Source organism: Sphaerodactylus townsendi, linkage group LG15 (assembly GCF_021028975.2).
Source record: "Sphaerodactylus townsendi isolate TG3544 linkage group LG15, MPM_Stown_v2.3, whole genome shotgun sequence".
Lineage (NCBI taxonomy): Eukaryota > Metazoa > Chordata > Lepidosauria > Squamata > Sphaerodactylidae > Sphaerodactylus > Sphaerodactylus townsendi.
In genome coordinates, this window is record NC_059439.1 from 31,677,483 (window position 1) to 31,955,878 (window position 278,396).

At 60.1% G+C, this 278,396-nt stretch overlaps 14 protein-coding genes across 17 annotated transcripts in view; 7 read left to right on the forward strand and 7 right to left on the reverse strand.

Annotated features, from left to right (window-relative positions):
* The window catches only part of ARMC5 (armadillo repeat containing 5), a 12,268-nt gene extending 11,459 nt beyond the window's left edge, over positions 1–809 (forward strand). The window contains exon 6 of the mRNA XM_048517465.1: positions 1–809. This exon is cut by the window's left edge and continues 940 nt beyond it. The gene's annotated coding sequence lies outside the window, so the exon portion shown is untranslated.
* A 4,496-nt stretch (positions 810–5,305) lies between these two features.
* On the forward strand, positions 5,306–33,793 carry TGFB1I1 (transforming growth factor beta 1 induced transcript 1). Its single transcript, XM_048516740.1, has 14 exons — positions 5,306–5,479; positions 10,872–11,056; positions 14,784–14,834; positions 18,024–18,178; positions 20,995–21,074; positions 22,198–22,340; positions 24,005–24,101; positions 25,327–25,420; positions 26,286–26,567; positions 26,665–26,893; positions 28,480–28,901; positions 30,169–30,250; positions 31,194–31,342; positions 32,403–33,793. The coding sequence occupies exons 2-14, from the start codon at positions 10,972–10,974 to the stop codon at positions 32,667–32,669; spliced, it is 2,136 nt and encodes a 711-aa protein (XP_048372697.1). The 5' UTR covers positions 5,306–5,479; positions 10,872–10,971; the 3' UTR covers positions 32,670–33,793.
* Positions 33,794–39,693: 5,900 nt separating this feature from the next.
* Positions 39,694–43,477, reverse strand: LOC125444798 (zinc finger protein 271-like). The gene is made up of 2 exons (XM_048517489.1): positions 43,417–43,477; positions 39,694–41,274 (listed from the first exon to the last, which is right to left on the reverse strand). Exon 2 carries the CDS (start codon positions 41,237–41,239, stop codon positions 39,899–39,901), a length of 1,341 nt encoding a protein of 446 aa, XP_048373446.1. The 5' UTR covers positions 41,240–41,274; positions 43,417–43,477; the 3' UTR covers positions 39,694–39,898.
* A 14,762-nt stretch (positions 43,478–58,239) lies between these two features.
* On the forward strand, positions 58,240–81,270 carry LOC125444773 (integrin alpha-X-like). Of its 2 annotated transcripts, XM_048517427.1 has the most exons (24): positions 58,240–58,338; positions 58,918–59,071; positions 59,512–59,662; positions 60,167–60,240; positions 62,047–62,179; positions 63,136–63,284; positions 64,785–64,919; positions 65,925–66,131; positions 67,871–68,001; positions 68,645–68,805; positions 71,153–71,304; positions 72,409–72,540; positions 73,751–73,824; positions 74,627–74,768; positions 74,870–74,983; positions 75,401–75,480; positions 75,937–76,020; positions 76,145–76,226; positions 77,100–77,207; positions 77,431–77,514; positions 78,187–78,300; positions 79,357–79,449; positions 79,712–79,822; positions 80,339–81,270. In XM_048517427.1, the coding sequence occupies exons 1-24, from the start codon at positions 58,307–58,309 to the stop codon at positions 80,459–80,461; spliced, it is 2,820 nt and encodes a 939-aa protein (XP_048373384.1). In that variant the 5' UTR covers positions 58,240–58,306; the 3' UTR covers positions 80,462–81,270. The 2 variants fall into 2 exon arrangements, with proteins under 2 accessions (XP_048373384.1, XP_048373385.1); XM_048517428.1 differs by lacking the exon at positions 79,712–79,822.
* A 611-nt stretch (positions 81,271–81,881) lies between these two features.
* On the forward strand, positions 81,882–84,101 carry LOC125444968 (cytochrome c oxidase subunit 6A2, mitochondrial). The gene is made up of 3 exons (XM_048517763.1): positions 81,882–82,092; positions 83,566–83,708; positions 83,880–84,101. Exons 1-3 carry the CDS (start codon positions 82,002–82,004, stop codon positions 83,973–83,975), a joined length of 330 nt encoding a protein of 109 aa, XP_048373720.1. The 5' UTR covers positions 81,882–82,001; the 3' UTR covers positions 83,976–84,101.
* A 1,018-nt stretch (positions 84,102–85,119) lies between these two features.
* Positions 85,120–111,355, reverse strand: LOC125444743 (integrin alpha-X-like). Its single transcript, XM_048517381.1, has 24 exons — positions 111,232–111,355; positions 109,168–109,318; positions 107,352–107,502; positions 107,092–107,165; positions 104,946–105,075; positions 103,464–103,606; positions 102,669–102,812; positions 101,152–101,358; positions 100,609–100,739; positions 99,939–100,096; positions 98,592–98,746; positions 97,862–97,993; positions 96,746–96,819; positions 95,110–95,251; positions 94,892–95,005; positions 93,819–93,898; positions 91,342–91,425; positions 90,260–90,338; positions 89,464–89,571; positions 88,475–88,561; positions 87,582–87,695; positions 86,905–86,997; positions 86,633–86,743; positions 85,120–85,574 (listed from the first exon to the last, which is right to left on the reverse strand). Exons 4-24 carry the CDS (start codon positions 107,125–107,127, stop codon positions 85,461–85,463), a joined length of 2,436 nt encoding a protein of 811 aa, XP_048373338.1. The 5' UTR covers positions 107,128–107,165; positions 107,352–107,502; positions 109,168–109,318; positions 111,232–111,355; the 3' UTR covers positions 85,120–85,460.
* A 2,522-nt stretch (positions 111,356–113,877) lies between these two features.
* On the reverse strand, positions 113,878–125,921 carry LOC125444314 (integrin alpha-M-like). The gene is given in 7 exon segments (XM_048516741.1): positions 113,878–114,020; positions 116,137–116,227; positions 116,229–116,252; positions 118,994–119,058; positions 120,166–120,269; positions 121,667–121,781; positions 125,752–125,921. Coding segments are annotated over 7 exon segments (582 nt in total). The 5' UTR covers positions 125,792–125,921.
* Positions 125,922–129,761: 3,840 nt separating this feature from the next.
* TRIM72 (tripartite motif containing 72) lies at positions 129,762–142,230 on the reverse strand. The gene is made up of 7 exons (XM_048516434.1): positions 142,116–142,230; positions 136,615–137,032; positions 135,461–135,556; positions 134,057–134,287; positions 133,388–133,410; positions 131,416–131,534; positions 129,762–130,500 (listed from the first exon to the last, which is right to left on the reverse strand). Exons 2-7 carry the CDS (start codon positions 137,011–137,013, stop codon positions 129,932–129,934), a joined length of 1,437 nt encoding a protein of 478 aa, XP_048372391.1. The 5' UTR covers positions 137,014–137,032; positions 142,116–142,230; the 3' UTR covers positions 129,762–129,931.
* PYCARD (PYD and CARD domain containing) lies at positions 139,337–192,211 on the forward strand. The gene is made up of 4 exons (XM_048516742.1): positions 139,337–139,393; positions 189,203–189,224; positions 190,549–190,608; positions 191,498–192,211. Exons 1-4 carry the CDS (start codon positions 139,337–139,339, stop codon positions 191,776–191,778), a joined length of 420 nt encoding a protein of 139 aa, XP_048372699.1. The 3' UTR covers positions 191,779–192,211.
* A 4,031-nt stretch (positions 192,212–196,242) lies between these two features.
* On the forward strand, positions 196,243–210,441 carry LOC125444559 (zinc finger protein 883-like). Its single transcript, XM_048517042.1, has 4 exons — positions 196,243–196,344; positions 197,253–197,364; positions 199,067–200,039; positions 208,544–210,441. The coding sequence occupies exons 2-4, from the start codon at positions 197,289–197,291 to the stop codon at positions 209,370–209,372; spliced, it is 1,878 nt and encodes a 625-aa protein (XP_048372999.1). The 5' UTR covers positions 196,243–196,344; positions 197,253–197,288; the 3' UTR covers positions 209,373–210,441.
* A 4,277-nt stretch (positions 210,442–214,718) lies between these two features.
* KAT8 (lysine acetyltransferase 8) lies at positions 214,719–229,184 on the forward strand. Its single transcript, XM_048517027.1, is given in 12 exon segments — positions 214,719–215,108; positions 216,153–216,227; positions 217,210–217,352; positions 217,354–217,389; positions 218,755–218,808; positions 218,916–219,080; positions 219,746–219,835; positions 219,953–220,093; positions 220,710–220,803; positions 222,017–222,167; positions 222,924–223,078; positions 227,690–229,184. Coding segments are annotated over 12 exon segments (1,443 nt in total). The 5' UTR covers positions 214,719–214,834; the 3' UTR covers positions 227,755–229,184.
* Positions 229,185–230,376: 1,192 nt separating this feature from the next.
* PRSS8 (serine protease 8) overlaps positions 230,377–278,396 on the reverse strand; it is a 155,047-nt gene continuing 107,027 nt past the window's right edge. The window contains exons 6-7 of one of the 2 annotated variants that reach the window (XM_048517033.1): positions 232,659–233,062; positions 231,221–231,355 (exon numbers count right to left, since the gene is read on the reverse strand). In XM_048517033.1, coding sequence (XP_048372990.1) covers positions 232,676–233,062 — 387 coding nt within the window. In that variant the 3' untranslated portion in view covers positions 231,221–231,355; positions 232,659–232,675. Of the gene's footprint in view, positions 231,356–232,658; positions 233,063–278,396 lie in introns of both variants that reach the window. The other variant, XM_048517034.1, reaches the window with a different exon arrangement.
* Positions 258,296–271,641, reverse strand: FUS (FUS RNA binding protein). Of its 2 annotated transcripts, none has more exons than XM_048517026.1 (14): positions 271,516–271,641; positions 268,993–269,017; positions 267,555–267,706; positions 266,772–266,916; positions 266,212–266,402; positions 264,647–264,869; positions 262,930–262,967; positions 261,414–261,446; positions 260,144–260,253; positions 259,620–259,749; positions 259,365–259,475; positions 258,955–259,087; positions 258,719–258,807; positions 258,296–258,447 (listed from the first exon to the last, which is right to left on the reverse strand). In XM_048517026.1, exons 1-14 carry the CDS (start codon positions 271,526–271,528, stop codon positions 258,296–258,298), a joined length of 1,545 nt encoding a protein of 514 aa, XP_048372983.1. In that variant the 5' UTR covers positions 271,529–271,641. The 2 variants fall into 2 exon arrangements, with proteins under 2 accessions (XP_048372983.1, XP_048372982.1); XM_048517025.1 differs by having other exon boundaries at positions 266,772–266,913; positions 271,516–271,633.
* Positions 275,494–278,396, reverse strand: part of LOC125444552 (sulfotransferase 1C2-like) — a 13,446-nt gene continuing 10,543 nt past the window's right edge. The window contains exons 7-8 of the mRNA XM_048517035.1: positions 277,084–277,267; positions 275,494–275,748 (exon numbers count right to left, since the gene is read on the reverse strand). Coding sequence (XP_048372992.1) covers positions 275,636–275,748; positions 277,084–277,267 — 297 coding nt within the window. The 3' untranslated portion in view covers positions 275,494–275,635. The remainder of the gene's footprint in view (positions 275,749–277,083; positions 277,268–278,396) is intronic.

Below are 278,396 nucleotides of genomic sequence, written 5' to 3' on the forward strand. Positions count from 1 at the left end.
ACCATCCCGTAGCGCACAGGTGTCGAACTCGCGGCCCTCCAGACATTATGGACTACAGTTCCCATCATCCCCTGCCAGCATGATGCTGGCAGGGGATGATGGGAACTGTAGTCCATAACGTCTGGAGGGCCGCGAGTTTGACACCTGTGCGGCTGAGCGTCCCTCTGGAGGGGGAAGCGGCAATGAATACCTCTCAGCAAAGTAGGTTGTACGTATGAGACGGAGGGTGGAGGAGGCCTGCAGAGGGGGAAAGAAAGAGAACAGGGAGGAGAGCTTTGGGAAGGATGGCGCTCCCCCTGCCTGGCAACCGTGGAGAAAGCTGCCTGGCAACCGTGGCTTGAAATCAGGCAACCGCCTCTCCCCATTCCTTCATTTGTGGAGATGCTCCCATCTAGCGACGGAGCTCCTGGGCATGGCAGCGGTGGAAAGTGGGTGGTGGGTTCCTTTCTGGTGGGCTTCTGGTTGCACGGCAGGAATTCAGGCAGCTGCTGCCCCAAGGAGGGACCCCAGACTTGGGAGAGGGCTCTGCAGAAATCTCCTCCACCAGGCGAGAGGATGTCTTTCCCAATGGAGATGTTGGAAGAGCGTGAATAAGCAACAGGAAGAGCCTGAAACGAGAGGAGAATCCTGCAAAACGAACTGCGTAGACTCGTCCTCTCTTGGACCCCTGAGAAGAGGGACCTATGGAGGGTGCTTTGTGAGTTGGTGGGCTGATGGGGGAAGGCGTCGCTCAGCTGTACAGGTAGAAGGACTCTGTGGCCTCTGAGTGATTGTAAATAGAGAAATATAGGTTCAGAGATGCTCTAAAACATCTGTGTGGGCTTGCCTTATTTGTGGGAGCCGGCCAGCTTCTCACAGCTGACGGAGAAAGGTAAACGTTAGTTTTTGTTGCTGCAAAAAATAAAATAATGGATGGGATCGATTTTCGAGGCGGGTGCCTCGCTAAAAGGGCTTGGACAGATTTATGGAGGAGAAGTCGATCTATGGCTATCAATCTTGATCCTCCTTGATCTCAGATTGCAAATGCCTGAGCAGACCAGGTGCTCAGGAGCAGCAGCAGCCGCAGAAGGAGGCCATTGCTTTCACATCCTGCATGTGAGCTCCCAAAGGCACCTGGTGGGCCACTGCGAGTAGCAGAGTGCTGGACTAGATGGACTCTGGTCTGATCCAGCAGGCTAGTTCTTATGTTCTTATGTTCTTAACCAACTAGTCTGATTGCCCGTCTGTTCGTGGGAAGGAAATGTACTGGGGGGGTGGCGGGGAGACACGAACGCAAAAGGGGGACGCGCAGCCAGGACTTGCATGTCTAGCAAAACACTTAGCGCCCGCAGTAGGATCCGGGACTCGGCATTCCAGCTGAGGATCTCTGCGTGGACCGGAGAGGCGGCCTACCACCGTCCCCTCCCTCCCCGCCTTTCCATTGCAATAGCAGGAAACGCCAGCTCCTAACTGCATCCAGATGGTTTGGAGAACGGGGGAGGGGGAGGGAGGAACCACTTCCTGAGAGGCCGATGGTGGCAACGGGCCACCTCGAGCGCTGGGTGAAAGCGGGCTCCCTTTCTCGGTCGAGTTGTCTCCTAAACCAGCCTGCTCCTATTTTTTTCAGGGTTTTTTCCCCCTTCAAATTGACAGTCGTCTGATTCCATTCTTCCCCCGGCCATTTATTAGATGCATAAAACAGACCACTGATTTTGTTCTGAATCACTGGTGTAAAATTGAACTGGAAATCCTGGTAAGGATATTTTCAACTGAGTGAACCTTTGTTTTGTGTAGAAGACTTTAGAGAAGCACAACTCCCATCTTCCTGCTTGATTTGGCTCTTGATACCTGAGCAGGGGAAGGTTTTCCCACACTTATCTCCACACCAGGTGATGTGCCCTTTGCTTAACATTTTGTTGTATAATCACAAGAGCAAAGCGTGGTTATAACGACGCAGACTTTAATTCTCAAATCACCCTTCATTCAGACATTGCGTTTCCAGAGGCATCTCCAGATTATTGTTCTACTGCCCAAGAGGGTTTTGTTTCCGATGCTCCATGCACCAGACTCGGGCCAATGCATTTATACCCAGGACTCTGCCGGGATTGTGGTGACAGTCATGGTTGTCTGAAGGAGTTTGGGGTCTGACCCAGCGGCTTTCATGAGGCCCAGTTAACATGCCTTCTGGAAGCACTGATGAAGAGTTAACTTAAAAACAGCACCTGAAAATGCAGACGGTCACATGCACATTGAGTCTCAAAGTACTAAAAGGGTTATGGGTCCAGAAGCAAGCACTGCAGAGGTCACAAGGACAACAGCAGCGCAAACACCCGTTTAGTTGTAATACTTAGAATTCAAGCTGCACTTGGACATTTTCAATTTTTTTTTTTACAGCTCACCTGTACGTCAGGTCAGTATTATTGTGCCTGTGTTACAAGCAGGCCCTGACCTGATGACCCTGGCTAGCCGGATCTCAAAAGCTAAGCAGGGCCAGCTTCATTGGAGACCACAGGCAGCAAACCCTCTCTGAACATCTCTTGAAAACCCTATGAGGTCACTATAAATTGTTACAGGGGAGAAAGGTGGGGTATAAATCCAAACTCGTCTTCCTCTTCCTTACAGTCTTAATTGCTACCCATTCCCAATCCGTTCTCTGGGGGCTGATAAACTGGCCCTTGGTAGAAATGGGAAGAGAACCTTCCCCTCAACTACCTTTTAGCCTGACGAATATCTGCTCTGATTTGAACATAACTGGCCATTCCCTATTCATAGAATCATAGAGTTGGAAGAGACCACAAGGGCCATCAAGTCCAACCTCCTGCCATGCAGGAACACACAATAAAGTTCTGTCGTCCATTCCTTCTTTTTCCAGCTTCTTTGGCTCACATCGTCCTTATATCCTGTGTTTCTTCTCTACTGTCAACGTCCTCTGAATGGAATAATCTCACATGGCTGGAGATTACAGATCTTCTCAGCTGCCTCTCAGCCAAAACCCATCTCTGGCCAAAGCCCTCATGACCTTTGCTGCATGTTTCTCTCCCGGTTTGGCACCTGAAACCCAAGAACAGCCAGATCTGGAAGGAGAAATGGAAGCAAAAGGTTTGCAAAACAAGGGAGGGAGGCACTTCTCTCAGCCCCCAAGCGTGTGCCTTGCATGCCAAATGAAACTCGCAGTCCTATGGGTCAGTAAACCTGCTGATGGTAGCAAAGCCTCCTGGATGCTCAGAATCCACAGTCTCTGAGCCACCCTCTCCAGGATTGAGCGATTCTGGGCTGTATCAATAGGAGTATAGGGTCTAGATCGAGGGATGTAATTGTACCTCTCTATTCTGCATTGGTTAGACTTCACCTGGAATATTGTGTTCAGTTCTGGGCACAGCGATTCAAGAAGGATATCGACAAGCTGGAACAGGTCCAGAGGATGGCAACCAAAATGGTCAAAGTTCTGGAGTCCATGCCGTATGAAGAGAGGCTTAGAGAGCTGGGGATATTTAGTTCAGGGGCATAACGAGGCAAACTGTAGCCCTGGGCAAAACCTGAGTTGGATGCCCCCCCCCATGGGTGGCCACTCCACCATGACCAAATTTTTTTGGACCAGGATATTAGTGCCTGCAGGGGGTGTATTTTTAGACATATCAGCACCAAAATTTTAGCGTATCATCAGGAGACTGTCCTTATGCTACCCCCCAGGTTTGGTGAGGTTTGGTTCAAGGAGTCCAAAGTTACGGACCCTCAAAGGGGGTGCCCCATACATTCTTTGCTAAGGAGATGGGGCTGCCACTGAGGGTCCATGGCACTAGCCCCCTGAACCAAACTGCACCAAACTTGGGACAGTCTCCAGATGATATCCTGAATTTTTGGGGCTGATACGTCCAAAAATGCACCCAAAACGAACCCTGCATTTTGATGCCCCCCCCCCCCAGGTGGTGCCCTGGGCTCCCCTCCTTGCCCAATGGGCATTACGCCCCTGGTTTAGTTTGGTGAAGAGAAGGTTAAGAGGTGACATGAGAGCCAGGTTTAGATATTTGGTGAGGGAGCAAGCTTGTTTTCTGCTTCTCCAGAGACGAGGACCAGGAGTCATGGGTTCGAGGTGAAGGAAAAGAGATTCCACTTAAACATCAGGAAAAAAACTTCCTGACAGTAAGAGCTGTTTGACAGTGGGATGCACGACCTCGGAGTGTGGTGGAGTCTCCTCCTTGGGAGGTTTTTAAAGAGAAACTGGATGGCCAGCTATCAGAAGTTGTGCGTTCCTGCATTGCAGGAGGTTGGGCTCGATAGCCCTTGGGGTCTCTTCCAACTCTACGATTATATGATTTTTTTATGCCATGCCTCCTAACTGGGGTACACAATGTGACAAACATAAAAAAAAATTAGACGATTTAAAATACAACGTTGAAGGCTTTCACATCTGGAACCAACCCACTGTTATGGGTTTTCCAGGCTGTGGGACCGTGATCTGGTATTTGTCGCTCCTAATGTTTGGCCCTCATTTGTGGTTGGCATCTTCAGAGGCGAGTCACGGGCCGGGCCTCTGAAGATGCCAGCCACAGACGGTAAGCAAGAAAAACTACCAGACCACGGCCACACAGCCCGGAAAACCCACAACGGTCCATTTAAAATACAGGTAAAATCATAACACAATTTGACTCAAGGCACATGAACAAACTACCCTGCCCTAGATGGCCTGATCTAGTCAGATCCCAGAAGCTAAGCAGGGTTGGTTCTGGTTAGGACTTGGCTGGGAGACTACCAAGGAACACTTAAGGTCTCTATGCAGAGACAAGCAATGGCACACTTGAAAACCCTGCAGCAGGGGTCTTCAAACTATGGCCCTCCAGATGTTCATGGACTACAATTCCCATCAGCCCCTGCCAGCATGGCTAAGTGGCAGGGCTGATGGGAATTGTAGTTCATGAACATCTGGGGGGGGCATAGTTTGAAGACCCCTGCCCTACAGGGTCGCCATAAGCCAGCTGCAACCTGAGAACCCAGGGTCCCCCCTTTCCCTGCTGGGTCGCTCCCAGTCCCTCTCTGTTTCCTTTCCCGGGCTTAACCCCCATTTCCCCCAGACAATTGGGGGTTCGAGTCCCCACTCTGCCCGCCAACCTCCTCTGATCTTCTGGAGAAGTTCGACTCCATCCCTATGGAGAAGAAGAGGGCATTGCTACAGGCTGCTTCTTTACAGTCCTGGGGGGTGCGTGGAAAAATGTCTTGGGGCAGACTCCAGCAGGGCACCCCCCCCCCCCAGCGGATCTCTCTCTCCCTCCCTCCCTCCCTCCCTCCCTCCCTCCCTCCCTCCCCATCCATCCATCCTTCCTGCCTGCCCGAGCGCGGAGTCCCCTTTGCCATAAATGGTCACCCGCAGGCAGCCGCAGCAGCGAGCGAGGCGAGAGGCGCGGGGCTGCGCTGAGCTCCGGGAAGGCGCGTCACTGGGGCGGGGGCCGCCCAGCCGCCGGCGCCGGGAGGGAGTCGGGGAGCCCGCCCGGGATGGACGATCTGGGTAAGGGGAGCCCCGCCGCGCCCCCGCCCCCGCGCCCCCCTCGCCCGCCTGCCCGGGTCCCCAAAGCGCGCGACGGCTGCTCGTCTGGTTCCCTTCTGACTTCTGCGAGTCAAACTGCGCTGCCTCGGCTTGGCGTGCTTTGTTCGCTCGGCTCGCGCTCCCTCTTTGCAAGAGCCCTGCCTTGCTCGGCCTGCCCGGCCGCGCTTCCTTTGCGCGCCCCCCGAACCCTTTCTCCAAACTCTCCTCGCAGACAGTTGTTGCTTTTGCGCCGGCCTCTGCGCTCCCCCCAGCCCAGCCCAGCCCAGCCCCGCTCGCCTGCCTGCCTGCCTGCCTGCCTTCCTTCCTTCCTTCCTTCTTCCTTCCTCCAGTCAGTTCCTTTTCTTTCCTTCTTTCTCCTCCTTTCCTGCTGCTTTGCCCTTTCTTTTGACAGTCAGTCTTCTTTCTCTTCTTTCTTTCCTTCTTTCCTTCCTTCCTTTGTTCTTTCTTTCTTTCCTTCTTTCCTTTCCTTCCTTCTATTTTCCTCTGCCTCCTTCCTTCCTTCCTTCCTTCCTTCTTTCTTTCTTTCTTTCTTTCTTTCTTTCTTTCTTTCTTTCTTTCTTTCTTTCTTTCCTTCTATTTTCCTCTGTCTCCTTCCTTCTTTCCTTCTTTCCTTCCTTCCTTCCTTTCCTTCTTTCCTTCCTTTCCTTCTTTCCTTCCTTCTTTCCTTCTTTCCTTCTTTCCTTCTTTCCTTCCTTCCTTCTTTCCTTCCTTCCTTCCTTCCTTCCTTTCCTTCCTTCCTTCCTTTCCTTCTTTCCTTCCTTTCCTTCTTTCCTTCCTTCTTTCTCTCCTCCTCCTGCAGCCCCCAACCTTTGACAGTCAGTCAGATATCCTTCCTTTCTTCCTTTCTTCCTTCTCTCCTCCTCCTGCAGCCCCCAGGCTTTGACAGTCAGTCAGACCTCCTCGCTCTGTTTCTCTCCTTTCCCTCCTTCCCTTTCTCCTGCAACTTGCAGTGATGCTTTGGGGGAGACTGACTGAGAAGTCGGGAGACTCTGCTTTGCCCGGGTTGACAGTTCACATTACATGCCCAAGCGTGTGCTCGCAAAAGGGAGGGTGGGGAGGCATATGTGAAGGGGCCTGGGAAACGTATTGCTCTCCTCCTCCGTTCTTGGTGGCAGTCAACGTTTTCTTCTCTCTTCTTTGACACGTGTGTCTGTGTCAAAGTTTCCCCTCTCCCCCTTTTTTTCCATTGGGTTCCCCCCTCCCCCTCCCTCTCCTCCTGGCTGGCATGGTGGGTGCGGGGGGGGGGGGGAAGAGGGCAAATTTCCTCAGCCCTTCCCATCCGGAGAAGGAATGTATTTCTCAGCGTATTCCTGTGGCTTTGCGGAATCGCTGCCCGGAGGCGCCCCGCCAGAAGGAGAACAAGGGGGCTTTTGGAGAATCCTTCCCCCTCCCTCTCTCCTCCTGCAGCTGCCTCAGCTGGACAGGCCAACTGGGGTGCCGTCCCCCCCCTCCCACTCCAGCCAGAGCAGACTGGAAAGTTTACGGGCCAAGAACGAGTCAGGCTAAGGGGCTTCTCTGGTGCTGCAAGTCAGTGCTAAGAGCAGGCCAGCGATACCAAGGCTGGAGGTTTGCTCACCTGGTGCTTCTTCCTGCCCTGTCATTGGTCAGTAGGGATACAGGAGAAGGCCACAGGTGAGTGACACCCATTGTCATCGTGGCCTGGGCTTCTTTGGCGTTGGTGGAGGTTCTAACAGTGGCCTGTCAGGAACTCTGCTGGAGACTGACGTGGCCGCTGGTCCCCGGCCCTGCCCCTAACCGGGCCAGGAGAAATGGGAGGACTCAGGAGTACCAGAATCCTGTTCTTTCAGTCTTTGGTTGTTGGCAGAGTAGGGTTTTAAAATCACCCACTCTTCCTCTGAAAGATGGAACTGAAATGACCCCCCCCCCCCACAAAAAAAAAGCCTGGGGAAAGCCTGGCCATAAAGTGGGGAGAGAGGGGCCCCCTCCAGCCTTGTGTTTTGGGTACCATAAAGATTGTGGCTGCGGAAGGGGAGGCGGACAGAATCAGCTAGGGAAAATACTTGGATATTTGGGAAGTGGAGCCTGGGAAGGGTTGGGTTTGAGGAAGGGAAATGCTTGGATATTTAGAAAGTGGAGCCTGGAGAGGGTTGGGTTTGAGGAAGGGAAATGCTTGGATATTTAGAAAGTGGAGCCTGGAGAGGGTTGGGTTTGAAGAAGGGAAATGCTTGGATATTTGGGAAGTGGAGCCTGGGGAGGGTTGGGTTTGAGGAAGGGAAATGCTTGGATCTTTAGAAAGTGGAGCCTGGGGAGGGTTGGGTTTGAGGAAGGGAAATGCTTGGATATTTGAGAAGTGGAGCCTGGGGAGGGTTGGGTTTGAGGAAGGGAAATGCTTGGATATTTAGAAAGTGGAGCCTGGGGAGGGTTGGGTTTGAGGAAGGGAAATGCTTGGATATTTGGGAAGTGGAGCCTGGGGAGGGTTGGGTTTGAGAAAGGGAAATGCTTGGATATTGAGAAAGTGGAGCCTGGAGAGGGTTGGGTTTGAGGAAGGGAAATGCTTGGATAGTTGGGAAGTGGAGCCTGGAGAGGGTTGGGTTTGAGGAAGGGATATGCTTGGATATTTAGAAAGTGGAGCCTGGAGAGGGTTGGGTTTTAAGAAGGGAGGAATATCAGTGGGGCATAGTGCCATAGAATCTACTCTCCAGAGCAGCTATTTTCTCCAGGGGAACTGATCATGGTCCTGTGGTGGTCTGTTGTAATTGCAAGAGATCTCCAGGTGCCACCTGGAGGTTGACATGGGACAGGATCCACGTGGGACTGGTGCTGCACCTCCACACATCAGTTTGACTGGCCTAAAGGAGATCTTCCCTGGTGGAAGCTGCCCTGTGTTGTAAATTGCGGACCGAGCATGCAGGAAAATGAGGTTTCCAAGCCCGGAGGGCTTATTATGGACTGTATCGGTTTTGCTTGCCAGCTTGAACAGAAAACTCCTTGCATATCTGCCTGGCACAGCAGGAACTAGGGATGATGCCAGCCAGGTAAGACCTGGAGACTCCCATCCCAAAACGACAATTGATTTTCATCCTACAGAGATTGGTTTCCCTGGAGGAAATTGATGCATTGGGGGGTGGAATTTATGGTGTTGTAAACCCCCCCCCCCCCCAGGTGCCTGCTCTTTCCAGCCTCCAGGTTCAAATCTCCCGGAGTTTTCCAGCCTGGATCTGAGAACTCTACCCCCTCATTCCCTGCCTGTGGTAGAGGGGAATCTGGTCACCCCACCTACAGTGGTGGCGAACCTTTGGCACTCCAGATGTTATGGACTACAATTCCCATCAGCCCCTGCTAGCATGGCCAATTGGCCATGCTGGCAGGGGCTGATGGGAATTGTAGTCCATAACATCTGGAGTGCCAGAGGTTCGCCACCACGGAGACATGGTCTAGTCCTCTTCTCTTTGCTAGTTCTGCTGGGAGGGAGTTTTGCAAAGCCAACTGGGTGGGAGTTTTGCAAAGTCATATTCTTTGTGACCCTCTGTCCAGGGTCTGACGTACTGCCTCCTCCCCCCCCCCCCCACAAATCTCTGCCACTTGTATTCCCACCTAATCCTCCTGGCATGTGTGAACCAGCAGACCTGTGTATGTCTGTAAGCAGTGCTGCTAAGACTACACCAGCGTGGTGTAGTGGTTAAGACTAGGTGGATTCTAATAATCTGGAGAACTGGGTTTGATTCCCCACTCCTCCACCTGAGTGGCGGAGGCTTATCCGGTGAACCAGATGTGTTTCCGTACTCCTACGTTCCTGCTTGGGCTAGTCACAGTTCTTGCCAAACGCTCTCAGCCCCACCTACCTCACAAGGTGTGTGGAGAGGAAGGGAAAGGAACTTGTAGGCCACCTTGAGTCTCCTTACAGGAGAGAAAGGTGGGGTATAAATCCAAACTCCTCCTCCTCCTCCTCCTCCTCCTCCTCCTCCTCCTCCTCCTCCTCTTCTTCTTCTTCTTCTTCTTCTTCTTCTTCTTCTTCTTCTTCTTCTTCTTCTTCTTCTTCTTCTGCCTTAAGGACTGGAATATTTTCTGGGGGCCTGTTCTGGGTTAATCTGATAATGGTTAGTCTGTGATCTTGTGCAACCCCCTCCCCCCCCAAATCAATTGGGATAAACAGCAGACTGTCTCTGGAATCGCTTCTACTCGGGTGTCAGCTCCTGGTCTTCCACCCCCACCCCTCCTTCCCACACGCCTCTTATCCTCCCTTCTTGACTGTTGCATTCCTGTCTCCCTCTCTGTGGTTTCCTTTCTAGCTGGATGCATTTCTGCCCTGTGACATCAGCCAGAAGGGTGGGGCGGCGAGGGGGGTAGGGGAGAAAGATCCTTTTCATTTTTTCCCCTTAGATTCCCCCCCATTCCTCTGGTTCTCATCTCCCAGCTAGCAGCTGGAATAACAGCTCGAAAGATTCTCTTTTTTTCTCGATTGCGCTCCTTGGACCTTTCTTCTCTTCGGCCTCCTGGGTTTACGGTCTGAGATGACCCAGGAAGGACGGTACAAGGGGGAATCATAGGGCAGGAGTAGGAGCAACTTTACTGCAGAAGTCTGCCGGGTGGTCGAATGGGAGGCAGTAGCAAAGGGAGATCCTCGGCTGGCCAGAGGAGTGAGGTGGAAGGGCTGCACGTCCAAGCGAGAAAAGGGAAATTTCTGTCTAGCTAGGGAGTGCCGCCCCAAAGGATTTCAAAGGAATCTGGCCGGAAGATCTGCCTGATAGCCGCACAGTAAAAAGAGCGTTGCTGACAGATCCGTTGGTCTGGGCAGGATCTATTCCTCTGTTGCCAAATATCGTGGACGTGGACGACTAGTGTGAATCTAGGATCTCTGAGTGGGAGTGGTAGGGTGGTTGTAGAATCCGTGGAAAGGATGGAAGAGCTGGGGAGAGATCAGCTCTCTGTTGGAACAGGAATGGGTTCCAATAGAGGGGTTTATTCCAGCGAGGCTCGAGGAAAACCTGAGTTGGTTTGGCCCGCCAGAGGCCCAGTGTGGGCAGCCGCTCCAGGGACAGAGAATAGTTTTGGGACGACCATTATAATTATAACTCTGTGGTCGAAAACCGAAGAATACTTCAAATGCCTGCAAGAAGAGATTCATATGCCGGAGAGCTTTCTTTCTCAGACAAGAGCAGGATTCGTTGGCAGATGTGGAAGAAAAGCCCATTGGAAAATTGTCCGTGCTTGTGTGTGTGTGTGTGTGTGTGTGTGTGAGTGAACACATTTGGGCTACACATGTGAATTTTGCAATGCAGGGAATCTGGTAGCTTAACAAAGTGTGATTTTTTTTAAAAGGGGCTTTGCTCATGGAGGCTGTTTTGAGATTTCGTCGTGTCTCGCTGTAACGCAAATTGTTTTGTTGTTGTAGGCTGAACCGCCACTAACGTTTCTGTAGTGCTGTGCGCTGGGACACCGCACAGACCCGGGAGCAGCGGCGTCCCTGCCTTAGAGTTTGCAAGTTAAGGCCGATGGACTGGACGAGCAGTGTGGAAGGGACGGCCAAAGGCTGCCATGGATATTTGGGAGGCATTAACCCAAGTTGCGTGCAGCTGGGTGGGTGACGACGTCTCTCTGTTCCTTGTGGTCTCTCTCTTACGATCGAAGAGTCTTTACAAAACTTTTATTTTGTTGTGGCCAGGGTAATTGCTCTCACTTTCTTTGTCGAAAGGTTTCTGGTCCAGCAGATTCTTGACAGTTTTTTTTTTAATTTCACAAGAGCTATTTAGCCGTTTTTGAGGCTTTCTCCAAAACCAAGCATGCACATTTGGTAGCAAGAGTCAGCGACTGACAACTGGACCAAAACTGAGGCCTGTATGGTCTTCCATCTGCCCTCTGTTTAGGGATGTGTGATCTGGATAAAGCTTGTTCTGACGGGGGATTATTGGGTACTGTTACTGGAGGTGATGCGTTGTAGGTAGTTCTGGTATGGGATGGGCAGACCCTTCTCCAGCTCTCAGCCAGGATCCTACAAGGTGGGTCCCAGCATCTCTCTGAACAACATGCCAGGATTGTTGTAAACTACTCAGCATTACTATTCTCTCCGGCCTCATCTGCAGCCAAGGAGTAATAATACTGAACTACCTTACAGGATTGTGATACCGATTTCTAAGATAATGCGAAGGCTTATCACGCAAACAAAAGTGTGGAGAAGTATTCAATATTATTATTCCTGAAAATATCGTGGGGAATAAGCGTGGAAAGCTTTGTAAGCAGGCTAGAACTTCAGTATTGTAATTCAACGTGGATCAGGTCCAATGTTATCTGATTATTTTGGAGCTCTCAAACACAATTTTTTTCTCGAAGGGATGCTGGATGGTTGTTAGAATACAAAGCTAGGGGTGGTTTTTTTTAAAAAAACAGTCTTCTGGCATTGTGGAATAATCTTGTTGAGGCCCTAATGACAACAAAACCCATTGTTCCAGGTGATTCTTTCATAGGCTCATTCCGCACATGCAGAATAATGCACTTTCAAACTGCTTTCAGTGCTCTTTGAAGCTGTGTGGAATAGCAAAATCCACTTGCAAACAGTTGTGAAAGTGGTTTGAAAATGCATTATTTTGCGTGTGCGGAAGGGGCCATAGAGATAATGGGAACCTTTTTACCAGGGACAAACTCCGATTTCTGATACCTGTCCCTTCTGAACTGCGGTCTCTGTTTCACCCCTTGTGAAAGCTTTGGAGATCTGGTTTTTTAAAATGTTCATTGTACACCAGCAATCCCACTTAGGGTGATAAGGAAAAGTGAATAAAGAATTGGGGTGTGTGTATGTGGCATCCCTTCTGTAACCCCAAACCCGCTTTGAACCACTTGATTCAAAGTCAGGTTTCCCCAGAAATCCTACCGCATCACTTTGATAGGATCTGCAGAATAAGGTTTGCCCGGGGATTACTGGGGGCACCTGACTTTGAGTTGCATGGGGAAAAGCCCGTGCCTCCTTGTAAGGTGCAGTCCCCAGAATCAGAATAAAAAAAGTTCCTTTTTGGGGGCACAGCTGCTCCCAGTGTTTTGGAACAGGGGAACAGCATAGTTTCCCTAATAGGGGATTTCCCCTTCATCTGGGGATACATGGTCTGGGGGAGTCAAGTGATTATCTTGCAGAGTTCTCTAGCCCACCATCATTATTTACGATTGGATTTGCAAATAGGGAACCTGGGAACCAACTTCAGTTCCCTCCTTTGTGTATACTCCAGGGGTCTTCAAACTATGGCCCTCCAGATGTTTATAGACTACAATTCCCATGAGCCCTACCACTTGGCCATGCTTGGCAGGGGCTGATTGGAATTGTAGTCCATGAACATCTGGAGGGCCATAGTTTGAAGACCTCTGGTATACTCTCTGCTCTTCCTCTCCATTGCGGTCCCCTCGACTTTGAGACAGGAAAGTTTTGGAATGTGTTCGTGTTGCAGTTTTCCAGGCTAAGCCCAGCTAGATCAATTCTGAGATTAAGCATCCTTGAACTTTGAAGGAAGGGAGTGGTTGCGGTCCATTTATTAACACCCCCTTTCTTCAGTCGGCTGCAGGCAGAGACCAAAAATTTTAGTCGGGCACGCAACGGAGAAGAACGCTCTCCGGGATGTAAAGTTGGGTGTGGAGGGAGTCTTTCCTCGGTGCGGTATGAGGGGTGTGGACGCCAGCGATCGTCCCTGCTTTCACTTCTGAAACGTTGGAGGGCGTTTGTCCGTGTGGTCTGCTGATGGTGAATCAGTTGAGATTGGAAATTCAAAACGCTGTTGAACTTGGGGGTCATACAAAAGGGCGATTGTTTGGGAAACTGCGTGAGTTTGCCTGCGGTTGGGAGGGACAGTTTGCCTCAGCTGGCAAGACTTCCAAAGCGGTAGGATTTGCAGAGGTGTATCTAGGAAAATGTGGACTGGTGCAAAATCTGAGTGTTGTCCCCCCCCCCCCCCCAGTATGGGCGGCCGCCCTCCCCCACCACGACCAAACAACTTTTTTTGCACCAGGTCATCTCTTCTCTTGAAATCAGTGCATGGACCCGGGGGGAGGGGGAGGGGCGTGGGGGCGGGACTAAATGGCCACCTCCCACACGACTAAATGGCTGCAGCCCGGTGACATTTGACCCCATATGTCCCCCTGGGCAGTACGCTCCTGGGATTCAGGCGTTTGAATCCAATTGCTCCGGAGTCAGGAAAGTGTTTTTGAATTGTTGGGGTCAGGTGAGCATTATTTGCCAAATACCGTTCCCTCACCTCTGAAAAAGGTGCACCGATTTCAAACCAGGCAGAGGCTTGGGGGCAGAGGTCTACGATAGCTCGAAAGTGCAGTTGTCACATGTTGGGGTGGCCTGCTAGCTAAGCGAGAGATGGTGTGGTGTAGTGGTTAGAGTACCATAACAGAACAAAGAAGAGCAAGGTTCAAATCCATGGCCAACCATGGAACCGTGGGTCATACGTCTCATCCTGACTGACCTCACAAGTTGTTGTGGGGGTATAATACTAACCAGACAAAGGAGCTTATAGTGGACTATAGAAGGAATAGCTCAGAAATTCAGCCCTTGACTACAAATGGAGATCAAGTAGAGCGGCTGGCTAGTTTTAAATTTCTGGGCGTTATGATTAAAGAGGACTTGACCTGGGGCGTACAGACTGCCGCGGTGGTAAAGAAGGCCCAGCAAAGACTGTACTATCTGAGACTTCTAAGGAAACAACAACTGAATGGAAAACTCCTGGTGTCCTTTGACCGCTGTGCTATAGAGAGTGTCTTAACCTACTGCATCTGTGTATGGTTCTCCAGTTGCACAGTGGCAGATAGGAAGGGTGATCACTACTGCACAGAGGATTATCGGCTGCCCTCTCCCCTCCTTGGAAGAACTCTATAATTCCCGAAGCCTAAAGAAAGCCCAAAATATTCTGAGAGATCCATCTCATCCAGCACACTCTCTTTTTGAACTGTTACCATCTGGCAGACGATACAGGTCTATCAAAACTAGGCTTAGAGACAGCTTCTACTCTAGAGCTGTGGCTGTGCTGAACTCCGCGGCTTCGTGTTGATGTGTTTGGGGCTGTGTAGGGATGGGTGGAGGAAGGGGGAAAGTGAGGATGGGGTATGAGTCTGAAATTGTGTGCGTCGAGGAATGCCGCTGTAAATTTCGTTGTGCGTGCCCAATGACAATAAAAATGCTTATGCTTATGCCTATGCTTATAACGAGGGAGGGCAGATCCATGTACTTCTTGGGAATGCAGAGGGGTTAGAAATAGGTTAGAACTGGCCCCTTTCTGCCTGTTCTCCCCACACAATGGCCTGTCCTGTCTCGTTTTTACAGGTAGTGCTGATCCCCCTCCCTTCTCGCTTGGCCCCCGTATTGTCTCATTTGGTACGTACCATCTATTGGCCCCTTTCCTGAATACTAATGACAAATACTGCATAATCTACTAAAAGTCTTTGTTCAGAAGCAACAAGCTCTAGGGGTTTCAAAGTTATCTTTTGTGGATCTTTCATAGTATCTATTAAGGGAAGGGCTAAGACTCAAGATCTTCAGTTCTCTGGGAAACAAATGAGGACTAGTAACTTTAGCAGCCTGCTAATGGCAGGGTCAGTATTGGGCATTTCCTAGTACCTAAGGCAAAAAGTTAAAACGATGCTCACTTGTTTAGTTTTGAATTGACATACACAGAGAGCCAGCGTGTTGTAGTGGTTAAGAGCAGGTGCACTCTAATCTGGAGAACCAGGTTTGATTCCCCACTCTGCCACTTGAGCTGTGTAGGCTTATCTGGTGAACTAGATTAGCTTTTGCACTCCAACACTCGCCAGCTGGGTGACCTTGGGCTAGTCACAGTTCTTGGAAGCTCTCTCAGCCCCACACACCTCACAGGGTGTTTTGGGGGGGGTGCAGGGAAGGGAAAGGAGATTGTAAACCCCTTTGAGTCTCTTTACAGGAGAGAAAAGGGGGATATAAGTCCAAACTCCTCCTCTTCCTCTTCCTTCTCTTCCTCTTCTTCTTCATGTTAGAACATAAGAGCATAAGAACATAAGAACAAGCCATTTCGGATCAGAACCAGGAGTCCCATCTGATGCAATGCCACACTGCACTACTTGCAGTAGCCCACCAGGTGCCTTTGGGAGCTCGCAAGCAGGATGTGAAAGCAATGGCCTTCTGCGGCTGTTGCTCCCGAGCACCTGGTCTGCTAAGGCATTTGCAATCTGAGATCAAAGAGGATCAAGATTGGTAGCCAGAGATCAACTTCTCCTCCATAAATCTGTCCAAGCCCCTTTTAAAGCTATCCAGGTGAGTGGCCATCACCACCTCCTGTGGCAGCATATTCCAAACACCAATCACACATTGCGTGAAGAAGTGTTTCCTTTTATTAGTCCTAATTCTTCCCCCCAGCATTTTCAATGAATGCCCCCTGGTTCTAGTATTGTGAGAAAGAGAGAAACATTTCTCTCTGTCAACATTTTCTACCCCAGGCATAATTTTATAGACTTCGATCATATCCCCCCTCAGACGTCTCCTCTCCAAACTAAAGAGTCCCAAACGCTGCAGCCTCTCCTCATAAGGAAGGTGCTCCAGTCCCTCAATCATCCTCGTTGCCCTTCTCTGCACTTTTTCTATCTCTTCAATATCCTTTTTGAGATGTGGCGACCAGAACAGAACTGAAGTTGATGACAGGGGACCGGCTATTTCTTCTAGAATCTGGTACCTAAATTTGTTTTAGGTTTGTTACAACCCAGTCCTGCTTGTGCTATGCCTGAGCTGGGTCCTACTTAAGTAACATTAAAATATGTAATATGTAATGTATGTTTATTCAAAAGAAAACATATTCTCAAGATGGTGACTGGAAAGGAGGAGGAAGCGTTCAACTTTTCATTGTTCCGTTGCCCGCAGGTTAAAACAATAGCCGTGGAAGAGTTGTTGTGACTCAGAGATAAAAGTATCTGCTTGGAATGCAGAAAATTCCAGGTTCATTCCTCAGTGACTCTGGTTAAAAGAATCAAGTCTACCTGGTTCATGTAGACCAGGTAGCATTCAAATGAGCTATGAAAATCTATGATAATCTTAGGCTGATCACAGATCTGATCTTAAATGGACCCTCCGTGTGCCCTTACTTACTACAGCTAAAATACTCATATTACAGCACCGGAAAGATAAAACTGCACCTCTAGTAAACTAACAGATTGTGGACTTTAGAAATCTGACAATATTTGAACTCATGGCATATAGCTGGCAGTTGTACATGGACTTGTTTTTAGATCTTTGGAAACCGTTTATAGACACTTAGGTGTAGATAGTTATCTTGTCTTTTTTTAAACCTTTATTTGAAAAAACTTTGGGTTTTTTTTGGTTTTTGAAGGAATTTTTTTTTTTTTAAAAGAATCCGGTCTTAAGTGTTTTGCAAAACCTTGACCTGGGATCCTAAGCAGCACCTATCAGTCAGGGTAGACAATGCTGACTTCAGTGATAGAGTAATGGCTCTATTTTAAGGCTCCGTCTTCTGTGTGTTCATGTTAAGGCCCTACAAAAATATTGTAGAAAAGAGGAAGCTCAGAAGAGTGATTCCCACCCGCGGATGTCAGTTTGGACCTAAAGCAGGGAGTTTGGACCTAACACAGGGAGTTTTAGGCTCTGAAATGGATAGCTGAAGTACAGCGCCGTTTTTGTGCGGAAAGAAATTGGTGAGGAAAGAAATTGGTGAGGAAGTTGCTAAGGAGCAGCAGTGGCGTAGGAGGTTAAGAGCTCGTGTATCTAATCTGGAGGAACCGGGTTTGATTCCCAGCTCTGCCACCTGAGCTGTGGAGGCTTATCTGGGGAATTCAGATTAGCCTGTGCACTCCCACACACGCCAGCTGGGTGACCTTGGGCTAGTCACAGCTTCTTGGAGCTCTCTCAGCCCCACCTACCTCACAGGGTGCTTGTTGTGAGGGGGGAAGGGCAAGGAGATTGTAAGCCCCTTTGAGTCTCCTGCAGGAGAGAAAGTGGGGGGGGGGGGTATAAATCCAAACTCTTCTTCCTCCTCTTCTTCTTCAGTCAGTCAGTGCCTTTCATTAGCATAAAACAACAACAGTGAGATAATAAAATAATAAAATATCGTTCATCAACAATGAACAAAATAAGTACAGTAAAACAACGGCCGTTGTTTTGAAATAATCGCCAAAAAGGAAGCAACTGTTCAAGTAAAATCAAAAGTAAAGTCCTCTGAAAGGAAACGTACGGCATGTGAGGAACTTTGTATTCTTTATTAGCAATGGCTGAATGGAACCTCCCTGTTTAGAGGCAGTGGTCATCCTTGGAATACCAGTATTTGGGGTTGACAACAAGGGGCTTGTAGACCATTCGTGGAGTTTCTCTTTCGCCACTACGGGAAGCAAGATGTTGGAGTAGATGTACCTTTGGTATAATCCGGCAAAGGGGTTCTCACGTTCTGCTGTCTGTTCTGTCTTTGGGGTTCTCAGGACTCACCTGTGCCCTGGTCTCTTTCTCTCCTGGTCCTTCAGGGCCTGACCGCCCCTCAACCTCCTCGTCTCTGTGCCCCCCGTTCACCCGACTTGTCTCTTTCTGTACCAGACGCGCTGCTGGCAGATCTGGAGACGACTACCTCCCATATCTCCAAACGTCCGGTTCTCCTCACAGAGTCTGGAGAAGCTCATCCCAACGGGCTGAAACAAGACGGGACCTCAGACCCCAAGCCGCCGCCTCCACCTTACAATCCTCAGCAGCAGGTAGGAGCATTGAGGCAGTGAACGGTGGCGGGCGGGGGGGGGGGGAGAACTCTGTGGAGTGGGTTAATTGGGGGCACAGTGGGGTGGGTTAAGGGGACATAGGAGCAGCGGTGGCGTAGGAGGTTAAGAGCTTGTGTATCTAATCTGGAGGAACCGGGTTTGATTCCCAGCTCTGCTGCCTGAGCAGTGGAGGCTTATCTGGGGAATTCAGTTCAGCCTGTACACTCCCACACATGCCAGCTGGGTGACCTTGGGCTAGTCACAGCTTCTCGGAGCTCTCTCAGCCCCACCTGCCTCACAGGGTGTGAGGGGGGGGGGAAGGGCAAGGAGATTGTAAGCCTCTTTGAGTCTCCTGCAGGAGAGAAAGGGGGGGATATAAATCCAAACTCTTCTTCTTCTTCTTAACCATTTGTCACCGCTCCCCACGTATTCGTTTATATCTCTGTGTATCTGACTACGTCAGCTAACTGGAAATTCACCTCATGGGTTTCATGAAGTGGACGCTATCCTCTGAATGCTCGTACCAGAATAAATCTGGTAAAAGGCTCCTTGTTTATTACCGGTACTTTTACAAATAAAAACCTGGCCCTTCAATGGGATGCAAACTCCAGTGCCTTCCAGGCAGGGAAACGGAGTGACAGACATTTAATTTCTCCAAGTCTTGCTGCTCTTCAAGAAACAGCCAGTTAAAGAAGTAGGAGGCAATCTTCAGATCCTCTGAAGATGCCAGCCACAGATGCAGGCGAAACGTCAGGAGAGAATGGTGCTAGAACACGGCCATACAGCCCGGAAACCACACAGCACCCAAAGGAGGCAATATTCAGGGGCTCAGATGCTACCTGTGGCTCTTCGGAGCACTGTTCCCCCGATATTTTACCTGCCCCATGTTTCAGGAAAGTGGGCAAGGCCCTTGCAGAGGGTTTGTAGCGGTCTTGCGATTGGCAGACGGTTTCCACCTTAAAACAGCAACTACTGGAGGGGCGGGTAAGCTGCAAATCTCCCTGATGTGCAGACGTCACTCCAGAGATGGAAATAAATCTGGCTTTCTTCTTTGTCCGCAATTGCAAATGTGACTACATTGTGTGTTCCACAAATCTCCGTAATTTAATCAATCTTGTCTAATTGGATGGAGTTGCCCTTTAGAAAATATGCGCTGTTGACCCGTTGCTGAAGAGGATGACGAAGCTGTTCAGAACACCCTCCACACATCAAAGGCAACTGCCCATGTTTTAAAGGTTCATTGTTTTAGAAACCACCGCATGTAGCCATGTATGAAACCTACAGTATTTAAGGGTTTGCAAAAATGTACTAGCATTGTCAAAGGCTTTCCCCCGACTCCCAGAATCAGTGGGATGTTGTGGGGTTTCCAGGTTGTATGGTCGTATTCCACTAGCATTTTCTCCTGATGTTTTGCCTGCATCTGTGGCGGGCATTTTCAGAGGATCATTTGGATTTAGATCCTCTGAAGATGCCAGCCACAGATGCAGGCGAAACGTCAGGAGAAAATGCTACTGGAACACAGCCACACAGCCCGAAACTCCATGGCACTTCAAAGAAACTAACAGAATCATTTTTGCACCTGGAAACTTCTCTGCTACTGTGTTTGCGTGAAGAACCAGGAACCTTGTTCCTATATTCATTGTTGGCTCCCAAAGAGATTAGCTATGTGCCCATTTTTCCGGGGATGTGTATTTCCTACATGTTATGTTAAACGGGCTTGCTTCCAAACAAAAACTTTGCTACGTCTTACTTTCGAGGGATGCCTTATATTTCGCACTTTAGAAAAACCTCTACTACGTCTTATTTTCAGGGGATGTCTTATATTTGGGGAAACGGGGTAGTTCAGAAGCCATTAGATGGAGACACAAACCAACACATTGAATGCAAATTGTGTGTTTTGTTTTGCCATCCCCCACCCCCAAGTGGGTTTTCTGAAGTCTTCCCTGTTCAGTGCTTAGTACTTCACATAGAATCAGTTTTCAAAAAAATGTTGAAAAGCAGCTGAGGGAAAGATGGAGGATAGATGGGCTAGTAATGTAACAGTTTCCAGCCAATCAGTGCTGTCCTCAGTCAACCTGCTGCTGTGAACAAATGGAGCCTGTTTTCTCTGAGCTCCATTGGGTGCTTCCCTAGTGCACTTACCACTCAAATCTTGCACATCAATGTTTTCCGTAAGGGAGTGGAAACAATACTTTGTAAATTCTACCCATTAAATGTTGTTTCTGCTGATTAATTTCTCTTTCAAATGCTGTCATTTCAAAACACCCCCCTATTGTCTTTAACTCTTTAGCCTTGATGCTATTTGAAAATGCCAATTAAATTTCCAGTGGACCCATCCAGAATTGGGTTTTTTTTGCATTTATGAAGGGTAGCAAGAATTATTGTTGTGTCTAGCTGGCTGACCTAGAAAATACAGACCAGACACAAAGGCGAGATGGAAATTAATCTTATCATGGCTAAATTGACTATTTAATCTTATATAACAAAAAACACAGACGAGCCCCAAATTAAAAGAGAAAGCAGGGAGCCTTATGTACAATGTTATATGATGCTAAATCTTATTCGAAGCCATAGGCGGTCATAAAAAAAGGATGTGAGGCCTTAAGTGTTTAAGTTATTGTTAATTAAAACTAAATTTCTTTTCTTCGGTATGATAGTTTTGCAGATCCGTACATCTATCTCTTTATTTCTGTCTTAAATTCTTCTTTCTTTTTTGTAATTCCTCGTGGGAAAAATTTAAAATATTAAAATATTACAAACATTTGCCAGCTTATCTATCCAGCAGAGTGAGATACAAACATTTTCCTCCTTCTTAGGCTGGGCCCACAGCTATGCCCGTAGAGCCAATCCCGACCTCCGCCTTGCAAGGTGGAAGTGACAAAGAACACCTTTACAGGTAAGCTGTGGGGTCTTTGGAGTCTGGAGCAGTGGTGGGATCCAAAAATTTTAGTAACAGGTTCCCGGCGGTGGTGGTGGGATTCCAAACCTTGGCGTGGCGTAAATGGGGCAGGCTTCAGAGCCACGTTTCATAAAGAAGGCGTTGCAGCGGGCAGCATTCCGGGAGGCGGAGGGCATTTCCTGTAGAAGAACGCTGGCTGCTTGGGGCGCTTGGCCATGCGCCGGTCGCTAGGCGGGAAGCGAATGCCATGCCGAAGCGCGGAGCTGCCATGCGCGCCGGTGCACATCCTGCTGGGCTGCTTCCAAGTTCTGCTGGCTCCTGAGAGAGGAGGGGCATGAAAAAACTAAAGACCAAAAATCACATGGCAAAATCACCAATCAGTAATCCCCTCTCGGCACATACAAATGAAGTTAGTGGCGCTACTCTAAGGGAACCTGTAGAAGGCCTGCGCAAGGATACACCTCTGGTCTGGAGCATGAAGCTGCCTTATTGGGAATCTTTCAGAAGACCAGAACAAGGTTTTTCATGTTCTGTATTGTCTACTGCATAGGTGTCAAACTCGCGGCCCTCCAGATGTTATGGACTACAGATCCCATCATCCCCTGCCAGCATGATGCTGGCAGGGGATGATGGGAACTGTAGTCCATAATATCTGGAGGGCTGCGAGTTTGACACCTATGGTCTACTGTGACTAGCAATAACTCTCCGGAGTCCCAGGTCAAGGTTTCGCTAATTACTAGGTCCTTTTCGTTGGAGATGTCCTATGAAGCCACTGCTCCTGACCTGGCCTTATTTGGGGTTCAGGTACTGGAGGCATTGTAGGAGGAGGAGGGGGAAAGAAAGATGCTTATGAAGAAGGGTGGCCTCCCTGGGAGCCATGCCCAGCAAAGCTGGCCGGGTTCCAGAGCTTCCATTAAGCTGAGGAATCCTATAAATAGCAGCCCCCCGCCTCCCCCTCCGTCTCCTTCCCCATCATCCCTAGAGTGGACGGATGCCGCAGCCTTCTCCTCGGGGTGTGGCACCAGCGGTCAGCCTGCGTCCCCCGTAACCCCAAATGCTTCCTGCTCAGGGTGCCCTGCAGGTTTTGAAAACACTTCTCTCTCTGGGTTGTCTTTTTCAGCACGGTTTGCAAACCCCGCTCGCCCAAGCCCAAGGAGGGAGGTCCGCCGCCCTTCTCCTCCTCCAGCGGAGTCCTTGGCGCAGGCCTCTGCGAGCTGGACCGGCTCCTACAGGAACTCAACGCCACCCAGTTCAACATCACAGGTACAGGGGATAACTGGCAGAGGCGGGGAAGCAGTAACAAGTGGGGAAATTCCTTTCTGCAAAGGGGAGATGAAATGCTGGAACCTTTCTCGTCTGCATGCCTTAAAAACTATCCGTGCTGTTGAATTTAACTGCTCCAAGACATAGGGAACGGCTGCTCGGTTAGGGGGCTTGTCAAAAGGATTCGACACATTGATGGAAGAAAAGATTTATTGGGAGGACTCTCAGCCTAGAAAAGAAGAAGAAGAAGAAGAGTATTCCGGCATATCCTCCATTCTCTCCTGTACCACACTCCATCTACAATGTCCACCCCTTCCCCCCTTTCAACTTCCATTAGAGGTAGGTGGGGCTGAGAGAGCTCTGAGAAGCTGTGACTAGCCCAAGGTCACCCAGCTGGCGTGTGCTCAAATGTACTAATCCATTCCCCAGATCCACCTCCACTTTCCTCCAGATTAGATACACGAGCTCTTAACCTCCTGCGCCACTGCTGCTCACTCCAATATAGCCTCCAGGTAGAGGTGCACCATTCCATTGAATACCACTGGGCAAATTCCATGTATAACTGTGACTTTCCACTACTATGCCTGCTTTTGAGTTTTTTTTAGGAGCACCTGGCTGGCCACTGTCAAATAGATCAATTAATTAAAATGCATGAAATAAAGATTGACAGCTAGCCTGGGAGGTACTTTTCAATTGATCCCTTCCATCCCCTCCGTGTATTGTCCATTTTGCTAACTTTCCATATGCTCTTTTCCTCTTCCTTCAAGATCCTTCGAATGAATCTTTTTCTTTTTAACCGCTAAATATCAGCCAGGGGTGTGGGGCAGTAGGATTGGAGTTATTTCGCTAATCAGGAGTCCTATTTGGTGGGGGGCTGTAGTAGGGTTTGTTTGCTGTTTATGTTGGGCCGTTCCCATGGCTATTTACGGCTTCCGCTCACACCCCTCATTTCTTTCCTTCGTTGCTTACCACTTCCAAAACTAGGGAGTTCTTGGCTCAGATCTGCAGCTGCATAGGCAGAAACTCCAAGCTGGGGTCTGGCAGTCCTAAATTGGGGGAAAGCGTTCTTTCCAGTTCTTTGACACGATTGTATAAATTCAGAGTGTTGTCGGAATGGCACTCTGCTTCCCCCTGCTGGTGAGGATCTGAAACCACACGAGGGAGAAATCATAGAATCATAGAGTTGGAAGAGACCCCAAAGGGCCATCCGTCCAACCCCCTGCAATGCAGGAACACACAATCAAAGCACTCCTGACAGATGGCCATCCAGCCTCTCTTTAAAAACCTCCAAAGAAGGAGACTCCACCACTCACCAAGGAAGAGCATTCCACTGTCGAACAGCCCTTCCTGTCAAGGAGTTTTTCCTGATGTTTAGGTGGAATCTCTTTTCCTTTACCTTGAACCCATGACTCCTGGTCCTAGTCTCTGGAGCAGCAGAAAACAAGCTTGCTCCCTCACCAACATGACATCCCTTCAAATATCTAAACCTGGCTATCATGTCACCTCTTAACCTTCGCTTCACCAAACTAAACATCCCCAGCTCCCTAAGTCTCTCCTCGTAAGGCATGGATTCCAGAGCTTGGACCATTTTGGTTGCCCTCCTCTGGACCCCATTCTATCTGTTCCTCCTCTTCCCTGACGACCTTCCTTTCTACACCCCACAGATGAAATAATGTCCCAGTTTCCGACCAGCAAAAGTCCCAGCGGGGAGAAGGGCAAAGACAAGTCGGAAGATTCTTCAGATGGCAGTTCTGTATCTCGGTAAGCGTGTGATCATTGGAGATTAAGGTTAGAAAAAGTACTTGCCCCCAAAGCGGCTGTCACTGTAACCTTAATTAGGCATAAATTCAGACCCGCAGAGATTAATGCAACATTTACAATAAACAACAAAAGAAATCACCATAAATAACATCCAATTATAATATTCCATATAATAAAAATACTGATTCGAATCATTAAAATAGGACACAGATAAATAATTAAACCAATTAAAATAGTACATAATCAGATAGTACATGGAATATAGATAATAAAAACCCCATTTATCTGAGGTTAACAATGTTAATAAAAACTCAGTTCCTAGAATAGAAATCTCCTTATAAGATCCTGACAATAAAAACTGTTTGTTTGTTTTTTTAACATTATTAGAGGAGGATTTTCTCTGTAATAAGGCTGAGAGAAATGTATTGTGGGTCTCGTCAAATAATTGGTATTCTAGAAGGGTGTGAGTTAACGAATCAGGAGTCAGGAGTCCCAGCCCCACGTGGACACAATCTCTCAGGGTGGGGAATATGTAAATATCTGCCAGAGAGAACACTGGAGGGCAAAAAGCATCTCCATTCCTCGTGTCCTGTCTGTTTTAAGACTAAGTGTCTGGGGTCAGTTCTCAAGTCCTGTCGGTTGCTTGTTTTGTGTGGATTCCTCTGTGTGGAAACACTCCGTCCATGTGTGTCTGGGATCAAGTCAGCGTGGTTGGTGTGTTTCCTTCATTCCGGTGTGGGATCTGTGGTCTCTGTGGTCGGTGTCCAGGTTGCCCCTTTTGCAAAGCAGAAAGCCGCTGCCACTTGGAGGGATGGTCTACTTGCCATTAAGAAGCAATGGGTAGATGGAGGCCAGGTCTACCAATTCTTTTTAAAGGCAGGTAGACAAGCCCTCTGGAGAGCCTGTCCACTTTTGATTAAAAGGAAGGGGTAGACCTGACCTCCACAAATGCCAGGTCAACCAATACTTCTTAACGGCTGTTAGATAAACCCTCCAGAGAGCTGGTTGCCCCCGACTGAAAGCAATAGTAGACGTGGCCATTGGAGAACTGGTCGCAAAACGGGAAAGACCTGTCAGATTTGGGGAGAGCTCCATTTCAGGGCTTGCCCCGGGCGCCACGTTCTGTTGTGCCTATGAATTTTCCTTCCTGTGTCTCATGTGGGGTCGGCCATTTCCTGGCCTGTGTGGGCCTTCCCCGCCCTCGTGGTGGGATCTTTTTAATCAGGTCTGGAGTTCCTGCAAAACCATCTGCGACATCAGCTACCCTGGAGCTGGACAAGCTGATGGCCTCTTTGTCAGATTTCCGGGTCCAGAGCAACGTGAGTCCAGAGCAACTCCTCCACCTCCTCCTCCTCTTCCTCCTCCACCACCTCCTCCTCCTCCTCTTCCTCCTCCTCCTCCACCACCTCCTCTTCCTCCTCCACCACCTCCTCCTCTTCCTCTTCCTCTTCCACCTCCTCCTCCTCCTCTTCCTCCTCCTCCTCTTCTTCCTCTTCCTTCTCTTCCTCCTCTTCCTCCTCCACCTCCTCTTCCTCCTCCTCCTCCTCTTCCTCTTCCTCCTCCACCTCCTCCTCCTCCTCTTCCCCCTCTTCCTCCTCCTCTTCTCTTCCTCCTCCTCCTCTCCCTCCTCTTCCTCCACCTCCTCCTCCTCTTCCTCCTCCTCCTCCTCCTCCTCCTCCTCCTCCTCCACCTCCTCCTCTTCCTCTTCCTCTTCCACCTCCTCCTCCTCCACCTCCTCCTCCTCCACCTCCTCCTCTTCCTCTTCCTCCACCTCCTCCTCCTCTTCCTCCTCCACCTCCTCCTCCTCCACCTCCTCCTCCTCCTCTTCCTCCTCTTCCTCCTCCTCTTCCTCTTCCTCCTCCACCTCCTCCTCCTCCACCTCCTCCTCCTCCACCTCCTCCTCTTCCTCTTCCTCCACCTCCTCCTCCTCCTCCTCCTCCTCCTCCACCTCCTCCTCCTCCACCTCCTCCTCTTCCTCCTCCTCTTCCTCTTCCTCCTCCACCTCCTCCTCCTCTTCCTCCTCTTCCTCCTCCTCTTCCTCTTCCTCCTCCACCTCCTCCTCCTCTTCCTCCTCTTTCTCCTCCTCCTCTTCCTCCTCCTCCACCTCCTCTTCCTCCTCTTCCTCCTCCTCCTCACTATTCTTCACTCTTTGCCATGTTTGACTTGAGGCCTCTTACCTTCCAGCTCCCTGCAGCCGCTCCGCCCGCAGTGTCTCCGCCCCCTGCTCCCGCCCGGGTGTCCTCCGCGCAACTGCCGGTGGTGTCGTCTGTCTGCCCCAGCACCCCCGTCTCACCCACGCAGACGTCCCCGGCCCAGCCCAGCGGGAACCTGGACAGCATGCTTGTCATGCTGGAGTCCGACCTCAGCCGCCAGGGGATCTCCACCACGGCCAAGGGGCTGTGCGCATCTTGCCAGAAGCCGATGTCCTTGAGGCAGGAGTGGAGATTCCCCGGCTTTCTGCAAGAGGCCGGCGGATAGAGAATAAAGAAATGGGAGAGAGATAGAGGTGAAGGTGGGCTGCAAATGGCCCGTGGAAGCTGGTGGCTATTTTTGACCGCTGCAGAATCCTCCCAGGGAGCGAGCAAGCTGCTTCCCCTGGCCATGGAAACCTTCCAGAAGGCGCCGGCCTTTCCTGGGCGCAGCTGGACCTGCCAAAACTGCCAACTCCACCCGGCCCCCGGATCCTTCTGTCCATGGATGGGGCTGTCTTAGCAATTCTGGGATCCTGGGCAAAACTGAAGGGATCACTGGAGGTCCAACCACACAGTTGAACCCTCTGTATCCCCAAAGAGGTCAGGGAGGGCTGGGTGCTCCGAGGGATGATTCTTCTTCCTCACCGGAGACCCCTGACCCGTTCTGGAGGCTCCATGTGGCTGAGGAGGGAAGACACTCTTGCAGGCTCCGCGGCCTTTTCCCTCAACTTGGGCTGCCATCTTGCCCTGTCGGAGTGTCATTGGAAGTGGCTCCAATGGAAGTCTCACAATACTAGAACCAGGGGGCATCCATTGAAAATGCTGGGGGGAAGAATTAGGACTAATAAAAGGAAACACTTCTTCACGCAACGTGATTGGTGTTTGGAATATCCTGCCACAGGAGGTGGTGATGGCCACTAACCTGGATAGCTTTAAAAAGGGCTTGGACAGATTGATGGAGGAGAAGTCGATCTCTGGCTACCAATCTTGATCCTCCTTGATCTGAGGTTGTAAATGCCTCAACAGACCAGGTGCTCCGGAGCAGCAGCAGCAGAAGGCCGTTGCTTTCACATTCTGCATGTGAGCTCCCAAAGGCACCTGGTGGGCCACTGCGAGTAGCAGAATGCTGGACTAGATGGACTCTGGTCTGATCCAGCAGGCTAGTTCTTATGTTCTTATGAAGTGATGGAGGTGAAAGGGGGGCTCTGTGCCCGGGGGGGTGGAGCTGTTTCTTGCTCAGCCCTGATGAGGGTGGACTGTGAGACAAAAATGGCCCTGGAAGGGACCCTTCTCCCAGCCTCGTCTCCCAATGGGGCCCCTGCCCTTGTTGTCTCACATCTGTTCCCCATTCCCTGCTGCCGTGAGACCCTCTCAGGAGTATGCAGCTGAGCCGCAGAGCCTTGTACCCCTTCTGTTTCTTCTGTGGATCACAATTCCCTTACACAATACACATGGGACACACGAGAGACAGTGTGGTGCTTCGTTTTGGTTGTGATAGCCTGAGGTACGTAAGTATCCCAACACACTTGGGATGGTGAACCTGGCAAGATGATGTTAGGTGAGGGTGTAATCGCTCTGTTTGCTTTGGCCCATGAGGTTTCTGGGAGGTAAACATAACATGGGGTCAGTGGTGGGATCCAAAAATTTTAGTAACAGGTTCCCATGGTGGTGGGATTCAAACTGTGGCGTAGCGCCAATGGGGCTGGGCGGGGCACGACAGGGGCGTGGCCGGGCATTCCGGGGGCGGGGCATTCCTGGGCGAGGCTGTGGCAAGAACGCAGCCGCTGCGCTGGTCCTTGGGCGGGAAACGAATGCACGCAGGCACAGGCTGCCACGCACGCTGGCGCACCTCCTGCTAGACTGCTTCAAGTTCTGCGCGCTACTGCTGAGAGGAGGGGCGCAACTAAGGCAAAAATCACGTGGCAAAACCACCAATTAGTAACCCCCTCTCGGCACACACAAATAATTAGTAACCTACTCTCGGGAACCTGTGAGAACCTGCTGGATCCCACCTCTACTTGTACCCCTTCTGTTTCTTCTGTGGATCACAATTCCCTTACACAATACACATGGGACACACGAGAGACAGTGTGGTGCTTCGTTTTGGTTGTGACAGCCTGAGGTACGTATGTATCCCAACACACTTGGGATGGTGAACCTGTCAAGGTGACGTTAGGTGAGGGTGTAATCGCTCTGTTTGCTTCGGCCCGTGAGGTTTCTGGGAGGTAAACACGACATGGGGTGCAATATAATCCAGGCTGAGCCTTGGAGACAAAGCAAGGAGATTCCAAGCCTAGAGAAAGGGACGAGAGGAGCAGCGAAACTTCCGGAAGGCGGGCATCCATTTTGTTTCCTCTTCCTCAACCTGACGGTTAAATGCATCCTTTTTATTATTATTATTTGGCTATCTGGTGTGTCTTCCCTCTTTGCCAAGGTGGTAACGGCCCTGGGAAGCACATGGCACCCGGAACATTTTGTCTGCACGCACTGCCAGAAAGAAATGGGAGGCAGCAACTTCTTTGAGAAAGATGGTGCCCCTTACTGCGAGAGGGACTACTTCCAGCTCTTCTCTCCCCGCTGCGGCCTCTGCAATGAGCCCATCCTGGATGTGAGTTGCCCCAGCTCCCCTTTTAAATCCTTCCTCTCTGTTGCACCCCACACAACTTTTGGAAATGTTTATTTTGAACTAGTTGAATGTGCGTAATAAGATTCTCGTGAGAGGTTGCAAATGGAATGAGTGATGGAGGAGAGCAGCCTTAGATATTATCTGCAGGATTGGGAACTGTGATAGAGGAATCCGGTTGAAGCCAGCATTGAGGACTTCAATTGTTGTGGTGTGCAAAGATTATTTTGGATGTCACAGGAGTTCGGGCAATGGGGTGGGTTTCCCTGGCTGAGATTGGGGCAGTGTGATGGTCCATTCTCCTTTGCCCTCACAAGCAGCAGCAGAAGAAGAGACTAGACCAGGAGTGTCCAACTCTGGGGCTTCAGATGTTCATGGACTACGATTCCCATCAGCCATCCCAGCAGGGGCTGATGAGAATTGTAGTCTGTGAACATCTGAAGCCCCAGAGTTGGAAACCCCTGCACTAGACATTTTGCACTGCTCTAATCTCAGGGAGATTGTTCAGGGAGTGCGCTCGGGCTGGGTTGAGGGTGGCGGGCCTTGGAAATGCAGTGCTGTAACCAGTGGTGGGATCCAAAAATTTTAGTAACAGGTTCCCATGGTGGTGGGATTCAAACAGTGGCGTAGCGCCAATGGGGCTGGACGGGGCACGACGGGGGCGTGGCCGGGCATTCCGAGGGTGGGGCATTAATAATTTTTCAGTTACTGTAATAAACTCTTACTGTAAAAAAAAGTTCCTAATTTCCAGCTGGTATTTTTCTGTCCACAATTTAAACTCATTATAGCAAGTCCTATCGTCTACTGCCAACAGAAACAACTACTTCTCCTCTAATTGACTGCCTGTCAAATATGTAATACTTTCAAATACTTAATTTTGTTTCTAGAAATCAAAAGAAGGATACTTTCCTTAAACAAGGAACTTTACCATATTTCTAAAACATGTTTTTAAAACAGCCCAACAGGGAGAATGATCCCGTTTTCTACCTTCGCTAACCAGCCACACAGGAAACAACAGGACTTTATGATTTTTGGACCTAATGGAATTTCTAATGGAAAAGCAGACCCAATTAGTAACCCCCTCTCGGCACACACAAATGATTAGTCACCCACTCTCGGGAACTGGTGAGAACCTGCTGGATCCCACCTCTGGCTGTAACATGGAGAGCTGAAGAGACATCACTGGCAGGTTACGGCTTCCTAATTTGATTTGGTCGTGTCTCCCTCCCTTCCTCCCTTCTGCCCCATTCAGAAAATGGTGACCGCGCTGGATAAGAACTGGCACCCGGAACACTTCTGCTGCGTGAAGTGTGGGCAGCCATTTGGGGAAGAAGGTGAGTATGGAGGTGGGCCTGGCACGGCATCTGGGAGGGTGGGTGCGTTCAGGCAGGTCATTCAAACAGGTCATGATAACATTTGGGTAATATTGTGTTCATAAGGTTGCTTGGAAGATTTCTGGAGGTTTGGAAGAGGTGCCTGGGGAAGGGAGAGAGCTCAGTGGGGGTTTGATACTCTAGGACAGGGGTAGGGAACCTGCGGCTCTCCAGATGTTCAGGAACTACAATTCCCATCAGCCCCTAGTTCCCATCAGCCCCTAGTTCCTGAACATCTGGAGAGCCGCAGGTTCCCTACCCTGCTCCTAGGACAGGGGTAGGGAACCTGCGGCTCTCCAGATGTTCAGGAACTACAATTCCCATCAGCCCCTAGTTCCCATCAGCCCCTAGTTCCTGAACATCTGGAGAGCCGCAGGTTCCCTACCCCTGCTCTAGGACTTCCATTTCTCCTTGACTCCATGGTGTACCATAGAGTCCACCCTCATTTCCTCCTTGGAACTGATCTTTTGTAGTCTGGAGGTCAGTTGTAACTGCAGGAGAAATCCAGGCCCTGTTTTGTGTACGTGTTCACAAGTCTAGTGACTTTCATTTTATCTTCTCTGACTTTTATGCGTTGCCTTATAGCCCCTCCACAGGATCTTTTAAGGGCTGGGTGTCATGATGTATCTTCCAATTGCACGACTGGGAGCGATATCCCACGCCGCCAGGCCACTTTTGCATGAAACCATAGAGATTGGGAGGATTGCTAGAGTGTCCGAGTGGCCTGCAATGTCGCTTTCACACAACCACAAGTTGACATTGCAGCATTGCCGTAATTAGGACCCCCCCTCCCCAGACTGGCCAACCTCATCCCATCCCCATGACAGATCACCCCTAGGGGGCGCCACCCACCCTATATATTCAGCTGATCCTCCTCCGGGTCACCATGTGTCGCCCCCTGCAGGTTTTCACGAGAAGGACGGGAAGCAGTACTGCCGCCAAGACTTCTACGAGCTCTTTTCCACCCGCTGTCAGGGGTGCAGCCAGGCCATCTTGGAGAACTACATCTCTGCTCTAAATGCCTTGTGGCATCCAGAATGTTTTGTCTGCAGGGTGAGTGTCCTTGTGTGCTGGCGCACCGTTTGTGTGACATTTTGGCAATCCCGTGTGGATGCTTTCCAGTGACGTAGAAAGGAAACTTCCCCTAAGTATGTGAGTACCAAAAACTTGATGGACTCAGGCCCCTTCCACACATGCAGAATAATGCACATTCAATCCACTTTCACAATTGTTTGCAAGTGGATTTTGCTATTCCGCACAGTAAAATCCAGCTGCAAAGTGCCTTGAAAGTGGACTGAAGGTGCATTATTCTGCATGTGCGGAAGGGGCCTCTTAGCGGCTTCAAACTATAGTAAGTTAAGAACCCTTTTCAGGACTGATAAGTTGCAAGAAAGTGTAACCCCCATGCTCAGAATGGGTTGACCCAGAAAGGGGTGGAGACTCAAAGCAGCAGAAGGCTGTAGAGCTCATGTAGTTTGGAGGAGACAAGGCTACCAGACTCGGACCTTGATTTGGGATGGAGACTCAAAGCAGCAGAAGGCTGCAGAGCTCATGTAGTTTGGAGGAGACAAGGCTACCAGACTCGGACCTTGATTTGTCTAAGCCCTTAACACCTTGTTAAGGGTTTTTGTGGTTGTAATGGGTGAGAGTTCTCCTGAAAACCTTCATCATGTTGAATCCTGTTCACCAAGCCCTTGGGGTCTTCAGGAGCCAACCCACTTGCAAAGAAGAATTGGACTTGGCATTATCAGAAGACTGTAAACATAAGGACTTGAAATGAACAGGACCTTGAAGTGTGATGTTAAATGTTGATGTTTGATGTTATATGTTAAGAAAGTAAACCATTTTGTTTGTTTTTTTAATTTGTTGTTGCAAACTCATTCCAAGTTCTGCCCCACAGAACCCACAGATAGAGGTTACAAAAGCACGGAGCTAGAACAGAAGGCAGGATGGGGAAAGACTCGAGGTGTGGGAAAGACACTTGAAAACATGAGGCTCAGCAATTTGGTGTGACTTTCAGGACACACTGCTGCCGTGCAAAGAACATGTTGGTCTGCAGCCAGCTATGCCTGTTTCTTGTTTCCTTAAATGTCTCTTCTTCTCCCCTCTCCAGGAATGCTACACACCCTTTGTGAACGGGAGTTTCTTCGAGCATGGTGGCCGCCCCTTCTGCGAAATCCACTATCACAAGCAGCGAGGCTCGCTCTGTTCGGGCTGCGAGAAACCCATCACCGGCCGCTGCATCACGGCCATGGCGCGCAAGTTCCACCCGGAGCACTTCGTCTGTGCCTTCTGCCTCAAGCAGCTCAACAAAGGCACCTTCAAAGAGCAGAACGACAAGCCCTATTGCCACCCTTGTTTCATCAAGCTGTTTGGGTGACACGGGGGTGCCTCAGCCCTGCCACGGCCAAACCATGCCCACTTCCAACGTGGGAGGGAGGGGAGGGCCCACAGATCTCAGCCTTTGATTTAAGCCGCGCCCCTTCCATTTGTGGGAGGGGCCTGTGCCTTATGGGCTCCACCCCGTGCCGTCGGAGCCACCGCACCATTGCCAAAGCCACGCCTCTAGATAGAGCCACGCGCAAAACCAAACAAGGTGAGAAGCAGGATTTCATCCGTGCCTCCCACTCTACTCAGGAGCTATTCCCTGGTCACGACAGCCCCGCCCCATCACACGCTGCTTTAAGCCACACCTCCACAAAGCCATCATTTCTGACAGGAGGCAGTGCCTTAAGCCACACCCCCACAACCAGCTGGTGATGTCATCCAGGTAGGAGGCAGGGACTTAAAGGAGCCACACCTTCCCATGATTCTACGCAATAGCATGGAATGGGGCATACCTGAGCCACTCCCCCCGCCCATTGGCAGCGCCTGCCCCAGAAGTCAGAAAGCCATTCAGGGTGGAATTGGCAGAAAACTTCACTCCCTTACACCTTACCTTACAATTTTCACCCCAATAATTTGCTAAAACCCTCTTAAAGCACTTACTGTCCTTACAATAACAAGCATTCAAAGGGGAGGCAGGCAGGGGAGAGATAACTTCCCTCACCATTTTTTGCCGAGATTCAGAGTGGGTTTCTGTGGAAACATCTTGGATCCTGGTTGTGTGAGTAGTTTGGGGAACCTGTGCAAAGACTTTCTTCCGTCATAGCTCCTAAGGGACCAGTTGAGAGCGGAGATGTGAGCTGGAAGGCCGGCTGGTGTCGAGGAACACGGCGTAACGTATTTCCCCCTCATAGGCTGTGGTTGAACAAGCGCTGGATTGCATGCCGCGGAACAGCGTCTGGGTTTTGTTTTTAATTTGTGGTGGGGAGAGGATGCAGGATAATTGCTTACCCTGCAGGCCCACTGTCAACCAAAGCAAAAACAACAGCGTTTATGTTTCTGTGTCCCAACGGAGCCCGATGTCTCTGCTCTTATTCCTGCCACCAGAGTTCTACACTAACCTTCTACCCCGTCACTGCTGTACATTATATAATAAAATTCACATATAAGAAAGAGAAATCTGTCCAGGTATTATATTGCTGTATAGGGTAGCCTCCACTGAGAGAATAAAAACGGGGGAGGTAGTCAAGTCTCTGTTCGAGGAATCATTTTTCTGTGGACAGATGCTGTCGTCTTCCATCCAAGTGAAAATCAGCGAAACAGAAGTTGGTTCCTTACCCAGTTTGGAGATCCAGGCTGCATGATGAGATGTAAAATCGGTGCTTTATGGTCCTGGCATCGCGGCAGAGCAGACTTCCGCCCCAGGCGGTGGTTCTATGCCCATGGTGGCGAACCTTTGGCACTCCAGATGTTACGGACTACAATTCCCATCAGCCCCTGCCAGCATGGTCAATTGGCCATGCTGGCAGGGGCTGATGGCCAGTCACGCTATCAGGTATAAGGATCCACCACCACTGTTCAATAGCTAAAGTTGCCATCTCCCAGAACGTAGCTGGCACCATGAAGAATCCAACTTCTACGTCAACATTTTTACTACTGGATTTTATTCAGCCCGCGATCCCCATGAAATTGCAACATTGGGTTTTATTTTTAAGTGTTACTGCAATGTTGCTGTTTGCACAATATTGGAAAGTGCGCCCATTTTCCTCCGACAAAGGATTATTTAGAATGACATGAAAGTTGGCAGTCTACTCAAGACACACTATGAGGTGTTACAAAAAACACTGAGATTTAGTTAGGGGTGTTAGCATATATTAGGAATGTGGGAAGGCTGGCATGGTATGAACCATCTTCTAGCTTTTACCCTCTTGTATATTTAGGGTTATAGTTATCCTTATAATCATTCTTCATATTATTGAAGAGGTAGGGGGATGTAAACAGTGGTGAGATGCAGCCTATTCGCATCTATTTGATAGAACCAGTAGCTAACTTTTTGCCTAGTTCAGAGAACGGTTTTAATCTCACAAACTGAGTCCTTTCCGAACCGGTTGTTAAATTATTTGAATCCTACCACTGGTCACGTTCCCATAGGGATTCCCATGGGGGATCGTTATAACGGTGGATGGGAATCATCATAATCGGCGTGGGAAAGGGGGAACACAAGGGGGGGTCGGCGCTTGTAATTCATGACTTTGGCCACCGGAGGGCAGCAGCTGCGTACCTGGTGGCCAAAGTCGTGAATTACAAGCGCAGACCCACCCACCCCTTGTATTTCCCCTTGCCCACGCCGATTAGAAAGATACCCATAGGGATTCGCATAGGGGACCATTATAATGATGGGGGATTGTGGATTCAGAATTACTAACCCACGGTGTGGGTATTACACCATTCCACCCTCTTTCTGGCAGATACATTTATTTTGCACACCTTACTTTTTAATTTTTTAAAAAATGGTGCACATGACAGCACATACCGGGATCTAACTTCAACGCAAAGGAGAGCTGTATATAGCTGCATCCCTCAACACAATTAGAAATAAGTAATAGTGGGACAGAGGTCAACGTTAAAAGATTGAAAAACTGAATAGGCATTTCTCCCTTACACCTTGTGGGTCCTTGTTTCTGAGAACGTATTTAAGTCATGAAGATTCTGCTGCCTAACAGTTTAGCGGCACTCAAATGAAAAGATGGCTCTTTCACATTACCAATATTTAATGACATCTTCATCGGGAGCAATTATTTATTAAAGTAAAGGTAAAGTGTCCCCTTCAGTCATGTTCGGCGCTGGGGTACCTCTGCAAGCAGTGATTTCATAGGCAAGCTGTTTTTGTGGGGTAGTTTGACATTTAGCTTTCCCTGGCTATTCTTTTACCCCTAGCTGTGTACTAAGGTACTCATTTACCGACCAAGGAATGGCTGGCCTGGCTGGAGTTGACCATAGGTAGCCAGCTGCCAGGGATATCTGACCCACAGGGGCTCGAACTCCCTAACCATGTGAGTTGGCAGGTGTGCAAGCATTCACTTGCGAAGTACCACAGCAGCGGCTCCTAATTATTGATTACCTATTGGTAATTAAACCCCCCATTTCCTCATTTTTACAACAGGGGTTATATGTATTCTCAGTCTAAATAAAATTATTTTCCTCAACTGCAAGATACATCTACAAACCTCCTGGACATTCAACTGTAATAATTCATGCAAAAAAAGCTTGGGAGGCATGTGGATTATACTGACCTCTGAAAAACACCACGAATACCCTAGAAACACGCCCCCCCCCCCCCCCGTGCCTCTTTGCGCCCCCACCAACATATCCTTCTCCAGTTCCTCTTCCACAACATCCCCCCTTTGCTTTCACCCCAAGGACCAAATAAAGAAGAAGAAGAAGAGTTTGGAGTTATATATCCCCCCTTTCTCTCCTGTAGGAGACCCAAAGGGGCTTACAATCTCCTTACCCTTCCCCCCCTCACAACAAACACCCTGTGAGGTAGGTGGGGCTGAGAGAGCTCCAAAACCATTCGACTTGCTTCTGCTTCCTGACCAGAGTTGAAGGAGCCCAAGATTTTCAGGGGCTGTATAATCCGAATCACATTTAGCAAGCAAGGGGCTTTTCCTGGCTGAAATCGCCTGAACTCGCCACCCAACTTCCATCTCTAGATTGGGCTCCTATATCTCTGAAAGTTGCATGGCAGACAGAAATACAACAAGCAAGGCTTTCCTTATCCCTGCATTTCTAGGCAAAGTGGAACCTGCTGAATTTCTGCCTGTCAGATCTTTGACAGAAACAGAACACACAACTGGAATCCATATTTATTATGGGTGTATTTGGTAACGAGAAGGCGAACGAAGGGCAGACCATACAGGTCTAGAAGAGACAAATTTTGGTTGTGGTAAATAAAAGGTTGTGTGGTCCCACACTTCACAGCAGAAAAGAGGATCTTCTCCATCCGATGGTCCGTAGAAGCGGGAAGGGGAAAGCTCTTGGCTAAGCGTACAGATACAGCTGGTTTCTCCAGTATATTATAATCCTGGAGAGAAGAAAGCGTTCTCATTAACCCCTGCTAACGCTTTTGCCAGAACTGAGTGACCTGCAGGTTCCCGTGTCAGAGGAACAAACTCATGACACAAAGTTCCCTTTCCAGAGAAACGGTTGCAACTGGGTTGAAGGTGGCTATTTCTACTCACACACCAACGATCACTACGAATAGCACTCCGCCCATGCACAGGACAATGGCGACTCCGTCCGTGTGAAGGCGTATATTAGGTCCCAATTTAGACTGGTCCGTAGAAGGAGACTGGGCATCAACTGAACGTACAGATCCCAGATTTTGTGCATGAAAATTTTGTCACTAATACTGATGAACTAAGACCTGGACCTGTTGACCTGAGTGTAAATAATATTGCTGCTGGAACAGATGTGTCACCCTAGGCGTTGTCTTGGAGGAGGCATTTTCCTCTGCACGAACTTGTGTTTTCCAACAGGACAGATGCCACCCAAGTTTTTGTAAACAATAAAAGGTAAAGTCACAACTGACTCATGGCAACCCCATGGAGTTCTACCTCATAGGGCAGTGGTGGCGAACCTTTGGCACTCCAGATGTTATGGACTACAATTCCCATCAGCCCCTGCCAGCATGGCCAATTGGGAATTGTAGTCCATAACATCTGGAGTGCCAAAGGTTCGCCACCACTGTCATAGGGGTTCAAGGACAAGAGATGTACAGAGGTAGTTTGCCTTTGCCTTCTTGTGTGAACAGCAGCATTAAACATAATTAGAAAAAGGAGAAAAGTTTGGATTTATATCCCGCCCTATCTCTCCCGTAGGAGACTCAAAGGGGCTCACAGTCTCCTCTCTCTCCCCCCAACAAACACCCTGTGAGAGTACTCCAAAGAACTGTGGCTAGCCCGAGGTCACCCAGCTGGCATGTGTTGGCGTGCACAAGCTAATCTGGTTCATCAGATAAGCTCCCACAGCTCAAGTAACAAGAGTGGGGAATCAAACCCGGTTCTCCAGATTAGAGTGCACCTGCTCTTAACCACTACACCACGCTGGCTACTTATGGATGAGTGAGCTGTGAGGCACCTTCATAGGCTAGGTATGGAAGAAAAAAGTCCTACCTTGCCAACACACACACACAGACACACAGACACACACAGACACAGACACAGACACACACAGACACACACCTCTTTCTCTGCAACCTCTCAGCTCTCATCACAGCACCTAAGGCACTCTTGGACTGCTCTGAAATACCCCCAGAAGAGTGAAACCACCTTCTCCAAACTCCAGCCCTGCAAACAGGAAGTTAAGTGGACATCAAATATGTAGTGCTGGTCTTAAGCCTCAGTATCTGTGCAAGGTGGTCATATTAAATATAGCAACAGACTCTTGCAAGCCCGGAAGAAACCGCAGAGAAACCTCAGAGAAAAAGACTTTGCAGATGAAGTTGACCAAGAAAAGAGATGATGAAAGTCAAAACATACTACTTGAGACTTTAAATAATCTGCTGGGTTTTTTTAAAACATAGCAGCTGACTGTAAAGCCATTTTGGAAATCAAGTCCAGGGGGCCTACACTGAAAATGCTGGGGGGAAGAATTAGGACTAATAAAAGGAAACACTTCTTCACGCAACGTGTGATTGGTGTTTGGAATATGCTGCCACAGGAGGTGGTGATGGCCACTAACCTGGATAGCTTTAAAAAGGGCTTGGACAGATTGATGGAGGAGAAGTCGATTTATGGCTACCAATCTTGATCCTCTTTGATCTCAGATTGCAAATGCCTCAACAGACCAGGTGATCGGGAGCAACAGCCGCAGCAGGCCATTGCTTTCACCTCCTGCACGTGAGCTCCCCAAGGCACCTGGTGGGCCACTGCGAGTAGCAGAGAGCTGGACTAGATGGACTCTGGTCTGATCCAGCTGGCTTGTTCTTATGTTCTTATGTTCTTAAGTCCAACTCAAAACTGACATTTAAAAAAAAATAGAAACCGGGAAATTTTCGTGTGTGTGACAGCAATAGCTCCTGAATACAGAGAAATGATATTTCACACTACCGTGTTAAATCAAAGCAGATTGGTATATGACTATTCCCGTAACTCTCAAAAACCTTAAATCAAGCCAGAAAGGGAAGATTAGTTCAACTAGGACTTTTAAAACACTGGTTTCTTTTAGGGTTTCTCTCTGCTGCCCTTCAGTAAAGCATTTTATATACTCACTACCCCCATTTCTGAAAGTCTTTTACCTGAACTGATTTGCTGGTGTAGAAAAAAAGAGGCATTCTCTAAAAAAGAGAGTGAAATGGGAACTTTTAAGCTTTAATTTGAAGTGCCACCCCATATCCTCCTAGGAATGGTACAGTGATGATCTTTTCAAAAGGCAGAATACCTGTAGGATACTAGCACCTAGTTTTTTTCAGTCCCCAACCATCTCAGACCTATTTGCATGCTTATCAACTTATGCACCTTCTAGTAAGAAGAGTTTGGATTTATATCCCCCCTTTCTCTCCTGCAGGAGACTCAAAGGGGCTTACAATCTCCTTGCCCTTCCCCCCTCACAACAAACACCCTGTGAGGTGGGTGGGGCTGAGAGAGCTCCGAGAAGCTGTGACTAGCCCAAGGTCACCCAGCTGGCATGTGTGGGAGTATACAGGCTAATCTGAATTCCCCAGATAAGCCTCCACAGCTCAGGCAGCAGAGCTGGGAATCAAACCCGGTTCCTCCAGATTAGATACACGAGCTCTTAACCTCCTGCGCCACTGCTGATCCTAAGGGAATGTAAGGGAATGTATGTCACAGAATGCAATGCTCAATTGGCCTGTAAGTTAAGGAGGAGGAGTTTTGTTGTTCTTATTGTTTGGATTTATACCCCACCTTTTTCTCCTGTAAGGACACTCAAGGGGGCTTACAAGCTCCTTTCCCTTCCTCTCCCCACAACAGACACCTTGTGAGGTGGGTGGGGCTGAGACAGTCCTGAGAGAACTGTGACTAGCCCAAGGCCACCCAGCAGGAATGTAGAAGTGTGGAAACACATCTGGTTCACCAGATAAGACCTTCACCACTCAGGAGGAGGAGTGGGGAATCAAACCCAGTTCTCCAGATTAGAGTGCACCTACTCTGGGCCACTACACCACGCTGGCTCCATACACATTCCCACCATGTCGCAGCCTCACTGTTTCCCTATTCATGAAATACTGCATGTATAATAAAAACTGAATCGGTTGTTTGCAGCCTAGAGGATGCTCAGGGAGGCCGTCTCCTCCCCGTGAAGCATCTGGTGTTCTAAAAGCAGGGTTCTAGAGCCAAAGTTGAGACCACACTCTGAACATGTATTGGGTTTCTCTCCAGTGTGAGTCCTCTTGTGCTTGGTCAAGGTGGAGCTGTCGCAGAAGCCCTTGTCACAGTAGGGACATTTGTAAGGGCGTTCCCCTGTGTGGAGTCTCCGATGGATGACCAGCTGCGACCACTGGCGGAAGGCCCGGCCACAGTCGGGACACCCAAAAGGTTTCTCTCCAGTGTGGGTCCGGTGGTGGTTGAGGTAAACAGAGCTGAGGACAAACGCTTTCCCACACACGTCACACTTGTAGGGTTTCTCCCCCGTGTGGCTCCTCCGGTGAATAATGAGCGAAGACGTGTCGGTGAACCCTTTGCCACAATCCTCGCATTTGTAGGGCCGCTCTCCCGTGTGGCTCCTCTGGTGCGTCACAAGGTGAGAGCTGAGACTGAAGCTCTTCCCGCATTCAAGGCACTGGTGGGGTTTCTCGCCGGTGTGGATTCTCTGGTGCTTCTTCAGGGTAGAGTTCTCAATGAAACTCTTCCCACAGTCGGGGCATTTGTGAGGCCGTTCCCCTGTGTGGATTCTCTGGTGCTGAATGAGGTGCGAACTTTGGCCAAATTGTTTCTGGCACATCGGACACTGGTAGGGTTTGTCCCGCGCATGATACCGCTGGTGCCGAACCAGGTTAGAGGCCTCGCTGAAGTTGATACCGCACTGGCTGCACCTGTAGGGCTTCTCCCCCGTATGAATTCTTTGGTGTTTCAGGAGATTGGAGTGCAGGCTAAACGTTTTGCCGCAGTCAGAGCAGTTATGAGCGACGCCATTGGCACCAATGGCGGTGGCCTCCCCGTTGCTGTCGATCAGGTAGGCCATTTCGGTCATGTGAGTCCTCTGGTGTACCCGCAGCCGGGCGCTTTCGTCAAAGCTCTTCCCACACTTGGTGCATTTGTAAGGCTTCTCACCCGTGTGAATCCTCCGGTGTCTGAGCAGGATCGAGCTGCGATTAAAAGTCTTTCCACACTCGAGGCATTCGTAAGGTTTCTCTCCCGTGTGGATTCTCTCATGCTCCGCCAGGTTGTTGCTCCGAGTGAACCGTTTGCCACAGTGTGAGCATTTGTAAGGCTTCTCGCCCGTGTGAATTTTCTCATGCTGGACAAGATTAGAAGTCTTTGTGAAGCTCTTCCGGCAGGTGGAACACTTGTAGGGGGTGCCCGCAAGGTCCTCCGAACCATCTGGGATGGGTCTCCTAGGGGCCTCAGATATATTCCCAGGGCTTGGTATATACTCTTGCTCCATTTTAGGAGTCAGGAGGCTAGCAACCCTGGGGAAAACTGAAGAGACAACAAATAGGGTTAGGAATTGTTCAAGCATCCCTGTATGAATTATTATTCACGTTAACATTATCTTATATCTTACTCAAGCTATAATGTTGTATAGTCTTTTACTTAATTCGTTAGTGGTCACATTATACTGAATCTTTCTTTATGACCATTTATAGAATGGTCATCTTTCTGGTCTTTTTCTTTCCTCATCCTTTCTTCTTCTCTTTTATTATAAATATATCATTCTCTTTTATTATAAATATATCATCGTAATGATTCTAACTTCTTTTACAAGATTACTGTAATAAACTGTATTAATTTTTTAAAAAAGGAATTGTTCAAGCATCACCAGCATACATCAAAGGGAAAGGGGTGGTCGCCTGTGCCAATTATAAATGCAACAAGACCACCCACCCAAAAAGTACAGGCCTCTAGCAACTTGGGAGGTTGTCCAGGTATGCAGAACAAACCAACTTCATAATTTAACCAAAAAAAAGGCATCCCTAATTAATGATAGCTAAACATGCTCCCAGGAGGACAACATATTGAGAACAGTTGAGAATAAATTAAAGCAAAACAGGGGACAGCTATGAAACCACGCTTCTGATAGCTTAAAGAATCCAGACAGGGAGATATTTTTTGGGGGGGAGGAAACCCCCCCCCCATTTTTCCCTTAGTCCACTACAATTCCTCATCCCGCCCCCTCCATCTTGTAGCGATTCTCTTCATTTACAGAAGTTGTTTTGCTTTTGTCAGTCTCTTCAAATACTCTTCGCTTAAAACGCTAACAATAGCAATTGCTGAAAAGCCATTTCTATTTATGGATATCCTCCTTTTGGGTCTCTGAACAGTTGTCACGTGCTTGAAAACAAGTATTCAAACAGTTCAGACGGCACCACACTGGGGATAATTATTTACTCTCACAGTGTAGAGGGAAACGATGGGGTAAAATAATTTAAAACCAGAAATTCATTTTTAGTACTCTAAAAAAGCCTTCACTCTGACTTTACCAATGGTTCCGTACTTGGTGTTCTTAGGGAACACAATTTACACTAAATCAGTCATCTGGATCAAACACAAACCAAACCATAACTGATTACAAGAGGTAACAAAATAACTAAACAAACATAACTGCAATCATTTTAAGGAAGTGTGATTGTTTTATTTAAGTAGGAAGTTTATTTCTTCTTGCGTTTATCCTTTCATGGTATGAAATTTACACTTCTGATGTCTTAGAACAAGGACTAGATGTTGACTGGTTATAATTGGTGTATCTAATCTGGAGGAACCGGGTTTGATTCCCAGCTCTGCTGCCTGAGCTGTGGAGGCTGATCTGGGGAATTCAGATTAGCCTGGGCACTCCCACACACGCCAGCTGGGTGACCTTGGGCTAGTCACAGCTTCTCGGAGCTCTCTCAGCCCCACCCACCTCACAGGGTGTTTGTTGTGAGGGGGGAAGGGCAAGGAGATTGTAAGCCCCTTTGAGTCTCCTGCAGGAGAGAAAGGGGGGATATAAATCCAAACTCTCCTCTTCTTCTTCTTCCTCTGGGGAGACCTGTGCCCAAACTGTGCCATCTCGCCCTCGAGTTCGCCATATGCCAAGCGGGCAACAACTGACAAAGGATTTTCTGAACGCAAGGACATCCAGTGGGTTGAACTCCAACTCTTTCCAATCTCAGCCTCTGCAGTTCCAAGGAGAGGCATAATACTGGCCTCCCGCACAGGGTTGTTGTTAAGGGTGGAGAAAACCATGCACCCAAAGCGCTCTGGACACTCAAGCACACCGGAAAAAAAAAAAGGTGCTTATTTTAACCCTCCAAGGGGAGAGGAAATGAGCACATCACAAGTTGTCTGGGCTGTTTATCGAGGAGTCCTATCAGGACGTGTGGGTTTCTGGGTTGGCAGGAAACTGGACCAGATTGGAAGCGCATGCACCTCTGATCGTTATGTGCACAATATGATGCACTATTGCTCAACATTAAGCTGGCAATCTCCCTCCCTGGCAGCTGACCCTGCCCCATGGCTGCAAGCCCCGTGGCCCTCCCCACACTTGCAATTCCTGCCCTCGCAGCCCCTCCTTGCAACTGCCCAGCAGCAGCGACCCCCAGCCCCATTTCTGCGTCTCCCATATCCCTTCTTTGTGCAACTTACCAAAGTCGAGGCGCGATTATGTCCCGGGCATCACCCCCTCCCCCCAACACTCCTGGGTGGGTTTTGCAACCCCTCCCCCCTCCCCCAAAAAAGATCCCACCCAGCAGGGTGCAAAGAATATTTGGAGGAGGCGGGCACCCAAAGGAAGGTGCGACGTTTATTAGAGCCCCCTCCCCTTTTTTTTTGCCTGCTCAAACTGCAGCAACAGCTGGCTCCCCGGCTGTCTCTGTGGTTTTAACTCTTTGGGTTCTCTCTTCTTCTGCCGCTGTTATTTCCAGGACTTGAAAGCACCCCCCCCCCCTCGAAATACGATGCACAAGAGGAGCTCGGGGGGGGGGGGGATGCCTTCTTGATATTATCCAAGCTTTCTCCCACCCTTCCTAGCTGATTTCCCCATGCCTTTTGTCTTCACAAGGTTAAGCAAGAAGAAGAAGAAGAAGAGGAGGAGGAGGAGGAGTTTGGATTTATATCCCCCCTTTCTCTCCTGCAGGAGACTCAAAGGGGCTCACAATCTCCTTGCCCTTCCCCCCTCACAACAAACACCCTGTGAGGTGGGTGGGGCTGAGAGAGCTCCGAAGAACCGTGACTAGCCCAAGGTCACCCAGCTGGGAGTGTACAGGCTAATCTGAATTCGCCAAATAAGCCTCCACAGCTCAGGCGGCAGAGCTGGGAATCAAACTCCAGATTCGATACACAAGCTCTGAACCTCCTACGCCACTGCTAGATTATAGACCATCAAAAGTTCCAGAAATAAAGCTTTGTTGTTTGCCAGGGAGAGAAACGAGGCTCGTGCCCGCTAAGGCCTCTTCCGCACAGGCAGAATAATGCACTTTCAATCCACTCTCAATGCACTTTGCAGCTGGATTTTACTGTGAGGAATAGCAAAATACACCTGAAAAGGAATGCTGTGTGGTGTAGTGGCTAAGAGCAGGTGCACTCTAATCTGGAGAACCGGGTTTGATTCCCCACTCTGCCACTGGAGACCTGTGGAGGCTTATCTGGGGAACCAGATTAGCTTGTGCACTCCAACACATGCCAGCTGGGTGACCTTGGGCTAACCATAGTTCTTTGGAGCTCTCTCAGCCCCACCCACCTCACAGGGTGTTTGTTGTGGGGGGGGGGGAAGGGAAGGAGTTTGTAAGCCACATTGAGTCTCCTTACAGGAGAGAAAGAGGGGGGGGGGGGAATAGAAATCCAAATTCTTCTTCTTCTGTGTGTGGATTCTATGGCATTGGAACTCATGAGATTCCAGTCCTCCCAAGCTCAATTCCCAAATCTTAAGCAGTTTCCCAACCTGGCTTTGACACCCCTACACCCCCACACCCCCCGCCAGTGGCCACTGGCCAGGCAGACCTGCCAACCCTACATGTGTTCCAAACTGACCATGGGGAAAGCTGTGGGACAGAAGAGGTCTCACGGTTTCTTTGCACGCCTGCTGCTCGAACCGATAACCACAGAGGCCTCCTTGAAGCCCTGAGGTGTTACATATCAAGTGTAACTGTTATGCCGCTGTTATTTAGCACCTGCTTGGTGGTTGGAAACTTCTTGGGGTCACCACCAGTCCCATGAAACCATCTGTCACACTGTCAGCGTGAACTCGGGTCACCAACCTCCACACGGGGCTCCCAGGAATTACATCTGATGTGCAGACTACAAATGGATGCTTCAGATGGTGGACGCCAAAGTATTATGATCAGAGGTGGGATCCAGCAGGTTCTCACCAGTTCCCGAGAGGGGGTTACTAATTATTTGTGTGTGCCGAGAGGGGGTTACTAATTGGGTCTGCTTTTCCGTTAGAAATTCCATTAGGTCCAAAAAATCATAAGGTCCTGTTGTTTCCTCTGTGGCTGGTTAGCGAAGGTAGAAAACGGGAGATAATTCTCCCTGTTGGGCTGTTTTAAAACATGTTTTAGAAATATGGTAAAGTTCCTTGTTTCAGGAAAGTCTCCTTCTTTTGATTTCTAGTAACAAAATTAAGTGTTTGAAAGTATTAAGTATTTGACAGAGGAGAAGTAGCTGTTTCTGTTGGCAGTAGACGATAGGACTTGCTATAATGAGTTTAAATTAGGGACAGAAAGATACCAGCTGGAAATTAGGAACTTTTTTTTTACAGTAAGAGTTTTTTACAGTAACAGAGAAATTATTAATGCCCCGCCCCCGGAATGCCCAGCCACACCCTTGTTGTGCCCCGCCCAGCCCCATTGGCGCTACGCCACTGTTTGAATCCCACCACCATGGGAACCTGTTACTAACATTTTTGGATCCCACCACTGATTATGATTCTACGTCACTGTAAAAGACGGTTGAGCGGGGCACGTGATCTCCAGGAATGGGGTGAGATGATGCCTACTCTTCCACCAGTGCCTGCTTGAAAAGGGAACGGAATCCGTTGACTTCCTTCTCCTTAAAGCCACTGTGGTAGTCAGATAAGAAAACAAAACAGAAGACGGGTATCCACCCTTTCAGTTTCAATTCCCTTTTTGTGTGGTTTCATTTCCCCTCCGGGTTGGCGGCTGAAGCTCCCCTGGAATTACGGCTGATGTCCAATTGGGCCCTTTCCGCACATGCAGAATAACGCACTTTCAATCCATTTTCACAACTGTATTGTCGAAGGCTTTCACGGCCGGAATCACTTGAGTGCTGTGTGGTTTCCGGGCTGTATGGCCGTGTTCTAGCATCCATCCATCCATCCATCCATCCATCCATCCATCCATCCATCCATCCATCCATCCATCCATCCATCCATCCATCCATCCATCCATCCATCCATCCATCCATCCATCCATCCATCCATCCCATCCCATCCCATCCATCCATCCATCCATCCATCCATCCATCCATCCATCCATCCGTCCATCCATCCATCCATCTATCTATCTATCTATCTATCTATCTATCTATCTATCTATCTATCTATCTATCTATCTATCTATCTATCTATCTATCTATCTATCTATTGTTTGGACTTTTATACCGCCCCATCCCCAAGGATCATCTCTGAAGAGGATCCTCTGAAGATGCCAGCCACAGATGCAGGCGAAACGTCAGGAGAGAATACTGCTAGAACACGGCCATACAGCCCGGAAACCACACAGCACTCACTTTCACAACTGTTTGCAAGTGGATTTTGCTATTCCGCCCAGTCAAATCCAGCTGCAAAGTGCATGGAAAGTGGATTGAAAATGCAGTTACTTGATAATTGCTGCAGATCAAACTGATGTCAAAGGGACAGCCAGAGGGACCGACTGAATGCGTACATAAGTTGGCAACCCTACATACGTGCATGCGTACAAAGGGTTGTCCGCAGGGCTGGAAAAGAGTGTCACGTCCCTTTAAACAGTAGCTTAATGTGCAGAAATGGGAAACTGAATATGTTCATTCTATAGGTAAATAACACCCCCTGCTAAGTAACTTCCAATTAAGCCTCTTTCAAAGGGGCAAGGTATTTTTTTTCTTCAGGCAGTTGGCAACCCTAGGGTGGATGCTTTCTCTTCCTACACAGCCACGAGGAGGGAAAAGCTCTATCTGCTTTTAAAGTGCCTGACTGCACCTAAACATTTTTAAAAATTATTCTTCCCCTCTAAGTAGTCACTGTGTTTAATTCTGTCTCCTCCCTGTGGGTTGGACTTTGCTGGCAAAAGGCCTTTGGTCTATATAAGCAGTTGCTTTCAGTTCTCTTTGGGTCAGCTCTTTCAAGCTGACTTGTTTATTTCTCTTCCAGTTTCTTCTGCTTTGGCATCTTTTTCTCTTCCAGTTTCTTCTGCTTTACCAGACATGGACATCTTGCCGCTACTTCTTTACCTGGGCACAGGTAAGTGATAGCAGAAAGGATAATAGCCCAGGTATGAGCTGGGAGTACTAATTTAAGTCTTCTTGTGCCTGGCCTTTTTAGGAGCAGCAGTGGCGTAGGAGGTTAAGAGCTCATGTATCTAATCTGGAGGAACCGGGTTTGATTCCCAGCTCTGCTGCCTGAGCAGTGGAGGCTTATCTGGGGAATTCAGATTAGCCTGTACACACCCACACACGCCAGCTGGGTGACCTTGGGCTAGTCACAGCTTCTCGGAACTCTCTCAGCCCCACCTACCTCACAGGGTGTTTGTTGTGAGGGGGAAGGGCAAGGAGATTGCAAGCCCCTTTGAGTCCCCTAAAGGAGAGAAAGGGGGGATATAAATCCAAACTCTTCTTCTTCTTCTTCTTCTTCTTCTTCTTCTTCTTCTTCTTCTTCTTCTTCTTCTTTAAAACCCTAGCTTAAACAAAATAAAAGTGTCCTTTTCTAATTTGATAGGCTTGAGTAAAATAGATTATACATTTTTTAAAAAAAGTGGGGGAATGAATTGACCATGTCACCAGCTAGCGAGGAAACAGTAGTATCTATCCTTTCATTTTGATGGGGCTGCTAAGGAAAAGAATAGAACAGCAGTTAGAAACCCTCGACAGAAAACAGATCGAAATTAGGACAATCTAATTCTATTTGTTTCTCTTTCGATGTATTTGAAAGTTTAAAAAATCGCATCCTTAACTAGCAAGCAGATTCTTTTCATCTGGTATTTGCAGGTTAAAAGTTCTTTTTTGATCAAAGTTAAGAGAAGAAGCAACAAAACGAACTGCAGTGTTTTGAAAAAACCAGTCATAGCTGGAGAAATAAATATAAGATATATCTGCTTCTTGAATCATGCAGGCAATCTTCCTGAAGATATTTGGAAATTTGTTTTAAAAGCTATAATCCGCAAGGTTAGGCTTTCCTAGATAATGGAAAAGGAACATAACAGCAAATAAAAAGAAGTGATTTGGGGAAACGAAAGGAATGTTTCCAGTTGAGAAAACTGACTTGTGGGTTGCTTGGTAAAAAGATAGATAAGATTGATAAACGGAATATTATTCTGACAAGAACAGTGAAGGGAAGGCAAATTTGTCAAGTGGCGTATCCTGTTTTCTTTTAACCGAATAAACAAAAAGAAAGGAGAAACTGCTTCAACATCACCTGAATCTAGACTGTACTTTTTTTAAAAAAAGTGAGAAAATGGAAGGGAAAGGACACGAACCAACCCCAGGGCAATTTGACCTTAAGCAAGAGAAGAATAGGTAGTAGAAGAGTGGAAACAAAGGTTTGGCCCTCCCCCCCTAATTATTTTGGTCAAGTTGACCCCAAATTTAGTTAAAGGATTTTGATCGGGTTTCCTCAGGGAAATTGGGTTTCCTCAGTTCTTACTCTAAATATGGGAACGCCACAGGGCTGTGTGTTGAGTCCTTTATTGTTCACCCTTTATACATATGATTGTACTCCTGTCTATCATAGTAACACCATTATCAAATTTGCCGATGACACAACGGTGGTGGGGCTCATCTCTGGAGGGGATGAGTCTCTTGCCCTATCAGGAGTGAGGGTGGACCCGATTGCTCTCATGGTGCAGGGAAAATAACCTGGTTCTTAATACTAACAAGACAAAGGAGCTTATAGTGGACCATAGAAGGAATAGCTCAGAAATTCAGCACATGACTATAAATGGAGATCAAGTAAGAGCAGGTGGCTAGTTTTAGAATTTCACAGCGTTAAGTGATTAAAAGAAAGGACTTGACTCATGGGAGTACAGACTGCCGCAGTGGTTAAGAAGGCTCCAGCAAAGACTGTACCTTATCTTAGACTGTTAATGAATGCCAACAACTGAATGGAAAACTCCTGGGGTCGTTTTACCGCTGTGCGATGGAGAGTGTCGTAACCTACTGCATCCGTGTATGGTTCTCCAGTTGCACAGTGGCTTGAGATAGGAAAGAGCACTCAGAAGGAGTGATTCCACTTTACTGCACAGAGGATTATCGGCTGCCCTCTCCCCTCCTTGGAAGAACTCTCTCATTCCCGAAGCCTAAAGAAAGCCCAAAATATTCTGAGAGACCTGTCTCATCTGGCACACTCTCTTTTTGAACTGTTACCATCCGGCAGACGATATAGGTCTATCAAAACTAGGACAAAGAGGCTTAGAGACAGCTTCTACTCTAGAGCTGTGGTGATGCTGAACAGTGGGGCTTCGTGTTGATGTGTTTGGGGCTGTGTAGGGATGGGTGGAGGAAGGGGAAAGTGAGGATGGGGTATGAGTCTGGAATTGTGTGCATCGAGGAATGCTGCTGTGAATTTTCGTTGTGCCTGCACAATGACAATAAAAATGCTGATGCCTATGCTTGATAAGCATCCGGGTCAGCCACTTGAGGATGCGTGTTTTGTGTGTGTCGTCAATTTTCTTTACATTTTGATGTGATTTTGATGTGATTTTATATTGTTTATGCCAAATAAAGGCTGAAGGAAAAAAAAAATTCTGTGCATGCACACACTTCCTATTAGTCCCTGCCTGCACCATCCTGCCAATCCGGAGGAAGATGTTTCAGAGTGGCAGGGACTCTAACAGCCACCTAGCGATTGGGAGGGGGTGGGGGCGGCTGCCTCAACTGAGAGCTTTTTTAATTTCGGCAGAGCTGGGGCTGTGCTGTGGATTCAGTGTGGACGTGGACTCGCCAAAGGCCTTCCAGATGCCAACCCAGAGCTTTGGGGGGAGCGTGGCCCAAATTGGAAACAAGTAAGAGGAAACTGATGCTGGTAGTGGTGGGATCCAAACATTTTAGTAACAGGTTCCCATGGTGGTGGGATTCAAGAGCTGTGGTGTAAATGCGCCAAATGGAGTCTAGGGCGGGGCACGCGATGGGGGGCATAAGGCCAAGGGGCATTCCAGAGGCGGGGCATTCATGGGGCGGAGGTTGTGGCAAGAGGACACAAGCCGCTCGCGCCGGTCCTTGAGCAAGGCTGAAAGCTTGAGATGCCACAGCGAAGCTGCAGGGCGTGCCACAGCACATCGGTGCACCTCCTGCTAGACTGCTTCAAGTTCTGCGCGCTACTGCTGAGGAGCGGAGGAGGGGCGTAACTAAGGCAAAAATCACGTGGCAAAATCCCCAATTAGACACCCCCTCTCGGCACACACAAATAATTAGTAACCTACTCTCGGGAACCTGTGAGAACCTGCTGGATCCCACCTCTGGATGCTGGGCTGAGGGATGGAGAGAGGCAGGGGATGAAATTAAGGCACAAAAGTAGTCACAGAGCCTGGTAGAGGTGCCTTCAGCATCCTGTGCTGGGCCCTCCCAGAACCTGCTGTTATTTCCTCCTGCCTGTCGCTTGTGTCTCCATTCAACCCTTCCCAGGGCAACCCTGCCCTAGTTGGACTTTCCTGTCAGATTATTAACCGAGACCTCCATTTTCTCTGAGCCCTTTGGCCTGGCCCTGTGGTTCCCCTTCTCATTCCAAGGGCAGCTGAAGAATGCATTGAGGCATTTGTTCATTTGTTGGTGTCTCTTCTCTTCATAGCTTTTCTGTCTGCTTCTTGAGCCAGTGTGGCGTAGTGGTGAAGAGCAGGTGCACTCTAATCTGGAGAACCGGGTTTGATTCCATGCTCTGCCACTTGAGCTGTGGAGGTTTATCTGGTGAACTAGATTAGCTTGTGTACTCCCACACATGCCAGCTGGGTGACCTTGGGCTAGTCACAGTTCTTCGGAGCTCTCTCAGTTCCACCCAACTCACAGGGTGTTTGTTGTGAAGGGGGGGGAGGGAAAGGAGATTGTCAGCCCCTTTGAGTCTCCAATAGGAGAGAAAGGGGGGATATAAATCCAAATTGTTGTTGTTTGCTGTTGTTGGTTGTGGTTGTTGTGGTTGTTGTGGTTGTTGTGGTTGTTGTTGGTGGTGGTTCTTCTCCTTCTCCTGCTCCTTCTGCTCCTTCTGCTCCTTCTGCTCCTTCTGCTCCTGCTTCTTCTTCTTCTTCTTCTTCTTCTTCTTCTTCTTCTTCTTCTTCTTCTTCTTCTTCTTCTTCTTCTTCTTCTTCTTCTTCTTCTTCTTCTTCTTCTTCTTCTTCTTCTTCTTCTTCCAACCCAGAGTTGGAAACTCTATGCCCGTGATGGTGAACCTTTGGCACTCCAGATGTTATGGACTACAATTCCCATCAGCCCCTTCCAGCATGGCCAATTGGCCATGCTGGCAGGGGCTGATGGGAATTGTAGTCCATAACATCTGGAGTGCCAAAGGTTCGCCACCACTGCTCTATGCAGAGACTTCTCTCTTTCTCTTGCTTTGCACCACCTGCATTGACCGCACTGCACAGGTGTTGATGCTGCCATTTCTTCTCGCTTTCCAGGGTGCTTGTGGGGGCCCCACTGCAGATGGGGCAAACCAATGAAACAGGCAAGCTCTACCAGTGCACTTACCACACAGGCGACTGCACAGAGATTAGCATCCGACGTAAGTGAGCCTGAAGTTCCTTCAAAAATGGGTTCTCTTGTTCAGAGAGCAGGTCAGGCTGCCAGGGTTCCCAGACACTATGGGGTGGCAATTTTGTAGAATCCAGTGGCGTAGCAAAGGGGGCACAGGGGGGCTGGAGACCCAGGCACCACATCCTTGGGGGCGCATTGCAGCCCCGCCCCCTCGCAACTGTGCCCTGGCCCTGAACCCCCCGTGAAGTTCAGTGCGGGGCGCAGCTGAGTGCTAGTGAGCAGAGCTCTCCCTGCCCCTGAACTCCACGTGGAGCTCAGAAGTGGGGCCAGCTGGGCAAGTCCCATTCCCAATCTCCGCGTGGAATTCGGGAGTGGGGCCAGCCAGCCCACCCTGCCCCCAATATCCACATGGAGACTGCGGACGGGGTGGGCCCGTTTGCTGCTGGCCTCAGTTTGCCTGGGCCCAGCTTTGAGCTGCAATCTTCAGGGCCAGACTGAGCACCAAGTGTTGACTTGCTCTAGCTTCATACTGTTGACTCTGCCCGCCCACAATTTCCACCTCCAGTCCATGTGGAGATTGGGGGCAGGCCGAGCCAGGCTGGCACTGCTCCTGAGCTCCATGGGGAGTTTGGTGGGGGGCAGCTGTGGGGACAGCACCCACGGTTAGCCCCGGGCCCCGTTTCATAAAGCTATGCCCCTGGTAAAATGTGCAGGTCTGAGAGACTATGAGAAGTGAGATCGTCTTGGAGGAAACGAGAAAGGAGTGACAGTGGAAATCATAATGGTGTGGTGTTTCCCTGAGAGGACAAGTGGAGCTCTGCCAGTTAAGGCCCTGGAAACTGATGACCGGGTCGTTGCAGAGCGGTGAGGCAGGCTGTAATCCTAAACAGAGTTATGCCCTTCTAAATTCATCGAAATCAACGGGCTTAGAAGGGCGTAACTTTGTCTAGGATGGCTTTTTCCTCTAGGTCTGGAAAAGCGAGTGGCTTGAGAGAAAAATATTTGAGAGTCACAATTCCTCGTTTTTATTTGGATTATAAAATCCTGGGGATAGAGAGGTGGGTTTTTTTAAAATAAATTGTGGTGTGAAGCACAACGTACATAGCAGGTTTCATTTTAGATAGTAATTTTGGTCCGTATTTCTTTTCCCTTTCAGGACCTGCAGATGCTGTGAATATGTCCCTCGGCTTTTCCTTGGCTGCCCAAGGCAGTCAAATCCTAGTATGTACATCAGTAATCACTGGGAGATAGAAGTGTCGATCCCATTTTAACCCCACCCCCCACCCCCAAACTCAAAGAGCCAGCGTGGTGAAGTAGTTAAGAGCAGGTGCACTCTAATCTGAAGAACTGGGTTTGATTCCCCGCTCTGCCACTTGAGCTGTGGAGGATTATCTGGTGGACCAGATTAGCCTGAGCACTCCAACACATGCCAGCTGGGTGTCCTTGTGCTGGTCATAGTTCTTTGGAGCTCTCTCAGCCCCATCCACCTCACAGGGTGTTTGTGGTGTAGGGCGGGGGCAGGGAAAAAGAGATTTTAAGCCCCTTTGGGTCTCCTTGCAGGAGAGAAAGGTGGAATATAAATCCAAACTACTCCTTCTCCTTCTTGTTCATGGTCTTCTGTATAAAAGCTTTATTATTATTATTATTTTGTGTTTGAATGGGCAGCAGAACTAGGTAGGCACTAGGAACCAAGCGAAGCATTCTGCCAAAAACAAGGTCCAGGGTTTGGCGAATGAATATTTAACTTTGATCTAATCTTTTGGTGGAAAGGAGTATAGCCTGATCTCATAAGATCTCAGAAGCTAAGAAGGGTCAACCCTGGGGTGCTGTGTGGTTTCCAGGCTGTCTGGCCGTGTTCTAGCAGCATTCTCTCCTGACGTTTCGCCTGCATCTGTGGCTGGCATCTTCAGAGGATCTGATGGTAGGAATGGAAAGCAAGTGGAGTACATATACTGTGAGGTGAAAAGGTGAGGCCATCTGAATAGAGTAGCCTGGCATGTGAGTCACAGAGAAGTCTGTAGCATGGGAGTAACAATGAAGCTAGCAAGGTCAATAGGTGAATGGATCTGAATAGAAGTATCCTGGTCTTTGTTCCCCTTGAGTGCTATAGTCTAGTCACAGATGCAGGCAAAACATCAGGAGAGAATGCTGCTAGAACACGGCCATACAGCCCGGAAACCACACAGCACCCCAGTGATTCCGGCCGTGAAAGCCTTCGACAATACAGGGTCAACCCTGTTAGTGTTTTGGATGGAAGACCACCAAGGAAGTCCGGGGTAGCTAAGCAGAGGCACGAAATGTCAAACCACAGCTGGACATCCCTTGAAAACTCCACTGGGCTGCTAGAAGTTGGCTATGAGTTGACAGCACTCACTGTAACCATTCTGTCTTACAGATATCGGGTGTTTGACTCTCCTTTTAAAGTACAGCAACTGAGAAATATGTTTTCATGTGAGAATGGGGGCCTGTTGCCTTCACCCTTCTTCTCTGTCCTCTTTGAAGGTGTGTGGCCCCACAGTGCGTCGGGCCTGCGGGAAGAACATGTACATGAACGGATATTGTTTCCTCCTAGACGACGACCTCCGGCAGCTCCAGCACTTTCCAAAGACCTTACCAGGTGAGATCCAAACCGGAGTCTGAAAAGGGACAAACAATCCTTTTTTAAAAAAGGGTTGCTGGAAATGCAGAGTATTTGCTTAAGCTATCATTACAACACTACAGTATTAAATTTCTATCTGAGCATTATTAAAAAATTGAAATCACTTGTCTTGGGGGAGGGGGGGGTTCAATGATAATTACTGTCCAACCATCAAAAAGTAGGCTGGTACTAGTATCTATCTTTGCGGAGATAGAAAGGCAGCAGAAATGACTCCGTGCTTTTATGCCTCTTCTGTTCCCAGAATGCACCCTCAACCCAACAGACATCGTGTTCTTGATCGATGGCTCAAGCAGCATCGTCCCCAGAGACTTTGAAAAGATGAAGGTGTTCGTTTCTGAGGTCATCAAAAGACTGTCCAGCGGGAACACACTGGTAATGGCCACGTAGAAGAAGAAGAAGAAGAAGAAGAAGAAGAAGAGTTTGGATTTATATCCCCCCTTTCTCTCCTGCAGGAGACTCAAAGGGGCTGACAATCTCCTTGCCCTTCCCCCCTCACAACAAACACCCTGTGAGGTGGGTGGGGCCGAGAGAGCTCCGAGAAGCTGTGACCAGCCCAAGGTCACCCAGCTGGCGTGTGTGGGAGTGCACAGGCTAATCTGAATTCCCCAGATAAGCCTCCACAGCTCAGGTGGCAGAGCTGGGAATCAAACCCGGTTCCTCCAGATTAGATACACGAGCTCTTAACCTCCTACGCCACTGCTGCTAGAGGGTTACCCCGCTCAGATGTACTGCCCAGGGGGACATACAGAGTCAAATGTCCCCGGGTTGCGGCCATTTAGTCCCGTGGGAGGTGGCCACACCCTTCCTCCTTTCCCCCGGATCCATACACTGACTTCAAGACCTGGTGCAAAAAACGTTGTTTGGTCATAATGGGGGAGGGCAGCTGCCCATCCTGGGGGCTGGGGCGGAAAACTCAGATTTTGCACCGGGCTACGTTTCCCCTAGATACGCCTCTGACCACGCTGCATGCTTTCCTTGTCCTGGTCTGCCACAGCACTAGCCACGTGTATGGTTGAGTATGCAGTAATAGTTAAACAGAGAGCTCTCTCTGTGCCTGCCGGCACACTCGATGAGCAGGTGGAGGATTGGAACTCCCAACTCTCTGAGGCCATCGAGGTTGTTGCTCCCCGGCGTCCTCTGCGCCCCCGTTCACGGCAAGCTCCATGGTACACCGAGGAGCTGCGCCATATGAAACGGGTACTCAGACGGCTAGAGCGAGTGTGGAGGAAATCTCGTGACGAAGCTGCGCGAACATCTTATAGGACGTTTATGAAAGCCTATGAGATGGCGACGAAGGAGGCGAAGAGGGCTTTCTTCTCCTCCTCTCTCGCATCTGCTAGCTCTCGCCCGGCACAATTATTCCGTATAATTCGAACTTTGACCTCCTTATCAGAAGGTTCTACAAATTCCCAATTGACTATTAGCTGTGAGGCATTTATGAGCTTTTTTGCAGATAAAATCGCATCGCTCCGCCAGGACCTTCCCGCCACTTTGACTACAATAAGTGAACTGGAGGCTCCCTTGCCGTCTTCTGGTCCTTGTTTGACCCAGTTTTCCCTGCTCTCCGAAGCCGCTGTTGACAGGGCCTTGGCTGCTGTTAGACCTACGACCTGTCCTCTGGATCCGTGCCCCTCCTGGCTTATTAAAACCTGCCGGGCGGAGCTACGACCCCACCTGTTGAAGATCGTTAATGACTCCCTTGAGCAAGGAGTCTTTCCGGGTGGGTTGAAGGAGGCAGTGGTCCGCCCACTCTTGAAAAGACCATCATTAGATCCTAGGGATCTGGCCAATTACCGCCCAGTCTCGAATCTTTCGTTTCTGGGGAAGGTAATTGAGAGAGTGGTGTTGGAGCAGCTTCAGGGCTTCCTGGATGACACATCGGCCTTCGATCCCTTCCAGTCCGGCTTCCGTGCTGGGCATGGGACGGAGACGGTTCTCGTCGCTGTCACAGACACGCTACGTATGCAACTAGACCGAGGCGGATCGGCGCTGCTGGTATTATTGGACCTTACCGCAGCGTTTGATATGGTCGATCATGACCTTTTGACCCACCGCCTGGCCGCTTCCGGGATCCGGGGCAGTGTCCTTCAATGGATTGCCTCGTTTCTTCGGGGGCGAAGTCAGCAAGTGTGGTGTGGGGACCAAGCCTCCCGGAGGTGCCCACTTCAATGTGGTGTGCCTCAGGGGGCACTGCTGTCCCCATTGTTATTTAACATCTATATGCGACCCCTTGCTCAGTTGGTACGTAGCTTTGGGTTGATCTGTCACCAGTACGCTGATGACACTCAGCTCATTCTGTTGATGGAGAGGGGAGCCGTCACTGCCCCTGCGGCTCTACAGCATTGTTTGGAGGCGGTTGCTGGTTGGTTGCAACAGAGCAGGTTAAAACTTAATCCATCGAAGACGGAGATCCTTTGGCTTGGCCGTGGGGGAGGGGTTGGGGATTTCCAGCCGCCGGTGTGGGAGGGGGCCTCATTGGCGCCGACCCCCTCTGTCCGCAGCCTGGGGGTCCACCTGGATTCGTCTCTTTCAATGGAGACCCAGGTGGCCCATATAACCCGGGTTGCGTTTTTCCATCTGCGTCAGGCCCGACGGCTGGCTCCCTTCCTTTCCAACACGGACCTGGCCACTGTGATCCATGCAACGGTCACCTCCAGGTTGGACTATTGTAACTCGCTCTACGCGGGCCTTCCCTTGCGTTTGATCCGGAAACTGAAACTGGTCCAGCACGCAGCGGCTCGGCTGCTCACAGGGGGCGCCTTCCGAGACCACATACAACCTGTGTTGCGCCGTCTGCACTGGCTCCCAGTTGAATTCTGAATCATCTTCAAGGTCTGGGTTTGGACCTTCAAGGCCTTACGCAGCCTGGGACCCTCGTACCTTCGGGACCGCGGTACCCCATACGTCCCAGCTCGACCTCTGCGTTCAGCGGAGGCCAATTTACTGGAGATCCCTGGCCCCTCAATGATGCGGCTGGCCTCCATTCGGGCCAGGGCCTTTACAGCTCTGGCCCCTGCCTGGTGGAACACTCTCATTCCAGCTGTCCGGGTCCTGTGGGACCTTGGTGATTTCCGCAGGGCCTGTAAGACCGAGTTGTTCCACCGGGCTTTTAGAGAAACCAACCGCTGAGTGCCCCCTTCCTTCCCCTAGGTTGGAATCCCAATGCCAACGGGATCCATTATTAAGATCTATGGTTCCCTTATACCACCGGGACCATTACCCCCCTTGTTAAAGGGACTAGGTCTAGATAGGACGCCATCTTGATATATTATAATTGCTGTTTTATTATAACTTATGGATGTTTATGATGTTTTATGTGATTTTATGATGTACACCGCCCAGAGCCCTTCGGGGATTGGGCGGTATATTAAGTCAAATAAATAATAATAATAATAATAATAGAAGGTGAACCGTAAGAGAAACAGGCCACGCGATGAAACAGCATGACTGCTGCACGTAACCTTGCTTATCTTGCGTGGGTGTGCGTGCACCAGGAAACTGCACTTACTGGTGGCAAGGCGACTCATTTACATTACAGGCACACACCTATGTGTAAGTTCTTTGCACATGGTGACACAATTGCTAGTGTGCGCCATGGCCTGATGTAAGCCGTGACATGAACTTGGGAAGGAAAAACGTTCTGAGCAAGTTTGCTTAGCTCAAGTTTACTTGCACGGCCAAGCGCTGATGTTGACGTTTGACTGTTTCCAGTTATAGGCAGTTTGGGGGACAACTTCAGAGGGGGAGTGTCCCAAAGGTACATGAATGCTACTCCCTAGATTTTTTCTTTTAAATTTGACATCGGCCAACTAACTCCTCTTTTTTCCCTTCTCCAGTTTGCCCTCATGCAGTTTTCCGACGATTTTGAGGAACACTTTGATTTTAGAGCTCAAAACCCGGCAGGACGTGTGGTGGATGTCGAGCAGATCAGAGGGTGGACGTTCACAGCTACTGCCATCCGCAAAGTTGTGTACGTTCCTCGAAGCCATGGAAGAACTCTGCCTCTTCTCAACTTCTCCGTGCATCTCTTCCTAACTCCTCCATCTTCCTTCCTTCTCCGTTGTTCTTCAAAGCCTATTTCTCCATGGGAGAACTCCGCCTCTTCTTAACTTCTCTATGCTGTGGCGTAGGAGGTTAAGCAGTGGCGTAGGAGATTAAGAGCTCGTGTATCTAATCTGGAGGAACCGGGTTTGATTCCCAGCTCTGCCACCTGAGCTGTGGAGGCTTATTTGGGGAATTCAGATTAGCCTGTACACTCCCACACACGCCAGCTGGGTGACCTTGGGCTAGTCACAGGTTCTAGGAGCTCTCTCAGCCCCACCTACCTCACAGGGTGTTTGTTGTGAGGGGGGAAGGGCAAGGAGATTGTAAGCCCCTTTGAGTCTCCTGCAGGAGAGAAAGGGTGGATATAAATCCAAACTCCTCCTCCTCCTCCTCCTCCTCTTCTTCTTCTTCTCCTCCTCCTCCTCCTCCTCCTCCTCCTCCTCCTCCTCCTCCTCCTCCTCCTCCTCCTCTTGCTGTCTCTTCCGTCTTTCTTCCTTCTCTGTTGTTCTTGATGTCCACCCAGCAGAATTGCCATGTCATGTTTTCTTTTCAAGGAGGGATCTGTTCATCCCAAGTAAAGGCTCCCGGAGCGGAGCCACCAAGATCCTTATAGTGATTACCGATGGGCAGAAAATGGAGGACCCCTTGCAGTACTGGGATGTGATACCAGAGGCTGAGCGAGCGGGGATCGTCCGCTATGCTATTGGGGTGAGAACATGACAAGGCTTTCCGGATTTTAGAAATAGCTCCGGATCTTGAGTCCTAGAGGCTTTCGCATGTTGGATTTACCGTGTGTTTAGAAGCACATTGAAGTCTAATTGGTATTTTTAAGCAGGCTCGTCAGTATTATACGTTTATATTGTTTCCATGGTGATGGAAAGCACTGTCAGATTGCAGCTGAATTTTGGAGATCCTGTAGGGTTTTCAAGACAAGATACGTTCATTGGTGGTCTCCCATCCCAATACTAACCAGGGCCAGCCCTGCTTAGCTTGTGAGAACTGACAAGATTAGGCTATCCTTGGCTAACCATATCATAGTGATCTCCTAGCTGTTTAAATTTCATAGCCTCTCCCAAGCAATCTTGGGAATCGTACCTCACAGAGACATTCCCCAGGTTTCCTCGAGTTCTGTCTTCCCTCCCTTGTAGGTGGGCAGTGCTTTCTCATCGGTCCAGGCCAAGAACGAACTGGACACCATTGCTTCCAGTCCCAGCTCTGAGCATGTATTTGCAGTACACAGTTTCGAGGGCCTCAGCGGGATCCAGGACAAACTACAGGATAAAATCTTTGCTATTGAAGGTATAGCCGGGGGTCACAAGATCCCAAATTAGAGTTTTTCACGCTTCTACTCACACCGTTTCCTCAAAATAAATAAATTTGTTTGTTTGTCTGTTTGTTTGCTTGCTTGTTTGTTAGTTAGTTACAATTCTCTCTCTCTCTCTCTCTTTCTTTCTCTCTTTCTTTCTTTCTTTCTTTCTTTCTTTCTTTCTTTCTTTCTTTCTTTCTTTCTTTCTTTCTTTCTTTCTTTCTTTCTTTCTTTCTTTCTTTCTTTCTTTCTTATAGGCCGCCTCATCCCCGAAGGGCTCAAGGCGGCTCACAACATGGCTGTTCCAACGAACAGCAAATCATCAAATCAACAGATCAGCAACATAAAACTTAATCCCTTAAAACCTATGCAGCAATAAATTAAAATTAAATAAATTATACCGCCCTGTCCCAAACAGTTTGAGGATGGGTCTTTATTGTAACCTCCCCTGTTTTTCCTGTTTACTCGCAACGTCTGGTTTTCTCAACTCCCTGCAGGGACGCAATCCCACAGCAGCAGTTCTTTCCAAATGGAGATGTCCCAAGAAGGATTTAGCGCCTTGCTGACCCCGGTGAGTTGTTTCGGTGCTCGGAGCGCATGAGAAGCCAGTGTGGTGTAGTGGTTAGAGCAGTGTTTTCCAACCTTTTTGAGGTCAGGGTACCCTTGACTTCACTCTTCATATCTCATGGTACCCCTGCCGCCACCCTCCACCTTCCCCTCCCATTGCCCCTGCTTGCCACACACCCCACCTTCCCCTCCCAGGGTGAAGGGAAGCACTGGGGGTGGTGGTGGCTGCTGACCTTGTGGCAGGCCCTACCTCATGGGCCAGCTCCATGTCCTTGCTGGCGCCGATGGGAGACACCACAAAAATGAGGGGGGGGGGGTAGTGTTGCCGCGGTACCCCTGGGACATGCTCACAGCACCCCAGGGTACCAGGGAACCCTGGTTGAGAATGGCTGGGTTAGAGTGATGGACTGGGAGTTGGAAAACACAGGTTTGAATCTCCTCTCTGCCATAAAAGCATGTCGAGTGACTTTGGGCCAGTCACGTACTTTCAACCTAACTTACCCCAAAGGGCTGTTGTTGTGAGGAAAAAATAGAGAAAAGGAGAATTATGTAAACCTCCTTGGGTCCCCAGTCGGGAGAAAAGTGGAGTTGAAACGAAGGCTCATTCTGCACACGCAAAATAATGCACTTTCAAGCTGCTTTCACAACTGTTTTTGCCATTCCGCACAGCTTCAAAGAGCCCTGAAAGCAGCTTGAAAGTGCATTATTCTGCGTGTGCGGAATGAGCCAAAGTAAATAAATAAAAATCGAAGTCCCCTCTAGCATACAGTCTGTTCCCAGGAAATTCCTCCCTACCTACGACAAGGACAGTTTTAGCTAAAAAAGCATAAATGCATAGATTTGCCGGATTTCCCATGATCCTAGTGCCGTGTTTCGGGTTTTTGGAACAAGAGTTGACGTTTTTGTGAGGAGAGGGAGTGAGAGAACGTGAGAATGAGCAATGGTCATTGTTAAACTTTTCCTTGATACCACGAGGGACAGAAAACCTGTTCTTAGAAAAAGACAGTGAATATTATTAGCATGGTGAATTCAGTATTAATTAATAATAGCTCTGCAGGCGTTCAGAATATACAGAGCTGATTATACTTAATAGTGCTCATTCTTCAAGAGGACCGGAGATAGGAAGAAATAGTTGTAATACCTAACCACAACTTCAGGGGGAGCTGGGCACCAGCTTATCAGTGCTGTTCTTTTTCATCTTTTCCTAATGCTTTTGTAACCTCAGCTTGTGGGTTCTGTGGGGCAGGAATGAGTTTGCAACAACAAATTTTTAAAAACAAAATGGTTTACTTTCTTAACATCCAACATCTAACATCAACATTTAACATCACATTTCAAGGTCCTGTTCAGGTTGCATTTTCAGGTCCTTAGATTTACAGTCTACTGATATTGCCAAGTCCAATTCTTCTTTGCAAGTGGGTTGGCTCCTGAAGACTCCAAGGGTTTGATGAACAGGATTCAACATGGTGAAGGTTTCCAGGAGAACTCTCGCCCATTACAACCACAAAAAGAAACCCTGAAACAATAAACTCCAACATTTACAACATAGCAAAAACAAACAACTACCTTCCCAGTAGTTCCCAACAATATTGCAGTTTACCTTAACAAGGTGTTAAGGGCTTATACAACCAAGGTCTGAGTCTGGTAGCCTTGTCTCCTCCAAACTAGCTCTGCAGCCTTCTCCTGCTTTGGGTCTCCACCCCTTTCTGGGTCAACCCATTCTGAGCATGGGGGTTACACTTTCCCTTTTCTTCTCTTTCCCTTTGCTGCCTCGTTTGGGGTCGCTGCATCACCGTTATCTTATCTGTAGGACAGCTTTGCCTTGGGAGCAGTAGGAGCTTACGACTGGTCTGGAGGGATGTTTTTATATCAGGGCAGCAACGAAAACCCAAGTTTCATCAATGTGTCCAGCTCAGCTAAAGATATGAGTGATGCTTACCTAGGTAAGTATCAACATCAGATGTCCCCATCCCACTAAGTTCTGTTATTGCTTTTCCACATAAAACTGCACCGCCTCCTCCCACTGGACGTCCTGGGTGTCAAAAACTTTCAGTTTAGTTTGGTTGGAGAGAAGGTTAAGAGGTGACATGACAGCCATGCAGAGGTGGGATCCAGCAGGTTCTCACAGGTTCCCGAGAGTAGGTTACTAATGATTTGTGTGTGCCGAGAGGGGGTTACTAATGGGTGATTTTGCCACGTGATTTTTGCCTTAGTTATGCCCCTCCTCCTCAGCAGTAGCGCGCAGAACTTGAAGCAGTCTAGCAGGAGGTGCACCGGCGTGCGTGGCCGCCTGCGCCTGCGTGCATTCGTTTCCCGCCCAAGGACCGGCGCAGCGGCTGCGTCCTTGCCACAGCCCCGCCCAGGAATGCCCCGCCCCCAGAATGCCCAGCCACACCCCCGTCATGCCCCACCCAGCCCCATTGGCGCTACGCCACAGTTTGAATCCCACCACCATGGGAACCTGTTACTAAAATTCTTGGATCCCACCACTGTAGCCATGTTTAGATATTTGAAGGGGTGTCATGTTGGTGAGGGAGCAAGCTTGTTTTCTGCTGCTCCAGAGACCAGGAGTCATGGGTTCAAGATGAAGGAAAAGAGATTCCATCTAAACATCAGGAAAAACTTCCTGACTGTCAGGGCTGTTCGACAGTGGAATGCAGGACCTCAGAGTGTGGTGGAGTCTCCTTTGGAGGCTTTTTAAGAGAGGCTGGATGGCCATCTGTCAGGAGTGCTTTGACTATGTGTTCCTGCATTGGAGGAGGTTGGACTCAATGGCCCTTGGGGTCTCTTCCAACTCTATAATTCTATGAAGTTCATTGCCGAGCTTCTAAATAACTACTGATAGCTTGAGCCATCCCTTGACATGTTGCCAGCTTCCCTCTTCTCCCCTCCCTTCTAGGCTATTCTTCTCAGCTTATCCAGCTCAAAGGAAGACGTGGCTTTGTGTTGGGAGCCCCCCGTTACAACCACATTGGCCTGGTGGTTGTCTTTGAGAAGCGCAGAAGGAGCAAGCCGTGGCAGCCAACAATGGAGGCCGCTGGAGAACAGGTACGAGCCACGTTGCAAGGGCAGTATGGAAAACCTCTGGGTGTGGAAGGGAGCTGAGGAAGATATGGAAGACCATGATAGCGTGTGATATACTGGCCTCACTTATGTACATTTTGGAACCAGTGCTCTTTAACTTATTCATAAATGACCTGGAAGTTAGGGTGGTTAGTGTGGTGGCCAAGTTTGCAGATGATACCAAATTATGTAGGGTGGTGAGAACCGCAAAGGATTGCTAAGAGCTCCAAGCGGACCTTGATAAATTAGGTGAGTGGGCTAAGAAATGGCAAATGCAGTTCAATGTAGCAAGGTGGTGGTGATGGCCACTAACCTGGATAGCTTTAAAAAGGGCTTGGACAGATTTATGGAGGAGAAGTCGATCTATGGCTACCAATCTTGATCCTCCTTGATCTCAGATTGCAAATGCTTTAGCAGACCAGGTGCTCAGGAGCAGCAGTAGCAGAAGGCCATTTCTTTCACATCCTGCAGGTGAGCTCCCAAAGGCACCTGGTGGGCCACTGGGAGTAGCAGAGTGCTGGACTAAATGGACTCTGGTCTGATCCAGCTGGCTTGTTCTTATGTTCTTATGTTCTTATGTACATAACGTTTGCTCCTGGGGCGCAGATCTGGTCAATCCAAGGCGCTCAGTAGATCCATACATGAAACATGTTCCAATTGGTATCTTTGGTGGTCATCAACCTTTTGTCTTTTCCTAGACATTTGCTGGCAGCCTTCCCATCCCTTTGCAGAGTGGCCATATTTAGGGTGCGATGCCATTTCTCTCCCCTCCTTTGTCGGCCTTGTATAATATTTGTAAACCCAGCAAGCAGACACTTCCTATATTCTGAACTATGTATGTGGCATATTTTTTTAAAAAATATCCCAAAATAAATTAAAATTCTGCAACTGTGTAAATTGTGCAACCATTGTGCACTTGCTTCCCTTGAAGGTTTTGTTTTGGGGGCGTTTTCAGGTCATGACGGGTGGCAAGAAACTGTGCTGAGTCTTGCTGCTTTGTGAACCGTTACAATGCAGCTGACCCACTCAGGAAATAGTTCTAGATGAATATTTAAATCTACTTTTGTAGACTTGTGGACTAGAAGCTTGAAAAAAGACTGAGGTTCTCAGGATGTTACATTCTGCACTACAGACTGGTTTCTATGCTTATGAGACAGCAATCATGAAACTCACAAAGCCCTGGTTGTCGCGCGCTGTTATCCTTCAATGAGTGTTGTTGGCATGCTGAAGCTAGGGTTGCCAAATCCAGGTCGGGAAATTCCTGGAGGGTTGGGTGGTAGTGCCTCAGGAGGATGGAGAGGAGAGACAGCAGCAGAGATATAAAGCCATAGTGTCTGCCCTCCAAAGTTGCAAACTGATTGCTGTGGTCTGAAGGACAGTTGTAATTCTGGGACAACTCTTGGTCCCACTTGGAAGATGCCAACCCTAACTGAACTCCACAAAAATAGGAATTAATTGAAGCGGGGCTTTTTTCTGCCCCCACAGGTTGGCTCATATTTCGGAGCGACGCTGTGTCCCGTGGACCTCGATAGAGACTCCGACACAGATCTGGTTCTGATTGGAGCCCCCATGTATTATGATGCTGTGACGGGAGGAAGGGTTTATGTCTGCCATTTTGAGGTAAGAGAAAAGAAGCGTGAGCATTTGTGTGTGTGTGTGAATGAGGAACTGTTAGAAAGTGACAGGCCCATAGGGGAAAGCGTGTTGGTCTTAAACTTTTCTCTACTGCTTTAGACCAACATGGCTGCCCACCTGAATCTGACAGGTCTGTAGTTTGAGTGACAGGTGTTGAGGCTGCACCATGGGGGAGGGCGGTATACAAATATTATTATTATTATTATTATTATTATTATTATTATTATTATTATTATTATTATTATTATTATTATTATTATTATTATTGATAATGATAATAATAATAATAATAATAATAATAATAATAATAATAATAATAATAATAATAATAATAATAATAATAATAATAATAATAATAATAGGGTGAGGCTTGAATTGTAATGAAGGCCAACAACCAGCTAAAGATCTGGCAGCTGTGAAATCTACAATAATAATAATAACAAAAAACATCTTCGAATTGATAAAATTAACATCTGTCAAATTCAGAAGGCAGCCCTGCTGGGATCCGCACGAATACTACACCGATACATTACAGCTTCCTAGGCTTCTGGGTGAGGCTCGAATTGTAATGAAGGCCAACAACCAGCTAAAGATCTGGCAGCTGTGAAATCTACAATAATAAAAATAATAAAAATAATAAAAATAATAATAAAAATAAAAATACTGCTGAAAAAATAATTAAGTAAAATAACAACAACAACAACAACAACAATTTGGAACTGCATCCGCCTCCTCCTCCATGTTTATGGGAGCTGGTTGACGTTATTCAGTGGTGACAAGAGAGCCTTCTGCTTGTGCTTGGCGGAGCGTTCTGTGGGAATTTCTCCCCCATGATGTTTGTTTCACACCCTTTAACCCATTCTATTTTGCCTCTGTGGAATCACCCTCAGTGAAGGAAGTTTTGTTACATTGAGGCTCTGATGCAGGGTTGCTTGCATGGAAATATTGCCCTTAGGCTGTACCCATTCATCCACCTTCTCCACCTTACAGGAAGAAGGTCTTCAATGCAGGACAACTTTGAAAGGACAGGAGGGTCACGTTTTTGGCCGCTTCGGAGCCAGCATGGCGGAAATAGGTGACATTACTGGGGACAGGTGGACAGATGTGGTGATCGGGGCTCCTATGGAGGACGAGAGTGTGGGAGCCCTCTACATATTTTCAGGGAAAAGGACATCCCTTAACCTTCAGTACAGCCAGGTGAGCTGACCTTTTCTGGGGCGGCCGGTGCTGAGCTGGGAAATTTGTTCGGATTTGTACAAGTGCCTGCTTCATTCGGTCAAGCAAGGGTTAACTGTGGAAGTCACATGGCTAGAAGCACATGCGCTTCTGGAAAGATCTCTCTCCTTCTTCTTCCAGTCAAAGAGGAAAGGCAGACACAGACACAGACACCCAGACCAGTGGTGGCGAACCTATGGCACGGGTGCCAGAGGTGGCACTCAGAGCCCTCTCTGTGGGCACGCACAAACAGAGTCCCACCCCTCACACACACACATCTAGGCTGGCCTGGGCCTCTGGTCTCGATTATTAGCATTAAACCTAAGACCTAATTTTGGGGAAGCAGTGTAGGCAACCCTGTTAAGCACTGTTAAACACCACTGTTAAACACCACTGATTTTCATGCAAAGAACTAAACCGCGATCCTTTACCTGGGAGTAAGCTCGGTTGCTGGCAATGAGGCTTGCTTCTGAGTAAACCCTCCTAGGGTCGTGATTCACCCGTTGGAAGAGTTGCACAGTTGCTTCAAAGCAAAGCCACCCACTACCACCAAGCTTACTCCCAAGTAACGCACACCTCAGAGCCAACTGTTTTTTCTAAACTAAAACCTTAGTATTCAGGTTAAATTGCCATGTTGGCACTTTGCGATAAATAAGTGGGTTTTGGATTGCAGTTTGGGCACTCGGTCTCGAAAAGGTTCGCCATCACTGACCTAGACTGAGCACTTACATAGAATAGATTAGATAGAGTTTGCTGTTCCTATATTTAGTCTAACTTTGTTTTCTAGTAAAGTTCTACAAAACAGCACACTCACATCACTACAATAATAATTAATTACAGTACCCACAACATTCCTGAAAATCTGGGGGTGGCGCCTAAAGTGTTTGGGGAGGGGAGGGACTTCAGCAAGGTGTAATGCGATAGAGCCCCCCCTCCAAAGTTGCCATCTCCTCCAAGGGAAATGATCACTATAGTCAGAAGATTAGCTGTAATTCTGGGAGCTCTCCAGGCCCCACCTGGAGCTTGGCAAGCATAGCTCCTTCTGTCTTCAAATAGCAGCCCCTTAATGGCCTTGAAGACAACTACCTCTTCTGTGGGCTGTACATTGTGAGGACTTGCTTTAAGGGGGAACGGAGGAAATCTCCTTAAGATTGCAGTCACCAGGATGTGTAGTTCAAATGCTTAAATGTATATCTTCCAGACTGTTCCCCTTTCAGACTGTGTTAGATTTAGAAAATGTAATAGAAAAACCAAGGCTAATAGGCTGATAGTAGCCTTCAGAGCATCGGTCTGTGGCGTGGGACATCTCATTCATTTTGAATATAGTTATTTTGTTGGTTAAAGCCTCCAGCATGGTGTAGTGGTTAAGAGCAGGTGGATTCTAATCTGGAGAACCGGGTTTGATTCCCCACTCCTCCACCTGAGTGGCAGAGGCTTATCTGGTGAACCAGATGTGTTTCCGCACTCCTACATTCCTGCCGGGTGACCTTGGGCTAGTCACAGTCCTCTCAGAACTCTCTCAGCCCCACCTGCCTCACAAGGTGTCTGTTGTGGGGAGAGGAGAGGAAAGGAGATTGTAAGCCCCATTGAGTCTCCTTACAGGAGAGAAAGGTTGAGTATAAGTCCAAAACTATTCTCTTCTTCTTCTCTTCATATTGACTTGGGTTGCTTTTTTACTTCGCCATCTGCCTCTTCTTTGCTTCTCTTGGTCTTTTGTGCAGCGCATTGAAGGGCTTCGATTCTCTGGTGGGTTCCTCTACTTTGGCCAGGCTGTCAGCGGAGGGACGGACCTCACAAGGGACGGCCTGCCAGACCTGATTGTGGGAAGGCAAGGGCAGGTGCTGTTGCTCAGGTGAGGAGACACATCCCTGCTTCCCTTCTGTTCCTTCAAAGCCAGAAGGATGCAAAGCAAGGAAGTGTTTGTCTTCAGGCACAGAGATGAATTTTCTGCATCATTTTTACTGGTTTAGTGGCTGGAGCCTGCCGCTCTGTAGCAATCCTGGACATTCTTGGTGGTCTCCCATACAAGTACTCTTCCACCAGTGGTGGGATCCAAAAAGTAATTTTCGGACCTAATGGAATTTCTAACGGGAAAGCAGACCCAATTAGTAACCCCCTCTCGGCACACACGAATAATTAGTAACCCACTCTCGGGAACTGGTGAGAACCTGCTGGATCCCACCTCTGTCTTCCACCATCTTGTAGACTTCGAAGGCTGAGGCCAATTTATGGTGCTGGGGGAGGGGAGAGTTTCATTACGCCGGAAGATTTGTTGCTTTTGTAGGCATCAGCATCTGGCCAGGCATTGCCCACCCATTTCTCAATCATTTTTCTCTCCACAGCTATAAGAGCTGGACATTTGCCTTAGAAAACCTGAGCCCATCTTCAGAAGATTTGCCTTATATACCAGATGGTGTGCGTTTGCTCAGTGGATCACGTGCAAAAATGCATGTCTCTGGCTTTAGGGTGACGTTCTGTCCTCTCTTTTCTGGTAGGACCCGGCCTGTTCTCCAAGTGGGAGTCTCCATTGAGTTCCAGCCCCCTGTCATCCCCACCTCGGCCTTCCAGTGTCAAGGGCAAGAGAGTCCCCTGCAGGGGGTCGTCAGTACGGTGACGGTATGCTTTGCTGTCACCAAAGCTACTCGGAATGCACTAGGTGAGGCTGTGAATCCTGTCCTCTTAAGTAGGAGGCATCTAGAAGTTCTTATCACCCACAGCATGTACGCGACTGTCAGTAGAGACACACAGACATTCAAGTGTTACTGATACAAATTAAGCCGTTTATTGGAAGGTCCTATTGCACAGTACACTATAAAATCAAATTGCTAATGGAATCAGATGCCTGATATATGTAAACATATGAAAAAGTGGCAGATACAAAACCATCACAAAGGTCTACATGGATGCAGAGAATAATGTAGGCTAAAAAAAGAAGAAGAAGAAGAAGAAGAAGAAGAAGAAGAAGAAGAAGAAGAAGAAGAAGAAGGAGGAGGAGGAGAAGGAGAAGGAGAAGGAGAAGGAGAAGGAGAAGAGGAGGAGGAGGAGTTTGGATTTATATCCCCCCTTTCTCTCCTGCAGGAGACTCAAAGGGGCTTACAATCTCCTTGCCCTTCCCCCCTCACAACAAACACCTTGTGAGGTAGGTGGGGCTGAGAGAGCTCCGAGAAGCTGTGACTAGCCCAAGGTCACCCAGCTGGCGTGTGTGGGAGTGTACAGGCTAATCTGAATTCCCCAGATAAGCCTCCACAGCTCAGACGGCAGAGCTGGGAATCAAACCCGGTTCCTCCAGATTAGATACAAGAGCTCTTAACCTCCTACGCCACTGCTGCTCTCTACAGACAGTGCTTAAGTATGAACAAATACAAAAAAGTGTACAGTATAATTCTAAACCAGTCCTCAATAGAGGACGACTAAGCCAGAGACATTGTGTTACCCATCAGCACCTTTTCTGGTTCCCATTAAGAAAGTGGGTGGGGTCAGGTGGGGTCAAGGTTTCTGATTGGCTGTTGGAGACTTGATTGCAGAGCCTTTTGCCATACCTATTTCACAGAGCCTTCTGCCATACCTAGCAGCAATGCCAGCACTTCTCCTTTTACACTGTAACTGTAGCTTCTGCCTTTGTCTCCTTCATGCAGCTGTCTCATTACTTGACTCTTCTGAGCTTCCTGATGGCTCTCCCAACTGCACAGCTTCAGGCTCTACCTTGGCTTGCAGGGAAGGGCTTGGAGTTGGCTCTGCTGCCTGCAGAATTACAATCGTATCAATGTGCAACCAAATAGTCACAAAACAATAGGAACAATATATAAATGTATTGTCGAAGGCTTTCACGGCCGGGTTCAACTGGTTCTGGTGGGTTTTCTGGGCTGTGTGGCCGTGGTCTGGTGGATCTTGTTCCTAACGTTTTGCCTACAGATGCAGGCGAAACGTTAGGAACAAGATCCGCCAGACCACGGCCACACAGCCCGGAAAACCCACCAGAACCAAATCAAAACTGCATGGATACTTTCATCAATTTTTTACTAACAGAAACGTAACATAAATTGTCAACATCAGTTGTACAATGGAATGACCATCCTTATCTAACTTGCTTGACTTCTTATATCACTTTCTATAAACTTATCTAAATGTAGTACATAAAGGTGAATAATAAAGTTCAAATGAGTGTCTCTTTGCTAAAGATATATTACACCTCTACAAACGATACCAGTAGGTGGCACTCCAAAGTCTCTCTTTTTCTTTTAATAAACTCCATCAGGCTGTATCAGGATTCCTGAGGGACCGTCTCTCCCTGTATCGCCCTTCTAGGCCCCTCCGCTCATCGGAGGTGGACCTACTGGTGATCCCTGGCCCCAAGGCGATCCGGCTGGCCTCTACAAGGGCCAGGGCCTTTACGGCTCTGGCCCCTACCTGGTGGAACAGGCTTCCAGGTGAGATCAGGGCCCTGCGGGACTTACAAAGTTTCCGCAGGGCCTGTAAAACGGACCTGTTCCGCCAGGCGTTTGGCCAGCCGGGATGATGTCAACTCCGCCATGAGAACAGCTGGCCTCCCGTGGGTATATAAAGGGGGGGGGAGGGAGGGGTTGAAGCCATCTGTAGTCTTGGTATTTTATGTATTATTTTATGTAAATTATATACTATGATGTTTTAAATTGTTTTATCATTGATGGACACCGCCCTGAGCCTTTGGGGAGGGCAGTATATAAATATAATAAACAAATAAAAAATAAACAAATAAACAAACAAACAAACAAATAAATAAAAAGTGTGCCCACAGACTCAAAAAAATTGTGGAGAGACAAACCATAAACCATGTTCAATATTATGGAAATGAAAGGTTGCAAACTCAAGAGGGCCTTTGGAGGCAGCCGAGAGGAGGCGCAACTTAAGGGTGGGAATGAAGTTGAGAAAGAAATAGTTCCTCCAGCATCCCCTGATAGACCTTCCTTAGGTGGTCTTTCCACGCCAGCCATCACCTCCGTCTCCTTTTTCTCACATCTCCCCAGGTATCATCTCTAGCTTCATTCAGTATGACCTGGCCCTGGATTCTGAGAGAAGCAAGATTCGTGCCTCCTTCAGCTCGAAATCTTCCATTCTGACTAACGGCTTTCCAATTGGCCTTGAGCGGAAATGCAGGAATCACCAGATTGAATTGCCTGTAAGTTTGGCAGTGTGATGTTATCGAAAATAAGGAGGGACTGTCTTCCCTTGCCTGTTGGAGTCCCTGGCTATGTTAATCTTCAGTCAGATGACAAATTACATCCATTGGATGTGTGTGTGTTGTGGGGGCGTGGGATGAAGTGTTTGGGGTTTATTATATCCCCCCTTTCTCTCCTGTAAGGAGACTCAAAGGGGCTTACAATCTCCTTTCCCCTTCCCCCCCCCCCCACAACAAACACCCTGTGAGCAGTGGTGGGATCCAAAAATTTTAGTAACAGGTTCCCAAGGTGGTGGGATTCAAACTGTGGCGTAGCGTCAATGGGGCTGGGCGGGGCACAACGGGGGCGTGGCCGGGCATTCTGGGGATGGGGCATTCTTGGGCGGGGCTGTGGCAAGGACGCAGCTGCTGCGCTGGTCCTTGGGTGGGAAACGAATGCACGCAGGCGCAGGCTGCCACGCACGCCGGTGCACCTCCTGCTAGACTGCTTCAAGTTCTGCGCGCTACTGCTGAGAGGAGGGGCGTAACTAAGGCAAAAATCCCGTGGCAAAATCACCAATTATTAACCCCCTCTCGGCACACACAAATAGTTAGTAACCTACTCTCAGAAACCTGTGAGAACCTGCTGGATCCCACCTCTGCCTGTGAGGTGGGTGGGGCTGAGAGAACTCCAAAGAACTGTGACTGGCCCAAGGTCACCCTGCTGGCGTGTGTTGGAGTGCACAAGTTAATCTGGTTCCCCAGATAAGCCTCCACAGCTCAGGCAGCAGAGCGGGGAATCAAACCTCGTTCTCCAGATTAGAGCGCGCCTGCTCTTAACCACCACACCACGCTGGCTCTCAGTGTGCCCCTCAGTCCTGCACTCCAACCTCCCTTGTATTCAGCTGAAATAGGCTGTGTGCCCCGGCTCAGCTGAGCATGGAGAGATCAGGAGGTGGGACCACCAGACTCAATTCCTCCTTTGCCCCTTCATTAGGGATGCCAACCTCCAGGTGGGACCTGGGAATCCCCTGGAATTACACCTTATCTCCAGACTACAAAGGACACTCTCCCTGGAAAAAAAACATCCAATGTGTTTTCTGGCTTATTCTTTCCATTTCTCAGGTCTGCATCGAGGACACCCTGACACCCATCACCCTACGGCTTAATTACAGCCTCCAGGGGATGCCCATGCCTCAATCCCAGGGGCTGAAGCCTATCTTGAGGGAAGGAGCGTTGCAAGTTCACACGGCACAGGTCAGAGTGTCTCTGGCCCTTTCCCCACTCACTGTTTGCTGCGCGCTACTGTCGCCGAGTAGCGCGGGGTCCAACTGCACTCCCCACTACAGGGGTGGCTACAACGCAGCCACCCCGACTCTGCTGCTCTTGCGCGCCCTCAGCGTGGGTCATTCGGGCGCTGCTCAAAACGGCGCCTTTTGATGACCCCGCGCAGGGCGCGGGGCAGTGGGGAAGCCCGGGGAACACGTCCCTCACGCTAAAAAGGTCCTGGACCAGACGAAACGGATGTCATTTTAAAAGTGGGGAAACGGCCTCTGACTGCATCTGACATCACTGCAAACCAAGAACCAGCAACAATTTCACTTCAGTTGTCAAGTAGGCCAATTGTCCTGTTAGACGCTGCTGCCCTTGTCCGGGTGCGAGGGGTGCATCTGCCAGAGCGATATGGGGTGTCACATATCCCTGGGCACATGTCATTTCATCACGTGGGGTGCGCCAGGCCCGGGCTGTGCTTGCTGGCTCTGGACGGTAGACCTGGGTGCCGTCACTGGCTTTGGGTAGTCAAAGAAGAAGAAGAAGAGTTTTGGATTTATATCCCCCCTTTCTCTCCTGTAGGAGACTCAAAGGGGCTGACAATCTCCTTGCCCTTCCCCCCTCACAACAAACACCCTGTGAGGTGGGTGGGGCTGAGAGAGCTCCAAAGAACTGTGACTAGCCCAAGGTCACCCAGCTGGCGTGTGTGGGAGTGCACAGGCTAATCTGAATTCCCCAGATAAGCCTCCACAGCTCAGGCGGCAGAGCAGAGAATCAAACCCGGTTCCTCCAGATTAGATACACGAGCTCTTAATCTCCTATGCCACTGCTGCTCCTGGACGCCTCGACAACTCCAGGTGGTAGACCTGGGCGCCATCGCCTGCTTCAGGTGGTAGACCTGGGTGCTCCTCCGTGAAATCGAGGGGGGAGGGGAGAGAGCCGGGGGGGGGGCAGAAACTCCTATTGTGCCCCGGGCCCTATTTTCCCTAGATACATCTCTGGTATGAGCAGAGCAAAAAGTGGGTAGAATCCATGTGCAAACCAGCAAATGCATGAGAAATGTTTCTAGGGAAGGTTTGGAGGGACTTTATGGTTGTGGCCCGCAATGTAAATTTCAACAGCGTCACGCAAAAACCTGTGGCAAGGAACGTCGTATTTTGCAGCCAGAATAAACTTCATTCTCCCCCCTTTTTAGCTGCCTTTTGCAAAGAACTGCGGCACTGACGAGAAGTGTGAAGACCGTTTACAAACCTCGTTTAATTTCTCAGGGTAGGAAAAAAGTCTCGGACTCTTTCTGTCTGTGTTCTCCCCCCCCCCCCCCCCCAGTGAGATGTGTTTGCCTCGGATGGGCATCAAGCAGCTAAAATGCTTTAACTGGACTGCAGAGGTGTATTGAGGGAAAACGTAGCCCGGTGCAAAATCTGAGTTTCCTGCCCCCCCCCCCCCCCCGGTATGAGCGGCCGCTCTCCCCCGCCACGACCAAACTTTTTTTGCACCAGGTCATCTCAAAATTACCATCACATTCTAGAACATTTCCCCAACTCACAAATCAGAACACAGCAATGGTCCACTGAAAATGTGCAATTTTCCGCCCCCCATGTTACTAAATGGCTGCAACCTGGGGAGATTTGACCCCATATGTCCCCCTGTGTGGTACACCCCTGATGGACTATCTTATCTATCTATCTATCTATCTATCTATCTATCTATCTATCTATCTATCTATCTATCTATCTATCTATCTATCTATCTATCTATCTATCTATCTATCTATCTATCTATCTATCTATCTATCTATCTATCTATCTATCTATCTATCTATTTATTTTTCAGACTTATATACCGCCCAACCCCCGAAGGGCTCTGGGCGGTGAACAACATAAAATTCAGATACAAAAAACAACATAAAAATCAAATAACACGAATTAAAACGCAGCAATTAATACATAATCCAACATAGCAATGCCCGCCAGTCCCTCTTAGACCCTCCCGAGAGGAGAGAGAAAAAGGGTGGGTCCTACAGATGGTAGTAGACCATCTTCCCATCTCTCCTTGTCTCTCCCTTCCTTAGTTTGGACACCCTGATTGTGGGCCTCACTCCAGAACTCAACGTGACTGCTTCCATCCAGAACTACGGGGAGGACTCCTACACCACCACTCTGCGCTTTTTCTACCCCGCAGGGATGTCGTACCGCAAGGTTACATCACTGCAGGTAGGTGGGACAGACAGAGCAGCGGGATCGGAAGGAGCGGAGAACGGAGGAGCTGGCTCTCAGTCTTATCCAGCGCTCTCACGGCGCCTTGCCTTTCTCAGCCCAGCAGGAAGCGGATGAGCGTGAAATGCAGCTCAGCTCCTGCGTCCAAAGAAGATGCCGAACGGAACGTCACCTGTAACATCAACCACCCGATTTTCTGGAATGCAGCCGAGGTAGGGACACCTTTGTTGAAGCAGCGGTTTTACTCGGAGTAGACCACCTTGCAGGACGCAATGTAGACAAGAACTGACAGACAGTTCTATTTATTGCTATCTACTGACCAAGTGCTTCGCCAGACCACAGGTGTTTTCAGGCACACATCACTCTGTTGTCTGTGCTATCTATGTACAAATGTGGTACCAATCAGGTGCCCTTACCTTATCAGGTTTTGCACATGGTACATGTTGTGCACTCAGCCCTAATTTGCACACGGCACCTGCTAGAAGGAGGGTCCAGCTGTCATTTAGATTTTGCTCATCTAAACACATGTTCTGACAACCTTTGTGTCTTCACAAATCATTGCAGGAAGTGGAAAAATGAGTTAAGACTACTCCCTGCTCCATTGGTCTCTGTGTGCTCCTATGTTTCAGGCCACCTTAGTTGCCACGTTTGATGTTTCTCCTGATGCTGATCTGGGGGACACTGCGCGGTTCACGGCCAGAGCCAACAGGTGAGTCTCATGAGGCTGCTCTTGGACAGTGCAGAAGAACCCAGGAATAGTTCGAAGAGTCACACCAATCAGAAAGTAGCAGGATGCAACTGAGATAGTGTGTGATGAGATTGTGATGCATAAAGTACCGTGTTTCCCCGAAAATAAGACAGTGTCTTATATTAATTTTTGCTCCCAAAGATGCGCTATGTCTTATTTTTAGGTGATGTCTTATTTTTCCGCTCCACAGCTGCATGCTCTGGTGTTCTGTTCGACGGGCATGCTTCCAAACAAAAACTTTGCTACGTCTTACTTTTGGGGGATGCTTTACATTTAGCACTTCTACTACGTCCTATTTTCAGGGGATATCTTATTTTCGGGGAAACAGGGTAACAGATGATAGAACAGTGGATGATATATAGAGAGAGCACAAGAGAGAGGAATATTTAAAGTATTTGATCTTTCCCACTTGTCTAGTGAAAATGGCGGCGACATCACCACAGACATGGTTCGCCAGGCAGAACTTCCTGTCAGATATGCTGTTTACATCGTTGTCACTGCGTAAGCGGCTGTGGGTATTTCAGGGGAGAAGGTTCCTCAAAGTTCCCCCAGACGTGACCATCCCCCCGTCGCCTTTATCGAAGCTCCGCCTCTTTCCCACTTACGGTCCTTTCTTTCTTACCAGCGCTGAAGAGTCAACCACCAAGTATGTCAACTTTACAGCCGGCCGGGGAGACGTCAGTGTGAGCGTGGAGCATCATTACGAGGTGAAGAGGCTGTTGGGTGGTGGGGAGACGAAGAGGGCACAGAGACATTGAGGGAGGAATGATTGGTCAGAACGAGAAAATGGAAATCTAGCGTGTTGAAAGATAAATCCTGTGTTCGTTTTATACATCAGTTGTATTTTGAAATATTTCCACTCTTTCTCTCCGCATAGGCTGTTTCCACACGGCTTAATTATACTGGGTTACATCTGGTATCTTACAAGCCGGGTCTATTTTATCCCGGTTTCTCCCTCTGCACCGCCTCCTGTTTCTTTCCAGGAACCGAGTTAGGACTGGGCGGTAACACCCCAGTTTGTTCCGCACAAACCTGGGTCTTTTGTATTTACACTGCAAGTGCATTCCTCGCATGCGCCTCCTGATTGGTCAACCCAGAGCAGCGAGGCGGGAAAAATAAACTGGTTCTGCTCCCGTGGTGTTTGCATGGCAATGGGGTCACCCCAGGATATTTGAAAAGAATTGCCAATTTTTGAAAATCCCAAGCTAAGGAAATATTGCGAAGCAACACTGGGGCAGGCCCGCTTTAGCACTGGGAACCGTGGAAGAAAACTAGCACAAACCCAGATATTTCACTTGCCCATCCCAAGATATTTGGACTGTGCCGAAACGGCCAGAGGTATCTACGGGGCAGTTCCTAACAGAATAAAATAATAAAACAAATTAAAATGGCATCTCCTCCTCCTGCTTGTAGCGGTCATCTCATTTATTGAGGTCTGTAGGCCAGGTTTTAGTTTTGGGGTCAGGAGAGGACATGTTCCAAACAACTAACCATAGAGTGGGAGAGAGTGACAATCCAAGAGCGACAATCCAAGACTTCCTGGCCTCTGTCCGCTTTGCAAGAAGCTGTTTCCCTTTCAGGTGAAGAACCTCCGCAAGCGAAGTATCCCTGTCTCGGTGATGTTTCAGGTCCCTGTAAAGCTGAACGGGATCCAGATCTGGAACGTGTCTCAGGTCTTTCCCTCCAAGGTACGCCTTGTGCTATCCTGTGATAACTGCCGTGAAGCGCTGGTGCCTTTCCTTCCATTTTGATGGAGAAATGCGACCGATTGGCCCAAAGCCCCCACAGGTCCCACCCGTTGCTTCTCCGCCTGCTGTGGACCTGGGTAGGGGCTTGGGGCCCCTGACTGACTGCTGACTCCGCCCCCTGCCCTCCTCACGAGTGAATTCTTGAAATCCCTTTTCCTCACAGCCTGAGCTTGCTAAGTGTGTCTTGGAAAGAGAACATTCAGGTGACGAGGATGTTGAAAAGAAACTGATAAAGCACGCCCTTCTGGTGAGTATGTCCTCCAACTGTTTCTGCAGCTCCACCCCACCTACTCAGCAAAATTTGTGGGGGGCTTGTTGTAGGCAGAAGAAGTGGGTACCCCTCCCACTGACTCTTCCCTACAGAGGCTTTCTCACTGACACATTCCATAGTTGGTTGGGAACATACCTCTGCTCAGGTAACATGAAACATTGCAGTGGCGTGGGAGGTTAAGAGCTCGTGTATCTAATCTGGAGGAACCGGGTTTGATTCCCAGCTCTGCCGCCTGAGCTGTGGAGGCCTATCTGGGGAATTCAGATTAGCCTGTGCACTCCCACACACGCCAGCTGGGTGACCTTGGGCTAGTCACAGCTTCTCGGAGCTCTCTCAGCCCCACCTACCTCACAGGGTGTGTTGTGAGGGGGGAAGGGCAAAGAGATTGTAAGCCCCTTTGAGTCTCTCCTACAGGAGAGAAACTCTTCTTCATCTTCCTCTCTAGTTTCTGAATCTCCTGCAGGTATTTCCGACAGATCTAGGCCTAGTTTCAGAGGCTGGTAACTTGACCTTTGGACAAAACCATTGCTGACATGGTTAGAATGTGGAATTCCGGAGCCAGGTGGAATTCAGAAAGCTCTAGGTGGGGACATTCCGTCACGGATATGTTGGGCTTGACCCAGGGTATCTTTCTCCTCCTAAATCCAGGACTGCTCAGTGGCCGCCTGCAAGACAATCCGGTGTGACATTTTATCATTGAAGATGTGGCATCCAATAGAGTTCACCATCAAAGGCAATGTCAGTTTCCAGTGGATGTCTCAGGTATGACGGCTGCTGTTAAGGTAGGGCTCTCCTGGAATGACAGCTGATCTGCAGGCAAGATGTCTGTCCCCTTGAAAATGGCAGCCTCGCTGGGTGGACTGTATGGCATTATACCCTACTGTTCTTTTTCCAGTACCTTGCCCCCCACCCCATCTCCAGAATCTCTAGGAATTTCCCAATCTGGATATGGGTGTCAGGCTCTCGAACGTGGAAATAACAGAGACCGTAGGAGAGTCCTAAAGCAGTTTATTTCTACAACGCGCAGAGTAACAGAGAAAGCTGTATCTAAGCTTTCCCGCTTAGATCCAGCAATTATATCCTTCAATTCCCCCCCCCCCATTTGATTCCCACCAAATGTGTTTCACAGAGAGTCTAACATTTGCATTACAGAGCTTCAAGAAACCTGGGAACGTTCGCACCTTCTCACAGGAGGGCTGGCGCCAGGGAATTGCCAGGGACAGGAGAGGGAAACCGGAAAGCATTTACAGGAAGCATTTGCAATCCCCACACAGCATGACATCTAAGCACTGACGGGCATGGATCTGACAATGGGAACCATCAGAGGGGTATCTAGGGAAAATGTAGCCCAGTACAAAACACTCCATAAACTGGTGGGGGAGGGTGGCTGCTGCCCCCCCCCCGGATGGGCGGCTGCCCTCCCCCACCAGTGTATGAGTATGAAGTCAGTGTATGGACCCGGGGGGAAGGAAGGGGGTGTGGGGCGATTTTCCGCCCCCCACATGACTTAATGGCCACAGCCCGGGGACATTTGTCCCATATGTCCCCCTGGGCGGTACGCCCCTGGCAACCATAGGTTAGCGGCATCACAGTAAAGCGGGATGAAAATGGAGCTTCTCACCTGCAGAAATTTAACCTGCTTCGCTCCAGAGTCAGCCGCATCTGAGCGGCCAGCAAGACAACCCACCGCTCCTTGTCGCATCTGATGTTGGCCCTCAGACTGGCTATCCACAATTCCTCATTGATTCTTGTTCATTGGAGCCTTCTGGGGATTTCGTTCCTGTCTCACGGAGGATTTCCCCCTTCTTTGTCTCCTAGTCCCAACAGAAGAAGTGGATCCTCGTGAGCTCTGCGGAAATTGCTTACGACGATCAAAAATACGCCCAACAGGAGGGCTTTGGGACCCAGCAGGTAGGGAAGGCTGCTCAGAGCATTAACCCTGAGTTCTGTTGTTGTTTTTCTGGAATGGGACGGGGGTTGCAGTTTAGGATTGCTGACACTCAGGGGCAAAGGCTTTGGAGCAGGATGTCTGGGCTTCTTTTCACAGCCAGGCTCGTGTGTGTGTGCGTGCGTGCGTGCGTGCGTGCGTGCGTTCAACTGAGCTGGAGAAGGTTATTGCTATTACGTGTCTATGCGAAGACTGCCTCCCCCCCATTCACTACCCCCCCTCCAGGTGCAGACTGTGGTGGAACGCATCGACGTCTACAACTATCTGCCTGCGATCATTGGAGGGACCTTGGCAGGACTTGTTGTTCTGGCAGCCATTGCTGGGACCCTCTATAAGGTGAGATGACTCTTGGTGGGAGCATCAGTGGCGTAGTGGTTAAGAGCGGGTGCACTCTAATCTGGAGGAACTGGGTTTGATTCCCCGCTCTGCCGCCTGAGCTGTGGAGGCCTATCTGGGGAATTCAGATTAGCCTGGGCACTCCCACACACGCCAGCTGGGTGACCTTGGCCTAGTCACAGCTTTTCGGAGCTCTCTCAGCCCCACCTACCTCACAGGGTGTTTGTTGTGAGGGGGGAAGGGCAAGGAGATTGTCAGCCCCTTTGAGTCTCCTGCAGGAGAGAAAGGGGGGGGGGATATAAATCCAAACTCCTCTTCTTCTTGTTGTTGTTGTAAAGGGAAAGAAAATGGGCTTAGATCCACCGGGGGCTTCTCAGAGCTTAGAACGTGTTGACCTGTGTGGCAGACGAGAGAGTGCCTCTGCTCATGTTCAGAATAAGTTTTTGTCACCATTGAGGTGACTCAAACCAGTTGGTGGACACTGAGTTTTGAGCTTGGACCCTTTTCTCCTTCTAGGTCGGGTTCTTCAAGCGTCAATATAAGAGCATGTTGAGTGACGCTGGGGGTGGCGACGGAGCTTCACCCCCCAGCCAGGAAGGCCCAGACTCCTCTCCCCCCAGCAAAGACAATGTCTACTAATAGCTCTCCTGGGCCCTCTGAGACTTTTTTTGGGGGTGCTTGTGGAAGAGGATGGGGAGGATCCTGTTTGCCCACCCCAGAAAGCTGTGCTGGGGATCAAGGGAGCTGTTATCTACAAAAGCCACGTGTGTCAGGGGCTGAAGGAAGAATGGGGTAATAACTGGCGATTTTTGAAAATCCCAGGTAAGGGAAATATTGCGGGGCAACACCGGGGCAGGCCCGCTTTAGCACCAGGAACCGTGCGGAATTCTCGGCTGCACAGGGACATTTTTCTTGCTCAACCCAGGATATTTTGACCGTGCGGAAACAACCATGGAAGGAAAAGACTGGCAGGATCCAGGCACAGGACTTTGTCATGAGAACAAGCTGGCAGAACTTTTTTTTGGCTCTTTCAAACTCAGGTCTTTTTATATGGGAACCACATGAAAGTTTTTCACAGATGAATTACAAAAAGAAATGGGACATAAACATAAATCCACATTTGGGCGGGAGGGGGATGTATGGCTGAGTGGTGTACAGGGTCCAGAGGTGTCATTATTTCCTTATTGTGTGGTAGACTCTGTGGCTGAGAAAGGTCTCTTGCAACACCCCTCCAGTGTAGTCCAGAGGAATTAACACTGCATTTAGGTGTGTGTAATGTAATTCAGACATGTTGGTTACAATCCCAAGAACACTTTTCCGGTATGAAGTTGTGGTCGAGACTGCTATCGTTAACCCTTTCCACACTGCTCTTACCATTCTAATAGATCAAATGGGGATCCCAAATAAAATTGGGGAGGGAGATTTCCTCGGCAGCTAATAAATTATACCAAAACAAGCAACGGTGAATTATTATTCCAACGGACATCGGAACTTGAAACTGTCCACCTTTACGTTCAGCACCTTGGTTGCTGAATTAGAACTCGAAACCGTTCTATAACATTTTCGTTTTCACGGAACAGGGCTAAGAAATGAGGAAATTTGTCCAGCGGGAGGAGCAGCAGTTTTCCAGCTTGAATACGGAATCTGCCAGAAAAACAATTGGCCATGCTGGCAGGGGCTGATGGGAATTGTAGTCCATGAACAGCCAGAGTCCCAAAGTTTTGTCACCACGGCTCTAGGACCTCCTGTGGAACATATTCAAGGGACCTTAGCCACCAACCCAGCTGGAATATTCCTTAAGGACACCTTCCAGAGACAGGCCTCTTGTTGTGGACTGGAGTTTGTTTCTCTATAAATAGTTGCCAGGAATCCAAGGGGAGGGGGGTGGTCAGTTCCTGGGCCTCTGGCCAAACTTGGCCCTTCAGTGTACGTTGGACGACCGCCTTCTTCACTAACGTCCAGACTGAGTTATGTTTATCCTGATGGTTCATTGGTCAAAGCAGGGCCAGATCGCCATGACGGTCAGGACCAGGTGATGATGTTGGGGAAGGGGGGGGGAGGGGCGGCTCGGGAAGGCCTGGATGTAGAAGGAGGCAGAGATCAACCAGGGCACTGTGAAGGTGAAGAGGCCTCCCTGATCGATTCGTTCTGACTGGTGGGGGTTTCTCAGCATCCTGTGATGACGCCCTGGAGGAAGGTGGCTCACCTAGCAGCGAGGGGGCGAAGTCTAGCGACAGCAGCACCCTCTGAGCATGGAGCTGGTTCAGGCAGTAAGTGAATTCCATCAGGCGAGGGGGGCAGAGTGTTCTTAATGAGAGCCAGCGTGGCGTAGCGGTTAAGAGCAGGGGGATTCTAATCTGGAGAACCAGGTTTGATTCCCCACTCCTCCACCTGAGTGGCAGAGGCTTATCTGGTGAACCAGATGTGTTTCTGCACTCCTACATTCCTGCTGGGTGACCTTGGGCTGGTCACAGTTCTTCGGAACTCTCTCAGCCCCACTCACCTCACAGGGTGTTTGTGGTGTAGGGTGGGGGCAAGGGAAAAGAGATTGTAAGCCCCTTTGGGTCTCCTTGCAGAAGAGAAAGGTGGAATATAAACCCAAACTCCTCCTCCCCAAGGTTGTGAGGAGAGGAAGGGAAAGGAGCTTGTCAGCTAACTTGAGTCTCCTTACAGGAGAGAAAGGTGGGGTATAAATCCAAACTCTTCTTCTTAATTCTAAGTGGGGATTTTTTTTACTTGCCCTATTCTTCAGGTTCAGGGCAAAGCACACATTATTTTAATTTTTTTTACATCTCGAGACACAGCAATTACACCAGGTCCCCTATATATCCTTTGCTGTTTTTCCCCATCTGCCAAAACATTGGTTTCACACAATACTTCCTCTCTCCACACCTGGTGAGGTAGGTGGGACTGAGAGAGTTTGGAGGGAACTGTGACTAGCCCAAGGTCACCCAGCAGGAATGTAGGAGTGCGGAAACACATCTGGTTCACCAGATAAGCCTCTGCCACTCTGGTGGAGGAGTGGGGAATCAAGCCCGGTTCTCCAGATTAGAATCCACCTTCAATTAACCAGTATACCACTCTGGCATATGAGTGCTTGTGGGAGGATACTGCCCGCCCCCCAGCAACTAGAAAAAGGTGCCTGTGACTTAGAGCAGAGGCAGAGCTACCGGGGACGGGGGGTGCGCCACACAGAGGGCGCACAGTTTTGGGTCACATGGTAGTTGCAAAATCCCCCCTCCCCCTTCCCCAGGCTTCTCCCCCTCCCCCACGGCGCCCCCTTGCGGCGCCCCTCCACCCCCTTCCTACACTTACCTTAGTTCCTTACCTTTTCCTAGAACCTTTTCAGGCTGAAAAAAAGGCCTATTCACAGTACAGGCTAAAAATGGCCTGTGGAACTACAGTTCCCAGGAGACCTTGGGGCTCACAAGGTCTCCTGGGAAGAATAGTTCCCATCAGGCCGTTTTTAAGCCTGAACTGTGAATAGGCCTTTTTTTTTCAGCCCGAAAAGGTTCTAGGAAAAGCAAAGGAACTAAGGTAAGTATAGACTGCGGAAAATATAGACTGCGCACCGGGCGCAGTTTGGCCTAGCTACTCCTCTGGCTTAGAGTAACAGCACAGGGCACAATGCCACCTTCTTCCACGCACATTTCCTTCAAGCAACGCAACCCCACCCCACCCCCGCATCAGCTGTAGGGTTGTGTTGGGACTTGGAACATCCTCCTTCCTTGTCTGTGGCACAGGCCGGACCTGGAAGATCCTGAGCTTTGTGGTGGCGTTTCCTGGCGTGGTGGTGTGCATGCTGAACGTTTGGCTGCGGAAGCAGAACCATCCGCACGAACGGCCTGAATTCGTTCCCTATAACCACCTGCGTCTCCGGACAAAGGTATGTCTCCGGCAAGTGAGGCCTGATTGCTAGTTACTCCAGCAAGTGAGGCCTAATTGCTAGGCGCCCCTCGCCCTGTTCGGATTTGTTCAGACAGGAAGGGGAGGTGACTAGGGGAGGGATCCCGGGCATCAGCTGTCTGTCAACCGCTCTCTCTCTCTCTTTTTCTAGCCCTTCCCCTGGGGTGATGGAAACCACACTCTTTTCCATAACCCTCACGTCAACCCGCTGCCCACGGGCTATGAAGACGAAGGTGGCCACCACTGAACTACCGACATTTTCTCTTTCTCTGCCGCTGACTGGGAGAGGTGGACAAACTCCTGTGCACCCGCAGCAGCACTTCGAGACAAATCTCCTAGATAGGAGACAATTAAAAACACGGTTGGACCGCTGGATCTTTTCCCTGGTGTTCATTGGGGAGAGGGTGGGGAAAGTGTCAGACTTTTGACAAGTTTTCTGTGAGCAAAGGCCCCACTGGTAAATAGCTGAGGATAGCTAGTGCTTTAGTGTACGGAGTGGATATTAGCCCGGGACACCTGGACTTGGTCTGTTTGCGTGCCAAGTGCCGTCAAGTTACAACCGACTTATGGCAACAGAGCTTTCAAGGCAAGGGACTAGCAGAGGTGGTTCACTATTTTGCCTTCCTCTGCATACTGACCGTGGTCCCCCATCCAAGTACTAACCACGGCCATTCCTGGTTAGCTTCTATGCTCTAGAGCAGGGGTCTTCAAACTATGGCCCTCCAGATGTTCAGAGACCACAATTCCCATGAGCTCTACCACTTGGCCATGCTGGCAGGGGCTGATGGGAATTGTAGTCCACGAACATCTGGAGAGCCATAGTTTGAAGACCCCTGCTCTAGAGCCAGCGTGGCGTAGTGGGTAAGAGCAGGTGGATTCTAATCTGGAGAACCAGGTTTGATTCTCCGCTCTGCTGCCTGAGCTGTGGAGGCTTATCTGGGGAATTCAGATTAGTCTGTACACTCCCACACACGCCAGCTGGGTGACCTTGGGCTAGTCACAGTTCTCGGAGCTCTCTCAGCCCCACTTACCTCACAGGGTGTTTGTTGTGAGGGCGGAAGGGCAAGGAGACTGTCAGCCCCTTTGAGTCTCCTACAGGAGAGAAAGGGGGGATATAAATCCAAACTCTTCTTCTTTTTCTTCTTCTTCTTCTTCTCCTCCATAGTTCTGTTTTTGTGATCCAGACATTTGAAAATCTGAGATCTTCCCTTTTTCTGAAGAACCTCGAGGACAGAAAGGACACAGATAATATTGGCAGGGACCAGGGAATAATTGCTGGGAAAGGAAGAAATGTTTCCTTTCCCAAACCAAGCTCAACTCCCCCCAACGAAAATCTCACCGGATATTCCCTACAATCTTTCTCATCTTGCTACAGCTATAAGCACTAGAAGCCTGTCTTTTGGCGGCGTTCTTTATTTATCATTGTTCCTCGTTCTGCATTCCTCATTCTGCACTCTTCGTTTCTGAACTAAAAATGTATATCCGAATCTAAAAGTGAAGTTACAATTGGATGTAACTTGTCAGTACTGTGTAATGGTCCCACGTGACAACCTCACACAAATAGACAATCGTTTCCTACATTTAAACCGCTTTCCACATTGGGGACGATGCACCCTATAAAACAAACCTCGTCTCAACACATGCTCTTTCTTTAGCACAGAGTCCCATAAACTGACAGGTGTTCAGAGTAGTCCAAAAGAGAGCCAAAAGAAGGTGTGGTTTGTGGCATCTCTTATGCTTTGGCAGCTTGGGGATCGGGGCCACTGTCGGGGGCAGGTCCTCCCCCCACATCACCTTCTCCTGCCTCATCCAGCATCTGTTTGTACTGTCTGTTGAAGAACCCAAACTGGAAGGCAAAAAGGGGAGATGAAAGTCAGAACAGCCCATTGTTTTCTGGGTATCACAGCTGTAAAGAGAAATCAGACCATAGTTATCAATGGATCAACTGTAAACAAAGGACATAGCCGTGCATTAGAAGAGGAGTTTGGATTTATATCCCCCCTTTCTCTCCTGTAAGGAGCCTCAAAGGGGCTTACAATCTCATTTCCCTTCCCCGCCCTTGCAACAAACACCCTGTGAGGTGTGTGGGGCTGAGAGAGCTCCGAAGAACTGTGACTAGCCCAAGGTCACCCAGCTGGCATGTGTTGGAGTGCACAAGCTAATCTGGTTCGCCAGATAAGCCTCCACAGCTCAAGTGGCAGAGCGGGGAATCAAAACCCAGTTCTCCAGATTAGAGTGCACCTGCTCTTAACCACTACACCACGCTGGCTCAGGGACATACTTCTCAGGTGTATGGCGGTTTGACACTTGACTGAGATCGGGGCCACAGTGTGAATAAAAAGAAAATGTAGACCTTTCTCTCCACTGCCAAATTTCTCTGTGTGAAATGGCCCCAGAGAGCCACTGGGGTCTCCATGTCTGCTTGGCGGGCTACACATTATGCTTCCTGAGGGGTGCAAACTGTGGCTCCCAGGGGCCCTTTCAGGTTGGAAAAATGGTACAGGTGAGAGGTCTAAGCTTTCTCTCCGTGCGCATCACAGTCCTGACCTGTCCTGGGAAAGCATCAAGAAAGTGCGGAACTCTGAAACGTGGCATCCCCGAGGAAAACCACTGGTTCATCAAGGCCAGTACAGACTGGCAGCCGCTCTCCATGGTCCTGGAAGAGGTGTTTTACATCACCTGCTATCTAGCCCATTTACCTGAAGAAGCCAGGGTTAGGGGGATTTTCTGGGGACACTCTGCCACAGCGCCTCCCCTACTTCAGCCTTACAGTTGTGCAACTGGCCACCTGGCGTAGGGTGCCAGCCTTTGCTCCAGCTGGTCCCCTGTTTGTGACATCTGGCTTGCCTGACTTGGGAGGAGAGCAGTCCCGAATGCCTTGGGCAGAGCTTACTTAGTCCTCACCTTATACAAAGCAGCAATGATCAAGGCCAAAAGGAGGACGCCCCCCACGCTGCTTCCAATAATGACAGGCAGGTAGTTGTAGACCTCCAGATATTCCACCACTGTCTTCATCTGCAGCGCAAGAGGATCAGACCATCAGAGTTTGTATCTTGGTGTCCTCCCCTCTGCAGGGATCTCTCTTCACCGAGAGCAACAGAAGGGAGCACAGAGCCGGATATCCTCTGATCCTAGACCAGAGCCTCTCCCCACAGCGTGTTTTTCGTATTCCTTACCTGGCTTTTTATAAAGCCCTCTTTCTGGCTGTATTTTGTGTCGTCGTAGAAAATTTGAGCTGTGCTCTCCACGGTCACTTTCTTCTGCTTGGTCTGGAAGAAGAAGAGGAAGAGGAAGAGGAGGAGGAGGAAGAGGAGGAGGAGGAAGAGGAAGAGGAAGGAGGAGGAGGGAAGAAGAAGGAGAAGCAGAAGAAGGAGGGAGACGAGGAGGAGGACAAGAAGAAGAACCAGAAGCAGAAGAAGAAGCAGGAGGGGACGAGGAGGAGGACAAGAAGAAGAAGCAGAAGAAGAAGCAGGAGGAGGAGGAGGAGGGAAGAAGGAGGACGACGACGAGGAGGACGAAAAGGAGAAGAAGGAGAAGAAGGAGAAGAAGCAGAAGGAGAAGCACAAGAAGCACAAGAAGCACAAGAAGAAGGAGGAGGAGGAGGAGGAGGAGGAGGAGGAGGAGGTTTGGATTTATATCCCCCCTTTCTCTCCTGTAGGAGACTCAAAGGGGCTGACAATCCCCTTGCCCTTCCCCCCTTACAGCAAACACCCTGTGAGGTGGGTGGGGCTGACTGCTGAGAGGCAACTCTCTGGTTGCTCGAGGGCAGAATTCCAGCTACGCAGCTCTTCCCCAGAAACATACACCAGCTTCACATGAAGTGGCCAATCAGCAGGGGCAGAGACCTTCCTACCTGGGACAGCCATTTGAAGCCAAGAGGCCCTCTGATCCTGAACTCCAGGGGCTGCCCCTGCTCCAGGGACAGGATGTTGCAACGGATTGTTTGGCAGGTGGCCACAGCACAGTCCTGAGAGGAGGTGGAGGGAGGAAAGGTTGCGAGGAGGGACCAAGTATGAACACCCTTGACCCACAGGGCGACTGCTGAGCACGGCTCCCCCATCAGTCGTGTAATTACAATGTGATGGGGGGAGGTGCCGCGTCCCAGGCATGTGCCATTGGGGTCACGTGGGGGGGGCAGAAAATCACCCTATGCCCCTCCCCCTTCCCCCCACCCTGTCCCGCCCTGTCCCGCCCCACCCCGCCCCACCAGCCAGATCCCGTGGCTCGAAGCAGGCTACTTTTTGCAGCTGGCTGAACTAAGGTAAGTGGGCAGGGCCAGGCACCATTTTGTCCTGGGCACTATTCCCCCCCCACGCCCCTGCCCCCCCCAGTCCAGTTGCCTCTAAAATAAAGATGTTGGCATTACTGGAGATCCAGGCGGGCAGGAAGTGAAGAAGAAGAAGAAGAAGAGGAAGAGTTTGGATTTATATCCCCCCTTTCTCTCCTGCAGGAGACTCAAAGGGGCTGACAATCTCCTTGCCCTTCCCCCCTCACAACAAACACCCTGTGAGGCAGGTGGGGCTGAGAGAGCTCTGAAGAACTGTGACTAGCCCAAGGTCACCCAGCTGGCATGTGTGGGAGTGCACAGGCTAATCTGAATTCCCCAGATAAGCCTCCACAGCTCGGGCGGCAAAGCTGGGAATCAAACCCGGTTCCTCCAGATTAGATACACGAGCTCTTAACCTCCTACGCCACTGCTGCTCACTGGTTACGAGAGCCAGATATAACATAAATGTGAAAATTCACCAGAACTGCTCGATTGCGGAGTTGATTCACAAAATCTTTGGACCCCGGAGTCTTTTTTTCGAGGGCACACTGAGCCTGGTGGAATTGCTGAGGAACGGAAGAGAGATTCTGGCATCAGTTATGCATTTGTGAGAACCGTGAGGAAATAATCTATTTCTAAGATTGAAGGAAAACGCTGCTCCTTCCTGTTTAGATATTGCTGGGCTGAGCGTTGGGGAACATCACATGATGAAGTCAGCTGACACAGTTTAACTCCAGCGACTCCAAGAGGACGGCTCAAAAGTAATACCAAGACAGGAAGGATGCATAAACAAACAAAAATTTATACCTTTTATTAGGATCAACCGAAAATAATGTCTAAGTTTTCAGCACCTTAGCATATAACAGCTTAACCTAGAGCAGTGATGGCGAACCTATGGCACGGGTGCCAAAGGTGGCACTCAGAGCCCTCTCGGTGGACACACACAGAGTTCATCATGTGAGGGGGAAATTGCCGCCCCCCCCATCTAGGCTGGCCTGGGCCGCTGGGCTCGATTATTAGCCTTAAACCTAAAACCTAGTTTTGGGGAAGCAGTGTAGGTAACCCTTTTAAGTGCTGTTAAACCCCACTGATTTTCATGCAAAGAACTAAAGCGCGATCCTTTACCTGGGAGTAAGCTCGGTTGCTGGCAATGGGGCTTGCTTCTGAGTAAACCCTCCTAGGGTCGTGATTCACCCGCTCAAAGAGTGGCATGGTTGCTTCAAAGCAAAGCCACCTTTTACCACCAAGCTTACTCTCGAGTAACGCACGCCTCGGAGCCAACCGTTTTGTCTAAACTAAAACCTCAGTATTCAGGTTAAATTGCCACGTTGGCACTTTGCGATAAATAAGGGGGTTTTGGGTTGCAATTTGGGCACTCGTCTCGAAAAGTGGGTTTTCGGTTGCAATTTGGGCACTCGCCATCACTGACCTAGAGTAATCCCAACTACATAGTATCAAAGGGATATACCTCAGCAGAGATGTCCACAGATGCATTCCAAGCCCATGTCCTGTTCAGCTCCACAGGGAACTCAAATGTCACCGAGACAGGAACTTGTCGCCTATCTGAATTCATCACCTGAACAAGAAGAGGATCCTTAGTAAAGTGTGAAGTGGGAGCTGGCAGTCCTAACGCTTTTTTTGCTCTAAGTTACTATTTTTGCTGTTTTCAAATGTTTACATCCACTACACTCCTTGGAGATTCGTGGTGGTTCCTGGAGAGAGCAGAGTTTGTGAACAGGAAGGACCTCAGGGGGATGTGATGACATATTATTTGGAGTCACATCCAGCAAAAATGTCAGCCCTTTTAACTTCTCCCCTTCATGTAAGGTCACTTCCTCCCAACACGTCAAATTTAAAATTTAAATTTCCCACCTCGTATCATTTTCCCTGCCCTTTTCCCCAACGCACATAACTTACAGCCATCAGTAAGTTTCGCCTAGTCTCTATGGTATAGTATACCAGAGGAGAATCAGAGGTCCTAGACCATCAAACCTCTCTAGGATTTCCAGTTCACCCAGACTCTATGGTATAGCATAGAGTCTAGGAGAAAGGGAAGGCCTGGACTGGAATATCACACAGCCTACTCTCTGAAGCTGCCATTTCCTTCAGGGAAACTAATCTTTGAGTCTGGAGATCAGCTGTCATTTTGGGAGAACTTCATGGCCCATTTGGAAGTTGGGAACCTTAATAACTGCCATGTTCCTCAACTTACGATGTTTTATCTCTTTGTTTGTCATTGCCACACACACCCCGCCCCCAAATACCTGATAATGATGTTCCACTGACTGGTTTCCATCTTCCTGTCCCTTTGAAAAGTTGACATACTTGGTTGAATCGTCCACACTGGGAGAAAAGAGAAGGCCGGATGTGTATATTTCAGGCGAGAAGGGAAAGAGGGGGGAATCTGGAGCAAAGGCATCAGATAGAAACAGAGCAGGCCAGAGCTGAAAAGGACCCCTCAAATGGGACAGCTCTTCTCCTCTTTCCCTATTAACTGTTGACTCCAAGGGGAGGCCCTAACAAAGCATGAGGTGAAGCAATCTCTTCCAGGCGGCAGAATTTGGGGTTGGGGTGGCATGAACACCAGCACAATAGGGGGCAGGTAAGCTGCCAGTCCTTTTAACACATTGGGAGTACGGACACTATTTGTGATTTGGACATTGGTGCAGGGGAAAGCCCAGTGGTGGGATCCAAAAATTTTAGTAACAGGTTCCCATGGTGGTAGGATTCAAACAGTGGCGTAGCGCCAATGGGGCTGGGTGGGGCATGACAGAGGCGCGGCCGGGCATTCCGGGGGTGAGGCATTCCTGGGCGGGGCTGTGGCAAGGATGCACCCGCTGCACTGGTCCTTGGGTGGGAAACGAATGCACGCAGGCGCAGGCTGCCACGCACGCCGGTGCACCTCCTGCTAGACTGCTTCAAGTTCTGCGCGCTAAATCACGGGGCAAAATCACCAATTAGTAACCCCCTCTCGGCACACACAAATAATTAGTAACCTACTCTCAGGAACCTGTGAGAACCTGCTGGATCCCACCTCTGGGAATGCCCCATTAAATGGAAAAAATAAAATCCTTAGTAGTTACTTTCTGGCAATTAATAAACCACATTGGCGATCTGCTCATACATGTCACAGCATCTCTGCTTCTTTGAACCTTGAAACAGGGTGGAATTTTCTTTTGACGAGAGTTACCTCAGGAAAATTACCCTAAGTTTGTCATCCTGTACAAACAACCTTGGTTATGTGGGGGTGTATGTGTGTGTGTGTGAGTCTCCACCAGGTGGTAGCAAGATGGGGGAGGCCCAAGCAGATGTCTGCTTTTGCTTCATGATACTTGCAGTCACGTACTTCTTGACAGAAATGTATATGGCGTATTTAACAGGCAGCGTTGCTTGGTGAAACATGTCCTGGGTGAAAGGGCTGTTGTTCTCACTAGAAGATGGAGAAACGGGAAGTGAGAAACGTTTCAAAACACGTCACGTCTGCCACTGACCAACTGTGTTCTGCAGGCCCACCATTTTCCCCACTCCCCAGCCACAATGTATATTACTTCCTCAGATTCCAGGACTGAGACTCAAGGCCTTGTTACATTATGAATTTAAACCTGCTTGAAAGGAATCTTGCAGGTACAGCTGCCAATCTGTAATTGGCTTAAGTCTGTCCTGCCAGCATATTCCACTTCACTGAGGTATGATACAAGAAAGGATCCAAAGGTTTCCTCCATTAGACCTGGTGAGGAAAGGACCAGCCTTATCAAGGTCCCAAGCGGCCAGACCTCAGTGAGAAGAGTCTTCCTCTTTTCTTTAACCATGCACCCCCTTCCCCAAACCAAACTTCCCTAACTAAGTTTTCTGCTTCCTCCACTAGAAATAAGAAGAAAGTGGCAGTTTTCACCCTCCTAAGAACTAAAGTTTGTCATTGTGTCCAGGTTTGCTACGCAGTGGCGTATCTACCTAGGGACAAGGGGTACCCCTTGTCCCCGGGCACCACTCTTCTGTTCACGTGAGGGACACAAAATCGCTCCCCCCCCCCCGGTGACCAGGAAGTCCTGCTGCCTCGTCATTTTTGTGTGCCTTGATCCATCCATGTTGGTCGAGGCACGCAAAAATGATGAGGCAGCAGGACTTCCTGCTGCCTCCAAGCACCCTCAACCCTACCCTGGACTCCCCCCTCCTTTCCTTACTCTCCTGCCGGCTGGGCTCCCAGCTGGCAGCCTGCAGTATCTTCTGACCCCCCCCCCCCTCCGGGCAGGCCAGAAGAGACTGCAGTTCTGGCCTCAGAGACCTGCTTTTATAAGCATTGAGGCCGGGGGTGGGGCTTGGGGAGCAGGAAGTCCCACCCTTTGCTGCTCCCCAAGCCCCACCCCTGGCCTCAGTGCTTATAAAAGCAGGCCTCCGATGCCGGGACTGCAATCTCTTCTGGCCTGCCCGGAGGGAAGTTCAGAAGAGATTGCAGGCTGCCGGCTGGGGGAGCCTTGGGGTGGAGGTGGGCCCCCTAGACCTTGTCCATGTCCATGGTAACATGGGCGGGGTCGAGGGCAGTGGGGGGTAGAGCCTGGGGCATCAGGGGGCGGAGCCTGGAGGCCGTCCTGGAGACAATTTGTCTCCGGGCACCATTTAACCTGGTATGCCTCTGTTGCTACGTGTCCACATTGTGTACAGCCGCTAATGACAAGCAAACTCCCAATAATTTTGGCCATTGGCCACTCCTACTCAGATGGTCGGTGAATAGAATCAGACTGGCCCCCACCCCCACCCCCCCCTGCCCCCCCCCGGACCCCCCCCCCGCCCCCCCCACCCGGCCCAACCCCCCCCCCCCCCCCCCCCCCCACCACCCCCCCCCCCCAGATGATTATTTATTTATTTACTCAAATTTCTTAATCGCCCCTCCCAGACCTGGCTCAGGGCGATTCACAGAAAGAACAGCAATACAATAAAACTATCTCAGCACACTTAAAAAAACCCGTAAAATTAAAAGCTGAGTAGGGATCTAAAATCTATGCTACAGCTAATCCAATTAAATCTAATTCAGCATTTAATAATTTAAGACATAATTGTTGTTATTGCCATGCAATTACATCATTTCTGGTGTGACCCGGAAGCACTGGCATTGCGTGGGGATAATCGCTGCCCCCCGCATGATAAGTACCCGCCTCTCCCATTGGTCGCGACTCTACTTCCTGACCATACTTCAGTTTTACTTTGGGCACTTTTGCGCATGCAGAATAATCCACTTTCAGTCCACTTTCACAATTGCTTGCAAGTGGATTTTGCTATTTCGCATAGTAAAATACAGCTGCAAAGTGCATTGAAAGTGGATCGAAAGTGCACTATTCTGCATGTGCAAAAGTGCCCACGGTAAAACACAGCTGAGAAGTGCATTGGAAGTGGATTGAAAGTGCATTATTTGACATATGTGAAAGCACTCCCAGAGAACCAATGCGGGGCATAGTAAAATACAGCCGCAAAGTGCATTGAAAGTGGATCGAAAGTGCACTAATCTGCATGTGCAAAAGTGCCCACGACGGTAAAACACAGCTGAGAAGTGCATTGGAAGTGGATGGAAAGTGCATTATTTGACATATGTGAAAGCACTCCCAGAGAACCAATGCGGGGTAAGGGTTAAAGTGTGCAACTAGGACCAGGGAGACCCGAGTTCAGATTCTCGCTGAACTATTCCGCTCGCCTTGGGACATCAATCATTTCTCAGCCTAACTTAACTCAGAGGAGAAGATGCAAAGAGAAAACGGTTGCCCGTTGACAGTCAACCGAAGCTCTGTGAAGGATCAGCGGAGTGATAAATACGTCAGGTAGAGTGAGCCTCACCTGCCAGCCGTGGCGTTCATCTGCACCTGGCTCCCCAAAACTCCTTGCGAGTCAATGGAAAAAGCTACAATGAAAATAACCTAAAACAGAAGGGAGACAAAACACACGACGTATGAGAGAGCGCCAGGAGATCGTAAAGTGGATCGTACCACATTGACCCTCATGGCTGCTGCTTCTCCTAGGCTGTTTCCGCATGGGCGGAATACAGCGACCCAGGAACGCTAAAAACAGCGTCCCTGGGGAGGTGTTCGCATGGCCGGCCGCCACTGCATCGCGGCGGCAGCAGCCTCGCAACCCCTGAGCGGCGCAAAGCCGCTGTTTCCGACCCTCGCTCCCTGAGCGAGGTATTTCGGAAATAGCGGCTTCCAAACGCTGCTGTGCGAACAGCAGCAGCTGGAAGGCGGCATCCCCCCCCCTTTCCCAAACACCCACCATGTCTTCTGGCTTCCGGCTTGTCGCAGAGGCCAGGGGACACACCCCCCTGGCCTGCGACTCAACAGCCGTCGCTCCAGGCTGCAGGGGCGTGTCCCCTGGCTTCTGTGACGGCGCAGCCTGTGCGAAGGCTGTGCCGCCGCCTGCCGCCCTCCTGGGACCGTCCATGCAAACGGTCCCAGGGGGTGCCTCGGCATTGTTTATGCCGACGCACCCCCGCACCATTGCAGTGTGGAAAGGGCCTGAGGCTGATTCCGCATGGGCCAAAAACAGTAGTGTGAAAATGGTGTGAAAACAGTATAAACCCTTTTACACTGTTTTAAACCCTTTTACACCATTTTCACACCGTTTTCACACTGCTGTTTTTGGCCCATGCGGAATCAGCCCTAGTGATCTGAAGGATTTCAACCTTTACATGGACCTGAGAATACTAGGATTGCCAGCTTCTGGAGACCTCTAGAATTCTGGAAACCTCTAGAATTACAGCTCCAGACTACAGAAATCAGTTCGCCTGGAAAAAAATGGAGCTTTGGAGTGTGGGTTCCGCTGTGTTATACTGCACTGAATCCAAACTCTTCTTCTTCCTCTTTTAAATGCAAGTGTTAACCAGGCTTCTCAGTATTCAAGAGGTAGGAACTTACCTCAGACCCACTCCGGAAAATGGGGTGGTTGATGTTGCAGGTAGTGTTCCTCAAAGAGTCCTCCCTTGACGAAGGGGCGGAGATGCACTTAATGCCCATGTTCTTCCTGTTAGACTGAGCAGCGGAGGGAATGAGATTGTGAAAGTAGGCAAGACCCTCTCTCTTGCCCCCCAAGGCAGACCTCCTCCCTTGCCCCCCGACATTTCTGCTCCTCGAACCTGCAGTATTTTGGACCTGCGGTAGGACAGCGCGGAAGGGTAAACAAACGTCACGTTGGAGCTGAAGGAATCCTCGCCGTCGTTCCGGAAGAAGACGGTGGCATTGAGTTCCAGGTCCTGGCCGACCACTAGTGTGTCTAGGCTGAAGAAAAGGAGAAGAGAATATGTGATGAATCTCTGAAACAAGAAATGTTGTGGTAATTCTGCGCAGGAAAGGAAAGACATTCCACGGACACCCAGGTCCCTACTGTCCTCCATTGTTGCTTCACAAATTTCCCGGTCAATCCCGAGAATACACTCTGGCTCATTCCGCACATGCAAAATAATGCACTTTCAAACTGCTTTCAGTGCTCTTTGAAGCTGTGTGGAATAGCAAAATTCACTTGCAAACAGTTGTGAAAGTGGTTTGAAAATGCATTATTTTGCGTGTGCGGAAGGGGCCTCTGAGACAGAACTCTGGAAGAAGTTAGCAAAAGATGGTGGAAAGTAGGCCAAAGCAGCACTGAGGTCTTAAGAACATAAGAACATAAGAACGAGCCTGCTGGATCAGACCAGAGTCCATCTAGTCCAGCACTCTGCTACTCGCAGTGGCCCACCAGGTGCCTTTGGGAGCTCACAGGCAGGATGTGAAAGCAATGGCCTTCTGCTGCTGCTGCTCCTGAGCACCTGGTCTGCTAAGGCATTTGCAATCTGAGATCAAGGTGGATCAAGATTGGGAGCCATAGATCAACTTCTCCTCCATAAATCTGTCCAAGCCCTTTTTAAAGCTATCCAAGTTAGTGGCCATCACCACCTCCTGTGGCAGGATATTCCAAACACCAATCACACGTTGTGTGAAGAAGTGTTTCAGTTTATTAGTCCTAATTCTTCCCCCCAGCATTTTCAATGAATGTCTTCTGGCAATATGGCAAACATCTGCCCCTCAGTTGGTTCTGGTGGGTTTTCCGGGCTGTGTGGCCGTGGTCTGGTGGATCTTGTTTCTAATGTTTCGCCTGGATCTGTGGCTGGCATCTTCAGAGGTGTATTACAGAGAGAAGTCTGTTATTACACACTGTGTCTAAGTGAGAAGGGAAAGTTTAGTGTGGTATATTGTCCATGTCCCAGGGTGGGGAACCAATCGTTAAGTGTTTGGGTGGAGCTTGCTATGCAAAGATGTGGTTGAGTGCGTTGCATTGCAGGTGGGGTTATCAGTCCATTTTTTAAGTACTTGGAGCCACGACAATAGGTCGTTCAAATTATTTTTGTGGTGGGTTTTTCGGGCTGTGTGGCCGTGGTCTGGTAGGTTTCATTCCTAACGACTTGCCCGCATCTGTGGCTGGCATCTTCAGAGGTGTATCACAGAGAAAAATCTGTTTCACACTGTTTTCTCTGTGATACACCTGTGAAGATGCCAGCCACAGATGCAGGTGAAATGTTAGGAACAAGATCCACCAGACCACGGCCACACAGCCCGGAAAACCCACCAGAACCAGTTGAATCCGGCCACAAAAGCCTTCCTTTGACAATACCTTTGCCCCTCAGTTCTTCAGCTACGAAGCTCGGAAGTTAATAGGATATTGCCAATTTGATGCCCAACAGCTGGGTAAACTCCATTTGGATAGAGAGGGATATGGGGAAAAAAGCCAGCCCAACTTACCCTGAGAAATTAAAAGCGGTTTTTAAGATATCTTTACAGATTCCATCATGGCCACAATTCTTCTCAAAGGGAAGCTGTGAATGGAATGGGGAGATGTACAGAGCATATCACTATTAGTGGGAGAAAGGAAATGTAAGCATTTATCCCCTACACACCTCTTCAATTTCAAGTCCTCCTCCTTTGATTTGAATTTCAAATGGATTTATCCATCCCATGGCACTTATCTCCTAGGTACACCAATAGGCAGTCATGGCTTTTCCTACACTCTTTTATTCTAATCTGGACGACTGGGTTCGATTCCCGTTCCTACGTGTGAAGCCTGCTGGGTGACCTTGGGCCAGTCACAGTTCTCTCAGAACTCTCCAGGCCCGTGTGGAGGCAGGCAATGGCAAACCGCCTCCGAATATCTCTCTTGCCTTGAAAACGCTAAAGCAGTGATGGCGAACCTTTTCGAGACCGAGTGCCCAAATTGCAACCCAAAACCCACTTATTTATCGCAAAGTGCCAACCCGGCAATTTAACCTGAATGCTGAGGTTTTAGTTTAGAAAAAAACGGTTGGCTCTGAGGCGTGCGTTACTCGGGAGTAAGCTTGGTGGTAGTTGGTGGCTTTGCTTTGAAGCAACCATGCAACTCTTCCAACGGGTGAATCACGACCCTAGGAGGGTTTGCTCAGAAGCAAGCCCCATTGCCAGCAACCGAGCTTACTCCCAGGTAAAGGATCACATTTTAGTTCTTCACATGAAAATCAGTGGGGTTAAACAGCGCTTAACAGGGTTACCTACACTGCTTCCCCAAAACTAGGTCTTAGGTTTAATGCTAATAATCGAGCCCAGCAGCCCAGGCCAGCCTAGATGTGTGGGGGGGTGGGGGCGACTCCGTTTGTGCATGCCCACAGAAAGGGCTCTGAGTGCCACCTCTTGCACCTGTGCCACAGGTTCGCCACCACTGCGCTAAAGGATCACCTTTAGGTCAACTGGGACATCACAGCACTTTCTACCAGATATGTTTTCACACGCACTAAGCGTTGGAGCTTTGCCATTTCTGTACATTGAGATACAGCAACTAATCCCCAAGCGAGCAAAGCGTCTTCAAGGTACCAGAGGGCGCGGACTCACCGAGCCTGTAAACAGGCGGGATGAATCTTCCGTCAGGATGGCTTTCAGGCCGTCCGCAGAAGAAATGGGGTCTCCTGTAAGGTTGTAATTCAGTTGCAGCTTTATGGGCGTGAGGCTGTCTTCTATGCAGACCTTCCATCACAGAGAGACCAATAAAGGAAATGAGATCAGGTTTGCTTGATTTCTCCATGACCGCACTCACCCCGTGTGCCAAAAGACCCACAGCCTGGCCTCACTTTTCCTCCCCCACAGTGGAATATCGAGGGGGAATGGCACCCAGAGACAACCCCTTCGCCGGGCGCCGCCCCCCGCACTCAGGGACGTGGCCTGCATGGAGCCTGGGGGTGTGGCTCGTGGGCAGTGCCACCCGCCACCGAGCCCCGCCCCTGGCCTTCATGCAGGTTGAGCCCCCCCAGCCTCTGTGCAGGCTGGCAGGGCCTGGGGAGGGCAAAAGCTGGCCTGCATGGGGGCGGGACTTGGTTGCGTGTGGCTGGGGCACACACCTGGGGACATGGGTGACCCCATGTCCCTACAGGCCAGGGGTGTCAAACTCGCGGCCCTCCAGATGTTCATGAACTACAATTCCCATCAGTCCCTCCCAACATGAGCATTGGCTATACTGGCAAGGGCTGATGGGAATTGTAGTTCATGAACATCTGGAGGGCTGCGAGTTTGACACCTGTGCTATAGGCTGTACACCTCTGCTCCCCCGCTGAAGCTCTGAACTGACCGGCAGCTTTATCTCGTACGTCATGCACTTCTGAGCCAAGCCCATCTGTATCTCGTTGGTGACGGTGGAGGCGCCGCTGTCGAAAGCAGCCCGGACTTTCATCCGACCCGGATCCAAAATCAAGGAGTACCAAACGGTGCTTGAAATCCGATCGCCTGCAGAAAAAGGAATCGAAAACAAGCACGGAAAGTGCAGAGCTGTTGTGGGGGTGTCTGGGGGTGTGTCGTGCGGCTTCTTTTCCCTCCGTGGCACTGGCTGTAATCGGGAGCCGAGATCAAACGAGGGCTATGGATTTTCTGCCCCCAGGGGATCCGGTTCTAATCCCTTCATCTGCTGAAGAACCAACCCGCAATGCAGAGGACATAGATCAGAGGCGTATCGGGGGGAAATGGCGCCCAGGGACGATACCTGCCCTGAGTGTCCCCTCCCACCTCCATGCTCTGGGGGCAGGCCTTGGGGTGGGGGTAGCTCAGAGTGTTGGAGGGCCTGAGTGCCTGGGAAACGCTCGAGTACGATGGAACACCGCCGGAAAAGGGTCTCTCACATTCCCCCGACTGACCTCTCCTTCCAAAGTGTAGTTTCGGAGAAACTGCTGAGGTTGCAAGACCTCCTGGCTCCAATGTGTATGTGCAAGATACCAAATCCTCTGCTCTAACCCATGCTCTTTGCCCCGTCCATTGTGTTGTGCTTCCCCCCCACCTGCATGCCCTGTTTGATTTTCCACTTGTAAACGGTCAATAAAAGGGCTGGGAAAAAGACAGGACGGCAGAGTTGCCCCCTGCATCTCTCACTGGCCGAAACGACATGCTGCCTCTATTGCTGTAAGACAACATCAGAGACCAGGAGTCATGGGTTCAAGGGGAAGAAAAAGAGATTCCACCTAAACATCAGGGAAAACTTCCGGACAGTAAGGGCCGTTCAACAGTGGAATGCACTTCCTTGGAGTGTGGTGGAGTCTCCTTCTTTGGAGGTTTTGAAAGAGAGGCTGAATGGCAGAGGTGTAGCTCCAAGGGGGCAGGGGCGGGGGTGTGACACACCAGGCGTGCGCCCTGGTGGGGGCTTTCCGGGGCGGATGACGCACCAATGCACCAGGTGCTTTCCCCCCTTGCTACGCCTCTGCTTGGATGGCCATCTGTCAGGAGTGCTTTGACTGTGTGTTCCTGCATTGCAGGGGGATGGACTTGATGGCCTTTGGGGGTCTCTTCCAACTCTAGGATTCTATGATTCTAGGTGGATCAGCTGAGACTTTCTTACGCTGCTTTAGAACCTGCCCTGAGCACATCTTATAAATATGCTGTGCCTACACTGGGTACCAGAACCCAAGCTCCAACCGTGCTGCGGACCTACCGAGTGTAAACGGAGTGTTCAGCCGGACGGTGAGACAGACGGTTGCCGTGCTGACCTTGTTATTCAGCTGCTCCCGGCCGTGGCACTCGAAGGCAGAGAGGGGGATCATCGACGGGAAGAAGGTGATGGTGGGCAGTACTTGGAGCACAGGACGAGACCTGGTGTGGAGAGAGAGGGAGGCACAGAACCGTTATGCAGACAATCCCCACGAAGACAAGCTGGAACGGGTCCAGAGGAGGGCAACCAAAATGGTGAAAGGTCTGGAATCCATGCCCTACGAGGAGAGAGGTGGTGATAGCCACTAACCTGGATAGCTTTAAAAGGGGCTTGGACAGATTTATGGAGGAGGTCGATCTATGGCTACCCATCTTGATCCTCCTTGATCTCAGATTGCAAATGCCTGAGCAGACCAGGTGCTCGGGAGCAGCAGCAGCAGAAGGCCGTTGCTTTCACCTCCTGCATGGGAGCTCCCAAAGGCACCTGGTGGGCCACTGAGAGTAGCAGAGTGCTGGACTAGGTGGACTCTGGTCTGATCCAGCAGGCTAGTTCTTATGTTCTTAACTGACAAGGGCCGACCCTGCTTAGCTTTTGAGATTGGACTGGCCTGGGCAATCCAGCTCAGGGCAGAGATATGTTTATATAGGCCCACAAGGCCATCCCCAGTCCTTACCTCAGTAGCAACACTTGCCCGCGAGCCCCTGTTGCAATGTCCGAGAGCCCGTCTCCTGTAAGATCCGTCCCAGCAGCAATAGCCGTGCCAAAGTAGCGAAGCTGGTTGGGGAACTGAGACCCTTGGATGCGCTGTGGGCAGGAGAAACTACGTCAGAAAAGAAGGCCTTGCGGCCAACAGTATGAAGGAGGCAGTGTCAGAGATGCTGGTTGCCTTTGAGGAAGAAGAGTTTGGATTTATATCCCCTCTTTCTCTCCTGTAAGGAGACTCAAAGGGGCTTACAATCTCCTTCCCCTCCACCCCCCCTCAACAACAAACACCCTGTGAGGTGGGTGGGGCTGAGAGAGCTCCGAAGAACTGTGACTAGCCCAAGGTCACCCAGCTGGAGTGCACAGGCTAATCTGGTTCACCAGATAAGCCTCCACAGCTCCAGTGGCAGAGTGGGGAATCAAACCCAGTTCTCCAGATTGGAGTGCACCTGCTCTTTAACCACTACACCACGCTCCTGGAGAACAGGGTGAGGGGAAACTTACTGACTCTCACCTGACTGTACTTCTTGTTGATGGTGCCGTAGCTCCCCTGAAATATGTACAGGGCTCCTCGATTCTCATCCTCCATTGGAGCTCCGATGGCCACATCCATCCATCTATCTCCAGTGATGTCGCCAATTTCAGCTATGCTGGCCCCGAAGCGGCCCAGAGCATGTTTGCCCTCCCCTTGCAGTTCCTGGGTGTAGACAAACGTCTCCCCCTGGCCAGTTAAGAAAGGGGAAACTCGTGTGAGCGGGTAATACCAGACTGAGGCAGGAGGGGCAGCAGAGGCTAAGTCTTGAGGGTTCGACTATGTCCCCCCTCAATTCCCCCCATAATTCAAGAACCAGCTCCATCCCAATTTTTAACACACAAGTATTATAGCTACTGCCCTGCCCTTGTCTCCCTTTCTGTCCTAAGCAAGAGGAGGCATTTTTTTTAGATTAGGGGTGTCCAATTCTGGCCCTCCAGAAGAAGAAAACTTTATTGACAGTCAGTGACCAAATATATTACAAATCTCCAAAATATCTACAACAAAGCAAGAATGCAGATCTCTCTCCCGTATTCCAGCACTATCCATCTATATATCATTATACTTTGTAAACACACCAAACAGCATAAAAATACAAAACAAAACAAAAATATCTAAGGGGGATACCATATTCAGAGCATTTTTTTTCTTTTTCATAATGAATAGACAGAATTTTGCTACCCATTCAGTAATATTCTCCTTCTTATCTTGTAATAGTTTTTCACAACAAACTGTATCAGAACAATATGTCATCTTGTGTAGTAGATGTGACAGGCATTTTTTTCCTTGCCTCCTCATAAAGGGGACACTTTAATAACATATGCTCTATAGCAGGGGTAGGGAACCTGCGGCTCGAGAGCCGCATGCAGCTCTTCTGCCCTTGCACTGTGGCTCCACGAGCTGAGCCGCCGGCCCCATCCTTGCAGGAAGCAGGGCGGGCGCACCAACTGCCCACGGTCAGCTGGGCCACGCCACGGGCTTCCCCTCTTGCTCGCCCCGTTGGAGCGGGGCGGGCACTTTCCCAGCGGCCAGCGAGGCCGAGCCGCCGGCCCCATCCTTGCCCACCCTGCAGGCAGCAGGGCGGGCGCATCCATGCGCTTCTCAGAATGAGCAGAGTAAAAGGTAAAAAAACCCCTATATATATAGTGTTATCTTTATTTTAAATGTCAAAAATTATTTGCGGCTCCAAGTGTTTTCTTTTCCCGTGGAAAACAGGTCCAAATGGCTCTTTGAGTGTTCCCTACCCCTGCTCCCTACCCCTGCTCTATAGTTTCTCAGAGAGCAAGAACATAACCTTGCAGCATAAGGTATCTTTTGATAATTCTGGCTCTCCAGATGTTCATGGACTACAATTTGATGGGGATCATAGTCCACGAACATCTGGAGGGCCGGACACCCCTGTTTTAGATAAGCTACAGTAGCAGAGAAGCTATTCCCAAGGAGTTGTCCTTGGGGGTCTCCATGTGGAAAGGTCAGCCCAGCGTTCTTCCATCACGCACCAGCCTTTGGAAAACGAAGACCTTCCCTCCGACCTTGCCGTCATAGTACATGGGCGCACCGACGAGAATCAGATCCGTGTCCGAGTCGCGGTCAAGGTCCACAGAGCACAGCGAAGCCCCAAAATAGCTGCCAATTTGGAGGGTCTAAAAAAATCCATGGTTAAAATTATTCATCGCTTTTGCAAAACTTTCAAAAACAGTGCAGCTGCCTCGCCACCCCCTTCCCCCTGGGCACAGCCCAACCAATTCATGTTTATGTTATATCTGGCTCTCGTAACCAGTGAGTTTAATGAGTTTAACCCTAGTGTTTTACCACTGGGCACCTCCTTTTTTTAAAAAAAAATCTTTCTTTTAGTCCAATATTTATTTAGTTGTTTTAAGGACATTAAAATTACAATAATCAATACAAATATGTTGCAAACCCCTGAACTCCATTTTTCCACAGAAGAAGAAATAGAGTTTGGATTTATATCCCACCTTTCTCACCTGTAAGGAGACTCAAGGCGGCCTACAAGCTCCTTTCTCTTCCTCTCCCCACAACAGACACCTTGTGAGGCAGGTGGGGCTGAGAGAGTTCTGAGAGAGCTGTGACTAGCCCAAGGTCACCCAGCAGGAATGTAGGAGTGCGGAAACACATCTGGTCCGCCAGATAAGCCTCCGCCACTCAGGTGGAGGAGTCAGGAATCAAACCCGGTTCTCCAGATTAGAACCCACCTGCTCTTAACCACTACACCACGCTGTAGTGAGACAGGGTATACATACATATAATCAACCTGCAGTCTATCGCCTATTTACCTGCTGTATGGACAGATCGGACTTCCGCTGCCATCGCTCGCTTGTTTTACTGAACAAGACCACCCGGCCAACATGCTTGTAGCGAGGGGCCCCCACCACGTAGCTGCGCTGTCCTCTCCGCTGAACCATCTGCACTGCGTAGCCTTGAATGGATCAAAAGACAGCGGATCAAAAGACAGCGACTGGATCTTTTCCATATTTTAACATTCCTCTATAGCAGTGATAGCGAACCTTTTCGAGACCAAGTGCCCAAATTGCAACCCGAAACCCACTTATTTATCGCTAAGTGCCAACAGGGCAATTTAACCTGAATACTGAGATTTTAGTTTAGAAAAAAAAACAGTTGGCTCTGAGGCGCACGTTACTCAGGAGTAAGCTTGGTGGTGGTCTGTGGTTTTGCTTTGAAGCAACCGTGCAACTCTTCCAACGAGTGAATCACGACCTTAGGAGGGTTTACTCAGAAGCAAGCCCCATTGCCAGCAACCGAACTTACTCCCAGGTAAGGATCGTGCTAGTTAAATTAAGCATAATGAAAATCAGTAAGTAAGGGTTTTAACAAGCTTAACAGGGTTACCTACACTGCTTCCCACAAAACTAGGTCTTAGGTTTTAATGCTATGTCGAGCTCAGCGGAGCCGGAGCTAGGTGGAGGCGCACTCTGTTTCTTGGCGTGCCCACAGAGAGGGCTCTGAGTGCCACCTCTGGCACCCATGCCATAGGTTCGCCCCCACTGCTCTATAGGAATTAAGGGTCTCCTATCCACCCGCTCTCCTGTATTTGTTTACTAAAACACAAAAGCGGGCTACACCACTGGAAACTCTTTTTGTCCTTTCTCAACAGCAAATAGTTCCGTTTCCATTTATTATATTTTTCCAGCCCATTCTATCAAAATAGACCCCATGATTTCCTCTCTAAGCTTGTCATATAAAGGGCACTTGAGCAAATTATCATCCCCAAGAAGAAGAAGAAGAAGAAGAAGAAGAAGAAGAAGAAGAAGAAGAGGACGAGGACGAGGGGCCGGAGACTGAGGGCAGAGCAGGGAGGCGGGGCGAGGGCAGCTGGCGTGGGAAGGAGGAGGAGGAGGAGGAGGAGTTTGGATTTATATCCCCCCTTTCTCTCCTGCAGGAGACTCAAAGGGGCTTACAATCTCCTTGCCCTTCCCCTCTCACAACAAACACCCTGTGAGGTGGGTGGGGCTGAGAGAGCTCCGAAAAGCTGTGACTAGCCCAAGGTCACCCAGCTGGCATGTGTGGGAGTGTACAGGCTAATCTGAATTCCCCAGATAAGCCTCCACAGCTCAGGCGGCAGAGCTGGGAATCAAACCCGGTTCCTCCAGATTAGATACACGAGCTCTTAACCTCCTACGCCACTGCTGCTCCCCAAGGTGTCAAGTTGCAGCCAACTTATAGCAACCTAGTGAGGTTTTCATGACAGCTCAGGTACATACAGGGAAAAGAAAGAGAAAGGTGCTTTGGGATCTTACCAAGATAAGCATCATTCATGTCCTTAGTGTAGCTGGTCACATTGATAAACTCTGGACTGCTGCCGCTGCCATATAGGAATAGCCCTCCAGACCAGTCATAGGCTCCTACTGCCCCCAACGCAAAGCCATCCTAAAACCATCACAAGAGGTGGAAGAGCACATGCAGAGGAGATTGCATAACCCAAAGTGTGTTTATGTGTGCAGAGGGGAACGGAGAACCCTTAAAAGGCTATTGGCAAAAAAACCCCATGACACTCGGTGCTTTCCACTCTGGAAGACAAACACAGCATCCCCAAACGTGGGAGAAATGTCTGGTACTATTTCTAAAGAACGTTTATACAGACTTCTTTCCTAACTAATCCTAGTGGCTTCAGTACATCACTATTATGAGGGGATCGTGGAAAGACAAACCAACCTTGCAGAGATCTCCGCCAACCCTGAATTGGCCTGGCCAAGTCATGTGACCATCTCCATTCTATATATCACAGGTGTCAAACTCGTGGCCCTCCAGATGCTCCTGAACTACAATTCCCATCAGCCCTTGCCAGCATAGCCAAAGCTCGTGTTGGGAGGGACTGATGGGAATTGTAGTTCGTGAGCATCTGGAGGGCGGCGAGTTTTACACCCCTGCTGTATACAGACCTCAAGGGTGTTCGGCGGGTGATTCTGACCAGGCCGAATAGAACGGGGTCAGGTCCTTTTTTACAGGGTTTTTTTGGGGGGGGAGTTCCCACAGAATTTACCCCCCAAAAAAGCTTCTGACCCTTTCTATTTGCCTGAACCCATTAAATGCAAACCCATTAAAGGCAAACTCTATGCTGGGGATAATCAGGAAAGGAGTTGATAGTAAAACTGCAAGGATTGTCATGCCCTTATATAAGCAGTGGTGCGACCGCACTGGGTCTCATCGGTGGGGTTGGGTGGCCACATCTTCAAGAAGGGATAGTGGAGAGATAGAGAAAGTGCGAGGAGAAGGGGCAATGAGGATGATTGAGGGACTGGAGCACCTTCCTTATGAGGAGAGGCTGCAGCGTTTGGGACTCTTTAGTTTGGAGAGGAGACGGCTGAGGGGGGATATGATTGAAGTCTATAAAATTATGCATGGGATAGAAAATGTTGACAGAGAGAAATTTTTCTCTCTTTCTCACAATACTAGAACCAGGGGGCATCCATTGAAAATGCTGGGGGGAAGAATTAGGACTAATAAAAGGAAACACTTCTTCGCGCTAGCGTGTGATTAGTGTTTAAGATATGCTGCCGCACGAGGTGGTGAAGAAATTTGGCCACTAACCTGGATAGCTTTAAAAAGGGCTTGGACAGATTTATGGAGGAGAAGTCGATCTATGGCTACCAATCTTGATCCTCCTTGATCTCAGATTGCAAATGCCTTAGCAGACCAGGTGCTCAGGAGCAGCAGCAGCAGAAGGCCGTTGCTTTCACATTCTGCATGTGAGCTCCCAAAGGCACCTGGTGGGCCACTGCAAGTAGCAGAGTGCTGGACTAGATGGACTCTGGTCTGATCCAGCAGGCTCGTTCTTATGTTCTTATGTTCTTATGTTCTAATGAAAGTCGCTAAATTAGCCACTTTTCCCTTTTAACCTGGGTTTCAAATGCTTCCCGCTTGCCTGTGCAAACTATGGCAAGCAGGAAGCATTCAATTCCCACCATTAGGATGGATTCCCCAGGTGGTCGCCATTACAGTGGATTCTCTAAGGTGGCTGCCATGTTGTGCCAGTAAGCAGATGGGGGGATTCTAGCCCAAGGTCACCCAGCTGGCATGTGTTGGAGTGCCCGAGCTAATCTGGTTCACCAGATAACTCTTCACAGCTCAAGTGGCAGAGCGGGGAACCAAACCCGGTTCTCCAGATTAGAGCGCATCTGCTCTTAAGCACGACGCCACGCCGAACCCGTGTAGCCTGTGCAGAACTAGCCAATGTCCCTCTCCCCCACAAAGCACCTCAAACACCAAAGCCCCCTTGTCTGCTAGTTTGTGAGGTGGCAGTCCATTCTGTCAGTAATAGGGTCATTCCCTGAGAATCACAGTTGGGATCGGAACCCTCTAACAGTCTCTAAATCTACTTGTAGGGGAGGGGGAAGCACCCAAGAGCCGGCAGAAAATGTAGCCCTGGGGGCAGGAAGCACTTACGTGGGTCACCAAGGAACTAAGTCCTTCCTGGGACATCTCCAGCTGGAAAGAGCTGCTGCTTTGCACGGCCGTCCCTGCAAAGAGGAGGGTGGAAGGAAAGAGACTGTCCTGCATTTTGGCGACCTGCAAAATGTGGATTGAACGGAGCTCCATATCTGAGCCCCAGTCTGTCAACTGTGTGTCTATGTGACAGATGCTATCTTCCTCTCTACACCCGCCCCCCCCCCCCCCCCCCCCCGCAACAGCAGCAGGTTTGGTACCTTCGATGGCAAAGATTTTATCCTGAAGTTTGTTCTCAATGTCCTTAAGGGCGTTAAAGTTGCTAACCGGGAAAACGTGGTCTGAACTGGGCTGAGAGGCTATGTCCCGGAGCTCCAGCAGGGCTTCCCTTTGAGCGAAAGCGCTTCCAACCTTGGCAGAAAGAGAAGGAAAGGGTGAGGGGGGCATGAAGCAGAGATAAAAAGGCACCAGAGGCAAATCAAAGTCAAGTGTTTAATACCACTTTAACCCTCCTTGCTGCCAACCTCCAGGTAGGGCCTGAGGTTCACCCAGAAATAAAACTGATCACCAGAATACAGAGATGAGTTCCCTTCGAGGCAGAGGTGTAACTCCAAGGGGGACGGGGGGTGCGTGATGCACCAGGCGCATGCCCCTGTGGGGGTGTGGCGAGGGCGTTCCGGGGTCATGGCGGGGGCATTCCAGGGCAGGGCGGGGGCGTTCCGGGGCGGGACGAGGGCAGAGGACGCATCAGTGCACCAGCGCTTCCCCCTTTGATACACCTCTGCTTCGAGGAAATGGCAGCTTCAGCAAATTTGGCATCACGTCTCTGTTGAGCTCCTTCCCTCCCAAAACTCTCCCCTCCCCAGACTCTGCCCCCAAAGGAATTTCTCAATCTGGAGTTGGCAACTATGGCTTTTTCTGACAGACCCTTTAAAACATTTGGGGAATGTTTAAAAAGAACCGGTTGGGCCTTTTTCTTGTCCGCATAGCATGGGCAAAAAAAAAAGGGTTCCAGGGGAAAACAGTTCTTTTGTCTGCCTTTCCTGCCTGTTCTGTTCCTTTGTTGTCCTAGAAATTCTCCCTGTGCCGCATTCCACACTTGCTTGGTTTGGCCTTAAAAGAAGACGGTGGATGAGCCGTTCGCTGCGGCTTTCGATACCTTCCATTAATTTGCAGTCTCCCCCAGTTCTATATCACTGGTTTCACTTGTATACTGATGACACCTTACAACAAAATAATATTGAATTGATTGCATGTATGATTGCATCTACTTTCTTTTCTAGCATTATTTTGCTGATGCTCTCATGCACTCTTGTGCACTAGTTTAATTCCACACTACAAGAATGGCCGTACAATCATATATGAAATTACAGTAAGGTGGCTTTTATGTGCTGTTTTAGCAAAGCACAACAGTAAAACACCACACCCAAAAAAATCTGGAAACAATCAATTACATCTATCGTTGAAGGCTTTCACGGCTGGATTCAACTGGTTGTGGTGGGTTTTCTGGGCTGTGTGGCCGTGATCTGGTAGATCTTGTCCCTAACGTTTCGCCTGCATCTGTGGCTGGCATCTTCAGAGGTGTTATCACAGAGAGAAGCGTGTTCCCTTCTCACTGGACAGTGTGTAACACACTTCTCTCCCTGATAACCTCTGAAGATGCCAGCCACAGATGCAGGCGCAATGTTAGGAACAAGATCTACCAGACCACGGCCACACAGCCTGAAAAACCCACCCAACAACCAGCAATCAATTACATGTTTGCACTGTTCTGCAGTGCTTTATCAATGTGCATGATTTAGGCCAGGGGTCTTCAAACTGTGGCCCTCCAGATGTTCATGGACTACAATTCCCATCAGCCCCTGCCAGCATGGTCAAGTGGGAAATGTAGTCTATGAACATCTGGAGGGCCATAGTTTGAAGACCCCTGATTTAGGCACAACAGGATTTTAGTTACAATTTGGAAACAAGACAAAATAATTCAGAACCCCCAAGATCTGGCGGGGGGTGGGGTGGGGTGGGAATTCAGATAAGAATTTGCAAGCATCCCTCAGATTTCCTGGTTGATTTCCTCACCCCAATGGCATAGCGGATTATGCCAGCTCTCTCAGCCTCTGGTATCACATCACTGTACTGAAGCCGATCTGATTTCCGTCCATCCGTTACTACGATCAAAATTTTCGAGGATCCAGGGCGGTACCCTTTGCTTGGTTGAAAGAGCTCACGCCTAGGAGGAAAAAAGCCAACGAGAAAGGAAGGGCAATTCAGTTCCTTTTAAAAAATTAAGCTGTGATAAAGAATTTTAAGCATCATGAAGTATCAGTTAAAGCAGAGTGCCGGAAAATTGGAAACCATAAAGGCAGAGAAAGTAAAGATAATAATTATGAAATGCACTGAAGTTATTAAATGCAAATAACTGTTGCTCCACTCTAACTAGTTCGCTTGCTATGGTGACCCATCAATTTATTGTCACATGAATTTTAGATCTTAGGTCTCTGGTAGTCATTAGTTTCTTTCATTTTAACACCAAGTGTGCCAGATTCATCAGTGTTATTTGAAGCAACCAGAGGCGTAGCAAGGGGGGAAAGCAGCTGGTGCACTGGTGCGTCCTCTGCCCCCGTCCCAGACCACGCCCCCGGAACGCCCTCGTTACGCCCCCACTGGGGCGCATGCCCAGAGCGTTACACACACCCCACCCCCCACCGCTGCCCCCTTGGAGCTACGCCTCTGAAAGCAACCAAGCAGGACTTAACTGGACACCCCTACTAGTGTGGACCTTGTTGAAATTGTTATTGCACTTCAAAATTACTGTATATGGGAATGTAAGAACTATATCGCCCTGCTAGGCCCCTCCGCTCCTCGGAGGCGGATCTCCTGGTGATCCCTGGCCCCAAAGTGATCCGGCTGGCCTCTACAAGGGCCGGGGCTTTTACGGCCCTGGCCCCTACCTGGTGGAACAGGCTCCCAAGTGAGATCAGGGCCCTACGGGACATACAGAGTTTCCGCAGGGCCTGTAAAACGGACCTGTTCCGCCAGGCATTTGGCCAGCAGGGATAACATCTCACTTTTGTGGAAAATCTGGCCTCCTGTGGGGGGGGGGCAGGAAGGGGGAAGGGGAAATAATTTTAATTGCCATCGGGACTTTGAATTTTATAATTTGTATATGGTTTTAACTGGGATTGGGGAAAATGTTTTTTAACTGTTATTTAAATGATGGACACCGCCCTGAGCCCTTCGGGGAAGGGCGGTATAGAAATTTAATAAATTTAAATAAATAAATAAATAAATAAATAAATAAATAAATAAATAAATTATTGCAGGTCCTTGTTTCATGAGCTATACGCGTTTACTCCAAAAACATACTGTTCCAGAGCCACAATTTCACCTGTGTTACTTGAAACATAACACATTTTTAGGGCATTTGACCTCACAATATGCTGGTCAGCCAATCACATTTTTATCCCATCTTTCCTCGCAAGCCCCCAGGGAGGTGTATATTTCATTGCCCTCCAAATAAAGTAATGTGGATGTTCCAAAAAACAAAAACTAGACCAGAAGACGAAGAAGAAGAGGAGGAGGAGGAGTAGTTTGGATTTATATCCTTCCTTTCTCTTCTTACAGGAGACTCAAAGGGACTTACAATCTCCTTCACCTGCCCTCCACAACAAACACCCTGTGAGGCGGGTGGGGCTGAGAGAGCTCCGAAGAACTGTGAGTAGCCCAAGGTCACCCAGCTGGCATGTGTTGGAGTGCACAAGCTCATCTGGTTCACCAGCTCAAGTGGAAGTGCGGGGAATCAAACCCAGTTCTCCAGATTAAAGTGCACCTGCTCTTAACCACTACACTACACTGGCTCTCACCACCTTGTGAAAGCAGCCTGGAACTCTACCAGAACTGAAAGTGAAAAATATGTGTCACCCAGTCCAGGGATGCCATTAACCTACTGGGAACAGGAGATTGCCTGCCCCCAGAGACCACTGCCACACTGGTGAGAGGGGGGAAATGGTAATGCTGCTGGTACCTCCCTATGTCCCTTCCCGTTCCGTCCCCACAAACCTGATAGTTGCCATCCACTGGCTGATAACCCTATGATGTACAGAATCTCTTCTTGCATTGAGCAAATAATGAGGGAATACTTACACCACTTTCTGGATAAATGTAGCGGTTTGAGTTCCCCCTGACAGTTGTCTAACACCTCTAACAAGAGCGTCAGGGTTTCGGTTGTTCCGGAATGTCCTGAAAGTGAAGTGCTCTGTATACTTGTCAGAATACTGGGCCAGGGCAAACTGAAACCAAAAGAGGGAATGGGACACAAAAGGGTAAAGAACGATGACAGAGTGTGGGAACACGGCTAGGAGAAAGAATATATGTCAACGGTCATGCCTACAGGGTGGTTTTACAATGCTGGTTTTTATTGTTGTATTGACGTCTTTCATTTATTATTTTAATGTTATTAATTGTGTGGGTTTGTATTATTTTATTGTAATTATTTTACAGTTCCCTCCTACAGTAGTGTGGTGAGAACCGCAAAGGATTGCGAAGAGCTCCAAGCGGACCTTGATAAATTAGGTGAGTGGGCTCAGAAATGGCAAATGCAGTTCAATGTAGCAAAATGTAAAGTGATGCACATAGGGGCAAAAAATCCAAACTTCACATACACGCTACAGGGGTCAGTGCTATCAGTCACAGACCAGGAAAGGGATTTAGGCGTCTTAGTTGATAGTTCCATGGGAATGTCAACTCAATGCATGGCAGCTGTGAAAAAGGCAAACTCTATGCTGGGGATCACTAGGAAAGGAATTGAGAATAAAACTGCAAAGATTGTCATGCCCTTATATAAAGCCATTAGTGCGTGCCGCACTTGAATTACTGTGTTCAGTTCTGAGTGCGCCACATCTCCAAAAGGATCATGAGAAGAGATAGAAAAGAGATGCAGAGAAGGGCCTTGAGGATGATTGAGGGACTGGAGCACCTTCCTTATGAGGAGAGGCACAAAAGCGTTTGGGACTCTTTAGTTTGGAGAGGAGACGGCTGAGGGGGGATATGATTGAAGTCTATAAAATTATGCATGGGGTAGAAAATGTTGACAGAGAGAAATTTTTCTCTCTTTCTCACAATACTAGAACCAGGGGGCATCCATTGAAAATGCTGGGGGGAAGAATTAGGACTAATAAAAGGAAACACTTCTTCATGCAACGTGTGATTGGTGTTTGGAATATGCTGCCACAGGAGGTGGTGATGGCCACTAACCTGAATAGCTTTAAAAGGGGCTTGGACAGATTTATGGAGGAGAAGTCGATCTATGGCTACCAATCTTGATCCTCCTTGATCTCAGATTGCAAATGCCTTAGCAGAGCAGGTGCTCAGGAGCAGCAGCAGCAGAAGGCCCTTGCTTTCACCTCCTGCACGTGAGCTCCCAAAGGCACCTGGTGGGCCACTGAGAGTAGCAGAGAGCTGGACTAGATGGACTCTGGTCTGATCCAGCTGGCTTGTTCTTATGTTTCTTATGTTTCACCTTGGGTACCTGGCAGCCCCAAATCTTTGTAAATACTTACATTTAAATTATATTAATCTTTGGGTGGGGGAAATGGCAGGTTTGGTTCCTGAGGCAAGAAATACTGAATTCTGAAAACTGCAGAAGTATTTTAAGCAAGCACATTTGCATAGCTGGAATTAGTGAATTCAGCTGATCAGGGGAAAAAGGCAAAGGGCAAGATCCTAAAGGACGGGTAGATCGGGATGCTAAAATGGCCCTGTGGCTGTTCACCTTGGACTTAACAAGAGACCATATAGATGATAGCCGTCGGCTTGCCTGTAGCATCCTCCCACACTGCTGCCCAGAAGAAGTGCTAGATGACCATACGGTATCATTATTGTCTGCTAATGTTGCCAACTCTGTGGGGAAATCCTGGAGATTTGGGAGTGCCACCTGGTGAGGTGGAGTCTGTGGAGGAGGGATCTTGGCATGGTATAATGCCATAGTGTCCTACCTCCAAAGCAGCCATTTCTCCTGAAGAACCAGTCTCTGTCAAGTGGAGATCAGTTGTAATTCTAGGATCTCTCCAGGCACCAGTTGGAAGATGGTAATCCTACTGGCTGTTGAACAGTCCTGCAGGCAGTGGTGTACCTAGGCCAGGGGTAGGGAACCTGCGGCTCTCCAGATGTTCAGGAACTACAATTCCCATCAGCCCCTGCCAGCATGGCCAATTGGCCATGCTGACTGCGGCTGATGGGAATTTGTAGTTCCTGAACATCTGGAGAGCCACAGGTTCCCTACGCCTGACCTAGGCAAACTGGCGCCCTGGGCAAAACCTGAGTTTGATGCTCCCTCCATGGGCGGAGCAACCCAGCTGCGGCACTCACCCTTCCCAGACGGCCCCAGCAGTCCAGGTTCACCGGAGGCAGAGTTCCCCATACTCCTGCTCTGCCTCTGGTGGCTTGTGGGCCACCATACAGAGTGGGCGGGGCTTAGCCAGAGTGGGCGGGGCTTAGAAATCAGGCACCCCCCATGTGACGAAAAAAATTGCGCCTTGGGCTTGAAAGCATCATCTTGCATTTCTCCTGACTGTAACCACAGAGCCTTTAAATCTGTATTCAGAGCTGGGCTTTTCGGCATCAGAAGCATAGAGCTAGTGCAGGTGCTGTGCCCCAGTGTGAAGAACCTCTTCTCCAGACACAAGAGGTCCTCGAAAGGAACCAGCTCCATGGATCCCACCACCTACGATTGGTTTCTCCTCCTCCCATAACACTGACTCTCACTCTTTCTTATCCCCAGCATTTCTACTCCTAAAATGGCTCGGTGTCAGAGCTTTGAGGAAAGCGGCTCATGACTTCAGAAATGAACGTCTTCATCTGGTTGAATTCACCCGTCTTAATGCTTCCTGAGCCGTCTATCAGAAGAGCGATGTCATTGGTTCGTTTTGCGCATTCTAAGAGGATGAAAGGTTCATTCATGGTGGAAAGTGCGGTTCAGTCACAGGGTTTTCAATGGCATTGTCTTCCTCTGCATAGCACCTCAGGACCACCTTGATTGCCTCCGATCGAAACAGGGGCGTACCTAGGCAAACTGGAGCCCTGTGCAAAACCTGAGTTTGATGCCCCCCCCCCCCAATGGGCGGCCAACCTCTCCCACTGTAACCAAACAATGATTTTTTTCCACCAGGTTGTTTCAAAGTTACCATCACATTCTAGAACATGCCCCAACTCACAAATCTGAACACAGCAGAAATATTCTTTTGAAAACATTTTCAAAATGCGTTCGAAATGTTTTATTACTGCTATGAAAACATTTTATGGTGTTGTATCCAATTACTCTTTAATCTGGGGAAAACAAGCATCACTTTCTAATGTTATTTAAAATTAGGGGACCCCTTGGGTGATTCCCTCCCTTTAAGGTGGATTCTCAAGGGAGAATCTTGGCCTCCCTAGAATAAAACCACCAGTGATGCTGGAATCCAACTCTCAAAACTGAGCATTATTTTCAATTTTCAATTGATTTCACTTAAATCTGGTGCCTTTTAAATCAACCTTAAATCCACCTTAAAGGGAGAATCTGGGGTCCCCCACCATGAAACAGCATCACTTTCAATGTTTAAACCGGGGACCTCAAATTCTCCCTTTAAATCCATGCCGAAGGGGGTGGATTTAATAATAATAATAATAACCTTTATTAGGCATTGAGAGAATAAAAGAAAGAAAGAAAACAAGCATTGGCAGGAAGGGGGTGGATTTAAAAGGAGAATCTGGGGAAATTTAGGGGGTGCCTGCTGTCAGAGGGGCAATTATTAAGATAGCAGCACCAAAATTTCAGAGTATCTTCGTGAGACCCTACTGATGATACCACCCAGGTTTGGTGAAGTTTGGTTCAGGGGGTCCAAAGTTATGAACCCTCAAAGGTGTAGCCCCCATCTCCCATTAGCTCCCATTGGAAACAATGGGGGATGGGGGAACTCCTTTTGGGAGTCCATAACTTTGGACTCTCTGAACCAAACCTCACCAAACCTGGGTGATATCATTAGGGGAGTCTCCTGAAGAATCCCTGAAATTTTGGTGCTGCTAGCCTAAAATCTGTGCCCCCTGCAGGCCAAAAACGGAAAAAACACTGAAAATACAAAAAATCCCACAAACGAACCTACACCCCGCCCCCCCCACACACACACACAAGGCTGCACCCTGGGCAACTGCCCACTTTGCCCAATGGGAGGAATGCCTCTGGATCGAAATATTAACCTGGATCAAACCCATTTAGCTTTTGAGATCTGATGAGATTGGGCTAGTCTGGGCCACCCATGTCAGGACAAAAGGACGGCTTCTCTAGGGAATTCAGATTAGCCTGCGCATTCCAACACATGCCAGATCGGTGACCTTGGGCTAGTCACAGTTCTTGGGAGCTCTCTCAGCCCCATCCACCTCACAGGGTGTTTGTTGTGAGGGGGGAAGGAAAAGGAGATTGTCAGCCCCTTGGAGTCTCCACTAGGAGAGAAAGGGGGGTGCGGGAGGATATAAATCCAAACTCTTCTTCTCAAAGGATCTCGACATATGATGACGGTGGTGGACTTCCCTAACCTTTTCAATACATGCCTGAGGTGATCCTGTGGATATGGTTTTGACTCTGGTGGCGAGCTCCAACTTGGCCAGTACCTGCAGAGCATATAGAGCTCTTAAGAGCTTCCCAAGCACCCCCCTATCCAGAAGCTGTTCCGGGTCAATTATTATTCCTTGAAAGTATCATGGGGTTTCGCCAACTCTCCTTTGGTGGTGCCACCTGGAGAGCTCTCCCTACGACAATTAATCTCCAGATAACCAGAGATCAATTTCCCTAAAGAAAATGGCTGCTTTGGTCGGTGGCTTTTGTGGCATTTATGCCCTGTGGGGCTCCCACCAATCCCTAACCCCCCCCCTTCTGCCCAGACTGTACCTACAAATATCTCCAGGCATTCCCCAACCAAGAGTTGGCAACCCTACCACTATCTCACACCCCCATCCTCTGAGGTGGTCTGCGGCTTCCGCCGTTTATTTCATTCCTCCTTTGAATCCTGGTCCTACCTGGCAGAGCGTCGGGGAACTGCCGTGTCTGTCTCAGGTTCTGGTCCAGAAGGAAGCAATAGCTTTTCAGGTACACGTTTTTCCCGCAGGTCTTGGTGCACTGTAGGGCCACACGCCTGTGTAACCAAGAAGGGACGATTAGCAGCGGGCAATTAGTCCTGTCAACCATCTTGGGCCTGCTGATCGAGGACAGGCAGTTCATAAATATTTTAAATAGCTTTTAAAATGACACAAGAGATCTTGGGGTTCAGCCATGTCCAGAACTTTCATTTTCTTGGCCAAGAAAGTCTTATTCACTAGTCTAGCACCCCTGGCAGTGTGGATATAATGCCAGTCTTGAAGGATCTGCATTTAAGGTATTGGAGGATCTGCCTTACGCAGCCTGGGACCCTCGTGCCTTCGGGACCGCGTTACCCCATATGTCCCAGTTCGGCCTCTGCGCTCAGCAGAGGCGAATTTACTGGAGGTCCCTGGCCCCTCGATGACGCGGCTGGCCTCCACTCGGGCCAGGGCCTTTATGGCTCTGGCGCCGGCCTGGTGGAACACTCTCCTGCCAGCTGTCCAGGCCCTGCGGGACCTTGGGGAATTCCGCAGGGCCTGTAAGACCGAGTTGTTCCACCGGGCCTTTCGGGAGACCAGCCACTGAAGGTGCCCCAGCTCCGTCCCCTTTGCTTTCAATGGGTCCTAACATCGTCGGGACCCATTATTCTCTCTTTATTTCTTTTTAGGAGGGTAATGTAAGGGTTTCGTGGTGATCTGTTTGGGGTTAAAATTGCTGTTTATGTTGTATTTATGTTTTTATATATGATGTTTTTTATACATGTTTTTTGTGCACCACCCTGAGCCCTTCAGGCATAGGGCGGTATATCAAATCTAATAAATAGATAGATAGATAGATAGATAGATAGATAGATAGATAGATAGATAGATAGACAGACAGACAGACAGACAGACAGACAGACAGGATAGATATGATTGCGACAGACAATATCGGTGACAAGTGACATGCATTTCTGCGATTGGCATTGGCGATTGCGATCTGGATCGGACGGACGGACGAACCAGGCAGACCCGGAGGGCCGGACTGAGACGGGCCAGACTGAATGAGACGGACGGACGGACGGACGGACGGATAGATAAATAAGGTGTTGGTTATGACCTATATACAGCCCTCAGCAGCCTGGGATCTGACTACCTGTGGGAGCACATTCTGCCATATAGAATGGCCCAGGTGCTGAGGACACAGGGGAGGCCCTGCTGGCGGTCCCTTCCCCCTCTGGGGTGGGGGTGGGGGGCTGCGCAGAGGGATTTTCACACTTTACAGGACGCCCGTCCATTAGAGGTCCAACAGGTACCAACATTAGACATGCCCTGATGGGAAAGGGTCAGTTAGAGAGAGATTCACACAGTTCAGGACCTAAAAGGGAAATTCCAGTTCCTCTTGTTTTTAATGATGGGTGCTCGTTATGTTCTCTTTGCAAAAAAAGCATTTCAGCTTTTGGCATTTCAGCCAAAGTGGGATATCCTTTGTCGCCAGTGGTGGGATCCAAAAATTTTAGTAACAGGTTCCCATGGTGGTGGGATTCAAACTGTGGGTATTATGGCCAATGGGGCTGGTGCTGGCACTACATAAGGCATGGCCAGACATTCCGGGGCGGAGCATTCCTGGGCGGGGCTGTGGCAAGGACACGGCCGCTGCGCCGGTCCTTGGGCGGGAAACGAATGCACACAAGCGCAGGCTGCCACGCACACCGGTGCACCTCCTGCTAGACTGCTTCAAGTTCTGCGTGCTACTGCTGAGAGGAGGGGTGTAAATCTTCAAGGCAAAAAAATCACGTCGGGCAAAAAATCACCAATTAACTAGCAAACCCTCTCAAGTACTACTACTGAAATAATTAGTAACCTCCTTACTCGAGGAACCTTGTCAGAACTCTGCTGGATCCCACTCTCTCTGCTTTTGTTCCCAGCCTTCTCTTCCTGCCTTCCTGGCTTACATAGAAGTTATTGGGTTGCCCTGAAAACTGTAGGCCTCCCCTCGGATTGCAAACTCCAGGTGGGGTCTAGAATTGCAACTGATCTTTAGACAACAGAGAACAGTACTATTCCGCACAGCTGCAAAGTGGATTGAAAGTGCCTTATTCTGCATGTGCGGAAGGGGCCCAGGTTGGGAAACATCTGGAGATGGGGATGGAGCCTGAGGAGGACAGGGGGCCCAGTGGGTTACAAAGCCATAGAAGCCCCTCCCCCCCAAAGCAGCCATTTTCTCCACGACAACTGGAAATCTGCTGTAATTTCAGATATACCCATTAGAAGCCTCAAAGAACTGATGGAAGTTGTTTGACCATACTGGCATACTGAGGAAGACGCACGAAAAATGTTCTATACGCGCGAGACGTTTCTATGTAGAACCTACAGAATTGATACATGGACTATATGGAACTGAATTTTTGTTTCTGAACAGAGAATTGAATGGACTAAGTGATTATTTATGTTTAGTTATAAGAGTTGGAAGACTTATGCTGTATTTTTAAGAACTTTGTCAAAGGAAATGTAAATACAAATAGAAGTGTTAAGTTGTTCAATTATATATAAGATTAATATATAAGATTAGACACAGCCAGAGTGCAACGTGTGTATTTTTGAGTTTATTTGGGCTAATGTTGACATTGCACTCTTAAAGATAGTTGGTGATTCTAGGGGATCCCCAGATCCACCCTTGAGGCTGCCATTTCTACTAGGGTTACTTGATCGGACCCATTGATCCGCTATGCCAGTTCTGAATCTACCAATTCTAAGATCTATCAAAACGCTGGGCTAGACACAAACAACAGCATCTCTGCTCATCGGTGTTGCTTACCAGAAACCTGGATTCCCAGGCGGAAAGGGACAAACCAAGAGAAATGTTCACAGCATCACGAGGAACTGAAAGGAGGGGAAAAAACATATTCAACTGGTAAGACAATATTTGCTAAGTTTATAGTCCACCTTTCCAGTCTGAGTTTCAACATTATACAATTAAAGACAATGAAAACAACACACTGTAATGCACACACACTCAATTTGGCATCAAGGGTCAGTTTCTGCTTTTTTGCAGTTTGTGGTTGCGAATTCTCAGGATACATGAATACCTCAAGGATATGTTGCAAAACAGGAGGTGGTGATGGCCACTAACCTGGATATCTTTAAAAGGGGCTTGGACAGATTTATGGAGGGGAAGTCGATCTATGGCTACCCATCTTGATCCTCCTTGATCTGAGTTTGCAAATGCCTTAGCAGACCAGGTGCTCGGGAGCAGCAGCAGCAGAAGGCCATTGCTTTCACATCCTGCATGTGAGCTCCCAAAGGCACCTGGTGGGCCACTGCGAATAGCAGAGTGCTGGACTAGATGGACTCTGGTCTGATCCAGCAGGCTAGTTCTTATGTTCTAATGTTCTTAAAACCCAACTCCTTTCCTCTGTGTCTTCCCAGGTAAGCAGCTCTCATGCCGTTATCTACTTACAGTGGTGGGATCCAAAAATTTTAGTAACAGGTTCCCTCACCAGCCCCCCCCCCCTCAGCAAAGGGGGCAGAGGCGTACCTAGGCAAACCTGAGCCCTGGGCAAAACCTGAGTTGGATGCCCCCCCATGGGCAGCCACCCCACCACGACCCCCCCAAATTTTTTTGCACCAGGTCATTTCTAAATCATCATCACATTATAGAAAATGCCCCAACTCACAAATATGAACACAGCAATGGTGAAACACACAGGTTATTTGATAGAGACTGGTGAGATAAAAGGTACGACAGGCTGAGAATCAATGAATTGCAGTACCTGAAAGGGATTAACCCAGTTCAGGGAGTTACATTATTAGTTGCAATTGCTATATGGAACCTTCACGTTCAAAGGCAGGATGCCTCTCGGGGAGGCGAGGGCGCGGAGATGGAAAAGCAGACCCAATTAGTAGCCCCCTCTCGGCACACACAAATAATTAGTAACCTACTCTCGGGAACTGGTGAGAACCTGCTGGATCCCACCTCTGTCTACTTACGTTGTATGCGAACCTCCTGGCATTTGCTTTGGGTCTGCTGGCATTTATAGATTTTCCCCCTTTCGTTCGCATTCCCTCTCTGGAGTGGAGCACCGACGAGAACCCTACAAAAGGGAGAAAATATGACATGCGTTCAAAAGTGTCTGCCTGTAATGGCACAACGCAGGGGTCTCCAGACTTTTTGAACCTGTGGTCACGTTTGCAATTCTGACCGAGTGCAATGGGCGCAACCCCAAAAGGTGACCTTCAGTCACCCAGTGAAGATCCTTGTGCTTCGTGACAACTTCTGCTGAAGGAACATTTTCTTAAAACCCACACAGCCAATCAAATCTCCAAGGGCCCTTGCTGGGCAAAATCCTATTCTGCCCTGCCCACTTTCTAAAAACACTTGGTGGGCATGAGGAAAGGTATTGGATTGTACTTTGATGCCCACATGGCAGGGGCCTACGCCCAGGGGAACATATGGGGTCAAATGTCCTCGGGCTGCAGCCATTTAGTCACGTGGGGGCAGTGGTAGGATCCAAACATTTTAGTTACAGGTTCCCATGGTGGTGGGATTCAAACTGTGGGGTAGCGCCAATGGGGCTGGGCAGGGCACGACGGGGGCGTGGCCGGGCATTCCGGGGGCGGGGCATTCCTGGGCGGGGCTGTGGCAGGGACGCAGCCGCTGCGCCAGTCCTTGGGCGGGAAACGAATGCATGGGAAACGGGAAACGGTGGGCGGGAAACGGTGCACCTCCTGCTAGACTGCTTCAAGTTCTGCGCGCTACTGCTGAGAGGAGGGGCGTAACTAAGGCAATAATCACGTGGCAAAATCACCAATTAGTCACCCCCTCTCTTCACACACAAATAATTAGTAACCTACTCTCGGGAACCTGTGAGAACCTGCTGGATCCCACCTCTGCGTGGGGGGCGGAAAATAGCCCCTCACACACACCCTCCTTCCTCCCGAGAAGGTGCAAAAGAAGTTGTTTGGTCATGGTGGGGGAGGGCGGACATCCATATGGGAGGGGCGGGGAGGGGCAGTGAGGGGCAGAAAACTCAAATTTTGCACCTGGGCTACATTTTCCTTAGATATGCCTCTGGCCCAGTATAAAGGGACATTTTGGTAAAAGCCAGACGTTTGTTTGTTTGTTTGTTTGTTTGTTTGTTTGTTTATACTTTAGATTTATTAGCTGCCCTCCTCTGGAGGGCTCAGGGCGGCGTACAACAGAACATATTATTAATAACATAAATTATGAATTAGAATCAATAACAATGCAACTTCAATCAAACCAGAATAAAACACAATTTAAAAAAAACTGAGGCCCCTCCCGCACACGCAAAATAATGCGTTTTCAAACCACTTTCACAACTGTTTGCAAGTGGATCTTGCCATTCCGCACAGCTTCAAAGAGCACTGAAAGCAGTTTGAAAGTGCATTATTCTGCATGTGCGGAATGAGCCTCAGATAGCGGCAAAAACCCACATGTGAGTCTAGAGTGGCGCCGGGCCTGGCTTACCCCCGGTCAGCTCCTCTTCCAAAAGGCACGACAGTCTGCCCAAAGCCTTCTGCCGCTTCCTGAAAGATGACCGGCCGTTCTGTGTCTATGCTAAATCCACAACAGGGCACCAGCACTGCAGAGAATAAATCAACTCGTTCAGACTTCTGGCACAGCAAAACAGAAGCAAATGCAAAAGAGGACAGACGACTTTGGCAGCCATCCACTTGTTGTGTCCAGTGGTGGGAACCAAACATTTTAGTAACAGGTTCCCATGGTGGTGGGACTCAAACAGTGATGTAGCACATTCCTGGGCGGGGCTATGGCAAGGACGCAGCCACTGCGCTGGTCCTTGGGCGGGAAACGAATGCACGCAGGCGCAGGCTGCCACGCACCTCCTGCTAGACTGCTTCAAGTTCTGCACACTACTGCTGAGGAGCGGAGGAGGGGCGTAACTAAGACAAAAATCACGTGGCAAAATCACCAATTAGTCACCCCCTCTCGGCACACACAAATAATTAGTAGCCTACTCTCGGGAACCTGTGAGAACCTGCTGGATCCCACCTCTGGTTGTGTCGCAGTTTATTGTACTGGGGGTCCGGATGCAAGGTTGAGGGTCAGGAAAATCCTGCATGGAAGGGGCCTGAATGGTGGACACTTAGAATGACCTGCTATTCAGGGTGATCTTCCACTCCCTGGAATCCAATCAGACCAGCTTCCGCAGCCCACTAAAGGAAAAACCTATTGAATTTCTGTCTGTCATGAATCTCTTCAAAAGTCACAGAAATAAGCAGGAAATAAGCAGTCCCAAGGAACCAGGCTGATGCAACAGAGAATAGAAAGCAGTTGCAATAAACTGGGGTCGGGATGCTTGCACCCCCCATAATGCAGTTCAGGAACTAACAGTCCGCTTGTGTGAGCATCTATCTGCTTACTATCAGTGTTGAAAATGCTGGGGGGAAGAATTAGGAATAATAAAAGGAAACACTTCTTCACGCAACGTGTGATTGGTGTTTGGAATATGCTGCCACAGGAGGTGGTGATGGCCACTAACCTGGATAGCTTTAAAAGGGGCTTGGATAGATTTATGGAGGAGAAGTCGATCTATGGCTACCAATCTTGATCCTCCTTGATCTGAGATTGCAAATGCCTTAACAGTCCAGGTGCTCGGGAGCAACAGCCGCAGAAGGCCATTGCTTTCACATCCTGCATGTGAGCTCCCAAAGGCACCTGGTGGGCCACTGCAAGTAGCAGAGAGCTGGACTAGATGGACTCTGGTCTGATCCAGCAGGCTAGTTCTTATGTTCTTAAGGCCATTGCTTTCACATCCTGCATGTGAGCTCCCAAGAGCACCTGGTGGGCCACTGCGAGTAGCAGAGAGCTGGACTAGATGGACTCTGGTCTGATCCAGCAGGCTAGTTCTTATGTTCTTAAGGCCATTGCTTTCACATCCTGCATGTGAGCTCCCAAGGGCACCTGGTGGGCCACTGCGAGTAGCAGAGAGCTGGACTAGATGGACTCTGGTCTGATCCAGCTGGCTTGTTCTTATGTTCTTAGTGTTAAAGCAACACAGCTAATAGGTGTGACTTCTTTCCTTCCTACCATTCCCTTGAGGGCAAACTGAGAAATACACAGAGTGGGGAGTTCTGTCACAACCAAAGAAGGAGAAATAGCAGGAGGGGAAATGACTAAGGTTGCATGAAGGATGAAACGCTTCCGGCCACACAGTTTGAAGTCTGGAAGATGGGGGCCAGGAAAAAGTGGGGGGCTGTAAAGGATTATGGGCCCCACATGTATGTTTTTCTGCAGCATCGAGATAAATGTGGGATTTGTATCACATGTTCAGTTGCGTGCACTTTGACTGTGACATGAGAATTTATCAACGAATGTACAAAGAATAATCAAGTGTACTCTGTCCTCCTACCCATGGTGGTCCGGTAGTTAAGAGCAGGTGTGGTGGTTAAGAGCAGGTGGATTCTAATCTGGAGAACCGGGTTTGATTCCCCACTCCTCCACCTGAGTGGCAGAGGCTTACCTGGTGAACCAGTTAACAAACTTTAATTCAATTATTAATCATCTGCCTATTAACCAATGAATTGTATTTCAGTGCCTGTGCATTTGACCCAAGCCTCAGTATCTTTTAAAGACAGTGAAGGCACTGTGAGATATTTTACAGCTCAATCAACAAAACCTCCTCGAAATTAAAACCTCCTTCCTGTATTTTTCATTCCCTGTGACAATAACACAGTGGAAGAGAAACCGCCTTAGAAAAATGCAAATGTGCCTTTAACTGATCACTGCTGGTAAAAAAAAATAAGTAAACAAATAAAATTGTCTATCATAGTGCATTTGGGGTGAATATTGTTTCTTGAGGTTATGCTTTTAGAGGGTTTTTTTTTTTGTGCCCTGCAAACACCTCTGCTCTGCTTTGTGAACGACTTTCTTGTGGGTTCTTTACTCAAAATCAGTATGTCCAGAGGTGATAATTCTGTGTGGGGAACGGTGTTAGTTGATCACAGCAAAATATAACCGGAGTCCATTGGCACCACAAAGTCTAAACTTTTATTCCAGCCTAAACATTGATGAGTCTGAGCACATTCGGTATTTGCGTCTGAAAAGTGCTGTGAAGTCACAACTGAGCTACGGTAACCCTGTGGCATTTTCACAGCCAGAGACCATCAGAGATAGTTTGCCGTTGCTTGCCTCTCTGTAGCAACCCTGGACTTCCTTCATGGTCTCCCATGCAAGTAGTGGTACAGCCAGCGTGGTGTAGTGGTTGGCAGCGGTAGACTCTAACCCGGAGAACCAGGTTTGATTCCCCCGCTCCTGCTCACGAAGCCTGCTGGGTAACCTAGAGCCAGTCACAGTTCTCTCAGAACTCTCTCAGCCCCACCCATCTCAGGGTGTCAAGGCCGACTGGAATAAAGGCTGTAACTTTCTGAAGTGCCGCCAGACTCCTGTTTTATTTCACTCTAAAGTAGTTCCGCCCCCCCCCCAGTGAGGAAAACCATGCAGCTGAAGGGCTTGTGCGGTTCTCCCATCGTAGTTCCATGAGAATAGAATAGAATCTTTATTGGCCAAGTGTGATTGGACACACAAGGAATTTGTCTCCGGTGCATGAGGTGAAGGAAGGAAAGTTAACCCGTGCTATCCTGGTATTTTACGCCTAAAAATATCTCAGGTGGGGTGAAACTTAACTTAAATTTCTTCGTGGTACTGTCTTGCTGGCCCTGTCCTGGATGACTCAAGCTAGTCCGACGTGGTGTAGTGGTTAAGAGCAGGTGGATTCTAATCTGGAGAACCGGGTTTGATTCCCCACTCCTCCACCTGAGTGGCAGAGGCTTATCTGGTGAACCAGATGTGTTTCTGCACTCCTACATTCCTGCTGGGTGACCTTGGGCTAGTCACAGTTCTCTCTGAACTCTCTCAGCCCCACCTACCTCACCAGGTGTCTGTTGTGGGGAGAGGAAGGGAAAGGAGTTTGTAAGTCCCCTTGAGTTTCCTTACAAGAGAGAAAGGTAAGGAATAAATCCAAACTCTTCTTACAAGCTAAATCGGGTAGGCCCTACTTAGTGCTTGAATGGAAGACCACAAAGGAAGTCCATGGCTGCTACACAGAAGCAGGCAGTGCTGTGAAGTCACAACTGAGCTACGGCCACCTTTGTTTATCTCTTGCCTAGAAAACCCTGTGGTGTCACCCTAAAAAGGCTACGACTTAATGGCACTTTCCACTGCCACTGTCTTGCTGAAGGGACTTGAAGATAGGTACCATTTGAGGCTTTCTTACCAGAATTATTTTCCCCCAGCCCATACTGGTTTGCTTTCGTCCCTGCTTCGGGAGACCTATTCACGGATCTTGTTCTATCCCATAGGTGTCAAACTCATGGCCCTCCAGATGTTATGGACTATGATGGTGGCAGGGGATGATGGGACCATGATGGTGGCAGGGGATGATGGCAGGGGATGATGGGAACTGTAGTCCATAACATCTGGAGGGCCGCGAGTTTGACACCTGTGTTCTATCCCAACTAGCTCAACTTTTAGTGTCTTTAGTCCAACCAAGAGCCTGGCCCCACAACATCTTCCGAATCAAGACGGGCACTTACCAGCCACTGAGAAATAGGTGAACAGCGATAGGGCATCCATCCTTGGCTAAGTTCCGGGGTCTGGCTGAGAGGGCCACTTCCTTCCCGAAGAAACAGCAGCTTAAGTGGCGTAGGAGGTTAAGAGCTCGTGTGTCTAATCTGGAGGAACCGGGTTTGATTCCCAGCTCTGCCGCCTGAGCTGTGGAGGCTTATCTGGGGAATTCAGATTAGCCTGTGCACTCCCACACACGCCAGCTGGGTGACCTTGGGCTAGTCACAGCTTCTCGGGGCTCTCTCAGCCCCACCTACCTCACAGGGTGTTTGTTGTGAGGGGGGAAGGGCAAGGAGATTGTCAGCCCCTTTGAGTCTCCTGCAGGAGAGAAAGGGGGGATATAAATCCAAACTCTTCTTCTTCTTCTTCTTCTTCTTCTTCTTAAGCCATGACAGTGGATGTGAATGTTCAGTGGATGTGAAGCAAGTGCGAGACATTTGCAAAATCGAGGGGTAAGAAAGGGAAGGGCCAAAAAAGGAAGCTGAGTCAAAGACAGAGGGAGGGGGATCTACAGCTGTGACCACAGCGTAGGAGGTGACAGATAGAGTAACACTCTTTCAAGGGCTCGTAAGTTAGAGATTGAACCCGTGTTGCCCCTTTTCACTTTGCAAATTCAGGAAGTGAATTATTATATGAATATGCATATACATTTCTTTACTTGTATGAAGAACAATGGCATTTATGTATGAAGAAACTGTTTCTTTCTTGTCCTGTATCTACTGCCCAATGGATCCTGAATTTAAGAGGGGGTTTCTCAGAACACTTTTCAGTTCAGTGGAAGCCAAGGCTTCCTAGGATGCTGGATTGTGTACTCTGCACCCAGTACTGACCTGTAGTTGCATTACATGTTGGTGAAACGCATGCAACCCTTGCAGTGGTTAAGAGCTGGTGGATTCTAATCTGGAGAATCAGGTTTGATTCCCCACTCCTCCACCTGAGTGGCAGAGGTTTATCTGGCGAACCAGGTGTGTTTCCGCACTCCTACATTCCTGCTGGGTGACCTTGGGCTAGTCACAGTTCTCTCGGAACTCTCTCAGCCCCACCTACCTCACCAGGTGTCTGTTGTGGGGAGAGGAAGGGAAAGGAGCCTGTAAGCCCCCTTGAGTCTCCTTACAGGAGAGAAAGGGGGGATATAAATCCAAACTCTTCTTCTTCTTCTTCTGGCCCTGGGACTGTGCAGGCTCAAACCATACAACGCCTGCTTCCCAGCCATTGATTCAGGAGGCAAAATCTGAGAGATGGGCTTACAGCTAATGAGGAAGCGGACCTTGTGTTTCGTTGGGCAATTTCTCATTCTGTGCTACAGGATAGGACGGAAAAAAGATCAGCGGTGTTGCAAGAAGCTCAGAAGAGAATGATGGTTATCTCTCTTTTTCCAGCCAAGGTTTTCAATCTCCCCAATTCTTCCTTTCTCCTTGTTTGTTTTCTCCTCCCTCATCTTTATTGGCCCGAAGTAACTGTTCCCCCTTCTTTTTCAACATCAAATTCAAAACCAATCTGATGGCAGACTATCTGAGTATACTCCAAGAGCCCAAGCTTAGATGGATATACACAAGGGCTCGTTGTAATTCCTTCCCTTGTTCTGTACTCCAAGGGAGGTTTCTTAAAATTGACTCGCAAGAGTGGAAATGCCCCCACTGTACTATAGTGGTGCAGTCCATGGAACATATAATGCTTAACTGCCCCAAATACGAAGAAGCTAGGACCAGGCTTTTGACTCTTCTTCCTGCTAAGTTTAAGGAATACTCTGTTGCTGGGAAGGTTGCATTCCTACTAAACAACTCTTGTTCTGTGATTTTAAATTCTGTAGCTAGGTTCCTTTTAGGAACTTTGGAATAATACCTGTGATGGTTTTATGTATGGAACATTTGCCTGGATAATGCTGGTTGTTATATTGGTATTATGCCTAATAAAGGTTTTATGTATATATGTATGTATCTTTATTGGCGAATGTTTTGAAAACATTAGAAGAAACGATATAATCGTTTCAGAGCGTATGGTTTTTAAGCCACTTGCGATATGGTGGAAGGAGTTAGAAAACAATGCTACGAAACTGCACGTCACTCATGGTCAGTGTTTATTGGCGATAAAGTTGGCACCGTTGTGCAATGAGCTTTTTTTGGTGTGGATTCTTGCATTCGTTGCTAACCACCAGGGGGGACCACCTAGGGCAGGGGCCTGCAACCTGCGGCTCTCCAGATGTCCGTGGACTACAAATCCCATCAGCCCCTGCCAGCATGGCCAATTGGCCCCTGATAGAGATCTCCTGGATTTACCGTTGATTTTCAGATGACAGAGATCCCCTGGAGAAAATGACTGCTTTGGAGAATGGATTCTGTTTCATTACACCCTACCGAGCTCCCTCCCTGGACTTCAGCGTGGTGTAGTGGCTAAGAGCAGGAGAGAAATATAAATCCAACTCTTCTTCTTCCTTTGCAAAATCCAGGCCTTTCCCAACCCAGAGTTGGCAACCCTAAAATACAGTCTTGGGATGGAGGCAGAGGTGGGATCCAAACAGGTTCTCACAGGTTCCCGAGAGTAGGTTACTAATTATTTGTGTGTGCCGAGAGGGGGTGACTAATTGGTGATTTTGCCCCGTGATTTTTGTCTTAGTTACGCCCCTCCTCTGCTCCTCAGCAGTAGCGCGCAGAACTTGAAGCAGTCTAGCAGGAGGTGCACCGGCGTGCGTGGCAGCCTGCGCCTGCGTGCATTCGTTTCCTGCCCAAGGACCGGCGCAGTGGCTGCGTCCTTGCCACAGCCCCGCCCCCGGAATGCCCGGCCACTCCCCCGTCGTGCCCCGCCCATCCCCATTGGCGCTACACCACTGTTTGAATCCCACCACCATGGGAACCTGTTACTAAAATTTTTGGATCCCACCACTGGATGGAGGGGGCTCAGAATTTGGAATCCCAGAAAAGGGGGGGTGGCAGGAACTCTGACCTCACTTGCCTATGAAGCCTCCCCAGCCCCAAACAAGTTCATGAGGCTGTGCTCCCCTCTCCTTCCTATTCACCCCTCATCTTAAAATGACTGATGGATGCAGGTGAGGAGGTGAACGAGGAGGGTGGTGTCTGTGTCCGTTCCCCCCCCCAAAAAGTATTAGATATTCTGAAGCAAGTGTGAACACACGAAGCTGCCTGACACAAAAATCAGACCCATGGGCCCACCAAGAGCAGCCTTTTCTTCTCAGACTTGCAGCAGAGATCTAGCACGTCACCTCCTGCTTGTCCCTTTTAAACTGGAGATGCCAGGAATTGAACCGGGGACCTTCTGAGCCTCAGGCCCACCTCGCAATTAGACCATCAGTCAGTGGCATATCTGCCTATGGACAAGGGAGGGCACTTGCCCTCGGGCGCAATGATTTTCAGTCATGTGGGGGTGCCAAAATGTCTAAGCTCTGCCCACTCTGGAGGGTGGCCGCCCATGGGGGGTGGGGGGCAAACTCAGGTTTTGCCCATGGGCTCCAGTTTGCCTAGATATGCCTCTGCCACCAGTTCATCAATGTGCTGCCCTCTTAAGATGCTTCTCTGCCAATCCAATTTATGGAGGAGAAGTCGATTTATGGCTACCAATCTTGATCCTCCTTGATCTGAGATTGCAAAGGCCTTAACAGACCAGGTGATCGGGAGCAACAGCCGCAGAAGGCCATTGCGTTCACATCCTGCCTGTGAGCTCCCAAAGGCACCTGGTGGGCCACTGCGAGTAGCAGAGAGCTGGACTAGATGGACTCTGGTCTGATCCAGCTGGCTTGTTCTTATGTTCTTAATCCCATTGGCACCATTTTATGAGCTCACTCCTTTCCTGCAGAAGCCCCTTGCCCTGTTTTTGGAGCATTTCAGAGCATTTTGTTGTGATTCGGGGGGGACTTAATCTTCACAGAATTGACTACAGAAGACTCAGGGAATTGCAGCCTAGGCTGCGAAGCATAGAAGCACCGATTTGTCAAGGCACTAGGGAAAAAAAGGGGGGGAACAGAAAATGGTGGCCAGAAATTGTTTCAAGGGGGTGAGCGTGAACAAAAATCGTGTTATTTGGGGGTATCTGAAAGGTTTCAAAAACGTTTTAGGTGACTTGTGCGCAAACAGCCTATAACACACATTGTGGTTGGGTGAAGTTCACAACATTTCTTCCGGAGTCTCTGGTTGGTTACTACACTTTTGACTCTGGCGCATAGATAACCAGCGGTTGGCTGTTTTTGCCCTTGTCGTGCCAGCAGACGTCGAAGAACGGGTAAACGGCGCCCTTGAAGCGCTCATGGAAGGCAAAAACCTGCACCACGTTATCTTCATCGCTGGCGTCGTAGAAGGCGAGGACGCCGTCGTCAAAGCTGAGGTAGATGCCAATGCGGCTGGGTTTCCCCTCCAGCTTCAAGGGCCGTGGCTCCTTGTGTTCCACGTGGGCCTCGTATGTCTTGCCCTCTTTGCACCCCACCAGCCAGAAGCCGTTGGAGGGGGTGGCGTGCAGGCGGCCCTTGCGCCCGGCCTCCGCCGAGACAATGCCCAGAGCCCAGCGCGGCTTGTCGTCCACAATCACCTCCCAGTAATGCTCTCCCTGCGAGAAGCTCTGGCACGACACCACGCAGTTGGACTTATCGAAGCGCTGCGGGTCATCTGGGCTGACAGCTTGCTTGTGGTCAACGCACTCCACCGTCTTACCGTTCTCCGACACCACCAGGTTTTGTTGAGCGGTGTTGGGGTCAAAGGTCAGGTTCTCCAAGGCTGGGGAGGAGATGAAGGAAAAGAGTTAAAAACGGTATGTGGGACTGAGGCACAGATTCGTTCTAAAAGCAAGCCCACGCTTCATGTATTAAGGGGGCTGTAACTTTTATAGCATGTAGCTCCGTGGTGTGTCTGAAGATGTTTTTCGTTGCGGCAAAATGCAGATGTTGGCCTGCTGTTTGGATTGGGAAAGTGGCTCCGTGGCACCTTCAGCTGTGATATTGTAGGACAACCGTTACTGATATAGAAAAGCATCATGGAACAACTCATAATAGGGAAGTTCCCCCATTACACTTTTACATTATGATTCAGAAGCATGTGCTCAGAGGTGGGATCCCGCAGGTTCTCACAGGTTCCCGAGAGTAGGTTACTAATTATTTGTGTGTGCCGAGAGGGGGTTACTAATTGGTGATTTTGCCACATGATTTTTGCCTTAGTTACGCCCCTCCTCTCAGCAGTAGCGCGCAGAACTTGAAGCAGTGTAGCAGGAGGTACACCAGCGTGCGTGGCAGCCTGCGCCTGCGTGCATTCATTTCCCGCCCAAGGACCGGCGCAGCGGCTACGTCCTTGCCACTGCCCCACCCAGGAATGCCCCGCCCCCGGAATGCCCGGCCATGCCCCCGTTGTGCCCCGCCCATCCCCATTGGCGCTACGCCACTGTTTGAATCCCACCACCATGGGAACCTGTTACTAACATTTTTGGATCCCACCACTGCATGTGCCCAGTGTTGTGTGATGACTTAATTACCTAATGAAACCTAGTGTGTGTGTGTGGTGGGGGGGGGGTTGTTTACATCTCCACCCTTACAGTTACTTCTGGGCTCCTAGCTTTTCCAATCAAGCCATCAAATCAATGTGCAGCCTTCATTTTTGTACACAGACCTTCCTTTTAGTGGCCTCCACTGAGATCTTTACCTGGCATCAGTGCACGGAACATCTTCCTCCACACCTGGAATTTGAACTCATCTGAAATGATGGGGAGCTGGATGTCCATGCGGGCGATGGGCGGGGATTCTCCCAGGATCTTCTGCAATCTGCACCAAGGAAGAGAAGGTAGACGTCAAGGGAAGGAACGGAGATGAGGAGATTCAGGTAGCCAAACTCCAAGGAAGCTGAAGGAAGCTGTCCTTTCTTCTGATAGCACTCCAGAGTTGCAGACCCCATGTGTCTTTGTTTGTGTGTCTGTTTATGTCTAGGTATATCCCTGATTCCATCATTGTAGGATTAAAGGTGGCAGGGCGGGGTGGGGGGTGACCATATAAAAATCTCTGCAGAAGTTCGACTTTAAAAACAATTCTCTGTGTTTGTAGATATTGCAGAATCAGCACACCCCTGGGGCTTTAAAAATACTAAGTGAGGTGTGAAAAGAATAAAAATAGATGAGTATTTTCACAGTGTACGCAGCGAGATAACAAGGACTGATAAAAATTTAAAACTAGAAAATGTTTTCCCTGCTCTTATTCTTATAAATTACCGTATATACTCGTGTATAAGTCGACCCGCATATAAGTCGAGGCACCTAATTTTACCACAAAAAACTGGGAAAACTTATTGACTCGCATATAAGTCGAGGGTGGGAAATGCAGCATCAATTGCAGGGAGCATCCCAGTAGGTTAAAATGTTTTTTTGAATATTTATTTCAAGAGAAAGAAAAAACAGTAAACTGGCTCTGTAGAAGGTGGAAAGAGAGGTCAACAAAAGAACAATATAGGTACATCAACAATAACTTTAAAAGTACAAAAACCTTAGCTCAACCAGCAACTAAGCTAAAACACAAGAGTTAAAATCCTTCAAAACTGGATTCCTCATCATCATCTGTATGTCCAAATGTAACCCAACTTAGATTTTTAAAGGAGGGATATTATCAGAAATGAAAAATCTACTATTAGCTTCCATTGTAAACAATGGGGGATGGGGCATCCCCTTTGGGGGTCAATAACTTTGGATCCCCTGACCCAAACTTCACCAAACCTGGCTGGTATCATAAAGAGACTCTCCTGATGAGACCAGCCAGGTTTGGTGAAGTGTGGTTCAGAGGGTCCAAAGTTATGGACCCTCAAAAGGGTAGCTCCATCTACTAATAGCTCCCATTGAAAACAATGGGGAATGGGGGCACCTCCTTTGGGGGTCCATAACTTTGGACCCCCTGAACCAAACTTTACCAAACTTGGCTGGTATCATCAGGAGAGTCTTCTGAGGGTACCCTCAGAAGTTCCCTTTGGTGCCTCTAGCATAAAGACTGCGCCCCCTGCTGGCCGGCAAAGTAAAAACACAAAAAAAATTAATGACTCGCATATAAGTTGAGGGGAGCTTTTTCAGCATTAAAAATGTGCTGAAAAATTTGACTTATACATGAGTATATACGGTACACGCAAACCACACAACAAAGTCCATGCACCTAAGATGTTCTCTTCTTTCCATTCTGGGTTTCACTCCCAAGAAAGAATTGTTGAGCGTGGAGAAGGAAGTCGCCAAAATCTGTTGTGCAATTCAAACAAAATTAGGTTCCATAATCAGGCCTAGAATAAACATGACCGCGCTCAACACTGTCAAATTATTTTAAAGCATCCGAACTTACTTTCCTTCTTCTTAATTTGTAAGTAAGGACATAACTAACGGTGGTCAACTTAACGTACGTGTTTCCCTTTTTTCACTCTCCCTTCAGAATAAATTTACTTACTTTTCATGTGTTGCTGGGGGTATGTTTCTTAATTCCTAGGATTATGTAGGAATGAAGTGTGCAGGGAGGGGTGGACAAATGCATATATGCATAGTGAGGATTACTGTACTATGCTATATTAAGGGGCCATCAACAAGGGTGGGGCAAGATGCAGAGGGCAGACAAACGATCCCTGGGTGTGGTGATATAAAGAGATGGTTGCTCACCTGCTGGCCACTAGGCAGTATTTCTGTAGAGGATGAAAAGAAAGAAACAGGTTGAAGTACGGTGGGAATTGCCTGCTGACCGAGAGCGCGCCGACTCTTCTGCCCTTGCTGTGGCTCCACGAGCGGCTGCTGGCCCCATCCTTGCCCACCTGCAGGCGGCAGGGCGAGCACCAACTGCCGCCAGCCAGCTGGGCATGCCCATGTTGGGCTTCCCCTCTCGCCCTGCCCGTTGGGCCGGGCGGCTCAGCGGCGGCGAGGCCGAGCCACTGGCCCCATCCTTGCCCGCCCTGAAGGCAGCAGGGCGGACGTATCCATGCCCTTGTCAGAGTGAGCGGAGTAAAAGGTTAAAAAACCCCAATATAAACAGTGTTATCTTTATTTTAAATGTCAAAAATTATTTGCGGCTCCAAGTGTTTTCTTTTCCCATGGAAAAGAGGTCCAAATGGCTCTTTGAGTGTTAAAGGTTCCCTACCCCTGGGTTAGTAAGAAGACAGCTGGCGTGTGTTGGAGTGCACAAGCTGATCTGGTTTTCCAGATAAGCCTGCACAGTTCAAGTGGCAGAGTGGGGAATCAAACCCAGTTCTCCAGATTAGAGTGCACCTGCTCTTCACCACTACACTACACTGGCTGTCAAGACTGGGAAAGGCTTCAAAGAAGGGAGCGCCTCACCCTGAGAAACTCCGTCTGGGGTTCTCCTTGGACTTCTCCCAACACTGTCTCCATCTGCTTGAGCTGGTCCAGGTAGCGAGTCATGGTCTTGCGCTCGTTTTGCAAGGCCTCGGTCGCCTGGTTCTGCACGCGCTCAGCCTCCCTGCTCAGAGAGGCCTCCAGTGTCCCCAAGAAGGCCCGCATCACCCCCAGGTGTTCCGACACCTGCCGCTTGAACTGAGATACGGTGTCCTGGGAAGAGAAAGAGAAAAGTGAAGTCACTTCCTGGCTTCCTGATTCCCTATTTCCACCTTTGTCTTTCCACCAAACAGCTGATATTCCCACCCACCCCTCCAAACCCCCCCTCCCTTTATTCTGGTTCTGGTTGAGAGGCAGTCTATGGAGGAGGAGTGGTTAGAGCAGTGATGGCGAACCTTTTCTAAACCGAGTGCCCAAATTGCAACCCAAAACCCACTTATTTATCACAAAGTGCCAACACGACAATTTAACCTGAATACTGAGGTTTTAGTTTAGAAAAAACAGTTGGCTCCGAGGTGTGCGTTACTCGAGAGTAAACTTGGTGGTAGTCGGTGGCTTTGCTTTGAAGCAACCGTGCAACTCTTCCAACGGGTGAATCACAACCCTAGGAGCGTTTATTCAGAAGCAAGCAACCAATCTTACTTCCAGGTAAAGGATCGCGCTTCAGTTCTTTGCATGAAAATCGGTGGTGTTTAACAGCGCTTAACAGGGTTACCTACACTGCTTCCCCAAAAGTAGGTCTTAGGTTTAATGCTAATAATCGAGCCCAAGCCAGCCTAGATGTGTGTGAGGGGGACTCTGTTTGAACGTGCCCACAGAGAGGGCTCTGAGTGCCACCTCTGGCACCCGTGCCATAGGTTCGCCACCACTGGGTTAGAGTGTCAGACTAGGTTTGTATCCCATTCTGCCATGAAAGCTTGATGGCCAGGCAACCGATACAACCATGCGATTAATGTAATGAGAGACCTTCCCCGTTATCAGTTGCATTCAGTACCTGTTTCAGTCAAAACTAGTCACTTGAGTCTGTCGTCATTATCAGGTATTTAAAAATCGGCCATTTGCTATATTAATGGGAACTCGCCCCTGTGATTAATAAGTAGGGTTGCCCATGTCCAGGTGGGGCTTACAGTTCTCCTGGAATTAGAATGGATCTCCAGATCCCAGAGATCAGTTTCCCTGGAGAAAATGGCAACTTTGGAAGGTGGAATCTACGACGTCACACCCTGCTGAATTCCCTCTTCTCCCCAAACTCCACCTTTCCCAGCTTGCGCCTCCAAATCTCCCGGGATCCCCAGACCACGGCTGGCAGCCCTATCAATAGTAACGTTCCGCAACTGTGTAGTGCAGTTCTCCTGCTGGGTGGGTCTTCCTGTGTGAACAACTTGCCTCCACTTCTGCTATTTGCCGGTTCAGCAGAGCAATGGTCTTCTCCTTCCGGACTTGGGCTTCTTGCAGCAGGACTTGTTGCTGGGGAAGTTTCCTCTGAAATGGTATTGAGACATGAGAGGGGAAAAAGTTATAGGTCAAATGCAGCACAAGTGAAACCACCACCGACCGCTGTGTTTTAAACTTCTATCTAGCTGGATTTGTGTGGATCAGAGGTGTTCCTCTCATTGGGCAAAGTGGGCAGTTGCCCTGGGCACCGCCTTGTGGGGGGCGCAAAAACTGCAAGTTCATTTGTGGGATTTTTTTTATATTTCCAGTGTTTTTCCGTTTTTGGCCTGCAGAGGGTGAAGTTTTTAGGATAGCAGCACCAAAATTTCAGGGATTTTTCGGGAGACTGTCCTGATGATATCACCCAGGTTTGGTGAGGTTTGGTTCAGGGAGTCCAAAGTTATGGACTCCCAAAGGGAGTGCCCTCATCCCCCATTGTTTCCAATGGGAGCTAATAGGAGATGGGGGCTACACCTTTGAGGGTCCATAACTTTGGACCCCCTGAACCAAATTTCACCAAACCTGGGAAGCAATAACCTCATCAGTAAGGGCCCTCCACCGAAGATACTCCTGAAAATTTTGGCCACGGCTGCTATCTTAATAATTGCACCCCTGACAGCAGGCACCCCCTGACCACAGGCATTTCCCCAGATTTTCCTTTTAAATCCACCCCCTTCCTGCCAATGCTTGTTTTCTTTCTTTCTCAGGTTTTGCCCAGGGCTCCAGTTTGCCTAGGTACGCCACTGGTGTGGATAGCCCAGGTTGGTTGGACCTCACCAGATCTCAGAAGCTAAGCCGTGTTGGCCCCGATCAATATTTGGACGGGGGACCACCAAGGAATATACTGTCATGGTGCCGAGGCAGGCAATGGCAAATCATCTCCAAATGACTCTTGCCTCAAAGCCTTACAGGTGGCAACTCAAAAGCAACCCTCCCAACACTGGATCTCTAACCTACCCAACTCCTGAGGAACCAGGGTAGGCTTGGGATGTCAACATCAAATGTACCCAAAGCAGGTAATTAAAAGCTGGGAATTGATAGGAAGCCTGCCTGTATTGGGGAGGCCAATGTTACTTAGAAGGGCTTCTCCTCCTCCTGATACCTACAGTCATCTTTTGGTGGGCTTCGGCAGCGGTGATGATGTTGTGCCCTTTGTGTTTGCCCAGAGACGCGCACACCCCACAGATGACCTGCTGGTCTTGCTCGCAGTAGACACTCAGCGGATCCAGGTGCTCCTCGCAATGGTCGCGGGGGACCTGCTGGAAACAACCCACCAGGTGCTCCATCTGCTGGTTGATGCACAGCTGCGCCACCTTCGTAAGAGCCTGGCAGGTGGGGCAGGAGGTTGCCTGCCCGTCCTCTTCCTTGGGCACCTGGGACAGGCACTCTTGGCAGAAGGTGTGCCCGCATTCTGTTGTCACGGGAGACTGGAACAGTTTGAGGCAGACGGGGCAACTGAGGTCCTGGTGCATGCCCTGAATGAGGCGCTGCTGGGAGCTCGACATCGTGGCTGAAGTGAGGAACCTGAGGAGGAGAGATGAGGAACCTAGAACCATCAACCCATTTTTTTCCTGCCGTGTGCCGGACGTTCAAGCGGCAGCTGGAGACTCTGCAACTGAACGTTGTCCAAGTCGACTACTGTGAAATGGTCACGTGTGAAAGACTCTGGGAGCACGAATAATATTTTGAACCTGTGGAAATATGAGGTCAGGAATCACCTGGGAGCTGACTAGCTCATTATTATCCATTTCAAACTTGAGAATCTGATGCACACCATAAAGTTTGTGTAGGAGGCGTAGGAGGTTAAGAGTGGCGTAGGAGGTTAAGAGCTCATGTATCTAATCTGGAGGAACTGGGTTCGATTCCCCGCTCTGCCGCTTGAGCTGTGGAGGCTTATCTGGGGAATTCAGATTAGCCTGTACACTCCCCCCACATGCCAGCTGGGTGACCTTGGGCTAGTCACAGCTTCTCGGAGCTCTCTCAGCCCCACATGCCTCACAGGGTGTTTGTTGTGAGGGGGGAAGGGCAAGGAGATTGTAAGCCCCTTTGAGTCTCCTGCAGGAAGGTATAAATCCAAACTCTTCTTCTTCTTCTTCTTCCTTCGCTATTACTAGGTGTTTCCCGAAAAAAAATACAAAGACAAGTGTCTTATATTAATTTTTGCTCCCCAAGATGCGCTATGTCTTATTTTCAGGGGATGTCTTATTTTTCTGTGTTCTGTTCGTCGGGCATGCTTCCAAACAAAAACTTTGCTACGTCTTACTTTCGGGGGATGCCTTATATTTCGCACTTCAGCAAAACCTCTACTACGTCTCATTTTCTGGGGATGTCTTATATTCGGGGAAACAGGGTAGATGTACACTGCTGCTTACAAGTACTGATGTGAAACAGTGTCACAGTGGAGAGACAAGTCCCAAATCTTTGTACGTAGTACTGGAACTTTCTGTCACAGTGGAGACTGAGGAATGAGTCTCACGTAACTGTGTATTGTGTTGAAATCTCAGAGATTTGTCTTGTGTATGCAGCAGTAAAGTATCTTTCAAAAATTGAAAGATATTCAGTCTTGTGAAGTCATATGACAAAGACTTGGAATTACAGCCAGTGGTGGGATCCAAAAATTTTAGTAACAGGTTCCCATGGTGGTGGGATTCAAACTGTGGCGTATCGCCAGTGGGGCTGGGCGGAGGACGACGCGAAGGCGATGGCCCGGGCATTCGAGTGGGTGCAGGACATTCCTAGGAGGCGGAAGGGCTGTGGCAAGAGGCAGCTTGGCCATGCATCGTGGTCGCTTAGGCCGAGGAAGCGAATGCCGCGCCCAGGCACAGGCTGCCATGCATGCCGGTGCACCTCCTGCTAGACTGCTTCAAGTTCTGCGCGCTACTGCTGAGAGGAGGGGCATAACTAATGCAAAAATCACCGGGCAAAATCACCCATGAGTAACCCCCTCTCAGCACACACAAATAATTAGTAACCCACTCTCGGGAACCTGTGAGAACCTGCTGGATCCCACCTCTGAATTACACCAATTACAAAGAAAATGAGGGAAGCACGGCTCCGGTGGTACGGGCACATTATGCGCCTGGGGAAGACTTCTGTTGCAAAAAACGGCCCTACACTTTCACCCTGGAGGCCACCGTCCACGTGGAAGACCAAATAAATGGTGGATGGACAGCACTGCTGGAGACGTGGTTGCTGTCAACCTCACCCCCTGAAAAAAAGCCCCAAATCAAGTTATTTGGTGAAGAAAATGTCAGTGCTAACCCCCTCAAGGGGAATATAGCCCTAGAAGAAGATTCAGTCTTGTGACCGTGTAAACCCTGTGTAAGAATGGGATGACCCAGAAAGGGGTGGAGTCTGAAAAGAAGGAGAATGCTGCAGAACTCATGAGGTTGGAAGAAGCGAGGCTACCAGGCTGGGACCTTGATTGATTTTATTAAGCCCTTCACACCTTGTTTTAGGGTTTTTGTGTATGTAAATGGTGAGAGTTTTCTGGGAACCTTCATCCTCTTGAATCCCGTTCACCCAGCCTCTGAAGTCTTCAAAACCAACCACCAGCAAAGAAGAATTGGACTTGGCAATATCAGTAGACTGTAAATATAAGGACTTGAAAATGCAAACGTAACAGGACTGTAAAGTGTAAATGTTAAATGTTTTAAAAGTGTTATTTGTTAAGAGAAGTAAACTGTTTTGTTTAAATTTAGTTCTTTGCAACTCCTTCCAAGTACTGCCCCACAGAACCCACAGAAAGAGGTTACAACGGCCAGCCTTTACTGGTGCAAATCACTCTAACTTGATTTTAGTTGCATTAACTCCCCCACTATTGCAATGATGCACAGACCCCAGTCAGCCATCTTGCAATCTGGACTGGAACAGGCACTCTCGCAGGTAAGGAATGCCCCATGATCCTACTTTGCAACATAGAGGGTTTCTGTCCCTCCCAAAGGAAAAAAAAGTGCAGCTGTTGCTCAATTGTCACAGCTGTACCATGCACAATGCAACAGGCCTTTGCACAGGCACACATTTTGACACAAAGGAAACAGGAAGCCCTGGTCCAAATTTAGATCGCAGACTTTTCTATGCCCTTTCTTCAGAGTTGTCTAATGTGTGTTTTGGTGCCTAAAGCAGAACATCCAAATGTTAACCAATACTCTATCGCTAACTAACAGGAGGAGGGGGGAGAATCCATTGGGAGGGGTGCCAGCTCTCGGTTGAGAAATACCTGGAGATTTTGGAGTTGGAACCTGAGGAGGGCGGGGTTTGGAGAAGGAAAGGACTTCAGTGGAGTATAATACCATAGAGTCCTTCTTCCGAAGCAGCCATTTTATCCAGATGAACGGATCTCTATTGCCCGGAGATCAGTTGAGATAGTGGGACATCTCCAGCTACCACCTGGTATCTGGCAACCCTAAACTTAAGAGCGGCAGTGGCGTAGTGGTTAAGAGCAGGTGCATTCTAATCTGGAGAACCGGGTTTGATTCCCCGCTCTGCCTCCTGAGTTGTGGAGGTTTATCTGGTGAGCCAGATTAGCTTGCGCACTCCAGCACATGACATCTGGGTGACCTTGGGTGAGTCGCAGTTCTTCGGAGCTCCCTCAGCCCCACCCACCTCACAGGGTGTTTGTTGTGGGGGAGGGGGGAGGGAAAGGAGATTAAGCCCCACCCACCTCACAGGGTGTTTGTTGTGGGGGAGGGGGGAAGGAAAGGAGATTAAGCCCCTTTGAGCCCCCTTACAGGGGGATATAAATCCAACTCTTCTTCTTCTTCTTCTTCTTCTTCTTCTTCTTCTTCTTCTTCTTCTTCTTCTTCTTCTTCTTCTTCTTCTTCTTCTTCTTCTTCTTCTTCTTCTTGGAATAAACTGCTGTTCTTTCTTCGCAGAGCCCGTTCATCGCAATGGGGCATCCGCGGGAAGCCGTGGACCACGGGTCAAATCTGCCTCCTTTCCACTCAGCCAACCTTAATAAGCAGCCCAGATCCACAGCCCGAGTTGGGTGTCTTACTTTGCATTACAAAGGGTCTGCTTTTGGGCTGATACACCTTACAGAGATCCAAATGGCCCTTGTGGTTCCTACGGGAGAAGTCTCAGAAGAACCTCTGGATCCTGTTAGCTTGGACTTTCCCAAACCATTCTTGACTTTGGGGAAATGGCTCGTTTTCTTTCGCCTCCTCCTTCAGATATGTTGTGTCACTGGCATTCAGGACTGACTCATGGCCTGATCTATTTAAAGCAGGAGAGGAATGTCAATTGCACAAAACAGGTGCTCGGCCTTTTGCTCGGCCTGGTGACAAATGCCCTGGAAATAGCTCAGACATGGTAACCAGAGCTCTGTTCTGAATGCCAGAGGTGCCTTCCATTCAGACATGCAGGCCTGTCTGCTTTCCTTTTCTCTCAGTATGTAGAACCCATTTTGCTATAATGATGGCCTTCATGCAGCTGCACGCCAGTAACAAGGTTGTTTTTTGCCTTAGGCCCCTTCCGCACATGCAGAACGATGCACTTTCAATCCACTTTCACAACTGTTTGCAAGCGGATTGTGCTCTTCCGCCCAGTAGAATCCAGCTGCAAAGTGGATGGAAAGTGCATTATTCTGCATGTGCGGTAGGAGCCTTATTCTGCTCTACGAAGAAGAAGAAGAAGAAGAAGAAGAAGAAGAAGAAGAAGAAGAAGAAGAAGAAGGAGAAGGAGCAGGAGCAGGAGCAGGAGCAGGAGCAGGAGCAGGAGCAGGAGCAGGAGCAGGAGCAGGAGCAGGAGCAGGAGGGAAGAAGAAGGAGAATGAGAAGGAGGACGAGAAGGAGGAGAAGGAGAAGAAGAAGAAGAGGAGGAGGAGGAGGAGGAGGAGGAGGAGTTTGGATGTATATCCCCCCTTTCTCTCCTGTAGGAGACTCAAAGGGGCTTACAATCTCCTTGCCCTTCCCCCCTCACAACAAACACCCTGTGAGGTGGGTGGGGCTGAGAGAGCTCCGAAGAACTGTGACTAGCCCAAGGTCACCCAGCTGGCATGTGTGGGAGTGTACAGGCTAATCTGAATTCCCCAGATAAGCCTCCACAACTCAAGCGGCAGAGCTGGGAATCAAACCCGGTTCCTCCAGATCAGAGTGCACCTGCTCTTAGCCACTATGCCAAAGTTTATATGGTCTCAATTACTTATACAATTGAGTTTCAGTTCAAGAAAGAGGGATGCCAATTCCGGAGCTCAAGTCTGCCTAGAAACACCATCCTTTGATCGACAGGTCCTTCTCGGTAACCTTTGATGTGTGGAGACTCTCTGGGCTGCTTTACTCTATTGCTGAGCTGCTGAGATTGTCACGTACTGCAAGACATACGGTCCTTTCACACTGCATTACATTGTGTCACATAAACGCCCATTTTGCAAGACAAACACTTTCTGCTACATTGATCTTTGATCACACTGAGTGGATCACTGCATTTGAGATCCTCATATTGTAGTAGAGGATTCCCTTCCCTCAGCCCTCAAGCCTGGCCTTCCAATCGCTTGGAAAGTATCTGAGCTGCAGTTAAAGGCATCGTGTTTGAACCTAGAAGCAGAAAATGCAGAATAACAACAATAAAAGAATAGGGAAGACGAGACAGGGAAAAAAACACCTCTTACTAGAGCTGGTGAAGGTGGGACTCCAAGGGAGGCAGCAGCAAACGGAGAGTAAACCGCCAGGGATCAGAGAGGCACCAGTGAGATATCGACCATCCTGGGTCAGACACAGCTGCCAAATGAATGGCTCCAGGCCCACCCCAGCCCTTCCTATATATAGCTCAATAATGCACTATGATTCCCGGAAGGCCATCCTGTTTTCTGTCTCTGGAGGAGGAGTGTGTGGGAAGGAGTCTTCCCACCCCCACACACCAGTGATGCCACTTGTCGGTCTGTCTTGGCCTCCGCAGCTGTTCCTTGAAGCAGCTTCTTCCCCGGGTCTTAGGGAGTCTTTGAGGTCTGAGCGCCTGCATGGATTGAACTTTCCGTGGGTGGAGGTCGCCTCATGGGATCCGATTTCCCAGCAAGGGATATTGCAGCCTGACGGGTTGCATTTGACATTCGGAGGCTGTCTGGAGCTGGCAGAGAGGATCGAGTTTGCAGCAGATCTGCCGCCATGCTTTTAAAATATTTTAAGGGGCAACTGAAGGAGAGGTGGGAGGTTTGCAAACTTAAGGTTTTCCGCCATATACGTGGCACAGATCGTGGCGTGAATCAGAGGTCCCATCATCCCTTGTCAAAGATGGCCTGGGTCAAGTGACAATTTTGATGGTAAATATCAGCTTTCAACCTCTGCTTCCCAATCAGGTAGCTTCGCCAGCAAGGTTCAGAGGGCCCCTTTCACACATGGCAGCCCCGCAGAGCCCCCTCGTGGCCACACTGCTTCATAGAGGAGGAAATATTTCCATCATGCGATAATATAGTTCCCCACTGTCATCCTGTGCTGTCTTAATAGTTTTTTTTTAATCTGCCTACAAGCAAATCTTTGTAGGACGACTCCAGAGCAAAGAAGAAGAAGAAGAAGAAGAAGACAAAGAAGACGAAGAAGATGAAGAAGAGGAGGAGGAGGAGGAGGAGTTTGGATTTATACCCCCCTCTCTCTCCTGACTTACAATCTCCTTTCCCTTCCTCCCCACCCCCCCATAACAAACACCCTGTGAGGTGGGTGGGGCTGAGAGAGCTCCGAAGAACTGTGACTAGCCCAAAGTCACCCAGCTGGCACGTGTTGGAGTGCACAGGCTAATCTGAATTCCCCAGATAAGCCTCCACAGCTCAAGTGGCAGAGTGGGGAATCAAACCCGGTTCTCCAGATTAGAGTGCACCTGCTCTCAACCACGACGCCACCGCTGCAGAAACCATTTGAACAGAGGCTGATTGATTAACGCTTCTATCCTGCTTTGCGGCTGATCTTCCCAAAGCAGGATCAACAAATGCATAGGGCTAAAGTAAACCAATGTATTGGATCAACTTGACCAACGTGGCCATAAAATGCCCACCTGTATCATGTGGGTTTCAACTACACATGAACCTGTTTCCAGGTCCGCTTTGAGTCCTGCTCTCCCCCCCCCCCACCCCCCCCCCCCTTTTTCCTCCCCCCAACCCTCCCCCCCACCCCCCCCCCCCCCCCCCCCCCCCCCCCCCCCCCCCCCCCCCCCCCCCCCCCCCCTCCCCCCCCCCCCCCCCCCCCCCACCTCCCCCCCCCCCCCCAAACCCCCCCCCCCCCCCACCCCCCCCCCCCCACCACCCCCCCACCCCCCCCCCCCCCCCCCCCCCACCCCCCCCCCCCCCCCCCCCCCCCCCCCCCCACCCCCCCCCCCCCCCACCCCCCCCCCCCCCCACCCCCCCCCCCCCCCACCCCCCCCCCCCCCCACCCCCCCCCCCCCCCACCCCCCCCCCCCCCCACCCCCCCCCCCCCCCACCCCCCCCCCCCCCCACCCCCCCCCCCCCCCACCCCCCCCCCCCCCCACCCCCCCCCCCCCCCACCCCCCCCCCCCCCCACCCCCCCCCCCCCCCACCCCCCCCCCCCCCCACCCCCCCCCCCCCCCACCCCCCCCCCCCCCCACCCCCCCCCCCCCCCACCCCCCCCCCCCCCCACCCCCCCCCCCCCCCACCCCCCCCCCCCCCCACCCCCCCCCCCCCCCACCCCCCCCCCCCCCCACCCCCCCCCCCCCCCACCCCCCCCCCCCCCCACCCCCCCCCCCCCCCACCCCCCCCCCCCCCCACCCCCCCCCCCCCCCACCCCCCCCCCCCCCCACCCCCCCCCCCCCCCACCCCCCCCCCCCCCCACCCCCCCCCCCCCCCACCCCCCCCCCCCCCCACCCCCCCCCCCCCCCACCCCCCCCCCCCCCCACCCCCCCCCCCCCCCACCCCCCCCCCCCCCCACCCCCCCCCCCCCCCACCCCCCCCCCCCCCCACCCCCCCCCCCCCCCACCCCCCCCCCCCCCCACCCCCCCCCCCCCCCACCCCCCCCCCCCCCCACCCCCCCCCCCCCCCACCCCCCCCCCCCCCCACCCCCCCCCCCCCCCACCCCCCCCCCCCCCCACCCCCCCCCCCCCCCACCCCCCCCCCCCCCCACCCCCCCCCCCCCCCACCCCCCCCCCCCCCCACCCCCCCCCCCCCCCACCCCCCCCCCCCCCCACCCCCCCCCCCCCCCACCCCCCCCCCCCCCCACCCCCCCCCCCCCCCACCCCCCCCCCCCCCCACCCCCCCCCCCCCCCACCCCCCCCCCCCCCCACCCCCCCCCCCCCCCACCCCCCCCCCCCCCCACCCCCCCCCCCCCCCACCCCCCCCCCCCCCCACCCCCCCCCCCCCCCACCCCCCCCCCCCCCCACCCCCCCCCCCCCCCACCCCCCCCCCCCCCCACCCCCCCCCCCCCCCACCCCCCCCCCCCCCCACCCCCCCCCCCCCCCACCCCCCCCCCCCCCCACCCCCCCCCCCCCCCACCCCCCCCCCCCCCCACCCCCCCCCCCCCCCACCCCCCCCCCCCCCCACCCCCCCCCCCCCCCACCCCCCCCCCCCCCCACCCCCCCCCCCCCCCACCCCCCCCCCCCCCCACCCCCCCCCCCCCCCACCCCCCCCCCCCCCCACCCCCCCCCCCCCCCACCCCCCCCCCCCCCCACCCCCCCCCCCCCCCACCCCCCCCCCCCCCCACCCCCCCCCCCCCCCACCCCCCCCCCCCCCCACCCCCCCCCCCCCCCACCCCCCCCCCCCCCCACCCCCCCCCCCCCCCACCCCCCCCCCCCCCCACCCCCCCCCCCCCCCACCCCCCCCCCCCCCCACCCCCCCCCCCCCCCACCCCCCCCCCCCCCCACCCCCCCCCCCCCCCACCCCCCCCCCCCCCCACCCCCCCCCCCCCCCACCCCCCCCCCCCCCCACCCCCCCCCCCCCCCACCCCCCCCCCCCCCCACCCCCCCCCCCCCCCACCCCCCCCCCCCCCCACCCCCCCCCCCCCCCACCCCCCCCCCCCCCCACCCCCCCCCCCCCCCACCCCCCCCCCCCCCCACCCCCCCCCCCCCCCACCCCCCCCCCCCCCCACCCCCCCCCCCCCCCACCCCCCCCCCCCCCCACCCCCCCCCCCCCCCACCCCCCCCCCCCCCCACCCCCCCCCCCCCCCACCCCCCCCCCCCCCCACCCCCCCCCCCCCCCACCCCCCCCCCCCCCCACCCCCCCCCCCCCCCACCCCCCCCCCCCCCCACCCCCCCCCCCCCCCACCCCCCCCCCCCCCCACCCCCCCCCCCCCCCACCCCCCCCCCCCCCCACCCCCCCCCCCCCCCACCCCCCCCCCCCCCCACCCCCCCCCCCCCCCACCCCCCCCCCCCCCCACCCCCCCCCCCCCCCACCCCCCCCCCCCCCCACCCCCCCCCCCCCCCACCCCCCCCCCCCCCCACCCCCCCCCCCCCCCACCCCCCCCCCCCCCCACCCCCCCCCCCCCCCACCCCCCCCCCCCCCCACCCCCCCCCCCCCCCACCCCCCCCCCCCCCCACCCCCCCCCCCCCCCACCCCCCCCCCCCCCCACCCCCCCCCCCCCCCACCCCCCCCCCCCCCCACCCCCCCCCCCCCCCACCCCCCCCCCCCCCCACCCCCCCCCCCCCCCACCCCCCCCCCCCCCCACCCCCCCCCCCCCCCACCCCCCCCCCCCCCCACCCCCCCCCCCCCCCACCCCCCCCCCCCCCCACCCCCCCCCCCCCCCACCCCCCCCCCCCCCCACCCCCCCCCCCCCCCACCCCCCCCCCCCCCCACCCCCCCCCCCCCCCACCCCCCCCCCCCCCCACCCCCCCCCCCCCCCACCCCCCCCCCCCCCCACCCCCCCCCCCCCCCACCCCCCCCCCCCCCCACCCCCCCCCCCCCCCACCCCCCCCCCCCCCCACCCCCCCCCCCCCCCACCCCCCCCCCCCCCCACCCCCCCCCCCCCCCACCCCCCCCCCCCCCCACCCCCCCCCCCCCCCACCCCCCCCCCCCCCCACCCCCCCCCCCCCCCACCCCCCCCCCCCCCCACCCCCCCCCCCCCCCACCCCCCCCCCCCCCCACCCCCCCCCCCCCCCACCCCCCCCCCCCCCCACCCCCCCCCCCCCCCACCCCCCCCCCCCCCCACCCCCCCCCCCCCCCACCCCCCCCCCCCCCCACCCCCCCCCCCCCCCACCCCCCCCCCCCCCCACCCCCCCCCCCCCCCACCCCCCCCCCCCCCCACCCCCCCCCCCCCCCACCCCCCCCCCCCCCCACCCCCCCCCCCCCCCACCCCCCCCCCCCCCCACCCCCCCCCCCCCCCACCCCCCCCCCCCCCCACCCCCCCCCCCCCCCACCCCCCCCCCCCCCCACCCCCCCCCCCCCCCACCCCCCCCCCCCCCCACCCCCCCCCCCCCCCACCCCCCCCCCCCCCCACCCCCCCCCCCCCCCACCCCCCCCCCCCCCCACCCCCCCCCCCCCCCACCCCCCCCCCCCCCCACCCCCCCCCCCCCCCACCCCCCCCCCCCCCCACCCCCCCCCCCCCCCACCCCCCCCCCCCCCCACCCCCCCCCCCCCCCACCCCCCCCCCCCCCCACCCCCCCCCCCCCCCACCCCCCCCCCCCCCCACCCCCCCCCCCCCCCACCCCCCCCCCCCCCCACCCCCCCCCCCCCCCACCCCCCCCCCCCCCCACCCCCCCCCCCCCCCACCCCCCCCCCCCCCCACCCCCCCCCCCCCCCACCCCCCCCCCCCCCCACCCCCCCCCCCCCCCACCCCCCCCCCCCCCCACCCCCCCCCCCCCCCACCCCCCCCCCCCCCCACCCCCCCCCCCCCCCACCCCCCCCCCCCCCCACCCCCCCCCCCCCCCACCCCCCCCCCCCCCCACCCCCCCCCCCCCCCACCCCCCCCCCCCCCCACCCCCCCCCCCCCCCACCCCCCCCCCCCCCCACCCCCCCCCCCCCCCACCCCCCCCCCCCCCCACCCCCCCCCCCCCCCACCCCCCCCCCCCCCCACCCCCCCCCCCCCCCACCCCCCCCCCCCCCCACCCCCCCCCCCCCCCACCCCCCCCCCCCCCCACCCCCCCCCCCCCCCACCCCCCCCCCCCCCCACCCCCCCCCCCCCCCACCCCCCCCCCCCCCCACCCCCCCCCCCCCCCACCCCCCCCCCCCCCCACCCCCCCCCCCCCCCACCCCCCCCCCCCCCCACCCCCCCCCCCCCCCACCCCCCCCCCCCCCCACCCCCCCCCCCCCCCACCCCCCCCCCCCCCCACCCCCCCCCCCCCCCACCCCCCCCCCCCCCCACCCCCCCCCCCCCCCACCCCCCCCCCCCCCCACCCCCCCCCCCCCCCACCCCCCCCCCCCCCCACCCCCCCCCCCCCCCACCCCCCCCCCCCCCCACCCCCCCCCCCCCCCACCCCCCCCCCCCCCCACCCCCCCCCCCCCCCACCCCCCCCCCCCCCCACCCCCCCCCCCCCCCACCCCCCCCCCCCCCCACCCCCCCCCCCCCCCACCCCCCCCCCCCCCCACCCCCCCCCCCCCCCACCCCCCCCCCCCCCCACCCCCCCCCCCCCCCACCCCCCCCCCCCCCCACCCCCCCCCCCCCCCACCCCCCCCCCCCCCCACCCCCCCCCCCCCCCACCCCCCCCCCCCCCCACCCCCCCCCCCCCCCACCCCCCCCCCCCCCCACCCCCCCCCCCCCCCACCCCCCCCCCCCCCCACCCCCCCCCCCCCCCACCCCCCCCCCCCCCCACCCCCCCCCCCCCCCACCCCCCCCCCCCCCCACCCCCCCCCCCCCCCACCCCCCCCCCCCCCCACCCCCCCCCCCCCCCACCCCCCCCCCCCCCCACCCCCCCCCCCCCCCACCCCCCCCCCCCCCCACCCCCCCCCCCCCCCACCCCCCCCCCCCCCCACCCCCCCCCCCCCCCACCCCCCCCCCCCCCCACCCCCCCCCCCCCCCACCCCCCCCCCCCCCCACCCCCCCCCCCCCCCACCCCCCCCCCCCCCCACCCCCCCCCCCCCCCACCCCCCCCCCCCCCCACCCCCCCCCCCCCCCACCCCCCCCCCCCCCCACCCCCCCCCCCCCCCACCCCCCCCCCCCCCCACCCCCCCCCCCCCCCACCCCCCCCCCCCCCCACCCCCCCCCCCCCCCACCCCCCCCCCCCCCCACCCCCCCCCCCCCCCACCCCCCCCCCCCCCCACCCCCCCCCCCCCCCACCCCCCCCCCCCCCCACCCCCCCCCCCCCCCACCCCCCCCCCCCCCCACCCCCCCCCCCCCCCACCCCCCCCCCCCCCCACCCCCCCCCCCCCCCACCCCCCCCCCCCCCCACCCCCCCCCCCCCCCACCCCCCCCCCCCCCCACCCCCCCCCCCCCCCACCCCCCCCCCCCCCCACCCCCCCCCCCCCCCACCCCCCCCCCCCCCCACCCCCCCCCCCCCCCACCCCCCCCCCCCCCCACCCCCCCCCCCCCCCACCCCCCCCCCCCCCCACCCCCCCCCCCCCCCACCCCCCCCCCCCCCCACCCCCCCCCCCCCCCACCCCCCCCCCCCCCCACCCCCCCCCCCCCCCACCCCCCCCCCCCCCCACCCCCCCCCCCCCCCACCCCCCCCCCCCCCCACCCCCCCCCCCCCCCACCCCCCCCCCCCCCCACCCCCCCCCCCCCCCACCCCCCCCCCCCCCCACCCCCCCCCCCCCCCACCCCCCCCCCCCCCCACCCCCCCCCCCCCCCACCCCCCCCCCCCCCCACCCCCCCCCCCCCCCACCCCCCCCCCCCCCCACCCCCCCCCCCCCCCACCCCCCCCCCCCCCCACCCCCCCCCCCCCCCACCCCCCCCCCCCCCCACCCCCCCCCCCCCCCACCCCCCCCCCCCCCCACCCCCCCCCCCCCCCACCCCCCCCCCCCCCCACCCCCCCCCCCCCCCACCCCCCCCCCCCCCCACCCCCCCCCCCCCCCACCCCCCCCCCCCCCCACCCCCCCCCCCCCCCACCCCCCCCCCCCCCCACCCCCCCCCCCCCCCACCCCCCCCCCCCCCCACCCCCCCCCCCCCCCACCCCCCCCCCCCCCCACCCCCCCCCCCCCCCACCCCCCCCCCCCCCCACCCCCCCCCCCCCCCACCCCCCCCCCCCCCCACCCCCCCCCCCCCCCACCCCCCCCCCCCCCCACCCCCCCCCCCCCCCACCCCCCCCCCCCCCCACCCCCCCCCCCCCCCACCCCCCCCCCCCCCCACCCCCCCCCCCCCCCACCCCCCCCCCCCCCCACCCCCCCCCCCCCCCACCCCCCCCCCCCCCCACCCCCCCCCCCCCCCACCCCCCCCCCCCCCCACCCCCCCCCCCCCCCACCCCCCCCCCCCCCCACCCCCCCCCCCCCCCACCCCCCCCCCCCCCCACCCCCCCCCCCCCCCACCCCCCCCCCCCCCCACCCCCCCCCCCCCCCACCCCCCCCCCCCCCCACCCCCCCCCCCCCCCACCCCCCCCCCCCCCCACCCCCCCCCCCCCCCACCCCCCCCCCCCCCCACCCCCCCCCCCCCCCACCCCCCCCCCCCCCCACCCCCCCCCCCCCCCACCCCCCCCCCCCCCCACCCCCCCCCCCCCCCACCCCCCCCCCCCCCCACCCCCCCCCCCCCCCACCCCCCCCCCCCCCCACCCCCCCCCCCCCCCACCCCCCCCCCCCCCCACCCCCCCCCCCCCCCACCCCCCCCCCCCCCCACCCCCCCCCCCCCCCACCCCCCCCCCCCCCCACCCCCCCCCCCCCCCACCCCCCCCCCCCCCCACCCCCCCCCCCCCCCACCCCCCCCCCCCCCCACCCCCCCCCCCCCCCACCCCCCCCCCCCCCCACCCCCCCCCCCCCCCACCCCCCCCCCCCCCCACCCCCCCCCCCCCCCACCCCCCCCCCCCCCCACCCCCCCCCCCCCCCACCCCCCCCCCCCCCCACCCCCCCCCCCCCCCACCCCCCCCCCCCCCCACCCCCCCCCCCCCCCACCCCCCCCCCCCCCCACCCCCCCCCCCCCCCACCCCCCCCCCCCCCCACCCCCCCCCCCCCCCACCCCCCCCCCCCCCCACCCCCCCCCCCCCCCACCCCCCCCCCCCCCCACCCCCCCCCCCCCCCACCCCCCCCCCCCCCCACCCCCCCCCCCCCCCACCCCCCCCCCCCCCCACCCCCCCCCCCCCCCACCCCCCCCCCCCCCCACCCCCCCCCCCCCCCACCCCCCCCCCCCCCCACCCCCCCCCCCCCCCACCCCCCCCCCCCCCCACCCCCCCCCCCCCCCACCCCCCCCCCCCCCCACCCCCCCCCCCCCCCACCCCCCCCCCCCCCCACCCCCCCCCCCCCCCACCCCCCCCCCCCCCCACCCCCCCCCCCCCCCACCCCCCCCCCCCCCCACCCCCCCCCCCCCCCACCCCCCCCCCCCCCCACCCCCCCCCCCCCCCACCCCCCCCCCCCCCCACCCCCCCCCCCCCCCACCCCCCCCCCCCCCCACCCCCCCCCCCCCCCACCCCCCCCCCCCCCCACCCCCCCCCCCCCCCACCCCCCCCCCCCCCCACCCCCCCCCCCCCCCACCCCCCCCCCCCCCCACCCCCCCCCCCCCCCACCCCCCCCCCCCCCCACCCCCCCCCCCCCCCACCCCCCCCCCCCCCCACCCCCCCCCCCCCCCACCCCCCCCCCCCCCCACCCCCCCCCCCCCCCACCCCCCCCCCCCCCCACCCCCCCCCCCCCCCACCCCCCCCCCCCCCCACCCCCCCCCCCCCCCACCCCCCCCCCCCCCCACCCCCCCCCCCCCCCACCCCCCCCCCCCCCCACCCCCCCCCCCCCCCACCCCCCCCCCCCCCCACCCCCCCCCCCCCCCACCCCCCCCCCCCCCCACCCCCCCCCCCCCCCACCCCCCCCCCCCCCCACCCCCCCCCCCCCCCACCCCCCCCCCCCCCCACCCCCCCCCCCCCCCACCCCCCCCCCCCCCCACCCCCCCCCCCCCCCACCCCCCCCCCCCCCCACCCCCCCCCCCCCCCACCCCCCCCCCCCCCCACCCCCCCCCCCCCCCACCCCCCCCCCCCCCCACCCCCCCCCCCCCCCACCCCCCCCCCCCCCCACCCCCCCCCCCCCCCACCCCCCCCCCCCCCCACCCCCCCCCCCCCCCACCCCCCCCCCCCCCCACCCCCCCCCCCCCCCACCCCCCCCCCCCCCCACCCCCCCCCCCCCCCACCCCCCCCCCCCCCCACCCCCCCCCCCCCCCACCCCCCCCCCCCCCCACCCCCCCCCCCCCCCACCCCCCCCCCCCCCCACCCCCCCCCCCCCCCACCCCCCCCCCCCCCCACCCCCCCCCCCCCCCACCCCCCCCCCCCCCCACCCCCCCCCCCCCCCACCCCCCCCCCCCCCCACCCCCCCCCCCCCCCACCCCCCCCCCCCCCCACCCCCCCCCCCCCCCACCCCCCCCCCCCCCCACCCCCCCCCCCCCCCACCCCCCCCCCCCCCCACCCCCCCCCCCCCCCACCCCCCCCCCCCCCCACCCCCCCCCCCCCCCACCCCCCCCCCCCCCCACCCCCCCCCCCCCCCACCCCCCCCCCCCCCCACCCCCCCCCCCCCCCACCCCCCCCCCCCCCCACCCCCCCCCCCCCCCACCCCCCCCCCCCCCCACCCCCCCCCCCCCCCACCCCCCCCCCCCCCCACCCCCCCCCCCCCCCACCCCCCCCCCCCCCCACCCCCCCCCCCCCCCACCCCCCCCCCCCCCCACCCCCCCCCCCCCCCACCCCCCCCCCCCCCCACCCCCCCCCCCCCCCACCCCCCCCCCCCCCCACCCCCCCCCCCCCCCACCCCCCCCCCCCCCCACCCCCCCCCCCCCCCACCCCCCCCCCCCCCCACCCCCCCCCCCCCCCACCCCCCCCCCCCCCCACCCCCCCCCCCCCCCACCCCCCCCCCCCCCCACCCCCCCCCCCCCCCACCCCCCCCCCCCCCCACCCCCCCCCCCCCCCACCCCCCCCCCCCCCCACCCCCCCCCCCCCCCACCCCCCCCCCCCCCCACCCCCCCCCCCCCCCACCCCCCCCCCCCCCCACCCCCCCCCCCCCCCACCCCCCCCCCCCCCCACCCCCCCCCCCCCCCACCCCCCCCCCCCCCCACCCCCCCCCCCCCCCACCCCCCCCCCCCCCCACCCCCCCCCCCCCCCACCCCCCCCCCCCCCCACCCCCCCCCCCCCCCACCCCCCCCCCCCCCCACCCCCCCCCCCCCCCACCCCCCCCCCCCCCCACCCCCCCCCCCCCCCACCCCCCCCCCCCCCCACCCCCCCCCCCCCCCACCCCCCCCCCCCCCCACCCCCCCCCCCCCCCACCCCCCCCCCCCCCCACCCCCCCCCCCCCCCACCCCCCCCCCCCCCCACCCCCCCCCCCCCCCACCCCCCCCCCCCCCCACCCCCCCCCCCCCCCACCCCCCCCCCCCCCCACCCCCCCCCCCCCCCACCCCCCCCCCCCCCCACCCCCCCCCCCCCCCACCCCCCCCCCCCCCCACCCCCCCCCCCCCCCACCCCCCCCCCCCCCCACCCCCCCCCCCCCCCACCCCCCCCCCCCCCCACCCCCCCCCCCCCCCACCCCCCCCCCCCCCCACCCCCCCCCCCCCCCACCCCCCCCCCCCCCCACCCCCCCCCCCCCCCACCCCCCCCCCCCCCCACCCCCCCCCCCCCCCACCCCCCCCCCCCCCCACCCCCCCCCCCCCCCACCCCCCCCCCCCCCCACCCCCCCCCCCCCCCACCCCCCCCCCCCCCCACCCCCCCCCCCCCCCACCCCCCCCCCCCCCCACCCCCCCCCCCCCCCACCCCCCCCCCCCCCCACCCCCCCCCCCCCCCACCCCCCCCCCCCCCCACCCCCCCCCCCCCCCACCCCCCCCCCCCCCCACCCCCCCCCCCCCCCACCCCCCCCCCCCCCCACCCCCCCCCCCCCCCACCCCCCCCCCCCCCCACCCCCCCCCCCCCCCACCCCCCCCCCCCCCCACCCCCCCCCCCCCCCACCCCCCCCCCCCCCCACCCCCCCCCCCCCCCACCCCCCCCCCCCCCCACCCCCCCCCCCCCCCACCCCCCCCCCCCCCCACCCCCCCCCCCCCCCACCCCCCCCCCCCCCCACCCCCCCCCCCCCCCACCCCCCCCCCCCCCCACCCCCCCCCCCCCCCACCCCCCCCCCCCCCCACCCCCCCCCCCCCCCACCCCCCCCCCCCCCCACCCCCCCCCCCCCCCACCCCCCCCCCCCCCCACCCCCCCCCCCCCCCACCCCCCCCCCCCCCCACCCCCCCCCCCCCCCACCCCCCCCCCCCCCCACCCCCCCCCCCCCCCACCCCCCCCCCCCCCCACCCCCCCCCCCCCCCACCCCCCCCCCCCCCCACCCCCCCCCCCCCCCACCCCCCCCCCCCCCCACCCCCCCCCCCCCCCACCCCCCCCCCCCCCCACCCCCCCCCCCCCCCACCCCCCCCCCCCCCCACCCCCCCCCCCCCCCACCCCCCCCCCCCCCCACCCCCCCCCCCCCCCACCCCCCCCCCCCCCCACCCCCCCCCCCCCCCACCCCCCCCCCCCCCCACCCCCCCCCCCCCCCACCCCCCCCCCCCCCCACCCCCCCCCCCCCCCACCCCCCCCCCCCCCCACCCCCCCCCCCCCCCACCCCCCCCCCCCCCCACCCCCCCCCCCCCCCACCCCCCCCCCCCCCCACCCCCCCCCCCCCCCACCCCCCCCCCCCCCCACCCCCCCCCCCCCCCACCCCCCCCCCCCCCCACCCCCCCCCCCCCCCACCCCCCCCCCCCCCCACCCCCCCCCCCCCCCACCCCCCCCCCCCCCCACCCCCCCCCCCCCCCACCCCCCCCCCCCCCCACCCCCCCCCCCCCCCACCCCCCCCCCCCCCCACCCCCCCCCCCCCCCACCCCCCCCCCCCCCCACCCCCCCCCCCCCCCACCCCCCCCCCCCCCCACCCCCCCCCCCCCCCACCCCCCCCCCCCCCCACCCCCCCCCCCCCCCACCCCCCCCCCCCCCCACCCCCCCCCCCCCCCACCCCCCCCCCCCCCCACCCCCCCCCCCCCCCACCCCCCCCCCCCCCCACCCCCCCCCCCCCCCACCCCCCCCCCCCCCCACCCCCCCCCCCCCCCACCCCCCCCCCCCCCCACCCCCCCCCCCCCCCACCCCCCCCCCCCCCCACCCCCCCCCCCCCCCACCCCCCCCCCCCCCCACCCCCCCCCCCCCCCACCCCCCCCCCCCCCCACCCCCCCCCCCCCCCACCCCCCCCCCCCCCCACCCCCCCCCCCCCCCACCCCCCCCCCCCCCCACCCCCCCCCCCCCCCACCCCCCCCCCCCCCCACCCCCCCCCCCCCCCACCCCCCCCCCCCCCCACCCCCCCCCCCCCCCACCCCCCCCCCCCCCCACCCCCCCCCCCCCCCACCCCCCCCCCCCCCCACCCCCCCCCCCCCCCACCCCCCCCCCCCCCCACCCCCCCCCCCCCCCACCCCCCCCCCCCCCCACCCCCCCCCCCCCCCACCCCCCCCCCCCCCCACCCCCCCCCCCCCCCACCCCCCCCCCCCCCCACCCCCCCCCCCCCCCACCCCCCCCCCCCCCCACCCCCCCCCCCCCCCACCCCCCCCCCCCCCCACCCCCCCCCCCCCCCACCCCCCCCCCCCCCCACCCCCCCCCCCCCCCACCCCCCCCCCCCCCCACCCCCCCCCCCCCCCACCCCCCCCCCCCCCCACCCCCCCCCCCCCCCACCCCCCCCCCCCCCCACCCCCCCCCCCCCCCACCCCCCCCCCCCCCCACCCCCCCCCCCCCCCACCCCCCCCCCCCCCCACCCCCCCCCCCCCCCACCCCCCCCCCCCCCCACCCCCCCCCCCCCCCACCCCCCCCCCCCCCCACCCCCCCCCCCCCCCACCCCCCCCCCCCCCCACCCCCCCCCCCCCCCACCCCCCCCCCCCCCCACCCCCCCCCCCCCCCACCCCCCCCCCCCCCCACCCCCCCCCCCCCCCACCCCCCCCCCCCCCCACCCCCCCCCCCCCCCACCCCCCCCCCCCCCCACCCCCCCCCCCCCCCACCCCCCCCCCCCCCCACCCCCCCCCCCCCCCACCCCCCCCCCCCCCCACCCCCCCCCCCCCCCACCCCCCCCCCCCCCCACCCCCCCCCCCCCCCACCCCCCCCCCCCCCCACCCCCCCCCCCCCCCACCCCCCCCCCCCCCCACCCCCCCCCCCCCCCACCCCCCCCCCCCCCCACCCCCCCCCCCCCCCACCCCCCCCCCCCCCCACCCCCCCCCCCCCCCACCCCCCCCCCCCCCCACCCCCCCCCCCCCCCACCCCCCCCCCCCCCCACCCCCCCCCCCCCCCACCCCCCCCCCCCCCCACCCCCCCCCCCCCCCACCCCCCCCCCCCCCCACCCCCCCCCCCCCCCACCCCCCCCCCCCCCCACCCCCCCCCCCCCCCACCCCCCCCCCCCCCCACCCCCCCCCCCCCCCACCCCCCCCCCCCCCCACCCCCCCCCCCCCCCACCCCCCCCCCCCCCCACCCCCCCCCCCCCCCACCCCCCCCCCCCCCCACCCCCCCCCCCCCCCACCCCCCCCCCCCCCCACCCCCCCCCCCCCCCACCCCCCCCCCCCCCCACCCCCCCCCCCCCCCACCCCCCCCCCCCCCCACCCCCCCCCCCCCCCACCCCCCCCCCCCCCCACCCCCCCCCCCCCCCACCCCCCCCCCCCCCCACCCCCCCCCCCCCCCACCCCCCCCCCCCCCCACCCCCCCCCCCCCCCACCCCCCCCCCCCCCCACCCCCCCCCCCCCCCACCCCCCCCCCCCCCCACCCCCCCCCCCCCCCACCCCCCCCCCCCCCCACCCCCCCCCCCCCCCACCCCCCCCCCCCCCCACCCCCCCCCCCCCCCACCCCCCCCCCCCCCCACCCCCCCCCCCCCCCACCCCCCCCCCCCCCCACCCCCCCCCCCCCCCACCCCCCCCCCCCCCCACCCCCCCCCCCCCCCACCCCCCCCCCCCCCCACCCCCCCCCCCCCCCACCCCCCCCCCCCCCCACCCCCCCCCCCCCCCACCCCCCCCCCCCCCCACCCCCCCCCCCCCCCACCCCCCCCCCCCCCCACCCCCCCCCCCCCCCACCCCCCCCCCCCCCCACCCCCCCCCCCCCCCACCCCCCCCCCCCCCCACCCCCCCCCCCCCCCACCCCCCCCCCCCCCCACCCCCCCCCCCCCCCACCCCCCCCCCCCCCCACCCCCCCCCCCCCCCACCCCCCCCCCCCCCCACCCCCCCCCCCCCCCACCCCCCCCCCCCCCCACCCCCCCCCCCCCCCACCCCCCCCCCCCCCCACCCCCCCCCCCCCCCACCCCCCCCCCCCCCCACCCCCCCCCCCCCCCACCCCCCCCCCCCCCCACCCCCCCCCCCCCCCACCCCCCCCCCCCCCCACCCCCCCCCCCCCCCACCCCCCCCCCCCCCCACCCCCCCCCCCCCCCACCCCCCCCCCCCCCCACCCCCCCCCCCCCCCACCCCCCCCCCCCCCCACCCCCCCCCCCCCCCACCCCCCCCCCCCCCCACCCCCCCCCCCCCCCACCCCCCCCCCCCCCCACCCCCCCCCCCCCCCACCCCCCCCCCCCCCCACCCCCCCCCCCCCCCACCCCCCCCCCCCCCCACCCCCCCCCCCCCCCACCCCCCCCCCCCCCCACCCCCCCCCCCCCCCACCCCCCCCCCCCCCCACCCCCCCCCCCCCCCACCCCCCCCCCCCCCCACCCCCCCCCCCCCCCACCCCCCCCCCCCCCCACCCCCCCCCCCCCCCACCCCCCCCCCCCCCCACCCCCCCCCCCCCCCACCCCCCCCCCCCCCCACCCCCCCCCCCCCCCACCCCCCCCCCCCCCCACCCCCCCCCCCCCCCACCCCCCCCCCCCCCCACCCCCCCCCCCCCCCACCCCCCCCCCCCCCCACCCCCCCCCCCCCCCACCCCCCCCCCCCCCCACCCCCCCCCCCCCCCACCCCCCCCCCCCCCCACCCCCCCCCCCCCCCACCCCCCCCCCCCCCCACCCCCCCCCCCCCCCACCCCCCCCCCCCCCCACCCCCCCCCCCCCCCACCCCCCCCCCCCCCCACCCCCCCCCCCCCCCACCCCCCCCCCCCCCCACCCCCCCCCCCCCCCACCCCCCCCCCCCCCCACCCCCCCCCCCCCCCACCCCCCCCCCCCCCCACCCCCCCCCCCCCCCACCCCCCCCCCCCCCCACCCCCCCCCCCCCCCACCCCCCCCCCCCCCCACCCCCCCCCCCCCCCACCCCCCCCCCCCCCCACCCCCCCCCCCCCCCACCCCCCCCCCCCCCCACCCCCCCCCCCCCCCACCCCCCCCCCCCCCCACCCCCCCCCCCCCCCACCCCCCCCCCCCCCCACCCCCCCCCCCCCCCACCCCCCCCCCCCCCCACCCCCCCCCCCCCCCACCCCCCCCCCCCCCCACCCCCCCCCCCCCCCACCCCCCCCCCCCCCCACCCCCCCCCCCCCCCACCCCCCCCCCCCCCCACCCCCCCCCCCCCCCACCCCCCCCCCCCCCCACCCCCCCCCCCCCCCACCCCCCCCCCCCCCCACCCCCCCCCCCCCCCACCCCCCCCCCCCCCCACCCCCCCCCCCCCCCACCCCCCCCCCCCCCCACCCCCCCCCCCCCCCACCCCCCCCCCCCCCCACCCCCCCCCCCCCCCACCCCCCCCCCCCCCCACCCCCCCCCCCCCCCACCCCCCCCCCCCCCCACCCCCCCCCCCCCCCACCCCCCCCCCCCCCCACCCCCCCCCCCCCCCACCCCCCCCCCCCCCCACCCCCCCCCCCCCCCACCCCCCCCCCCCCCCACCCCCCCCCCCCCCCACCCCCCCCCCCCCCCACCCCCCCCCCCCCCCACCCCCCCCCCCCCCCACCCCCCCCCCCCCCCACCCCCCCCCCCCCCCACCCCCCCCCCCCCCCACCCCCCCCCCCCCCCACCCCCCCCCCCCCCCACCCCCCCCCCCCCCCACCCCCCCCCCCCCCCACCCCCCCCCCCCCCCACCCCCCCCCCCCCCCACCCCCCCCCCCCCCCACCCCCCCCCCCCCCCACCCCCCCCCCCCCCCACCCCCCCCCCCCCCCACCCCCCCCCCCCCCCACCCCCCCCCCCCCCCACCCCCCCCCCCCCCCACCCCCCCCCCCCCCCACCCCCCCCCCCCCCCACCCCCCCCCCCCCCCACCCCCCCCCCCCCCCACCCCCCCCCCCCCCCACCCCCCCCCCCCCCCACCCCCCCCCCCCCCCACCCCCCCCCCCCCCCACCCCCCCCCCCCCCCACCCCCCCCCCCCCCCACCCCCCCCCCCCCCCACCCCCCCCCCCCCCCACCCCCCCCCCCCCCCACCCCCCCCCCCCCCCACCCCCCCCCCCCCCCACCCCCCCCCCCCCCCACCCCCCCCCCCCCCCACCCCCCCCCCCCCCCACCCCCCCCCCCCCCCACCCCCCCCCCCCCCCACCCCCCCCCCCCCCCACCCCCCCCCCCCCCCACCCCCCCCCCCCCCCACCCCCCCCCCCCCCCACCCCCCCCCCCCCCCACCCCCCCCCCCCCCCACCCCCCCCCCCCCCCACCCCCCCCCCCCCCCACCCCCCCCCCCCCCCACCCCCCCCCCCCCCCACCCCCCCCCCCCCCCACCCCCCCCCCCCCCCACCCCCCCCCCCCCCCACCCCCCCCCCCCCCCACCCCCCCCCCCCCCCACCCCCCCCCCCCCCCACCCCCCCCCCCCCCCACCCCCCCCCCCCCCCACCCCCCCCCCCCCCCACCCCCCCCCCCCCCCACCCCCCCCCCCCCCCACCCCCCCCCCCCCCCACCCCCCCCCCCCCCCACCCCCCCCCCCCCCCACCCCCCCCCCCCCCCACCCCCCCCCCCCCCCACCCCCCCCCCCCCCCACCCCCCCCCCCCCCCACCCCCCCCCCCCCCCACCCCCCCCCCCCCCCACCCCCCCCCCCCCCCACCCCCCCCCCCCCCCACCCCCCCCCCCCCCCACCCCCCCCCCCCCCCACCCCCCCCCCCCCCCACCCCCCCCCCCCCCCACCCCCCCCCCCCCCCACCCCCCCCCCCCCCCACCCCCCCCCCCCCCCACCCCCCCCCCCCCCCACCCCCCCCCCCCCCCACCCCCCCCCCCCCCCACCCCCCCCCCCCCCCACCCCCCCCCCCCCCCACCCCCCCCCCCCCCCACCCCCCCCCCCCCCCACCCCCCCCCCCCCCCACCCCCCCCCCCCCCCACCCCCCCCCCCCCCCACCCCCCCCCCCCCCCACCCCCCCCCCCCCCCACCCCCCCCCCCCCCCACCCCCCCCCCCCCCCACCCCCCCCCCCCCCCACCCCCCCCCCCCCCCACCCCCCCCCCCCCCCACCCCCCCCCCCCCCCACCCCCCCCCCCCCCCACCCCCCCCCCCCCCCACCCCCCCCCCCCCCCACCCCCCCCCCCCCCCACCCCCCCCCCCCCCCACCCCCCCCCCCCCCCACCCCCCCCCCCCCCCACCCCCCCCCCCCCCCACCCCCCCCCCCCCCCACCCCCCCCCCCCCCCACCCCCCCCCCCCCCCACCCCCCCCCCCCCCCACCCCCCCCCCCCCCCACCCCCCCCCCCCCCCACCCCCCCCCCCCCCCACCCCCCCCCCCCCCCACCCCCCCCCCCCCCCACCCCCCCCCCCCCCCACCCCCCCCCCCCCCCACCCCCCCCCCCCCCCACCCCCCCCCCCCCCCACCCCCCCCCCCCCCCACCCCCCCCCCCCCCCACCCCCCCCCCCCCCCACCCCCCCCCCCCCCCACCCCCCCCCCCCCCCACCCCCCCCCCCCCCCACCCCCCCCCCCCCCCACCCCCCCCCCCCCCCACCCCCCCCCCCCCCCACCCCCCCCCCCCCCCACCCCCCCCCCCCCCCACCCCCCCCCCCCCCCACCCCCCCCCCCCCCCACCCCCCCCCCCCCCCACCCCCCCCCCCCCCCACCCCCCCCCCCCCCCACCCCCCCCCCCCCCCACCCCCCCCCCCCCCCACCCCCCCCCCCCCCCACCCCCCCCCCCCCCCACCCCCCCCCCCCCCCACCCCCCCCCCCCCCCACCCCCCCCCCCCCCCACCCCCCCCCCCCCCCACCCCCCCCCCCCCCCACCCCCCCCCCCCCCCACCCCCCCCCCCCCCCACCCCCCCCCCCCCCCACCCCCCCCCCCCCCCACCCCCCCCCCCCCCCACCCCCCCCCCCCCCCACCCCCCCCCCCCCCCACCCCCCCCCCCCCCCACCCCCCCCCCCCCCCACCCCCCCCCCCCCCCACCCCCCCCCCCCCCCACCCCCCCCCCCCCCCACCCCCCCCCCCCCCCACCCCCCCCCCCCCCCACCCCCCCCCCCCCCCACCCCCCCCCCCCCCCACCCCCCCCCCCCCCCACCCCCCCCCCCCCCCACCCCCCCCCCCCCCCACCCCCCCCCCCCCCCACCCCCCCCCCCCCCCACCCCCCCCCCCCCCCACCCCCCCCCCCCCCCACCCCCCCCCCCCCCCACCCCCCCCCCCCCCCACCCCCCCCCCCCCCCACCCCCCCCCCCCCCCACCCCCCCCCCCCCCCACCCCCCCCCCCCCCCACCCCCCCCCCCCCCCACCCCCCCCCCCCCCCACCCCCCCCCCCCCCCACCCCCCCCCCCCCCCACCCCCCCCCCCCCCCACCCCCCCCCCCCCCCACCCCCCCCCCCCCCCACCCCCCCCCCCCCCCACCCCCCCCCCCCCCCACCCCCCCCCCCCCCCACCCCCCCCCCCCCCCACCCCCCCCCCCCCCCACCCCCCCCCCCCCCCACCCCCCCCCCCCCCCACCCCCCCCCCCCCCCACCCCCCCCCCCCCCCACCCCCCCCCCCCCCCACCCCCCCCCCCCCCCACCCCCCCCCCCCCCCACCCCCCCCCCCCCCCACCCCCCCCCCCCCCCACCCCCCCCCCCCCCCACCCCCCCCCCCCCCCACCCCCCCCCCCCCCCACCCCCCCCCCCCCCCACCCCCCCCCCCCCCCACCCCCCCCCCCCCCCACCCCCCCCCCCCCCCACCCCCCCCCCCCCCCACCCCCCCCCCCCCCCACCCCCCCCCCCCCCCACCCCCCCCCCCCCCCACCCCCCCCCCCCCCCACCCCCCCCCCCCCCCACCCCCCCCCCCCCCCACCCCCCCCCCCCCCCACCCCCCCCCCCCCCCACCCCCCCCCCCCCCCACCCCCCCCCCCCCCCACCCCCCCCCCCCCCCACCCCCCCCCCCCCCCACCCCCCCCCCCCCCCACCCCCCCCCCCCCCCACCCCCCCCCCCCCCCACCCCCCCCCCCCCCCACCCCCCCCCCCCCCCACCCCCCCCCCCCCCCACCCCCCCCCCCCCCCACCCCCCCCCCCCCCCACCCCCCCCCCCCCCCACCCCCCCCCCCCCCCACCCCCCCCCCCCCCCACCCCCCCCCCCCCCCACCCCCCCCCCCCCCCACCCCCCCCCCCCCCCACCCCCCCCCCCCCCCACCCCCCCCCCCCCCCACCCCCCCCCCCCCCCACCCCCCCCCCCCCCCACCCCCCCCCCCCCCCACCCCCCCCCCCCCCCACCCCCCCCCCCCCCCACCCCCCCCCCCCCCCACCCCCCCCCCCCCCCACCCCCCCCCCCCCCCACCCCCCCCCCCCCCCACCCCCCCCCCCCCCCACCCCCCCCCCCCCCCACCCCCCCCCCCCCCCACCCCCCCCCCCCCCCACCCCCCCCCCCCCCCACCCCCCCCCCCCCCCACCCCCCCCCCCCCCCACCCCCCCCCCCCCCCACCCCCCCCCCCCCCCACCCCCCCCCCCCCCCACCCCCCCCCCCCCCCACCCCCCCCCCCCCCCACCCCCCCCCCCCCCCACCCCCCCCCCCCCCCACCCCCCCCCCCCCCCACCCCCCCCCCCCCCCACCCCCCCCCCCCCCCACCCCCCCCCCCCCCCACCCCCCCCCCCCCCCACCCCCCCCCCCCCCCACCCCCCCCCCCCCCCACCCCCCCCCCCCCCCACCCCCCCCCCCCCCCACCCCCCCCCCCCCCCACCCCCCCCCCCCCCCACCCCCCCCCCCCCCCACCCCCCCCCCCCCCCACCCCCCCCCCCCCCCACCCCCCCCCCCCCCCACCCCCCCCCCCCCCCACCCCCCCCCCCCCCCACCCCCCCCCCCCCCCACCCCCCCCCCCCCCCACCCCCCCCCCCCCCCACCCCCCCCCCCCCCCACCCCCCCCCCCCCCCACCCCCCCCCCCCCCCACCCCCCCCCCCCCCCACCCCCCCCCCCCCCCACCCCCCCCCCCCCCCACCCCCCCCCCCCCCCACCCCCCCCCCCCCCCACCCCCCCCCCCCCCCACCCCCCCCCCCCCCCACCCCCCCCCCCCCCCACCCCCCCCCCCCCCCACCCCCCCCCCCCCCCACCCCCCCCCCCCCCCACCCCCCCCCCCCCCCACCCCCCCCCCCCCCCACCCCCCCCCCCCCCCACCCCCCCCCCCCCCCACCCCCCCCCCCCCCCACCCCCCCCCCCCCCCACCCCCCCCCCCCCCCACCCCCCCCCCCCCCCACCCCCCCCCCCCCCCACCCCCCCCCCCCCCCACCCCCCCCCCCCCCCACCCCCCCCCCCCCCCACCCCCCCCCCCCCCCACCCCCCCCCCCCCCCACCCCCCCCCCCCCCCACCCCCCCCCCCCCCCACCCCCCCCCCCCCCCACCCCCCCCCCCCCCCACCCCCCCCCCCCCCCACCCCCCCCCCCCCCCACCCCCCCCCCCCCCCACCCCCCCCCCCCCCCACCCCCCCCCCCCCCCACCCCCCCCCCCCCCCACCCCCCCCCCCCCCCACCCCCCCCCCCCCCCACCCCCCCCCCCCCCCACCCCCCCCCCCCCCCACCCCCCCCCCCCCCCACCCCCCCCCCCCCCCACCCCCCCCCCCCCCCACCCCCCCCCCCCCCCACCCCCCCCCCCCCCCACCCCCCCCCCCCCCCACCCCCCCCCCCCCCCACCCCCCCCCCCCCCCACCCCCCCCCCCCCCCACCCCCCCCCCCCCCCACCCCCCCCCCCCCCCACCCCCCCCCCCCCCCACCCCCCCCCCCCCCCACCCCCCCCCCCCCCCACCCCCCCCCCCCCCCACCCCCCCCCCCCCCCACCCCCCCCCCCCCCCACCCCCCCCCCCCCCCACCCCCCCCCCCCCCCACCCCCCCCCCCCCCCACCCCCCCCCCCCCCCACCCCCCCCCCCCCCCACCCCCCCCCCCCCCCACCCCCCCCCCCCCCCACCCCCCCCCCCCCCCACCCCCCCCCCCCCCCACCCCCCCCCCCCCCCACCCCCCCCCCCCCCCACCCCCCCCCCCCCCCACCCCCCCCCCCCCCCACCCCCCCCCCCCCCCACCCCCCCCCCCCCCCACCCCCCCCCCCCCCCACCCCCCCCCCCCCCCACCCCCCCCCCCCCCCACCCCCCCCCCCCCCCACCCCCCCCCCCCCCCACCCCCCCCCCCCCCCACCCCCCCCCCCCCCCACCCCCCCCCCCCCCCACCCCCCCCCCCCCCCACCCCCCCCCCCCCCCACCCCCCCCCCCCCCCACCCCCCCCCCCCCCCACCCCCCCCCCCCCCCACCCCCCCCCCCCCCCACCCCCCCCCCCCCCCACCCCCCCCCCCCCCCACCCCCCCCCCCCCCCACCCCCCCCCCCCCCCACCCCCCCCCCCCCCCACCCCCCCCCCCCCCCACCCCCCCCCCCCCCCACCCCCCCCCCCCCCCACCCCCCCCCCCCCCCACCCCCCCCCCCCCCCACCCCCCCCCCCCCCCACCCCCCCCCCCCCCCACCCCCCCCCCCCCCCACCCCCCCCCCCCCCCACCCCCCCCCCCCCCCACCCCCCCCCCCCCCCACCCCCCCCCCCCCCCACCCCCCCCCCCCCCCACCCCCCCCCCCCCCCACCCCCCCCCCCCCCCACCCCCCCCCCCCCCCACCCCCCCCCCCCCCCACCCCCCCCCCCCCCCACCCCCCCCCCCCCCCACCCCCCCCCCCCCCCACCCCCCCCCCCCCCCACCCCCCCCCCCCCCCACCCCCCCCCCCCCCCACCCCCCCCCCCCCCCACCCCCCCCCCCCCCCACCCCCCCCCCCCCCCACCCCCCCCCCCCCCCACCCCCCCCCCCCCCCACCCCCCCCCCCCCCCACCCCCCCCCCCCCCCACCCCCCCCCCCCCCCACCCCCCCCCCCCCCCACCCCCCCCCCCCCCCACCCCCCCCCCCCCCCACCCCCCCCCCCCCCCACCCCCCCCCCCCCCCACCCCCCCCCCCCCCCACCCCCCCCCCCCCCCACCCCCCCCCCCCCCCACCCCCCCCCCCCCCCACCCCCCCCCCCCCCCACCCCCCCCCCCCCCCACCCCCCCCCCCCCCCACCCCCCCCCCCCCCCACCCCCCCCCCCCCCCACCCCCCCCCCCCCCCACCCCCCCCCCCCCCCACCCCCCCCCCCCCCCACCCCCCCCCCCCCCCACCCCCCCCCCCCCCCACCCCCCCCCCCCCCCACCCCCCCCCCCCCCCACCCCCCCCCCCCCCCACCCCCCCCCCCCCCCACCCCCCCCCCCCCCCACCCCCCCCCCCCCCCACCCCCCCCCCCCCCCACCCCCCCCCCCCCCCACCCCCCCCCCCCCCCACCCCCCCCCCCCCCCACCCCCCCCCCCCCCCACCCCCCCCCCCCCCCACCCCCCCCCCCCCCCACCCCCCCCCCCCCCCACCCCCCCCCCCCCCCACCCCCCCCCCCCCCCACCCCCCCCCCCCCCCACCCCCCCCCCCCCCCACCCCCCCCCCCCCCCACCCCCCCCCCCCCCCACCCCCCCCCCCCCCCACCCCCCCCCCCCCCCACCCCCCCCCCCCCCCACCCCCCCCCCCCCCCACCCCCCCCCCCCCCCACCCCCCCCCCCCCCCACCCCCCCCCCCCCCCACCCCCCCCCCCCCCCACCCCCCCCCCCCCCCACCCCCCCCCCCCCCCACCCCCCCCCCCCCCCACCCCCCCCCCCCCCCACCCCCCCCCCCCCCCACCCCCCCCCCCCCCCACCCCCCCCCCCCCCCACCCCCCCCCCCCCCCACCCCCCCCCCCCCCCACCCCCCCCCCCCCCCACCCCCCCCCCCCCCCACCCCCCCCCCCCCCCACCCCCCCCCCCCCCCACCCCCCCCCCCCCCCACCCCCCCCCCCCCCCACCCCCCCCCCCCCCCACCCCCCCCCCCCCCCACCCCCCCCCCCCCCCACCCCCCCCCCCCCCCACCCCCCCCCCCCCCCACCCCCCCCCCCCCCCACCCCCCCCCCCCCCCACCCCCCCCCCCCCCCACCCCCCCCCCCCCCCACCCCCCCCCCCCCCCACCCCCCCCCCCCCCCACCCCCCCCCCCCCCCACCCCCCCCCCCCCCCACCCCCCCCCCCCCCCACCCCCCCCCCCCCCCACCCCCCCCCCCCCCCACCCCCCCCCCCCCCCACCCCCCCCCCCCCCCACCCCCCCCCCCCCCCACCCCCCCCCCCCCCCACCCCCCCCCCCCCCCACCCCCCCCCCCCCCCACCCCCCCCCCCCCCCACCCCCCCCCCCCCCCACCCCCCCCCCCCCCCACCCCCCCCCCCCCCCACCCCCCCCCCCCCCCACCCCCCCCCCCCCCCACCCCCCCCCCCCCCCACCCCCCCCCCCCCCCACCCCCCCCCCCCCCCACCCCCCCCCCCCCCCACCCCCCCCCCCCCCCACCCCCCCCCCCCCCCACCCCCCCCCCCCCCCACCCCCCCCCCCCCCCACCCCCCCCCCCCCCCACCCCCCCCCCCCCCCACCCCCCCCCCCCCCCACCCCCCCCCCCCCCCACCCCCCCCCCCCCCCACCCCCCCCCCCCCCCACCCCCCCCCCCCCCCACCCCCCCCCCCCCCCACCCCCCCCCCCCCCCACCCCCCCCCCCCCCCACCCCCCCCCCCCCCCACCCCCCCCCCCCCCCACCCCCCCCCCCCCCCACCCCCCCCCCCCCCCACCCCCCCCCCCCCCCACCCCCCCCCCCCCCCACCCCCCCCCCCCCCCACCCCCCCCCCCCCCCACCCCCCCCCCCCCCCACCCCCCCCCCCCCCCACCCCCCCCCCCCCCCACCCCCCCCCCCCCCCACCCCCCCCCCCCCCCACCCCCCCCCCCCCCCACCCCCCCCCCCCCCCACCCCCCCCCCCCCCCACCCCCCCCCCCCCCCACCCCCCCCCCCCCCCACCCCCCCCCCCCCCCACCCCCCCCCCCCCCCACCCCCCCCCCCCCCCACCCCCCCCCCCCCCCACCCCCCCCCCCCCCCACCCCCCCCCCCCCCCACCCCCCCCCCCCCCCACCCCCCCCCCCCCCCACCCCCCCCCCCCCCCACCCCCCCCCCCCCCCACCCCCCCCCCCCCCCACCCCCCCCCCCCCCCACCCCCCCCCCCCCCCACCCCCCCCCCCCCCCACCCCCCCCCCCCCCCACCCCCCCCCCCCCCCACCCCCCCCCCCCCCCACCCCCCCCCCCCCCCACCCCCCCCCCCCCCCACCCCCCCCCCCCCCCACCCCCCCCCCCCCCCACCCCCCCCCCCCCCCACCCCCCCCCCCCCCCACCCCCCCCCCCCCCCACCCCCCCCCCCCCCCACCCCCCCCCCCCCCCACCCCCCCCCCCCCCCACCCCCCCCCCCCCCCACCCCCCCCCCCCCCCACCCCCCCCCCCCCCCACCCCCCCCCCCCCCCACCCCCCCCCCCCCCCACCCCCCCCCCCCCCCACCCCCCCCCCCCCCCACCCCCCCCCCCCCCCACCCCCCCCCCCCCCCACCCCCCCCCCCCCCCACCCCCCCCCCCCCCCACCCCCCCCCCCCCCCACCCCCCCCCCCCCCCACCCCCCCCCCCCCCCACCCCCCCCCCCCCCCACCCCCCCCCCCCCCCACCCCCCCCCCCCCCCACCCCCCCCCCCCCCCACCCCCCCCCCCCCCCACCCCCCCCCCCCCCCACCCCCCCCCCCCCCCACCCCCCCCCCCCCCCACCCCCCCCCCCCCCCACCCCCCCCCCCCCCCACCCCCCCCCCCCCCCACCCCCCCCCCCCCCCACCCCCCCCCCCCCCCACCCCCCCCCCCCCCCACCCCCCCCCCCCCCCACCCCCCCCCCCCCCCACCCCCCCCCCCCCCCACCCCCCCCCCCCCCCACCCCCCCCCCCCCCCACCCCCCCCCCCCCCCACCCCCCCCCCCCCCCACCCCCCCCCCCCCCCACCCCCCCCCCCCCCCACCCCCCCCCCCCCCCACCCCCCCCCCCCCCCACCCCCCCCCCCCCCCACCCCCCCCCCCCCCCACCCCCCCCCCCCCCCACCCCCCCCCCCCCCCACCCCCCCCCCCCCCCACCCCCCCCCCCCCCCACCCCCCCCCCCCCCCACCCCCCCCCCCCCCCACCCCCCCCCCCCCCCACCCCCCCCCCCCCCCACCCCCCCCCCCCCCCACCCCCCCCCCCCCCCACCCCCCCCCCCCCCCACCCCCCCCCCCCCCCACCCCCCCCCCCCCCCACCCCCCCCCCCCCCCACCCCCCCCCCCCCCCACCCCCCCCCCCCCCCACCCCCCCCCCCCCCCACCCCCCCCCCCCCCCACCCCCCCCCCCCCCCACCCCCCCCCCCCCCCACCCCCCCCCCCCCCCACCCCCCCCCCCCCCCACCCCCCCCCCCCCCCACCCCCCCCCCCCCCCACCCCCCCCCCCCCCCACCCCCCCCCCCCCCCACCCCCCCCCCCCCCCACCCCCCCCCCCCCCCACCCCCCCCCCCCCCCACCCCCCCCCCCCCCCACCCCCCCCCCCCCCCACCCCCCCCCCCCCCCACCCCCCCCCCCCCCCACCCCCCCCCCCCCCCACCCCCCCCCCCCCCCACCCCCCCCCCCCCCCACCCCCCCCCCCCCCCACCCCCCCCCCCCCCCACCCCCCCCCCCCCCCACCCCCCCCCCCCCCCACCCCCCCCCCCCCCCACCCCCCCCCCCCCCCACCCCCCCCCCCCCCCACCCCCCCCCCCCCCCACCCCCCCCCCCCCCCACCCCCCCCCCCCCCCACCCCCCCCCCCCCCCACCCCCCCCCCCCCCCACCCCCCCCCCCCCCCACCCCCCCCCCCCCCCACCCCCCCCCCCCCCCACCCCCCCCCCCCCCCACCCCCCCCCCCCCCCACCCCCCCCCCCCCCCACCCCCCCCCCCCCCCACCCCCCCCCCCCCCCACCCCCCCCCCCCCCCACCCCCCCCCCCCCCCACCCCCCCCCCCCCCCACCCCCCCCCCCCCCCACCCCCCCCCCCCCCCACCCCCCCCCCCCCCCACCCCCCCCCCCCCCCACCCCCCCCCCCCCCCACCCCCCCCCCCCCCCACCCCCCCCCCCCCCCACCCCCCCCCCCCCCCACCCCCCCCCCCCCCCACCCCCCCCCCCCCCCACCCCCCCCCCCCCCCACCCCCCCCCCCCCCCACCCCCCCCCCCCCCCACCCCCCCCCCCCCCCACCCCCCCCCCCCCCCACCCCCCCCCCCCCCCACCCCCCCCCCCCCCCACCCCCCCCCCCCCCCACCCCCCCCCCCCCCCACCCCCCCCCCCCCCCACCCCCCCCCCCCCCCACCCCCCCCCCCCCCCACCCCCCCCCCCCCCCACCCCCCCCCCCCCCCACCCCCCCCCCCCCCCACCCCCCCCCCCCCCCACCCCCCCCCCCCCCCACCCCCCCCCCCCCCCACCCCCCCCCCCCCCCACCCCCCCCCCCCCCCACCCCCCCCCCCCCCCACCCCCCCCCCCCCCCACCCCCCCCCCCCCCCACCCCCCCCCCCCCCCACCCCCCCCCCCCCCCACCCCCCCCCCCCCCCACCCCCCCCCCCCCCCACCCCCCCCCCCCCCCACCCCCCCCCCCCCCCACCCCCCCCCCCCCCCACCCCCCCCCCCCCCCACCCCCCCCCCCCCCCACCCCCCCCCCCCCCCACCCCCCCCCCCCCCCACCCCCCCCCCCCCCCACCCCCCCCCCCCCCCACCCCCCCCCCCCCCCACCCCCCCCCCCCCCCACCCCCCCCCCCCCCCACCCCCCCCCCCCCCCACCCCCCCCCCCCCCCACCCCCCCCCCCCCCCACCCCCCCCCCCCCCCACCCCCCCCCCCCCCCACCCCCCCCCCCCCCCACCCCCCCCCCCCCCCACCCCCCCCCCCCCCCACCCCCCCCCCCCCCCACCCCCCCCCCCCCCCACCCCCCCCCCCCCCCACCCCCCCCCCCCCCCACCCCCCCCCCCCCCCACCCCCCCCCCCCCCCACCCCCCCCCCCCCCCACCCCCCCCCCCCCCCACCCCCCCCCCCCCCCACCCCCCCCCCCCCCCACCCCCCCCCCCCCCCACCCCCCCCCCCCCCCACCCCCCCCCCCCCCCACCCCCCCCCCCCCCCACCCCCCCCCCCCCCCACCCCCCCCCCCCCCCACCCCCCCCCCCCCCCACCCCCCCCCCCCCCCACCCCCCCCCCCCCCCACCCCCCCCCCCCCCCACCCCCCCCCCCCCCCACCCCCCCCCCCCCCCACCCCCCCCCCCCCCCACCCCCCCCCCCCCCCACCCCCCCCCCCCCCCACCCCCCCCCCCCCCCACCCCCCCCCCCCCCCACCCCCCCCCCCCCCCACCCCCCCCCCCCCCCACCCCCCCCCCCCCCCACCCCCCCCCCCCCCCACCCCCCCCCCCCCCCACCCCCCCCCCCCCCCACCCCCCCCCCCCCCCACCCCCCCCCCCCCCCACCCCCCCCCCCCCCCACCCCCCCCCCCCCCCACCCCCCCCCCCCCCCACCCCCCCCCCCCCCCACCCCCCCCCCCCCCCACCCCCCCCCCCCCCCACCCCCCCCCCCCCCCACCCCCCCCCCCCCCCACCCCCCCCCCCCCCCACCCCCCCCCCCCCCCACCCCCCCCCCCCCCCACCCCCCCCCCCCCCCACCCCCCCCCCCCCCCACCCCCCCCCCCCCCCACCCCCCCCCCCCCCCACCCCCCCCCCCCCCCACCCCCCCCCCCCCCCACCCCCCCCCCCCCCCACCCCCCCCCCCCCCCACCCCCCCCCCCCCCCACCCCCCCCCCCCCCCACCCCCCCCCCCCCCCACCCCCCCCCCCCCCCACCCCCCCCCCCCCCCACCCCCCCCCCCCCCCACCCCCCCCCCCCCCCACCCCCCCCCCCCCCCACCCCCCCCCCCCCCCACCCCCCCCCCCCCCCACCCCCCCCCCCCCCCACCCCCCCCCCCCCCCACCCCCCCCCCCCCCCACCCCCCCCCCCCCCCACCCCCCCCCCCCCCCACCCCCCCCCCCCCCCACCCCCCCCCCCCCCCACCCCCCCCCCCCCCCACCCCCCCCCCCCCCCACCCCCCCCCCCCCCCACCCCCCCCCCCCCCCACCCCCCCCCCCCCCCACCCCCCCCCCCCCCCACCCCCCCCCCCCCCCACCCCCCCCCCCCCCCACCCCCCCCCCCCCCCACCCCCCCCCCCCCCCACCCCCCCCCCCCCCCACCCCCCCCCCCCCCCACCCCCCCCCCCCCCCACCCCCCCCCCCCCCCACCCCCCCCCCCCCCCACCCCCCCCCCCCCCCACCCCCCCCCCCCCCCACCCCCCCCCCCCCCCACCCCCCCCCCCCCCCACCCCCCCCCCCCCCCACCCCCCCCCCCCCCCACCCCCCCCCCCCCCCACCCCCCCCCCCCCCCACCCCCCCCCCCCCCCACCCCCCCCCCCCCCCACCCCCCCCCCCCCCCACCCCCCCCCCCCCCCACCCCCCCCCCCCCCCACCCCCCCCCCCCCCCACCCCCCCCCCCCCCCACCCCCCCCCCCCCCCACCCCCCCCCCCCCCCACCCCCCCCCCCCCCCACCCCCCCCCCCCCCCACCCCCCCCCCCCCCCACCCCCCCCCCCCCCCACCCCCCCCCCCCCCCACCCCCCCCCCCCCCCACCCCCCCCCCCCCCCACCCCCCCCCCCCCCCACCCCCCCCCCCCCCCACCCCCCCCCCCCCCCACCCCCCCCCCCCCCCACCCCCCCCCCCCCCCACCCCCCCCCCCCCCCACCCCCCCCCCCCCCCACCCCCCCCCCCCCCCACCCCCCCCCCCCCCCACCCCCCCCCCCCCCCACCCCCCCCCCCCCCCACCCCCCCCCCCCCCCACCCCCCCCCCCCCCCACCCCCCCCCCCCCCCACCCCCCCCCCCCCCCACCCCCCCCCCCCCCCACCCCCCCCCCCCCCCACCCCCCCCCCCCCCCACCCCCCCCCCCCCCCACCCCCCCCCCCCCCCACCCCCCCCCCCCCCCACCCCCCCCCCCCCCCACCCCCCCCCCCCCCCACCCCCCCCCCCCCCCACCCCCCCCCCCCCCCACCCCCCCCCCCCCCCACCCCCCCCCCCCCCCACCCCCCCCCCCCCCCACCCCCCCCCCCCCCCACCCCCCCCCCCCCCCACCCCCCCCCCCCCCCACCCCCCCCCCCCCCCACCCCCCCCCCCCCCCACCCCCCCCCCCCCCCACCCCCCCCCCCCCCCACCCCCCCCCCCCCCCACCCCCCCCCCCCCCCACCCCCCCCCCCCCCCACCCCCCCCCCCCCCCACCCCCCCCCCCCCCCACCCCCCCCCCCCCCCACCCCCCCCCCCCCCCACCCCCCCCCCCCCCCACCCCCCCCCCCCCCCACCCCCCCCCCCCCCCACCCCCCCCCCCCCCCACCCCCCCCCCCCCCCACCCCCCCCCCCCCCCACCCCCCCCCCCCCCCACCCCCCCCCCCCCCCACCCCCCCCCCCCCCCACCCCCCCCCCCCCCCACCCCCCCCCCCCCCCACCCCCCCCCCCCCCCACCCCCCCCCCCCCCCACCCCCCCCCCCCCCCACCCCCCCCCCCCCCCACCCCCCCCCCCCCCCACCCCCCCCCCCCCCCACCCCCCCCCCCCCCCACCCCCCCCCCCCCCCACCCCCCCCCCCCCCCACCCCCCCCCCCCCCCACCCCCCCCCCCCCCCACCCCCCCCCCCCCCCACCCCCCCCCCCCCCCACCCCCCCCCCCCCCCACCCCCCCCCCCCCCCACCCCCCCCCCCCCCCACCCCCCCCCCCCCCCACCCCCCCCCCCCCCCACCCCCCCCCCCCCCCACCCCCCCCCCCCCCCACCCCCCCCCCCCCCCACCCCCCCCCCCCCCCACCCCCCCCCCCCCCCACCCCCCCCCCCCCCCACCCCCCCCCCCCCCCACCCCCCCCCCCCCCCACCCCCCCCCCCCCCCACCCCCCCCCCCCCCCACCCCCCCCCCCCCCCACCCCCCCCCCCCCCCACCCCCCCCCCCCCCCACCCCCCCCCCCCCCCACCCCCCCCCCCCCCCACCCCCCCCCCCCCCCACCCCCCCCCCCCCCCACCCCCCCCCCCCCCCACCCCCCCCCCCCCCCACCCCCCCCCCCCCCCACCCCCCCCCCCCCCCACCCCCCCCCCCCCCCACCCCCCCCCCCCCCCACCCCCCCCCCCCCCCACCCCCCCCCCCCCCCACCCCCCCCCCCCCCCACCCCCCCCCCCCCCCACCCCCCCCCCCCCCCACCCCCCCCCCCCCCCACCCCCCCCCCCCCCCACCCCCCCCCCCCCCCACCCCCCCCCCCCCCCACCCCCCCCCCCCCCCACCCCCCCCCCCCCCCACCCCCCCCCCCCCCCACCCCCCCCCCCCCCCACCCCCCCCCCCCCCCACCCCCCCCCCCCCCCACCCCCCCCCCCCCCCACCCCCCCCCCCCCCCACCCCCCCCCCCCCCCACCCCCCCCCCCCCCCACCCCCCCCCCCCCCCACCCCCCCCCCCCCCCACCCCCCCCCCCCCCCACCCCCCCCCCCCCCCACCCCCCCCCCCCCCCACCCCCCCCCCCCCCCACCCCCCCCCCCCCCCACCCCCCCCCCCCCCCACCCCCCCCCCCCCCCACCCCCCCCCCCCCCCACCCCCCCCCCCCCCCACCCCCCCCCCCCCCCACCCCCCCCCCCCCCCACCCCCCCCCCCCCCCACCCCCCCCCCCCCCCACCCCCCCCCCCCCCCACCCCCCCCCCCCCCCACCCCCCCCCCCCCCCACCCCCCCCCCCCCCCACCCCCCCCCCCCCCCACCCCCCCCCCCCCCCACCCCCCCCCCCCCCCACCCCCCCCCCCCCCCACCCCCCCCCCCCCCCACCCCCCCCCCCCCCCACCCCCCCCCCCCCCCACCCCCCCCCCCCCCCACCCCCCCCCCCCCCCACCCCCCCCCCCCCCCACCCCCCCCCCCCCCCACCCCCCCCCCCCCCCACCCCCCCCCCCCCCCACCCCCCCCCCCCCCCACCCCCCCCCCCCCCCACCCCCCCCCCCCCCCACCCCCCCCCCCCCCCACCCCCCCCCCCCCCCACCCCCCCCCCCCCCCACCCCCCCCCCCCCCCACCCCCCCCCCCCCCCACCCCCCCCCCCCCCCACCCCCCCCCCCCCCCACCCCCCCCCCCCCCCACCCCCCCCCCCCCCCACCCCCCCCCCCCCCCACCCCCCCCCCCCCCCACCCCCCCCCCCCCCCACCCCCCCCCCCCCCCACCCCCCCCCCCCCCCACCCCCCCCCCCCCCCACCCCCCCCCCCCCCCACCCCCCCCCCCCCCCACCCCCCCCCCCCCCCACCCCCCCCCCCCCCCACCCCCCCCCCCCCCCACCCCCCCCCCCCCCCACCCCCCCCCCCCCCCACCCCCCCCCCCCCCCACCCCCCCCCCCCCCCACCCCCCCCCCCCCCCACCCCCCCCCCCCCCCACCCCCCCCCCCCCCCACCCCCCCCCCCCCCCACCCCCCCCCCCCCCCACCCCCCCCCCCCCCCACCCCCCCCCCCCCCCACCCCCCCCCCCCCCCACCCCCCCCCCCCCCCACCCCCCCCCCCCCCCACCCCCCCCCCCCCCCACCCCCCCCCCCCCCCACCCCCCCCCCCCCCCACCCCCCCCCCCCCCCACCCCCCCCCCCCCCCACCCCCCCCCCCCCCCACCCCCCCCCCCCCCCACCCCCCCCCCCCCCCACCCCCCCCCCCCCCCACCCCCCCCCCCCCCCACCCCCCCCCCCCCCCACCCCCCCCCCCCCCCACCCCCCCCCCCCCCCACCCCCCCCCCCCCCCACCCCCCCCCCCCCCCACCCCCCCCCCCCCCCACCCCCCCCCCCCCCCACCCCCCCCCCCCCCCACCCCCCCCCCCCCCCACCCCCCCCCCCCCCCACCCCCCCCCCCCCCCACCCCCCCCCCCCCCCACCCCCCCCCCCCCCCACCCCCCCCCCCCCCCACCCCCCCCCCCCCCCACCCCCCCCCCCCCCCACCCCCCCCCCCCCCCACCCCCCCCCCCCCCCACCCCCCCCCCCCCCCACCCCCCCCCCCCCCCACCCCCCCCCCCCCCCACCCCCCCCCCCCCCCACCCCCCCCCCCCCCCACCCCCCCCCCCCCCCACCCCCCCCCCCCCCCACCCCCCCCCCCCCCCACCCCCCCCCCCCCCCACCCCCCCCCCCCCCCACCCCCCCCCCCCCCCACCCCCCCCCCCCCCCACCCCCCCCCCCCCCCACCCCCCCCCCCCCCCACCCCCCCCCCCCCCCACCCCCCCCCCCCCCCACCCCCCCCCCCCCCCACCCCCCCCCCCCCCCACCCCCCCCCCCCCCCACCCCCCCCCCCCCCCACCCCCCCCCCCCCCCACCCCCCCCCCCCCCCACCCCCCCCCCCCCCCACCCCCCCCCCCCCCCACCCCCCCCCCCCCCCACCCCCCCCCCCCCCCACCCCCCCCCCCCCCCACCCCCCCCCCCCCCCACCCCCCCCCCCCCCCACCCCCCCCCCCCCCCACCCCCCCCCCCCCCCACCCCCCCCCCCCCCCACCCCCCCCCCCCCCCACCCCCCCCCCCCCCCACCCCCCCCCCCCCCCACCCCCCCCCCCCCCCACCCCCCCCCCCCCCCACCCCCCCCCCCCCCCACCCCCCCCCCCCCCCACCCCCCCCCCCCCCCACCCCCCCCCCCCCCCACCCCCCCCCCCCCCCACCCCCCCCCCCCCCCACCCCCCCCCCCCCCCACCCCCCCCCCCCCCCACCCCCCCCCCCCCCCACCCCCCCCCCCCCCCACCCCCCCCCCCCCCCACCCCCCCCCCCCCCCACCCCCCCCCCCCCCCACCCCCCCCCCCCCCCACCCCCCCCCCCCCCCACCCCCCCCCCCCCCCACCCCCCCCCCCCCCCACCCCCCCCCCCCCCCACCCCCCCCCCCCCCCACCCCCCCCCCCCCCCACCCCCCCCCCCCCCCACCCCCCCCCCCCCCCACCCCCCCCCCCCCCCACCCCCCCCCCCCCCCACCCCCCCCCCCCCCCACCCCCCCCCCCCCCCACCCCCCCCCCCCCCCACCCCCCCCCCCCCCCACCCCCCCCCCCCCCCACCCCCCCCCCCCCCCACCCCCCCCCCCCCCCACCCCCCCCCCCCCCCACCCCCCCCCCCCCCCACCCCCCCCCCCCCCCACCCCCCCCCCCCCCCACCCCCCCCCCCCCCCACCCCCCCCCCCCCCCACCCCCCCCCCCCCCCACCCCCCCCCCCCCCCACCCCCCCCCCCCCCCACCCCCCCCCCCCCCCACCCCCCCCCCCCCCCACCCCCCCCCCCCCCCACCCCCCCCCCCCCCCACCCCCCCCCCCCCCCACCCCCCCCCCCCCCCACCCCCCCCCCCCCCCACCCCCCCCCCCCCCCACCCCCCCCCCCCCCCACCCCCCCCCCCCCCCACCCCCCCCCCCCCCCACCCCCCCCCCCCCCCACCCCCCCCCCCCCCCACCCCCCCCCCCCCCCACCCCCCCCCCCCCCCACCCCCCCCCCCCCCCACCCCCCCCCCCCCCCACCCCCCCCCCCCCCCACCCCCCCCCCCCCCCACCCCCCCCCCCCCCCACCCCCCCCCCCCCCCACCCCCCCCCCCCCCCACCCCCCCCCCCCCCCACCCCCCCCCCCCCCCACCCCCCCCCCCCCCCACCCCCCCCCCCCCCCACCCCCCCCCCCCCCCACCCCCCCCCCCCCCCACCCCCCCCCCCCCCCACCCCCCCCCCCCCCCACCCCCCCCCCCCCCCACCCCCCCCCCCCCCCACCCCCCCCCCCCCCCACCCCCCCCCCCCCCCACCCCCCCCCCCCCCCACCCCCCCCCCCCCCCACCCCCCCCCCCCCCCACCCCCCCCCCCCCCCACCCCCCCCCCCCCCCACCCCCCCCCCCCCCCACCCCCCCCCCCCCCCACCCCCCCCCCCCCCCACCCCCCCCCCCCCCCACCCCCCCCCCCCCCCACCCCCCCCCCCCCCCACCCCCCCCCCCCCCCACCCCCCCCCCCCCCCACCCCCCCCCCCCCCCACCCCCCCCCCCCCCCACCCCCCCCCCCCCCCACCCCCCCCCCCCCCCACCCCCCCCCCCCCCCACCCCCCCCCCCCCCCACCCCCCCCCCCCCCCACCCCCCCCCCCCCCCACCCCCCCCCCCCCCCACCCCCCCCCCCCCCCACCCCCCCCCCCCCCCACCCCCCCCCCCCCCCACCCCCCCCCCCCCCCACCCCCCCCCCCCCCCACCCCCCCCCCCCCCCACCCCCCCCCCCCCCCACCCCCCCCCCCCCCCACCCCCCCCCCCCCCCACCCCCCCCCCCCCCCACCCCCCCCCCCCCCCACCCCCCCCCCCCCCCACCCCCCCCCCCCCCCACCCCCCCCCCCCCCCACCCCCCCCCCCCCCCACCCCCCCCCCCCCCCACCCCCCCCCCCCCCCACCCCCCCCCCCCCCCACCCCCCCCCCCCCCCACCCCCCCCCCCCCCCACCCCCCCCCCCCCCCACCCCCCCCCCCCCCCACCCCCCCCCCCCCCCACCCCCCCCCCCCCCCACCCCCCCCCCCCCCCACCCCCCCCCCCCCCCACCCCCCCCCCCCCCCACCCCCCCCCCCCCCCACCCCCCCCCCCCCCCACCCCCCCCCCCCCCCACCCCCCCCCCCCCCCACCCCCCCCCCCCCCCACCCCCCCCCCCCCCCACCCCCCCCCCCCCCCACCCCCCCCCCCCCCCACCCCCCCCCCCCCCCACCCCCCCCCCCCCCCACCCCCCCCCCCCCCCACCCCCCCCCCCCCCCACCCCCCCCCCCCCCCACCCCCCCCCCCCCCCACCCCCCCCCCCCCCCACCCCCCCCCCCCCCCACCCCCCCCCCCCCCCACCCCCCCCCCCCCCCACCCCCCCCCCCCCCCACCCCCCCCCCCCCCCACCCCCCCCCCCCCCCACCCCCCCCCCCCCCCACCCCCCCCCCCCCCCACCCCCCCCCCCCCCCACCCCCCCCCCCCCCCACCCCCCCCCCCCCCCACCCCCCCCCCCCCCCACCCCCCCCCCCCCCCACCCCCCCCCCCCCCCACCCCCCCCCCCCCCCACCCCCCCCCCCCCCCACCCCCCCCCCCCCCCACCCCCCCCCCCCCCCACCCCCCCCCCCCCCCACCCCCCCCCCCCCCCACCCCCCCCCCCCCCCACCCCCCCCCCCCCCCACCCCCCCCCCCCCCCACCCCCCCCCCCCCCCACCCCCCCCCCCCCCCACCCCCCCCCCCCCCCACCCCCCCCCCCCCCCACCCCCCCCCCCCCCCACCCCCCCCCCCCCCCACCCCCCCCCCCCCCCACCCCCCCCCCCCCCCACCCCCCCCCCCCCCCACCCCCCCCCCCCCCCACCCCCCCCCCCCCCCACCCCCCCCCCCCCCCACCCCCCCCCCCCCCCACCCCCCCCCCCCCCCACCCCCCCCCCCCCCCACCCCCCCCCCCCCCCACCCCCCCCCCCCCCCACCCCCCCCCCCCCCCACCCCCCCCCCCCCCCACCCCCCCCCCCCCCCACCCCCCCCCCCCCCCACCCCCCCCCCCCCCCACCCCCCCCCCCCCCCACCCCCCCCCCCCCCCACCCCCCCCCCCCCCCACCCCCCCCCCCCCCCACCCCCCCCCCCCCCCACCCCCCCCCCCCCCCACCCCCCCCCCCCCCCACCCCCCCCCCCCCCCACCCCCCCCCCCCCCCACCCCCCCCCCCCCCCACCCCCCCCCCCCCCCACCCCCCCCCCCCCCCACCCCCCCCCCCCCCCACCCCCCCCCCCCCCCACCCCCCCCCCCCCCCACCCCCCCCCCCCCCCACCCCCCCCCCCCCCCACCCCCCCCCCCCCCCACCCCCCCCCCCCCCCACCCCCCCCCCCCCCCACCCCCCCCCCCCCCCACCCCCCCCCCCCCCCACCCCCCCCCCCCCCCACCCCCCCCCCCCCCCACCCCCCCCCCCCCCCACCCCCCCCCCCCCCCACCCCCCCCCCCCCCCACCCCCCCCCCCCCCCACCCCCCCCCCCCCCCACCCCCCCCCCCCCCCACCCCCCCCCCCCCCCACCCCCCCCCCCCCCCACCCCCCCCCCCCCCCACCCCCCCCCCCCCCCACCCCCCCCCCCCCCCACCCCCCCCCCCCCCCACCCCCCCCCCCCCCCACCCCCCCCCCCCCCCACCCCCCCCCCCCCCCACCCCCCCCCCCCCCCACCCCCCCCCCCCCCCACCCCCCCCCCCCCCCACCCCCCCCCCCCCCCACCCCCCCCCCCCCCCACCCCCCCCCCCCCCCACCCCCCCCCCCCCCCACCCCCCCCCCCCCCCACCCCCCCCCCCCCCCACCCCCCCCCCCCCCCACCCCCCCCCCCCCCCACCCCCCCCCCCCCCCACCCCCCCCCCCCCCCACCCCCCCCCCCCCCCACCCCCCCCCCCCCCCACCCCCCCCCCCCCCCACCCCCCCCCCCCCCCACCCCCCCCCCCCCCCACCCCCCCCCCCCCCCACCCCCCCCCCCCCCCACCCCCCCCCCCCCCCACCCCCCCCCCCCCCCACCCCCCCCCCCCCCCACCCCCCCCCCCCCCCACCCCCCCCCCCCCCCACCCCCCCCCCCCCCCACCCCCCCCCCCCCCCACCCCCCCCCCCCCCCACCCCCCCCCCCCCCCACCCCCCCCCCCCCCCACCCCCCCCCCCCCCCACCCCCCCCCCCCCCCACCCCCCCCCCCCCCCACCCCCCCCCCCCCCCACCCCCCCCCCCCCCCACCCCCCCCCCCCCCCACCCCCCCCCCCCCCCACCCCCCCCCCCCCCCACCCCCCCCCCCCCCCACCCCCCCCCCCCCCCACCCCCCCCCCCCCCCACCCCCCCCCCCCCCCACCCCCCCCCCCCCCCACCCCCCCCCCCCCCCACCCCCCCCCCCCCCCACCCCCCCCCCCCCCCACCCCCCCCCCCCCCCACCCCCCCCCCCCCCCACCCCCCCCCCCCCCCACCCCCCCCCCCCCCCACCCCCCCCCCCCCCCACCCCCCCCCCCCCCCACCCCCCCCCCCCCCCACCCCCCCCCCCCCCCACCCCCCCCCCCCCCCACCCCCCCCCCCCCCCACCCCCCCCCCCCCCCACCCCCCCCCCCCCCCACCCCCCCCCCCCCCCACCCCCCCCCCCCCCCACCCCCCCCCCCCCCCACCCCCCCCCCCCCCCACCCCCCCCCCCCCCCACCCCCCCCCCCCCCCACCCCCCCCCCCCCCCACCCCCCCCCCCCCCCACCCCCCCCCCCCCCCACCCCCCCCCCCCCCCACCCCCCCCCCCCCCCACCCCCCCCCCCCCCCACCCCCCCCCCCCCCCACCCCCCCCCCCCCCCACCCCCCCCCCCCCCCACCCCCCCCCCCCCCCACCCCCCCCCCCCCCCACCCCCCCCCCCCCCCACCCCCCCCCCCCCCCACCCCCCCCCCCCCCCACCCCCCCCCCCCCCCACCCCCCCCCCCCCCCACCCCCCCCCCCCCCCACCCCCCCCCCCCCCCACCCCCCCCCCCCCCCACCCCCCCCCCCCCCCACCCCCCCCCCCCCCCACCCCCCCCCCCCCCCACCCCCCCCCCCCCCCACCCCCCCCCCCCCCCACCCCCCCCCCCCCCCACCCCCCCCCCCCCCCACCCCCCCCCCCCCCCACCCCCCCCCCCCCCCACCCCCCCCCCCCCCCACCCCCCCCCCCCCCCACCCCCCCCCCCCCCCACCCCCCCCCCCCCCCACCCCCCCCCCCCCCCACCCCCCCCCCCCCCCACCCCCCCCCCCCCCCACCCCCCCCCCCCCCCACCCCCCCCCCCCCCCACCCCCCCCCCCCCCCACCCCCCCCCCCCCCCACCCCCCCCCCCCCCCACCCCCCCCCCCCCCCACCCCCCCCCCCCCCCACCCCCCCCCCCCCCCACCCCCCCCCCCCCCCACCCCCCCCCCCCCCCACCCCCCCCCCCCCCCACCCCCCCCCCCCCCCACCCCCCCCCCCCCCCACCCCCCCCCCCCCCCACCCCCCCCCCCCCCCACCCCCCCCCCCCCCCACCCCCCCCCCCCCCCACCCCCCCCCCCCCCCACCCCCCCCCCCCCCCACCCCCCCCCCCCCCCACCCCCCCCCCCCCCCACCCCCCCCCCCCCCCACCCCCCCCCCCCCCCACCCCCCCCCCCCCCCACCCCCCCCCCCCCCCACCCCCCCCCCCCCCCACCCCCCCCCCCCCCCACCCCCCCCCCCCCCCACCCCCCCCCCCCCCCACCCCCCCCCCCCCCCACCCCCCCCCCCCCCCACCCCCCCCCCCCCCCACCCCCCCCCCCCCCCACCCCCCCCCCCCCCCACCCCCCCCCCCCCCCACCCCCCCCCCCCCCCACCCCCCCCCCCCCCCACCCCCCCCCCCCCCCACCCCCCCCCCCCCCCACCCCCCCCCCCCCCCACCCCCCCCCCCCCCCACCCCCCCCCCCCCCCACCCCCCCCCCCCCCCACCCCCCCCCCCCCCCACCCCCCCCCCCCCCCACCCCCCCCCCCCCCCACCCCCCCCCCCCCCCACCCCCCCCCCCCCCCACCCCCCCCCCCCCCCACCCCCCCCCCCCCCCACCCCCCCCCCCCCCCACCCCCCCCCCCCCCCACCCCCCCCCCCCCCCACCCCCCCCCCCCCCCACCCCCCCCCCCCCCCACCCCCCCCCCCCCCCACCCCCCCCCCCCCCCACCCCCCCCCCCCCCCACCCCCCCCCCCCCCCACCCCCCCCCCCCCCCACCCCCCCCCCCCCCCACCCCCCCCCCCCCCCACCCCCCCCCCCCCCCACCCCCCCCCCCCCCCACCCCCCCCCCCCCCCACCCCCCCCCCCCCCCACCCCCCCCCCCCCCCACCCCCCCCCCCCCCCACCCCCCCCCCCCCCCACCCCCCCCCCCCCCCACCCCCCCCCCCCCCCACCCCCCCCCCCCCCCACCCCCCCCCCCCCCCACCCCCCCCCCCCCCCACCCCCCCCCCCCCCCACCCCCCCCCCCCCCCACCCCCCCCCCCCCCCACCCCCCCCCCCCCCCACCCCCCCCCCCCCCCACCCCCCCCCCCCCCCACCCCCCCCCCCCCCCACCCCCCCCCCCCCCCACCCCCCCCCCCCCCCACCCCCCCCCCCCCCCACCCCCCCCCCCCCCCACCCCCCCCCCCCCCCACCCCCCCCCCCCCCCACCCCCCCCCCCCCCCACCCCCCCCCCCCCCCACCCCCCCCCCCCCCCACCCCCCCCCCCCCCCACCCCCCCCCCCCCCCACCCCCCCCCCCCCCCACCCCCCCCCCCCCCCACCCCCCCCCCCCCCCACCCCCCCCCCCCCCCACCCCCCCCCCCCCCCACCCCCCCCCCCCCCCACCCCCCCCCCCCCCCACCCCCCCCCCCCCCCACCCCCCCCCCCCCCCACCCCCCCCCCCCCCCACCCCCCCCCCCCCCCACCCCCCCCCCCCCCCACCCCCCCCCCCCCCCACCCCCCCCCCCCCCCACCCCCCCCCCCCCCCACCCCCCCCCCCCCCCACCCCCCCCCCCCCCCACCCCCCCCCCCCCCCACCCCCCCCCCCCCCCACCCCCCCCCCCCCCCACCCCCCCCCCCCCCCACCCCCCCCCCCCCCCACCCCCCCCCCCCCCCACCCCCCCCCCCCCCCACCCCCCCCCCCCCCCACCCCCCCCCCCCCCCACCCCCCCCCCCCCCCACCCCCCCCCCCCCCCACCCCCCCCCCCCCCCACCCCCCCCCCCCCCCACCCCCCCCCCCCCCCACCCCCCCCCCCCCCCACCCCCCCCCCCCCCCACCCCCCCCCCCCCCCACCCCCCCCCCCCCCCACCCCCCCCCCCCCCCACCCCCCCCCCCCCCCACCCCCCCCCCCCCCCACCCCCCCCCCCCCCCACCCCCCCCCCCCCCCACCCCCCCCCCCCCCCACCCCCCCCCCCCCCCACCCCCCCCCCCCCCCACCCCCCCCCCCCCCCACCCCCCCCCCCCCCCACCCCCCCCCCCCCCCACCCCCCCCCCCCCCCACCCCCCCCCCCCCCCACCCCCCCCCCCCCCCACCCCCCCCCCCCCCCACCCCCCCCCCCCCCCACCCCCCCCCCCCCCCACCCCCCCCCCCCCCCACCCCCCCCCCCCCCCACCCCCCCCCCCCCCCACCCCCCCCCCCCCCCACCCCCCCCCCCCCCCACCCCCCCCCCCCCCCACCCCCCCCCCCCCCCACCCCCCCCCCCCCCCACCCCCCCCCCCCCCCACCCCCCCCCCCCCCCACCCCCCCCCCCCCCCACCCCCCCCCCCCCCCACCCCCCCCCCCCCCCACCCCCCCCCCCCCCCACCCCCCCCCCCCCCCACCCCCCCCCCCCCCCACCCCCCCCCCCCCCCACCCCCCCCCCCCCCCACCCCCCCCCCCCCCCACCCCCCCCCCCCCCCACCCCCCCCCCCCCCCACCCCCCCCCCCCCCCACCCCCCCCCCCCCCCACCCCCCCCCCCCCCCACCCCCCCCCCCCCCCACCCCCCCCCCCCCCCACCCCCCCCCCCCCCCACCCCCCCCCCCCCCCACCCCCCCCCCCCCCCACCCCCCCCCCCCCCCACCCCCCCCCCCCCCCACCCCCCCCCCCCCCCACCCCCCCCCCCCCCCACCCCCCCCCCCCCCCACCCCCCCCCCCCCCCACCCCCCCCCCCCCCCACCCCCCCCCCCCCCCACCCCCCCCCCCCCCCACCCCCCCCCCCCCCCACCCCCCCCCCCCCCCACCCCCCCCCCCCCCCACCCCCCCCCCCCCCCACCCCCCCCCCCCCCCACCCCCCCCCCCCCCCACCCCCCCCCCCCCCCACCCCCCCCCCCCCCCACCCCCCCCCCCCCCCACCCCCCCCCCCCCCCACCCCCCCCCCCCCCCACCCCCCCCCCCCCCCACCCCCCCCCCCCCCCACCCCCCCCCCCCCCCACCCCCCCCCCCCCCCACCCCCCCCCCCCCCCACCCCCCCCCCCCCCCACCCCCCCCCCCCCCCACCCCCCCCCCCCCCCACCCCCCCCCCCCCCCACCCCCCCCCCCCCCCACCCCCCCCCCCCCCCACCCCCCCCCCCCCCCACCCCCCCCCCCCCCCACCCCCCCCCCCCCCCACCCCCCCCCCCCCCCACCCCCCCCCCCCCCCACCCCCCCCCCCCCCCACCCCCCCCCCCCCCCACCCCCCCCCCCCCCCACCCCCCCCCCCCCCCACCCCCCCCCCCCCCCACCCCCCCCCCCCCCCACCCCCCCCCCCCCCCACCCCCCCCCCCCCCCACCCCCCCCCCCCCCCACCCCCCCCCCCCCCCACCCCCCCCCCCCCCCACCCCCCCCCCCCCCCACCCCCCCCCCCCCCCACCCCCCCCCCCCCCCACCCCCCCCCCCCCCCACCCCCCCCCCCCCCCACCCCCCCCCCCCCCCACCCCCCCCCCCCCCCACCCCCCCCCCCCCCCACCCCCCCCCCCCCCCACCCCCCCCCCCCCCCACCCCCCCCCCCCCCCACCCCCCCCCCCCCCCACCCCCCCCCCCCCCCACCCCCCCCCCCCCCCACCCCCCCCCCCCCCCACCCCCCCCCCCCCCCACCCCCCCCCCCCCCCACCCCCCCCCCCCCCCACCCCCCCCCCCCCCCACCCCCCCCCCCCCCCACCCCCCCCCCCCCCCACCCCCCCCCCCCCCCACCCCCCCCCCCCCCCACCCCCCCCCCCCCCCACCCCCCCCCCCCCCCACCCCCCCCCCCCCCCACCCCCCCCCCCCCCCACCCCCCCCCCCCCCCACCCCCCCCCCCCCCCACCCCCCCCCCCCCCCACCCCCCCCCCCCCCCACCCCCCCCCCCCCCCACCCCCCCCCCCCCCCACCCCCCCCCCCCCCCACCCCCCCCCCCCCCCACCCCCCCCCCCCCCCACCCCCCCCCCCCCCCACCCCCCCCCCCCCCCACCCCCCCCCCCCCCCACCCCCCCCCCCCCCCACCCCCCCCCCCCCCCACCCCCCCCCCCCCCCACCCCCCCCCCCCCCCACCCCCCCCCCCCCCCACCCCCCCCCCCCCCCACCCCCCCCCCCCCCCACCCCCCCCCCCCCCCACCCCCCCCCCCCCCCACCCCCCCCCCCCCCCACCCCCCCCCCCCCCCACCCCCCCCCCCCCCCACCCCCCCCCCCCCCCACCCCCCCCCCCCCCCACCCCCCCCCCCCCCCACCCCCCCCCCCCCCCACCCCCCCCCCCCCCCACCCCCCCCCCCCCCCACCCCCCCCCCCCCCCACCCCCCCCCCCCCCCACCCCCCCCCCCCCCCACCCCCCCCCCCCCCCACCCCCCCCCCCCCCCACCCCCCCCCCCCCCCACCCCCCCCCCCCCCCACCCCCCCCCCCCCCCACCCCCCCCCCCCCCCACCCCCCCCCCCCCCCACCCCCCCCCCCCCCCACCCCCCCCCCCCCCCACCCCCCCCCCCCCCCACCCCCCCCCCCCCCCACCCCCCCCCCCCCCCACCCCCCCCCCCCCCCACCCCCCCCCCCCCCCACCCCCCCCCCCCCCCACCCCCCCCCCCCCCCACCCCCCCCCCCCCCCACCCCCCCCCCCCCCCACCCCCCCCCCCCCCCACCCCCCCCCCCCCCCACCCCCCCCCCCCCCCACCCCCCCCCCCCCCCACCCCCCCCCCCCCCCACCCCCCCCCCCCCCCACCCCCCCCCCCCCCCACCCCCCCCCCCCCCCACCCCCCCCCCCCCCCACCCCCCCCCCCCCCCACCCCCCCCCCCCCCCACCCCCCCCCCCCCCCACCCCCCCCCCCCCCCACCCCCCCCCCCCCCCACCCCCCCCCCCCCCCACCCCCCCCCCCCCCCACCCCCCCCCCCCCCCACCCCCCCCCCCCCCCACCCCCCCCCCCCCCCACCCCCCCCCCCCCCCACCCCCCCCCCCCCCCACCCCCCCCCCCCCCCACCCCCCCCCCCCCCCACCCCCCCCCCCCCCCACCCCCCCCCCCCCCCACCCCCCCCCCCCCCCACCCCCCCCCCCCCCCACCCCCCCCCCCCCCCACCCCCCCCCCCCCCCACCCCCCCCCCCCCCCACCCCCCCCCCCCCCCACCCCCCCCCCCCCCCACCCCCCCCCCCCCCCACCCCCCCCCCCCCCCACCCCCCCCCCCCCCCACCCCCCCCCCCCCCCACCCCCCCCCCCCCCCACCCCCCCCCCCCCCCACCCCCCCCCCCCCCCACCCCCCCCCCCCCCCACCCCCCCCCCCCCCCACCCCCCCCCCCCCCCACCCCCCCCCCCCCCCACCCCCCCCCCCCCCCACCCCCCCCCCCCCCCACCCCCCCCCCCCCCCACCCCCCCCCCCCCCCACCCCCCCCCCCCCCCACCCCCCCCCCCCCCCACCCCCCCCCCCCCCCACCCCCCCCCCCCCCCACCCCCCCCCCCCCCCACCCCCCCCCCCCCCCACCCCCCCCCCCCCCCACCCCCCCCCCCCCCCACCCCCCCCCCCCCCCACCCCCCCCCCCCCCCACCCCCCCCCCCCCCCACCCCCCCCCCCCCCCACCCCCCCCCCCCCCCACCCCCCCCCCCCCCCACCCCCCCCCCCCCCCACCCCCCCCCCCCCCCACCCCCCCCCCCCCCCACCCCCCCCCCCCCCCACCCCCCCCCCCCCCCACCCCCCCCCCCCCCCACCCCCCCCCCCCCCCACCCCCCCCCCCCCCCACCCCCCCCCCCCCCCACCCCCCCCCCCCCCCACCCCCCCCCCCCCCCACCCCCCCCCCCCCCCACCCCCCCCCCCCCCCACCCCCCCCCCCCCCCACCCCCCCCCCCCCCCACCCCCCCCCCCCCCCACCCCCCCCCCCCCCCACCCCCCCCCCCCCCCACCCCCCCCCCCCCCCACCCCCCCCCCCCCCCACCCCCCCCCCCCCCCACCCCCCCCCCCCCCCACCCCCCCCCCCCCCCACCCCCCCCCCCCCCCACCCCCCCCCCCCCCCACCCCCCCCCCCCCCCACCCCCCCCCCCCCCCACCCCCCCCCCCCCCCACCCCCCCCCCCCCCCACCCCCCCCCCCCCCCACCCCCCCCCCCCCCCACCCCCCCCCCCCCCCACCCCCCCCCCCCCCCACCCCCCCCCCCCCCCACCCCCCCCCCCCCCCACCCCCCCCCCCCCCCACCCCCCCCCCCCCCCACCCCCCCCCCCCCCCACCCCCCCCCCCCCCCACCCCCCCCCCCCCCCACCCCCCCCCCCCCCCACCCCCCCCCCCCCCCACCCCCCCCCCCCCCCACCCCCCCCCCCCCCCACCCCCCCCCCCCCCCACCCCCCCCCCCCCCCACCCCCCCCCCCCCCCACCCCCCCCCCCCCCCACCCCCCCCCCCCCCCACCCCCCCCCCCCCCCACCCCCCCCCCCCCCCACCCCCCCCCCCCCCCACCCCCCCCCCCCCCCACCCCCCCCCCCCCCCACCCCCCCCCCCCCCCACCCCCCCCCCCCCCCACCCCCCCCCCCCCCCACCCCCCCCCCCCCCCACCCCCCCCCCCCCCCACCCCCCCCCCCCCCCACCCCCCCCCCCCCCCACCCCCCCCCCCCCCCACCCCCCCCCCCCCCCACCCCCCCCCCCCCCCACCCCCCCCCCCCCCCACCCCCCCCCCCCCCCACCCCCCCCCCCCCCCACCCCCCCCCCCCCCCACCCCCCCCCCCCCCCACCCCCCCCCCCCCCCACCCCCCCCCCCCCCCACCCCCCCCCCCCCCCACCCCCCCCCCCCCCCACCCCCCCCCCCCCCCACCCCCCCCCCCCCCCACCCCCCCCCCCCCCCACCCCCCCCCCCCCCCACCCCCCCCCCCCCCCACCCCCCCCCCCCCCCACCCCCCCCCCCCCCCACCCCCCCCCCCCCCCACCCCCCCCCCCCCCCACCCCCCCCCCCCCCCACCCCCCCCCCCCCCCACCCCCCCCCCCCCCCACCCCCCCCCCCCCCCACCCCCCCCCCCCCCCACCCCCCCCCCCCCCCACCCCCCCCCCCCCCCACCCCCCCCCCCCCCCACCCCCCCCCCCCCCCACCCCCCCCCCCCCCCACCCCCCCCCCCCCCCACCCCCCCCCCCCCCCACCCCCCCCCCCCCCCACCCCCCCCCCCCCCCACCCCCCCCCCCCCCCACCCCCCCCCCCCCCCACCCCCCCCCCCCCCCACCCCCCCCCCCCCCCACCCCCCCCCCCCCCCACCCCCCCCCCCCCCCACCCCCCCCCCCCCCCACCCCCCCCCCCCCCCACCCCCCCCCCCCCCCACCCCCCCCCCCCCCCACCCCCCCCCCCCCCCACCCCCCCCCCCCCCCACCCCCCCCCCCCCCCACCCCCCCCCCCCCCCACCCCCCCCCCCCCCCACCCCCCCCCCCCCCCACCCCCCCCCCCCCCCACCCCCCCCCCCCCCCACCCCCCCCCCCCCCCACCCCCCCCCCCCCCCACCCCCCCCCCCCCCCACCCCCCCCCCCCCCCACCCCCCCCCCCCCCCACCCCCCCCCCCCCCCACCCCCCCCCCCCCCCACCCCCCCCCCCCCCCACCCCCCCCCCCCCCCACCCCCCCCCCCCCCCACCCCCCCCCCCCCCCACCCCCCCCCCCCCCCACCCCCCCCCCCCCCCACCCCCCCCCCCCCCCACCCCCCCCCCCCCCCACCCCCCCCCCCCCCCACCCCCCCCCCCCCCCACCCCCCCCCCCCCCCACCCCCCCCCCCCCCCACCCCCCCCCCCCCCCACCCCCCCCCCCCCCCACCCCCCCCCCCCCCCACCCCCCCCCCCCCCCACCCCCCCCCCCCCCCACCCCCCCCCCCCCCCACCCCCCCCCCCCCCCACCCCCCCCCCCCCCCACCCCCCCCCCCCCCCACCCCCCCCCCCCCCCACCCCCCCCCCCCCCCACCCCCCCCCCCCCCCACCCCCCCCCCCCCCCACCCCCCCCCCCCCCCACCCCCCCCCCCCCCCACCCCCCCCCCCCCCCACCCCCCCCCCCCCCCACCCCCCCCCCCCCCCACCCCCCCCCCCCCCCACCCCCCCCCCCAAAGAGCGCAGGAAAGGTTGTGGTACCCTCATCTACTATATAGTGTAATCCAAAATGAAAACAGTAGCAAGCCATTAAATATGTACTAAAGCAACAACCTTTATTAGGCATATACAATAAAATCTGACACATTACCAAAAGAAATACATTACCTGTTATTCCATTGCTGTATTGGCTTGAAGATGCAAAGCATTTTAACTTACATGAATCAAAGATGCAGAATAATGTTTAACTGTTGCTCGCTTATATCACAAAAAGTTTTCCCCGTCATGTTTTGATTGCAAAGCCTTTGATCGTATCCTCAAAATTAATCCGGCGTAACAAATCTGCTTCGGTGCTTAGCAGAGAGAAAGCAGCCGGCCTGTCTTGTCCAGTGTGAGCCCCCTTTGCTTGCAACATATCCTGAGTGAGTAACTGGGCATTCATTGCTTGCCCGCTTCACTCACAAGTGCGCGTGGCGCCACACTTGACAAATACTGTCACACTAAACATGTTCTAAAGCGAACTGAGGCTGCTCCGTGGACTGTGTGGCAGTTGCCAGATTCCCACTTTGTTGTATTCTCAAAATTAAAATATTTTCAATACTATAATTATATTCCTATTAATTTTTTTTCAGTTATTGTGGGACCCCCTTTTTATAGGCCCTAGTTCAGCTGCAGCATGGTAAATCCAGCACTGGAAAAAAGGCTTTATGGGGCCCTCTTTACTTGAGGCCTTAAGGAAGTGCTTCTTTTGCTTAATGGTTAATCCAGGACGGCTTCTACTTAAGTAAATAGGCGATAGCAGGAGAGCCATAAATTGCAGGCTGTTAGGCTGATTTGCAGTTCTGTAATAACTGCCTCTAGAAAGCAAATAGGACTTTGCCTTGAAATTTACTCTGGAGTGAGTGGGGTTGGGCACCAAGACACTAGAAAGCGAAAAGCGGGAAAGTAATCATAACACAGAACAGGAGTGAGTCGTCCTGTGGAGGACCATCGTGGGAAAGGCAGCTGAAGATATTTTGGCAAAACTGTTTTGAATTTTTTAAATGAGCATTGTGTTCAGGGGTTGTGTTCCTTTCCAGAACAAACGCACTCCTTGGAGGCCTGTAATACTGCTATTAGAACTGTGCAAGATATGCACTGAGTTCATTTCATTGCGACAGCGTTACAAAGGGATTTTTTAAAATGTAGCAACTTGTTAACCCGAAGAGAGCTTTCTCAACGAAGGATGTTTAGCTCCTGTTTGAAAATATTGGGCTCCGGAGATTAACGCTACAGTAGGTGGCACAACAGTTGTTAGTTGTCAAAATAGTAAATGGCTTTGTTGATAGTCACGTTTGGACCAGCTGCTTTTCCCAAAGATTTGGTCAAGGTTTTTGGATCCCATGGGACTCTTCAACAGAAGGGGGGGGGATAGCTCAATTTCCATTACGTAGATTGGTTCATGCTTGTTCAGGGTCCTTTTTACCAACAACCCCCTCCAAACACCCATCCTTATTTCCTCTTCCAGGGGTTGTTAAAATGACTGACGTCAATAATATGATTTCATTGTAACTTCCTAAGACAATAGACTACAAGTTACCATGAACCTGGAGTAAACTGAATACGTAGGCCCCTTCCGCACTTGCAAAATAATGCATCTTCAAACTACTTTCACAACTGTTTGCAAGTGGATTTTGCCATTCCGCACAGCTTCAAAGAGCACTGAAAGCAGTTTGAAAGTGCATTATTCGGCATGTGCGGAATGAGCCTTAGTCTGACTTTAGCAGCTTCTGTTATTCCTAAGATCTGAAGTCTGGGGAGTTTTCCAAAAGCACAGCTTTGTACTTTTTGGATCCCAACCTTTCCCTACTCTTCTCTGCAGCTTCTTTGACTCCCACATTTAGGACTTTGCAGAAACAGGTCACAACACGGAACATTCTAGCATGTTTCTGACTGGAATCTGAGGTATGAACCACTCCTGTAGTTCCACACAAATGCCCACTAGTTCTCTTTTTCCCTTCCAGATAGAAATGAGTCCGTTCAGACCCCCGAGCGATCTTTCCAAGGTGCATCCAGAGGACATGGTAAGCCTTCCCGATCTGTTCAGAAACTGTCAACCCCCGGGTATATTGAGGCGTCTGACTGTGTGGCTGTTTACTAGCCACTGAATCTCACTCTGGCCATGGCTTCATGCCACATTCATCTGGCCCACAATGACACGATTACAAACCAATCAGTTTTATACTGTTGTATGTAATCGTCTTGGCTTTCCCCCATCCCAAAGAATCATGGGAATTGTAGTTTAGTGAGGTGCAAAGAATTTCATGTAGGACAGTGATGGCGAACCTTTTCGAGACCGAGTGCCCAAATTGCAACCCAAAACCCACTTATTTATCACAAAGTGCCAACACGGCAATTTAACCTGAATACTGAACTTTTAGTTTAGAAAAAATGGCTGGCTCCGAGGCATGCGTTACTCGGGAGTAAGCTTGGTGGTAGTCAGTAGTTGAAGCAACTGTGCAACTCTTCCCACGGGTGAATCACGACCCTAGGAGGGTATGCTCAGAAGCAAGTCCGATTGCCAGCAACCGAGCTTACTCCCATGTAAAGGATCACGCTTTAGTTCTTCGCATGAAATCAGTGGGGTTTAACAGCGCTTAACAGGGTTACCTACACTGCTTCCCCAAAACTAGGTCTTAGGTTTAATGCTAATAATCGAGCCCAGCGGCCCAGGCCAGCCTAGATGTGTGTGTGTGGGGGGGGGACTCTGTTTGCATGTGCCCACAGAGAGGGCTCTGAGTGCCACCTCTGGCACCTGTGCCATAGGTTCGCCATCACTGATGTAGGAAATCTCTAGCCTCCCTGCACAGAGGTACAATTCTTGGGGCTTTGGAGAAGAGGAGCTAACTGATAAACCATTTTAATTCTGGACTATGACCATTTCCTTAGATTTCCACTCTGTTTCTCCAACAGGGCCACAGGAAGCCATTTCAATGGGGTCACACTTCATTGACAGACACCGGGCAGAGCTGATCCAGAGGACTTCCACGGTCGAGGCGGTTCTGGATCTACTTCTTGGAAGAATCTTGAATGATGAGCAGTACGAGAGAATCGCTTCGCGGGAGACCAACGCCGATAAAATGCGAGAGCTGTACAGGCTGGTGCCCAGCTGGGACAACTCTTGCAAGGATCAGCTATACGAGGCGTTGAAAGCCAAGAACAGGTTCCTCATTCGGGATCTTGAAGGGAGATGAGGCCGCAAAGGAGGAGGAGCAGCTCCATTCCCAAGGCACGGAAAAATCAAATCACATGGGAATCATGCAGAGCCATTCCCAAACACCTACATTACTACCCCCATTTGAAAGTCCTGCAAAGATGTCCCTTTTCAGATGCAGGGAAGGAAACACAGGCAGTTTTGTGGGAGCAACCCAGTGAGAGTAGAAACAAATGGAGTAAAAAGATTCCACTGTGTGGAACACCCTCTTTTATTAATCCACCTCCTCTAATTCATTTCTTGGGGTCCAGCAACCTTCTCCAGGAAATAATTCTTGCCCTCTGTTTGGGGAAAGAAGTTCTGACCCTGAGGCCATGGTGCTGTTATTGTTGTTTTAAACCAGGGATCTTCAAACTATGGCCCTCCAGATGTTCAGAGACTACAATTCCCATGAGCCCTACCACTTGGCCATGCTGGCAAGGGCTGATGGGAATTGTAGCCCATGAACATCTGGAGGGCCATAGTTTGAAGACCCCTGTTTTAAACATTTCCATGAGACCAGTTTTTCCATTGATGCTCAGGAAGGACATCATCAAACCCACATCTGTAAGCTTTGGAACAGTTGCACCTTTAGTCCATCTTCCTGTAGAAAAGCAACCGAAGGGTGCAGCTATTCAGTTAAAAGTCTTTTCTGTGTTCCGGCTAGAGAGTTTAGCATCTTTTATCCTTTAGCAAAGCTAAAATGACCACGAGAAAGACAGCACTTGTACAATTTGCTTTTTTAACCAAATGATTTACCGGTTTTACCAATGGCTTGCCCAAACATGCTGTGGTTTACCTGACAAGACAAGAGGCCTATATTGTAAGCAGTTCAGGACATGACTTTTGTACCCTCTTTGTTCGCCTAATTGTAGCAGATATTTCAATACATATTTCCGTACATTTTGCAGATCCCTAGTTGCCAAGTAATGTAAATGAGGTATACTATTAAAGTACGCTGAAAATGAGCATTCATTTAAGACCCCTTTTGCTGCCTTGGGCATTCCCATTTTAGTATTGCCCTCTACTCTGAATATTATTGAATAGTTTTACTAAACCAGAAACCAAGGGAAGGGAATGAAGAGACAACTCATACTTGAGTTTTTCTTTGTGACGCAGATGTCATAATGAATTACCGATCTTGATTTTACAGCCTGCAGGATACTCCATTCTAATGGCTTTTCCTTGCTCTTGTTCTTTGATTGTGTGTTCCCTTCCTACTTCATTAGACTATTTTGCCAACATTCTCTCAGTTGCCAACATTTTGCCATAGTCCCCTTCCTGCTTCATTAAACTATTTTGCCAACATTCTCTCAATTTTTGTTTAAATTGGAAAAGAAGCATCTTTTAGCAGCTCTGTACTTTGGCAGGTAGCTGTGGAATAATCTTATGCATGCCTTTTAATTGATTTTTTAATGAATACAAATTTGTGTGTGGTTCCAGGCTGGCTGTTCATTCATTGGGTGGGACGGTAGGATAGAATTATTTGGTATTTGAGAGTTAGAACATTTCTCCCAGAGATGGTGGGATAGAATTATTTGGTATTTGAGAGTTAGAAAATTTCTCCCAGAGACGGTGGGATAGAATTATTTGGTATTTGAGAGTTAGAACATTTCTCCCAGAGACGGTGGGATAGAATTATTTGGTATTTGAGAGTTAGAAAATTTCTCCCAGAGATCTAAGGTGCATTTCTCCCAGAGATCTAAGGTGCATTTCTCCCAGAGATCTAAGGTGCACTGCTGGAAAGTCGACTTTGAATATCTTCAGGCGAATGCATCAGATTTTCCTTCAGCCTTTATGGGGTGAAGGTGGTTGGGAAATAAACTGGTGTGAACCCACATAAAAGACCAGCTCACAAACGCTGCTTATTACATTCCACACTTTTTTGCCGGTTCTTCTCTGCTTCTCTTTTCCAACTATTACACACATCGGTGCTGGTAAATGATCAGGTTAAACCTGGCTGTTTTCATCAGGGGAAGGAGTGGGAGCTTCACTCTCCTGGTGTTGGGCTTCCTACAGATATGCCAGTTCTAGGCCTTGAACCTCTGTGTAGGTGATAATTGGTGTTTTGAATTGTACCTGGAAACATACATTATTCATGTAGCGACTCCAGAGAAGGTGTAATGTGCGCACTCCTGGGTTCCTGATACTGAGCCGTGGAATTCTACACTAGCTGGAGTTAATGCGTAATTTTCAAGGATAGAACCGCGTGCAATGCATTAGCATAGTCTAGCCATAAGTTACCATGGCATGGATTGATGTGCCAGATCAAAGTAGGAAGAAGAAGAAGAGTTTGGATTTATATCCCCCCTTTCTCTCCTGTAGGAGACTCAAAGGGGCTTACAATCTCCTTGCCCTTCCCCCCTCACAACAAACACCCTGTGAGGTAGGTGGGGCTGAGAGAGCTCCGAGAAGCTGTGACTAGCCCAAGGTCACCCAGCTGGCGTGTGTGGGAGTGCACAGGCTAATCTGAATTCCCCAGATAAGCCTTCACAGCTCAGGCGGCCGAGCTGGGAATCAAACCCGGTTCCTCCAGATTAGATACACGAGCTCTTAACCTGCTACGCCTTCTGCTCCTCTGTGCTGTGAAGATAGCAGACTATCCTCTACGCTGTGAAGATAGCAGATTTTCTTTTGAAAAAAATTGCAGCTGAATTAACTTGCTTCTGCCATAACGTTGGGCTGAGTAGGACCCCTACATTTTTAACTAAGTGAGCAAGAGACTTGAACCTCATCAGATGTGGACAGCACAACACTCTCCAAAACTTCACCCGCCTTGACCAGAATCATCATCTTTATCATACTGGAAATTTTGTTACTATGGCCCCTTCCGCACATGCAGAATAATGCACTTTCAAACTTCTTTCCGTGCTCTTTGAAGCTGTGCGGAATGGCAAAATCCACTTGCAAACAGTTGTGAAAGTGGTTTGAAAACGCATTATTTTGCGTGTGCGGAAGGGGCCTTAGTTTTTGTTCATTCTATCACCATGGGATTTCCTGTCTGAAGAAGATAATGTTTTTGTGGGACAGGAAATTGCCGAGCAGTTGTCATGACAAAAAAAATCCTTTTAGTCCTGAAAAGCAACACGAAGCAGCCGAATACCCATATTGCTCTCCAGTAGCTGAGGAGTCAGTTGCGGAGAAACTGAATCTGATTTCCACGAAATCTATTTTCTTCTGACCAGCTCCAGGAAAGGGGAAAGTACACAAAGAAATACCAACACGACAGTCATGGCCATAAAAGTGAGGTGTGTCCACTCACGGTTCATGCTCATTGTCCATGTATAAAAAGGGAGTAGCGATCCTCAAAGGCTGACTGGAATAATCTGTAGAATGGTAATTGTTCTGACCTGCAAACCTTAATTCCAGATGTGGGAAGGGGGAGGTTTTGCTGAAACAAATAACGGATGTCAAACATTATTTGCCACATCTAATTTTAGAAACCACTTTGGCACATACAAGTTAAACTTTTGCCTTTTTTTTCTGAACCAGAAACACAAATGACTTTTAATGTGGAAACAGCTCAGCTGTATTCCCTCAGGAATCGGCACTGGCCAGTTCCTCCTGTGCCCTGCGCAGTTTTTTCCCACTCTAAACCCACTGATATCTACCCAGCTGAACATGACTCTTGGACCTGTTACTGAAAATGTCTTGATCTAGTTAGGAACCCAGGAGACACAGTGCCGTCCTAGGACAATTTTTCCCAGTCCCTGACAAGCCCCGTGGATAAATCTGGATAAACAATCACCTCTATCTTTAAGAGTGCAATGTCAACGTTAGCCCAAATAAATTCAAAAATACACACGTTGCACTCTGCCTGTGTCCAATCTTATATATTGATCTTACATATTGATCTTATATGTAAGATCAATATATAAGATTGGACACAGCCAGAGTGCAACGTGTGTATTTTTGAATTTATTTGGGCTAAATCTGGATAAAAACATCCCAAAGATCCTGGCCCGGGGTGAGGTCATGTTAAAGAGGGAGCAAGCTTGTCTTCTGCTACTCCAGAGCCTGGGACACAGAGGCTCCTTCCGCACATGCCGAATAATGCACTTTCAAACTGCTTTCAGTGCTCTTTGAATGGCAAAATCCACTTGCAAACAGTTGTGAAAGTGGTTTGAAAACGCATTATTTGGCGGGTGCGGAAGGGGCCAGAGTAATGGATTCAAGGTGCAGGAAAAGAGATTCCACCTGAATATCAGGAAAAAAACTTTCTAACCCTCAGGGCTGTTCAACAGCAGGATTCACTGCCTCGCAGAGTGGTGGAGTCACCTTTGGAGGTTTTTAAACAGAGGCTGGATGAACATATGTCAGAGGAGTGCTGTGATTGTGTGTTCCTGCATGGCAGGGGGTTGGACTGGATGGCCCTTGGGGGTCTCTCCCAACTCTATGATTCTATGAAAGGAAGGGCGAAGGGCTGCTTGCTTGCTTGCTTGCCAGAGCAGGGGGAACTGCCGGCGCAGGGATAGGGTTTCCCGGGGACGGGCTTCCTGGGGGCACACGGGCGCCTGCAATCTGGGCTGGCCGGGGAGCTGCTGCAGACCCCGGGGGAGAGAGCCAGGTAGGCGCCGATCCTTGCTTTCTGGGCTTGCGGCTGGGAGACAAAGGGGCGTGGAGAGGGAAGGTGGAGAGGCTTGCAGAGCTTGCAGCCCTGCCAATGCAATGGGGGCGGTGCATTTATGACCCCCTGCCCCCCCCCCCGAGGGTTGCCAAGCTCGGAGTGGGGGCTGCAGACCTCCCAGAACAACTGATTCCCAGGCGAAAGTGAAGGAGGAAATGGCTGTTTTGGAGCGGGGGGGTGGGGGTGGGGGGCTCGGTGGCATCTCCAGCTCTGCCCTTCCCAGGCTGAGCTCAGAAACGTCCAGGAATTCTCCACCCCGGAGTTGGCAACCCTGCCAGGCTTGTCCTGCTGCGCTGCCGTCACTTGAGGACGGGGAGGAATAGGGTCCCAGCAGCTCTAAGGCTCCTTCCGCACATGCAGAATAAGGCACTTTCAAGCTGCTTTCAGTGCTCTTTGAAACTGTGCGGAATGGCAAAATCCACTTGCAAACGGTTGTGAAAGTGGTTTGAAAACGCATTATATTGCGTGTGCAGAAAGGGCCTAAAAGTAGAATTGCTGAAGCTATAGTTAAGTTTCTCGAGGGGTCCAGGGGTGCTTTGGGTATGCTGTTATGTTTTGGGGGGTTTTTTTTACCTTTGCAGGGTCAAAGTTCTGGTTATTTGACATCTACCTCAGTGCCAGTTTTAGGCATTGTGATTATTATCTGTGTAATTATTGTAGTGGTTTGGAATTATCTGTATAACTGGATTAAAAGCTCCAGGAGCTGTATTCTAGAAAGATGTGTATTTATGATTGTGTGTGTGTGTGTGTGTGTGTGTACAATGATAATTTTCATGTTCACACACAGCCTGGAGCCTCCCAGAAAGAGAGAGCGTATAACATCTTAATTCTGCATTTCTCGCAAGCAGGTTTTCAGTTCAGCCAATTTTTCCTGTGTCTTTTGGATGGCCCAAAATGAAGACAAGGAACATATCCCAAAACTTTGGGTCTCTGAGGAAGTGGATATCAAAATCTGCCCTGGTAAAAAATGATTGAAACTGCCAATGTATGTGGTATGTGGAGCAGCAGTGGCGTAGGAGGTTAAGAGCTCGTGTATCTAATCTGGAGGAACCGAGTTTGATTCCCAGCTCTGCCGCCTGAGCTGTGGAGGCTTAACAGGGGAATTCAGATTAGCCTGTACACTCCCACACATGCCAGCTGGGTGACCTTGGGTTAGTCACAGCTTCTCGGAGCTCTCTTAGCCCCACCTACCTCACAGGGTGTTTGTTGTGAGGGGGGAAGAAGAAGAAGAAGAAGAAGAAGAAGAAGAAGAAGAAGAAGAAGAAGAAGAAGAAGAAGAAGAAGAAGAAGAAGAAGAAGAAGAAGAAGCAGGAGGAGGAGGAGGAGGAGGAGGAGGAGGAGGAGGAGGAGTTTGGATTTATATCCCCCCTTTCTCTCCTGCAGGAGACTCAAGCTCCTTGCCCTTCCCCCCTCACAACAAACACCCTGTGAGGTAGGTGGGGCTGAGAGAGCTCCGAGAAGCTGTGACTAGCCCAAGGTCACCCAGCTGGCGTGTGTGGGAGTGTACAGGCTAATCTGAATTCCCCAGATAAGCCTCCACAGCTCAGGCAGCGGAGCTGGGAATCAAACCCGGTTCCTCCAGATTAGATACACGAGCTCTTAACCTCCTACACCACTGCTGCAAGGAGATTGTAAGCCCCTTTGAGTCTCCTGCAGGAGAGAAAGGGGGGATAGAAATCCAAATTCTTCTTCTTCTTCCCTCCTTCCTTTGATTGGAGAAATATTTTTAGATGCGGGCTATACGTGGCGTATTCTTGCAACCTGGATGCCCATGTTCTGTAATTACAACCAGCCATAAAATAAGTATTCCTTGCTTTGTATAGTTCGTTCTGCTTCTCTGTTTGGCGCTTTTAAATAACTTGGATGTTCTCAGAAGTGGGACACACTGAGAGAACAGAGAGGAGAGACATGAAGATGTTTCCAAATCATCAGCAAGTAGCAACCTCCTTTTTTGTGCTGAATTCTGTGTCTGGTGGCACATGTGAAACCTGTTTTCAGAACCAGTGTCCAGTTCTGGAACATGTGAGAGAGCCAGTATGTTGCAGTGCTACTGAGCAATGGACTGGATGTGGGCAACCCAGGTTTAATTCCTTGCTCCACCATGAGAGCTCAGCAGGTGACCTATTAGAGATCAAAGACCCTTCGACATGCTGGTGTGACTCTGCTGATACTGTAATGGCATCACTTCATCACACATACTCTCAGCCTAATTTACCTCACAGGGTTGTTGTGACGATAAAATGGAGGCGAGGAAAAGAGGTCAGCTCCTTTGGGTCCCCATTGGGGAGAAAGGTGGGGCAGAAATGATAGAATTATTTTTAAAAATGTGTAGTGTTAATAAGGTCAAGAATTTTTTTCCCTTGCCACTGAATAACCACAGCCTCTTAACACATTTAGCGTTCAGACTGATGCCAACCAGCCTCGGGACTTCCTGGCAGGCATGAGTTACAGCAGCTGTTTTTCAAGAAATCTACACACAGTTTAATGTTTAACTTCCTAACGGAATGAAGTTAACTGAGGCCAGAACCTTGAGACAGCAGGGCACGAGATCTGACCAATCATGGGCGTTCTCAGATTCTCGATCAGGGCGAGGAAAAAACTTTTAAGCGCTCGTGATATGGAGTGCCCACAGTTCTGACAAAGTTCTTATTTTTCTGCACAGATGACGAGGTGATGGAAGAGGGAACCGAATTCCTTGCCGATGCATCGCTTCTTAAAAGCACTGCTCAGAATCTCCAAAGCGTCTGCAAGAGCCAGGAGAAGCCGAAGGTGGCTCCCCCGCCGCTCAGGCGTCGGCAGAGACGCTCCAACGCACCAGGTTTGGGAGGTTACATCAACATGCTGGGCATCCTGGAAGACCCGCCGGCCGGCAGTTCCAACAGGCGGGTGCTGGAGAAACCGTTCCACTGCACCGATTGCGGGAAGAGCTTCTCCCAGAGCTCCAACCTGATAGAGCACCAGAGAATCCACACGGGGGAACGCCCTTTCACGTGCAGCGAGTGTGAGAAGAGCTTCAGCCGCAGCAGCACCCTTTTGGAACACCAGCGCACTCACACGGGCGAGAAGCCTTACACGTGCACGGAGTGCGGGCGGGGCTTCAGCCGGAGCTCCACCCTCACGGAGCACCAGCGCACCCACACCGGGGAGACGCCCTTCCCATGCCGGGAGTGCGGGAAGGCCTTCAGCCGCACCTCCAACCTGGTCAAGCACCTGCGCACCCACTCGGGCGAGAAGCCCTACACCTGCGCGCTCTGCGGGAAGCGCTTCTCCCTTAGCTCCAACCTGCTGAAGCACGAGCGCACCCACTCGGGGGAGAAGCCCTTCCCTTGCACCCTCTGTGGGAAGTGCTTCAAGAAGAAGACCCATTTGGTGTCCCACCACCGGGTGCACACCGGGGAGCGGCCCTACTGGTGCGAGGAGTGCGGGAAGTGCTTCTCCCAGAGCTCCATCCTCATCGAGCACCAGAGAATCCACACGGGAGAAAGGCCCTACAAGTGTGCGGACTGCGGGAAGTGCTTCTGCGTGAGCTCCAACCTCATCAAGCACCAGAGAATCCACACGGGAGAAAAGCCGTACGCCTGCTCGGTCTGCGGGAAAGCTTTCCGTTACAAGCCCCAGTTCACCCGTCACCAGAAGCAGATGCATTCGGAAGAGAGCAAACCGGTCACGGCTCTCACCGTGGGCCCCTGGGCAGAGACCACTGCTATCTTACAAGCATCTGAACAAGCATAGAGTTCTTTTGTAGGTTTGCTCCGCTTCTCCTTCTCTAATACTATTAGTCTCTGTAGAACTGTGTCCCAGGACTATCCCAGGCTGCTGTTTCCCAACCCGGATCTAGCAACCCTAGCAGGGCATAATATCATATAGTCCAGCGTGGGCGCCAGCGTGACATAGTGGTTAAGAGCAGATGCATTCTAATCTGGAGAACCGGATTTGATTCCCCTCTCCACCTGAGTGGCAGAGGCTTATCTGGTGAACCAGATGCGTTTCCGCTCTCCTACATTCCTGCTGGGTGACCTTCAGCTAGTCACAGTTCTCTCAGAACTCTCTCAGCCCCACCTACCTCACAAGGTGTCTGTTGTGGGGAGAGGAAGGGAAAGGAGCTCGTAAGCAACCTTGAGTCTCCTTACAAGAGAGAAAAGTGGGGTATAAATCCAAACTCCTCCTCCTCCACCACCTCTTGCAGCAGCTGCTGCTGCTGGAATTGATCTGCCATCTGGAGATCAGGTCTAACTCCAGGAGAAAGCCACCCTCTGCCTTAAGACTGACAAGGCAACTCTGTTCTCCCTGTAAATTCACAGACAACAAACAGCTCCATTGTTTTCAAGATACTAGAGGCACTTCGGTTCCATTGTTGAATCTCCCTGAAATATGATTTCCATTGTTGTATATCTCTGAAATATGAGTTCAGTATCACTGCCTGGGGGAGGGGTGGGGACCTTCCTTTGTGAGCAGAAGGTTTGTTACCTAAATCCTGCCCATTGTAAATAAAAAAATAAGTGTTCTCCCAGTTATTGTGTACACTGCAGTCATTTTTTCCCCCAAAATTTGTATGAGGTTGGGATGTTGGAAATATCTGGATTGACAGGAATGTTCAATCCACTGGATGACAATAGCCTGAAGATACCAAGTCTGAGGAATGAAGATGGTTCAGGTAGGGTTGGGCTCCTACCTTGTGGTCTGTTAACCTGCCCAGTGCTGCTTTCTGTTCCTTTTAAAAAATGCAAATCTGACCTCTTTTCCAGTGCTGTATGAATGAATGTTCAAACTGGATGCTTATTGGCGTAGGAGGTTAAGAGCTCGTGTATCTAATCTGGAGGAACCGGGTTTGATTCCCAGCTCTGCCGCCTGAGCTGTGGAGGCTTATCTGGGGAATTCAGATTAGCCTGTACACTCCCACGCACGCCAGCTGGGTAACCTTGGACTAGTCACAGCTTCTCGGAGCTCTCTCAGCCCCACCTACCTCACAGGGTGTTTGTTGTGAGGGAGGAAGGGCAAGGAGATTGTCAGCCCATGCAGGAGAGAAAGGGGGATATAAATCCAAACTATTATTATTATTATTATTATTATTATTATTATTATTATTATTATTATTATTATTATTATTATTATTATTATTATTATTATTATTATTATTATTGGGTCACTGGAAAAGCTGGTTACAGTGCACCATGCTCTTTGTGTATTTGCTACTGGAAGACTAAAAAGGTAACTCCCTGGTGAAACAGAAGTCTTGAGGTGCCTTAAGGACAAGCAACATTGATTTTAGCTGGACCTTTTGTGAGTCAATTCATTCCCACAGAAATCCGAAGAGTGCGATCTTCTGAAGATGGGAACTGTGGCTCATGAACTCCCTCTGAAATATAAGTTGTTAGTCCTTAAGGGCCCACTGGACTTTAGTTTTAGTTTGCTCCCAGTAGACATAAGAACATAAGAACTAGCCTGCTGGATCAGACCAGAGTTCATCTAGTCCAGCACTCTACTACTTGCAGTGGCCCACCAGGTGCCATTGGGAGCTCACGTGCAGGATGTGAAAGCAACGGCCTTCTGCTGCTGCTGCTGCTCCCGAGCACAGTCTGCTATGGCATTTGCAATCTCAGTCTAGCATGGCTGGCCCGTTTGCTTTCCTGGGACCATTTCTTCCACACCTTATCCCAAGCCATGCCAAGGACCTGGGCCAAAGGCCTAAGACAGTGATGGCGAACCTATGGCACAGGTGCCAGAGGTGGCACTCGGAGCTGTCTCTGTAGGCACGCATGCACAGAGTTCGTCATGTGGGTGGCGGAAAATCACACACACCCCCACACCCCCACACACACATCTAGGCTGGCCTGGGTCACTGAGCACAATGTGCACGCATCGCAGTGAGCAGGGAGAACTCAGCTGACGGGCCTGGTGCCTATACTCTGGGTGACTGCTACCTGGTGTGGGGGGGCAGAGGAGGCAGAGATGCTAGAGAGGCACAGAGCGGTGCACGCAGGACTTGCTGGAGGCTAGAGCAGGCTGGCCCCTGCTCGAGCAAGTGGGGCGGAGGAAGAGGGAGCCAACCATTTTTTTCTAAACTAAAACCTCAGCATTCAGGTTAAATGGCCGTGTTGGCACTTTGCGATAAATAAGTGGGGTTTGGGTTGCAATTTGGGCACTCGGTCTCGAAAAGGTTCGCCATCAGTGGCCTAAGACCTCTCTTGCAGTACAACATCTGGCATCCATCAGTGCCATAGGTGGCTGAGAAAAGCTATCAGCTCAGTGACTTTTCCCACCCTCCTGCTCCAAGCTTGTCTCAGCAGCCGCAAGAGTGGCAGAGAGCCACCACAACGTTGCGCTTATTATCCTGGATTAGGATTTGGAGGCTCAGGTTCAAAACTCCCTTTTGCTATGAAGCTCACGGGGTAACCTTATGCCAATCATGCAGCCGACCTAGCCTACCTTACAGGGTTGTTGTTAGGGGGAAATTGTGAGAGGGATCGGGTTGGCTGCCTTAAACTCCTTATTTATTATTTTGTTTTTAAATCCAGTTTTGTTTTTAAATGCTCCCCAGCAAACACCAGGCTTGAAAGAAAGGTGGGCTAAAATATTTTTTAAAATATTTTAAATGCTCCCCGGCAAACACCGGGCTTGGAAGAACAGTGGGCTAAAAAGCAGACTAGGTTGAAGTCGTTACGTGCGACGCAAGGAATAGGCGAGACGCAGCGATATGAGGGTCCGGTGGAGAGAAGCCAGCGGCAGGCCAATCTCCCAATCTCTGGTCCCTGGCACCTTTTATTAGGGTTTTCCAAGAGGGCGGGAGAGCGGGAGAATACTGTACAGTACATGACTCATAGGGGCTGCGTACGTGCGGGAGGAAACGTTCCTGTCTGGGCCTAATCCATACCTGGGGGTATGTACCTTTTGTCCCTTTGTCCAGGGCATCCCATGACCGTGAGTCATGGGGGTCTTGTGACAGGTGAGCTCACCTGCCCAGAGGGCAACAGATGGCGCAGGCATTCCTGTGCTCTGTCTGAGGCTCTGCCGGGTTAAGCTGGCTCACCCCTACATCAGGTGGTAGAAGGCTCCAGAACCAGGCAGTAACCCAGTTCACTACCAAGCAAAGGAATGAAAAGAGCCTTTCCCCATCTATCTCAAGTAATTTCCCTCAAGTTTATTTATTTCAAAGGTGTGTGTGGTTTCTCAGCCATATGTCAAAAGCAGGAAAGTATTTCTGCACGTGCTCAGAGGCCATCTGTCCTTATGCTACCATTTTTAAATGACATTTTCCTCTCAAGTGGCTCAGAGGTATTCTCATCTCAGGACTGGCTTAATTTTTTTAAAAAAGCCACTCATGCTAGTTAAGGGGGGTGCCCCTCTATTTCAATGAGGCATCATATCAAAAACGAGCTCCATCTTTCTCGCAGCCCTCTGACCCCCGTCGGAATCGGCAGCTGAAGAAATAAGCAGCGTCAATTATTGCATCGCGCGAGACCGGGTAAGATCTGGGTGGAAAGGTTTGCGATTCTGGCATCACAAGTATGGCTGCGTCGTAATACAGAAAAGAAGAAGAGAAGAAGAGTTTGGATTTATATCCCCCCTTTCTCTCCTGTAGGAGACTCAAAGGGGCTTACAATCTCCTTGCCCTTCCCCCCCTCACAACAAACACCCTGTGAGGTCCCCCCCCCCACCCCCCCCCCCCCCCACCCCCCCCCCCCCCCACCCCCCCCCCCCCCCACCCCCCCCCCCCCCCACCCCCCCCCCCCCCCACCCCCCCCAATAAGCCTCCACAGCTCAGGCGGCAGAGCTGGGAATCAAATCCGGTTCCTCCAGATTAGATACACGAGCTCTTAACCTCTTACGCCAAAGGTGACATTGGATGTTGTAGTGATGCACTGCTGACCCAGCAGGACCGTAGTAGAAGCGCGCGCCCCCCCCCACTCCGCGTCTCGTCTCGTTCTTGCGCTGACCACGTGGTACGACTACAGATGTTTTATTTGGGCCACGTGAAAAGTAAAAACCTTGCAGCTGTTTCCCCTCTGCTGGGAGAGGCAGGCAGTGACAGTGACAGTGACGGGGCCATGGCTGGGGGGGGGGGGCATGGCCTTTGCATGCCAAAACACCCACATTTGATCCCTGCTGCCTCCGGTTAAAGGATCTCAGCAGGCTGATGTAGGGAAAGGCCCTTCTTTGCCAAAGACCTGCCAGTCAAGAGCACCAGAGATGCCCTGATAGTTTAAACAGACATAAGGATGCAATTAGGTCCAGCGTGCCATAAAATGCCTTCTGTCACTGCCAGTAGCTCACTAGAAGAAGAAATACTGACAGTTCCAGTCCAGACCATTCAAATTTCTGGTCTAGAAATCCCTACATGGGCAAGAATTGGGTCTCGGAAGACCGGCCTGCCCTTGTATGATTCTGCCCCTATTCCAGGCTTCGCTGAGTAGGGTTGCCGTTTACTCCAAGGAAAACTGATCTCTCTCAAGCCCCTCCCCCCCTTTTGTTTCTGGTTGTTAGTGGATCCTCAAGAACAGAGTAGGGCAGTGGTGGCGAACCTATGGCACGGGTGCCAGAGGTGGCACTCAGAGCCCTCTCTGTGGGCACACGCAAACAGAGTCCCCCCCCCCCATCTAGTCATCTAAGTAATGGCCTTGGGCTGCTCACGGAGCTCGATATAGCATTAAACCTAAGACCTAGTTTTGGGGAAGCAGTGTAGGTAACCCTGTTAAGCGCTGTTAAACCCCACTGATTTTCATGTGTAGAACTAAAGCACGATCCTTTACTTGGGAGTAAGCTCGGTGGCTGGCAATGGGGCTTGCTTCTGAGTAAACCCTCCTAGGGTCGTGATTCACCCGTTGGAAGAGATGCACGGTTGCTTCAAAGCAAAGCCACCAACTACCACCAAGCTTACTCCCGAGTAACGCACGCCTCGGAGCCAACCGTTTTTTCTAAACGAAAACCTCAGTATTCCGGTTAAATGGCCGTGTTGGCACTTTGAAATATATAAGTGGTTTTGGGTTGCAATTTGGGCAACTCAGACTCGAAAAGGTTCGCCACCACTGGAGTAGGGGCAAAAAACCAGGGGTCTGCAAAGGGCATGGGGGAAGGGAATGGGAACATCTCCTCTCGCTCTTTCGCAAACAAATGCTGTCGGGAAGAAACCGATGCTTGGGTACAGGCCACTGTCTTTTCAACAGCAGGCAAAAGCCATCTTGTCTTTCCAAGTGACATACAACTTCATGCGGGGTTGCCAGCCTCCAGGTGGAACCTGGAGAAATCAGTTTCCCCGGAGAAAAGGGCAGCTTCAGAGGGCTGCCTGTCAGGCATCGCAGCCCCGCGTCCCCAGACTCTGCCCGGCACAGGCTCTGCCCTCAAATTCCCAAGAATTTTCCTTCTTGGAGTTGGCAACCCTACAAAATTGTTTTTGAGTGCCAGCGAGGTGTAGTGGTTAGGAGGTTAAGAGCTCGTGTATCTAATCTGGAGGAACCGGGCTTGATTCCCAGCTCTGCCGCCTGAGCTGTGGAGGCTGATCTGGGGAATTCAGATTAGCCTGTGCACTCCCACACACGCCAGCTGGGTGACCTTGGGCTAGTCACAGCTTCTCGGAGCTCTCTCAGCCCCACCTACCTCACAGGGTGTTTGTTGTGAGGGGGGAAGGGCAAGGAGATTGTCAGCCCCTTTGAGTCTCCTGCAGGAGAGAAAGGGGGGATATAAATCCAAACTCCTCCTCCTCCTCCTCTTCTTCCTCTTCTTCTTCTTCTTCCTCTTCTTCAGAGCAGGTGGATTCTAATCGGGAGAACCGGGTTGGATCCCCCACTCCTCCACCTGAGTCACAGATCTCCTGAGCCCCACCTTCCTCACAAGGTGTCTGTTGTGGGGAGAGGAAGGGAAAGGAGCTTGAGTCTCCTCAGGAGAGAAATGTGGGGTATAAATCCAAATTCCTCCTCTTCTTCTTCTTGGTGTATTCTCCTTCCACCCCTGCATCCCACTCCACGCACAGATACTGGCTGTTCTGTTAATTTTAGTCTTGCTTTCATTTTCATTTTATCCTGGGATTGTTTACATTTTTGTTTGCAAACCGCTTCAAAGATCACGGGGCGGGAAGGTGAATCAGGGATTCTTTAAACTTATAAAAACTCCCACTTTGCTGTTTTAAATCCCTGTAAGTCAGCTGTGCCGTGATTGCATACACAAACACAAAGGGACCGAAAGCTCCGGTTTCCTATGCCACCCCCCCTTGCCCAGGGTGTCTCTTCTGGTTGCCTAGCAACTGCCTCCAGCATTCCTCTTCCCCCCTCCCTTTGATTCCCCCTGCATCATGTGAACTGTTGTGAGGATGTGACATCATCACTGGGTTCCCTCTGCCACTCTGCAGGCATTACCGAGCTGCAAACTATGGGACTGTGATAACTGTCTAATAATGCTCTGAGGTTGAGCTCTCTTCTCTCTTTGCGGGGAGGAACAGACGGGTGTTGGAAAAACGTCAGCTCTACCAGGATCTGGTGAAACTGTCCAGGATGGAGCAGAAGGACTTGCAAGAGACGGAAGAATGGGAGAGGTTTGGAGAGGCAGGTAAGAAGGGGGAACACATCTTTTGTCAGGGAGCCAGATGGGGGGGAGGCGAATGCCAGACGTCCCTTTCTCGTCTCACACTCGATTGCAGATTAAAAATAGAAGCAGGGCGATTCCTTTTGTTTGTGGCCCGCTCGTGTGCAGATGTCAAGAGGCGAGAGGTTTTTGAGTTGTGCAAAATCCTTCAGACGTTGCTGCTCAAAACAAATGCTAGGGGTGCGTGTGATGTAACACAAGCTGATGGAAATGCCTGGGATTTTTTAAAAAAAATTGCGCATGTGAGTAATGCTGTCGGTAAATAGCAAACTTCTGAGGTGCACAGAACTCTTCTTCAGGTTTAAAGGTTGTTTTGTCACCCAAATAGCTGCTGCAATAAAAACCGTGACAGGAATAATTTTCAATCCTATGTAGCTCTCGCTGAGACTACAAACATGGAGCTGGGTGGTGAGAACATTCAGTAATGCTGTCGGTAAATAGCAAACTTCTGAGGTGCACAGAACTCTTCTTCAGGTTTAAAGATTGTTTTGTCACCCAAATAGCTGCTGCAATAAAAACCGTGACTGGAATAATTTTCAATCCTATGTAGCTCTCGCTGAGACTACAAACATGGAGCTGGGCGGTGAGAACATTCCAAAAAGGAGAGTCCAGTTGTGTTCTGCAGAGCTGGAATAGTTTGGAATGATAAGAGGAAGGCGCTAAAAAGCAAAAATACCACCTTGCCTCTGTTGCTTTGGTTCACGTGATCCTGACAGAGCAATCTTAATCGGGTCTACTGAGGTCTGTTCAGTGGGGCTTCCTTCCCCGAAAGTGTTCTCAGGATCGTGTGGTAGCTCTGTGACTCCTGGCTCTGCGGTTAGCTAGTTCAGGATCGTGTCCAAAGGTAACAAGCTTGAGAGGTGAGTGGCCGAGTGAGGAAAAGCACGGCCAACTTCCAGTTCAATTCAGGTTGACTTGCTATGAATATAGTCAGGAGGAAATGAGCCAATGGTCAGCTGTCATTTCCCCACTCCTACATTCCTGCTGGGTGACCTTGGGCTAGTCGCAGTTGTTTGCAGCTCTCTCAGCCCCACCTGTCTCACAAGGTGTCTGTCACGGGGAGAGGAAGGGAAAGGAGTTTGTAAGCCCCTTTTAATCTCCTTACAGGAGAGAAAGGGGGGTGTAAATCCAAACCTCCTCCTCCATGATTTTGCTCCGTTTCTGCAACAGATTCCTTTTCTGTTTTCCTTCTAGAAGGTGCGGTGGTTGGAAGTCAAGAAGAAGATCTTCCAAAAAGTGTATTGGACGATGAAGAAGAAATGGAGGAGTTGTTCCTGGAAGCCCCTCTGAGTCCTGAGCAGATAGGGATGTTGTCAGAAAGCGAGGGCAGCCCAGCAAGACAACCGAGGGACCAAGAAAGTGGTAACATAAGGGAGGTAGAGCCACACCACGTGAATAATGCGCAGATTCCCGCTGTCTGCAGAAGTCAGGCCCTGGCAGAGAAACACCAGTGGAGGAGCCCGCTGAGAAAGCACCCGGCGAAGGAGGCTTCCCACAATCCTCCAGGCTTTATCAACCTCTTGGGCATCTTGGAACCCCCTCCTCCGGAACTCCCTCCCCCTTCCAGCCGCAAGCCGGCGGATAAGCCCTACCATTGCACCGAGTGTGGGAAGAGCTTTTCGCAGAGCTCCGTGCTGATCGAGCACCAGCGAATCCACACAGGGGAGAGGCCCTTCGTGTGCAACGTGTGCGGCAAGCGCTTCTCCCAAAGCTCCACGTTGATGGGGCACCAGAGGATCCACACCGGCGAGAAACCCTTCACCTGCCCGGAGTGCGGGAGGGGCTTCAGCCGCAGTTCGGCCTTGACTGAGCACCAGCGCACCCACACCGGGGAGACGCCCTTCCCGTGCCGGGAGTGCGGGAAGGCCTTCAGCCGCACCTCCAACCTGGTCAAGCACCTGCGCACCCACTCGGGCGAGAAGCCCTACACCTGCGCGCTCTGCGGGAAGCGCTTCTCCCTTAGCTCCAATCTGCTGAAGCACGAGCGCACCCACTCGGGGGAGAAGCCCTTTCCCTGCCCGCTGTGTGGGAAATGCTTCAAGAAGAAGACCCATTTGGTGTCGCACAACCGGGTGCACACCGGGGAGCGGCCCTACCGGTGCGAGGAGTGCGGGAAGTGCTTCTCCCAGAGTTCTTCCCTCATCGAGCACCAGAGAATCCACACTGGCGAGAAGCCCTACAAATGCACCCAGTGTGGCCGAGGATTCTGTGTCAATTCCAAACTCATCAAGCACCAGAGAATCCACACGGGGGAGAAACCGTACGCCTGCTCCGCCTGCGGGAAGACCTTCCGATACAAGCAGCAGTTTCCACGCCATCAGGCCCACGTCCACCCCGGGGAGGACCATATTTCTGTGCTGACTTTGGGCACCAGTGTTAACATGCTGCTCACATAGGCCAGTCCCTGGCCGTTGGGCTTCCGAACCTTTAGAGACTGACTCCACTTAAAGGCGTACGGCCTGCCAAAGTTGGGGGGGGCTCATAACCTGTCCAGCCTAGTGCTGACTTATGGGGTAGGTCCTAGGAACTGCCAAACATATTTCTGGTACCATAAATGCAGTCCACTCTTGCGCATTTTGTTTAGGAAATAAGTGCCACTTAACTGAGCTGAGTGATAGGGCTTACTTTCGAGTTAAGCATGGATTAATTCCAGTCAGACATGGGGGGCAGAGGGGGGAGGGTCTGGCTTCCAATACAAGTTCCAGACTCTTTTTCAACAAGCTACACTTTGGAATTACGGTTATTCCTTTATTGGAAATCTGTAGCATGTCACCAGGAAACAGAAGCAAAGTAAACCGAGGCCATATTATTTCAGAATGTATTGATGGTCGTGCCAATGGAGATGCTAACTTGAGGCCCTGTTTCAAAGGAAGATACCCATTCTCACGAGGATTATTTTAATAGAATTACATTGTCTTACATAGTGCACAAGCACCAAGATTGCACGACTTTCCGTCATCTGTGGTATCAACCAGCAACGCCCAGTTTAATGGAAAGGCAAAATGGTTCTATGAGAGCCTTGTTTTTAGTATGTTTGCAGTATTGCCTAAAAAGGCACGCAAATGTGTATTTTCTGAGCCTGGCTCCCCCTTTTTTAATTTGAAAGACAAGCAGAATTATATTGTGATGCTCCTCTTTTTTAGGATATTTACTGTACTACATGGAAGACAGCACTTGGATTTATGAGGGAGTTCTTGATCATCAGTTGTGGGGTTAATTTTTTTAAGGTACGTGTGCAGCATCCAGTGGAGGAGAGCTGCAAAATATTGTCTCTGATTTGTGATTCTAATTAATTATCTCAATGGTCGTTCTATCTGTGTCTTTAAGGTAATCCGCAAAGAACCAGCATATGATTTGTGGGCCTCCGTCTTATTTGCGGTCAGAGGAATTTGGTTGACTGTTGAGACTTCAGGTTAACTCCAACAGCCTCACAGCATCACCTAGCTGTATCATAAGAGTCCATCTTATTAGGATTAGAGGAATTTAGATCAGATGGACTACATCAGCCCCTGCCAGCATGGCCAATTGACCACATGCTGGTGGGGCTGATAACCAGTAGTCCATAACACATCTGAGTGCCAAAGGTTCCGCCACCACGGTACTAGATCATAGCGTTGACAGCCTGCCAGCATAATCGACCATGCTGGCAGGGGCTGATGTAACTGTAGTCCATACCATCTGAGTGCCAAAGGGCCACCGTGCGTATCAGATCATTCTAGATAGTTCGGTAGAATAGGGATTGTATTCTCCAGATGTTCATATGAATTAGCAATTCCCATCAGTCCCTCCCAACACGAAGCTATAATTGGCTATACTGGCAAGAACTGATGGGGAATTATAAGTATCATAAAACATCTGAGAGTGGCTGCGAAGCAGATTGACAATAATCGGGTGTTCTAGAAGGTCTCCCGTATGGTTCACTGGACTGTCAAGAACTCTATGTTCTTCTGTATTCCTAAAAAATTCAGCTTTTAAAGAGCAGCTCAGCAGAATAACTGCATGCAAAGCACAAGTCGAAGCTTACATCTTTCCTTTGTCTAATGCTGGACAGTCTGGAGTGGCTGACTATGCTGGTTCTACCGGATGTGAGCCTTGACTGGAGAGAATGGACTTGTTCTCTCACATGCATTGCGGTAAAATAATTGAGATTACAGTGCCAAGAAATCTGCTGGTTTCAAGGTTTTAATGTCACTCTCTTCCATTCATCTTCACAGAGGGTAGCCCCGCGACTGGCCTGGAGCAGATTTTAGTCCAGTGGGACCTTAGAGGACAGCAAGATTTGGGGGGTATAAGGCTGTCGAAGTTTCCTTGTGTCAGATCGGAGGGAGCCTTTCATCTCTGAAAGCTTGCCTTCACCACCACCCCAGTGTTATTGGTATCTAACACGCCAAGTACTGGACTCCTAATCTTGCCGCTCTTCCATACAGCTTACTAATTAACTGTTGAGTTGGGAGTCTGCCCTCCCTGTGACCTTTAATTTGTCTTCTTGCAAATCCAAACCTTATGTACAAGATTTTGTAAGGAAATTTTTTTTGCTACAATAGATTAAAATTAAATTTTTAAAAACCCAACCAAAAATACAAAGACTATCTAACATACATGCATATTGCCAAAGGCTAGTTTCACGTCCGGAATGCTTGGTGCTGTATGGCTCCGGCCAAATGGTCACGGTTCTAGCATAGAACATTGTGGTGCCCCGCCGTGCTAGAACACGGCCATACAGCCCGGAAACCACACAGCACCCAAACTATCTAACATGCAAACGGATAGAAAGCTAAAAAACATGACACTAGGCCAGGTTGATCTAAGCCCCTGAAGCATCAAGTCAAATTCCAAACGTTACATCTCCAAAACAATCAAGGCACATGTTTACTAATCAGATGCTCTTTCTAGTCATCCAGAAACAAAAAGCTTTATTCCCGTTTCTGTTAATAGGGAGTAGAATCGTCCACTAAATGTTGTAGTGTTGTCCTTGGAGGAGGAGGAGTGCGCAGCAAGCTGTGTAGACTCTCTACCCTGATTGTGTAGTAGCTTTGTACTGTGTTCCTGATCAACTGTGAAAGTTTTCCTTCCTCCGTTTTGCTCTCAAATGCATCATTAAAAACGTAGACATTCATGTCGAAACTCTCTGGTTTTCTCTGCAGCCCACTGAGTTTGTTCTAGGGACGTGGTGTGTTCCAATAAGATTCTCTCTTCTCCCCTCACTCTAAAAAGAATCTACATTTGTCAAAAGGAATCTGGTCGGGTACATTCTGAGGCACACCATGGAAAACATCCTCACAGACAGCAGAGCAGCAATTCCAAAACGGTGCCAAAAGAATCATTTCCTAAAAATTGTCTGTCAGAGGCATGAAATATCTAAGAGCCGTGATTCTCAACCAGGGTTCCGTGGTACCCTGGGGTACCTCATGAGCATGTCCCAGGGGTACCCTGACAATGCTACCGCCTGCCCCCCCCCCCCACCGGAATCAAGTGGATTTTGAAGGGGAGGGGGGAGGGGGGTTTGGAAACCTCATGGGCTTCCTCTAAACAACATTTAAAACAGCATTGTTTTATTTGCCTAAATGCGGTGGATTAGTAGATTTAAGGGAGCCTTTAAATCCCCAAATTCCATGCCGAATAGCAAAACAAACAAACAAATGGGTTGCCACGCTTTCCCTCCCCTGCCACTCCCACACCTACAGGCTACAAAAGGGGAACCTCTAAATGCTAGTAATTGAAATGAACTTCAAGGGTGCTCTTTGAGAGATATGAAGAGACAGGCCTGGCACGAATGTCTAAAAAAGGTTGGGGAAATTGGATCTAAGAGGCTTCCCTGTGTGCCTCTGCATGGTTTGGGCTAAGGTTGTTAATCTCTAAGCTAGGGCCTGATAGCTCTAAAACCCTCATGGGCTTCCTCTAAACAACATTTAAAACAGCATTGTTTTATTTGCCTAAATGCGGTGTGGATTGGGGGGGGGGTAGATTTAAAGGGAGCTTTCCCTTTAAATCCCCCCAAATTCATGCCGAATGTAGGCAAACAAACAAACAACACGGCTGTCAATGCTGCTTTCTCTCCCCTCCCCCTGCTTGCCACTCCCCACACCTACAGGCCAAAAAAAGGGGGGGGAACCCTTAAAATGCGAAAAAAAATTCAAATGAACCTCAAGGGTGCCTTGAGATATGAAGAGCGAGGTCAAGGGTACCGCGACGTCGAAAAGGTTGGGAAACACTGATCTAAGAGGCTTCCCTGTGTGCCTCTGCATGGTTTGGGCTAAGGTTGTTAATCTCTAAGCGGGGCCTGGATATCTTCTGAAATTAGAACTGGTCCCTCAGACAAATGTTATATATGACCTCCTAGAAAAATGAGGGCTTTGAGGGCTTAACTTCATGCTACATTTCAAGGTTCATTGAGGGCCCCCCCTTCCCCAAATCCTGATCTCCCCAGGCTGTTTTGTGAAATCTGCAGGAACTTCCCAACATGAAGCTGGCAACCCTATTTATTGCTGTGGCCTAGCCTCTTTCCAGTCCGCCTTCATGCGGGACAGGTGGGTTGTATCTTTGCATTGGCTAGTATTAGATCACGCAACCGCTCCTATACAGAGGTGCAGTAGAAGTACCTGCCGCATAGAAGGCTGCCTATCATGTTACTGTCTTAATTTTTCATCCGATTTTGCCTTTTGATCAGCATCTGCTGAGGTCTGACAATTCTCTCATAACTGTATAGAGCATGATTATATTGTTCCGTTACTCCTTAGCATAATTTCAACTAAATTTTCTTCCTTGAGGCAGCTGCCTGTCGCATCTCGGCATGATTTGCTGCTTAGTCTTATGAGACACCTTGGTATGTTTATCCTTAAGTAAGCCTTCCTAATGGGACTTATCTCCAGATGAAAGCGTGCAGAGAGTTGTTACTTCACACACAATCCCGGGGAAGGGATGAGTTCCTCTAAAGACCGGTAACTCTTTCTGTAGCTGCTTATTCTGACAAGCCATATTGAGCTCCCAATGTAGATCTCAGACAAAAGTTTGCACCCTATTTCATTCCAGGAGAGGAAAGCATCCTTCAGCACCTCCCACAGCTTTGGCATTGGCTGCCTATCTCTTTGAAGCACGAAAAAAAAAATCAATTATTACATTTTATTGAGGCCAACTCAAAAGTACACATTGCGTGAGCTGTCGAGTTCTATAGAAGGCTTTATCAGGCAGCTGTTACAAACCCTGGAGGAAAAAAGCAAATTTTCCAGGTCTAGATCTCCAAAGACCATCAAGCCAACCTTAAATGCTGGATAATATAGCAGTCGAACAGTTTTGCTGTTTCAGCTCTCTCCCCCCGCGAAAGGATCCTTCACTATTTGTTTCTTCTTTCCAGAATGCAAGAGTTGTAATATCACACCTTCAGCAAAACTGTTAGAATCCAGCCTGACAGGATCTTAAGATCTGGACTGGGGAAATCTGCTCCCCCCCCCCCTTTTTTTTTTTTTAAATGTTTGCAACAGTTGCTTGACGAAGAGTTCTATGGAACCTGGAAGCTTGCATGACATTATGTGCCACTAGAATTGGCTTCAATAAAAGACAGTCTGGGTCTTGCGCGGTTCAACAATCCAGGTCTGTTTCCAACGCTGGTCTCCACGGAGGCCTCCGTCTCCTAGCAACGCGCCCGCGCCGCCAGCTTTGCCCTCGCGAGCCCCCCTCGTCACGTGACACCGCGGGGCGGCGACGTCACACTCGCGCGCCAACCGCTCCGGGGCCGTCTTTGTGGTGCCCCGCCGTGCGGAGCCATCACTTCCGGTTGCGGCCTAGACGGTTGGGAACCGTTGTTCGCCGAAGGGAGACGGGAGCGCGCGCCCGTGCGCGAGTCCCCGCCGTGGCGGTTGTCATGGCAGCGGCCGCGGGGCCCGGAGGGGGAGATCCCGCCGTGGCTGCGAGGGATGATGGCGGGGGGGAAGCGGAACGGGGGAGCCCCCCCGGCTCGGACCCACGACGGCCGGGGCCGGGGGGGCGGGAGGAAGAGGAGGCGGGGCCGGACAGCGCGGGGGTCCCGGGCGGCCAAAGCCCCGCGCCCTCGTCGCCGCCGCTCCCCTCGCGAGAGGCCGAAGTCAGCGTGGAGATCGGCGAGACCTACCTGTGTCGGCGCGGGGACGGGACCTGGCGTAAGAGCAGCGGCTCGCCTCCTATTATCTGTCTCCTCAGAAGCGTCAAAATGAATTTAAGAAACCGGGGAACGGGATTTCGTTGGCCGGGCGGGGGCAGGACCTTTTGAAATACCCTGAAATACCCCTTCTGGGCAACTTTTGTAACAGAACTTCAGATTGGTCTGTGTTAGTTTTAACAAAGGGGGTTTTATTGTGACAGAGCGTGAGCCATTCTGTAGGAGAATGATGGGTTTTGGAACTGATAAATTAACATTTAATGTATCGTTGAAGGCTTTCACGGCTGGAATCACTGGGGTGTTGTGGGGTTTCCGGGCTGCATGGCCGTGTTCTAGTAGCATTTTGTCCTGACGTTTCTCCTGCATCTGTGGCTGGCATCTTCAGAGGATCTGATGGTAGTTTACTCAGAAGATGCCAGCCACAGATGCAGGTGAAACATCAGGACAAAATGCCACTAGAACACGGCCATGCAGCCCGGAAACCCCACAACACCCCTAACATTCAGTTGCTCCACATGTAACATGTGAGCCCTTCCTGTGCGCCATTGGCAAATAGTATGACAGCCCAGTAAAGCAGACCAGTGTTATTATCCTCGTACTAGAGATGGAGGACTGAGGCTGAGAGTGCACAGTTAACCAAAGGCTCCTAGTAAGTTTTATCTCGACATTGGATTCCGGATCTTTCTGGGTTGTGGCTTGTCCTCATAGCCAGTTTACTACTTCAGCTTTCAAAATGTGCACAAATGCTCCTTTATCCTCAAGTGCTTCCCAGACCATCTGCAGTCATAGTGAGGGATTTAATCTAATGATGTGCTCTAAGAAACTCCCTGCGATCATTTATGTATTTATTGCATTTTTACCACGCAAATCTCCCAAGTGACTTGAGGCGGCTTACATAAATACACATAAAAACACAGTAATATAAAACAGTTCAAAAATATAAACATTAAAACCAGTTGCAGCAAGATGTTACTTGTGCTTTCAATCAGATAGTAGTCGGGTATCGCTTAACCACACTTTCCTTAACATGAACTCTTGTTTGCAGACTCTGCTGAAGTGATCCAGTCTCGGATCAACGAACAAGAAGCCAGGGAGGAATTTTACGTGCACTATGTTGGATGTGAGTTCTTCTGAGGGTTTTTTTTGGTACCTGCAGAAGGGCCGTGAGGTGTCCTTCTAGTGAGAGTGGAGTTCTGTTGAACCCTGGTTTCTTTGTGCCAGTTACGCAGAGCACTGAGCTTTTGTTCCTGATATTTTAAACACGTTTTACTGCATAGGTGTCAAACTCGCGGCCCTCCAGATGTTATGACTACAGTTCCCATCATCCCTGCCAGATGGGAACTGTAGTTCATAACATCTGGAGGGCCACGAGTTTGACACCTGTGTTTTACTGCAAAACAAAAGTTATTTGTGCACCAAGATTTCAGAGGGTCTGGAGAGACAAGATTCTTCATCTCTGTGTGTTTCTTAATCTAAGTATATCTGAATTATGCCCCAACTCAAAGAAGTGGAGAGTTGAATGTAAGGGGCAAACCTGATAGTGTTGTGTAGCATAGTGTAGTTAAGACTGCCAGGAGAATGAGTAATAATTAGGAGGGAATTCAGAGGTCCTCCAGAAGCCCCAAGTAAAAGCAGTTTGGAGAGCAGCTGGTATGCAATCCTCTTAGGCTGAATTCTACTGCTTCTCTCAGCTGACTGTAGTGTCTTAGTGGTTATAGTTCTTGAAGATATTCTCTAGGACTGGACAATGCTACATGTGAAAGGGATCTGGGAGTCTTAGTAGACCACAAACTGATTATGAGTCATCAGTGCTTTAATTGTGTGTTCCTGCCTTGCAGGGGGTTGGACTTGATGGCCCTTGTGGTCTCTTCCAACTCTTTGATTCTATGAAATGCTTGAAGGCTGCTGGAAATGGTAGCCAGCTGACTGTTGTCGTCAAGAGAAGAGGAAGGGATCTTCAGTGGGCTAGCAAGGGAGGCTGAAATGGGAGCACCATCCCCTCACTTTAAATTCTCGCTAAATAGCTTTTAGAGCTGTAGTGTGGAATCACTTCTGCTGTGGGCGGAGGGTTCCCCTGCTAATCCCATCTCTGGTCACTACAGTTAACCGGCGTCTGGATGAGTGGGTCGACAAAAACCGCTTGGCCCTCACGAAAACTGTCAAAGATGCGGTGCAGAAAAACACCGACCAGTACATGAACGAGCTGTCTGAACAGAAATCGAGCGCCAGCAAAATTAATTCAACTGGTATTAAAACACGACGAGATTAACCATGTACAGAAGGTAATGGCAGGGAAGCGTCCCTGAAGTGACTGGCTCCAGCTCGTGTTTGCTATGGCATCAGTTCTGGGGCTGGGAAAAACCATATTTCTGCCAGACCGCCGCTACAACAGGTAAACAGAATGTTGCTGGATTGCACGTGAGCCTACCAATCTTTCGCCTTAATACACCTCTAGCACTGCTTCCCGCAGCCTAGCCAGTTAGAAGAAGCTTAAGGAGGGTGATTCAGGTAGCAGTTTTGGAGGTAGGCAAATGAGTTGGGAGATTCCTTCTTGCCCATGCACCGCCTGAGCTGCACTTGCTAAACTTTCCTATCCACTTCTAACTCGCCAGTAGCAAGATTGACGAAAACAGGGATTTCCGATGCCGAGATTTCTCATCCCTGTTCCCCCCCCTGCCCCCCAAAAAAAATGTTCCTCCACTTCTGCTCTCTCGCCATGTTGCCACTCGTTAAAAGTTGATGGGAAAGCTCGGTAGAGGGTGACTCCAGTGGTGGGTGTGGAGGCTCCTTATTGTGTCTAGTTCTGGGGACCGCAATTGGTATGATATTGACAAGTTGGAACGCGCGGCGTCCAGAGGAGGGCAACCAAAATCAGCGTCTGGAGTCCATGCCCTACGAGGAGAGACAAGGTAGCCAGGGAGCTGGGGATGTTTGCAGAATGGTGAAGAGAAGCTGCTAAGAGGACACATGATGTTTCCGCCAATAATGGCGCGATACATCCCGAGAAATACATTACATAGAGGTTTTGCTGAAGTAAAGCAACAAGGCATCCCTCTCGAAGTAAGACGTAGCAAAGGTTTTGTTTGGAAGCATGCCTGACAAACAGAACACAGAACAATAAGACATCCCCTGAAAATAAGACATAGCGCATCTTTGGGAGCAAAAATTAATATAAGACACTGTCTTATATTCGGGGAAACACGGTAGCCATGTTTAGATATTCGAAGGGATGTCATGTTGGTGAGGGAGCAAGCTTGTTTTCTGCGGCTCCAGAGACTAGGACCAGGAGCAGTGGGTTCAAGGTGAGGGAAAAGAGATGATTCCACCTAAACATCAGGAAAAACCTGCTGACAGTAAAGGCTGTTTGACAGTGGAATGCACTACCTCAATAGCCGTCTGTCATGAGTGTTTTGGTTGTATGTTCCTGCATGCAGGGAATTCCCTCAGATTTGAAGAAAAATCTCTGTTCTGCCAGCGTGGGCCCAATCGAAAGATATAAGTATCCGAAGATGGGCCCACGCTTGCTTATCGCAACATTAGATTGCTAACCTTTGTACAGCAGTAGCGATGCCGTCCTGCAGGAAAGGGGTACATAGAAAAAAACTGCCGTTGCTGCCATCTGCCATGTTTTTGTTTTTGAACTGCAGACTTATGCTGAGATGGATCCTACCACAGCCGCTTTAGAAAAGGAGCACGAAGCAGTGAGTGTTGACGAACACGTGGTCCGGTTTGTTGCCCGCAGGGGGTTGGGGAAAGGCCCAACTGTCTCCTGGCGCCTCTAGCGCTCTCTGTCGCTTTCCCTCTCCAGATCACCAAGGTGAAATACGTGGACAAGATACATATCGGGAACTACGAGATCGACGCTTGGTATTTCTCCCCTTTCCCGGAGGACTATGGGAAGCAGCCCAAGCTCTGGATCTGCGAGTACTGCCTCAAGTACATGAAGTTTGAGAAGACCTACCGCTATCACCTCGTACGCAAGGGGGAGCAGTGATCGGGGCATCGGGGGGTTGGGAAGGATGTTAGCAAAGGACTGCGCCAGGTTGATGCATATCAGCAGATGATTCTAGTTTCTCTTTTGGTGGGTTAGACAGAAGAAGAAGAGTTTTGGATTTACAGCCCCCTTTTCTCTCCTGTAAAGAGACTCAAAGAGGCTTACAATCTCCTTTCCCTTCCCCCCTCACAACAAACACCCTGTGAGGTGGGTGGGGCTGAGAGAGCTCTGAAGATCTGTGACTAGCTAAAGGTCACCCAGCTGGCATGTGTTTGAGCGCACAAGCTAATCTGGTTCACCAGATAAGCCTCCACAGCTCAAGTGGCAGAGCGGGGAATCAAACCTGGCTCTCCAGATTAGAGTGCACGTGCTCTTAGCCACTACACCACGCTGGCAGAAGCCATCAAGAGCTTTATATCTTCAGTGTGCATAATTATAGTATCTGTTTTCTAGGGTGTTGTGGGTTTCCCGGGTTGTCTATGTTCTATTTGGACCACTAGATAAAAAATTAATAAACAACAAGTAAGAGAAGCATGGGGTTTATGCTGGCCAGATGCCGCACAGTTAAACAAAGAACTCAGCAGAGGGAACTGTGCTCAATAAAATGTGGATGCTTCTAGTAACCAGTCTCTCTTCTCTCCAAGGGCCAGTGCCAGTGGAGGCAACCACCAGGCAAGGAGATCTACCGGAAGAACAACATCTCAGTGTACGAGGTGGACGGCAAAGATCACAAGGTGAGGATCTCTTGCAACCCCCTGCTGAGTATAGGGTCCCCTCTTGCTGGGTTGTGCTGTACATTCTGTTGTACCCTGTGGTCCACGTTCTTATTGGTGTTTCTGTCTGTCCCTCAGATTTACTGCCAGAACCTCTGTCTCTTGGCCAAGCTGTTCCTGGACCACAAGACCCTCTATTTTGACGTGGAGCCCTTTGTTTTCTACATTCTGACTGAGGTCGACCGGCAAGGGGCCCATATCGTCGGCTACTTTTCCAAGGTGCTGGCCTGGCCGGATGTGGTGGTGGTCGTGGGGGGGTTGGTAGGCCTGGATTCTTGCCATTTGTGGGAAAAGCAGCATCCTGGCTGGCTGTCTTGTATACTTTTTAGAAATTGCTAAGTTCTGCAGCATGAGAAGCGGACTTCCAATTTGCGGTTCATGCAAATTAAGAAAATGTGTATCTTTTCCTACAACTGCTTCCCCATGGAAGGGAAGTGCAAAGAACTATGCAGAACTCCAGATGCCCAAGCTCTCCCTTGGGCAAAGTCCTTCTCAGTTTCTGAGATTTAAACCCTATATCCATGATGGTGAACCTTTGGCACTCCAGATTTTTGGACTACAGTTCCCATCAGCCCCTTCCAGCATGGCCAATTGGCCATGCTGGCAGGGGCTGGTGGGAATTGTAGTCCATAACATCTGGAGTGCCAAAGGTTTGCCACCACTGCCCTATATTGTCTGCCTGCTTTTTGAAGCATATCTCTGAAGCTACCAGAAAAGCTACAAGGATTTTGGCCTCTTTATCAAAAGCAAAAAGAACTAAAAGAAAACCATGCGCTGAGTACTAATTCCCAGCTCCCTCATGCAATACCCTTTGCCTTTTGATTTTCTCTTCCAGGAGAAAGAGTCGCCAGATGGTAACAACGTGGCCTGCATCCTCACTTTGCCCCCCTACCAGAGGAGAGGTTACGGAAAGTTCCTCATCGCTTTCAGTAAGTTTGTTACCTTCTCATAGTCAATACCGGGTCATGGCGTCACTCGACCGCAAAGCAGTTTCTTCTTGTGAAGCAGTTTTACTAATATCTCTGAAGTTCTTTGCAGCGGTTGAATGGGGAGATGGTCGTCTTCTTCTCCCCATCCCCCAGCCAAAAGAAAAAAGGAAATAGCTTGTGGCCCATTCGCCCCTCTGTTCCACTTCACCTTAACTCAGTGATTCTCAACCAGGGTTCCGTGGTGCCCTGGGGTGCCGTGAGCATGTCCCAGGGGTACCGCGGCAATGCTACCGGCCCCCCTCACTTTTGTGGTGTCTCCCACCGGAACGTAGTCCATGAACACTGGAGAGCCGCAGGCTGTGCAGACCCCACCCCAGTCAAAAGAAAATAGCCAGCTTCAGGCCCATTCACCTGCTTCCACTCTCACCCTGGGAGGGGAAGGTGGGGGGTGGCAAGCAGGGGAACTGGGAGGGGAAGGTGGGGGGAGAATGGTAGGGGTACCGTGAGATGTGAAGAGTGAGGTCAAGGGTACCGTGATGTCGAAAAGGTTGGAAAACACTGCCTTAACTGATATAATTTTGGCTTCTTGGTTCTATTTGATATTCATTGGTATGACTTGTACTTTGCCCATGAGTCGATAGAAAATCTATCCTTTTTAGCACTTTTTGATGGACAAAAGACTTCAGAACAGGGGTCCCTGGCACTGTGGCACCCTCCAATACGTTTTCTGGTGCCTGCCAAATATTTTTAGGAATAGGTGGGACCAGGCAGTGCTTTCTTTAGCCAGGCTTCTGATTAACTCTTGGAAACTTGATTCGCTGTGCAGATTTTTTAAAAAATGTTGCTTTGGCAGCAGTCGCCACCACAGCACAAGGATGTCCATTGTGTTACTGAAGTTCAGTTGTGGCCGTCATTTTGTGGTTGGCTTCACCTCCTGTAGTGGCTCTTTTGTCGCTGTGCCCACCACACCATGTCAGAATTCCAAACGTGCCCGCAGGTTCAATAAGGTTGGGGCGCCTGCTTTAGGCGTGCGTACTAATCTTGGAGTTAAATCCCAAGTATGTGCCCCAAGACCTCCTGGGTGAAGGCTGTGCCCTCTGACCCTAGTTTGACCCTAGTCCTGGAGCAGCCCCGAAACTCGTCCCCCTGACGATGTCCGCGTTCTGAGCTAGGCCGCTTCTTTGGACTTGACTCTAAACCTCTTGCTCCGTAGGCTATGAGCTCTCCAAGCTGGAGAGCACGGTGGGTTCCCCGGAGAAGCCTCTCTCGGACCTAGGCAAGCTGAGCTATCGGAGCTACTGGTCGTGGGTGCTGCTGGAGATTCTCCGGGATTTCCGGGGCACTCTTTCCATAAAAGACCTCAGGTGAGGAAAACCGGGGAGACTCCCTGAAGTACGCTGCCCTCAAGCAGCAGCAGTGGCATGGGAGGTTAAGAGCTCGTGTATCTAATCTGGAGGAACCGGGTTTGATTCCCAGCTCTGCCGCCTGAGCTGTGGAGGCTGATCTGGGGAATTCAGATTAGCCTGGGCACTCCCACACACGCCAGGTGGGTGACCTTGGGTTAGTCCCAGCTTCTTGGAGCTCTCTCAGCCCCACCTACCTCACAGGGTGTTTGTTGTGAGGGGGGGAAGGGCAAGGAGATTGTCAGCCCCTTTGAGTCTCCTGCAGGAGAGGAAGGGGGGATATAAATCCAGACTCTTCTTCTTCTTCAATGTAAAGCTCCCTGAAGTACACTGTCCTCAGTGGTGGCGGGAAATGCAAAATTATGGAGACCCCCCTCACGGGGTCTTCAAGGCAAGAGACAAACAGAGGTGGTTTGCCATTGCAGAGGTAGTTTGCCATTGCCCGCCTCTGTGCAGCAACCCTGGACTTCCTGGTTGGTCTCCCATCCAAGGATTAACCAGGGCTAACCCTCGGTAGCTTCTGAGATCCAATAAGATGGGGACAGCCTGGGTTATCCAGATCAGGGACCACATTTTCCAGTTACACACTGATGCAGAAATAAGGTGAAAAACTGTCCTGGCCTCACAGCGGCCTTTCCTGGTACATTCTGCACTCTCCCAGGTCGGTTTATTGTAGCTCACGTTGACGATGTACTGCGTGTTTTCCCTCCGGTGCAGCCAGATGACCAGCATCACCCAAAATGACATCATCAGTACGCTGCAGTCGTTGAATATGGTCAAGTACTGGAAGGGGCAGCATGTCATCTGCGTCACCCCCAAGCTGGTTGAAGAGCACCTCAAAAGCGCTCAGTACAAGAAGCCTCCCATCACAGGTATTGGGGGAAAGGGGAGCGTGTCAGGGGTTTTTGTGGTGGCGTTGCGATCTGTAGGAAGCCGTTAGCGTAGCTTGACTTGGGTAACAAACTACTTTGACAAGAAGTCAGCAGTCAGACTGGTTATTTGACATGAGGACATGAAATTGTTTGCTCCTCCCTTTAGGTTGCCACATTACAGGGAGTAACTGCAGTTAACAGAATTCCCCTGTCCTTACGTGGAGTCAAGGCCCAGCAATTGTGTGGCCTGTTCCACCCTGGCCAACAGTCTTCAGTCCTTGTTTGCCCATGACCTTCTTGCCATGTCAATCCCCACTCTGCTTTCTCTCTGGCCCCTTCCGCACATGCAAAATAATGTGTTTTCAGACCACTTTGCAAGTGGATTTTGCTATTCCGCACAGCTTCAAAGAGCACTGAAAGCAGTTTGAAAGTGCATCATTCTGCATGTGCGGAATGAGCCTCTGATTCTGCCTTTGTTCCGTTCCACCACCCGCTATTTCCTCATGTTCTTGCTTTTCAAGGCAGTGCCTGCTGTTGTCCTGCTTCATTTAGCCATCTTGTGTCTTCATTAGACTCCCTAGAACTTCCTTCTCTGCCCTGATAGCATTGTTTAGTGCTGTGATGTTTTTTTTCTGAGTCTCCAGCACGGTGTAGTGGTTAAGAGCAGGTGCACTCTAATCTGGAGAACCGGGTTTGATTCCCCACCCCTCCACCTGAGTGGCGGAGGCTTCTCTGGTGAACCAGATTAGCTCGTGCACTCCAACACATGCTGGCTGGGTGACCTTGGGCTAGTCACAGCTCTTTGGAGCTCTCTCTCCACCTCACAGTGTGTTTGTTGTGAGGTGAAGGGAAGGGAAAGGAGATTATAAGCCTCTTTGAGTCTCTTTACAGGAGAGAAAGGTGGGATATAAATCCAAACTCTTCTTCTCCCCTTTAATTAGTTCAATTCCCTTCCCCAAACCCTTTCTCTTATGCTTAATTCTTACTCTTATCGTTTCCTCAGATCCTTTGTTCTTTGGGGTGCTGTGTGGTTTCCGGGCTGTATGGCCGTGTTCTAGCAGCATTCTCTCCTGACGTTTCGCCTGCATCTGTGGCTGGCATCTTCAGAGCATCTGATGGTAGGAATGGAAAGCAAGTGGAGTATATATACTGTGAGGTCCAAAGGTGAGGCCATCTGAATAGAGACTTCTCTGTGACTCACATGCCAGGCTACTCTATTCAGATGGCCTCACCTTTGGACCTCACAGTATATATACTCCACTCGCTTTCCATTCCTACCATCAGATCCTCTGAAGATGCCAGCCACAGATGCAGGCGAAACATCAGGAGAGAGAATGCTGGCAGAATTTGCCATACAGCCCTCGAAACCAATACACAGCACTCGAAGTGGGATTCCGGCCGTGAAAGCCTTTGACAATACCTTTGTTCTTTGCTTTGCACCTTTCTTCAGGCTCTTCGTCTTGGGTCTGTGCCAGCCCTTCTCCTGCCCCAGTGTGACATTTTAATCCCAGCCAATCTGGCAACTTTCTCTTAGGCCCCTTCCGCACACGCAAAATAATGCGTTTTCAAACCACTTTCACAACTGTTTGCAAGTGGTTTTTGCCATTCCGCACAGCTTCAAAGAACACTGAAAGCAGTTTGAAAGTGCATTATTCTGCATGTGCGGAATGAGCCTTAGAGAAAGGAGGCTGCATATTGTGTGTTGATCTGAGCTACTGAATATTACAAGCCACGACACCTGCTCGGCCGGTCAGTTGTCAGAAGCCTCGTAGCTGCAAGCGCAGCACTGTAGAGATAAAGAAATGCGGTGGGGTGGGATTTCACCCGTGGAACTCAGCCATGAGGCTGGCCTTGGCACCCAGAGAACATCTGTCTTTTTTTATCTCAGGATAAACCGTAGGAGTGGGTGGGCGTCAATGATGAAGGCTGAGAAACCAGAGAATGTAAACGGATTTCCTCTGTTGTTTCCAGAGGAGAACAGATGGGGGGCCATAAAATTGGATCCCTTGACTCAATCTTCACCAAACTTGGGGATTCTTCACTGAACTTGGGGATTCTTGATTTGCAGCTACCCTGCCTCCCCGCTCTCGAGCCCCACAAATTAACTAACATAGGAGGCATTCCCTTTTAGTTTTAAAGGGAACAGTTCCATAATACTCTATGGCAGATCTTTCCAGGACTTAGAACATAAGAACATAAGAACAAGCCAGCTGGATCAGACCAGAGTCCATCTAGTCCAGCTCTCTGCTACTCGCAGTGGCCCACCAGGTGTCTTTGGGAGCTCACATGCAGGATGTGAAAGCAATGGCCTTCTGCTGCTGCTGCTCCCGAGCACCTGGACTGTTAAGGCATTTGCAATCTCAGATCAAAGAGGATCAAGATTGGTAGCCATAGATCGACTTCTCCTCCATAAATCTGTCCAAGCCCCTTTTAAATCTATCCAGGTTAGTGGCCATCCCCACCTCCTGTGGCAGCATATTCCAAACACCAATCACACGTTGCGTGAAGAAGTGTTTCCTTTTATTAGTCCTAATTCTTCCCCCCAGCATTTTCAATGGATGCCCCCTGGTTCTAGCATTACGAGAAAAAGAGAAAAAATTCTCTCTGTCAACATTTTCTACCCCATGCATAATTTTATAGACTTCGATCCTATCCCCCCTCAGACGTCTCCTCTCCAAACTAAAGAGTCCCAAACGCTGCAGCCTCTCCTCATAAGGACTTGCGGTGCGTGTGTGTGTGTGTGTGTGTGTGTGTTTCAAGACAGAGGTACCAAAATGGAGGAAAACTGGGTGCATATAAAATTAGACCTCCTGATCCACATTTAAGCAAACTCGGGGCTCTTGTAAAGCAAGGCGCCTGCGGCTAAGCTGAAAATGGGATGCCTCTACCTCAAAAAGAAAAGTTCCTCTAGCCCACAGAGACTCTTAAAAGAATGCCATGTGGATGAAAAAATTGCCATTGTGAAAATTGAGAGGAAATTTGTCTTAGCTCGATTCTCTGGCCTACAGTTGCTCGGAGGCCAGGCAGCGTGAAAGCGAAGGCCCCTTGAGGGCCACGTGGAACAGGAGATGGGACGTTTACTTATTTATTTCATTAGTTCTACATGCCGCCCTTCCTCTCACGAGCTCTGGGCAGCTTCCAATGTTTTATATAAAACAATAGAATCCATTTAAAACAACACATGAGCCCTCTTTAAAACTACTCAATAAAATTGATGGCGGCAGTTAATTAAATCACAATACTAAAACCACTGAAGGAAAGAGGGTGGAAAAGGATGGAAGAAATGGAGGCCAAGATGGAAGAAAACCTGTAGCTATGCCTGGTGGAACAATTTAGGTCCCTTCTGCACATGCAGAACAATGCACTTTCAATCCACGTTCAATGCACTTTGCAGCTGGATTTTACTGTGCAGAATAGCCAAATCCACTTGCAAACAATTGTGAAAGTGGATTGAAAGTGCATTATTCTGCATGTGTGGAAATGGGCCTTCCTTATAGCCTGCCTGCTCCTACTGGCACAGTGCTGGCAGGAGAGTAACAGGAAAAGGGGGCGGTCCAAGAAGTGGAGCTAAAGTAGGGCAGGGAGTTGGATTCTCCCACACACCCAGAGTCCTCCCTGGTATCTTTTATTACCCTGAATCTTAGAAGCGAAATTTACAGTGCAAAGGAAGAAGAGGAGTTTGGATTTATATCCCCCCTCTCTCTCCTGTAGGAGACTCAAAGTGGCTGACAATCTCCTTTCCCTCCCCCCCCCCTCAACAAACACCCTGTGAGGTGGGTGGGGCTCAGTTTGCATTTTGAATTCTGGGCCCAGCGTTTCGCTTCATTCCTTCTCCCCTGCACACAGCTCTGCCTGTGAACTTGTTCCCATGGCTGAGTTCCATCGCCTGCTTTTGGTTTGTTTTATCAGTCACAGACTGTGCCCCAACCTCACTTAAGCACAAACACGGAACTGCTTTGTGCGAGGCTGAGGAGTCAAAGTCTCCATGGGGCGGTTTCAGGTTTCGGTCGGTGCTGAAAGAGGCATTGTGTCCCATACTCCACCCCCCCAGCACTTACATAACAGAAGGCACAGAGAATTGCCAGTTTCTCCCTCCCAGCCATCTCCTTAAAGTGGCAGGAACTGAAGTGCAACCACTTGGAGGGAGAAGCGTGGCGGCGGGCATAGGATCCACCCACAGAAATGTGCAGGAGGATCGTTTGCTTCTTTCGAACTGGCCTGAGCAGATACGGTTAAATGATAGCTACCAATCTTGATCCTCTTTGATCTGAGATTGCAAATGCCTTAACAATCCAGGTGCTCGGGAGCAACAGCCGCAGAAGGCCATTGCTTTCACATCCTGCACGTGAGCTCCCAAAGGCACCTGGTGGGCCACTGCGAGTAGCAGAGAGCTGGACTAGATGGACTCTGGTCTGATCCAGCTGGCTTGTTCTTATGTTCTTATGATCCTTGTGCTCTGAGGATCCCACTGAAACGGACAAGTTTCCTGCATTCCTAAGACTTCTGACGGACTTTAAGATGTGCCTCCCTTCCCTGGGGCCTGTTCTGTGTGTCCCCCCCCCCCCCGTCCCCCCGCCTCTTTTGACCCTGTTCTCTTTTCTTCTCCTCCAGTGGATTCCCTCTGCTTAAGATGGGCCCCTCCCAAACACAAGCAAGCCAAGATTTCCAAGAAGTGAGGGAGCGACAGCCGAACGGGAACAGAAGAGGTTTCGCCTCAGTTCACGTCCACCCTTCATTTTTAAAGAGATGGTCGCAGGCCAAGCGTCTGTGTTGGACTTACATTGACTGGGTGTTCTTTGAGCAGATGGGTTGGAACAAAAGGGGGGAGGGGGTGTTACCCACTGCTGCATCCTCTCTGCTGGAGGACTGTGGTTTATTGGTTCTTCGGGTGGGGGGGGGGGGAAGAGGCTGCCCTCCTGCCTCTCCTCATGTGTAGCAAATTCATTCTTCCCCTTCACACTTGAGCTCGTCGGCTTAAGTTCTCCGCAGCCTGCAGAATGCCACAGTTAAGATCCACCCCCTGAAGCAGCAAGGGAAAGGAACGCCGTCCCTTTTCCAATCTCTTGCTCGCGCCGGCTTCTCAGCTGCCCGGCACCAAGCTGCTCATCACAGCGGGGCAGGTTTTACAGAGTGAAAGCTAATCAGCAGTGCAAGACTCAAAGCAGCGAACTATTGAGTGGGGAGGATGCCAGGAAGCCAACCAGAAGACGGGCGGGTGGCAGCGGCAGGGCTTAAGGGGCGTGTAAGACCCTGAACGCTTTCTCCAACCTGTCCCGTTTCAGAGAATCGAAAGGACAGTTGGCTTTCCCTGCTCTGTTGGTGTCCTGCAGTCGTCCTATTGGCCACCCTCTCTGGCAGACGGATGTGAAAGTTCTGACCCCACCTGCTTTTTGCTCTGGCCACGAGAGTTCTTGAGCCCTTCCCTGCGCCATTCTGGACTGTTTGGAAAAAGAGGGCGGGGACTGTTACGAGTGACAGTTCCTTGCTTTTGAGTTTAAGACGAGGGTCAAGTCAGGCACGACTGCAGCTCCCTCTAAAGCAGCTGCCAAAACTGCCTTCAAGACTCCAGCCATGAATAGCAGTTGTGAGCGGTTGTGAGCGGCCCCTAGTCTCTGGGAGTGTCCACTTTGAATTGTAGGGACTTTATATCAAGGAAGGGAAGGGGGTTTTTTGGGGAGGGGGGTGAGACTTGGAGGGCAGGTGCATCAAGCTAAGTTTTTTCCTTTTGAACAACAGCCTTGGTTAGGCGCAGCAGATAGTAGCCGGGTCGAGGAAGGCGCTGTCTAGTGGCGTGGTGTGGTTCTCTTTCTCTCTGCCCCCCTCCCTCCATGGGGGGAGGAATATGGCTTTGCTGGTGCTCAGCAAGAGGGGCATGTCCTGCAAGTCTCTCAGCCCCACCGGGTGAAGAGGGAAGGGCTGCCAGCCATCTTCCGGCAGCTGCCTGCTTGTACGCCTGGCGACGGCAGGCTCAGCTGACGGCTGCACCATTGGACGAAATATCTACATGGTAGTTTGGCTATAGCTATTAGGCTCACGCTCCATGTACACGTTGTGTTTTCTGTTATCTTGAGAAGTATTTTCATTAAAAAAAAGACAGAAATGCGGACATGGTTGGTGTGCACTGAATGGCTGCCTTGGAGCCAGATGGTCAGAAATGGGCACTGCCAGTGAACTGGGGGTGGAATGCTAGAGTCTGCCAGAAGAGTAATGGGTTTCCTGCATGCAGGACGTACTTGAGTTCCTGCATGCAGGATGTACATTTTTGTGGTATCATGAGCATATGTACTGAAAGTGCAATGTAAGTTGGCCTGTTGGAGCCATTGTGGTATGGCGCAAGCGTCTCCCAACCCATGGCCCTCCAGATGTTCATGGACTACGAAACCCATCAGCTCTGCCGGTTGGCCCTGCTGGCTGTGGCTAGTGGGAACCATAGTCCACGAACATCTGGAGGGCCATAGGCTGGAGGCCCCTGCTGTAGTGGCTAAAAGCGGCAGACTCTAATCTAGAGTAGCGGGTTTGATTCCCCACTGCTCTACATGAGTGGCAGGCTCTTATCTGGTGAATTGGATTCGTTTCTGCACTCCTACACGATGCCTGCTGGGTGACCTTGGCCTAGTCACAGTTCTTCAGAACTCTCTCCGCCCCACGTGTGACACTGGACGCTGGGCTAGTTGGACTCCACAGGCTAATCCAGCTGGTTGTTCATGGAGCACAGGAAAGGGAGCATCGGGTGAAGATCAAGCTCCTGTGTAGCTTCTAAAGAGACTCAATTTTAACGATGCAAGCTGAATAAGTGGGATTCCAGGCCCCAACAGGCTGACCCAAAATTATCCTTCCTGGTTCTGCTGCTACACCCCTTGCCTCAACAATGTTTCAACCCACCCGATGTCGGGTCTCTTTAAATGCATCTTCAGGACTCGAAAGCAGATGCAAGATCTTGCCACTTACTACCACGGCCCTGTTGCTTTACTTCTTCTTGCAGATTCAGCCATCTCGTTCAACTCGAGGAATTGTATTGTCGAAGGCTTTCGTGGCCAGATTCAACTGGTTGTGGTGGGTTTTCCGGGCTGCGTGGCCGTGGTCGGGTGGATCTTGTTCCTAACGTTTCGCCTGCATCTGTGGCGGGCATCTTCAGAAATGTGTCACTCTCTGCGATACACCTCTGAAGATGCCAGCCACAGATGCAGGCGAAACGTTAGGAACAGGATCCACCGGACCACGGCCACGCAGCCCGGAAAACCCACCACAACCAGTTGAGGAATCGTCCTTTCGCAACACAACTCTCTCAATGCCGCAACTCCTGTTTCACTTTATTATAAACTTACATCATGAGAGTAGCATCCCAGTTGATCAAGAAAGAGATGCTGAAACACCTGGATTTTAAGTGATAAAAATGTGCAAATACATGTGTGTGTTTTTTTTTAAAAAAGGTCAGTTCCCAAAGAAGGTAAGCTGTAGGTTTTCACAAAACAGGGGCCTTCTGCCTTTTAATCCTTCAGTTCACACAGGTAGAGTCCATCTACATCTTGCCAGCCGGTGCGTGCCAAGGGATTTCGATTCAGCCCTATTTCACATTGTAGCCACGCTGCTTGGATTTTAAGCGGTGAACATGTGCAAATCCACGGTTGTTTAAAAAATGTCAGTACCCAGGGAAGGTAAGCTGTAGGTTTCCACAAAACAGGGCCCCGCTGCCTTTTAATCCTTCAGTCCATACAGGTAGGCACTGTCCATCTACATCTTGCCAACCAATTTGGTGTGCCAAGAGATTTTGATTCAGCCCGTCCCGGAGGGATTTGTTGATCAGCACCGAAGCGTGAAAGTCACAAAGTCCAGCTTCAAACGTCCACAAACCGGTCAGTAGAAAAATAAGGCAATTACTGCCAAACAAAAGAGGCCCTTGTCCAGGAACGAAATGTAATAGTCAAACTTCTCCATCTCCGTTTCTGGGCCGGGAGGAGGCGTGGGTAAAACGGCAACGTCTTAACCAGCCCCAAAGACACACAGTAAGGAGGCCGTGCAAGCTAGCAGAATCCAAACGGTCAAGGGCAGAGGGGGTGCCGTCGAACATATGCCCTCTTCTGAGATCGGCTCGTCTTCCACTGTCACGTCAGTGAGGGCCAAGTCTGGGACATTTTGCTGAATCCAATTCACATAATATGTAACTTCCGTGTAGACGCCAGGACGGTTGGGCTGGCCACACGAATCCCCCCAGCTTACTATCCCAGCCAGCAGCCAGATATCGTTTACAGGACAAGACAGAGGTCCCCCGGAGTCACCCTAGAAAAGGGGGAACAGGGAGGGAGTGGTTTAGATTGAAATTAGGCTGGCCTGCGAGGAGGGTTGGGAACCGAACCGATCCAGTTTGGCGAGGAAGGCCCAGCTCATCCCACGAAGAGGGGTCGGATAAACCACCAGGCGACGATAGAAACCACACGGAAAAGTAGCAAGAACCTCTGGGGAAGTTTAGGAAGGAAATGAAATAATGTCCACAAACCACCATAGCCAGCAGACTGGAGAAGGCTTGAAATCGCAAGCCTGGAAAGTTAGGGAAAGCACCGAAGGCCCAGGTGGGAATATAAACAACAAGGCAGCCCAAGGTAGAAAGATTTATGTGGAAAATGAGCTGGCAGGACACTGGCATGGGATGCTGAGGGAAGGGACGAAAACTGGCACAAGGAAGAGGAGTCTGTTCTCCATGGTGACGCTGAAGAGCAACGGCCATTTTGGTCCTACGCTTTTGCCTCAAGCCACGACAGAACACCTTTAAAGCAGCGGGCTGGGACAAATCAACCGGCTCGAAGCAACTGAAGCGAGGCGTGAGTCAAGCTGATCTCAGCCTATGCAAAATGGCGGCTCGCAACCCGGAGGGAGCTTCTCCTTGCGTACCAGGCCGCCATTTTGGTCGATTCCGCACTTGCGTTATCGACCTAAGTTTGAGCTGCGTTCGACCTAAGTGCTCCGCACAACCACTGGGATCGACGTGGTTTTGTACCGTGTAACGGTCAAATTTCCGACTTCAGTTGGGAACTGCTACTTTTTCAGGGAACCACGCTCGAACTCAGCTCGATTCCAGTAAAGTGCGGAATCTCTGGTGCCAGGAGTCCCCCATTCAGCCAATCACAGCGGAGTGTTTCAGGCATGCGTACAGCTGGCCAATCAATAAACGCCACCTTCGTCCCTCCATTCCTGTGGCAGTTTTTTTCATGTGTGGGGATAGGCAGAACATGGCCGTAGAACAGCAGCCAATCGGAACGGAGCGGCGAAGAGGCCCAGGATGATCCCGCCCTCCGAGCTGGGATCAAGCCGGTTGCAGTGGGGAACAACAATGGCTTCGACCTAGGTTAGTACCCTACTCAGGGAACTGGGTCGAACCTATTTTACTCGTGTGCGGAATCGCCCTATGTAACCATGAGACCAGACTCTACTCCACACCGTTATGTGCTTTCAGAAGACAAAGCAAAAATTTTTGAGCTGTGACCAGCTGAAACGGGTCAGCCATCCCATTGCATATGGGGTGGAGGCGGTAATAAAGAAGGGACCCTCTTCCTTATACAATCATTTGGCACCTGGGTTTACTGACCAGCCGTGAAGTGCAATTTATAGGAGGTTACAGAGGCTCAGGAAGAGAACAGAAAGGACGGGCAGGCTGGCTGTGCAGGCCCAGAAGGCGGGGCTGTTCGAGGAAGGTGGTTGAGGGGTGATGGGACGGGCCCAGCCCGGCTGAGGCCGGATGCCATCAAAGCCGCCCGGCTGGCGAGTCGTAGCGCCGGGGCACACGCCCTCCTCGGACACGGGCGGCGTGTCAACAGTCACTTGGCTGAACTCCATCTCGGGAATTTTCTCCTTAATCCAGTCAGTATAGTTCGAGGAGCGGATATAGACACCCGGCCTGTTGGCGGCCCCACATGCATCTCCCCAGCTTACAACCCCGGCCAGGATCCAGGCATTGCCTACGCGGCAGGACAGGGGTCCTCCGGAGTCACCCTAGAAAAAGGGGAGGAAAGGGGAAGGGAAAGGGGCATGCGGTGAGACAACGTGGGTTCTAGAAGGGGGGAAGCTTGAGAGACAGGGGAGCAAAACCCTAGAAAGATCACAAATATCAGTTAAGAAGAAGAAGAGTTTGTACTTATATTCCCCCTTTTCTCTCCCGTAGGAGACTCAAAGGGGCTTACGATCTCTTTTCCCCTCCCCACAACAACCCCCCCCCCCCCCACCCCCCCCCCCGCAAAAACAACCCCCACCCCCCCCCCCCCCCCCCCCCCCCCCCCCCCACCCCCCCCCCCCCCCACCCCCCCCCCCCCCCACCCCCCCCCCCCCCCACTCCCCCCCCCCCCCACCCCCCCCCCCCCCCACCCCCCCCCCCCCCCACCCCCCCCCCCCCCCACCCCCCCCCCCCCCCACCCCCCCCCCCCCCCACCCCCCCCCCCCCCCACCCCCCCCCCCCCCCACCCCCCCCCCCCCCCACCCCCCCCCCCCCCCACCCCCCCCCCCCCCCACCCCCCCCCCCCCCCACCCCCCCCCCCCCCCACCCCCCCCCCCCCCCACCCCCCCCCCCCCCCACCCCCCCCCCCCCCCACCCCCCCCCCCCCCCACCCCCCCCCCCCCCCACCCCCCCCCCCCCCCACCCCCCCCCCCCCCCACCCCCCCCCCCCCCCACCCCCCCCCCCCCCCACCCCCCCCCCCCCCCACCCCCCCCCCCCCCCACCCCCCCCCCCCCCCACCCCCCCCCCCCCCCACCCCCCCCCCCCCCCACCCCCCCCCCCCCCCACCCCCCCCCCCCCCCACCCCCCCCCCCCCCCACCCCCCCCCCCCCCCACCCCCCCCCCCCCCCACCCCCCCCCCCCCCCACCCCCCCCCCCCCCCACCCCCCCCCCCCCCCACCCCCCCCCCCCCCCACCCCCCCCCCCCCCCACCCCCCCCCCCCCCCACCCCCCCCCCCCCCCACCCCCCCCCCCCCCCACCCCCCCCCCCCCCCACCCCCCCCCCCCCCCACCCCCCCCCCCCCCCACCCCCCCCCCCCCCCACCCCCCCCCCCCCCCACCCCCCCCCCCCCCCACCCCCCCCCCCCCCCACCCCCCCCCCCCCCCACCCCCCCCCCCCCCCACCCCCCCCCCCCCCCACCCCCCCCCCCCCCCACCCCCCCCCCCCCCCACCCCCCCCCCCCCCCACCCCCCCCCCCCCCCACCCCCCCCCCCCCCCACCCCCCCCCCCCCCCACCCCCCCCCCCCCCCACCCCCCCCCCCCCCCACCCCCCCCCCCCCCCACCCCCCCCCCCCCCCACCCCCCCCCCCCCCCACCCCCCCCCCCCCCCACCCCCCCCCCCCCCCACCCCCCCCCCCCCCCACCCCCCCCCCCCCCCACCCCCCCCCCCCCCCACCCCCCCCCCCCCCCACCCCCCCCCCCCCCCACCCCCCCCCCCCCCCACCCCCCCCCCCCCCCACCCCCCCCCCCCCCCACCCCCCCCCCCCCCCACCCCCCCCCCCCCCCACCCCCCCCCCCCCCCACCCCCCCCCCCCCCCACCCCCCCCCCCCCCCACCCCCCCCCCCCCCCACCCCCCCCCCCCCCCACCCCCCCCCCCCCCCACCCCCCCCCCCCCCCACCCCCCCCCCCCCCCACCCCCCCCCCCCCCCACCCCCCCCCCCCCCCACCCCCCCCCCCCCCCACCCCCCCCCCCCCCCACCCCCCCCCCCCCCCACCCCCCCCCCCCCCCACCCCCCCCCCCCCCCACCCCCCCCCCCCCCCACCCCCCCCCCCCCCCACCCCCCCCCCCCCCCACCCCCCCCCCCCCCCACCCCCCCCCCCCCCCACCCCCCCCCCCCCCCACCCCCCCCCCCCCCCACCCCCCCCCCCCCCCACCCCCCCCCCCCCCCACCCCCCCCCCCCCCCACCCCCCCCCCCCCCCACCCCCCCCCCCCCCCACCCCCCCCCCCCCCCACCCCCCCCCCCCCCCACCCCCCCCCCCCCCCACCCCCCCCCCCCCCCACCCCCCCCCCCCCCCACCCCCCCCCCCCCCCACCCCCCCCCCCCCCCACCCCCCCCCCCCCCCACCCCCCCCCCCCCCCACCCCCCCCCCCCCCCACCCCCCCCCCCCCCCACCCCCCCCCCCCCCCACCCCCCCCCCCCCCCACCCCCCCCCCCCCCCACCCCCCCCCCCCCCCACCCCCCCCCCCCCCCACCCCCCCCCCCCCCCACCCCCCCCCCCCCCCACCCCCCCCCCCCCCCACCCCCCCCCCCCCCCACCCCCCCCCCCCCCCACCCCCCCCCCCCCCCACCCCCCCCCCCCCCCACCCCCCCCCCCCCCCACCCCCCCCCCCCCCCACCCCCCCCCCCCCCCACCCCCCCCCCCCCCCACCCCCCCCCCCCCCCACCCCCCCCCCCCCCCACCCCCCCCCCCCCCCACCCCCCCCCCCCCCCACCCCCCCCCCCCCCCACCCCCCCCCCCCCCCACCCCCCCCCCCCCCCACCCCCCCCCCCCCCCACCCCCCCCCCCCCCCACCCCCCCCCCCCCCCACCCCCCCCCCCCCCCACCCCCCCCCCCCCCCACCCCCCCCCCCCCCCACCCCCCCCCCCCCCCACCCCCCCCCCCCCCCACCCCCCCCCCCCCCCACCCCCCCCCCCCCCCACCCCCCCCCCCCCCCACCCCCCCCCCCCCCCACCCCCCCCCCCCCCCACCCCCCCCCCCCCCCACCCCCCCCCCCCCCCACCCCCCCCCCCCCCCACCCCCCCCCCCCCCCACCCCCCCCCCCCCCCACCCCCCCCCCCCCCCACCCCCCCCCCCCCCCACCCCCCCCCCCCCCCACCCCCCCCCCCCCCCACCCCCCCCCCCCCCCACCCCCCCCCCCCCCCACCCCCCCCCCCCCCCACCCCCCCCCCCCCCCACCCCCCCCCCCCCCCACCCCCCCCCCCCCCCACCCCCCCCCCCCCCCACCCCCCCCCCCCCCCACCCCCCCCCCCCCCCACCCCCCCCCCCCCCCACCCCCCCCCCCCCCCACCCCCCCCCCCCCCCACCCCCCCCCCCCCCCACCCCCCCCCCCCCCCACCCCCCCCCCCCCCCACCCCCCCCCCCCCCCACCCCCCCCCCCCCCCACCCCCCCCCCCCCCCACCCCCCCCCCCCCCCACCCCCCCCCCCCCCCACCCCCCCCCCCCCCCACCCCCCCCCCCCCCCACCCCCCCCCCCCCCCACCCCCCCCCCCCCCCACCCCCCCCCCCCCCCACCCCCCCCCCCCCCCACCCCCCCCCCCCCCCACCCCCCCCCCCCCCCACCCCCCCCCCCCCCCACCCCCCCCCCCCCCCACCCCCCCCCCCCCCCACCCCCCCCCCCCCCCACCCCCCCCCCCCCCCACCCCCCCCCCCCCCCACCCCCCCCCCCCCCCACCCCCCCCCCCCCCCACCCCCCCCCCCCCCCACCCCCCCCCCCCCCCACCCCCCCCCCCCCCCACCCCCCCCCCCCCCCACCCCCCCCCCCCCCCACCCCCCCCCCCCCCCACCCCCCCCCCCCCCCACCCCCCCCCCCCCCCACCCCCCCCCCCCCCCACCCCCCCCCCCCCCCACCCCCCCCCCCCCCCACCCCCCCCCCCCCCCACCCCCCCCCCCCCCCACCCCCCCCCCCCCCCACCCCCCCCCCCCCCCACCCCCCCCCCCCCCCACCCCCCCCCCCCCCCACCCCCCCCCCCCCCCACCCCCCCCCCCCCCCACCCCCCCCCCCCCCCACCCCCCCCCCCCCCCACCCCCCCCCCCCCCCACCCCCCCCCCCCCCCACCCCCCCCCCCCCCCACCCCCCCCCCCCCCCACCCCCCCCCCCCCCCACCCCCCCCCCCCCCCACCCCCCCCCCCCCCCACCCCCCCCCCCCCCCACCCCCCCCCCCCCCCACCCCCCCCCCCCCCCACCCCCCCCCCCCCCCACCCCCCCCCCCCCCCACCCCCCCCCCCCCCCACCCCCCCCCCCCCCCACCCCCCCCCCCCCCCACCCCCCCCCCCCCCCACCCCCCCCCCCCCCCACCCCCCCCCCCCCCCACCCCCCCCCCCCCCCACCCCCCCCCCCCCCCACCCCCCCCCCCCCCCACCCCCCCCCCCCCCCACCCCCCCCCCCCCCCACCCCCCCCCCCCCCCACCCCCCCCCCCCCCCACCCCCCCCCCCCCCCACCCCCCCCCCCCCCCACCCCCCCCCCCCCCCACCCCCCCCCCCCCCCACCCCCCCCCCCCCCCACCCCCCCCCCCCCCCACCCCCCCCCCCCCCCACCCCCCCCCCCCCCCACCCCCCCCCCCCCCCACCCCCCCCCCCCCCCACCCCCCCCCCCCCCCACCCCCCCCCCCCCCCACCCCCCCCCCCCCCCACCCCCCCCCCCCCCCACCCCCCCCCCCCCCCACCCCCCCCCCCCCCCACCCCCCCCCCCCCCCACCCCCCCCCCCCCCCACCCCCCCCCCCCCCCACCCCCCCCCCCCCCCACCCCCCCCCCCCCCCACCCCCCCCCCCCCCCACCCCCCCCCCCCCCCACCCCCCCCCCCCCCCACCCCCCCCCCCCCCCACCCCCCCCCCCCCCCACCCCCCCCCCCCCCCACCCCCCCCCCCCCCCACCCCCCCCCCCCCCCACCCCCCCCCCCCCCCACCCCCCCCCCCCCCCACCCCCCCCCCCCCCCACCCCCCCCCCCCCCCACCCCCCCCCCCCCCCACCCCCCCCCCCCCCCACCCCCCCCCCCCCCCACCCCCCCCCCCCCCCACCCCCCCCCCCCCCCACCCCCCCCCCCCCCCACCCCCCCCCCCCCCCACCCCCCCCCCCCCCCACCCCCCCCCCCCCCCACCCCCCCCCCCCCCCACCCCCCCCCCCCCCCACCCCCCCCCCCCCCCACCCCCCCCCCCCCCCACCCCCCCCCCCCCCCACCCCCCCCCCCCCCCACCCCCCCCCCCCCCCACCCCCCCCCCCCCCCACCCCCCCCCCCCCCCACCCCCCCCCCCCCCCACCCCCCCCCCCCCCCACCCCCCCCCCCCCCCACCCCCCCCCCCCCCCACCCCCCCCCCCCCCCACCCCCCCCCCCCCCCACCCCCCCCCCCCCCCACCCCCCCCCCCCCCCACCCCCCCCCCCCCCCACCCCCCCCCCCCCCCACCCCCCCCCCCCCCCACCCCCCCCCCCCCCCACCCCCCCCCCCCCCCACCCCCCCCCCCCCCCACCCCCCCCCCCCCCCACCCCCCCCCCCCCCCACCCCCCCCCCCCCCCACCCCCCCCCCCCCCCACCCCCCCCCCCCCCCACCCCCCCCCCCCCCCACCCCCCCCCCCCCCCACCCCCCCCCCCCCCCACCCCCCCCCCCCCCCACCCCCCCCCCCCCCCACCCCCCCCCCCCCCCACCCCCCCCCCCCCCCACCCCCCCCCCCCCCCACCCCCCCCCCCCCCCACCCCCCCCCCCCCCCACCCCCCCCCCCCCCCACCCCCCCCCCCCCCCACCCCCCCCCCCCCCCACCCCCCCCCCCCCCCACCCCCCCCCCCCCCCACCCCCCCCCCCCCCCACCCCCCCCCCCCCCCACCCCCCCCCCCCCCCACCCCCCCCCCCCCCCACCCCCCCCCCCCCCCACCCCCCCCCCCCCCCACCCCCCCCCCCCCCCACCCCCCCCCCCCCCCACCCCCCCCCCCCCCCACCCCCCCCCCCCCCCACCCCCCCCCCCCCCCACCCCCCCCCCCCCCCACCCCCCCCCCCCCCCACCCCCCCCCCCCCCCACCCCCCCCCCCCCCCACCCCCCCCCCCCCCCACCCCCCCCCCCCCCCACCCCCCCCCCCCCCCACCCCCCCCCCCCCCCACCCCCCCCCCCCCCCACCCCCCCCCCCCCCCACCCCCCCCCCCCCCCACCCCCCCCCCCCCCCACCCCCCCCCCCCCCCACCCCCCCCCCCCCCCACCCCCCCCCCCCCCCACCCCCCCCCCCCCCCACCCCCCCCCCCCCCCACCCCCCCCCCCCCCCACCCCCCCCCCCCCCCACCCCCCCCCCCCCCCACCCCCCCCCCCCCCCACCCCCCCCCCCCCCCACCCCCCCCCCCCCCCACCCCCCCCCCCCCCCACCCCCCCCCCCCCCCACCCCCCCCCCCCCCCACCCCCCCCCCCCCCCACCCCCCCCCCCCCCCACCCCCCCCCCCCCCCACCCCCCCCCCCCCCCACCCCCCCCCCCCCCCACCCCCCCCCCCCCCCACCCCCCCCCCCCCCCACCCCCCCCCCCCCCCACCCCCCCCCCCCCCCACCCCCCCCCCCCCCCACCCCCCCCCCCCCCCACCCCCCCCCCCCCCCACCCCCCCCCCCCCCCACCCCCCCCCCCCCCCACCCCCCCCCCCCCCCACCCCCCCCCCCCCCCACCCCCCCCCCCCCCCACCCCCCCCCCCCCCCACCCCCCCCCCCCCCCACCCCCCCCCCCCCCCACCCCCCCCCCCCCCCACCCCCCCCCCCCCCCACCCCCCCCCCCCCCCACCCCCCCCCCCCCCCACCCCCCCCCCCCCCCACCCCCCCCCCCCCCCACCCCCCCCCCCCCCCACCCCCCCCCCCCCCCACCCCCCCCCCCCCCCACCCCCCCCCCCCCCCACCCCCCCCCCCCCCCACCCCCCCCCCCCCCCACCCCCCCCCCCCCCCACCCCCCCCCCCCCCCACCCCCCCCCCCCCCCACCCCCCCCCCCCCCCACCCCCCCCCCCCCCCACCCCCCCCCCCCCCCACCCCCCCCCCCCCCCACCCCCCCCCCCCCCCACCCCCCCCCCCCCCCACCCCCCCCCCCCCCCACCCCCCCCCCCCCCCACCCCCCCCCCCCCCCACCCCCCCCCCCCCCCACCCCCCCCCCCCCCCACCCCCCCCCCCCCCCACCCCCCCCCCCCCCCACCCCCCCCCCCCCCCACCCCCCCCCCCCCCCACCCCCCCCCCCCCCCACCCCCCCCCCCCCCCACCCCCCCCCCCCCCCACCCCCCCCCCCCCCCACCCCCCCCCCCCCCCACCCCCCCCCCCCCCCACCCCCCCCCCCCCCCACCCCCCCCCCCCCCCACCCCCCCCCCCCCCCACCCCCCCCCCCCCCCACCCCCCCCCCCCCCCACCCCCCCCCCCCCCCACCCCCCCCCCCCCCCACCCCCCCCCCCCCCCACCCCCCCCCCCCCCCACCCCCCCCCCCCCCCACCCCCCCCCCCCCCCACCCCCCCCCCCCCCCACCCCCCCCCCCCCCCACCCCCCCCCCCCCCCACCCCCCCCCCCCCCCACCCCCCCCCCCCCCCACCCCCCCCCCCCCCCACCCCCCCCCCCCCCCACCCCCCCCCCCCCCCACCCCCCCCCCCCCCCACCCCCCCCCCCCCCCACCCCCCCCCCCCCCCACCCCCCCCCCCCCCCACCCCCCCCCCCCCCCACCCCCCCCCCCCCCCACCCCCCCCCCCCCCCACCCCCCCCCCCCCCCACCCCCCCCCCCCCCCACCCCCCCCCCCCCCCACCCCCCCCCCCCCCCACCCCCCCCCCCCCCCACCCCCCCCCCCCCCCACCCCCCCCCCCCCCCACCCCCCCCCCCCCCCACCCCCCCCCCCCCCCACCCCCCCCCCCCCCCACCCCCCCCCCCCCCCACCCCCCCCCCCCCCCACCCCCCCCCCCCCCCACCCCCCCCCCCCCCCACCCCCCCCCCCCCCCACCCCCCCCCCCCCCCACCCCCCCCCCCCCCCACCCCCCCCCCCCCCCACCCCCCCCCCCCCCCACCCCCCCCCCCCCCCACCCCCCCCCCCCCCCACCCCCCCCCCCCCCCACCCCCCCCCCCCCCCACCCCCCCCCCCCCCCACCCCCCCCCCCCCCCACCCCCCCCCCCCCCCACCCCCCCCCCCCCCCACCCCCCCCCCCCCCCACCCCCCCCCCCCCCCACCCCCCCCCCCCCCCACCCCCCCCCCCCCCCACCCCCCCCCCCCCCCACCCCCCCCCCCCCCCACCCCCCCCCCCCCCCACCCCCCCCCCCCCCCACCCCCCCCCCCCCCCACCCCCCCCCCCCCCCACCCCCCCCCCCCCCCACCCCCCCCCCCCCCCACCCCCCCCCCCCCCCACCCCCCCCCCCCCCCACCCCCCCCCCCCCCCACCCCCCCCCCCCCCCACCCCCCCCCCCCCCCACCCCCCCCCCCCCCCACCCCCCCCCCCCCCCACCCCCCCCCCCCCCCACCCCCCCCCCCCCCCACCCCCCCCCCCCCCCACCCCCCCCCCCCCCCACCCCCCCCCCCCCCCACCCCCCCCCCCCCCCACCCCCCCCCCCCCCCACCCCCCCCCCCCCCCACCCCCCCCCCCCCCCACCCCCCCCCCCCCCCACCCCCCCCCCCCCCCACCCCCCCCCCCCCCCACCCCCCCCCCCCCCCACCCCCCCCCCCCCCCACCCCCCCCCCCCCCCACCCCCCCCCCCCCCCACCCCCCCCCCCCCCCACCCCCCCCCCCCCCCACCCCCCCCCCCCCCCACCCCCCCCCCCCCCCACCCCCCCCCCCCCCCACCCCCCCCCCCCCCCACCCCCCCCCCCCCCCACCCCCCCCCCCCCCCACCCCCCCCCCCCCCCACCCCCCCCCCCCCCCACCCCCCCCCCCCCCCACCCCCCCCCCCCCCCACCCCCCCCCCCCCCCACCCCCCCCCCCCCCCACCCCCCCCCCCCCCCACCCCCCCCCCCCCCCACCCCCCCCCCCCCCCACCCCCCCCCCCCCCCACCCCCCCCCCCCCCCACCCCCCCCCCCCCCCACCCCCCCCCCCCCCCACCCCCCCCCCCCCCCACCCCCCCCCCCCCCCACCCCCCCCCCCCCCCACCCCCCCCCCCCCCCACCCCCCCCCCCCCCCACCCCCCCCCCCCCCCACCCCCCCCCCCCCCCACCCCCCCCCCCCCCCACCCCCCCCCCCCCCCACCCCCCCCCCCCCCCACCCCCCCCCCCCCCCACCCCCCCCCCCCCCCACCCCCCCCCCCCCCCACCCCCCCCCCCCCCCACCCCCCCCCCCCCCCACCCCCCCCCCCCCCCACCCCCCCCCCCCCCCACCCCCCCCCCCCCCCACCCCCCCCCCCCCCCACCCCCCCCCCCCCCCACCCCCCCCCCCCCCCACCCCCCCCCCCCCCCACCCCCCCCCCCCCCCACCCCCCCCCCCCCCCACCCCCCCCCCCCCCCACCCCCCCCCCCCCCCACCCCCCCCCCCCCCCACCCCCCCCCCCCCCCACCCCCCCCCCCCCCCACCCCCCCCCCCCCCCACCCCCCCCCCCCCCCACCCCCCCCCCCCCCCACCCCCCCCCCCCCCCACCCCCCCCCCCCCCCACCCCCCCCCCCCCCCACCCCCCCCCCCCCCCACCCCCCCCCCCCCCCACCCCCCCCCCCCCCCACCCCCCCCCCCCCCCACCCCCCCCCCCCCCCACCCCCCCCCCCCCCCACCCCCCCCCCCCCCCACCCCCCCCCCCCCCCACCCCCCCCCCCCCCCACCCCCCCCCCCCCCCACCCCCCCCCCCCCCCACCCCCCCCCCCCCCCACCCCCCCCCCCCCCCACCCCCCCCCCCCCCCACCCCCCCCCCCCCCCACCCCCCCCCCCCCCCACCCCCCCCCCCCCCCACCCCCCCCCCCCCCCACCCCCCCCCCCCCCCACCCCCCCCCCCCCCCACCCCCCCCCCCCCCCACCCCCCCCCCCCCCCACCCCCCCCCCCCCCCACCCCCCCCCCCCCCCACCCCCCCCCCCCCCCACCCCCCCCCCCCCCCACCCCCCCCCCCCCCCACCCCCCCCCCCCCCCACCCCCCCCCCCCCCCACCCCCCCCCCCCCCCACCCCCCCCCCCCCCCACCCCCCCCCCCCCCCACCCCCCCCCCCCCCCACCCCCCCCCCCCCCCACCCCCCCCCCCCCCCACCCCCCCCCCCCCCCACCCCCCCCCCCCCCCACCCCCCCCCCCCCCCACCCCCCCCCCCCCCCACCCCCCCCCCCCCCCACCCCCCCCCCCCCCCACCCCCCCCCCCCCCCACCCCCCCCCCCCCCCACCCCCCCCCCCCCCCACCCCCCCCCCCCCCCACCCCCCCCCCCCCCCACCCCCCCCCCCCCCCACCCCCCCCCCCCCCCACCCCCCCCCCCCCCCACCCCCCCCCCCCCCCACCCCCCCCCCCCCCCACCCCCCCCCCCCCCCACCCCCCCCCCCCCCCACCCCCCCCCCCCCCCACCCCCCCCCCCCCCCACCCCCCCCCCCCCCCACCCCCCCCCCCCCCCACCCCCCCCCCCCCCCACCCCCCCCCCCCCCCACCCCCCCCCCCCCCCACCCCCCCCCCCCCCCACCCCCCCCCCCCCCCACCCCCCCCCCCCCCCACCCCCCCCCCCCCCCACCCCCCCCCCCCCCCACCCCCCCCCCCCCCCACCCCCCCCCCCCCCCACCCCCCCCCCCCCCCACCCCCCCCCCCCCCCACCCCCCCCCCCCCCCACCCCCCCCCCCCCCCACCCCCCCCCCCCCCCACCCCCCCCCCCCCCCACCCCCCCCCCCCCCCACCCCCCCCCCCCCCCACCCCCCCCCCCCCCCACCCCCCCCCCCCCCCACCCCCCCCCCCCCCCACCCCCCCCCCCCCCCACCCCCCCCCCCCCCCACCCCCCCCCCCCCCCACCCCCCCCCCCCCCCACCCCCCCCCCCCCCCACCCCCCCCCCCCCCCACCCCCCCCCCCCCCCACCCCCCCCCCCCCCCACCCCCCCCCCCCCCCACCCCCCCCCCCCCCCACCCCCCCCCCCCCCCACCCCCCCCCCCCCCCACCCCCCCCCCCCCCCACCCCCCCCCCCCCCCACCCCCCCCCCCCCCCACCCCCCCCCCCCCCCACCCCCCCCCCCCCCCACCCCCCCCCCCCCCCACCCCCCCCCCCCCCCACCCCCCCCCCCCCCCACCCCCCCCCCCCCCCACCCCCCCCCCCCCCCACCCCCCCCCCCCCCCACCCCCCCCCCCCCCCACCCCCCCCCCCCCCCACCCCCCCCCCCCCCCACCCCCCCCCCCCCCCACCCCCCCCCCCCCCCACCCCCCCCCCCCCCCACCCCCCCCCCCCCCCACCCCCCCCCCCCCCCACCCCCCCCCCCCCCCACCCCCCCCCCCCCCCACCCCCCCCCCCCCCCACCCCCCCCCCCCCCCACCCCCCCCCCCCCCCACCCCCCCCCCCCCCCACCCCCCCCCCCCCCCACCCCCCCCCCCCCCCACCCCCCCCCCCCCCCACCCCCCCCCCCCCCCACCCCCCCCCCCCCCCACCCCCCCCCCCCCCCACCCCCCCCCCCCCCCACCCCCCCCCCCCCCCACCCCCCCCCCCCCCCACCCCCCCCCCCCCCCACCCCCCCCCCCCCCCACCCCCCCCCCCCCCCACCCCCCCCCCCCCCCACCCCCCCCCCCCCCCACCCCCCCCCCCCCCCACCCCCCCCCCCCCCCACCCCCCCCCCCCCCCACCCCCCCCCCCCCCCACCCCCCCCCCCCCCCACCCCCCCCCCCCCCCACCCCCCCCCCCCCCCACCCCCCCCCCCCCCCACCCCCCCCCCCCCCCACCCCCCCCCCCCCCCACCCCCCCCCCCCCCCACCCCCCCCCCCCCCCACCCCCCCCCCCCCCCACCCCCCCCCCCCCCCACCCCCCCCCCCCCCCACCCCCCCCCCCCCCCACCCCCCCCCCCCCCCACCCCCCCCCCCCCCCACCCCCCCCCCCCCCCACCCCCCCCCCCCCCCACCCCCCCCCCCCCCCACCCCCCCCCCCCCCCACCCCCCCCCCCCCCCACCCCCCCCCCCCCCCACCCCCCCCCCCCCCCACCCCCCCCCCCCCCCACCCCCCCCCCCCCCCACCCCCCCCCCCCCCCACCCCCCCCCCCCCCCACCCCCCCCCCCCCCCACCCCCCCCCCCCCCCACCCCCCCCCCCCCCCACCCCCCCCCCCCCCCACCCCCCCCCCCCCCCACCCCCCCCCCCCCCCACCCCCCCCCCCCCCCACCCCCCCCCCCCCCCACCCCCCCCCCCCCCCACCCCCCCCCCCCCCCACCCCCCCCCCCCCCCACCCCCCCCCCCCCCCACCCCCCCCCCCCCCCACCCCCCCCCCCCCCCACCCCCCCCCCCCCCCACCCCCCCCCCCCCCCACCCCCCCCCCCCCCCACCCCCCCCCCCCCCCACCCCCCCCCCCCCCCACCCCCCCCCCCCCCCACCCCCCCCCCCCCCCACCCCCCCCCCCCCCCACCCCCCCCCCCCCCCACCCCCCCCCCCCCCCACCCCCCCCCCCCCCCACCCCCCCCCCCCCCCACCCCCCCCCCCCCCCACCCCCCCCCCCCCCCACCCCCCCCCCCCCCCACCCCCCCCCCCCCCCACCCCCCCCCCCCCCCACCCCCCCCCCCCCCCACCCCCCCCCCCCCCCACCCCCCCCCCCCCCCACCCCCCCCCCCCCCCACCCCCCCCCCCCCCCACCCCCCCCCCCCCCCACCCCCCCCCCCCCCCACCCCCCCCCCCCCCCACCCCCCCCCCCCCCCACCCCCCCCCCCCCCCACCCCCCCCCCCCCCCACCCCCCCCCCCCCCCACCCCCCCCCCCCCCCACCCCCCCCCCCCCCCACCCCCCCCCCCCCCCACCCCCCCCCCCCCCCACCCCCCCCCCCCCCCACCCCCCCCCCCCCCCACCCCCCCCCCCCCCCACCCCCCCCCCCCCCCACCCCCCCCCCCCCCCACCCCCCCCCCCCCCCACCCCCCCCCCCCCCCACCCCCCCCCCCCCCCACCCCCCCCCCCCCCCACCCCCCCCCCCCCCCACCCCCCCCCCCCCCCACCCCCCCCCCCCCCCACCCCCCCCCCCCCCCACCCCCCCCCCCCCCCACCCCCCCCCCCCCCCACCCCCCCCCCCCCCCACCCCCCCCCCCCCCCACCCCCCCCCCCCCCCACCCCCCCCCCCCCCCACCCCCCCCCCCCCCCACCCCCCCCCCCCCCCACCCCCCCCCCCCCCCACCCCCCCCCCCCCCCACCCCCCCCCCCCCCCACCCCCCCCCCCCCCCACCCCCCCCCCCCCCCACCCCCCCCCCCCCCCACCCCCCCCCCCCCCCACCCCCCCCCCCCCCCACCCCCCCCCCCCCCCACCCCCCCCCCCCCCCACCCCCCCCCCCCCCCACCCCCCCCCCCCCCCACCCCCCCCCCCCCCCACCCCCCCCCCCCCCCACCCCCCCCCCCCCCCACCCCCCCCCCCCCCCACCCCCCCCCCCCCCCACCCCCCCCCCCCCCCACCCCCCCCCCCCCCCACCCCCCCCCCCCCCCACCCCCCCCCCCCCCCACCCCCCCCCCCCCCCACCCCCCCCCCCCCCCACCCCCCCCCCCCCCCACCCCCCCCCCCCCCCACCCCCCCCCCCCCCCACCCCCCCCCCCCCCCACCCCCCCCCCCCCCCACCCCCCCCCCCCCCCACCCCCCCCCCCCCCCACCCCCCCCCCCCCCCACCCCCCCCCCCCCCCACCCCCCCCCCCCCCCACCCCCCCCCCCCCCCACCCCCCCCCCCCCCCACCCCCCCCCCCCCCCACCCCCCCCCCCCCCCACCCCCCCCCCCCCCCACCCCCCCCCCCCCCCACCCCCCCCCCCCCCCACCCCCCCCCCCCCCCACCCCCCCCCCCCCCCACCCCCCCCCCCCCCCACCCCCCCCCCCCCCCACCCCCCCCCCCCCCCACCCCCCCCCCCCCCCACCCCCCCCCCCCCCCACCCCCCCCCCCCCCCACCCCCCCCCCCCCCCACCCCCCCCCCCCCCCACCCCCCCCCCCCCCCACCCCCCCCCCCCCCCACCCCCCCCCCCCCCCACCCCCCCCCCCCCCCACCCCCCCCCCCCCCCACCCCCCCCCCCCCCCACCCCCCCCCCCCCCCACCCCCCCCCCCCCCCACCCCCCCCCCCCCCCACCCCCCCCCCCCCCCACCCCCCCCCCCCCCCACCCCCCCCCCCCCCCACCCCCCCCCCCCCCCACCCCCCCCCCCCCCCACCCCCCCCCCCCCCCACCCCCCCCCCCCCCCACCCCCCCCCCCCCCCACCCCCCCCCCCCCCCACCCCCCCCCCCCCCCACCCCCCCCCCCCCCCACCCCCCCCCCCCCCCACCCCCCCCCCCCCCCACCCCCCCCCCCCCCCACCCCCCCCCCCCCCCACCCCCCCCCCCCCCCACCCCCCCCCCCCCCCACCCCCCCCCCCCCCCACCCCCCCCCCCCCCCACCCCCCCCCCCCCCCACCCCCCCCCCCCCCCACCCCCCCCCCCCCCCACCCCCCCCCCCCCCCACCCCCCCCCCCCCCCACCCCCCCCCCCCCCCACCCCCCCCCCCCCCCACCCCCCCCCCCCCCCACCCCCCCCCCCCCCCACCCCCCCCCCCCCCCACCCCCCCCCCCCCCCACCCCCCCCCCCCCCCACCCCCCCCCCCCCCCACCCCCCCCCCCCCCCACCCCCCCCCCCCCCCACCCCCCCCCCCCCCCACCCCCCCCCCCCCCCACCCCCCCCCCCCCCCACCCCCCCCCCCCCCCACCCCCCCCCCCCCCCACCCCCCCCCCCCCCCACCCCCCCCCCCCCCCACCCCCCCCCCCCCCCACCCCCCCCCCCCCCCACCCCCCCCCCCCCCCACCCCCCCCCCCCCCCACCCCCCCCCCCCCCCACCCCCCCCCCCCCCCACCCCCCCCCCCCCCCACCCCCCCCCCCCCCCACCCCCCCCCCCCCCCACCCCCCCCCCCCCCCACCCCCCCCCCCCCCCACCCCCCCCCCCCCCCACCCCCCCCCCCCCCCACCCCCCCCCCCCCCCACCCCCCCCCCCCCCCACCCCCCCCCCCCCCCACCCCCCCCCCCCCCCACCCCCCCCCCCCCCCACCCCCCCCCCCCCCCACCCCCCCCCCCCCCCACCCCCCCCCCCCCCCACCCCCCCCCCCCCCCACCCCCCCCCCCCCCCACCCCCCCCCCCCCCCACCCCCCCCCCCCCCCACCCCCCCCCCCCCCCACCCCCCCCCCCCCCCACCCCCCCCCCCCCCCACCCCCCCCCCCCCCCACCCCCCCCCCCCCCCACCCCCCCCCCCCCCCACCCCCCCCCCCCCCCACCCCCCCCCCCCCCCACCCCCCCCCCCCCCCACCCCCCCCCCCCCCCACCCCCCCCCCCCCCCACCCCCCCCCCCCCCCACCCCCCCCCCCCCCCACCCCCCCCCCCCCCCACCCCCCCCCCCCCCCACCCCCCCCCCCCCCCACCCCCCCCCCCCCCCACCCCCCCCCCCCCCCACCCCCCCCCCCCCCCACCCCCCCCCCCCCCCACCCCCCCCCCCCCCCACCCCCCCCCCCCCCCACCCCCCCCCCCCCCCACCCCCCCCCCCCCCCACCCCCCCCCCCCCCCACCCCCCCCCCCCCCCACCCCCCCCCCCCCCCACCCCCCCCCCCCCCCACCCCCCCCCCCCCCCACCCCCCCCCCCCCCCACCCCCCCCCCCCCCCACCCCCCCCCCCCCCCACCCCCCCCCCCCCCCACCCCCCCCCCCCCCCACCCCCCCCCCCCCCCACCCCCCCCCCCCCCCACCCCCCCCCCCCCCCACCCCCCCCCCCCCCCACCCCCCCCCCCCCCCACCCCCCCCCCCCCCCACCCCCCCCCCCCCCCACCCCCCCCCCCCCCCACCCCCCCCCCCCCCCACCCCCCCCCCCCCCCACCCCCCCCCCCCCCCACCCCCCCCCCCCCCCACCCCCCCCCCCCCCCACCCCCCCCCCCCCCCACCCCCCCCCCCCCCCACCCCCCCCCCCCCCCACCCCCCCCCCCCCCCACCCCCCCCCCCCCCCACCCCCCCCCCCCCCCACCCCCCCCCCCCCCCACCCCCCCCCCCCCCCACCCCCCCCCCCCCCCACCCCCCCCCCCCCCCACCCCCCCCCCCCCCCACCCCCCCCCCCCCCCACCCCCCCCCCCCCCCACCCCCCCCCCCCCCCACCCCCCCCCCCCCCCACCCCCCCCCCCCCCCACCCCCCCCCCCCCCCACCCCCCCCCCCCCCCACCCCCCCCCCCCCCCACCCCCCCCCCCCCCCACCCCCCCCCCCCCCCACCCCCCCCCCCCCCCACCCCCCCCCCCCCCCACCCCCCCCCCCCCCCACCCCCCCCCCCCCCCACCCCCCCCCCCCCCCACCCCCCCCCCCCCCCACCCCCCCCCCCCCCCACCCCCCCCCCCCCCCACCCCCCCCCCCCCCCACCCCCCCCCCCCCCCACCCCCCCCCCCCCCCACCCCCCCCCCCCCCCACCCCCCCCCCCCCCCACCCCCCCCCCCCCCCACCCCCCCCCCCCCCCACCCCCCCCCCCCCCCACCCCCCCCCCCCCCCACCCCCCCCCCCCCCCACCCCCCCCCCCCCCCACCCCCCCCCCCCCCCACCCCCCCCCCCCCCCACCCCCCCCCCCCCCCACCCCCCCCCCCCCCCACCCCCCCCCCCCCCCACCCCCCCCCCCCCCCACCCCCCCCCCCCCCCACCCCCCCCCCCCCCCACCCCCCCCCCCCCCCACCCCCCCCCCCCCCCACCCCCCCCCCCCCCCACCCCCCCCCCCCCCCACCCCCCCCCCCCCCCACCCCCCCCCCCCCCCACCCCCCCCCCCCCCCACCCCCCCCCCCCCCCACCCCCCCCCCCCCCCACCCCCCCCCCCCCCCACCCCCCCCCCCCCCCACCCCCCCCCCCCCCCACCCCCCCCCCCCCCCACCCCCCCCCCCCCCCACCCCCCCCCCCCCCCACCCCCCCCCCCCCCCACCCCCCCCCCCCCCCACCCCCCCCCCCCCCCACCCCCCCCCCCCCCCACCCCCCCCCCCCCCCACCCCCCCCCCCCCCCACCCCCCCCCCCCCCCACCCCCCCCCCCCCCCACCCCCCCCCCCCCCCACCCCCCCCCCCCCCCACCCCCCCCCCCCCCCACCCCCCCCCCCCCCCACCCCCCCCCCCCCCCACCCCCCCCCCCCCCCACCCCCCCCCCCCCCCACCCCCCCCCCCCCCCACCCCCCCCCCCCCCCACCCCCCCCCCCCCCCACCCCCCCCCCCCCCCACCCCCCCCCCCCCCCACCCCCCCCCCCCCCCACCCCCCCCCCCCCCCACCCCCCCCCCCCCCCACCCCCCCCCCCCCCCACCCCCCCCCCCCCCCACCCCCCCCCCCCCCCACCCCCCCCCCCCCCCACCCCCCCCCCCCCCCACCCCCCCCCCCCCCCACCCCCCCCCCCCCCCACCCCCCCCCCCCCCCACCCCCCCCCCCCCCCACCCCCCCCCCCCCCCACCCCCCCCCCCCCCCACCCCCCCCCCCCCCCACCCCCCCCCCCCCCCACCCCCCCCCCCCCCCACCCCCCCCCCCCCCCACCCCCCCCCCCCCCCACCCCCCCCCCCCCCCACCCCCCCCCCCCCCCACCCCCCCCCCCCCCCACCCCCCCCCCCCCCCACCCCCCCCCCCCCCCACCCCCCCCCCCCCCCACCCCCCCCCCCCCCCACCCCCCCCCCCCCCCACCCCCCCCCCCCCCCACCCCCCCCCCCCCCCACCCCCCCCCCCCCCCACCCCCCCCCCCCCCCACCCCCCCCCCCCCCCACCCCCCCCCCCCCCCACCCCCCCCCCCCCCCACCCCCCCCCCCCCCCACCCCCCCCCCCCCCCACCCCCCCCCCCCCCCACCCCCCCCCCCCCCCACCCCCCCCCCCCCCCACCCCCCCCCCCCCCCACCCCCCCCCCCCCCCACCCCCCCCCCCCCCCACCCCCCCCCCCCCCCACCCCCCCCCCCCCCCACCCCCCCCCCCCCCCACCCCCCCCCCCCCCCACCCCCCCCCCCCCCCACCCCCCCCCCCCCCCACCCCCCCCCCCCCCCACCCCCCCCCCCCCCCACCCCCCCCCCCCCCCACCCCCCCCCCCCCCCACCCCCCCCCCCCCCCACCCCCCCCCCCCCCCACCCCCCCCCCCCCCCACCCCCCCCCCCCCCCACCCCCCCCCCCCCCCACCCCCCCCCCCCCCCACCCCCCCCCCCCCCCACCCCCCCCCCCCCCCACCCCCCCCCCCCCCCACCCCCCCCCCCCCCCACCCCCCCCCCCCCCCACCCCCCCCCCCCCCCACCCCCCCCCCCCCCCACCCCCCCCCCCCCCCACCCCCCCCCCCCCCCACCCCCCCCCCCCCCCACCCCCCCCCCCCCCCACCCCCCCCCCCCCCCACCCCCCCCCCCCCCCACCCCCCCCCCCCCCCACCCCCCCCCCCCCCCACCCCCCCCCCCCCCCACCCCCCCCCCCCCCCACCCCCCCCCCCCCCCACCCCCCCCCCCCCCCACCCCCCCCCCCCCCCACCCCCCCCCCCCCCCACCCCCCCCCCCCCCCACCCCCCCCCCCCCCCACCCCCCCCCCCCCCCACCCCCCCCCCCCCCCACCCCCCCCCCCCCCCACCCCCCCCCCCCCCCACCCCCCCCCCCCCCCACCCCCCCCCCCCCCCACCCCCCCCCCCCCCCACCCCCCCCCCCCCCCACCCCCCCCCCCCCCCACCCCCCCCCCCCCCCACCCCCCCCCCCCCCCACCCCCCCCCCCCCCCACCCCCCCCCCCCCCCACCCCCCCCCCCCCCCACCCCCCCCCCCCCCCACCCCCCCCCCCCCCCACCCCCCCCCCCCCCCACCCCCCCCCCCCCCCACCCCCCCCCCCCCCCACCCCCCCCCCCCCCCACCCCCCCCCCCCCCCACCCCCCCCCCCCCCCACCCCCCCCCCCCCCCACCCCCCCCCCCCCCCACCCCCCCCCCCCCCCACCCCCCCCCCCCCCCACCCCCCCCCCCCCCCACCCCCCCCCCCCCCCACCCCCCCCCCCCCCCACCCCCCCCCCCCCCCACCCCCCCCCCCCCCCACCCCCCCCCCCCCCCACCCCCCCCCCCCCCCACCCCCCCCCCCCCCCACCCCCCCCCCCCCCCACCCCCCCCCCCCCCCACCCCCCCCCCCCCCCACCCCCCCCCCCCCCCACCCCCCCCCCCCCCCACCCCCCCCCCCCCCCACCCCCCCCCCCCCCCACCCCCCCCCCCCCCCACCCCCCCCCCCCCCCACCCCCCCCCCCCCCCACCCCCCCCCCCCCCCACCCCCCCCCCCCCCCACCCCCCCCCCCCCCCACCCCCCCCCCCCCCCACCCCCCCCCCCCCCCACCCCCCCCCCCCCCCACCCCCCCCCCCCCCCACCCCCCCCCCCCCCCACCCCCCCCCCCCCCCACCCCCCCCCCCCCCCACCCCCCCCCCCCCCCACCCCCCCCCCCCCCCACCCCCCCCCCCCCCCACCCCCCCCCCCCCCCACCCCCCCCCCCCCCCACCCCCCCCCCCCCCCACCCCCCCCCCCCCCCACCCCCCCCCCCCCCCACCCCCCCCCCCCCCCACCCCCCCCCCCCCCCACCCCCCCCCCCCCCCACCCCCCCCCCCCCCCACCCCCCCCCCCCCCCACCCCCCCCCCCCCCCACCCCCCCCCCCCCCCACCCCCCCCCCCCCCCACCCCCCCCCCCCCCCACCCCCCCCCCCCCCCACCCCCCCCCCCCCCCACCCCCCCCCCCCCCCACCCCCCCCCCCCCCCACCCCCCCCCCCCCCCACCCCCCCCCCCCCCCACCCCCCCCCCCCCCCACCCCCCCCCCCCCCCACCCCCCCCCCCCCCCACCCCCCCCCCCCCCCACCCCCCCCCCCCCCCACCCCCCCCCCCCCCCACCCCCCCCCCCCCCCACCCCCCCCCCCCCCCACCCCCCCCCCCCCCCACCCCCCCCCCCCCCCACCCCCCCCCCCCCCCACCCCCCCCCCCCCCCACCCCCCCCCCCCCCCACCCCCCCCCCCCCCCACCCCCCCCCCCCCCCACCCCCCCCCCCCCCCACCCCCCCCCCCCCCCACCCCCCCCCCCCCCCACCCCCCCCCCCCCCCACCCCCCCCCCCCCCCACCCCCCCCCCCCCCCACCCCCCCCCCCCCCCACCCCCCCCCCCCCCCACCCCCCCCCCCCCCCACCCCCCCCCCCCCCCACCCCCCCCCCCCCCCACCCCCCCCCCCCCCCACCCCCCCCCCCCCCCACCCCCCCCCCCCCCCACCCCCCCCCCCCCCCACCCCCCCCCCCCCCCACCCCCCCCCCCCCCCACCCCCCCCCCCCCCCACCCCCCCCCCCCCCCACCCCCCCCCCCCCCCACCCCCCCCCCCCCCCACCCCCCCCCCCCCCCACCCCCCCCCCCCCCCACCCCCCCCCCCCCCCACCCCCCCCCCCCCCCACCCCCCCCCCCCCCCACCCCCCCCCCCCCCCACCCCCCCCCCCCCCCACCCCCCCCCCCCCCCACCCCCCCCCCCCCCCACCCCCCCCCCCCCCCACCCCCCCCCCCCCCCACCCCCCCCCCCCCCCACCCCCCCCCCCCCCCACCCCCCCCCCCCCCCACCCCCCCCCCCCCCCACCCCCCCCCCCCCCCACCCCCCCCCCCCCCCACCCCCCCCCCCCCCCACCCCCCCCCCCCCCCACCCCCCCCCCCCCCCACCCCCCCCCCCCCCCACCCCCCCCCCCCCCCACCCCCCCCCCCCCCCACCCCCCCCCCCCCCCACCCCCCCCCCCCCCCACCCCCCCCCCCCCCCACCCCCCCCCCCCCCCACCCCCCCCCCCCCCCACCCCCCCCCCCCCCCACCCCCCCCCCCCCCCACCCCCCCCCCCCCCCACCCCCCCCCCCCCCCACCCCCCCCCCCCCCCACCCCCCCCCCCCCCCACCCCCCCCCCCCCCCACCCCCCCCCCCCCCCACCCCCCCCCCCCCCCACCCCCCCCCCCCCCCACCCCCCCCCCCCCCCACCCCCCCCCCCCCCCACCCCCCCCCCCCCCCACCCCCCCCCCCCCCCACCCCCCCCCCCCCCCACCCCCCCCCCCCCCCACCCCCCCCCCCCCCCACCCCCCCCCCCCCCCACCCCCCCCCCCCCCCACCCCCCCCCCCCCCCACCCCCCCCCCCCCCCACCCCCCCCCCCCCCCACCCCCCCCCCCCCCCACCCCCCCCCCCCCCCACCCCCCCCCCCCCCCACCCCCCCCCCCCCCCACCCCCCCCCCCCCCCACCCCCCCCCCCCCCCACCCCCCCCCCCCCCCACCCCCCCCCCCCCCCACCCCCCCCCCCCCCCACCCCCCCCCCCCCCCACCCCCCCCCCCCCCCACCCCCCCCCCCCCCCACCCCCCCCCCCCCCCACCCCCCCCCCCCCCCACCCCCCCCCCCCCCCACCCCCCCCCCCCCCCACCCCCCCCCCCCCCCACCCCCCCCCCCCCCCACCCCCCCCCCCCCCCACCCCCCCCCCCCCCCACCCCCCCCCCCCCCCACCCCCCCCCCCCCCCACCCCCCCCCCCCCCCACCCCCCCCCCCCCCCACCCCCCCCCCCCCCCACCCCCCCCCCCCCCCACCCCCCCCCCCCCCCACCCCCCCCCCCCCCCACCCCCCCCCCCCCCCACCCCCCCCCCCCCCCACCCCCCCCCCCCCCCACCCCCCCCCCCCCCCACCCCCCCCCCCCCCCACCCCCCCCCCCCCCCACCCCCCCCCCCCCCCACCCCCCCCCCCCCCCACCCCCCCCCCCCCCCACCCCCCCCCCCCCCCACCCCCCCCCCCCCCCACCCCCCCCCCCCCCCACCCCCCCCCCCCCCCACCCCCCCCCCCCCCCACCCCCCCCCCCCCCCACCCCCCCCCCCCCCCACCCCCCCCCCCCCCCACCCCCCCCCCCCCCCACCCCCCCCCCCCCCCACCCCCCCCCCCCCCCACCCCCCCCCCCCCCCACCCCCCCCCCCCCCCACCCCCCCCCCCCCCCACCCCCCCCCCCCCCCACCCCCCCCCCCCCCCACCCCCCCCCCCCCCCACCCCCCCCCCCCCCCACCCCCCCCCCCCCCCACCCCCCCCCCCCCCCACCCCCCCCCCCCCCCACCCCCCCCCCCCCCCACCCCCCCCCCCCCCCACCCCCCCCCCCCCCCACCCCCCCCCCCCCCCACCCCCCCCCCCCCCCACCCCCCCCCCCCCCCACCCCCCCCCCCCCCCACCCCCCCCCCCCCCCACCCCCCCCCCCCCCCACCCCCCCCCCCCCCCACCCCCCCCCCCCCCCACCCCCCCCCCCCCCCACCCCCCCCCCCCCCCACCCCCCCCCCCCCCCACCCCCCCCCCCCCCCACCCCCCCCCCCCCCCACCCCCCCCCCCCCCCACCCCCCCCCCCCCCCACCCCCCCCCCCCCCCACCCCCCCCCCCCCCCACCCCCCCCCCCCCCCACCCCCCCCCCCCCCCACCCCCCCCCCCCCCCACCCCCCCCCCCCCCCACCCCCCCCCCCCCCCACCCCCCCCCCCCCCCACCCCCCCCCCCCCCCACCCCCCCCCCCCCCCACCCCCCCCCCCCCCCACCCCCCCCCCCCCCCACCCCCCCCCCCCCCCACCCCCCCCCCCCCCCACCCCCCCCCCCCCCCACCCCCCCCCCCCCCCACCCCCCCCCCCCCCCACCCCCCCCCCCCCCCACCCCCCCCCCCCCCCACCCCCCCCCCCCCCCACCCCCCCCCCCCCCCACCCCCCCCCCCCCCCACCCCCCCCCCCCCCCACCCCCCCCCCCCCCCACCCCCCCCCCCCCCCACCCCCCCCCCCCCCCACCCCCCCCCCCCCCCACCCCCCCCCCCCCCCACCCCCCCCCCCCCCCACCCCCCCCCCCCCCCACCCCCCCCCCCCCCCACCCCCCCCCCCCCCCACCCCCCCCCCCCCCCACCCCCCCCCCCCCCCACCCCCCCCCCCCCCCACCCCCCCCCCCCCCCACCCCCCCCCCCCCCCACCCCCCCCCCCCCCCACCCCCCCCCCCCCCCACCCCCCCCCCCCCCCACCCCCCCCCCCCCCCACCCCCCCCCCCCCCCACCCCCCCCCCCCCCCACCCCCCCCCCCCCCCACCCCCCCCCCCCCCCACCCCCCCCCCCCCCCACCCCCCCCCCCCCCCACCCCCCCCCCCCCCCACCCCCCCCCCCCCCCACCCCCCCCCCCCCCCACCCCCCCCCCCCCCCACCCCCCCCCCCCCCCACCCCCCCCCCCCCCCACCCCCCCCCCCCCCCACCCCCCCCCCCCCCCACCCCCCCCCCCCCCCACCCCCCCCCCCCCCCACCCCCCCCCCCCCCCACCCCCCCCCCCCCCCACCCCCCCCCCCCCCCACCCCCCCCCCCCCCCACCCCCCCCCCCCCCCACCCCCCCCCCCCCCCACCCCCCCCCCCCCCCACCCCCCCCCCCCCCCACCCCCCCCCCCCCCCACCCCCCCCCCCCCCCACCCCCCCCCCCCCCCACCCCCCCCCCCCCCCACCCCCCCCCCCCCCCACCCCCCCCCCCCCCCACCCCCCCCCCCCCCCACCCCCCCCCCCCCCCACCCCCCCCCCCCCCCACCCCCCCCCCCCCCCACCCCCCCCCCCCCCCACCCCCCCCCCCCCCCACCCCCCCCCCCCCCCACCCCCCCCCCCCCCCACCCCCCCCCCCCCCCACCCCCCCCCCCCCCCACCCCCCCCCCCCCCCACCCCCCCCCCCCCCCACCCCCCCCCCCCCCCACCCCCCCCCCCCCCCACCCCCCCCCCCCCCCACCCCCCCCCCCCCCCACCCCCCCCCCCCCCCACCCCCCCCCCCCCCCACCCCCCCCCCCCCCCACCCCCCCCCCCCCCCACCCCCCCCCCCCCCCACCCCCCCCCCCCCCCACCCCCCCCCCCCCCCACCCCCCCCCCCCCCCACCCCCCCCCCCCCCCACCCCCCCCCCCCCCCACCCCCCCCCCCCCCCACCCCCCCCCCCCCCCACCCCCCCCCCCCCCCACCCCCCCCCCCCCCCACCCCCCCCCCCCCCCACCCCCCCCCCCCCCCACCCCCCCCCCCCCCCACCCCCCCCCCCCCCCACCCCCCCCCCCCCCCACCCCCCCCCCCCCCCACCCCCCCCCCCCCCCACCCCCCCCCCCCCCCACCCCCCCCCCCCCCCACCCCCCCCCCCCCCCACCCCCCCCCCCCCCCACCCCCCCCCCCCCCCACCCCCCCCCCCCCCCACCCCCCCCCCCCCCCACCCCCCCCCCCCCCCACCCCCCCCCCCCCCCACCCCCCCCCCCCCCCACCCCCCCCCCCCCCCACCCCCCCCCCCCCCCACCCCCCCCCCCCCCCACCCCCCCCCCCCCCCACCCCCCCCCCCCCCCACCCCCCCCCCCCCCCACCCCCCCCCCCCCCCACCCCCCCCCCCCCCCACCCCCCCCCCCCCCCACCCCCCCCCCCCCCCACCCCCCCCCCCCCCCACCCCCCCCCCCCCCCACCCCCCCCCCCCCCCACCCCCCCCCCCCCCCACCCCCCCCCCCCCCCACCCCCCCCCCCCCCCACCCCCCCCCCCCCCCACCCCCCCCCCCCCCCACCCCCCCCCCCCCCCACCCCCCCCCCCCCCCACCCCCCCCCCCCCCCACCCCCCCCCCCCCCCACCCCCCCCCCCCCCCACCCCCCCCCCCCCCCACCCCCCCCCCCCCCCACCCCCCCCCCCCCCCACCCCCCCCCCCCCCCACCCCCCCCCCCCCCCACCCCCCCCCCCCCCCACCCCCCCCCCCCCCCACCCCCCCCCCCCCCCACCCCCCCCCCCCCCCACCCCCCCCCCCCCCCACCCCCCCCCCCCCCCACCCCCCCCCCCCCCCACCCCCCCCCCCCCCCACCCCCCCCCCCCCCCACCCCCCCCCCCCCCCACCCCCCCCCCCCCCCACCCCCCCCCCCCCCCACCCCCCCCCCCCCCCACCCCCCCCCCCCCCCACCCCCCCCCCCCCCCACCCCCCCCCCCCCCCACCCCCCCCCCCCCCCACCCCCCCCCCCCCCCACCCCCCCCCCCCCCCACCCCCCCCCCCCCCCACCCCCCCCCCCCCCCACCCCCCCCCCCCCCCACCCCCCCCCCCCCCCACCCCCCCCCCCCCCCACCCCCCCCCCCCCCCACCCCCCCCCCCCCCCACCCCCCCCCCCCCCCACCCCCCCCCCCCCCCACCCCCCCCCCCCCCCACCCCCCCCCCCCCCCACCCCCCCCCCCCCCCACCCCCCCCCCCCCCCACCCCCCCCCCCCCCCACCCCCCCCCCCCCCCACCCCCCCCCCCCCCCACCCCCCCCCCCCCCCCCCCCCCCCCCCCCCCACCCCCCCCCCCCCACACCCCCCCCCGCCACCCCCCACCCCCCCCCCCCCCCACCCCCCACCCCCCCCACCCCCCCCCTCCCCCAACCGCCCCCCCCCCCACCCCCCCCCCCCCCCACCCCCCCCCCCCCACCCCCCCCCCCCCCAACCCCCCCCCCCCCCCACCCCTCCCCCCCCCCACCCCCCCCCAAATCCTTACCTGGAATCCATTTTCCCTGGTCCAAAGTTGCCTCTGTCTCCGCCTCTGCCACCTCTGAATCCTCCCCGGTCTCCCCCTCTGCCTCCACGGAAACCTCCTCGATCAAAGCCCCCCCGGCCCCCACGACGCTCTTCACCAAATCCGCCTCCTGGCCAGGAAAGCAAAAAGACCAGAGGTTGAGATTATGTTACTGAACACAAGAGCCCCCCTCCCCCTCCACACAGCACCAAAGGTGAGCAGGACTGAACTTGACCAAGTGCTGGCTGGTAAAAAGGGTAGCTTCCTCCGCTCGCGCACCAAAGCAAACAGGAGATTTATCAAAAGAGATGCACGAAACGCCACACTGGTGGGCATGTTTGTGCGTCACTGCGCGACAAGAAGGAATGCTGCCAGGTGCTTCACATGCAGTGGTTACTCACCCATGTGTGGTCCTCCTGGTCCGTCTGGTTTCGGCGCTTTGCACTGATTGCACTCGTTGCGCCACGAGAAATTCATATTCTCGCACGTTCTAAAGCAAAGGGAGAGAGGGGGGATTTGCGGAGAGAAGGAACGAAAGGGAAGCTTCTGTTTCCCTCCTGCTCGTTTCGACAGCACGAACGGGTACTGCCAAGGTTTTGCTGGCTGCCACTCAGAATAACGGATGCATGCCACTCACGGGTTGGGACATTTCCAGTCTCCCGCACGCTGCTGGCCCCCTCCTCCACTGGGGAAGCCGCCTCTGTTGCCTCCACTGGAACCGCTGTTGCTACCACCTCCGCCGCCGCCAAATCCACCGCGGCCCATAGGTCCTGGAGGAGAAGGGGAAAGAATCAGGTCACCTGAGAAGGCCTCCGTGCAAACGCAATTCCTCACTGATGTTCAGCCAGGTCTCTTGTCTGGAGGTGCAATGCTCTTAAGTGAAAAAAAACCCCAGTCTGCCTTACGCATTTCCTCTAGAACTGCTGCATAGCGGGATGTCCCAGAGCTGGCCAAAAGACAATTTTCTCCACCGCTGAAAACATTATTAAGACCAAATTCTACCACGAGCTTAACACTCTCTCCCAAGTTCTTAGCCGTGACACACACCTCCTCTACCGCCACGGCCTCTTCCGCCACGGCCGTTGCCGCCTCCTCGGTTGAAGTCCGCCCTCCGGGTGGCAAAGGAAACTTTGATGGGGTTGCCGGAGAATTCCTTACCTGGGCAAAGGAGAGAAGAGAAATTACATCTGCCCGGTTTGATCCACAGGTGAACTTTGTCACCGTTAACATCTGGTGCCTTTTGCACGTATCCCTCCGTTACAAATACTGTGGAGGCATTATCATTCAAAACCGGCAACTTACCATCAAACCAGTCAATGGCAGCCTTTGCAGATGGGGGATCGTCAAAGGAAACCGTGGCCTCTCCCTTAAGCTTTCCTGTCTCACGGTCTGTATATAGATTAATCATGGGTTGTCCAGTTTTCTTATTTGTCTGCAAATACAAGCACCATAAACCGCACTGTTTGACAAATTTTGCTTTTGTTTATGTATATTTGCTTAAGTGTGGCAAATGCCCTGAGCCGGACCTCTGCCAGGATATAAATCCAATAAAAAAATAAAAATACAACCGTTTGGAACTACATTTGCACTGTGATGCTACTTTTCTGCAAGCAGTTTTAAGTGTTTGGAGGTTGAAATGCATCTGCACATAAAATATGACGCAGCTGTTCTTGATCTAACGCTCCAAAAATTGTTTAGCAGCTGTTTACTTGAACGTTCAGACTCTGAAGGCTGCCTCAAAAGCCCCGTTTACCAACTGCTACAGAAACATACAACAGCCTGCTTAAAATACAGCCCCTCTCGTGAGCACAAATGCACCCGTTTACCTTGATGATGCCAATCTGCTTGAAGTAGTCTGCTACCGACTCAATGGTTACATTTTCACCCAGGCCCTGGACAAAGATTGTGTTATTGTCAGAGTTATCCTGCTCGCCAGCTGCAAAACAAAGAGCGAGAGACACCCCTGCCGTCATTAACAGACCGCCATTTTTGCTTCCCACTTAAGCCCGTTGCGGCTTCTACATCACGTGCCCAAACTAGTATTCCAGCAAATGCTTTGTGTCGAGTTTGATGGGATTCCATACTTAAAATGCAGGTTGGGACAGTGCTTGGGGAGACAGTCCTACACTGATGAGAACACTGGCTTCAAGACTGCTCATAGCCCTACCGAGTCAGCTCTTCAAGCATTTCACTCAACTTGAACCATGTTGTTTCAAGACCCTTTCCCACACTCATTCTGCAAAAAGCCACAACGCAACTGTAGCAAGCCTGAGCAGACCACACGTCTCTGAGGTTAGCGTAGCCTCTGCCTCCTCATCCTCTAAGGCAAGCCATACTGGTTTCAATAAGCTGAAGGCAATTGTTAATATATTATAGGACCGGAGTAATCCGGTCCCTGCTCGATATATATAATCCTTTATTAGGCATAGAATCCATATAACAGCCAACATTGTCCAAACAAGTATCCCATTCATGAGAACCATCGCAGGTAATCATTTCAAAGTTTCTATAAGGAACCTAGCTACAAAAGTTAAAATCTCGGGCTGACATTGTTTTAGTGAAGCGTAATCTTCCCACAGTAAAATTATTCATTAAAGATTACAGGACAAAGAGCAAAAAGTCACAGTCCTAGATCCCTGCGTGTTTGGGGCAATTCCCTAGGCAATATATGTTCCATGGTTTGGATCGGCTGTGGTACAATGGGACATTTCGGCTCTTGCAGATCCAATTTTTGAACCTTGCTTGTAGCATAGAGCAAGAGAAGGAGTTACATCGAGCTCTAGTGATTATCCATCTATGCTTGGGCTCCTGAAGTAAACTCAAATAATCTGCCATGTGATTGATTTTAAATTTGATATTAAAAAAAGAGGGGAGAGCAATTGCTTCTAAGCGGGGCTTGTCCTGAACAGCAGCTCTTGGATCTGGCAATTAGCCTTTTTAATTGAGAGAAGATTTCAGAAGCGGGCGGCATTTGCAAGGCTTCCCAGGAAAATCCCAGGGAAAGTATTTTAGTTCCCACCCCTGCTCTAAGGCAAGCCATACTGGTTTCAATAAGCCGAAGGCAATTGTTTCACAGTCTACATAAGCGGTACATACCAGAATCATGGCGTGATCCTTGGTCCCGGGGTCCTTCAGCACATGAAAATAAGGAGAGAGAGAGAGAGATTCAGTTAGAAGTCCCCGCTACCGGCTATTTTCTCACATCAACGCTACCATCACAAACCACGTTAGAATCGGGCCAGTGTTGGAACATGTGCAGCACTCGGTTTTCTATCAGGACAAGACAAATCACCCCTCCAGTCAGAAGCGGTCCATGTCTTTATGGTAAGACGGCTTGTTGAAAACACAAGTTCACCACTCTTTCCCCGGTTCGTGCTGGACCTAATTTCCAGCTTTGAGGGGAGATGCAAAGGCCTCCTGACACACACAGTTGCAACGCTGCTAAGACCATGACAGATGCATCTCTTGGAACAAATCTTTTAGAGCATACATTCATCCCTGCTACCCAGAGTCTCTTATGGACCTTTTGACCAGTTTACGTTTCCAGTACCATGAGGTCTATAGCAGCACGCTGTGCTCTATCTTCGACTCATTTCACAATACACTTAAGACTTATGCATAGGGAACGGCAACCTTACATCACATCAAGAATATTCAAAAGAACCAGTCCTTTTATGAAACGTTGTGTGTGTGTTTTTTTTAAATGTAAACCATCAGGTTACTTACACCAACCATTCTGTTAATACTTGTCAGGGTTTTAACCATTTTGACACCTTTTATTGCAACCCAATCGTAATAAATAATTTGTGAAAGCATATGCCCAACACTGGTCTCAATGCTTTAAACCGACCCTGCGTGAGTGAGTTTTCCAATGTTCATGCCAAACCTTTTTCAGCAAACCATATGGGAACTCTCCTTAAAAACCAATTCTTTAGGTCTGGTACAGTCAAGCTCAAAAATACCTTTTTGTGAAACTTCACATTATTAAAAACCAACTTGCTTAAAAACAGAACCCCAAATGAATCCACTGATTTGCTTGTCATCAAAAGAGCTCTTAAATGAGTTTCATTCAGACCAAAATTGCACTTTCAAGTTTGGAGGGAGTTGTCCCTCCTGTATTGTTACCTGGACAAGTAACTTTTTTTTAAGGTACCGTAAAACCTTAGGTGTGTTTTTTTTTTACCATTTGCGCAGGACTGCATGCACCTCCATTAACACGTTTTAATCCAACGCTTGTGTGTTTTAAGAAGGGACAACACAGAAACCCAACACTTACAAAGTGGCATTTTTTTTTTCTCACATCCAAAGTACACAAAAGTCTGGGGTTCATTTTCTCCCCGGTCTTGTTGCAAGACATACAACCAAGATGGACTGTACTGGCATCATATATTGCCTGAGCAGAAAGCCCCATGACGTGGAAGTCAACACCACAGACACAACCAACCATTCTGGCACATGTGCCGCAAACGGGGGATGCTCCCATAGGTTTTTATCTGATAAAACGGTGGCTTCTCAAAAACCGGGTTTCCGGCACACAATATCAGAGTCTCCGAAAAAATAATATATAGAAATACACTTTTGCAGTTCAAGTTTTTGAACTCTTTGGACTTACCACCAAATTTATTGAAGCCACCACCTCGCTCACCACCGCTGAGGAGATAAGTTAGAAGATAATGATGCTTTTTTTTCCATGGCTAAATACGTTTGTTGCTAGATATTACACCGGTTTCGCTAAGATGCTGGCCGACACTTTTAGATTTGGTTCTTCCTGAAGATCTAAAAGGAACCTGCTCCACCTTTTCCTGACCCTTAACATGTTTTCGTTTTAAAAAAAATCAATACACCCTCGAGAAGGTTTGCAAGTAAAAACAGCTTTAGCATATTTAGCCATTCTTGCTTCCGATCTTGAACGGTTACGTGAGGCGTCGTGATGTAGCTTTCGAGATACTGTTGCTCTCCTCGTTGCCGTCATATTTCTTGGCATGATCGGTGAACCAAGCTTGTTTTTAAAATATTGCATACCATGCACTCTTTATATTTCCAGGCCACCCTTCTCAAGTTTTGCCTTGTGCTTTCGCAAATATTTACAACCCTAAATGCAAGTACATGCTTTGAAAGCGTGTAGAAAAACCCACGTTCTCTCGTCATAGCGTACTAAGATAAGAGTTATCAGCACTAAAGAATGCATTATCTGCCTGCCAAAAGATCTCTCTCCCTTCCTCAAACCCTTTACTAACAGCGGAAGGTGGAGATTTGATAAAAGTTCATTGACTTTCACACCTGTGGCACACAAAATGCAGAATTTGTTAACAGAGCAGGTATTGTTAACAGATCAATTACTTTTCATAAGCAAAACAACCCTCCAGCGGTCCCCAGCTATACTCACCTCTCCACTATCTCATTTCTCCCACTGTTCACTGGAAACATGCAGCCAATGTTGCTTAGCAATCATTGTCTCTTGAAAACACCATCATGAAAGACTCCTCCGCAAAAAGGGAGGTGGATCACACACCCAACAACAACAGGTGTAAAGATAGCGCTTTGCCACATGTTGAAACCACAAGTAAAAGTCCAACCATGATGTGGGAAAACCGACACACATCTTTTTTTACCTGAATTTGTACCCAAGTTGTGGCTAGACCACAGAGTTAAAACGCCAAAGAAATCTGGCTTACGAGCTGTATCAAAGCCCTGCTTGTGCACGTCATCTCTTTTGTTACTCATGATTTATCACCACCTTATAAAACAAGCCCCTTCGGTACAGTTCATCAGGTTAATACTAAGGTGAAATTGAAAGATGGTACACTATTAGGTAGGTAATTTCCCCCATAAGACAGACAAACTGAAATCCTTATATCTGTATATATATGTATATGTAGATTGATGATACAAAACAGTACCCGGCTCAAAGAGAGCAGACCAATAGTTCACCTTTGAGGAACAATTATTTTTGTACCAAGTGCACTTTTGAGGTTGTAAACAGATCCAAGCAGGATTGAAAGACAAAAAATACAACGGTTTGCCCCCATGCACGGACTGGTTACTGCAACAAATGATGGTCGGAAAAGAGCTGAGCTCGCTCACATGCAAACAGGAAAAACCACCAACGTTTGACATCGGTTAAAATTCATCCCGCACAGAAACTGGCGCTGTGACCTCCGGGGCACTTATGGTGGCTTCCCACCCATGTACACAGAGCGCTACACGTTTCAATCACTCGCACTTTGTACCCTCCCCAAAGAGGTGAGCGTTTTTGTTCCACTGCAAACATTCCAAGCTAATGAAGAGAAACCCACTCCCTCTCCCACAACAAGTAGCCAGACACCTACCCCATGCCTCCACGACCGCCTCCTCTGCTGCCACCGCGGCCGCCACCACTGCGATCAAAGCCGCCGCCTCCTCTCCCGTATCCTCCGCCGCCGCCGCCTCCTCCACTGCCTCGGCCCCGGTTGCGGTCCTGCTGACTTCCGTATCCGCCTTGGTCTTGGCTGCCGTAGCCACCTCCACTGCCCCCTCCGCTCATAGAGGACTGATCCTGGCCATAACCGCCGGCTGAAGAGGAGCGTCAAGAAGACCCAGTATTATATTATGTATTTCTTATATAACATAAAGACTTATTTAGACATATACATGGTTATTTCTGATGTTGCAGTCCATGTACTTAAGACTGATGGATACCATTTTAAACATACATATATAAAAATGAAATTCAAGTACATAATTAAACCAAGAATTTCATGAACTATTCTTTTTTTATGTACAAAAAGTGTATGTCTAATTTTTTAAAAAACTATAATCAATGAGAATGAAGCAAGAAATAACTAGAGTGCTTAATGATTACGGTTGTTCCTATTCAGTGTATTACCTAATCTTAAAACTATTTTCATTAATTTGACTACGACGTATACAAGATTACAAATGCAGATCTGTTTAGCGTAATCATCCCTAAAATGTGTTGTTATTACTATCATTGTTATGTTTGCTCATATTTAGTTTTTATTTTTAATTCTCTTTTCCTTTCTGGTAACTTTGTATTGATAATATAAAATTTGAGAAGGGGGGAGGGGGAAACCAGGCCACCAGAAGCCAGGATTTCTCAGGAAACACAGAGTTTCCATTGGTAGAAGAGGGCATTCAAGATAAATTCCTTTATAAGATTCACCTAGGATGGGATTTCCAGTGGAATGGAATTTCACTCAGGTTGAGGCTATGAGCCCTCCCAAACTACACACTGCTGATAGGGGCTGTTTTGCTGGCAGAGCCACTTGTTCTTAGCTCTCACCTCCCCAGAATACGGGAGGCCTTAAAATTTGACAGGTGGGACTGCAGAGATCTGTATTCAGACCTACCAGTTCTGAAATTTTTTTTAGAATCAGCCGTGTGAGTGGCTAAGTTTTCAGAAAAAGCCTCCCCTCCTCTTCCACCATTTCTTGTTTTTTCCCTCCTCATTCTATTTATTTATTATTGTATTTTTATACCGCCCTCTTTTTTTGGTACCTTTTCCTTTTTTAAAAATCTTTTTTGTTTTTTAACAAGATTCATTAGGGATGAAGACGCTTGGCATGATGGGGGAGGAGGGGGCATCCAAGGTGGTGTGGCTGCTCTTGCTCCCTACAAGGTGGCAACCACTGGCTACTGGAGAATGCACTGCATTCAACAATGCAAGGTAATTCATAGTGGCCCTTACAGATGTGGGACTAGAACAAGGGTCTGCAACCTGCGGCTCTCCAGATGTTCATGGACTATTAATTCCCATCAGCCCCTGCCAGCATGGCCATGATTCAATCTCCATATCAAGACTGTAATTCAAATTCTTGTAAATTTCAGATTTTGATAATTTCTGATACAGTTAGCATTCCAGGACCAGCTGTTTCCTTGGACCTGGTACACTCACATCCGCTACTGCCGCCGCCTCCGCTGCTACTGCCGCTGCCGTACTGACTCTGTTGACCGTAGCTTTGCGGCGGGTTGTAGGAAGGCTGCTGCCCATAGGAGCTCTGCTGCTGGCTGCCGTAGCTTGACTGCTGCCCGTAGCCCCCACTCTGGGGCTGCCCGTAGCTGGACGTTTGAGAACTGCTTCCGTAACTGAAAGTTTCAGAAGGAGAGACACATAGACACGGGTTTGCAAGACTTCAATACACCCATACTTTTCAGGCTTCACCCAAACCAATCCACGAAGATGGGGTTTTTAGATACACTGAAGAGTGAAGCAGTGCTTTCATACCGCAAGAGAGAGTATTGAAACAGAGCATGCTTGGAATCTGTTCTCTGGCCACTGCCCTACAGTTAGGCCAGAGGGGAAAAAAACACAGCATTTAATGTTAAAAAGCGCAGCCTAAAAGCCTACCATGAAGCAGGAGACAGCTTTGACACATGGCAGAAGAAGGCACTAGCACTCCCCTCTGCTGGGTTCCCACCCTGCCGTGAAAGACCAAGAGGTTTCTCAGGTGTTACCTTCCAGTGGTGGAGCTGGCTGGCTGCTGAGAATAGCTGGGATAGGAGGACTGCTGTCCATAGGATGTCTGAGAAGTCTGACTGCTGCCGTACCCGGTTGATGAGCCATACGTCTGTGGCGTTGACTGCGTGCCATAGCCAGCTGCTGAGGAAGTGATTTATTATTAACAGGATGCAACTCGTTTGCCATCAATAACAGTACCTGGTCAGTCGTCCCAAGACATACGGCTCAATATAATTAAGACTGACTGAGTTTCTCAGGAGGCAACGAAAGGGAAGTGGGGCTTCTGGAATTTAGTAGCCTTTTTCTTTCCTGCCCTTAGACACCCCGACAATTCCTACCTAGTGAGAAATAATGTTTATCACCACCTTATAAAGTCATTTTGATCCACCAAACGACCCAGAATGGGATGGGAGGAGAAGCAGGTTCCACATCAGCTTATCAGCATCCCAGAACATAGCTGGAGGGGGCATATTGTCGGAAGATGGCTTTGAAACTAAGCAGGTATGGTTCTAATGCTCAATGGGAGGGCTGAAAGGTATCACACTTATATGAGGGACAAACGCTGACATACAGATTAACAAATCAATCTTCTGCAGCCTGACTTCACAATATGGTACAAAAGCCTGGAAAGATTCTCGGAATGATTTACTCCAGCTCTGATTAAGAACATAAAATGCTTATTATTTTCTTCATACACAAGAAGAGAGATCTTGCCTAGCCTAGCTTATCTCCTCAGGACACTGCTAGGAGGATGCAATCAGATTTGTCACAATACTCACAGCTTTGAGTCTGGCCGTAGGAGCCGTAACTGCTCTGGCCGTATCCAGAGGTATCCGCTGACTGTCCGTAACCACTGTAGCTCTGCTGCCCATAGGGCTGGCTAGTTTGCTGAGAATAGCCCTGCCCTGGCGGAGTTGGGTATGCCCCATAACTGAAACAAAAGTGAGCAAGGCAAAATGCGGTCAATTGCAAACACCACAATCAAGTTTACTCCTAACTGTGGGCTTTGAAACATTCGAGCAACCACAAAGGCACAGGGAAGGCTATGGGAGAGGTGTGGCTTGTAAAAGACCAAATCGGCTTGCTGCAGGAAAATACACACGCCAACAGCCTCATTATGTAACACATATTTAGAACATCAATAAGCCTACCTTTCACCCAGGTAACCGGGACCCATTAAACGAACAGCACTATAGTTTTAAATCTGAACTATCTTCTTTCAATAGACTTGTTACACCTGTTAAACATCTCTGGCTAAGCTTGCCAGCCTCCAGATGGGCCTTGTGGATCCAATGACAACTTATCACCAGACTACACAGATCAGTTCCCTGAAGAAAATGGATGCTCCAGGGCAGTGGTGGCGAACCTTTGGCACTCCAGATGTTATGGACTACAATTCCCATCAGCCCCTGCCAGCATAGCCAATTGGCCATGCTGGCAGGGCTGATAAAGTATGGATCCATAGCATCTGGGTAATCAGGATTCACCTGCGACTCAGGGTGGTCCCTATGATGTTGTACCCCACTGAGCCCCCAGCCCTTTCCAAGCTCCATCCTGAAATCTTTTTATTAAAGGTATCATCACTTCTTTGGAGATCTAAATAATCCTGCACGTATTGCAATGAGTCTTTGTAATACAGACTGCCAAACGGAACTCGATAAATAATATTTGCTTCCTGACAAACATCATAGAAATTCTCTTGGGAGGATCTACCGTGTTTCTCCGAAAATAAGACAGTGTCTTATATTAATTTTTGCTCCCAAAGATGCGCTATGTCTTATTTTCAGGGGATGTCTTATTTTTCTGTGTTCTGTTCGGCGGGCACGCTTCCAAACAAAAACTTTGCTACGTCTTACTTTCGGGGGATGCCTTATATTTCGCACTTCAGCAAAACCTCTACTACGTCTTATTTTCAGGGGATGTCTTATATTCAGGGAAACAGGGTAGTTCTCCTACTAGGAAGTTAAGGCTTATCCAGTAGCAGAATACTGACAGTCATTCCATCAGTGCGATGTGCCAGATCCAATTAGCTGGGATGTGAGGCATTGTTGCAAAGGGACGCTTCTCCAGATGACTGGCCCAGCCTCCTTTGAGGTCACAAGAAACAAGTGCTACTCACATCTGGCTAATGTCATAGTTATGTACATGGTACATGCAAAAAAAATCTGCAAACATGTCACTCGTGCACGTAAGGTGAGTACTTCGTGGGCTATTTACCTTTGTGTAGCCGACTGGCTGTAATCTGCAGGAGGGAAAGAAAAAAACAAAGGTTTCAATTTTTTAAAATGATCTAACAAAGAAAGTAACCCATGATTAAAGTATGGAGGTGTTGAAGTGGATTTGAGGAAGCAGGCTCTTAGCTCCTTTTACTTACGCCACCCTGAGCTATAGGCAAATGCAGGGCCAGGCATACTCCTTGAATAAACGTAATAACTATGCACGTGCATAATTACACGCACACAATGGTTGTGACAGGATCACAAAAATGACCTTGCCCCAAGAAAAGGCATAGGCAACCTGTGCCCCAAAAAGACAAATGATAGGGAAAGGAAAGTTGTGTGAAACAAGATAATTGCAGGATACAGGGAAAAGCTGTTGGAGGCCCAGATTCCTCCTCCTCCTCCAAAACCGTAAGAGCTGTCAGATCTTCTTCCCAGGAAATCAGATTTACTATATTTATAAATAGAGAGTCGGTGCAGTGTAGTGATTAAGAGCAGTGGACTTCTAATCTGGAGAACCAGGTTCAATTTTCCACTCCTCCACACAAAGCCTGCTGGGTGACTTTGGGCTAGCCTCCAACTCTCTCAACTCACGCAGACGTAGCCAGTGGAAAACCACCTCTGAGAATCTCTTGCTTTAAAAATCTTACAGGGTTGCTGTAAGTCAGCTAGGACAGGACCGCACCCATATTTATAAATACAGCTATCCCTTCAACATTGGGGTTTTGATATATCATGGATCAGTATAAGAAATTAAATAGAAATTTGGGGTGGGGTTGCAAAAACCACAGCCGACGAACAAAGGCCAGAAGAAAACACAGGAAAAGTTTAGAACAGGGGTAGGGAACCTGTGGCTCTCCAGATGTTCAGGAACTACAATTCCTATCAGCCCCTACCAGCATGGCCAATTGGCCATGCTGACAGAAAAATTGGGAATTAGTTCCTGAACATCTGGGAAACCTGAGTTCAGTTAAAGGAGAAATGCATAAAATATGTGTCTTGTATAACATCAACATATTTTGTCTTTTAATACCATAAATATACACATTTTCTTTTTAAAAGTTACAGTAACAGGAAAAATTCAGACACTCTCTGGTAAGAAAGGCAGGCCAAGATTTTTTTGCAAGGATTTCCAGATGCGGAAGGGATAACTGTACCATCTTTCACCAATATACCACCAGCAGCAAACAGTACTTCGACGCCAAGTACTTGGCGTTTATTCACTATAACACTTATTAGCGGCCTTTCTTCCGTACAAAACTCAAAGCAGCTTAAAATGCATCAACACACACACATATTAAAAAGATATATGACACTTGAAAGACAGGAAGCTAATATTTAAAATTTGGGACTGCACAGAAAACCCTAAATAGCAGAACACTGAGGTGGGACCCCCCTTCAGTGGGGAGCAACGAACTTGAGGGGGCTGACATAATGTGGGAGGGGGGGATATAATAACCCACCCATGGGGAAAAAATGCAGTCAAAAATGCTCCCCCCTCGCCTCAGGGATTTAAGGGTGTCTGGCCCTTTAAGACCTAAAAAACTAATAGGGTGGCGGCGGAGCCCCTCAGAGCGCAAACGACGGTTGGAGAAGGCGGGGCCAGGCAGTGATTCCAACAGAGACGCAACACAGGGAAGGGAGGCGCTTACGACAAAAGACCCGGATGCACCCTTGCGGCAAACACTGGCTCTTGCACGCATGCGCCAAGATCGCCGCTTTTTTGTTCAAAAAAGGACCCTCCTTCCACCCAAACGTCAGCTCTGCATTTCTCCTATCGACGAAGCGGAACTCGCCTCCCGCGCTGCGCAGGCGCAGTCGAGCCGCTTATGTCCTCCTGCCCCTGGAACGCTCCCCGGAACCCCCGTGCCTCGGCCAGGACTTTCTAGAGCCATCGACGCCGCTCCCGAGACAACCCCACGCGCGACAAAATGGCGGCCGCTGGTGGCGTAGTCGAGGCAGCGCCAAAAGGGGCTCCGAGTCGCTTCGACCACGCCGGAAAGCCACGCACCTGATACTTTCCAAACTTGACCCTACGGTCACCCCCGTTCTAAAGACCCCCAGCGCGTCGTTTTGAAAAGAAGTGGAACCCTGCAGTGAAGGCCCCTTTTCCCAATACTCAGCAATACTAAGCCTCCCACCCACCTCCCTCATTCTTCTCCAATTATGGGGGGAAAAAATACCGGACAAGAAATCCCCCCCCCTACAATAAAAACTTTAAACTACGCCCCCCAGCTTCGTTTTCCTTGGTCTACAGGGTGCAGTGATGGCCCCCCAAAGCCGCGCCCGCCCCCCTTAAGTCGCCTTTTAGCAAACAAGCCGGCTGGAGCTTCCATTTTGTCCGCCTTAGCTGCTCTTCCTTGCAAACAAACCCATCCATTGCAAGCTTTATTTACGCCAGCCAAAGAGCCAGAAAGACGGCAGGCATGCAAAGCCTCCATCTATAGGTCCTTCTATCTTTAGGTCGCCCCCACTTTGCACCCGACCTTCCAGCCCTCCAATTCTGCACGGCCCTCCTCACCGTTCGATGCCATGACTGCCCCGACTTCGCTCTCCACGAGGGCCCAGGATACTTCCCGCACCGCTTCCCAGGCTTCAGTCTCTTTCCTGCCCCCGCCCTTCGCCCCAAATATACCGCCCCCTCCCTTCCCCTTTGGCTTAGACCACGTGAGCAAGCCGGAGGGGCGGAGAAAGGGTGGGAGAAACCGAGTGGAGTTTCCCTAACTTCTTAGACATTTTGTACACCTAAAACGCATGCTTGATATGTATTTGTTGCATGCAAGCGTTTAAAGAGGTCGACGGGATTTGCCTCCGCGGAAAATGCGCTGCAAGATTGCACACTCTCTTTATACTCCCCTACTACGTAGAAATGGTACAACCCAAGATTGGGGGGGTTTAAAATGACGAGGAAAGATTGGAAGCATCCAAATTAGTACATGGGGGTGGGCTCTGAAAAATCGGCATATTACAGTGTCTTGCCTTGGGGAGGAGGCTGTCCCCAGCTTGAAGACGCATTCCCAGTCCGGAACTTCAAAGCAATTTCCTGCCCTGGCAAATTGTTGTTATGGAAACTTGCCAAACTCTCAGACCAAAAAGATTTATCTTGGTTATTATTCCTAGCAGCAGTGGTGGCGTTTGCAAAAGGTGAACAACTGAGCATGGGTTCCTTTCACTCCTCCCCCCCCTCTTTTCGTTTGTGGAATGGTTTCTTCCGCTGAACAGGGCTTTCCCTGTCTTTGAAACCGGCTCAATCCAGTTCTGAGGCTCTGCCTGGCAATTGTGAATGAATGGCGAGGAGGGGGGGGGCGCGTTGGCATGGCAACCAGGAAATAGGACAGAGGCCCGGACAAAAGGTGGATTCCCCCTTCATATAAATTAAGGAGCCAGGCAAACAGGATCACACTTTGGGTTCCAAGTGAACTGCCACTCCTCGATCCTTCCGATCAGTAAACAAATGCAGTAAACAAATGCAAAGGCTCCATCCCTTTTATAGTTGCACCACACAGATAGATCAAGGCTGCTTCCACATAAAGGTTTCACTCTGGTTTCAGGTGTAAACTGGAGCTGGCGTAGGGGTTGGAGCATCCCAGGGACATCTTCCACTTTTTTTTGGGGGGGGGGCATCTTCCCACCTTCGCTGCCATGTTTCCCATATCTGGTTTAATTTAATTTTTCAATTTCTATCCAGCCCTATCCTTGTAGGGCTCAGGGCGGGGGCACAATAACAACAGTCATTAAAACTTTATATAAAATATTAAATACAACATTAAAATACTGTAATATTAAACACCTTCGATACCACCTTTTGGGGAAAGATGGCAGCCAGAGCGCCTTTGTGTGTAATGTGGACGGAAAAGTGTGTTATAATTCCCGCCCCCCTCAAAGAGGCTGGAGAAAGAGCGAAGAGATTAGAAGAGCAACCATGATCTCCAGTGGTCTCAGAACAAGGCAGCAGTCACCGTTTGACACAAAAGGCAGCACTGGCCCGAAGTTGACCGATGCTGTAACGTGGCCACAAGCAGTGCTGCGTAAATGGGCATGGGAGAAACAGAACTGGGAGAGGAGGGGCATGCCAGGCTATCAGCCAAGATGCAGCAGCCACCCAAAGGGACTCTACAGACCCAGATTCAGATTGGCAGCCCTTAGCGTATGGCAAGGGGGAGCTAAGGCAAGTGTGTTCCTGGGACACTGGCAAAATATCTCCACAGAGATGCTCAGATGACAGGCAGACATGGAACCGTATCCCTGCGCAGTCTGAGAACGTAATAAAGTATTTCCGCCTGCTCTTCGTTGCTGCTCCTTTGGCTTGTTCTGTTTTTATTTTTCTGCCATCAGGTCGCAGGCAAATTATGGCGACCCCGAAGGTTTTTCAAGGAAAGAGATGTTCAGGGGTGATTTGCCATTGCCTGCCTTTGTGTAGCAACCCTCAACTTCCTTGGTGGTCTCCCATCAAAGTGCTAACCAGGGCTGACCTGCTTACCTTGCAATTCTCAGATGCCTGGACTAACCAGGTCTGGACAGTCTGGACAGCAGCAGTGGCATAGGAGGTTAAGAGCTCGTGTATCTAATCTGGAGGAACCGGGTTTGATTCCCCGCACTGCCGCCTGAGCTGTGGAGGCTTATCTGGGGAATTCAGATTAGCCTGTACACTCCCACACACGCCAGCTGGGTGACCTTGGGCTAGTCACAGCTTCTCGGAGCTCTCTCAGCCCTACCCACCTCACAGGGTGTTTGTTGTGAGGGGGGAAGGGCAAGGAGATTGTAAGCCCCTTTGAGTCTCCTGCAGGAGAGAAAGGGGGGATATAAATCCAAACTCTTCTTCTTCGTCTTCTTAAGTAATCAACCTTGTCTAGAAATGGGTGTCTCCTGCCCTCTGCAGTCCGACCAAAGAAGCACAGAATTTTATAACAGGCTAAAGAAGCTCAGGCTATGCCGGGTTCCCTTTATGATGACCAAGTTCCTAACTTTCAAAGATACAGACCTTTAAAGACCTTTAGGCCCACTTATTCCTTATTGAACTTTGAATTTTGCTCGGAGCAGAATGGTCCCTAGTTTTATACCTGGCCAACAGGCCCACGTATTCCTTATTGAACTGTGAATTTTGCTCACAGCAGAGCGGTCCCTAAGTTTTATACCTGGCCAACAGGCCCATCTATTCCTTATTGAATAACTGTGATGTTATGTTTTGTGAAGTGATGGCAAATTTTTTAACAGAGCTGATGGAGCTAATGCAATAGTGTTGTGTTTATGGGTCATGTACTACTTGTCATCTTTTTGTGTTGTTTCCACATTATTGGTATTTTATGTCGATTTTATCTGTAAGTTTTAGTATGCCCATAAAGGTTTTGAAGTTTGAAGTGGGAATAATTACTGGTATTGTAAAATGTGCCAGGCAATGGTGCAGTGTGACACAGTAGGAGATAATGGTGAACATTTTGAAGACTGTGGGTGTGTGGAGATTGGATGTACATAATTTTTGCTAACCTTCAGTTAGATGTGCTCAAAAGGGCCGAGATATGAACGGCATAATTTTTTTTTTTGCACTGTGTAATTCGATGGAGCTGAAGCAATAGAGTGTGTGTGTGTGTGTGTGTGTGTGTGTGTGTGTGTGTGTGTGTGTTCCCTCGCCCATGCCTCTTGTGTGTGTGTGTGTGTGTGTGTGTGTGTGTGTGTGTGTGTGTGTGTGAGCATCGCAAGTGACTGCTTCATTGTGTGTGTAACCATTCACTGCTATATATTAGGATGATGTTTAGAAAAGTTTAGATACAGTAGCAAAGACTATTTGGTTAACCATGAGCGATGATAAGATAATTTAGGATAAGATTGATATATGTTTAACAAATTATTAGGTTATATGTTAAATATTAGGGAAAATGTAATTTTTAATAAAACAAAAATGGAATATTGTACTGTGATATGCCTGATAGAGATTGATGTAATCATTTCAGAAACTATTGGATCCCACTAGAAAATGTATATGCAGCAAATCATTTTAGTATTTTATCTGTTTTGTAATTTCGCCTTTCACTGCTATATATTCAAGTTCTGGGGCTGCCATTTGGGGCTAGATAGACTGCAAGCCCCTATTTCCAAAAGTGGAGGATGTATATTGCGTGCACATGCGTATTGAAATAATAGGTTGAAGTGCAAAGGAAGCCCGTCCTTCCTCCCCATTCAGCCCAGCGTTGCCGTGGCAACCCTTTTCCTCCCACCGGTGGGACCATGTTGTGCATCTGGACACAAAGTCTAAACACAGAGATATGCCCTTCTCATCATTGTAAGGTCTTGCCTGCAACCCTGATGGAAGAGAGTCTAGATTTTGTTCTACTCCAGCCACAACTAAAACTACTCAAGCATCTAAGAGTTTAGGCTAGGTTTTGCATCAGAAACCAAACCGTTTGCAAAAGCAAATACAAAATCACACCAGAGGGACACTGTCAATGTGACGCAGGTATGCAAAGCGCAGGACATCCAAGATAATAATTTTTATTTAGCTTGGTAAAAGCCTCTGATTGATCGTGATAAGGGTGCACAGATTTATAACAACCGCTGGAATTAGCAAAGGAACTGAGGATGCTGGACATGATTTAATTTCTGTCTACAAAGGAGATTCACTTCAAGATTTCCAGCAGTTTTGACCATCAAAACTCCATGGAGAAAGTCAGAGTGGTGTCAGCCATCTTCCTCCGGTAGTTTTCATTAAATCGCTCATTCTGAGCCACGGTGAAGTGGTTCTTCCAGTCACCAACTGTCCCTATAACACATACAGAGAAGCGCGCTCAAAAATGGAGTAGGGGTACAGTTTCAGGTGATGTTCTCCGTTTAGTCCCAGATTTGGCTGTTGCAGGTAACTGGGGCAAAGCTAATGAGCTCCTTTTTCATTTGCAAAACTGAACGTTGCAATTGGCCGTTTGGAGAATTCACAAACGGGAGATCAAGCAGATATATATTCTGAGACTGAGATGGTCCTAATGTAGTCCAAACAGGGAGAAAAAGGCAACTCTCCACCCATGATTCAGATTTCGTGGCATGCAGGGGGCGTAAAGAAGACATAATGCATGGGTTTAAATGAATGGCCAGCTGCCAGATTGGGTAGGGTTGCCTTTGATTGATTGATTGATTGATTGATTGATTGATTGATTGATTGATTGATTTGTGAGACTTACTATCTACTGAATCAGATAAAGTAGTTGTGCAACAGATAAAATTGTCCAGCTGAAAACATTGTTGCCTTACATTACAAAGTTTTTTCATAGAAGAAGAGAAGAGGCAGAGGAGCCTTGAGGAGTTTGGTTACTTGTGTCCCCCCTTTCCTCCTCTGCGGGGATGACTCAAAGGGGCTTACAATCTCCCTGCCCTTCCCCTCACAATAAACACCCTGTGAATTGGTAGGTGGGGCTGAGAGAGCTTTGAGACTAGCATGTAGCTATGCCGGAGGTCACCCAACTGGCGTGTGTGGATTGAGTGATTACAGGCTAATCTGAATTCCCCAGGACTAAGCCTATACCCACTAGCTCAGGCCCGGGAGCTGAGGAATACAAACCAGTGTTCTCCAGATAAAATACACATGAAACAGCCTCCCTCGCCACTGCTGCCCCTCTGATTTTTTCAACAATATAATAATAAAACCCAGAAATAGTGTACCCCACAAAACAGATGACAGAAATCTGGCAACAGATGGCTAGAGACCTCCCTAACCACTTACCCTTCTCCCCAGTGGGAGAGGGCCGAGGCACAACAATAGGTGGCAACCAGATTGTGATGGTATACAGGGGATGGCCGGGGATGGCACATCAGTGACCAGCTTCCTCCAAAGCCCAGTGGAACAACTCCATTTTACAGACCCACCAATGGAACTGTCCAAGGTCCTGCAGGGGTCCCTGATAGTGAGCCCGGAAGGAAGTGTTCCACCAGTCAGAAGGCAAGGAAGGCAGTAAAAGGCCCTGGCCCAGGTGGAGAACCAGATCGTTACACTGCGGGACTGGGAGACCACCAGTAAAGTTTGACTTCCGCTTGAATCGATGCAGAAGTACTGAGTAGGGACACACTTCCCAAAACAGTTCGCATTAAAATAGGAGGCACTTTACACCTTTCCAGCATGAAGGGAAATAGACGAAGGTCCGCATAGGCGAAGCGGGCACCCCAGCTCGGTTGGCCATAGGGTTGTCCTTCATGACATCAAATGAAGTGTGGTGAACAATCTTGTCGAGGGTCGCCTCGTCCAGCGGCTTCCCTAGAAACTGCACCACCTTCTGGATTTCACGCTTCGGGTTCTGAAGGGAATGGAACGGCATCAGCAAGAATGTAGGGGGGGGGGGAAATCACCAGGCAGAGAGCCCTGGGCCGGAAGACCTCACCTGGCAAGGTCCAGAGCCCTGATGTGGAAGCTCAGAGAGGTTAGACACCGCTGATATGGGAAGTGCAGCTGACTGGATGCTTTAGATGTCACATTATGGTACCTCTGAAAAATGAATTCAGACACATGCAAGCAGACACGTAGCTGCAATGGGGGACATTCGGGGTGGCTTGTCCCGGGCACTGCCATTGCCATCACTTTTATCCATCCATCCATCCATCCATCCATCCATCCATCCATCCATCCATCCATCCATCCATCCATCCATCCGAAAAGTGATTCGTCAAATTCATCCCGATCCAAAGAAGAATTCAATCCATCAAGAATCCATCCAAAATCCATTACATTAAGTCATAATCCATCCAAAATCCATCCGTCAAATCCGTCAAATGTAGTCCGTCCGTCCGGTCCGTCAAATCACCTAAATCCGTCCGTCCGTCCGTCCATTCGTCAAAACCGTCAATCTGTCCGTCTGTCTATCTATGATATCTGTCTAATCTGTCTATCACAGACTTTGGGCTTTTACACTGCCCTATCCGAAGGGCTCACGGAGGTGACCTTATTGCCCTCACAGTGTGACAAAGAACACAATCGTTGAGCCACCATGGAAATTGACTATATTGCCTATAAAACTTGGTAGGGTGACCGCTATAGCTGATGTAGTAGTACATATAAGAGGTCTAGGCTGCACTGATGTTGTTTGCACTTTCTCAGGGAGGAACAGTGAGGTCCATCCAAGATGCAGTATTGAGGCCCAGATGTGGGCTTAAGACCAATTGATAAGGAGGGAACCATAGTAGGAACAGCTCAGATCTTGCAGGCCCTCTTGAATTTGCCAAGCGTCCCTTGGGGCCGGACAACTGGTAGGGAGAGCGTTGCATCCATTGAAACGTGAAGAGCCTGGATCTAGCCGATGTGGAGGCCAGCCGCATCATCGAGCCAGGGGACCACCAGTAAAGTGGTCCGCTGAGCAGAAAGAGTAGCTACGTGTAGGAGACATATGGGGTGATCTTGTCCTCGAAGGCCGCCATTACCGAGTCAGCGTG

Bases quoted from the DNA above. Each gene is read 5' to 3' on its own strand.
- TGFB1I1 (XM_048516740.1), top strand. From the start codon at position 10,972: ATGGACTGGACGAGCAGTGTGGAAGGGACGGCCAAAGGCTGCCATGGA. The intron at 25,421-26,285 runs GTGAGTCCAGAG...CTTACCTTCCAG, and splicing joins ATTTCCGGGTCCAGAGCAAC to CTCCCTGCAGCCGCTCCGCC. The intron at 26,568-26,664 runs GCCGGCGGATAG...TGACCGCTGCAG, and splicing joins TCCCCGGCTTTCTGCAAGAG to AATCCTCCCAGGGAGCGAGC.
- LOC125444798 (XM_048517489.1), bottom strand. From the start codon at position 41,239: ATGGAGCAAGAGTATATACCAAGCCCTGGGAATATATCTGAGGCCCCT.
- LOC125444773 (XM_048517427.1), top strand. From the start codon at position 58,307: ATGGAAGAACTCTGCCTCTTCTCAACTTCTCC. The intron at 59,072-59,511 runs GTGAGAACATGA...CCTCCCTTGTAG, and splicing joins TCGTCCGCTATGCTATTGGG to GTGGGCAGTGCTTTCTCATC. The intron at 71,305-72,408 runs GTAAGTTTGGCA...TCCATTTCTCAG, and splicing joins ATCACCAGATTGAATTGCCT to GTCTGCATCGAGGACACCCT.
- LOC125444968 (XM_048517763.1), top strand. From the start codon at position 82,002: ATGACGCCCTGGAGGAAGGTGGCTCACCTAGCAGCGAGGGGGCGAAGT. The intron at 82,093-83,565 runs GTAAGTGAATTC...TCTGTGGCACAG, and splicing joins GCATGGAGCTGGTTCAGGCA to GCCGGACCTGGAAGATCCTG. The intron at 83,709-83,879 runs GTATGTCTCCGG...CTCTTTTTCTAG, and splicing joins ACCTGCGTCTCCGGACAAAG to CCCTTCCCCTGGGGTGATGG.
- LOC125444743 (XM_048517381.1), bottom strand. From the start codon at position 107,127: ATGTCCCAGGAAGGACTTAGTTCCTTGGTGACCCAC. The intron at 103,607-104,945 runs GTAAGATCCCAA...GATCCATTCAAG, and splicing joins CATGAATGATGCTTATCTTG to GCTACGCAGTGCAGATGGTT. The intron at 102,813-103,463 runs GTAAATAGGCGA...GGATTTTTTTAG, and splicing joins CCGATCTGTCCATACAGCAG to ACCCTCCAAATTGGCAGCTA.
- TRIM72 (XM_048516434.1), bottom strand. From the start codon at position 137,013: ATGTCGAGCTCCCAGCAGCGCCTCATTCAGGGCATGCACCAGGACCTC. The intron at 135,557-136,614 runs GTAGGTATCAGG...ATACCATTTCAG, and splicing joins AAGCCCACCAAAAGATGACT to AGGAAACTTCCCCAGCAACA. The intron at 134,288-135,460 runs GCAAGTTGTTCA...TTCTCTTCCCAG, and splicing joins GGCAAATAGCAGAAGTGGAG to GACACCGTATCTCAGTTCAA.
- PYCARD (XM_048516742.1), top strand. From the start codon at position 139,337: ATGCACAGACCCCAGTCAGCCATCTTGCAATCTGGACTGGAACAGGCA. The intron at 139,394-189,202 runs GTAAGGAATGCC...CCCTTTTTATAG, and splicing joins TGGAACAGGCACTCTCGCAG to GCCCTAGTTCAGCTGCAGCA. The intron at 189,225-190,548 runs GTAAATCCAGCA...TTTCCCTTCCAG, and splicing joins CCTAGTTCAGCTGCAGCATG to ATAGAAATGAGTCCGTTCAG.
- LOC125444559 (XM_048517042.1), top strand. From the start codon at position 197,289: ATGGCCCAAAATGAAGACAAGGAACATATCCCAAAACTTTGGGTCTCT. The intron at 197,365-199,066 runs GTAAAAAATGAT...TTTTCTGCACAG, and splicing joins GGATATCAAAATCTGCCCTG to ATGACGAGGTGATGGAAGAG. The intron at 200,040-208,543 runs GCAGATGCATTC...TCCCCCTTCCAG, and splicing joins CAGTTCACCCGTCACCAGAA to CCGCAAGCCGGCGGATAAGC.
- FUS (XM_048517026.1), bottom strand. The intron at 266,403-266,771 runs GTAACACCTGAG...TGAAACTTTCAG, and splicing joins GCCAGCTCCACCACTGGAAG to TTACGGAAGCAGTTCTCAAA. The intron at 258,448-258,718 runs GTGAGTAACCAC...TTTCCTGGCCAG, and splicing joins ACCAGGAGGACCACACATGG to GAGGCGGATTTGGTGAAGAG.